The 237585-nt window shown below is 43.2% G+C and overlaps 3 protein-coding genes across 8 annotated transcripts in view; 2 read left to right on the top strand and 1 right to left on the bottom strand.

The window, feature by feature from the left end:
* Positions 1 to 571: 571 nt before the first annotated feature.
* Positions 572 to 35631, bottom strand: WBP4 (WW domain binding protein 4). Its single transcript, XM_045012566.1, has 10 exons — positions 35235 to 35631; positions 25755 to 25827; positions 23737 to 23799; positions 23504 to 23627; positions 22553 to 22723; positions 21528 to 21583; positions 18599 to 18665; positions 7737 to 7903; positions 6455 to 6666; positions 572 to 937 (listed from the first exon to the last, which is right to left on the bottom strand). Coding segments are annotated over exons 1-10 (1143 nt in total). The 5' UTR covers positions 35237 to 35631; the 3' UTR covers positions 572 to 729.
* On the top strand, positions 35336 to 182125 carry ELF1 (E74 like ETS transcription factor 1). Of its 5 annotated transcripts, none has more exons than XM_045012549.1 (9): positions 35336 to 35443; positions 128024 to 128332; positions 137850 to 138024; positions 160729 to 160836; positions 161501 to 161665; positions 163177 to 163260; positions 164386 to 164578; positions 166264 to 166731; positions 180420 to 182125. In XM_045012549.1, exons 2-9 carry the CDS (start codon positions 128261 to 128263, stop codon positions 181036 to 181038), a joined length of 1884 nt encoding a protein of 627 aa, XP_044868484.1. In that variant the 5' UTR covers positions 35336 to 35443; positions 128024 to 128260; the 3' UTR covers positions 181039 to 182125. The 5 variants fall into 5 exon arrangements, with proteins under 5 accessions (XP_044868484.1, XP_044868471.1, XP_044868461.1 ...); XM_045012536.1 differs by lacking the exon at positions 35336 to 35443 and adding an exon at positions 35713 to 35836; XM_045012526.1 differs by lacking the exon at positions 35336 to 35443 and adding an exon at positions 86978 to 87103.
* Positions 182126 to 187496: 5371 nt separating this feature from the next.
* Positions 187497 to 237585, top strand: part of SUGT1 (SGT1 homolog, MIS12 kinetochore complex assembly cochaperone) — a 54444-nt gene continuing 4355 nt past the window's right edge. Inside the window, exons 1-10 of one of the 2 annotated variants that reach the window (XM_045012588.1) lie at positions 187497 to 187679; positions 187762 to 187807; positions 193528 to 193618; positions 195532 to 195601; positions 199934 to 200004; positions 202957 to 203010; positions 205980 to 205996; positions 207138 to 207172; positions 210760 to 210856; positions 211969 to 212076. In XM_045012588.1, the coding sequence (XP_044868523.1) occupies positions 187648 to 187679; positions 187762 to 187807; positions 193528 to 193618; positions 195532 to 195601; positions 199934 to 200004; positions 202957 to 203010; positions 205980 to 205996; positions 207138 to 207172; positions 210760 to 210856; positions 211969 to 212076 (621 nt within the window). In that variant the 5' untranslated portion in view covers positions 187497 to 187647. Of the gene's footprint in view, positions 187680 to 187761; positions 187808 to 193527; positions 193619 to 195531; positions 195602 to 199933; positions 200005 to 202956; positions 203011 to 205976; positions 205997 to 207137; positions 207173 to 210759; positions 210857 to 211968; positions 212077 to 237585 lie in introns of both variants that reach the window. The other variant, XM_045012579.1, reaches the window with a different exon arrangement.

Genomic DNA, 237585 nt, shown 5'->3' with positions numbered 1-237585 from the left:
ATCATGAAAAACAGATTAATCAGAACAAAGTTTGAATCTCTGTATACTTGCAATATATTTATCATGTATGTACAGTATTGCTTTCCATGAATCTAAGTTAGAACACTTGGCTGAGATGTTCAAAAGTTTCAAAACTCGCTTTTGTAATAAATGGGATGTGTGTGGCACACTCCCCTACCTTGGCTTTGAAAATCTCAAACTATGCTTGGAGTGGGTCGCACTTGCATCACCTTCAATTTTGTAATTAAATTAAATCAAAGCATATTTGCTGGAAGGCCACTCTGCTTATATCATATTGAGTCTTAATTCTACTTTCTAGTACATGGGTACCAGTGGACTGTCGCTTATCCACTCCTTGTGTTCACACACATGCTCTGTACCATATTTTTCCAAGTTATGCATTGATGTATTACCATATACCTAGGAGAGTATTCAAAATCTTATATATTATATTGTATTTTAAGTAGCACACATTGAGCAAACTGAAATCAGGTAACAGGGTTAAAATAAAAAATAAATGCATAAATTGTGCAATTATCCATCCAGAAAACAAAATATAATCACATTAACATAAAAATAAAACATTTATTACAATCCACATTCAATACATTTTTGAATAACTATAAATTCTTAATTTCTAACCAACATTTTCTTTAAAAAAGCTTGTTTAAAATAGTAACTTTTGACCCTCTCTCGTTTAAACAGCATCTAAAATGCTTTGTTAATTTATTACTGATTAGTTGGTCTTTGTCGTAAATTTCTAGATTTTCCATTTTCAAATTTTCTCTTTTTGAAGATCGGCATTTCTTCTGTCAGGTCTCCAAGGGAAGTGACTGTTTTTTCTTTAAATATCATTTTTGCATCCTCTGGAACCTGGAGTACTGGCAGAGGCAGATAGTCACTCTCTGTACTGGGAAGCTCTAAATCCACTTTTTCACTAGGAGAGGAGGTAAAAAAAACAAACAAAAAACTGCTGGATGACAAGAACAAGAATGGCACCATAGACGGCAGACAGCTCTTTTATTTTCATAGCGGCCAAACAAAATTGTTAGGAAATTTTATAACCCTGGCACAAGTTTACTTACCCATCCTCATCATGACCATGATAATCTGGCATTAAAATAAATACTGTATTTGCCTTGGGTGGGCTGGCAAACAGCCAAATAGGGCCCCTATCCTGCAAACACTCAAGCATGTAAGCTTTTTGCTCATGTAAGTCCTATAATAGCCAATATTGCTACTCATGTGTAAAGTTAAGCAGGTGCTTAAGTGTTTGCAGGGTCAACATCTAAGGGAACAATCTTTTGGTATATGATTAGGGAGTTTTGCCAAAGCACACAGGATCAGGTCACATGAGCTTGACTTTGAACAGGGCCTAAGCAGCTAAACCCACCACTGAAGTCAACCAGAGCTGCAGGTAGCCAGCAGTCTTCACTATAAGACCTTAAACCTAACAACTAAGAAATATAAGGGTTGAGTTGCAATCATCAGCTGCCACTGTTTCTGTATTGTTCCACACAGTTCCAGCTTTTCCCACTAAATGGTAAGCCCTTGGAGGCAAAAAATCTGTAAATTGTTTGGTACAGCTTTCCTGCTGTGCAGCCTCAAAGATGCTACATCCATAATAAATCAGGCTATGGTTTAGTCCTGGGTATTTTTAGTAAAAGTCGTGGACAGGTCATGGGCAATAAACAAAAATTCATGGCCCCTGACCTGTCTATGACTTGTACTATATACCCCTGACTAAATCTTAGCTAGGGTGCGGGGTGAGGGGATGCTTCTCTGGTGGGTAGCGGTGGGCCGCTGCTCCGAGGGGAGGGGCGGTTGCTCTGGGGTGGAGGGCCCGGGGTTCAGCAGCACCAACTGCTGGGGGCCACTGAGCAGCAGCAGCTCTGGCTGCCCCTGGGGCCGCCCACCTGTCACTGCTCCTGTTGCTCCCAGGACCGCTGCTCAGGTGCTCCCCAGGGCCAGCTGCACAGGCCAGTGCTAAGGTGGTCCCTGGGCCAGCTGCCTGGGCCACCCAAGCAGCAGCCAGTGCTGCTGGCCATGGGGCTGTTGCGGCTGGCGGTGGAGCCACTTCAGCAGTGGCTGATGTGGCTGTCCCCAGGACCGCCTGAGCAGCTGGCCCCCAGGTCAGCCACACTGGCCACTGCAGAAGTCACGTCACATCACCTAACTGAATAAATGAATGTCATTATATTCAAAAAAAAATAAATTAAAAGATTCACTTTATTCCATGGGCTCTGTCATAACGGGGTTAAAAAGAACTTTTGAAGTAATTTTGCTCAGATCCATTAATTGGATTGAGAGTTAATGAAGAAAGGAGGGAAATACAGAATATTTTGTACCTGCTTTAGACTAACCTCCACCATCCTAAAAGCCTGTGCCCCTGAAGACTGATATATTCTAACACAGTGGTTTAGCCTCATATATTCACACCCTACACACTATTATAATAATCTTTGTACAAAATACATCTTGTGAGGCATAATTTGAAAACGAATAACTCACTGGTCAATAATATCATGGTGAAATGTATGTAGCAACATTATATATAAAGTTATGAAATATCCCTGTATGATGTTTTTCACATATGTTCAAAACCACACAGTCCTGCCTAGGCACAAGTATACCAAATACAGAAATGTGTGTTGACCTCAATTTACGTATAAGTAGTAAACAGGATCCTCGAGACAGTAGGGAGAAGAGATGGCAGGAGGCAAAACAAATTTGCATTTCACCAAACACGTGAGAAGAAAGAGCCTGGAGCCTCCTTTACCACCAGACTCCATCTTGCCTTCTTTGCATAACTTGAAGTTTGAATAACTTCGCTTTGAGTAATAACCATCATAAGAATCCACTTCAAAGTTTAACTGCATTATAAAAGAAAGGGGCAGAAAAAACCAAGCTATCTTTCTCTTAACTAAGAAGACAAAGGAACCAGCCCTTTGGCTTTGGGGGGAGATCCTGACCTGGGAATTTGGTCAGCCCGATTGCTGGGAAAATGTGGTAAAGATTTTGCCTTGAACCAAGTCTAGCTAAGAGAAAGCGTTTTGTCTATTTCTCTTGTAACCATTTTAAACTTTAATACCATATATTTGTACTCACTTAAAATCTCTCTCTCTCTGTAGTTAAATGAACTTGTTTTATTTTTAATCTAAACTAATCCTGTGCTCTGTTTAAACTGAATGTTTGGTAACTCCAGGTAAAGTAGCAAACTGTTGAATATTGACCATTTACAGGGACAATGGACCTTTATATCAGAACTGTCCAGAAAATGGCTGAAAAGTGCAGAACTCAGGTTTTTGGGAAAATTCGGAACAGAGTGTGCTGGGTGGTGGAAGCCAGAGTGTCAGCAGAGTGTTGCTGACGGGCTGCTGGGGTCAGAGTTGCTGGGCCAGGGCTGCAGATAAACAGACACTCAGGGTGTGACCTGCATGCTGTTAGGTTGTTTGTGAGTGGTCCTGATTGGAAGCTGCAATAGCAAGGCATTGTGCGGTACCCAAGGTTGCAGGGCAGGCGGTGACACAACCCCTCACTGGGCTGGACTGCACCCCAGCATGTGACAATATATATAGTCATCACTTATATTACAACTGACTTTGGGAACTTTAAAAAAAAAACAAAAAACCCTTTAAAGTCCCTGAAATGAAGTTCATCTGTTCCCTGAATAGCTTATAATTGGTCTCTACCACTAGAGCCTTGCAAATCCACAGGTATCTGTTTTATATCCACAGACCATTTTGCGTATTGCAGCATGGATGCGGATACAAAATTTGTATCCGCACAAAGCTCTGTAGCATGCAAACACCCAAACGGAGCGGGTGTCACCCAGCCTGCAGGCTCCAGCTTGGCTCTCTGAATCATGCAGCACCATGCTGGGCATTCTGGCAGTTGTAGTCCCCAGCTTGCTTGGAGGGAGGAGGTAAACTACAGCTCCCAGAAGGGAGTGAGCCAAGTGCCGTTTTGAAGGTGTGGTTGTTCTTTAAACGAGCAGGCGGCAATGGCTGCGTGCATTGGAAAAATTGGAAAGAGTCCAGTGGAGGGCAACAAAAATGATTAGGGGGCTGGAGCACATAACTTATGAGGAGAGGCTGAGGGAACTGGGATTGTTTAGTCTGCAGAAGAGGAGGAGGAGGGGGGATTTGATAGCTGCTTTCAACTACCTGAAAGGGGGTTCCAAAGAGGGTGGATCTAGACTGTTCTCAGTGGTAGCAGATGACAGAACAAGGAGTAATGGTCTCAAGTTGCAGTGGCAGAGGTTTTGGTTGAATATTAGGAAAATCTTTTTCACTAGGAGTGTGGTGAAGCACTGGAATGGGTTACCTAGGGAGGTGGTGGAATCTCCATCCTTAGAGGTTTTTAAGGTTAGGCTTGACAAAGCCCTGTCTGGGATGATTTAGTTGGGAATTGGTCCTGCTTTGAGCAGGGGGTTGGACTAGATGACCTCCTGAGGTCCCTTCCAACCCTGATATTCTATGATTCTATGAAAATAATTAGAGCCGCTGCACAGGGACGGCAGCACCGCATAGAAGGATCCAGAATTGTAGCCTCCCTTCCCGGAGTGAGGAAGGAGGTATGGCAGGGGAGGAGCAGGCAGGAGGACAAGAGGTCTCTGAGGAGAAGTGGGGCTGGGGGGGTGGGGTGTTGGGGGTTTGACACAGCTCTGCGTCACTGTTGCACAGTGACCTGTGGAGCTTTTTAGAGCCCTGAAAATCCAGAGAAATATGCAGATATCCAAAGACAATTTTTGCGGCTCATGGATCGGACACAGATACACCTTTTTGTATCCGCACAGATCTCTATCTATCACTTTGTTTCTACAGTGGGTAAGCTAATGGCTCTAATTCTGATCAAGGCTCTGTGCTACCATAATCTAAATATTAATTAATGTTTGTGGGTTAAACTGAAAACCTCTCATGATAAGCCTAGCACCTCACTCCATGAATGGAAGATGTGACTGAGTCCTTCCTGTACTCAAAAGTCAACCCTCACCTCTGGAGTATGAGAGTGCCTTTTGTCATTGTTTTCCCCACTTCCATTATACTAGAACCATAGGTAACCCAGCTGGCACCTGGCAACCCACAAATGAATAAACATTTTGATTAGAATTTGCTAAATTGCCACCAAGACAAAGACGACTTGCATCGCAGCAGTTCTTGAAGAAAGGACAACGAAGGGCATGTCTTCCCCATGCAACTGAGCAAAGTCCCTTTTGTCCACAGCCAACCATCTTACATGAAAGAAATTAGGGAAAAGTGACAGCCTTAACTATACTGAGCTGAACAAATGATGTTATACTATGATTCTTAACTATGGAACATTGAATTTGTTATTATTATTTGCATTACTGTAGTGCTTAGGAGTCCTACTCATGGACCAGATCCCACTAGGTGTTGTGTAAACACTGAACAATAAGACGGTCCAATGATGGTACAATTTTGCATTTACCTAAGGATCCAAACTTCCTTATTAAATAACCCTTCTGAGACATGAAAGTGTTATCCCCATTTTACAGAGAGGGAAAATTAAGCACAAAGAGGTTTAGTGACTTGCCACAAGTTAACCAGCGAGTTTCGGGTAGAATCAGAAACGGAACCCAAGAGTCTTGACTCCCAATTGCCTTGCTCTAAGTACCAAATTCCCCTATTTTTGAGGATGACACAAGCAATTTGTAGCAACTAGTAAATATTTTTACTGCTAACAGTGAAAGATATTTTATACTAATAATAAGTGACTATTTTTACTCTAGTAAAATGCATTATTTTAATTAATTTATAAAAAGATCATACGGGAAACTCATAAACAATAACAGCTATCTGAAAAGATCAAGTTCCATTTCTAGCTGCCTGTAGAGAAACAACATGGGAAGGCTCTACCATGTCCTCCAATACATGAGACCACATGGTCATGTTTAATCTAATGAATGCGTAAGCAAGCAGAATACCTGATTTTACTAGATATGTAGCAATACATGGGGAGGATTTAGCCTATAAATTTTACATAGAGAGAGAGTTCAACAAGCATTATCTGCTTCTCGGATCAAATATTACTGAATTTTTAGAAAAATATATACAGGGCCAAATTTTTAAAGGTGAAAAAATGGTATGCATGTCAGTTTGCATTCACATCCAGAATGGGGCCTACAAAACTACACTTAAAAATCTGGCCCATGGCATCTGAACGCTAAATCCATTGAAAACAACCATCCCCAGCAATTTATGAAGTTTACCCTGTGATTATAATGAACTTCAGCATTAAAAAAGAATGAAAACTACTTTTTAAATACTCATCATGGGTAAAAGCCTTAAATCTTTACCCAGACTAAACTCCCATGACTTGAGTATAAAATATTACCTGAGTGAGGAATGCAGGTTTAGGGCCTATATATAGGGCCTCTGGAACAGCAAGGTGATAGACATCTTATAAATACTTATGATAAATGGATACTTACTATGGGTCTTCCTTTTCTGTAACTGCCTCCCAGTTTCCATAAGGGTTTGTCTTTTTAGATACATTATGGGAGGTAACTTGTGGAACTGATGGGGCCTCATCCTGAGCAAAATCAGTTTCTTGTTTAACTTCCTGCCACTCTCCATAAGGGCTTATCTTTTTAACTCTGGGAGGCTTCTCTTCCTCTGTTTCTTCATCGCTGTCTCTTTTCATCTAAGGAAGAAAAAAAAAACCACACCTTCAGCAAAAATGCCTAAATGAAACAACAGAATATTGTTCTTTTTCACATCTATTATTTATACTTTTCAACCAAGGAAAACCAAAAGAAATAAAGAAACAATATTTTAGTAGAATTTTACTACTTTTCTCCACAAGCTTCTTACTCCACTCAGAAAGAGACAATCATTCAATAGACGCATAAGAGGAACAATCATTAGAACAAGCTATAGTTAAAAGGTCCCATCTCACAGAGCTGAAAATGAGTGGAGTACCACATACACATTTACAAAACAAAGCTCTATCATATATATTTAACTTTTAATTATTTTTTTAATTAAATGTTCTTTGCACACTTTCTTATGGATAACATTTGGCAGAACTTTGACTAGTTTTGTATACAGTGTGGAAGAAAATCAGAATAATACCTTAAAGCACTTGTATCTGGGTATTTTCACATTTTAAATGAAAACACTATCTTTGGAAGCCCAAGTTACTGTTTCTGGACTCAAAATAAAAGGCACTGGAAAAATTTTATCTACCCATACCTAAAGTTACAGCCTTTATTGTGAACTTTAATATGAAGACATAGTATCTAGTTTTGACACTACTTTTATCCTACCATTGGTCTTGATGGAAAATTAATAGGAAAGCCTGTAAGCGTCAAATTTTCAGACAACATCCATGATCTTGTGGTGTTCCACTGTAAGCAGATACCTTTGAAGAATATGGGCCAAAAATTATAGCCACATATTGAAGTCAATATCAATCTGAGCATCATCTAATGGGGATGTCAATGCCCTTCCTTGGAAACCATGAGCACCTCTAGCTACATCCAAGCCACCCATATTGAAGAATCTGTCTTCCATGGTGTAACAGTGCTGCTGATATGCCTATAGATTAACAGTTATTTATTTTGCTTTTCAAGCACTATAAAGTGCTAATTCTTGTCAACGTCAATAAGGTTTAACCTAACTACAATCAATATAGCCACCCAGAAAGATGAAATCACGTTATTCTGGAACATTAATATTGTACATAAAGTAAATCTGATGGAAAAAACTTACCTTTAAGTTTGTTTCTGGCTTTTGTACTTCACTTTTATTACCATCCTTCTCAGCATCTGATTCAGATCCCTTTGAATCTGCTGTTGTGTGTTCTTCAGGATGATTGCCATCTTTATTGCTCTCATACGAAGATGAAACAAAACCATCAGGCTTCTCCCATGTTGACACTGTTCAACATATTTGGACAGTCACATTATTCATGTTTTAATTCTGGCCTTATATCAGTTCCACTTTGACAACATTAGCCTTAAGGAGTACCATGTGCTCCATGTGAAAAATACAGTAAAGAATTTAGCATAAGCCCTTCCACTTTTCTTTTTTTCTCATGTTTTCTTTCTAAACTTGTCAAAATTACTTTTTCAATATTTTATTTTTAAACACAAGTTTCATGACAGTTCCACTCTTCTTATGACAAGACTTGCTGTATCCTGTCCTCTACTATGCATTTGATCTTTTCTTTAAAGTAGAAATACTTCAATTAAACCTGTCCAACCTACTATACATTATTTACTTTTCATACCATTATTTCTTTTTTCAGATTGGATAATTTAACTATAACAACCCTAAAATGGATTAGGATTCTTTGGCATGTAACTGTGAATATAATTAACACAGCTATAACCCACACTGTTCCACACTACAAAAATACCTTTGACCATGCATTTGCCATCTCTTGCACTGATTACTCTAACATATTCCGATATGGTGTCCCAGCCCTCCGCACAGATTTTAAAGCCAGCATCCCTATTTACAGACTGAAAGTCTATCAGTTTCCTCAGTGCTAGTTGACTCAGCAGAATACAGTAGAACTAAGGCTCTTTAATTAAAAAGCAGTGTTTACATATCCAAACCTGGTTTACTGGAAGTCTCTCAAACAGCTGAGGGACATGACCTTATCTTGAATTAAACAATGATGTTCCACTAAACTTGTTGAGTGAGATGGTGTGATGGATGTATCCATATATTGAAAATGCCAATGCCATTACTTAATTGCCTTAAATGCACTGCTTTTAATAAAATGTTCCACTATTAAGTTAAAAACCAAGTAATTTCCAGAATTCATTTGAAGAGTCAGCAATTAGCTGAAGAGTTTGCATAGACAGATTCTATTTGACTAGCCAAATCAGTTTTATAACACTGGAAAGCACACTGACTCTCAAAAAATTATTTTAAAGGAACACTCAAATTAATAAAAACTATCATACTTTTGACATTTTCATATTTTAGATATATTATTAATTAAAAACATTTAACAAATGCACTTCTAAGATTTATTATCTTCAAAGAGCAAAAGCTTTCTTATTTAGGTGTGTTGTAGTGACATCTGGTGGCCTTCAAAGCTCTTAACAACAAAACAGACTTTTGCTGAAAATTGTCTCTTCTTTAGAACACAGGGTTTACTAAGAGGACATGTACTCCAACAGAGTTAAATTGCACTGAAAATTAAAACCACAAATATTTGTCTGGTGGTCACAATGACTGGTAACTCAAAATCCAACAGGTATAAAATAATACCAAGAAAAATAGTTACAAAGAAGTTGTTCATGCAGGTTACACATCTATGTGGAACTGTCAAAAGCAACAAAACACAAATGATAAAATACAAACTGGAGTTTAAAAGAGAGCACTGACAAATGACCTGCAAACAAATCTACAAAAAACCCAAACCAAAACCCATTTTTTGCATATTTATGCTACATATGCTGAGAAGAGTTATTTTTCTGCTTCCCTAGAAATATCAAGACTGCCAAGTCTGATTTTCCCTGCTTTTTTCTGGAGAACATGTCAGTAGTCTCAGATGTTGTCTATTCTATGCTCTGAAGACTTAAGTGAAGAGCAGGTTCTTTAATCATTTAGAAAGAATTTATTTCTCCAAAATGTTGATTAGTTGTTACAGTTGAATAGGTGTTAACAAAAAACAAATGAAAAGCAAAGAGTTTTTACAAGAAATTGACCAAAATCACTTTCCTTTTCAGTAGCTTAACTTTCATTCTTTTGGCATTATTTCACTAGTTCTCCACCCTAGAATCTTTTCAAGCCTAGACAAATGCTGAATTTCTAATATGGATGAAAAACAACAACAAATAAAGAAATAAAGCCATTCTTTCAAGTCTTCTTCATACATCATAACGAATCAAAAGAGGGACACAGCTCAATTTTTTTGCAGGAGAAGAGGGTTTTTAAGTTAGATTGCTTAAACCTCTTTGTTTCCAGGTATTTAACTCAAAATTCTGAAACCCAAGGAAAAAAGTTCTCTGTTAAAGATTCAAACCAACATAGGCGCTGGAGCACTCACAGGGAAAAAATGGCGGCTTCTGAGCACCCACCTGCAGCCGCCCTATCAGCTTTTCCCCACCTCCACAGAGCACCTCTCCCTCCCCAAGTGCCTCCCACCCACCACAAACAGCTGTTTTGCTGCATGAAGGCAGGAGGCTCTGGAGGGAAGAGGGGAAGAGTGAGGACATGGCATGCTCGGGGGAGGGTGCAGAACTGGGTGGGAAGAGGTGAGGCGGGGATGGGGCGGAGTTGGGGTGAGGTCTGGGACAGAGCCGGGGGTTGAGCACCCCCCGGCACTTTGTAAAGTCAGCAACTAGCGCTGTCAATTAATCGCAGTTAACGTCTGTGATTAACTGAAAGCAAAATTCATGAGTTAATTCTTTTAATGCGTTAATCACATGCCTGTGAGCGGGGCAGAAGGCATCACCGGGTGCGGAGGGGGCGCTAAGCCTCAGCCGGCAGCTCCATGGACAGCAGAAGGGCTGAAGTAGCTCCAGCCTGCAGCTTCCCCGACGGCAAGGGGGCTGGAGTCCTGTGCCCCGACCCCGACAACAGCTGAAGTTCTGAGCCCCAAACTGGGCTGAAGCCCTGCGCCGTGCCCTGAGAGGGGCTGAAGCGCTGAGACCCACGGGGGTTGAAGTCCTGAGCCCTTGCCCCCAGAGGGGCTGAAGCCCTGAGCAGGGCTGTAGCCCAGAGCCCCCAGCCCTAACCCTATATTTGAAAGTATAGAAAACCCCCAACATTTAAATAAATGGTATTCTAATATTGTTTAACAGTGCAATTAAAACTGCTATTGGCGTATTGTGGCACTAAGGAATTTGAGAGTTTTCAGGAGATGGGGTAGTTTTTGATTAGCCCCTCGCCCTCTTGGTAGTATTCCTCTTTTGGGATAGGGGACTGGCCATCCCATTTCGGATTCCCGGGTGATAGGTGATAATTAAATTGATCTGAGAGAAAAATAATGCCCACCTGAGCTATCTTTGGTTCAAGGCTTGAGCCTTCCACAGATATTCAAGGTTCTTAAGGTCGGAAAAGACTTGCACTGGGTGTCGGGCTCCCTCAAGGTGATGGTGCCAGAATTCCAAGACTAATTTAATTGTGAGTAGTTCCTTATCTATTATCTTATCATTTCATTCTTCAGGGGGTGAGTTTTCAGGAGTAGTTGGTGCAGGGGTGCAACACGTGCTATGGAGCATGCCTCTGAGACAGTATGGCCTCGATGGTTACATTGGAGACATGGCTTCCACTATGAATGCCTGGGCCAAGTCTGGGTGTGCTAGAAGCAGAGCAGTGGTGAAAGTAGCCTTGAGCTGTTCAAAAGCATGGCGAGCTTCACGTGTCCAAACAAATTTGATGGCCTTGCAGAATAGGTTGGTTATTGGGGCTATTTACCTTGAGAAACCTGTAATGAACAATTGGCAAAATTTGCAAAGCCCAGAAGAACTGTAACTTCCAGAGGGAATAGGGCACTGCCCAGTTGCGGATGGCCTTTACCTTCTGGGAGTCCATCTTGACTCCTTCTGGGGAAGGACTGGTCAAAGGTACATTTTTCCAGTTTCACAAAAAGGCCAGGCTTCTGTAGTCTTTTCAGGATGGAATGAATGTGGTAACAAATCTGTTTAGGATTATCTGAAAACACTAGTATGTTATTGAGATGGATGATTACATACTGGTCCAGTATGTCTTGAAATATGTTGTTCATGAAGTGTTGAAAGGTTGCAGGAGCATTTGTCAGCCCAAATGGCATTACTAAATATCTGAAGTGCCCATAGCGGGGTTTGAAAGGCAGTCTTCCATTCATCTCCTACCTTAATGCGCACTAGGTTGTAAGCATCCCAGCAGTTTGGTGAAAAATCTGGCAGACCACACATGATCTAGTAACTCTGATATTAAGGGTAGGGGATACTGGTTTTGGACCATCACCTGGTTTAGGGCCCGATAGTCTACAGAAAGGCTTAGCATTCCGTTTTTTTTCTTAATGAAAAGGACCAAAGCCCTTGCTGGGGAGGTGAAGTGCTGGATGAAGCCCTTGTCCAGGTTTTCTTGGACGCACACACGAAGGGCTGCCAGTTCTGGTTTGGACATCGCATAAATATGTCCATAAGGGACCTTTGCCCTAGGCTGCAGGTCTATGGGGCACTTGTAGTCCTGGTGCGCAGGTAGCGTGTCTACATTTTTCTTTTTAAAAAATGTCTGCATAATCCCAATACTCTTCAGGGAGATGGGGACTCAAGCTTGGGAGTGACTCCTTCCGGTTAGCAGCCACCATCTTGCGTTCCCCCACAGGTGCTGTTGTTTCCAAACGGGGATGGGAGGCTTGGAGCCAGCTGCACACAGGCAGACCTTTCAGCAGTATTCCGAGGGAAAGTGGACCCTTTTTTCTCGCCAGGAGATGCAAGAGTCGTGCTGCTCCAGCCAGGTAATGCCAAGAATTAGGAGGCAGTGTAGAGAATGGATCATATTGAACTGTAGCACTTCCCAAAGGGCCAGGATTACAGCCTCTAGGGGTTCTGTTTCCTGCATTACCAGTCCTGAGGACAGGATGTAGAGGCAATAGATGGATACAAGGACTGATGTAGGCTTTAAACAGAGGGGGATTTGTCGTGATCAAGCAGCTTTAGCATCTATGATGTTATTGATAGCCCTGGAATCAATCAGGTTCCACTAAGGGGGAATCAGTTTGGCCTCATTCATGGTACGCAACTTTATTCACACTTGGAAGTGCTGGGAGGACCTGCTTGTCCTGGATCAAGTTTCTCTTGAGGGCTAGGGAGTAGTTCCAGAGCACAGAGCCCTGGTGGTGCCCAGGCTGCCTCTCCCCCACCATAGGGCCTGGGCTCACTCATTTCCCAATTCCTTGCGGGTTGAGGTCCACAATGGACAAGAGGCCATGACATGTCCGCGTGCTTTGCAATAAATGCACAGGTTACTGTGCGGTCATTGTTTCTTTTCTTCCAGGGTCAAACATCGGTGACCTAGATCAACCTACATCAGTTCACAGTTGGACCCTGGGGTTTCTGGCGTGGGGTGTGAGCAAAATAGTGGCAGGGTGCCCCATCTCTCTTCCTTTCATAGATTCATAGATTCTAGGACTGGAAGGGACCTCGCGAGGTCATCAAGTCCAGTCCCCTGCCCTCATGGCAGGACCAAATACTGTCTAGACCATCCCTGAAAGACATTTATCTAACCTACTCTTAAATATCTCCAGAGATGGAGAGTCCACAACCTCCCTAGGCAATTTATTCCAGTGTTTAACCACCCTGACAGTTAGGAACTTTTTCCTAATGTCCAACCTAAACCTCCCTTGCTGCAGTTTAAGCCCATTGCTTCTTGTTCTATCCATAGAGGTTAAGATGAACAAGTTATCACCCTTTCAGATACCTGAAAACTGCTATCATGTCCCCGCTCAGTCTTCTCTTTTCCAAACTAAACAAACCCAATTCTTTCAGCCTTCCTTCATAGGTCATGTTCTCTAAACCTTTAATCATTCTTGTTGCTCTCCTCTGGACCCTCTCCAATTTCTCCACATCTTTCTTGAAATACAGTGCCCAGAACTGGACACAATACTCCAGTTGAGGCCTAACCAGCGGAGAGTAGAGCGGAAGAATGACTTCTCGTGTCTTGCTCACAACACACCTGTTAATGCATCCCAGAATCATGTTTGCTTTTTTTCCCAACAGCATCACACTGTTGACTCATATTTAACTTGTGGTCCACTATAACCCCCTAGATCCCTTTCTGCCATACTCCTTCTTAGACAGTCTCTTCCCATTCTGTATGTGTGAAACTGACCGTTCCTTCCTAAGTGGAGCACTTTGCATTTGTCTTTATTAAACTTCATCCTGTTTACCTCAGACCATTTCTCCAATTTGTCCAGATCATTTCGCTCACACAGCCAGTTGTTGATGTGGAGAAAGAGGTCAGTAAAATCATCCAAGTGTGTTGGGGTCTCAAGGTGGGTTAGCTCATCCTTTACCACCTCACTAAGGCCACACCAAAAATGCAGAATTTGGGCTGCCTCATTCTACTCAATGTCAGCCATGAGGTGATGGAACTGGGCAGCATACGAGATAGCTGGCCCTTGCTCTTGCTGGAGCCTTTGTAGTGTGGCTTCTACTGGGCGAGTGTGATGAGGGTCATCAAACGTGCAGAAAATGCTCACAGGAAGGTGTTCCAGTCTGTTAGCACCTGGCTGTCCTGCTCCAGCATGGGGGAGGCCCAATCCAGGGCTTCTCCAGCTAGCAAACTGATCACTATGCCCACCCTGGCCTGGCCAGTGAAAAAAAGAGGAAATTGGCTCAGGCACCCCTTGACCCTCTGGTAGTTTCCATCAAAACATTTGGGTAGTGGTATTGCAGGACCCTGTTCAGAGGGCAGTGACCCAACCCAAGCCTGAGCACAGATCTCTCCTCCTGGGACTGTAGTAGCAGCTCGCGGAGTGTCTAATTTTCCACTAGGAGCTGTGCCACTTGGGAATGGAGCAGATGGTTCTTGGTTTGGAGTTGTACGACCCGCTCCTGCAGTTCTAGTACCCCATGGGGTCCAATGGGTGATGGTAGACTCGTCCCTTCCATATCCCTGTTAAGGGGCTCCTGCAAAGGGGGTCGGAAGCGGGTCTGGGAAAACTGTAAGGGACCAGGGCATAGGCAGTCTGCACTAGCAGTCACAGCGGGGCTGGTGTCCACACATCAGGGACAGTATTCAGTGAGCAGAGGTCGAAGGAATTGCTAAATCCGGGTTCAATAAGCAAGAACTGAGATCAGAGTCAGGCTGAGGTCAGAGACCAAGATCAGGGAAGTACCAGGCTAGAGTCAGGAGGCCAGAGTCAGAGTCAAGCTGAGGTCGGAGGCTGGAGATCGGGAGACGAGGTGAGATCAATTGCAACACGCCCAAATTTTGTGTTGTTGCCTAGACAATTTGCTAGGGCACCCCCCAGGGCTAACTAGGCTGCTCAGCCAATCAGAGAGTCGCATGGCACTGTCACTCTGGCTTCCTTGGGAGTATTTCCTACAGAGCCTATTCTCCACAATGCTCCCTAGCTGTGTCTCTCCATGGCCTCCCAATGGCACTGTGGGAATGTCAGCTGTTCCATGCTCTGCAGACCCAGGTTCTAGTCCCTGCATCCTTACAGTAAGGCACTCCATTATCCTGCATAAGGTGGGGCTCAGCTGCTCCCCAGTACTGTTTATATTATCACTTGCAGCCTGAACCTCATGAAGAGTCTGGTTTGGATGTATGTAGGCTGAAGGGGGAGCACATCCCCATGGCAAATCTTGCACACAGTTAATGCAGCATGATGCTGCATTATCTTTCCACTCTATCCTTCTCTCTGGACTTGGGGATTGCCTTTTAAGGTGGAGTTCTAAGAACAGCTTAATGGCTCAGGAGTCCCTGGCATTATGGCTTGATTGTAGCTATAATGCCTGAGAGCACAAAGGGACCCCACAGTTGAGACAAAAGCAGAGAATCTGCACATGGCCAGTCTTGTCCTACTATCAGTCCCAAAGATCAATAGTGTTTAGAGACAGAACAGTTGCCTGTTTTGAGGGTGTGTGCAGAAAGCTGCATTACGCAAAAAAAGCGATTAAGGAAAACTCTTAGAGGATCTCAGCAGTATCTCTCCCACTGGTATTTCTGTAGGAGGAAACAATCCAGGCTATTATTATTTGATCTTACTCTCATGTCAGATAATTATACATGTATGATCAATAATAAAATAACTGGTCAAATATCAAATTCAGTCCACTACTGAAGTAATGGGGAAATTGGTTCTCTTCCACTGGCTGGATTATTTTAAAATCTAAATCTTACTCTATAATTTCCCAAGTTGTATATATTCTATTTTAGGACATTTAAGCTTGCTAGAGAGAGTATGTAAAGTGTATCAGTGAAGACAGCCCACTCTCATTCCCCCCCTTACTTTTTTCTTAATCGCTAACTCTCCTCTGGCTCTTTCCCCTCACGTACAAACATGCTTCAGTCTCTTCTATCTTAAAAAAAAACCATCTTTGACCAGACTTGTCTCTCCAACTAATGCCCCATCTCCCTTCTTCTTTCATCTATAAGTTCATTGATAGGGTCCCTACCGAATTCATGGTCCCTTTTGGTCAATTTCATGATCATAGGATTTTAAAAATCATAAATTTCATGATTTTAGCTATTTAAATCTGAAATTTCACAGTGTTGTAATTGTAGGGGTCCTGACCCAAAGAGGAGTTGTGGAGAGGTCGCAAGGTTATTGTAGGGGGAGTTGCGGTACTGCTACCCTTACTTCTGTGCTGCTGCAGGCGGCGGCGCTACCTTCAAAATTAGCCAATGGAGAGTGGTAGCTGCTGACCAGGAGCCTAGCTATGAAGGCAGAGTTGCTTCCAGCAGCTCCGCAGAAGTAAGGATGGCATTGTATGGTATTATCACCCTTACTTCTGCGCTGCTGCTGGCAGGGCAATGCCTTCATAGCTGGGCATCCAGCCAACAGCTGCTGATATCCGGCCACTCACTGCTGAAGGCAGCGTAGAAGTAAGGGTGGCAATATCACGACCCCCTGCAACTCTCTTTTGGGTCAGGACTCCAATTGGAGAAATGCTGGTCTCCTCCCTGAAATCTGTATAGTATAGGGGAAAAGCACACAAAAGATCAGATTTCACTGGGGGAGACCAGATTTCAGTCTGTGATGCGTTTCTCATGGCTGTGAATTTGGGAGAGCCCTACTCATTGAACATGCTATCTGCAATCGCTGTCTCAAGCTCCTCTTCTCCAATTCCATCCTAGATCCTTGCCAGTCTGGCTTCTACCCCTTGACCTTTTGCTCTCGCCTCTTCCTAGCCAAATCTCAGAACCATACTCCATCCTCATCCTCCTTGACCTGTCAGACATCTTTAACAGTTTACCATGATCATCATCTTGAAACCTTGTTCTCCCTTGGCTTCCATGACTCTGTCCTCTCCTGGTTTTCTCCTACCTCTCTAATAATTCTTTTAGTGTGCTCTTTGGAGGATCCTCCTCATCAGCCCTCCAACTGTCTGTGGGGGTTCCACATGGCTCTGTCTTTGGTTCCCTTCTCTTCTCTATCTATACCTTATCTCTCAGTAATCTCATCCACACACACAAGTTCAGTACCATCTCTGTGTGGATGATTCACAGATCCTCCTCTCTACTCCAGACCTGTCCCTTTTGTCCAAACTAACATCTCAGTCAGTCTCTTTGACGTCTCCTCGTGGAGGTGTAGCCCAAGCTCAACATGGCTAAAACAGAGCTCTTAATCTTCACCTGCAAGCCCTTCCTCCGACTCCTTTCTCAATCACTGTGGACAACATCACCATCCCACCTGTCACTTGGGCCTAGGCATCATCTTCAACTGGGACCTCTCTCTAGATCCTCACATGAATGCTACATCTAAGTCTTTCAGATTCTTTCTACATAACATCTCTAAAATATGGCCTTTCCTATCCTTCTACACAGCTAACACTCTCGGCCTGGCTCTCATGATCTTGAGTCTCATCATTTACTCCATTGTTATATTTTCTGGCCTTGACAAACACAATCTTGTCTCACTGATATCTATTCAGAATGCTGCTGCAAAGATCATTTTCCTAGCCTGTTGCTTTGACCATGTCACCCCTCTCTTTGCATCCCTCTATTGTCTTCTCCTTCTCTATCAAATCAAAATTAGCTAATTTGTCTTCACTTCCGAGGCCGTTCATGACCTATCCCTGCCCTTTCTATCATTTTTCATTCAGTATCAAAAGATTGACTCCTTGCCCCGACTGGCCCAAGATGCCAGCCTCCACTGCCCACCTGTTACATTTTCAAAACAAGCACCCACATGCTTTCTCCCATGCTGCCACTCATGCTTGGGAGAATCTCCCCACAAACATCCACAAAACTAAATCCCCCTTCAAACTCTTTTGCCAGGAAGCCTGCAAAAAATTTGACAACAACTAGGTTGCTGGCATCCTGAAACAAGAGCCTATCATGTTGACCAATATTGTCTCAGTGTATCCTTATACTGTATCCGTCTGTTGTCTCTTGTCCTTAGATTGTAAGCTCTTTGGGGCAGGGACTGTTTTTTGTACAGCATCTTGCACAATGAGGTACTGGTCAATGACTGGGACTCCTAGGCACTACTATAATATAAACAACAACAACAATTGTAGCACTAAAATCACACAAAAAAACAAAACCAAAACAAGAGCCTGTCCCTCTTTGGTTTCCAAACAAAGATTTTTTACTAAAATTATGTATATGGATTACCCATACTTCACAGTTACAAACTGACTGTGTAGACACACATGAAATTATTATGTTCGCATGCCATCAAGGATGGTGAAGAAACCATTCATCTGTATGCAACAGTTTGCCTGTAGGCCAACAAAACGAGGAGTGGTTTAACAAAGCATACAACATCAGATGATTCTCAGCTGAGGGAAACACTGAATTAAGCAACAGGCATAATTTAGCCATTACTACATTTTCAAAAGATTCAAAAAAGTTTGAAATAGTTCTAAGGAAGTTTTACTAAAAACAAAAAACAAAACAAAACCATCTCTTTCGAGGCAGAGCTCAATTGTGAAAACAATGTTGCTTACCTCCTGTTTCTGTATTATAATAGTAGGTCTGACCATCTTCACTGATTCCTTCCACCCATACTCCTGTCTAATGAAAACACACAGAAAGTAAATTAGTGGAATAAATTTTAATGACTAACCAAATAATTGCTGACAAACTATAAAGATATTCAGCCCTCCAGTACTTTCCAGTGATGGTAATTCTGATGTTTTTAGGGCCTGCTCCAACTCATATTAAAGTTTTTGGAAAAATTCCCCATTGACTCTGCTGAGAGTTAGATAGGGACCTTATAACTTAAAGTAATACATGTGCAAACATGCACACAGACACTCTCTATATTTCACACATATATACAAATAGTTAGTTATTAAAAATAGGATGCCCAATAGCAATCACTGTAGTTAAGGTTGCCAAACAGTTGAAATTACAACTTAACCCATTATTATTTTCACATGCTTGTGGCAGGGCCGCCCAGAAGATTCCGGGGGCCAGGGGTCTTTGGCGGCGGGGGGTCCTTCCACTCCAGGACCTGTCGCTGAAGTGCCCCGAAGAACTGCGGCGGGGGCCCCCCGCCGCCGAATTACGGCCAAAGCGGGGGCCCTCCGCCACCGAAGTGTAGCCGGGTCTTCGGCGGTAATTTGGCGTCGGGGTGCTCCCGCCGCGGGTCTTCGGGGCACTTCGGCAGCGGGTCCCGGAACGGAAGGGCCCCCCGCCGCCGAATTACCGCCGAAGACCTGGCTGCACTTTGGTGGTGGGTCCCGCTTCGGCGGTAATTTGGCGGCAGGGGGTCCTTCTGCCACGGAGCGGAAGGACCCCCTGCCGGCGAAGACCGGGAGCAGAAGAATCTCCTGGGGCCCGGGCCCCGCGACAGTTTTCCGGGGCCCCCGGAGCACTGCCGAAGAAAATGGTGCCCCCCCAAATGCCAGTGCCCTAGGCGACCGCCTAGGTCACCTAAATGGTTGCACCAGCCCTGATTGTGAAATGTATGTACGAATATTATGTAAGGAGTTATACATACAGACTTCATACAAACAAAATACTTCTGTAACTAACACACACAAAATATGTTTTTGAAGATTGTAGCAAGGCATTATTCACCAGTGGAGGTGACAAACAGGTTGTCCGACAGCCAGGAGGTAAGATATGTATATCTCCCTGATGGGATGTAAATTAAGTATTGCACACTAACACAATGGATGTCCACTTACATACAAAGTTAAATGTTATCAAAGAGATGTGAAGTCAACAGGGAAGCAGCACACAGGAAAAACAACCACATGTACCACCATGAACTTTGGAAGTATATGTAGAAGGCAAAGAAGACACCCCCTCATCCTCCCCATCGGAAGTTAACGGACAGCACATTTGCATTCAAGAAAACAAGATCACAACCAGCCTTTGTGGAAAACACTGCAGACTGGGTGAGACAAAACTTTTTTAGATAGGAGGTTAACCTGAAGAAGGAAGACAAGCTCTGTGTAGCTTGAAAGCTTGTCTCTCTCTCTCTCTCTCTCTCATCACCAGAAGTTGGTCCAATAAAAGATATTACCTCACCCACCTTGTCTCTCTCTACATCTATCAGCATTTATATAGCTCTTACCACTGTAAGTAGCTACTTACTGTAGTAGCTAAACTTCAGTACACAGCACTGGTTTATTATTCCACCCTGTAAGTTTGTGTGAGGTCTAAGAAGAAAGTTAACTTTCTGAAGTTTAGCTACTATAGTTTTGAGAGAGATATAAATGCTGATGGACATACAGAGAGACAAGGTGGGTAAAGTAATATCTTTTATTGGACCAACTTCTGTTGGTGAAAGAGAGACAAGCTTTCGAGCTACACAAAGCTCTTCTTTCTCCTTCTTTCTTCAGGAAGTTAACTTTCTGCTGGCTGTAAAGCAAGGAGAATCTCTGAACCTAACTAGTAATCCAGCATACATACAACATGGGGAAGGCACCATTGCTTTTAGCATTTCCTACTTCGTTTGCTTATGTTTGCAATCTTAACACACATTATTTATTATTAGTTTTTCCATTTAATTTCCTCAGTGTAGTTTAAACAAGAAAATAACAATTCTGCAGCATTTTGCACAACTCCATAAACTGCAACACTACATCAGATATGCTGAAACCTTAACTCTAAAATCAGGGAGCTGAATTAAAAACACAGCTGTGCAACTATATAGCTGCAAGAAACACATATATGCAGCACCGTGGAGTTCCACAAATACTGCACTACATAGTTGCATAGGATTTACTGCAATTAATGTTTCAAAAAACCAATAGATGTTATTTAATCTGCATAAAAGAAACAAGCAAAATTTTAAATTGCTCCTGGGTGGAATTGCTCAGGCAAACTTAATTCTGGCATTTCTTAACTTTTGAATGCTTGACTTTGCAACATTAACATTCTTTTAACATAGTTTTTGGGTGCGTGTACACGTACACGTTCTCTCTCTCTCTCTCTCTAAAAATAATGTTTCCTAAAGGAGAACTAGCCACATGTAAAAAGTTTAAAACATTAGTCATTTCCAAGCAAAATAATCTTATGAATTATTTTAAAATGTGAATATATAAATTTTTTCCTGTGTTGACTGATTTGCAACAGGCAGAACAGGATTTGCTTGATTTTTTCCAGAAAGATTCAGCTTCTTTGGCTGAAACACAGCATCAAAAGTTTGACTTCAAAAGAATAATTTTTAATTTTTAAAAAGTTCTCCGCAACTGAAGACAGGAGTTGGTAATGAAAGCTGAGTTTTAACCTTAACTGTAGGTTTCACAGCTTTATGTATTCAAGCTACAATATATTTTTCTAAGATCCACAAAATGTAGGTTGTTTGAATTCAATATTGTGAATAATACATGCATGAGAGATAAGTCTCAATTAGGGAGCAAAAAGTTTTGTAAAGAAAGCCATAAGAACAAAGAAGTAGTACAAATAACATTTAATTACCATTTGTGAGTTTCGAGAGTTGTCTTGAAATCCTTCAGGTTTCTCCCACTGTGATTCTTTAAACAGAAACATATTTCATTTATCATTTATAAAACCATTTCAATTTTTACTATCAACCATTATGACAAATAGTTGACTAGAACATATTGCAGTTGTGTATGCTCATCCAAGCATGACTAATATATGTATTACACATTTAAAAAGAAATCACACTGGGTCAGATTGTGATCCCCTTACTCCACTGAAGTAACTGAGACTAAAGGTGGAGTAAGGATAGCAGAATCTGGCCTACTATAACTTGTAAATTTCTATTGCATTATAGTTGATATATAGTTATAGTACATTTAAAATATCTTCTTATAGGACAATCAGCCAGGAGAGACTGAGAAACATAAGACTTTCACAGTCTGGAAGTTAAGAAGGACTGAGAATTACACCAATGTCAGTGGCTAAGAGAAACCGTGTGTAATATACCCATCTAATCATAATATAGGACCCCTTCAGTGCTCCACAGCAAACACATTCATTAAGGCCCTATCAACACACTGTGTTCCTGACCCCAAATAAGGTGATCAGTTTAATCCTATGCAGGTAATATCACCCAGTAATCATAATCTAATCTCATTATCTCATTTACCCTGAGATACTATTGGTACTCAAATAATTACCCATTTTATACTTGAGTCCTGATAAAGTGGATTCTGATTGCCCTTTTTTGGGTGGGGGGTGGAGAGGGGATTGCCCTTCTGTATATTTAAATATAATCTTTGTAGGGTGTCAGAACTTCAAGGAATGTCCATGAGTTCTCCTGTTATTTACTGATTAATAAAAGATCAACAGGGCCCATCTTAAGCTCTGGGCACTCTCACATAATTATAAAAGTCACAAATTTATAATATATAATTGTCCACATACTAATAATCAACTTATCAACACAGACAGTGGAAGGCTAGCAAAGCGTATGGCGCCCTGCTTTGTTCAGAGGGAATAAACTAGATCAGTATTTGTTCCTTGCCATTATTTACCTCCGGTTACAGTATTGTAGTAATACATGTAACCCTCAGGGGAAAGTCCTTGCACCCATTCCTTTGTTTCATCTGATGGTGCTTCTGAGGTGACTTTTCTCTTTTTTTTCTTTTCCTTCTTTTCTTTCTTTTCCTCCGGTTTACTTTGTGTTGAACTGGGACCTATAGAATCTTAAAGAAAATAACACCCATATTTTTCAGAGTTATAATCAGAATTTACTTATTGGGCATTCCTCATACAGGCAACAGCAAATATCAACTTAGTCCAAAGTAGTTTCTTCTTTCATGATATACTATATATCAAAAGCTTTTCTAGTATAACACTATACTATTATGAATCAGCCCAAGAATCACCAGGAGAAACAAGCTGAAAAATTTAAATTCAAGGATTACCTCAGAGCTATTGAGCATGGAGTCAACAGAAACTAGAAACCAGGAGAGTTATGGAGGAGACAGTCACCATGGAGGGTTCAAACTAACAGGACTAATTTAAAAAATGGTGGTTTACCCTCATGGTAACAGAACAAAAGCACCTGCTCAACTTTAAAATGGGAGGAGATTAAAAGAAGAAAAAAGGACTCAGTTAAGGGATGGATGCAAGCTCAACTATTAGCTATGCACTTGTTTCCATTGGGAAAAATGGGACCCATAATTAATGACTGATGCAGCTCCACCAGTAACTGTAATAATAGAAACTGTATAGTAGATAGTGCTTAGGCACTTTTTCTACCACCTGAAGTGTCCTGAGGGTTAGAAGACATGACGGTAAAAACCCTGCTTACACAATTTAACAGCTTTCACTATTGCTAACACTGTGGCAAATTATCTGTCCCATTTTTGCCAATGTAAACACAATTCTGCAATTTCTGCAAAACTAATACAAAAGAAAGTCCTGTTCAATATTATCTCTATTGCTGCCTTTAAGCCTTTCCTGGCAGCTACAGGAACTACCTGACTTAACTCCAAGCCTTTTCAGATCCTCTTGATATGCTTTCAGTGCAGCTTCCTCCATTGCTGCAAATTCCTTTGACATTTTTTCTTCTTCTTTTGCCTTTTCCATACTTTTCTTTTTAATCTACAATTTAAAAAAGGGAGGGTGGGAGGAGAGAAGAAATAGACGAAAGTCATAAATAAAAGAGATAAAAAGTTAAATGTTTAGAGAAAAAAGGAAAAATTCAATTTACCTCACTAATTTTCTTTGCCACATTTTCCTTATGGTTCTTCCCCCTTTCATGAAATTCAATGCTCTTAAAGAGAAAAAAAGTAAATTAAAATACAATGACAAAATAATTTGCAGAAAATGATTTTCCTTTGGTAAACTACAAATATATACCTAGACAAGAAGAAAAACTTAGTTAAGCTGGAGTTAAGACTGAATGTACCTAACAATAACGTAGATAAAAATTGTTATGAAAAAATCCAACTGCTAGAAACTTAGGAAATACAAAGTAAAGTTTAAACATAAAAGGAACCCAGCAGTAGAAAGAATGGAAATGAAGTTATATTCTGAAAAATGGCATGGTGAAGTTTTATATTGACTGGGTCTCAGTGACATCAGATGGTTTGTATGGGATTTTAATTTAAAAAATATATATATTAAACAAATTAAAGAGCAGGGACCCCTGTGTGGTTTGGGAGTTTTGCATGGTCCATGGTTCTCTAGCTCCCTTCTATGCCCCCAGGATTCAGATCTCAATTTCCACTCCCCTTTACCTTCCAAGTCTATAGGACTTACCATAGACCTTAGTGGATCAGTAGGAACTTATGGGCCTCATGAAGACATATTAAGATCCACCGAGCTCTTGAGGACTTTAAAAACTCTTCAGTTAAGCAAATCTGAGACTGGGAGCAGAAATCAAGGTATGTAACTTAGGAGATCGGGCGGACTGCGAGTAGGATGTGGATAATTTAGGAAGACAATTGGAGAGCCTCTAAACCAAAAAGGCTGCCAGATAGAGTAGGGGAAACAGAAGCCTGAAGAGCTTAGGAGTCCTGCAGAAGCACTGAGGGAGGTGTGGTAGGAAAGCCGTGGGGAGTTTAAGAGCTCTTGGGTTGTAGGAATCACCTCCTAATCCAGGTGCTAGTGTACTTGCGGACAAACAAGACTCAAAAGGTACTTCTGGAGGCCTGGCGTACCAACGTGGTAAATGGTGCATGCTCAAAGTGATAATTTGGTCTTAAGTGCTTAGAGCACAAACTTTAGAAGGTCTGCAGGAGGGAGGCAACACTACTGTGCTCTTGTGGATTCTGTTGACATTCTAAGGTCCACAACGGGTCCTGTAGACTTTAGAAGATCTGCACAGAGGCAAAGCTTCAAGACAATGATGCGTATTTACCTGGGTGGTTTTTACTGCACCAGGAAAAACTAGTTAGTCCCAGTTCAAGACATTTTCTGTTTTAAAAACTGTTTCATTGATGCACACTACATCACACTTCATTTTAGTTACATATTCTAAGTATCAAATTCAATAAAGAAGTAGATTTGGATATTAATTTAGGGTTGTACAAATAAAAAGTAAAACTGCAGTAAGGGTAATACTAATATATGTAATAAAATACTGAACTTTGGAATGTCTGTATACATTTTGGTTCAGTATTTTCTCTAGGAAATTATACATGTTATGACTCATATTTCAGTTTTCAGTATTTTTATATATATATATTTGCCTCTGTGCAGATCTTCTAAAGTCTAAAGTCTATACTGGAAAACTATTATCATATTGGTAAATATTTTTCAGTCATTTTCATTAGTATATTCTATGAATAATTTTATTTTTCCCAGTTAAACTGGGTTTACACTGGTATTTACCAGTGCCCTGTCCAGGCTAGTTTTTCACAGGAAATGGCCAACCTTGCTTCAAGGTGGAGCAAAATTCAAATTATGGAGCCTGAGAAAATGGAACTTGATTCTTCAGACCTTTTACACATGAATAAGGAATGCAGGATCAAGCCCTAGGTCTCCAGTTTTGGATTGAGGTTCACAGAAGTACAGGAGATTCTTAATGCAGGATCCAGGTCTTAATTTGCAAGTCTTTTTTTCCCTAGTTTTATAGCTAACATGGCTTACAAAGGCATATTTAAAACAAACAAACACTAGGCAAACATTAGTTTACATGTCAGTAAACAATACTAAAAAAATATTTTAAAAGCATATAATTCAAATTCTAGTACTAGTAATATTACACTAACTAGACCAACATACAGGCTTGTTGTCTGCTATCCAGCACTTGCAGTAACCACAGAATTTCTTTGGCTGTGATTTCCAGTAATCAGCCCTAAATATAAACAAACAAATAAATTAGAAAAAAATTTAGGTAGATTTATGCATAATCAGAAACAAAATAACCAAAGTAAAAAGTTCTGAAACAGAGAGCATCAGAAACCAAGTCCAGCCTTGCCATGGTGCTTGGTTGTGCTGTAAAGGATTTCTTCTGCACAAGTTTTTGTGGACAGTTTAGAGTGGCTATTCTAGGCCAAAAACAATATTTATTAATGACTTTGACTGTTTCACAAAATAGATCAGAAGTTCTCAACTTAGGGATTGTGCCCAAGCTGTTACCTGTGGCTTTGCAAAAATTTCTACAGACCCAAAGACTTCACTTACAACAAAAATTATGTTTTTGGTGCTTCTGTAGTCAGATAACCTTCCAAATATTAACAGCTGCAGTAGTTAGACTTATTGAATATATAACACTGGGGAATACACAATTCATGATATCTGGAATAAAAATGTACATCTGGATATTTTTTAAACTATCAACATAACGTAAATACGTACTTCAGCTATATAGCACAATGAATTTAAATAAAAAATGTAGTGCTATACTATTTTGGGGAGAGGGAAAGATATATTTTTGGACAACTCAAAACTGTGCAAAGGATTCTGGAATAGATATGGAACAGATTCTAGGTTATGTCCCAAAATGTATTAGGCCAAAGACTGGAAAATTTGAAATAGGCAATTAGAGAGCAGGTCCACAGCACCTCTTGAACCTTCTCTCTTGGTTGAAAAGTTGTTCCTAAACCATCTCTAATTCTTTTAACAAATGGAAAGTGAATCCCCACGATAATCCCTGGTTAACTTTTGAGAGGCAGAGGAACAGTTTCACTTTTAAGGCTGTATTCTTCAAAGCAAATGAGTATTAATAGCACTGTTAAAGGACTACACATTCATAAAACTTCAAGTAGTATATCATGTGGGACTCTATCTGCTAAAAAAGAAAATACAGAAAAATCAAAAAAAGTGCTAAAGTCACCAAAAGTCAAGAAATGAAAGAGGATAGGTTCCTAAACTATTAACTTTGCTACATTACCCATATGTATATTCTATTCTTGTTTTCCTTAATAAATGCGTCATTTAGTAGGTTACTCCATTCTGCCATTACATCCCGTAGGAGTCAATGGGGCTCTGCACAGGCACTGGAGCCTGTGCTAGCAAATTTAAGGGTGGGACTGTGGCCTACAGCGGAAATCTTGGCTTCACTGAAGTCAAACAGAAAATTCCTATTGTCCTCAATGGAGCCAAGATTTCATCCCATGTTGTTAAATGTATAACAAACATAAAGGATGTGGATGTGCAATACTGCAGACTTTAATACTATTGTATTTCATGTGTGATTTTAACTGTGAAAACTATGGCTCCAACCCTCCGAAGACTTATACACATGCTCAATTTTATACACTGAGTAGTCCCACTATGAGACTATTAAAAGGGGTAGAGTCCCTGGTCACCAAGCTAATTTCACGTTGCTTAAAGGAAACTGAGACTGTCACCAGAGACAATCCCCCATGTAAGGAGAATCTCCACCATCTCAGTGGAACACTAGAACCCTTCCCCCCATTTGGAATACAGACGCTCCCCGACTTATGCAAGTGTTCCGTTCCAGAACGCCTTGCGTAAGTAGAATTTTGCATAAGTCAGGGATGTATACCCAACAATTACGCAAAAAAAAACCCCAAAACGACAACAAAAAAACCACTTACGGAACTTTTTCCATAAGTGCGGGTTTGCGTAAGTCAGGTTTGTGTAACCCAGGGAGCGTCTGTAACAGCAAGAAGGGGTGTGTCAAAGTCCTGCAAGGGACAGGCCAGGGATGGTGAAGTGAGGCTCCACTATGTCCAATATTCCACTGGCAAAAGGTTGCTTAAGTCTGGTCTACTGTGATTTTTTTTAATCGATATACTAAACCAGGGATTGACAACCTCTGGCACGCGGCTCGCCAGGGGCCGGGCCAGTTTGTTTATCTGCTGCGTCGGCAGGTTCGGCCAATCGCGGCTCCCACTGGTTGCAGTTCGCCGTCCCAGGCCAATGGGGGCTGTGAGAAGCGGCACGAGCCAAGGGATGTGCTGGCCGTGGCTTCCCGCAGCCCCTATTGGCCCCAGTGGGAGCTGCGATCGGCTGAACCTGCCAACGCGGCAGGTAAACAAACTAGCTTGGCCCGCCAGGGTGCTTATCCTGGCGAGCCGTGTGCCAGAGGTTGCCGACCCCTGTACTACACTGATACATGCACTAGTATGGATGCAGTTATATTGGTGAAGAGCACCTTTATACAGATATAACTGTATCCACAGTAGTGGGATCATGCCACTGTAACTATACTGGTATAGTTAAAGCAGTACAACTTTCTAGTGTATACTAGGCCTAAGGCACCAGAATCAGGGAACTATGAGCAGCTCCCTCAGAAACATGCCTCCGCACTGTACCTGTGCTATGCTTGCTACAAGCCCATAGTGCATAAAGTTAAGCACATGCTTAGCTGTTTGTGGGACTGGGGCATAAATTTGTTAAGCACTGTGCATATTTACCAAGTGTTAAGTTGTTTACATGAAGGCAAGTTTATTCTCTTTTTAAAACATGTTACATTAAAAAATTATCATATATCAAAGATAACTGGATATATGTTAAAATAATACTTGAAACAGAAATGGTCAATACAGTAAAGAAAGATGTAAATCAGGCATCTGTTCAGTGATAAGCTCTCACAGTTCTTTGATATAACAGATGGACTAGCATGACAAACATGTGCAGAGGTAGCTGTCTCACTGCCTAACAAAAGTACGCATTGCTAAACTGCTGATAACATACTGAGTTTTCCAGGTCCCAAATCCTTTTAACCAGGGGTTCTCACCAAAAAAAACAAAACACGTTGGTGGCCTCAGAGTGTGGCCACCAACTCTTGCTGGTGGCTGCTCTGACAATTTTTCCTAAAATACTTAATTAACTTCAGGAAAATCAAATAAATATGTACATATCCATGTCCAAAGCATTGTAATTTATTTATGTAGGGTTTTTTGCAGACTCAATAATAAAAATAACATACAGTTGTTTCTATTCCTTACTGGATCTAAACAGAATAAAAACACAAATAAGGTGCTTTGCACATTGTCATGTTCTTGTCTTTTTTCTTATTGTTTCTTTTGCCTTTTGGGGGGGGGGGGGAGGTTGCTTTTCTTTTTTTAAGACTTGCTAACTAGTAAGTCTGCTGTGGAAACTGATAATAACAAACATACAAATATAACTTTTCACAGCACACTTACTCAGTCCCAGCAAGCCCAGGGACAAATTAAGCCCTGGATGGGGAAGTGGTTATGGAGGCACTAGGGTGATGGGGTTGGGGAGGCAGCACGGGCCAGGGGTAATTAGGGATGGGGAGCTCAAGGCCAGAGCCCAAAGCCCTTTGCCCAGGGGATGGGGCCTGGAGATGGAGCCCACAGCCCCATGGGTGGAGCCTGCCACCCACCACTCCAGGGCTGAAGCCCAACCCCACCACACCAGGGAAGGTGGGGAACACACACCGGCTGAATGCTCCTCCAGCTTTTCTGTCTCCAGAGACAGCCAGGACCCAACCACTGCTGGCAGCCCCAGGGGAATGGCCGCTGCTTTGCCCCTTCCCCCGCATCACCACCCAGGAGGCTGTGGCCGCAAGAAAAGCCCCTTGTGACCACATGCGGCCACAATGCCCGCATTTGAGAAACATTGCTTTAAACAATACAACAGAGTGGGATATGTCTGCACCAAATTGTATACTCCATTTTGTCACGTAACTTCCATTTTGTATTATAACCTTCATTCTTTGCTATGTGCTGAACAGGTTTGATCTTGCACAAGGCAAGTCTATTATGATGAATTCCTGACAGCCACCCTGCACAGGAAAGGTGTTTGATGCCTTGTTGAAGAACTGACTGAGAAGCCAACACAGAGCTACCTAGGGTCATGAACTGTCTCCCAATCGTCCAGCCCCAAGGACAATATTTTTTGTACATGGCTTGTACATCTGCAGTTTCTCAGTCTGGGCACATGACACAAGAGACTGTATTTGGGGGGTGGATTTCTCAGAGGTGCAGTCAGCCCCTTGGAAGCAGGATGTGCAGGACAGAAAAGGCAGGAGGTGGGTCTCTGCCCAGCCTGAAACACTGAGAAACCTCAGACTCACAGAAGGGATAAGAGTGAGACCAAACCAGTGGAGGGTTTGTCTCAGAACTTTTGTTATTTTACAGAGGTCTGTAACGCTCTGTGTCTTTTAAGATTAAAGTGACTGTGGTTAAGAAATTCCTTTGCTAAGCCTGTGTTCCTTATTTTCCTGTCACGTTCCCTCCGAAGGGGTGGAACTAGAAGCCCGAGTGACCCCAGCCAAGATGGAACTCTGTGTAAGTGACCGGGTAGAGGCAAGGGAGGTAAGAGGCACTATTTTCAGGGTTTTTGGTGGTTGCATTGTAGATAAGATAGTTTGTGATCATGTAATTAAAAGCTGTATCATAATGCACACATAAAATGGCGAGTTAAAGCTGCACAAGCAATCTTTATTCCAGCATTTCCTAACTTTTCAGCACTTGACTTTGCAATCTGAATGTTCTTTTATCATTTTGCGGGGGATATAATTATTTATACAGTGTCAAATTACTGCTTTGCAATCCTGTTTAAAGACAAGTTTCTTGCCCCAAATGCCTGTATAGTCTAAGGCTCCAATTCTTCAAAGATGTTTATCTTTAAGCATGTGAGTAGTTCCACTGAACTGAATAGTTATTCTGGAATAGCTCCCCATGTGGATACTCTATTCCAGAAAAAAGTCATTTTAATTGCATAATAATCAGTGTGCTTCCAAAGTGATGGCCAATCTCCCTGGAGGGGCACATCTAGGACAGGCCATCCCATTCCTGCAGGAAAGAGCCCTGGTGGAGTGTGACATGTCTGTGCCCAGCAGTGGCATTGATGGAGGCTCTCATGGGGTACAGCAGAGTGTAGGACTGGAGACAGGGCAGGGGGCACAGGGCTCCAGGCCTAGAGTTTGGCACAGTGGATGTAGGGAGCCATGGGCTAGGGTGAGGGCAGCAAGTGAAGTAGAGGCTTGCAATCCAGCCAAGACTCAATGGGACCACCCAACTACAACGTTCGGGTTGTGTCAGATATAAAAACAACTTGATGGGCTCAGATTTGGACAGGATTGGATTGGGCTTTAAAATTAGGCTTGAACAGACCTCTAGAAGCCAGTAGGGAAAGAGTTCTCCTGGTACTGTGAACAGGGGTCCAGGTCAATGGCCACAACTGCCCACCCCAGGGAAGGCTTTCACAGCATCTTCACCCAATAACTGCTCCTCAAAATGGCAGAGGAAGCATAGTCTTGGGACCTGCAGGCAAGGACCTGGGGCAAAAATCAAGCTCTGAGTCAATGGGAACATTTACATTGACTTCCAGGGGTCAGGATTTCACCTATTGTGTACTAGTCTCACCTTGAAATCTTTCTCTCATTTCAATGCTAATAGATATAGGTATCCTGAATTTTCAGCTGAGGTGACAATACAGGTTTACCTGCTGAGGATGCTAAAACTAGGAAGCACCAATCGAGCGTGCCTAATTTCTTTAACAGAAATAATTCTAAATTCAGTGTTATTTAACTAAAGATTACCTAGCCTTTTTCCTGGGAAAAGACATGAACATTGTATCACTGTTATCAAAAACCTGCAGACAGTCCTGCAACTGGATGCCTCTTGATTTAAAAGAGAGGGGGCTGATGGTAGAGCCTTTTCCATAAACAACAGGTCAGGAACAAGCTCTCAAGTTTCCAATCCTGTTCAAAATGCCCCTGGATCTGTTGGTCTTCAGGCATGCTGCAAGATGCATCAATTTATGTGGGCTGTGGCAGAGGGTGGGATTTGATGAAGGTTATAAAGGGGAGTTTTGTGTTTTGCTGCAGGCTGATTGTCAGTGGATAAGATGCTATTTAATTTTATTTCTTAGCTGTAATTTGTTTCCATTCAACATTCCCCTCCTCCCCCTTTTTATTACTGTATAATTCCAAAGAAATAAAATAACACAGGCACCTATCATAGAATATCAGTTGGAAGGGACCTCGGGAGGTCATCTAGTCCAATCCCCTGCTCAAAGGGGAACTAATCCCCAGACTGATTTTTACCCCAGATCCCTAAATGGCCCCCTCAAGGACTGAACTCACAACCCTGGGTTTAGCAAGCCAATGCTCAAACCACTGAGCTATCCCTCCTCCCCCTAAAGGTCACTGAGTCCAGCCCCCTGCCTTTACTAGCAGGACCAAGTACTGATTTTGCCCCAGATCCCTAAGTGGCCCCCTCAAGGACTGAACTCACAGCCCTAGGTTTAGCAGGCCAATGCTCAAACCAGTGAGCTATCCCCCCCTTGGATCCTGCAAGACAATTTCCATAGGAGGATGTATGTGCCCATACAATGGGTCTGGGCTGGTGCAGGGTCTATCTGTGTGGATTAGGGCCTTGGATTGTCAATTATTTAAAAAGTCAGCTTTTCTATTATATAAAGCAATATAAACGTCTACAGCAGTACATAAGAGTAAAGTCACAACTGGATCAGTGGAGTCATATCCTTGCACACACATGGAGCTCCACTGAAGTCACTAAGTCTCTGTGGTGCCACAGGGATTCCACTGTGTAGACTGAGCTACAGGATCTGGCCTGCTTCTCAAAACAAACTAAAAACAAAAACAGTGCACACTGGTTGGGGAACTGTGCAATAACAATGCTAGCAATAATTACAGTTAGGGCTGGTCTACACTAAAGCTGTAAAGTTGACCTAAATTATGCTACTTCAGTTACACTAAGTTATGTAATGGAAGTCAACATAACTTAGGTCGACTTACAGCGGTGTCTACACTGTGCTGTGTCGACGGGAGGTGCTCTCCTGCATATTTACCTTAAGCTTCTCAGGGAGCTGGAGTAGAAATTCGATGGGAGAATCCTCTGACATCGACTTAGTAGGTCTTCACCAGAGCAGCTAAATCAACACCGCTGCATCGACTGCAGCAGTGCCAATTTAGTCGTAAGTATAGACATGCCCTTAATCACAGCTGTAGCTAGCACAGTTGATACTAATGTGGACAGGGCCCAGGTTACACCATCTAATACTTATTTACTGCAATATGCTATTGAATTAAGTTTAAGTATCTTTGGAGTCCATTACCGGTATATTAAATGCAAAGATATGTATTATTGTGGGCCTGTGTGATCAAAGGACTGAACTATGTAGATTGGCTGAACTGCATGTGAACCTAACCTTTTGAAGCTATGCCCTGAGGAAAAAAACAGTGTATGCTGATTACCTATTCATCAAGACTGGAGATGAAAGGCACAAACTGCATAAAGACATAGGCTGATTTACCCAGTCTGTGCATGTGAAGTATTGACTCCTACCTGAGCACTTGTGTAGCGGGGGTAAAGTGATTTTGGTAAGCTTATTAGCATGCACGTAGGTTCTTTTATTGTTTATGTTTTCTCTGTAATTCGATCACTTTAAGAATTAATTAGCTTGCTTAGAATGAGATGTGTGGTAATTTATAACTGGGCATAATAGCCTCTGGAGAGAGAGAGTAAGGCCAGAATCTGTGCTTGTTTAGCCATTCAGGTTTGCTGGGAATAACAGTGTTAGCAGGGAACCATGCAGCCGGCAAAAAACTCCAATTTCAAGTTTCAGAGTAGCAGCCATGTTAGTCTGTATCCATAAAAAGAACAGGAGTACTTGTGGCACCTTAGAGACTAACAAATTTATTTGAGCATAAGCTTTCATGGTCATCTTAATTAATTAGCCTCTTAGAGCTGGTATGGCATCTTCTCTGTATGTATATATATACTCTTCTTATATGTTTCATTCTATGCATCCGATGAAGTGGGCTGTAGCTCACGAAAGCTTATGCTCAGATAAATTTGTTAGTCTATAAGGTGCCACAAGTACTCCAATTTCAAGGGATGCAGGTTTCTGCCCGAGTGAGGGGATGATGGAGGAGCTGGGAGCCAAGTATGGCTTCACTTGCTGGACCATGGAGCAGGACTACAGGTACAGTTGCTCTGAACTGTGGCAACCTTACCATACAATAAAAGAGAAGAAAAAAACTCTAAACCAGGGGTCGGCAATCTCTGGCACGCGGCTCACCAGGGTAAACACTCTGGTGGGCTGGGCCAGTTTGTTTACCTGCCGCGTCGGCAGGTTTGGCCGATCGCGGCTCCCACTGGCCGCGGTTCGCCGTCCCAGGCCAATGGGGCTGGTGGCAAGCTGCGGCCAGCACATCCCTCACCCGTGCCGTTTCCCGCTACCCCTATTGGCCTGGGACAGCAAACCGCAGCCAGTGGGAGCCGCGGTCGGCCGAACCTGCCGACGCGGCAGGTAAACAAACTGGCCCGGCCCACCAGAGTGTTTACCCTGGTGAGCCGCGTGCCAGAGATTGCTGACCCCTGCTCTAAACCAAGTACTGGTCTGTTTCAGGTTGTATGAACAATTCATTTGTGAAATCCTAGGAGGTGGTGGAAACCATACAAAAGCACTGTTATTGCTGAGTGAAGTAAATAGCACTATATTTAAGTATATTTAGCAAATAATACAAATTGCAGAAACATAAAGGAAGGAGATTAAAGGGACACTAGAACAAATCTTATTCACCTGACTCACATTGACTACTTAACTCATCATTAAATCGATTAAGGCCAAAACTTAAATATTGTAAGAAAATATGTAACAGCTAAAGTTAAATATTGCTGTTTCCAATCATGTAAGAGAGTATTAAATCTATGTATCTAGATTGCTTTCTTCAACACTAACTGTATCTAGAGCCACAAGCACTCAAGGAGTCCTGTTTTAGGTAATGAAATGTAAACGCTCCTCTGCAGCGTTTACCACCCATCGATTGCAGCACAAGAAAGTCAAGTTCACAAGAAACAGAAAGTGAAGCTGTCCAGGTTTCTTTCCATAGACTAAAACAAGAGTCACAGACACAAAACAAACAGCACCAAGTGGGGGAGACGTGAATCAGGTTTGTCGAATCCTCGCTGTTAATTACCTAGGGTGTTGTTAGTGGCACAGATATGGGATTTATTTTGAAGCACTGATGGTTTTAAGCACACAGGCTCCTCTGCTGCCCGGGCTAGGGAGAGGGGTGCACTGTGGAAGGGTGGGGGGGATCCCTGTTGGGAGCTGGCTGCTCCCCAGCGGGGCACGTGCACTGCCGGGAAACCCCCAGCAGAGTGTATGCTGAGGCTGGCAGCCCCCTGCCCTGCACTGGGGGGAGCTGGCTGCAGGGTGTGCATGGGGAGAAGGATCCGTTCCACTCAGTGCACACGGCGGGGGAGAGGCTCCCTGCTCCCCCGCACGCGCGCTCACACACACACACACAGGAGCAGGGGGTTGGGATGGCCCCGCACGGACACTCACATCGCCGCCGCCGCTCCCAGCCCCGCGCGCCGGGCCCTTTCGAACGCCCCGAGCTGCCACGCTCGGCGGAGGCACAGTCTGGCCCGTCACAGGGTCTGGAGCTACGGGCGCCGAGAAGGCTCAAGCCGCGCTCCCCGCCCCACCCCCCGCGAGAGTCAGTCATCAGCGCTCCGCGGGGAGCCGCTGAGCAAGGGAGCCACGGCGACTCGGTGAGTGACTCGCACGCGCTACAGGTGGCGCCTAACGCCTCTTCCCCTCGTGCCAACACTCGCTGCGCCCCTGGGGGGAGGCGGGAGGCGCGGGGCAGCCTCGTCGAACTTCAGCCCCGGGGGGGGGGACGCTGCCCCCCAGGGGCTGCCCGGGCGGTGGGGCCGGGAGCTGCGCTCGCCCCGTGGCGCGGGGAGTCCCGCTGCGGGGCTGGGAACCCCCCCCGGGGCTCGGCCCGCGGCGCGGGGGTGGGGCGGGGCGAATGACACCAGGGACATGGAAGGGAGCGCCTGGCTCCGGCTAGTCCCGGCTGTACGTGAGGCGCCCGCAGCCCGGCCGGGGCGCGGCGCAGCGACCCACGCGGCTGCGCCAAGTTTCCGTGGAGTTTGAGCCTCGTGAGTTCGGTAACTGTCCCTCCCCCCGGTTCTTCCAATCGGCCCCCTCAGCTCCCCTTTTCCCCAGGCTGCCCCCGACCCCGCGGCTCCCCCGTGTTCCCGTCACCAGTCCCCGCTGTGTGTGCGCCCCCACGTCCCTCACCAGAAATCCCCCGTTCTTCCCCCTCTCAGCACATCCCCCCGCTTCCCCTCTCACCGGCTCCCTCGTTCCCCTGGCTCCCCCCACGGTAAACCTCCCTCCCTGTATTGCCCCTCACCAGTGGTCCTCCCCTGGGCTGCCCCTCACCAGATCCTGCCCTCAGGCTCTCCCTCTCCACCAGACCCCCCTACTCCACACTTTCCTTCATCAGACCCTGAACTCCCCCCAATCACCAGACCCAAACCCCTTGGCTTCCCCCCACTCCTGCTTACCAGAATTGCTCACCAGACCCTCTGTGCCCCCCCGGGGCTCTGCCCTCCCTTCCCCTGATCCTCTGTGCCCCCCCGGGGCTCTGCTCTGTTCTCACCTGACCTGACCCTCTGTGCCTTCCCGGGGTGCTTTCTCCCCTATACCAGATCCTCTCCCCCCATGTTGCCCCTCACCAGGACTCCTTTCCCTAACCCCCCATGGCAGCTGTCCTGGTTCAGGTTGGCTTTCTGGACTGGCATTGGTGTTAGGGGGACTGGGGCAGTTTCAGGTGGCTGCTTCGCCTGTGCAGTGTGTGCAGCTCTGTAGAGTTACATACACTCGCACCCGTGCACTCAGCACTATTTGGTCTTGTCCTGTAATGAATGGCTACAGGCTGGGCTCAGAGAAATAGAAGATGTGCTTGCCTCATGTGTTTGCCAGACAGTGTGTGTGTTTGTACTCACTTCAGCAGCAGCAGGCTGTTGCTGCCTCTTTCTAAATACATCTACATGTCAGCCCCAGATTGGCTGTTTCTGCATCTGGACCTGATGATGTTTATCACTTAATAACTATGACTCTTAGGCATTGAGTTGGCTGGGAATCATCTTAAACATGGCGCAGATAATCATCTTTATTTGTATATTGGAGAAGTAGATCAGAGTAAGTTTAAAGGTCTTAACACTCCCCTCCTTGTGGCCCCCATACTACTGGAGCCTGGTCCCCCCCACTCCCAGGTTATTGGTTTTCTTTCTTTTTACACAATCCAAGTGTTTGGGTAAGGGGGGGGTAATAACAACTGACAGCTTTTGCTATAGTCATCCAGGGGAGGAGGAGGAGGAAGTCCAATGAAAAGTCTGAAATGAGTCATTAAATACAGAGGCCCTTATTGTTTGTTAACCAAAAAAAAATGTGGGTTGTAAATGGAACAAAAATGTTATCTTAAATTCAAAACAAAAATAGAAAACAAAGATAGCAACAAACTTTTTTACTCTTAGGCTTCCTAAAGAACATACTAAAAAAAGAAAGTAATTTTGCTTTTTTCTGAAGGAGGCTGTGTGGTCAGAATGTCATAGCTAACTGCAGTAGTTATACATCTGTCAGCGTTTCCATTATAAGCCCCCATTTTTTGCGTAGTTTACAACTTAGTTATCAAATTTACACTGGGTTGAAACTTGGTCTATGTACTCTCCTTTGGAAATAGTTGTTAAAATAAACCATGAAATGAATCTGCTAAGATGACTCAATGAGAATTTGGTGGAAAAAGCATACTGGTTTTATTATACTTTCTTTGTATTCATCTAAACTTAAAACTTGTATTTAGAAAGGAATATTGCTGGCTATTAGACCAACATTTCTTTTAATATTTTCCTTAAAGTGAAACAGTCAAAAGACTAACCTCTAAAAATGTCTCCTTTATATGTAAAATAATTGGTCTTCATAACTTTTTTTTTATTATGCATTCAGCTTTAGAGATCCCAAGTTGGATTCCACCATAACCTCTCTGAAGAAGCTGTTACAGTATTGCTATGAATTAGTATTAAGAAACTTGGGTAAATCTTTGTATGTCCAGTGAAATGATGCAAAGTCCTACAGAGCTATAGATCTCCTGCAGAGTGTTAAGTGCTAGCAGCATGTTAAAATCCATAGTAGCACAAACTAGAAGCCAATGTGAAGATATTAAAACTGGGAGCAGTTTTAAGCTAAGTGATTTATGTGCAGAAGCCTGGTGGGATGGGTTTACTGTTCCTTTTAACTGCTGTTTTTTTGTTTCCAGACATGTAACAGACATAGTATTTTTGATGCTTAATTTGTGTGTATGTATGTATGTGTTTTGACTCAGTGTAACATGACTGCCATCCAGTGGACAATTTGAATACTATACAAAAATTTCTTTTTATTTACATTGAAACATTAATGCAGTCTAATAGCAATTTAATTTGGTTTTTCAGCAAATTTACAGAATTTTTAACATGCAGAGTAAGTCCATTCAGAACTTTTTTTTATTTAATTATAAGAGGTTGTAGTTTACACTATTTAGTTCACAGTATTTAATTTACTAGTGAGGAAAACATTAAAGTGGACCCTCTGAAATAAATGAAAGCAGTGGTTTTACATGTTCCTAATCTGTCTCGAAATGCCTTAACAATTGCTAAGAACTAATTTATGGAGGAACTGCAGAAAATTGCTTCCCAAAGTTGTGAGCTCTAGAAACCCACACCTTCCAAGCTCATAAGCCGTTCATAAATTATATTGGCATGGTAGACTCACCCTATGTTGTGTGCCTAAGAAACCTATTAATTCTGCAGTGAAGTGCATGCCTAAAACAATTGTGCCATAGAGTCAGCATGGACTAAGTACCACAAAAGCTGGCAGAGCTGCTTCATAAGTCTGTCTAATGGTCTTTGGCATATGTTTTTTTCCACATTTGTGCCAAGATTTTTTTTTTTAAATTATGCATCTAAAGTGAACTGCTTTTTCAAAAGTGCTGAGTACTCAAAAGATCCCATAGATGTCAGAGGAAGATGCTGGATGTTCAGCACTTCTGAAAAATCTGGCTGCTTATTTAGAATCCTAAATATGAACACAGGAGTCTAACTTTAGGCAGCCATTTAAAAAAACAAACAAACTTTGTTGAGGTCTTTTTATTTTGTATCAGGTAGGTAAATCAGACTGTAGTTGAACAGGGACTGTATTGGTATCTTATCAGCAGCCTTGGGGCTGCACCTAAATTGCATAACCTGGAACAGACTTCCAGATGGCTGTCTGCTCAGATCAAATTGAAGCATTGGGCACAAAGTCTTGTAGTCTCCTTGAGAATGCTTCCATTATTAAAGGTGAAAGTTTCATTTGGCTTGGGAGCTGCACTTGAGTCATAGATATTTATGAAATCATGTTTATACTTCCATATGTTCTTCATTTTTTTACTGTAACACAAATCTATTTCTATACCATAGGTAAGCAAAAAAAATTTAAGGAAGGGCACTCCATCCTTAATTCATTCTTTTGTGCCTGTTGTAGTATAAATTGTAAGTGATATATGTGCACTGAGCTGATGCCTCTGATATCTCGCACCGTTTCTCCAGTGAACGGCTTTACCTTTGGACTTCTTGGTTCACACTTTGAATACTAATTTTTAACGTGGATTTTTAAATAAGTGGTATTTCAGTAGACAGCGAAGTTACTAGTTCCGTTCCCATTTCCCCCCCCCCACCACCATTTAGATAGCACTGGAGAAGACATATTAGGTGATAAACAAGATAGATCTTTATAATGAAACAGACTATCTCTAAACTAGGAATTCTTTACCAGTATGGGAATGCCAGTATGCTGTACTGGCAAAGTTCCCCTAGCGTGAACATAGCTAAACTGGCAAAGATGCTTTGTTCTAGTACAATAAAATCACCAGCTATGAACAAACTGCATCTGTAAAAACACAGTTTTGCTGTTATAACTGTATCTGCATTGGGGGGTACCAGATAGGGATCCCACCTCCTAATACCCTTGACCAATATAGCCATGCTGGCAGAAGTTCACCTCTGATTCTGCAAACGTGCATATGAACACTTCCATTGAAAGCATGTAAGTAGTTTCACTGTTAAGTATTTGCAAGATTTGGGGCTTCACTCATATGAGCAGCCCTGTCAACACCCCTGTGTGTAGGGGCTATCCCAATGAGTAAAAGTTTATAGGATTCAGCCTATATGGCCTAATTCTATATCCAGTGAAATTGATGATACTGTGCTATCCATTGGGTAAGGATCTAGCACAGTGTTTCTCAAATTGAGGTCGCCGCTTGTGTAGGGAAAGCCCCTGGTGGGCCGGGCCGGTTTGTTTACCTGCCCCATCCGCAGGTCCGTCCGATTGCGGCTCCCACTGGCCGCGGTTTGCTACTCCAGGCCAATGGGAGCTGCTGGAAGCGGCGCGGGCCGAGGGACTTAACTGGCTGCTGCTTAGAGGAGCCCACATTGGCCTGCAGTGGCGAACTGCGGCCATTGGGAGCTGCGATCGGCCGGAGCTGCGATCGGCAGGAGCCGCATACGGGGCAGGTAAACAAACCGGCCTGGCCCGCCAGGGGCTTTCCCTACACAAGTGGCGACCCCAGTTTGAGAAACGCTGATCTAGCAAAATTAGGGTTGAGTCAGAAATTTTCAGTGTAAAGGGAGCTTTGAACCTCTGTCTTGTAAGAAAAATCTCATTTGACATGGCAAGAAGTGGAAACAAAATAATCTTTCAGTACTATTTGAATCTTTTGTGGTGACTTGGTGAAAATTGGGTTGATATTGACAGGATTATAAGAGTTCCACTATGATCCCTGTTTTGAAATTTTTCTGTGGATTGCAGTTTTGCCAACAGTTGTGATTTTTATCATGAGTCTCACAATATTTTGTGTGTTCTTGTGATGTCTCAGCTCAGAGACTTGAACACAGCAATGTTTGTTTGTTTTTTAAATGAGGACATTTCTAGCCCTTATCGTTGCAGACAAAAGCTTGAAAACATGAACCTAAGGGCTTAAAACCCAAGAAGGCAAAGAAGAACCCAAACTTAATTATTTTTTAATCTCATGGTTTTTTTAATGGTTTAACTCATGATTTTTGAACTCTTGGGGTTGGCAATATCAGTTTCATAGGTTTATTTGGGACACCCTTTGCAAGAAATTTAAAAAACTAGAGACTAATTCTCCTACTAAATACACCCATATCTTAGGAGAAAGTTGAGCCGGGAAACAGGGGATGAGTTCAAATTTCATGTCTGTTTAGGCTATGTCTACACTAACACTGTTGTTGGTAAAACTTTGGTTGATCAGGGTGAGGGAAAAACCACACTCCTGACTGACATAAGTTTCACCGACAAAAGCACCTGTGTGGATAGTGCTATGTCGGTAGGAAATGCTTTCCTGCCGACATAGCTACTGCTGCTCATTGTGGGTCATTTAATATGCCAATGGGAGAGATCTCTCCCGTCCGCATAGAGCGGCTACACTGGAGATCTTTCAGTGGCGCAGCTGCAGCGATACAGCTGTGCCATTGTAAGGTCTGTAGTGTAGACATAGTTTGAGTGTGGTTTATATTCCCATGCACCGCTTCACACTTATTAGTGACCAATGCCATGAATCCCAACCTGAGAAGGTTGTTAAGTCTGAGTTGCTAACTCATTTTACAAGTTAGTTAATAGAGCTTTGTGGGGGAATCATGTGATTCTCCCACTCTCAGGGCAGGTCCTGGGTGGGAGTCCTTTGGTACTAACTTTGATTGCCTCAGTAGCTCTAATTTAGGCTTAGACCGGGGTAGTCAATAGGCAGAGCAGAGGCCAAATCCAGACCACCACACTTTTGAATGAACCCCAAAATCTTTTTATTTACTTATCATTATTGTTGGGTTTTTTATTATTCTCTCTGGAGTCTGGACATTGACTATATCTTGACCAAGAAATTTGGACCTTGACCAAAAATAATTGATTACCCTTGTCTTTGACCATGCAGTTATGTTCCCTCTGGGGCACTGACAGTGGTAATCAGTGACCAAATAGTCTCCTTAAAACCATGTATCATTTATTTCAAATAAAAGCATTTGAGAAAACAGAACTTAAAACAATAAAACACAGTGTATGCATGTCTAGGTTACCAGGTGTTTAACCCAGGGCCGCCCAGAGGATTCAGGGGGCCTGGGGCAAAGCGGGGGAGCTGTGGCTCTTGTACTCACCCAGCGGCGGTCTGGGTCTTCGGCGGCAGGGGGCCTTTCAGTCGCTCTGCATCTTCAGCAGCACTGAAGGGCCCCCCGCCTCTGAAATGCTGCTGAAGACCCGGACCGTCGCTAGGCCAGGGCTCGCGGGGCCCCTGTGGGGCCCGGGGCCTGGGGCAAATTGCCCCACTTGCCCCCTTCTCTGGGCCCTGGTTTAACCTTATTCTACATGGAGACCAAAGTAGGACTAGCTCCCTATAGTCTCTTCCACAGAGCCTCTTTGTCTGTCTGTTGCCCTGTCAGAACTCACTGATGCTCCCTTGTCCAGCCCTGGACAACTCACTCGACTTTCTAGGAATCATAACACTTTTTAACTGATGTAGCCTTTTAATCTAGTAACCCCAGCTTTGGCGAAACAAAGTTTTCAACTTGGTGGAGATAACTTTAAGGAGCCTAACAGCTGCCCCCATTGTCTTCCAAGTGTGTGCTTAGGGCTGCTTGTGTTGCTTTCCTGTTTTTTCTCCCACAGCCCCCTATTAAGATAGATTCAATGCATTTATAGAGGAAAGTCTTATAATCCAAATATACAATAACTTCCCTGCATTGACCAAGTTGCATCCAATGTTCAAACAACTGTTAGACCTCATTGTCACAGTTCAGGGCAACTGCAGCTGTTTCCCGTCAGTGGTTCAGTAAGGATGCCCACTCTTAGGTTTCTGGCTCCCTAGTCATTGTCTCTCTTGCGTGAAGACCCTCATCTCTCTCCCTTCTGTCCAGGGTGTTTCCAGGTGGAACAGTTCCCTGCCTTAATTGTGTTATTTGCAGCAAAAGACAGTCTGCATCAGCAGAGCTGCTTTGCTTCTCTCTTCAGACACTACACAGTGTAATTGCTACAGTTATAAGTTACCACACAGTTCTTTCTAAGCAAGCATATTTTAATCTTAAGGTAAAAGTACTACAGAGTGAACTTTTAAAAGCAGTAAAATACATGCATGGCAATAGTTTTACCAGAGGTCAACCCCCCCCTCCAATCTCCCTCCACAAGGGCTCTGATTGATGTTAGTTGTTCCAGCTGTTAGTAGTTCAAATCCTTCTCTAAGGATTGTGAACTAGAGGTCCTGCCCATTTGTGGGATCAGAACAAAAGCCCTGAGCCTGTTTAGGGGACCAGGCTATTTATCTAAAATTCCTTTTCGTCTATTGGCCCCTGGAGAATCCAGATTGGTCTTTGAATTGTCCTCCCGTTACAGGTGATCAGCAGACAAAAGGTCTTCCTCCCTCTACCCCCTTCTCACCCCCAGCAAAGCTTCAAAGGCTGAGTCATAGGTGTGGGTTTGTAATCTCCTCCTCCCCAGTATTTTCTAAGAATTCTACTTCACACATATTGTTCCAAAAGATCAACTGTCTTCTATATTGTTCAGCATAGTCTTTTGAAGGTCATGTTATCTTCCAGAGATTGCATTAATCCTTCCTCCTCCTAGAGAAATTCCATAGAATCCCCCAATAGTACACATTCACATTTTCAATACAATGGACCTCAAAGGTATTAAATGTAATTCAGTAAGGTTTAACTTAATTCCATAAGGTTTGCTGAGAATCTTGTCATATCTGCCATACTGTGTTCATAACATTACATAGCAGCTCCAAGCCTCTCACACAGAGTTACTGCAGGCTTAGTCAGGAATAAAACCTACACCTCCCCGTGTCTTAACTTCTTAGCCATGCTTCCTTTCATACTGAGCATGCTTTGGTTAGGTCAGTGGTTCTTAACCAGGGGTACATAGAGGTCTTCTAGAGGGTACATCAACTCATCTAGATATTTGCCTGGTTTTACAACAGGCTACAGAAAAAGCAGTATTGAACTCAGTACAACTAAAATTTCACTCAGACAATTATTTGTTTTGTACTGCTCTACATACTATATCAGCGATTCTCAAACTGTGGGCAAGTTGTCACCAGGGCCAGTGTTAGGCTCGCTGGGGCCCAGGGCAGAAAGCCTAAGCCCTGCTGCATGGGGCTGAAACCAAAGCCCGAGTTTTAAGTGAGGTGGAACTTGGGGTATGCAAGACAAATCAGACTCCTGAAAGGGTTACAGTAGTCTGGAAAAGTTGAGAACCACTGGGTTAGATGAGTTCTGACAACTAAATAACAACTAAATAACACTCTTCTCCCAAAATCAGGGACATAACTGTCTCTTGTACAGATGCCTCCCGGGTTACGCAAACCCGACTTGCGCAAATCCACACTTACCCATTTTTGCGTAATGGTCGGGTATACGTTTCCAACTTACGCAAAATTAAAGTTACGCAAGGCGTTCTGGAACGGAATGCTTGCGTAAGTCAGGAAGCATCTGTATGTGACTATCCAGTAAGCAACTATGTAACCCACTGGGAAAGTATGTAGAGGCCTTGGCTACACTGGCGCTTTACAGCGCTGCAACTTTCTCGCTCAGGGGTGTGAAAAAACACCCCCCTGAGTGCAGCAAGTTACAGTGCTGTAAAGCGCCAATGTAAACAGTGCCCCAGCGCTGGGAGCCGTAAGCTCAGGGAGGTGGAGTACCTGCAGCCCTGGGAGAGCTCTCTCCCAGCGCTGGCGCCGCAACCACACTCGCGCTTCAAAGCACTGCTATGGGAGCGCTCCCATGGCAGCGCTTTGGAGTTTCAAGTGTAGCCAAGCCCAGAGTCTCATCTAGTGGGTGAACTAAATAGAGACTTGCAAATACTCCTATAGCTCAAGTAATACAGATCTGATCTGGGTGGCTGAAGGGCCATTGTTTAAATCCTGTTGTTGACCCATGTAAATGGATGTTATGGTTGTGTGTGACAGATCTTGTTTTTGACATTTTCTTTTTAAAACAAGTTACACAATGAGAGGACATCTTGTAACACATTTATAACAATTGTTTAACTCCTGTAATAATATATAGATTATAATATTTCAGTCATTTGTCATCTCACCCTCTCTCCTCCCTGATTCATTGAACCTACCAACTGATCTTTGCAAACCCTGTAAAAAAACAAAAGAAAATACACACACTGATTTCACTTAATGACTGTTAAAGTTGCATCAGGACACACACCACCAATTTAAAACCTGAAAAGCACAGAAATAAGATGTTAAGGGAAAAATCTCTTGCCTTCCAATTTACATTGCCTACAACTCTGTCAATAATGCACTATAACACCCCATACAATTTTCAGTTTCCCCGTATAGGGGGATCAGCTGTCTCCCATGCTCCCCTTCATGGCCAGGGCTGACTCTGCAGTTCACTGCTAACAATCTCTCCCTTCAAGGCTCTCTGTTACATTACCATCAAAAGCTCTACACCAGTGGTCCCCAACCTTTTTCGTCTGGCGGGTGCCAGACAATGAGCCACAGAGGACCGTGGCGGCGGTTGAGCATCTGCTGAAATACCACCGACAAGCAGTGTCATCCAGAGGCGTCGCTCCCGAAATGCCACTGAAAATTGGTGGCATTTTGGCAGCGACGCCTCTGGATGATGCAGCTTGTCAGCGGCATTTCAGCAGATGCTCATCCACCGGCCAGTACGCGGGTGCACTTAGACTCCCCGGTGGGCACCATGGCACCCGCGAGCACTGCTTTGGGGACCCCTGCTCTACGCATATGGCATCATGTGGAGTACAGACACTGCACACCCAGTTAGCACAGATATAAATAGCAGTGCAGACACTGAGACCCTTGGCTCTGGACCCTGGCTACAGACTTGGACTTGATCCCTCAAGCTTGACCACCTGTGGCTCTAACCACTGGACATGACTGCCCACACCCTGGTTCCTGATAGAGACAAGGCCTGAGGCTCTGTCTTCAGAAGTATCTCTTTCACACCTCTTTGTCAGACCGAGCAACTTATGCCCCCCTGCCACTTGCTGCTGCTGCTATAGTGAAACCACCGTATTCAATCCAGCTGTGGTGCCTTCCTGTTCAGGGTTGGCTAACGCTCGGCTGGGGTAGTCAATAGGTGGACCGTGGGCCAAATCCAGACCACCAGATGCTCTAGAATAGGCCCTGAAATCTTTTTATTTACTTATCATTATTGTTATTGCAGTGTGAAATTTTTTTTTTCTGGAATCTGGACCTTGACTGTACTTTGACCAAGAAATTTGGACCTTGACAAAAAATAATTGACTTGACTACCTCTGCCGTAGGCCCTCCAGCCTCTAAGGTCAAGCCACTATGTTACACTTCTCCAACAGATAGTGAAAAGCAAGGCAAGGGATGTGCTGGCCACGGTTTCCCGCCGTCCCCATTGGCCTGGGATGGCGAACTGCAGCCAGTGGGAGCCGCAATCGGCCGAACCTGCCGATGCGGCAGGTAAACAAACTGGCCCTGGCCCTGGTTGCTGACCCCTGATGTACCTCAACTTCATCAAGCTTGTACTCTAGTGCAAAACCTTCACAGTAACCACAGATGCTCTTGTATCAACAGAAAGGTATATCTCACTTGTCATACATTCCATACATATTCTGCCTGAATGTTGCTAAGGTTTTACACTAGAGTCAGTTCATTAAACCAAAAATTTCTAGCCCTTATGATTGCTAACTAATGTAATGCAGTTTTAGCCTGAGACGACGGCTCATAGAGGTGTAAAATGACCCCCATTCATCTTAATGGAGTATCAAATCTGAAGGCTAGTGGTGACATTTCAAGAGCTAGATTTCAAGAGCCAGATTTTCAGATAACCCAGACACACAATGCATGCCTAATTTGATCACCTAATAACTTAATTCTGACTTCCCATTAACATCAGGGCCACTTCTTTTACTTGATCCACAGAAAAGACGGTTACTCACCGTAGTAACTGTTGTTCTTCGAGATGTGTTGCTCCTATCCATTCCAATGTAGGTGTGCGCGCCGCGCGTGCACAGCTTCTCCGGAACATTTTTACCCTAGCAACTCCGGCGGGCCGGCTGGCGCCCCCTGGAGTGGCGCCGCCATGGCGCTGGTTATATACCCCAGCCGGCCCGTCCGCTCCTCAGTTCCTTCTTGCCGGCTACTCCGACAGTGGGGAAGGAGGGCGGGTCTGGAATGGATAGGAGCAACACATCTCGAAGAACAACAGTTACTACGGTGAGTAACCGTCTTTTCTTCTTCGACTGATTGCTCCTATGCATTCCAATGTAGGTGATTCCCAAGCCTTACCTAGGCGGTGGGGTCGGAGTGAGACGTGGCCGAGTGCAGGATCGCTGAGCCAAAGGCTGCATCGTCTCGAGACTGTTGCACCAACGCGTAGTGGGAAGCGAAGGTGTGTACCGAAGACCATGTGGCCGCCCTACAGATGTCCTGGATGGGGACATGGGCCAGGAAGGCGGCCGAAGAAGCGTGCGCTCTGGTGGAATGAGCGGTGAGGCGGCATGGGGGGACGCGAGCAAGCTCGTAGCACGTACGTATGCATGACGTCACCCAGGATGAAATGCGCTGCGAGGATACTGGCTCGCCTTTCATGCGATCAGCGATTGCCACAAACAGCTGGGTCGAACGCCGGAAGGGCTTCGTCCGGTCGATGTAGAAAGCAAGGGCCCTGCGGACGTCCAGGGTGTGCAGCTGCTGCTCACGAGGTGAGGCGTACGGCTTCGGGAAGAAGACCGGGAGGAAGATCTCTTGGTTGAGGTGGAAGGCCGACACCACCTTGGGGAGGAAGGCCGGGTGCGGTCGAAGCTGCACCTTATCCGCATGGAAGACGGTATACGGGGGCCCGGCCGTCAGGGCGCGGAGTTCTGAGACTCGTCTGGCGGATGTAATTGCCACGAGGAAGGCCGTCTTCCAGGTGAGATAAAGCAGAGAGCACGTAGCCAGGGGCTCGAAGGGCGGTCCCATCATCTGGGCCAGCACCAGGTTCAAATCCCAGGTCGGGGCAGGAGGACGTACCGGCGGGTACAGACGGTCTAGACCTTTAAGGAAGCGGACAACCATCGGGTGAGAGAAGACGGACCGACCTCCGATGGCGGGCCGAAAGGCCGACAAAGCCGCCAGGTGCACCTTCAAGGAAGAGATTGCCAGACCTTGACCTTTCAGGTACCAGAGGTAGTCGAGGATGGTTGAGATAGGGACCGAGAATGGGTTAAGACCTCGCTGGTCGCACCAGAGCGCGAAGCGTTTCCACTTCGCGAGGTAGGTAGAGCGCGTGGAAGGCTTTCTACTTTCGAGCAGGACTTGTTGCACCGCCGACGAACAACCCCTCTCTGCGTCGGTCAACCACTCAGGAACCAAGCTGTAAGATGCAGCGACTGCAGGTTCGGGTGACAAAGCCTGCCGAGGTCCTGAGTGATGAGGTCCGGCCACAACGGAAGGGGAATGGGATCCCGAACTGACAGCTCGAGCAGCAGGGTGTACCAGTGCTGCCTCGGCCAGGCCGGAGCGACGAGTATTACGCGGGCCCTGTCCCTCCGAAGCTTGAGTAATACGCGATGTACGAGTGGAAACGGGGGAAACGCGTAGAGGAGCGGACCTGCCCACATCAGGAGGGACGTGTCCGAGAGGGAGCCCGGAGCTCGACCCTGGTACGAGCAGAACTTGGTGCACTTCCTGTTGACCTTGGAGGCGAACAGGTCTATCTGGGGAAACCCCCACCTCTGGAAGATTGTATAAGCCACATCCGGGCGAAGGGACCACTCGTGGGAGGCGAACGACCTGCTGAGATGGTCTGCTAGTGTGTTCTGCACCCCCGGCAGAAAAAACGCTTCGAGGCGAATCGAGTGGGTCACGCAAAGGTCCCATAGGAGCATCGCTTCTCTGCAGAGCGGGGAGGATCGGGCTCCGCCCTGCTTGTTTACGTAAAACATTGCTGTAGTGTTGTCCGTGTACACCGCTACAGAGCGGTGCTGCAGGTGGGCTCGAAAGGCAAGACACGCCAAGCGGATCGCTCTCAACTCCCGGACGTTGATGTGGAGGGAGAGTTCCTGGGCCGACCAGAGACCCTGGGTGTGCAGGTTGCCTATGTGAGTACCCCAGCCGAGTGCCGAGGCGTCTGTGGTCAGGGTGACCGACGGGCGAGGAGGACGGAACGGAACCCCTGCGCAGATAACCTCCGGATTCAGCCACCAGGTGAGCGACTGGAGAGTGGGCTTCATCACCGTAACCACCATGTCCATGCCGTCGCGGTGGGGGCGGTACACCGATGACAGCCACATCTGGAACGGGCGAAGCCGCAGCCTTGCGTTCACGGTCACGAACGTGCACGCCGCCATGTGCCCCAGCAGGCGTAGGCAGGATCTCACCGTCGTTGAAGGGAAGGCCTGCAGGGCCTGTATGAGCGAGACTATCGTCTCGTGCCGAAGACGAGGGAGGCAGGCTCTGGCTAAATTGGAGTCGAGCACCGCTCCTATGAACTCCACTCTTTGTGCTGGAGTTAGGCTGGACTTCTCGGTGTTGATAAGCAGGCCTAGAGACCGGAACAGATGCAGAATCTCGGTCACCTGAGCCGCTACCAGCCCTTGGGAGCGGCCGCGAATCAGCCAGTCGTCGAGATACGGGTACACATGTATCCGACGACGGCGGAGGGCTGCGGCGACGACTGCCATAACCTTGGTGAACACCCTTGGTGTGGTGGAGAGGCCGAAGGGCAGAACCGCAAACTGGTAGTGAGCCTCGTTGACTACGAAGCGCAGGTAGCGTCTGTGGGGGGGGTAAATTGCCACATGAAAGTATGCATCCTTCATGTCGAGGGCGGCAAACCAGTCTCCCGGATCCAAGGAAGGGATGATGGTCCCCAGGGTCACCATGCGAAACTTGAGCTTGCACAGGTGTCTGTTGAGCTGCCGGAGGTCCAAGATGGGACGAAGACCTCCTTTTGCCTTGGGGATGAGAAAGTATCTGGAATAGAATCCCCTGCCCCGCCTGCTGCGGGGCACCTCCTCTATAGCACCCACGCTCAACAGAGTCTGGACCTCTTGCAAGAGGACTTGCTCGTGAGAGGGGTCCCTGAAGAGGGACGGGGAAGGTGGGTGGGAGGGAGGGGCGAAATAAACTGCAGGCGGTAGCCGTGCTGGACGGTGTTGAGGACCCAGCTGTCCGATGTTATAGAACACCACTCCTGGAGGAAGCGGGAAAGGCGACTTGAAAACAAAAGGGATGGATCCGGGGGGGAGAGTGGTGGGCCGTCCTCGGGCGTCCCATCAAAAGGCCGGCTTTGGGCCTTGAGAGGCCTTGGAGGAGCTCTGGGCCTGGTTACGCCGACCCCCTGATGGTCTGCGGCGGAAGGGGGCCGCTCGCCGATTATTAAACGGTCGAGACCTGGCCTGTGGGAAGGGTCGGTAGGGTTGTTGCCGGAACGATCGCCTCTGGGTGGCCGGCGTATGCATTCCCAAAGTACGAATAGCAACCCTCCCATCCTTCAGGGTCTGAATTTTCGCGTCTGTCTTTTCTGAAAAAAGACCCTGTGTCTCAAAGGGGAGGTCCTGGAGGGTGTATTGAACCTCCGGCGCCAAGGTGGAGGATTGCAGCCAGGCAATACGCCGCATTGTTATTCCGGACGCCATTGTTCTGGCTCCTGAATCAGCGGAGTCCAAGGCTGCCCGAATTAGGGTCCTGGAGGCCGTCTTGCCCTCTTCCAGGAGCGCCGAGAATTCCCGGCGAGAGTCTTGTGGCGTCAGCTCCGAAAATTTTCCCAGGCACCCTAAGATGTTGAAAGTGTACCGGGACAGGAGCGCCATCTGGTTTGCTATGCGGAGCTGAAGGCCACCCGCCGAATAAACTTTTCGGCCCAAGAGGTCCATGCGCCGCGACTCCTTTGATTTTGGTGCGGCGGCCGGCTGGCCATGCCTCTCCCGGTCATTCACCGACTGGACTACTAGAGAGTCCGGGGAGGGGTGAACATAGAAGTACTCGTACCCCTTGGGTGGGACAGAGTATTTTCTTTCTACCCCTCGCGCCGTGGGGGGGACTGAGGAGGGCGACTGCCAGATTGTCGTATTGTTCCGCTGGATAGTGCGGATAAAGGGTAATGCTACCCGCACTGGGGCGTCCGAACCCACAACGTCCGTTATAGGGTCATCGTCCTCCGTGACCTCCTCAACAGGCAGGTTCATGGACTTCGCCACACGGCGGAGAAGGTCCTGATGCGCCTTGAGGTCAATAGGCGGGGGTTCAGATGTTGATGCTCCTGCCACCGCCTCGTCAGGAGAGGAGGACGAGGAGCGGGCCGGCAGCACCGCCTCGGATGCCTGGTCCGCTCTTGGGCGGTCAGAAGCCACGGGCTCTGGCCCCGGTGCCGGGCCTGGTGGCGAGCCAGGCTGTCCCTGTGGAGACGGGGGGCGCTTGCTAACCGTCGCCTCCGGCGCTGAACGGCCCGTAGGCGTCTGCCTCAGCTGTAGGGGAGGCCCTTGCTCGTGGTGGGCCCAAGGGACCCAATACCCCCAGTGTTGAGGTCCAGGGTCCCGACCCTGAGACGCCGCCCTAAAGTCCACTGTGCTGCCCTCAGGGGAAGCGATGGAGGGTTCATGCGAGGGCCAGGGAGGAGCCGAGGCGGGTCCCGAATGCCCAACCGAAACCTGCGTCAGATGTGTAGCAGGCGTTGAAGGTCGGCGGCGGTCATCACGTGACCTAAGCGGAGAGCGGGACCTACGTGTGGAGCGGTGCCGGGAGCTGGATCGGCGGTGCCGGGAGCTCGACCTCGACGGCGATCGGCGTCGTCGGGAGCGGCTTCGGGAGACTCGGTGCCGAAAGCGGTCACTGGAGCCGGACCTCTTGCGGTGCCGGTAACTCGGTGACCGGGACCGTTGCCGGGAGTACGACCGGCGCCGCGAATGCGAGCGGTGCCGGGACTGCGACCGGTGCCAATATGGGGAGTGGCGCCGTGAAGCTGAACGACCTCTGGATCGGGACCGCCTCCGAGAGTGGGACCGGGATCGAGACCGAATCCTGGAGCATCCGTCTCGCTTGTCTGGGGAAGGAGGCCGCATCATCATCGGCTTGCCCACAGACTTGAATGCCCGCACCGGCGGAGCCGGGGGCCGGGGGCTTGGAGCCTCCGCGAGCTCGATCAGCTCCCTCGCCGTCGCAAACGCCTCAGGCGTGGACGGGATCTGCAGCTCCTCCTCGGCGGGTACCGGGGAGCTGGGTGGTGCCGGACTCGACGGGCCTTGCGGCGCCGGAGTCGACGGCGCCGTGCACTGCTTGTGCACTGCCTCAGCCTGTACCGTTTGTGTCGGAGGCGGCTGGGCTAGCAGTCTCTGCGGATGTTTGGAAGAGACCGCCTTCGGCACCTTGTGCTTCCGTCCGGGGGAGAGGGAACGGTGCCGGGACTTCGGTGCCGGGTGTCGAGGAGGCTCGGCCCCGGTGCGGTTCGGTGCTGCCGGTGCGCTGCCCGCCGAGGAGGGCTTCGGCGCCGATGGACTTGGCGCCGGAGGCTGGAGCGAAGCCTCCATTAGCAACTGCTTAAGGCGCGAGTCCCGCTCCTTTCTCGTCCGGGGCTTGAAGGCCACGCAGATCGGGCACTTGTCTGTTCTGTGCCCCTCCCCCAGGCAGCGAAGGCACGAGTCGTGCGGGTCACTCACCGGCATGTGCCGCTGGCAAGCCGCGCAGGGCTTGAATCCCGGTGCCCCGGGCATAAGCCCGCACCGGGTGCGGAAGAAGAGGGGCTAACCCCTCTAATTCCCTATTTACACTACTATACCTATCTAACTATACTATACAACTATTAAACTAACAAACTATATACAGTAAGAGATGGAGTAAACGCTAGGGCTGTGGAGGTAAGGGACACTCCACTGTTCCAACTGGCCGTCACGGGCGGTAAGAAGGAACTGAGGAGCGGACGGGCCGGCTGGGGTATATAACCAGCGCCATGGCGGCGCCACTCCAGGGGGCGCCAGCCGGCCCGCCGGAGTTGCTAGGGTAAAAATGTTCCGGAGAAGCCATGCACGCGCGGCGCGCACACCTACATTGGAATGCATAGGACCAATCACTCGAAGAAGAATAAATGTAGCCATGGACCATAATTGAAAATTGAATCTAGCCTGTTCCACAGAATGAGTTTGGTATTGCTGATTTATTTATATTGGAATGTGGCAACTTTTTCCCTCCAGTAAGTATGCTGGTTAAAGCCACATGTGCAGTTTAAACACAGCAAAGTTCTCGAAAGGTTCTGTTGTAGATTTTGTTTTATACAGTACGTGCACATAGAGACTCTCTTCCTCCCTCCCCTGCCCTCCCCCCACATGTTCTTGCATTAAGCAATCAGAATGCTTAAAGTACATGGCCATGCACCAGCATAAAAGTGAGCTTTAGAAAGCTGCTTCTTTCAGCAAACCCTACTTTTTTCTTTTAATGGCATTACTGGAGCTGCAGTTGCTGAATTTTTCCTTGACCTTGTTTAGTGACTTGTTTATGCGTAGTGTACTCAAGCTGGAATCTGAACACATTGTGTCCCAATAGAAGAAAGTTGTTCATATGGTATCTGCTGCAGCACCTTCTGTTTCAACATCTGTTGCTGCCCTGGGAGAAGCTGTTGCCTTGATATCTTCACTAGCTTGTGCCACTAAACATGCATGGGATATGTTAGGGGGCCCTTTGGGCTCATCAGAAGGATGATAGGAAAGCCTGATTTTTCTGTCTCAGGGTACAGAACTGCAGGCACAGAAAGTTGTAGAATTCTACATCCTGCTGTGGATCATGGAAGATCTGCAGAGAAGATATGGGTATTGAATGGGATCCCGAACTCTGTTCTTTCCTTTTTGAACGAGATGATGTTTGAGAGAGATGGGGGGAAATTCAGACAGAAATTGAGAGATTTCCAGGTGTTAGTCAAGAGAATGTAAAGGGTAAAACTGTTTTGAAAGGAATTGGAGGAGTCTGCGTCATATATTTAAGAAGGCTTTTTTAAGCTGTGGAAGAGGAAAGGGTGTTTGTTATTCCCTCATGCAGGAATTGCAATTATGTAAAATACACGATAGTGAATACTGCTGTCACATAGCAGGAAGTTCAGCAATACTTCCAGCTAGAAATCAGATGCAGAATAATACAGAACATCATACAAAAAGATCTGGATGACCTTACTGGAGTAATTGAAATGGGATGAAATTTAATAGTGCAAGGTCATGCAGTTAGGGACTAACATCAAGAATTTTTGCTATAAGCTCGGGATGTATCAGTTGGAAGTGACCGAGGAGGAGAGAGACCTTGGTCGATCATAGGATGGATGACTGAGCTGCCAAACTTACTCCTGGGAGAATTTTGCGTCACCGTGCATGCGCAGAATTTGTGCCCCCGCAGTTTTCTTTGCTTCCCCTCAGAAAAATGACTTTCTGATGGGGAAGCAAAGGGAAGCCACAAGTGGTCATGCGACTCTCCCCAGCAGTATGTTTTAGGTGACCAGGGCAGCCGGCAGAGAGGTAGATCACTGTGGGTCAGGGGACGGGACTGGGGAAGACCCAGTTGGTGGCTTCTACCCTGCGTCAGGCTCAGCTGCTAGTCCCAGCTGGGCTGGGGAGGATGGGAATTCCTCTTCCCCTGTAAGGCATTTGGGGCCAGGTCAGACCCACTCCCAGATTTCTCCCCCAGGTGCAGGAAGCTCTTCAAATCCACCCACCCCACCCCGCTTCCTGCACTCATCACTCCTCAGCTGTAGGGGGAGGGATCCCTGTACAGGAATACTGTGTGCAGTTCTTGTCTCACATGTTTAAGAAAGCCGAATTCAAACTGAAACAGGTGCAAAAATGGCTAGTAGGATGATCAGAGGAATGGAGAACCTACCTTAGGAGAGGAGACTCAAGGAGGTTGGCTTGTTTAGCCTAACCAAAAGAAGGCTGAGGGGAGGAACATCAGAGGGATAAATACAGGGAGGGAGGGAGAGGAGTTATTTAAGTTAAGCACTATGTATATAGATTGGCCATCAACAAGTTTAGGCTTCAAATTAGACAAAGGATGCTAACCATCAGAGGAGTTAACTTCTGGAATAGCCTCCCCAGGAGAGCAGTGAAGGCAAAAGACCTAACTGGTTTCAAGACTGAACTTGAAGGCATGGCGTGATGAGTTTGCCTACAATGGAATGTGGCCCATCTGCGACTGCTAGTAGCAAATATTTCTAATGGCCATAGAAAGGAAACTGAATGGAGAGGGCTCCAAGTTACTACAGAGAATTCTTTCCTAGGTGTCTGGCTGGTGTGTCTTGACGACATGTTCAGGGACTAACTGATCACCAGATTTGGGGTTGGGAAGGAATTTTCCCTCAGGTCAGATTGATAGAGACCCTGGAGGTTTTTCGCCTTCCTCTGCAGCATGGGGCACGGATCACTTGCATGTTTAAATTAGTGTAAATGGTGGATTCTCTGTAACTTGAAGTCTTTAGCTCATGACTTGAGGACTTAAGTAACTCAGCCAGAGGTCATGGAGTGGGAGGGTAAGGTTCTGTAGCCTGTACACTGCAGGCAGGGAGACTAGATGCTCTCGATGACCCCTTCTGGCCTTAAAATTTATGAGTCTAGTTAGCATTTATGTACCACCATTTATTAATCCAACATGAAATGAAAACAATGTGCTATATAAAGCAGAATAGATACTAGAAGGAGAGCACAGTCCAAAGCAGTTTCAAGGGGACTTTGATTTTTGTGGGCAGTGACTTGTTTAAGCATTAAAATGTGTAAATCATAGTTAATAAATACAGATGACTGTTTAAACATGTGCATCAAAATCATTTTTCTCAAAGCTCTTTTATTTAGTTTCCCCAAATCCAAGGACATTCCTTGCCTCCATGCAGCCATTTGGAGTGAATATAAATGACATCAGGAAACTCTCGGCTCCAACACCTTCTTGGCACCACTCTTGGAGCTCCTCCCTCTCCTCCTCTTTTTCCTTTACTGTCCATGAACACAATACAAATGAGGCAGCTGCCAGATTCCATAAAAAAGTACAATGCTCAAACGCTTTTAGCAATGATTATTCCAAACAAGTACATACCTCAGAAAAATTACTTCAGTCAAATTAATATAGTCCTTCTATCAGACACCTTGAATAATGTTTTCCCTGGTTTGTTTTTTTGTGCGTGTATATATGCTAGGACCATCTGCAAGCCACACACAACCACCAGGGCTAATGGCTAGTACTTGATTAGTATGGCTCCAAAGAAACAGAGGAAATCTCCTTTCCAGGGCCGCCCAGAGGATTCAGGGGGCATGGGGTCTTTGGCGGCCGAATTGCCGCTGAAGACCTGGCACTTCAGCGGCGGGTCCCGGAGCGGAAGGGCACCCCGCTGCCAAATTGCCGCCGAAGACCCAGAGTGGAAGAAGCTCTGGGGGCCCAGGTCCCGCGAGAGTTTTCCGGGGCCCCTGGAGCGAGTGAAGGACCCCACTTCAGGAGCCCTGAAAAACTCTCGTGGGGGCCCCTGCGGGGCCTGGGGCAAATTGCTGCGCCCCTCCCCCGGGCGGCCCTACTCCTTTCCCCAAGTTAAGTGTTGTTAGACTGGAGACATAAGTACAGTAAGAGGCAAGAACTTTACATTGTGAACATTGTGTTACATGAGTGGCCATACAGGAGATTTCATTGGATTGGTGGATTTGCACCTGAGTGCTCAGATATGGTGGAGCTTGAACAGGGAATGGATTCTTGGCTTGAGTAAGGAGTGTGGAATGTTACATTAACACATCTCCAACCTCAACTTTGCTTCAGCATTTACTTCTTTATACCAATCTATGTTGCTACTTGGGAATATAGGAAAGAAGATTTTCTTCCCCCATTCATGGACCTGGATGATATTTTTAATCCAGAGCCCAGGATTATAAATGCAGAGAGAGCTGTATGTGTACTGACATTCAGCAGCTTTATAGCAATATAAACAATTGAATGAAGAATCATCTCTGTGTTTTTGTTAATATTCAAGTAATTCACTACTCTTAATAATAATTTGTTGCTAGTAGCTTAACAACAGTCTTTATTAGATACATAGTTAACATATATATACAGACCATCTCTCCTCTAACCCAAAACAAAACAGCTTCCTCCCACTGTCAGCTCCCACACCCCGAAGATTGTATTCATTCTCTTAAAGCCACAGTAACACTACAATGTAGGTCTCAGAGCATCAATTTACTCATCTTGCAGATCCTCTTGACTTTCTTTCTATTAATAAAGCTTTTTTTACATTACTAGTAAATTTTCACTAATAGTGAATTGGCTTTTCAATGCTTCTAACCATAAATAGATCTCACATGGGATGGAGAAAGCCATAAATGCATTCTTCTGTCTTTGGTAGGGACTTGGCTTTCTTTAGACTTGCCAGGATATATCACTGCATGCTAAATAAACAATTTTTATTTTCTTATTACTAAGTTTCCTCACCTTTTGGATTTTCCAGTACTCTTTTCAGGGATTGCTTATGTCCTCTGAGGTATACATCATGTTCAGTAAATTATTGAAAATATATGACAAATCTGACCCACATTCTCATTTCACCTCTGGAAGTAGTTTCTCTGGCATTCTGAAACTGAGGGCTGATAGCTAAACAGTAGCAAAGTTTATATAGGCTGTTGCCTGCTTAAGAGGTCTCAGTGTATTTCTCCTGTGAAAGAACCCATAAAATAACCTATTCTGCAATAAACGTTCACTGTGTAATCTGAGGTATGGGCTTCAACTTGAAGTTTTTATATCCCTTTGAAATCAATGGAAATCTCTGTCTTCCATCAGGACTGCAAGACCAGACCCATAATTTGGAGTTTCTCTATTGTCATTCTTATATATTCACTTATTTATTAATTGAATTACTGTAGCACCTAAGAGCAGTAGTCGTGGGCCAGAACCCTGTTGTGCTAGGTGCTGTACAAACATCTTCTATATTAGTTGTTAAGGTACACATAGGGTTAGTGCAAGAATGGAAGTTACTTCTTGTTTTTTTTGGGGGGGTGGGGGGGAAAGCCAGCTACACAGGTATTAGACTGTATTATTAATGTTTGTTTTTCTCACACAACTGAATGTACAAAAAGTATTTTCTAGGTTTTATCTTGGTGAATCAATCATGCTTGGTTAGGTTGGTACTTCATTTTTTCCCCCTGAGTTATCTAACCCTCTAAAGATAATGCTTACACGCTCTCCATTAGGGTATCAGAATGGTATCCTGATGCTTGGCAAAATAAAGTTTAATTTGAAAATACAAAGTTCATTTAAGTTCTAGTTGTAGGAAAAGAATGTTTGGCAGTACAAAACACTATCACAAATCACTTTAAACTTCAGTTTTCTTTTCTCCATCACATAAATGCTCAGGCAAAAGAAAATATGTAATTTCAAGAGTGATTATAGGTACAGGAACAAATGTCTATTTGCAGGAAGTTAAAGGAGCATATCACTGAAAGCTTTGAATGTAATTTGGTATTGCTAAAATTGATCTTTATTCACATATATTTGAATTATTGTGCATATTTTTTCTTTTGGGTGTTGAATAAGGGGCACATAATTCAGTTTATCAAACAGTACAGTAGTCTGTTGATTATAGATTGCTAAAGATGGACAGTTATTCAGTAATGACCCAAAGAAGCTCAAAAGCATCTCTCTTTCACCAACAGAAGTTGGTCCAATAAAAGATATTACTTCACCCACCTTGTCCCAATTATTCAGTAATGTAGTATATGCATGTCTGGCTCAAAGAGAGAAAATATCTCTCTCTAGAAGACTATATTGTAATACTTGTAGTACGTCTATATGTAGGAGAGGAAACTCTATTTCAAGATCAAGTGGGAAGCATGGGGGGCAGGGGAGGTGGTGGAATTTAGCTACTTACTGTGTTAAAGAAATTGGAGGAGTGAAGTGAAAGTGAGGCTTCCACAGATACTCTACTTTGCTCTTTCCTTTTTTTGTCCCTTTCTTTCTCACTTGCCCTTTGTTTTCTAAAACATATTTTTCAGAGGTTTTTTTTGTTTGTTTTTTGTTTGTTTACACCAAAGATGTGTACAGACAGAAATCATACGCAATTATTTCATCATTCTGGGACAAATCTTATTAGTAGGACTATGGCTACACTTACGGTTTGCAGCGCTGGTAGTTTGCAGCGCTGGTCATCCAGCTGTGCAGGGCCAGCGCTGCAGTGTGGCCACACTGACAGCTACCAGCGCTGCAGTGTGGCCACATTGGCAGCATTTCCAGCGCTGTACTGAGAGGTGCATTGTGGGCAGCTATCCCACAGAGCACCTCATCCCGTTTTGGCGCCGTTTTGGCGCTGAGTATTGTGGGAAGGGGAAGGAAGTGTGTGGGTCATTCCGCTTCCTGTTCCAACGCCCCGTGGTGCATCGCTTCACTTCCCAGCAGTCACACTTTCGCTGTCCACGTTTCTTGCCATTTGTGAGTGCAGCACGCTGTGAAATGGAGCCTGAGCTGCTGAGGAATTTGCTGCTGAGTGTCGCCAGCACATCACGTTTGGCAGTTGAGCTATTCCTTCAGCTCCAAAGTGACAGTGAGGATTCCGATGATGATATGGATTTGCCTAAAGCGGGTGACATGAAATTGCTTGTGGCGGTAACAGAAATGCTCAGCACCGTGGAACGCCGCTTTTGGGCTCGTGAGACAAGCAGTGAGTGGTGGGATCACATTGTAATGGAAGTCTGGGATGACGAGCAGTGGCTGCAGAACTTTCGTATGAGAAAAGCCACTTTCATGGGACTGTGTGCTGAGCTCGCCCCCACCCTGCGGCGCAAGGACACAAGATTGAGAGCTGCCCTGACGGTGGAAAAGCGGGTGGCTATTGCAATGTGGAAGCTGGCAACTCCAGACAGCTACCGGTCGGTCGGGAACCAGTTTGGGGTGGGAAAGTCGACCGTTGGAATCGTGTTGATGCAAGTTTGCAGGGCCATTAATCGCATCCTGCTGAGGAGAACCGTGACTGTGGGGAACGTGCAGGACATTGTGGATGGCTTTTCAGAAATGGGTTTCCCTAACTGTGGAGGGGCAATAGATGGGACACATATTCCTATTCTGACACCACCCCACCTAGCCTACGAGTACATTAATCGCAAGGGGTATTTCTCTATGGTTCTCCAGGCGCTTGTGGATCACCGTGGGCGTTTCATTGATATTTACACAGGCTGGCCTGGAAAAGTGCATGATGCACACATCTTTCGGAACAGTGGCCTGTTCAGGAAGATGCTGGAAGGTACATTTTTCCCAGACCGAAAGATCACAGTAAGGGACGTTGAAATGCCCATTGTGATCCTTGGGGACCCCGCTTACCCATTAATGCCTTGGCTCATGAAACCATATACAGGGAAGCTGAACAGGAGCCAGGACCGTTTCAACTACAGGCTGAGCTGGTGCCGAATGACTGTGGAGTGTGCTTTTGGCCGTTTAAAAGCTCGCTGGAGATGTCTATATGGGAAGCTAGACTTGGGGGAAAGCAGCATCCCTGCGGTTATATCCGCGTGCTGTACCCTCCATAATATTTGTGAAGGGAAGGGTGAAGCATTCAGCCAGGCATGGACCAACGAGGTGCAAGTCCTGGAGGCTGAATTTGCACAGCCAGACAGCAGGGCTACTAGAGACGCCCATCACAGGGCAACAAGGATTAGGGATGCCTTGAGGGAGAAATTTGAGGCTGAAAGCCAACAGTAATGTTTTTTTGCCTTGACCAGGAGTGACGTGCACTGGTTACAGTGCTTTTAAGTGTCTGTGTTTTCCTTGATGTTTGTTACCTGTGTTTTCATTGGGGTTTGTTATCTTTCACTTTATGCAATAATAAAAACTGATTCATAATCAAAGAAATCATTTATTTAAAAAAAAGGAAGTACACGGGCAGGGGGGTTGGTTGTTGAACTGTACATTCATAGTTTTTCATATGTACTGCCAGGAGTGCTGTGCACCTCAGGATTGTACTGTTGCATGGTGATGGGGGTTGAGTGCAGAGGGTAAGGGTCGTAGTTCTCTGGGCTCATAGGTGACCGTACAGGTGTCGGGGGCAGCTGGTGATGGTGTAGGTAAGAACCTGGATGCTGGGGAACGGGACTTGGAGCTGACATTGGTGCATAGGGGAAAGAGGTTTGGGAGGGTGGGGGTTTGGCACGGTAGTGCTCTGCCTGCATTGCTACCAGTGACTGCATACAGTCTGTTTGGCGCGCAATGAGGTTTATAAGCTGCCTCGTGGTTTTCTTCAGCGTCAACGCCTTTCTCCTGCTTTCTGTTTGCCTCCAGTGATGCATCTTTTCTCTCCATTCCTGCGCATTTTTATTCTCTGTTGCACACTGGTTCATAACTGCCTTCACCAGTTCTTCTTTGCTCTTGTTCGGTTTCCTCCTCAGGTTTTGCAGCTTTCTTTCAGTCACTGATAAGACTGGCCCAGGACTACTCAAGGTCACTGTAAAAATGCAGCAAATGATACATTTTAAGAGAGCTTCCATTGTGTATAATCTGAAGTTATTTTAAAGTCTCACAAGCATTCCTCACACATTTCAGCAACTGCTAGAGAATTCACAGCCTCCCAGAAATGGTAATGGTAATTAACCCTGGGGTTTCCTTCCGCGGTGTGCTCGAGCAGGGTGCTGGTGCTTTGTTAAACGCAGCACCTCCATCTCCCTCAGGAATTAACCCTGGGGTTTCCTTCCGCGGTGTGCTCGAGCAGGGTGCTGGTGCTTTGTTAAACGCAGCACCTCCATCTCCCTCAGGAATTAACCCTGGGGTTTCCTTCCGCGGTGTGCTCGAGCAGGGTGCTTCTTGCTTCATGGCTAGGCTGCCTGTTTCGGGGCTTTGTTAACCCTGGGGTTCCTGGGGTTCCTGCCTGCCGCGCTATGCAGTTGGGGAAACCAGCACTGAAACACTCCCTCCATTTCCCACAGGAGTTAATACTGGAAGATATCTCCCTTCTGCGGGTTACCAAAGAAGCAAGGGAGGGTCTCCTACAACAATGCGGATTCCGCCCGGGTCCTTATGCAGCGTGCCTCTGTGCAAGCATGGTTCCCCCACCCTTCCTGGAACAGTGGCGCGGACGCGTTAGCCTGAATGGGACAGGGACCACAATGGCTCTCCCTTTAAACTTGGTCACGCGAATTGCCTATGCTCTTGCAGAAACTTTTGAAGAGATTACAGAGGCAGATTACTGCGACGTGATAGACCACATCAATGGGATATTCCATGTCTAGGCATGCAGGCATGCAGCCATACCATCCCCCCTACTCTCCCAAAACCTTTGCATTGCAATAAAAGCTGCTTACCTGGGACCTGCTCCTGTGATTCTTCTGCACCAAGTTCCAGGGGCTGCGACTGGCTAGCTTCCTCCTGGCTTGAGAAGAGCTCCTGACTGCATGCCTCCTCCGGGCTGGCTTCCCCCACCACAGTAGCCTCACTGTCTGCCTCCCCCTCCCCCTCCTCTACCGGCTCTGAACTGTCCATCGTGGTCCTTGGATTTACAGAGGGGTCACCCCCATAAATCGCATCCAGCTCCTTGTAAAACCGGCAGGTCGTGGGGGCACTGCCGGATCTGCGGTTTCCCTCGCGTGCTTTGCAATAGGCACTCCGCAGCTCCTTTACTTTTACCCTGCACTGCACCGCGTCACGCTCATGGCCCCTTTCCATCATGGCTCTCGATACCTGGGCAAAGGTATCATAATTCTTACGGCTAGAGCGCAGCTGTGCCTGCACAGATTCCTCCCCCCAAACACTGATGAGGTCCATCAGCTCGCCATTGCTCCATGCTGGGGCTCGTTTGCCACGTGGAGGCATGGTCACCTGTAAAGATTCACTGATTGCATTCCATACCTGGCTGAGCAAACAGGAAGGGGATTTTTAAAATTCCCGGGGCATTTAAAGGGCGGGTCACCTGAGGCCAGGGAAGTAGAGTCTGACCTGATGAGCAGAGTGGCTGAACAGGCATTCTGGGATACATCCTTATACCCTGGAGGCCAATCACAGCGCTGGTGTGTGGCCACACTTGATGACCAGCGCTGCAGCACCAGCGCTGGAATCCTTATTCCCCATGCCGAGAGGGGTGTTCGGCCAGCGCTGCAGCCAGGGAGTTGCAGCGCTGGAAGTGCCTTGCAGGTGTGGCCACTTACTAATTGCAGCGCTGGTGGAGGCTTTCCAGCGCTGCAAATCGCCAGTGTAGCCATACCCTGGGGATGTCTCGTTGCTTCTGCCAGGAAATGTTACTTTACTTCTTATTAGCTTGAGGAACATCAAAAATGAAAATGCATGGATTACTACCAAGCAAGAAGCTGAAAAAGCACTTTGCTTTTGCTCTGTGTAGAGCCTTAGCAATTTCGAACTGCTTAAGCTTCAGTATTCTGATCAGTATCTTGTTTGTTTTGCTGCATCTGATGGATGAAAAGTGTTCATTGTGGCGTAGTGCATGGAGCCAGGAAAGTACTAAAAAAAGGAGAAATAAAAATGGGGAAAAGAAACTAGAAGAGGGAAGAAGGAGATAGAAACGGAGGAAGGTTTGAGAAAGATAAATATTAACACAGACTAAGAAAAATGGCTCTTCAAGTTCACGTATCTGCTAAAATGAAAAAGTGGCTGTTAAAAATAGATACCAGAACGGACACAAAATCTAAAACAAAGTGAGAACAGAGTGGGAGGGGAGGAATACCTCTCCTGTAGAGGCAGCAAAATTCTAGATTTGCATGTTCTGCAGTCAGCTCGGGTGGTTTTCTCCCTGTGACTGGGGAAAGGGAATATTGCTTCATTCTCTGTAAAACACATAAGTTATTTGGGGGCTTAAATAAGCCTTTCTGCCTCAGTATGTCCCATTGCAGGCTCATACTTAATTTGCTGTCTAGTATCATTCCAAGATCTCTCTTGGCATGACTGCATTCCAAGTATCTCTTTAACAAAATATGTGTTTCAGATTATTTTTCTGTGTGTTAGCTTCCATTTTTCTAGGCTTTCAGACTTATACCATCCCTTTGTATATTTACCATATTCTTTGATGGGATCGAGACATTTTAGTGTCTTTGAAAAGCAGTTGATTTGCAGGAATAACAGTATCTAAGATAAAGTACAGATGCTGACTACACTCCAAAAAGTATCTTGTTAAGATTTTCACCCTCCAGCATGCACACTGTGGGGGTGTGTGTGTGTGTGTCATAGAATGTTCTGTATGCCTTTAATTGGCTGAATATACATAAAATATCTGCTTGTATATTTGTGACTTGGGTCTGTTTCCAAGAGCATGAAAATGCAAACACAAGTTGTAATTTTTTTTGTAAAATTTCCCTAATGTAGTGGCTATTTTGAATTTTAAAAAATGAATAAATTGACAGGATTGGAATAGGCTGAATTACAATTTTCTAGGCTATTTGAGGGAAAATTAATCTTGAGGATGGATTAATAAAATAGAAGTTACTATTTATTTTAATAAAAGTACAAACATCTGATTGGATGAGCATTTTTATTGGAAAACTTACATTTTTGGATAGGGTCATGTTTAAAAAAAACAAACAAACACCTTTTTCTAGCCTATACTAAAAATCCTTTAAGGACAAGCTATTCCACATTTACCTATTATGGTGTTTCTTGTACTTTTATTTGAAGCATCTGCTACTGACCACAGTTGGAAACAGAATACTAGACCATTGATCTGATCAAGTAAGGCTGTTCCTCTACAAAATCAGTAGGGCTTCACACAGGCACATGTCCGCCTGCATGAATTTGATTACAAGATCTTGACATACATGCTCAGCCTCAGAATAAGAGGGCAACAACACCCAAACATATCTTTGTCTCATCGGCGTTCTAAAGACTTATACTTGCCTTCCTTCTCTGCTATTTTCTGCCTCCTCTCTCTAGCATTTAACACTTATTTAAAAAAAAAAAACATTCCTTCTGCCTATCTCTCTGTCCCCTTCAGTTCTTCTCTCTGGCCATTTTCCTTTTTCTTACCTCTTAGGTGAAATCCTGCCCCTACTGAAGTCAATGGGAATTTTGCCCTAGACTTCCATGGAGACCAGGATTTCACCCTTACAGCTTGATCCTGCACTTCTTACTTATGTAATATCCACTGATGTCAAGAGGAGTTTTGCATGAATACTAAATTTTAGAATCAAGTTCACAATCTTTGTCCTCTCTCCATTAATGTCCCTCACCCCTCTTGTTTTCTTTAAATAAAAGTTCATAAAACAGTCTTGGCCAGTAGTCCATTTCAGCTGGCCTACAAGAAGAAGCCTTTTATGTACCAAAGTTGTTTGCATTTTGAATGTTTGCATTTTGAAGGACCTGGCTTTTCTGGTGGAGATATTTTTGGAGATGCTAATTAATATATGGGGAAAGAACAAGCAGAAGCTTGGCATAAGGTAGGATGAACGTTGTGGGCCAGTAGTGGGTTGCTATTACAGAATTTGGCTGTACTTCAGTAAGAGAAGATCCAGGTTCCCATTGTTGGTTGGGACTGTTTGGTTCCAATAGTGCTGTAGTTAAAATTTAACCATTATGAAATTAATTTCCATAATCTTTGCTCCATATTTAATTTATTGGAGATGTAATTAAGCATCTGGTTTGTATTTTTACTCTAAGTTAAAAACAGTCTAACTTCTTTATTTCTATAATAACTTGTGTCTTTCTCCATCAGTATGCTGTTGGCTTCATTCATCTGTGGTCCCATGTTGTACCTGGCTGCATACTGTGAATCTTATTGTTGGAAAATCTTGATTTCTGGAGTCAAAAGGTTAACTAACTTCCATTTGTGTTTGCATCTCAGTTGACTATTCTTTGCCTACTTATCTGCCTTTAAACAGATCTACTTTCTAATTACCACACTTACATTATTCTGATTATGCTCTTATTCAAAATTGTTTTTTGTTTCACTCTCCTTGCCTCCTGTTCTAGTAACAATTGGGTGTATTTGTACAAAATTATGTTTTTCACTCTATTTCATCAGGAAAAAGAGGGAGGGAGTTTTTATTTATTTACATTTCTAATAAAATATACAAGAAAGGCACCTATCAGTTAGTCTAGGAACTGTTGAATGTTTTATAAGTTATATCAGGCTAAGGTCTTGTCTACACTGCCACTTTACAGTGCTGCAACTTTCTTGCTCAAGGGTGTGAAAAAATACCCCCCTGAGCGCTGCAAGTTTCAGCGCTGTAAAGTGGCAGTGTAGACAGTGCACCAGCACTGGGAGCTACTCCCCTCATGGAGATGGTTTTTTTTTTTATAGCTCTGGGAGAGCTCTCTCCCAGCGCTGGTGCCGTGACTACACAGCCACATTTGTGCTTTAACATTGCTAGTGAAGACATTCCCCAAATCATGAGCGAATCCACTAGCAGAATTGACCGTCATCCACAAATATCAGCTCTGTAAAGCCAAAGTAAAGTAGAACCTCAGAATTACAAATACCAGAGATACGAACTGACCAGTCAACCAAACACCCCACTTGGAACCAGAAGTACACAATAAGGCAGAAGCAGAGACCAAAAACAAAAAAAAAGGCAAATATAGTAGAGTACTATGTTAAACATAAACTACTACTAAAAAAAAGGGAAAGCAGTATTTTTCTTCTGCATAGTAAAGTTTCAAAGCTGTATTAAGTCAGTGTTCAATTGTAAACTTTTGAAAGAACAGCCATAACATTTTGTTCAGAGTAATGAACAAGCTCATATCTCTGAATTGGTTTTGCAGCATCTTCTAAACATCAAAAAACCCTGGGTTGATTTGGATTTAGTGGATCCAAAGCTGAGGGCCTTTCACAGAGACTGCTCTACTACAGGGGTTCTCAGACTTCATTGCACCGCAACCCCTTTCTGACAACAAAAATTACTACATGGCCCCAGGAGTGGGGGACCAAAGCCTGAGCCTGCCCAAGCCCCACCCCGGGGTGTGAGGGAGAGCCAAAGCATTTCATCTCCAGATGGGGGGCCTGTAACCTGAGTCCCACCATCCAGGGCTGAAGCCAAAGCCTGAGCCTTGGGTGGTGGGGCTTTGGCTTCGGCCCCACACCCCAGCCAGTTTAATGCCAGCCCTTGTGGTCCTGACCTACAGTTTGAAAACTGCTGCTCTACTGTCAACCTCCTCTGTTAAATGAAAAGTTTCAGCACGAATGCCTTCACTGATTCTAAGTGTGGCAATATTGCTCTGGGAGAAAGGCAGTCTTGCTGAAGTGGGTTTCATAGTAGGGGTGAAGAGGTAGAGAAAGAGGAAGTCTGGCTAAAATTAAAAAGAAAACAATATGGGGCCAGGAAGGAGGTGGCCATCTTACATTCTCTAGTATCAGTACAAATTTCAAAGAATATAGTAAAGCTAGGGTATAGTAAGACCTATGTCAAAAGTAGCTGCTCGGTCTTTTCCTTTCATGTTGTTTCCTTTAGCCTTAACCTTTAGTTTATCTGTTTAGGTTGCAAGCTCTTCAACTGTGTACTCTTAGGGCTGCAAAACTCCCTTTGTGCTTTGTACTTTCTGTAAATAAAAACACTGCTTGCAAAAAGGGTTGCATTCTTATCCTTCAGATTATGTGTGTGTGTATCAAAATTGGCTGCAGTGGTTTATTTTTTTTTCAGTTTGTACATTCTCTGACTGTGGATTTTTTGTTGTTTTGTTATTCAGAATACGTGTTCATGTGAAGCAATCTAGATTGAATGGTGGCCACATTGCTTGCATTTTGGTACACAATCTCCACATCTGTGGGCATGACTCCTGTAGTCACTTCATGCTGTGAAGATGTGTGATACTGTACACTCACGCAACTTTGAAAAAGCACTTAGAAGGACATGTCCATCGATGGGGTAGAGGGGCTAAAATCAGTTTTCAAGGACGTTGAGAGAAGAGAATTTGCCCTATCCTGTGGGCATTGCTGGGAGGCAGGGTCTCATAGCTGAAACTAACGGGGATCTCTTAGGAAAGAAAGCAGTCTGCAGAGAACAATTAAGGATCAGAGATAAAAGGAAATAGAGAATGGTTGCTGGAAGTTTTTGGTTGTAGCTTGGAAAAGAGCAGACATACAGCTGGTGAGATAGGACAGATGACTGAAAACAAGAAGCTATGTTTGTTTTGCTAACTGCCTTTAAAAAGGGGGGAATTATTTATTTAAAATTCTCATTTTCCCCTTCTCCAGAAAGGGAGAGTGTTTACTGGCTACTGTATCAAGAAAAGGAATTGGTCCAGTGTTGCTAGTCTTGCATAAAGAGGCTTGACAGTAGAAGATTTCTTTGACCTTAGATGATGGTGGTGTACCTGTGCTGTGCATATGAAACTGGCTACATATCTGATGTGCTCAACACCAAAAGGGAAAGTTAAAAATAAAACTTCAGGAAATAAAACCTTTTAGTCAGGAGCAGAGTAAAAATTCTCTAGACAAAGTGGTGCCACTCTGGGGTGAGAGCACCCTCATCCCCCCGGGATAACTTGAGGGGTTGACATCTATGTTCTGGAGAGTTATTTCTCACTTAGCCAGAGGAACAGTTGCCACAGCACAGAGGCTTCTGAAGCTGAAGGACTCCTCAAGGATGGGTAAACTTGGAGGAGAAAGGGAACAGGACTAAATGTCTATTCTGTAATATTCCAACTTGTAGTACATACTAATATGATCAATTAATGAATGTATATAGAGTGGCTGGAATAAAGTGCTTAATACTGTTATAACATCTTGAAAAGAGGAGGAATTGGATGCCTCTATAAAATTAGTGAATTCAGTCATTGGGAAGTTGGAGAAAATCACACGTGCAAAATTATACCTACCTTAATATTCTTTCTCACTCTTAACATATGGTTCATGATATCGTTCACCCTACCCCCAGAGAAGTCTTCCATCGCAATACAAATTATACTCTTGGGCAGCTTTAGGCAAACATATCGAGGGTGGTTGCTACCTCCCCTATCTTGGGCTTTCATGCACCCAGATATCTTTTAGAGTATGCCTGTTTTGCTTCATTCTTGTGGGCAGATAACACAGCAGAGGTGAAGAATCTATTTCACAGACTATCACAGAACTGGAATCTTATATGTACTACTAATCTTCCTGTTTTCCATGACAGAAGAGATGCATTTGTAAATGTCTAACTTGAACTACAGCTGATGGGTCAAAATTTTGTCATTCCAGCCTACAGTACCCTTAACTTCAATCCCCAAACTCTCTACTTTCTCTCTCTTATATTCCCCCAATCTTTATTTTATTTCCCCCCCTCCCATCTCTGACCTCTTTTCCACCATTTCTATTATAAGGATACTAATACAGAAAGAAAACAAATGAAAATAGCCCGAATTAGTACCCCTAAATGGATTAATTAATTTAGCTTATACTTGTACAGGTGATCCCTATACTGAAAACATTCTAAACATTTCCTGCGCTGTTTAAGCAACTATTACATGTGACTAGCTATCTTTCTACAGATGCGGTTTTTTCCTGGTCTGTTCTCAAACAGAATGGCAATATGTGCATTATGAATGTTTTTATCTCTATTATAAACCAGTTTACTTTTCCACACAATTTTTCTCTCTCTTTCCTCTCTTTATATTGTCCTTATATCAATTGTCAGTAATCAAAGAAGTTGTAAGACCAATGATAAGTACACCTCTCTCTCTCCCTCTGTCTTTACATCGTGAATAGTACAGGAAGATTTTTGTGTCAATTCACTGCTCTCTCAGAAGCATCTAAACATATTTATTAAAACTGCCTGCAGCATTGTAAAAAAATTATGTTTTAACTAGATTTTCTTTCATTCTATGCATTATACTTATTTATGCATATATACAATAGATGCTAATCATCATTTTCTGGTCTGGTCTACACTACAGAGAAATGTAAAATAATAGCAACTGTAAAATTGACAAGAATGTCAATTTCACTGCTGGTTGGCTCCCTGGTGTGAAATTGAGCCCCAAGCCTGGCTCACAGCTGGTGCTATCAGCCCTCGGGGGAGGTATCCAGCTGTGAGCCCTGCACAGCTGTCAGTACCCCACAATGCCCCACTTCAGTCAGTTTAAGTGCTCATGATGAGGACTTGCACCGCTGACAGAAGGAGGGTAGTGTGAACACCAACAGCTGATTTAATTACTACAGTGGCTGTAGGTTGACCTAACTTCAGTCGACCTAATTTTGTAGTGTAGACAAGCCCTCTAAAACAAGTGTCAATTTAAATCACTGCTTTTATTGTGTATAAGTACCTATCTCCTGCAATATGGCCTACTTTCTCAGGTGTTGGATCTTCCACACCCTGGCCTGTTTGTCTAAATAAAAAAGGACTGAGCTGCAAAAGGCCTTTTTTGCAGCTTTGGATCCAGACTTTCTTAGTTAAGGGCGAGTCTTACTGTTCTCCCTTAGGGGAGAGTTTGATAGGGAACATTCTGATCTTTTCTCCCCGCTCCCTTTTAAAAGGCCTAATAGTAATACTAACATTGCCATGCAGTAACTTCAGTGCATATCTGTATGTTTGTCTCAGACTGTACCAAATATTTCTCCCATGAATAATAGCATTCCTTGCATATGAACTTTGACAAACATAAGCTTCATTCTTGATTTGATTTTTATACTGACAAATCTAGTTGTGAAGAATTCTTGGATTTTGATTGCAGGAAGTGTTTATTATTTGTTAATGTCTTTCAACATCCAAAAATGTACTGGACTCCTTGTGGTACAAGTGTATGAAACGTAAAATTGAAGCAACTTAATTGGGATGGATTGATGGACTACAGTACGTTCTGATTAAGCAACCATTCTGTTTTAAACAAAATGTATCCAAATGTTACTTAATGTAATCACCTGTGTATGTAACATGGTTTCATTTTGTACACTTCTTTAGTAATGCTTTTGCTTGACTTGTTTTCCTTCATTTTTCTAGTGATTATAAAATACCAATATTTTAAAAATTAATGAGACATTTCTAAATATTTCCAGGTTGCCATTGTGTGAGACAGGCAGTGTGTGAATGCTGAGAGCCATGAGTGACCTTTAACTACCATGTTAATACCTCTTAACTATAATTGACAAGGCATGGACACTGAAAATCGTTCCAACAAAGCATCTTGAGCAAATATGAACATCCTATTAAAGCAACAGAACATTTGTTTGATCTCATAGAAAATTAGCTCCCTGAAACTTGTCCTGCTAGAGACTGTCCTGATATCGGTCTTCTGTTTAAAGGGTCACCAACAAACTCACTTCTTTCTAGAAAATTTTACTACTATTCTCACAATGTAGGATTTTTCTCTTTCATTTTGTTTATGTGGTATACTTGACAGTACTCTGTGTATAGCCAGGTTCACTTCCACACTTATTTCTCCTCTATCATTTGTATGGGCCTTCTGCACAACAGGGAAAAGAACACTTAAAATATGGGCAGGGTATCTAGTACTTTTAACTAGTCTTTTAAACTGACTATTTCAAGTTTATTGGCTCCCTTTAAGAGGCAACAAAAACAACAAAATCCACTTACTATGTATTGGATCGCAGTTGCAAAGATAATGAAGTAGGACACTGAATATACAAGTGAGGCGCATTTTGAATAGTTTTCAGTGCAGGCTGCTCCTCTTATCCTTGCCACCTGAGAATTCAGCACAAAAATGTACCGTTACTGTACATTAATTTCCCAGAATGCCTAATAATTCTAACAAAAATATCAGGTCACTTTGTACCATTTATCAGCAAATATGTATTAGTGAGGTCTCCTGTGAATAAAGCATCAATATTATTACACCATGTAATGGTAGTGTAGTATTAACTAGAATAATGCATTTATTAGTTCAATTACAGTAGTACCTAAAATGAGAAGGAAAGCAAAGTACCTGTTTATCTTCTTATATTGTAAGCTTCTTCAGATGAGAAGGTAAGGGAAAGACATAAAATACAAGTAAAATGGTCAAGGTGGTGATTACCTATCTCTTGATATTGAATTCTTATTGCTTTACTTTTTAGATATCTGTCTATCTTCATTTGTTCCTCAACCTTGGCATTAGTTGACTAACCTCATGCAGGGGGTGATGATTGAAGTTGGCCTAGAGGAAAGATTTGAGTGCGCAAGGGGGTGTGGTCGTTTTGGATCAGGTTAGTGTTCCATGTGTGAGAAGCACCAGGAAGTATTACATTAAAACTAAAATATACCCAAATAGAAGTGTGTTTTGAGGTGCAATAGCCTTGTTCATGTTTCATATTTGTCTGAATATTGTTAATCACAATATTGGGTATACCACAATGGGTTTCTTCCTCCTCAATCTGAAAAAAGCAGGGTTGTGCTCTATTTCATTAAAAACACTTACAGGTCACATTTTAACTCTCCTCTTCATTTTCTTTTGTGAGTCTAAATCTTGCACACTGAGAGAGACAGCTGTAAATTTATCTCTTTTGTACTTGTTTTGTGGGGTTTAACAGTGTGACTCCTGTTAAAGTTACTGATAGGTGTAATTGGATTATATAAAGTCACTTGCAATGTACTTGTAAAAACAAATGCACAAATAAAACAGTGAGGGTGTATTTGTGTGTATAGGGAGGGTTATGGAGCAAAGTTAGGCCAATGCTGAGTGTCAGTTAACCTTGCTGAGCTGCACTCTGCTCCCTCTCTGGTCTCTGAGAGATGGGCCTTTCCTCCTTTGGCCTTTACCTTTCCTCCAATGGAATCCTGAGATTCTCCCAGTCTTAGGGTATGTCTACAGTACACAATTAGATTGAATTTATAGAAGTTGTTTTTTCAGAAATCGTTTTTATGCAATCCATTGTGTGTGTCCCCACAAAAAATGTTCTTAGTACATAAAGTTGGCAGATAGCATCCACAGTACCGAGGCTAGCATCGACTTCTGGAGCATTGCACTGTGGGTAGCTATCCCACAGTTCCTGCAGCCTCAGCCACCCATTGGAATTCTGGGTTGAGATCCCAATGCCTGATGGGGCAAAAACAGTGTAGCGGGTGATTCTGGGTACATGCCTTCCCACCCTCTGTGAAAGCAACAGCAGACAATCGTTTTGTGCCTTTTTTCCTGGGTTACCTGTGCAGACGCCATACCACAGCAAGCATGGAGCCCGCACAACTGACCGTCACCGTAAGTCTCCTGGGTGCTGGCAGACTTGGGACTGCATTGCTACACAGCAGCAGCTCATTGCCTTTTGGCAGCAGACGGTGCATTATGACTGGTAGCCATCATTGTCGTACGCCTGTGTGCTCTTTTAACCAACCTTGGTGAGGTCAGTCGGGGAGCCTGGGCAGACATGGGAGTGACTCAGCCAGGTCATTTCCATTTTCTGCCGAGCACCCAGGAGATGACAATGGCTAGCAGTCGAACTGCACCGTCTGCTGCTAGCCTAAAGATGTAAAAGATAGATGGAGTGTATCAAAACAAGAAATAGACCCAGTTTGTTTTGTATTCATTTGCTTCCTCCCTCCCTCCGTGAAATCAACGGCCTGCTAAACCCAGGGTTTTGAGTTCAATCCTTGAGGGGGCCATTCTGTGTGACAGTTGTTTGTGTTTCTCCTTGATGCAAAGCCACCCCCTCTGTGGACTTAAATTCCCTGTAAGCCATGTTGTCAGTCGCCCCTCCCTCCGTCAGAGCAGACAATCGTTTCGTGCCTTTTTTCAGCCCAGATGTCATAGCACTGGAATCATGGAGCCCGCTCAGATCACCGTGGCAATTATGAGCACTGTAAACACCATACGCATTATCCTGGAGAATATGCAGAACCAGAACCTGCCAAAGCAAAACCAGGCGAGGAGGCGATGGCAGCGCGGTGACGAGAGTGATGAGGACATAGACATGGACATAGACTTCTCACAAAGTACAGGCCCTGGCAATGTGCACATCATGGTGTTAATGGGGCAGGTTCATGCTGTCGAATGCCGATTCTGGGCCTGGGAAACAAGCACAGACTGGTGGGACCGCATAGTGTTGCAGGTCTGAGACGATTCCCAGTGGCTGCGAAACTTTTGTATGTGTAAGGGCACTTTCATGAAACTTTGTGACTTGCTTTCCCCTACCCTGAAGCGCCAGAATACCAAGATGAGAGCAACCCTCACAGTTGAGAAGTGAGTGGCGATAGCCCTGTGGAAGCTTGCAACGCCAGACAGCTACCGGTCAGTCAGGCATCAATTTGGAGTGGGCAAATCTACTGTGGGGGCTGCTGTGATCCAAGTAGCCAACTCAATCAAAGAGCTGCTGATACCAAGGGTAGTGACTCTGGGAAATGTGCAGGTCATAGTGGATGGCTTTGCTGCAGTGGGATCCCCTAACTGTGGTGGGGCGATAGATGGAACTCATATCCCTATCTTGGCACCGGAGCACCAAGCCAGCAAGTACATAAACTGAAAGGGGTACTTTTCAATGCTGCTGCAAGCACTAGTGGATCACAAGGGACGTTTCACCAACATCAATGTGGGATGACCGGGAAAGGTACATGACGCTCGAGTCTTCAGGAACTCTGGTCTGTTTGAAAAGCTGCAGGAAGGGACTTTCTTCCCAGACCAGAAAATAACCGTTGGGGATGTTGAAATGCCTATAGTTATCCTTGGGGACCCAGCCTACCCCTTAATGCCATGGCTCATGAAGCCATACACAGGCAGCCTGCACAGTAGTCAGGAGCTGTTCAACTATAGACTGAGCAAGTGCAGAATGTTGGTAGAATGTGCATTTGGATGTTTAAAAGCGCACTGGCGCAGTTTACTGACTTGGATAGACCTCAGCGAAACCAATATTCCCATTGTTATTACTGCTTGCTGTCTGCTGCACAATAGCTGTGAGAGTAAGGGGAAGACATTTATGGCGGGGTGGGAGGTTGAGGCAAATTGCCTGGCCGGTGATTATGCACAGCCAGGCACCAGGGCGGTTAGAAGAGGACAGGAGGGTGCAGTGCGCATCAGAGAAGCTTTGAAAACCAGTTTCATGACTGGCCAGGCTATGGTATGAAAGTTCTGTTTGTTTCTCCTTGATGAACCCCTGCCCCCTCTTGGTTCACTCTACTTCCCTGTAAGCTAACCACCCTCCACTCTCCCCTTCGATCACTGCTTGCAGAGGCAATAAAGTCATTGTTGCTTCACATTCATGCATTCTTTATTAATTCGTCACACAAATAGGGGGATAACTGCCAAGGTAGCCTGGGAGGGGTGGGGGAGGAGGGAAGGACAAGGCCACACTGCACTTTAAAACTTATTGAAGGCCAGCCTTCTGTTGCTTGGCAATCCTCGGGGGTGGAGAGGCAGGGTGGCCAGGTGCCCCCCAACGTTCTTGGGCATCTGGGTGAGGAGGCTATGGAACTTGGGGAGGAGGGCTGTTGGTTACACAGGGGCTGTAGCGGCAGTCTGTGCTCCTGCTGCCTTTTCTGCAGCTCAACCATACGCTGGAGCATATGAGTTTGATCTTCCAGCAACCTGACATCAATTCTTGCCTTCTGTCAGCAAGCTGATGCCACCTATCATCTTCAGCCCGCCACCTCTCCTCATGTTCATATTGTGCTTTCCTGCACTCTGACATTGTCTGCCTCCACGCATTCGGCTGTGGTCTGTCAGTGTGGGAGGACTGCAGGAGCTCAGAGAACATTTCATCCCGAGTGCGTTTTTTTCACCTTCTAATCTTCACTAGCCTCTGCAAAGGAGAAACATTTGCAGCTGATGGAGGAAAAGGGAGAGTGGTAGTTAAAAAGACACATTTTAGAGAACAATGGGTACACTCTTTCACATTAAACCTTGCTGTTCACATTACACAGCACATGTGCTTTCGTTATAAGGTCGCATTTTGCTTCTTGTATTGAGGGCCTGCTGGCTTGGTGTGAGAGATCACTCACGCTTCACCTCTCCCCACACTGCGTGGCTAACAGCGGGGAACATTTCTGTTAAGCCACAGCCAAACAGCCGAGCAGGAATGGGCACCTCTGAATGTCCCCTTAATAAAAGCACCCTATTTCAACCAGTTGACCATGAATGATATCACTCTCCTGAGGATAACACCGCGAGATAAAGAAAGGATGTTTGAATGCCAGCAAACACCGGGACCATACGCTGCCATGCTTTGTTATGCAATGATTCCCGACTATGTGCTACTGGCCTGGTGTGGTAAAGTGTCCTACCATGGCGGATGGAATCAGGCCGCCCTCCCCAGAAACCTTTTGCAAAGGCTTTGGGAGTACATCCAGGAGAGCTTTATGGAGATGTCCCTGGAGGATTTCCGCTCCATCCCCATACACGTTAACGGACTTTTCCAGTAGCTGTACTGGCCACGAATGCCAGGGCAAATTAATCATTAAACATGCTTGCTTTTAAACCATGTGTAATATTTACAAAGGTACACTCACCAGAGGTCCCTTCTCCGCCTTCAGGGTTCGGGATGATGCCTTGGATGGGTTACTGGCTCCAGGTCCAGGGTGAGAAACATATCTAGGCTGTTGGTTTCTCTGCTTCCTTGTTGTGAGCTATCTTCTCCATTGACGGAGTCAAAGCACAGGGTTGGGATAGTGGTGGCTGCACACCCTAGCATGGCATGCAGCACATCATAGAAGCGGCATGTTCGGGGCTCTGATCTGGAGCAGCCGTTTGCCTCTCTGTTTTTTTGCTAGGCTTGCCTGAGCTCCTTAATTTTCAAGCAGCACTGCTTTGCGTCCCTGTTATGGACTCTGTCCTTCATGCCCTTTGAGACTTTTTCTAATGTTTTGGCATTTTGTTTACTGGAACGGAGTTCAGCTAGCATGGATTTGTCTCCCCATACGGCAAGCAGATCCCGTACCTCTCGTTCGGTCCATGCTGGAGCTCTTTTGCGATCCTGGGACTCCATCATGGTCACCTCTGCTGATGAGATCTGCACTCACCTGCACCTTGCCACGCTGGCCAAACAGGAAATGAGATTCAAATGTTTGCGGGCTTTTTCCTGTCTACCTGGCCAGTGCATCCGAGTTGAGAGCGCTGTCCAGAGTGGTCACAATGGAGCACTCTGGGATAGCTCCCAGAGGCCAATACCGTCGAATTGCGTCCACACTACCCTAAATTCAACCCGGCAAGGCTGATTTCAGCGCTAATCCCCTCGTCAGAGGTGGAGTAAAGAAATCAATTTAAGTCGAAAAAAAGGGCTTTGTCGTGTGGATGGGTCCAGGCTTAAATCGAGGTAACGCTGCTAAATTCGACCTAAAATTGTAGTGTAGACCATGCCTTAGACTGGGCCCTGGGGCTTCAGTATCCTGTGTAGTGACTGTGCTTACTCAGCAGGTTGATGGGATTCCTTTCCTTTAGGAGTCTGACAGTAGTGCTGAATACAGTGACCAGCCCAGGAAAGGTAATAAATTCAGTACATGCATGTCTGTTGTACCTTAAGTCTTAGCATCCCCTTGATGGAACCCAGGGAGGTATAATCTCTTCAGAAACCCCAGCGGGGATCAGGTATGTCAGTCTGTTTATTTATGTCTTCCCCATCCTTGAGGGAGTGTCCTTTCTGAACTAGTCATGGTCTTTGCTCTCAGCTTCTCAAGCTTGGACCTTGCTGCCCAAAATAAGTTTGAGAATAGGGGTGAAAGTAATATTAAATTTTTAGCGGTACGGGGTTTGGGATCAGCTTACCCCAGCCAGCCTATCCGCGCTGCCTGGCCTGTCCCACCTGGGGCTCCGGTGGCAATTTAAAAGGGCCCAGTACTCTGGCCACTGCTGCAAGGCCTGGTCCTTTTTAAATCGCCAGCCCTGGGGCAGCTGCCCCTTTTGCCCCCCACTGTCGACCAGTATGTATATTGATTCCATGGTTTTTAGCATCTAGCAAAGTTATGAATCCCAGGCTCCTCTTTTGAAAGCCTCATGCCAGTTTTCTTTGAGCACAAGAACTGAGGTCAGGTGTAGAATGATAGCTTTGTGAGAAGTGTTTGCCCACAGATGATATAGTTTTGTCTTTTATCATTTTTCTATATGAGTTTATTCAAGAACTTAGGGATTGTTTGGTTTAACCCCTACAGTTGTTTTGGGGGCATTTGATGCACTGGATGAGATATAATACATGTTATGATAGACAATGTATAGGACTCATGGATCTTGAAAGGTGTCTTGGGGCATGAGGGGAGGGGTAATTGATCATCATAGCAGTAGCAATATATCTGCAAGTTTTGCATCTGTTGTTACGGTGGGGTCTGGTGCCACTTTCCCAGACCTGACAAAGAGCGCTGTGCAGCTTGAAAGCTTGTCTGTTTCACCAACAGAAGTTGATCTAGTAAAATACTAGATCAATACTACCTCACCCACCTTGTCTCTCTCATATATTGTGGGACCAACACTGGTACAACAACACTGCAAACAAAAGAAGTTTGGTGAGCTCTGTAGGGGGTTGGAGGTAGGTCATCAAAGCAAAAGGCCCTTGTTTTGTCCCCGAAGTGCTGATGGATGGGTAGCTATCTGGTGTCATTGTCCTATTTCCTACATGTTTTTCCACAATCTGCTACGGAACTAAACCAACATAGTCCTACAGTAAATGCCCCAACTACCAGGTCACAATACATTATTCATAAATTATTGCAGAGTAGCCCCACTTCCACCACACTGAGCACTTTGAAAATCCCAGTTGTTTGTTTAAAGCAACTTCATGGGATATGAATGCTAAGGGTTACTTTTCAGAGAATGGAGAGTTGTACAACTAAAACCACATCCACAACTTTGGGAAAAATATCCTTTAGTGCAGCGTTTCTCAGCCTATGGGTTGGGATCCAGAATTGGGTCTCCAGAACATTTCAAAGGGTTGCATGGCATCTCCTGTGGCTCCTGTCCCACAGGGCTGGCTGGGCATGCATCCCTGTTCCCGGCACTGCAACCTCTGGGGTCCCAGCGCCACTCAGGTTTGGCCCAGACGTCATGATTACGAGAGTTCGGATAGGCCAAATTTGAGTGAGTGACACTGCAACCCCATGAGCCAGGTCCCAAGTCCATTCACACAGATTTGGTCCAGTCAGGAGAGCGGGGCCAAACCTGAGCGGCGCTGCAACCCCAGAGGTTGCAATGCATGGAGCACAGAGCCAAGACCATTCAGCCCCACAGCATAGAAGCTGCAGGAGCTGCCACTGTGGAATGAGTGCCAGGTAGGACCCAACCCCCCAGGGGGGCAGAACCTGACAGAAACCATCTCAGGGCCTCCAACCCTAAACTATTTACTGGGTAGTGACAGACCATAAACATTTACAAATGGCTCCTGAGGCCAAAAAGGTTGAAAACCACTGCTTTAATGTGTCTTCCCTTCTTCCTCCTCCTCCTATAGGAATATAGTGTATGTTGTCTTAAAATATTCCCTGACATAAAGTGGCATTGACTTACTTGGAAACTGAATTGTACAAATACTGCTATATTTTAGTTCAGGAATTTGGTTTGAGATTTTCATGTGTGGGTTCCTAAAATTAAGCAGCCTTATTTTCAGAAATGCTGAGGAACCACATCATCCATTAAAGTAAATGGATTTGTCTGCACTGGTGAAACTTTACCGAAACAATTCACACTGCTTCAGCTGAACTGCTGTTAAAACTGGTGGGAAGCATGGAGTACACTTCGAAACATTTTTGCCACAGTTTTGATTAAAACTTTTTTTAGAAGGTTATTAAAATGGCAATGAAAACCGTTCCAGCCTCTGGAACCTGGTCTACACTATGGCTTCCCTCAGTTTTAACATAGTTCAGTGGGAATATTTTAGTAAAGCTACTCAGTGTTAACAAGACAATGGGAATTTCAGTACTTGGCACTCTTTGAAAATTAGGACACTTATTTAGGTATGTAACTTTAGGATTGCATATTCAAAATGTTTGGCCTTGATGTTCATATGTGTACATTAGAGCAAATCAGCTGTAATATGACTTTGAAAAATGAAGTGTAAATCCTTTAGCTCCAGTCAAGAGAGATTTTCCTAAAATGTTCTGTACTGTGCAAGGCTGTACAAAGTCATGATTGGCGCTGTATGGGAGGCTGATCTATGAAAGCCATCTACAAAGCAAATCTAAAACTTCTTCTGCACTAGGAAATGCACAAAACCAACTTGAATGTATAGACAGGATGAACTTTTCTCTCTAGTTTAGTCCTCAGTTGTCAATTCATGTCAGTTTAAACATCTGCCTCACCCCCATCACCACTACTCTCAGACATACAATTAATTTGTAAGGGCTAGGAGTTGCTTAACTGTAGACTTGTGAAATAACTTTTTTGCATCATTTTCTAAAAGGAAACACTCTTCTAAAGGGTACCAATTAAACATCACCCAGTTATCTTTCTCCTCTCCAGCCCAAGCTTTAAAAGGGAGATTGGCTTCCACATATATTTGTTTCTACTCCCATATTCTGTTCCCTAAATGCCTAATTAAAGTCCAGAAAAATACAATGACTGTGTGTGCTTTTTACGTATCAGAGAGGTAGCCGTGTTAGTCTGGATCTGTAAAAGCAGCAAAGAATCCTGTGGCACCTTATAGACTAACAGACGTTTTGCAGCATGAGCTTTTGTGGGTGAATACCCACTTTGTCGGATGCAAGAGTGTGCTTTTTACGTGTTTTGTTTCCGAAGTCCTGTATTTGGTGTGCACATTAGAACAGACACAGAAATGTTAAATAATACTCAGGAGCTGGGTAGGGAGCCTGCCCCCTGTCCCAGCCCTGCCAACCCTCCCCTCAGCACTCGTGGCGTGTCCTCTCCCTGGCCGCACCCCCTGAGTGCCCATGGCACTTCCCCCGACGTGTCCGTCCCCCCCCAAGCATCCACAGCGCCCCCCCCCAGACCCTCCCATCCTGTCCCCTCCCACAAAGATTTAGTCAGTGATATATAGTAAAAGTCATGGATAGGTCACAGGCCATCTGTTTTTGTTTATTGCCCGTGATGTATCCGTGACTTTTACTAAAAATACCTGTGACTAAAACATAGCCTTAGTCATGAGCCATTGTGCTGTAGAAACCATCTTCATTTCCTTTCACTGTCTCAAGCTATGTCTACATGGTTCCACTGTTCAGACAATGGATGTATGAACTGAAGTGCACACTAGCATGCTTTAACTCCCTCGTGAACACTGCTGGTGCAAACTGAAAGGTACTTCGTTTGTATCAGTGTACAGCTGTTTGAAAGACTACTTTAACACAAACTCACTGCCATTTAGATTGCACCAGCAGCATCCACAGAGAAGAGTTATGGTACAGCCCACTAGTGCATGCTGCAGCTCGTACCCCCCATAGTTGAAATGTGGGGCTGTGTAGACGAGCCCTATTGTAAGAGCCTGTGGGACTAGAATCTGGGCTGCAGGGGGGTTCTGGGTTGCTGCTACTTCTGTATCGCCAGTGGAGGCATAGGTTGGGTTTCTGCTGGTGGACCCTGTGAATCTAGACATTGCAGGAAGTACTGCCTAGCAGCACCTGACTAGTGCCCCCCCTCCCCGAGCCCACTGATTGGCTCATGCTGGTATATAAACCAGGAAGTCTTCATAGGGAGCTGTCTGAGCAATGATGCAGAGTGTCTGCTTGCTTCAGCTCCAGACTTTGCTTTGCTGTGGACCCTAGACTCTGGCTTCTGACCCCAGTTCATCCGGGACTTTTCTACTTGCCTTGTGTTTATAACCTGGTGCCTGACTGACTCCCTGGCATCCTGACTCGGCTTGAACTCCACCCCGCTACTTGTCTCCTCATGTCAACGTGGTACCTGACCAGTGCACATAGACCACCCACAGCCCGGCCCTGACACCCCTGTTCCTTTTTGTCTTAGGCCATGTCTACATTAGTGAGCTTATAGTGACACAGCTGTACTGATGTAGCTGTGCTGCTGTAAAATCGCTCATGTAACTGCTGTAGGCCAATGGGAGAGAGTTCGCCTGTCAACATAATAAAACCACCTCCAGGAGCAGCAGTAGCTATGTCAGCAGGAGAAGCTCTCCTGCCAGCATAGCAGTGTGCACACTATCACATATGCTGTCAAAACTTATTTCACTCAGGGCTTTTTCCCCACACCCCTAGGTGATATAAGTTTTGCCGACATAAGTGGTAGTATAGATATAGCCTAAGTCTTAGGTCGGAGATCGGTGTCTTTGTGAGCCCAATTGTAATCATCACCTCCGCCCATTTTCTCGTCCTGCAAAGCTATATTGAGTTCACATATCAAGGACAGGCTTTCAGCAAGCTAAATAAGTGTCAGTTGCCCAGTCCTTGGGATTTCCATTGTCTTTGTAGGGTCTTCCACTTATGTCTTCTGCTTATAACAACATGATAAGATAGAGTTATGAAGATAGTTCATAAAAATAGGAGAGACAGTTCCTACTTCCATCACAACTAGTCTAGCTCTGGATGTATAGGGCTTTCTCTCCCAGACTCAGACCTCTTGTCCGACACCCTTCCTTAAGACATGGAACTCTGCATTCCAGTCACCCTAGATCCTAAAACCATTGCCTTAGATCTCCTGAGCTGTTTTCCCCCATCACTTAAAGATGCTCCTTCAGAGTCTCACCTAACCTGTAGGCCCTCTGGGTTTAGTTTAACCCTTCGGCGACAATGTGGCTGGAAAGCAAGGAATACTGGCTTAACAAGTGATAGCTAACCACAACCACTTTACTCTTAAAAACTTTGGGAGTTACAGAGCCTTGTAAAATAACAAAAAGTCCTGAGACACACCCTTCCCTAGTCTGATCTCACCCCTTCTGTGAGTCCAAGGTCTGTCAGCATTTCAGGCTTGGCAATGGTTGCTTAGAGCAGCATCCTCTCTGACTCTGTCTTTCTTTGCCCTGTGTGTCCCCTGACTCCTGCAATGCTTCAGGCTCCTCCACTGAATCATTCTCTCCCCCACCTTGTGTAGAAAGTCCATCATTCCAGGGGGATGGATCAGTTCCTGACAATCAGTCAATGGCAGTAGATATGGGGTAGTCAATTATTTTTTGTCAAGTCCAAATTTCTTGGTCAAGGTATGGTCAAAGTCCAGACTACAGATAAAATAATAATTGGCCCACGATTTGCCTACTCTAGATTCATGGTTTCTCAGAGATTGTACTTCAGTGAAGTCTCATGTATCTGACTTTGGCAGGGTACTGTCTGCAATTCAGTACAATACACTAAGCTGCCTTGTGCAATTTTAGACAAATGTTCAGCACATAGTAATAATTATACCTTGCTCTTATATAGAGCTTTTCTCCAGTATATCTCAACATCCTTTACAAAGCTGGTCATTATCCCCATTTTACAGATGGAGAAACTGAGGCACAGAGCAATGAAATGATTTACCCAAGGTCACCTATCAGGCCAGTGGCAGAGCTGGAACTGGACCCCAGGTCTGCTGAGTGTCAGTCCAGTGCTCTAGCAATAGGGTACACTGCTTTTCTAATACAAAATGGAGTTCATAATATGATACAGAGATATATCAGTCTGTCACATCCTCATTTGAACAACTGCAAAACCTAATTATTATTGAATTGAGCCCAAAATTATCATTAGTAATTTGGAAGAAAACTGATGCAGCAGTAATGGTGAATATGCATCTGCTTAACCTCACATTAAATATGAATGCATTTTATATATGCTTTTTTAAAAAACATGGCCACCACAACTAAATTAGAGGCACTGAGAAAATTCTGCATAGTTTATAATCATGCTTGACTGCAGTCATTTCTAACCATAACTGAATTACCATAAGAGAGAGAGTTTGTCCAATATAATATATATGTATGTATGTTACAGTTACTGTAATAAATGTTAAATTCCCTGTTGGGATTGCATATGGTTTAAAATTGATTCTGCATTTTCTGGTTATCTGGGCACATGGAAGATAGTATTAGAATTATGTGGATGAAGTGATAGAGAATACAATATGCCTCCCCCAGAAGCTAGATAATATGCTCTGACTAAAATAACATCATACTGTTACCCCTACTGAGGCCTTTTTCAGCTAAGAACTGAAAATGAATATATAGTTTGGTCTGGAACTAGAGGGAAATGACACTGGTAACCTTTACTTGGTGAGTGGTAAACCAACTACTGTTGATCAGCTTGTTGTTTCACATCCTTTCCTAATGTAGGCTGAAAAATACCTTAATAAAATATAGCTGATAAAATCATCTGGATAATTGCACTAGTCCTTGTAAATTGAGAGCCAACTTCTGCCCTGTCTTGCATCTGCTGTGATCCCACTGAAATCATAGAGAATGCAAGTAAAAACAAAACTTTAATCTTAATTACTAAATATAACTAGTAATCAAGTGGAGATAGTAACTTCCATAAAAATAATCCATTTTGCTTAGTGGCTATTTATTCAACTATTGTTTAATTGCTGGTAGGTGTTGTTTAATTACTGCTAGCTATAATAGTATTTGGACTGTTTCCATTCAGCTACCGAATGAAGTTTAAGCTTCTCATCCTTGTAGCATTGTGCAGAGCATTAAAGACATCTGTCTGCTTTTCTGCTCTTGTCGTCTGTCGTGCCCTACCATGGCCCTATTGCTCCACCAGTAATAGCACTCTGGTCTTTGTGCCTTTCCTGTGCCGTTCTCTATGCCTGCAATGATCTCCATATCCAATGCACTGGACTCATCCCTCTTGAATTGATTCTTTATCCTCGAAGGTACAAATTCTAGTCCTTTCACTTTCTAGTCCACTATCAAGCCTACACTAACATCTTCCCAATTAAAAAAAAACCAACCCCCCCACACACATTTTTGTTTGTTCTGATTGAAATTTTGTTAGTTCTGTGTGTCTCTGTGTGTTTATATAATCATAGCCCCTGTCACAAAGTGCTCTACAATGTCATTATCTGTGTCTTGTACAGCTTTAAGAATACTCGTACTGTTCAACAAAGAGTAGATAGTAATATTTAGTTGTCAAGGCTGATTCCCCACTCTGGCACTTTGAGTGCAGAAGGTGGAGGCCTGCAAGGATTTTAAAAATTAATACTTGCCACTCCAGGCTCGTATTAACCCCCTCTCTCCCCCAAAGGTTACAGCTTTTCTCTGACCTTGGCTTGGTAAACACTGCCACCACCCGAGTGAAAAACTGCCTCTTGCAAATCCTGGAAAAATTCACTTCTCAGCTTTTCCACCCCTCCCTCAGGGAAGCTGAGAAGAAAACAAACAAAAGAGAAACCCAGCTGTTGCCACCAGCAAATTGAAAAACATATGCGCAGACCTTTTAAGACACAAAAACCAATCAGGTTCTTAAAAAAGGTAAATTTTTATTAAAAACAAAAAGAAAGAAAAAATGCATCTGGAACTTAGGCTTTTGCTAAAACGTTAAAAAAAAAATCCAAAAAATTAAGCACCCAAAATAGCTTTCTTGGGGGTTCAGCTTAAAGGTTACAAGCAAACAAAAGCATCTGGGGTTAGCACAAAGGAATCCACAAGCCTTACAGAAAACAAAAGAAATAAACTTAATCGCGTCTATCTAAACATTCCTCATGCCAATGAATTCTTCTAGGTATGGATGATGAATTTTCATACCTGGTCCAAACTTTACACTGCATTTCAGCAGTCCCTTCCCCCACCCTGTCTCTTCATCCCAGAGAGAACAACAGAGAGAGAAAAGGAAAGGTTTTTTTCCCCATTTCAAAAAGTTCTAACCTTCCCATTGGCTCTTTTGGTCAGGTGTTTACCTGGGGGATTTTTTTAACCCTTTATAGGTAAAGCAAGCAGCCACCAAGAGGGATTTTATAGCTAACTGGCTGGTTGGGTGTCCATAAAAGGGAGGCGCCCCCCCTTTCATTTATTACATTAGTTTAATCACATAGATAGCACATTGAAAATTGAGAATTTTGAAAGCCATATTTTTCCTTTGGTATACATATATGTTCAGAGAAAAATAGTATAGAACTATCACGGTTCAAGCAACTGCACCTGAATTCCCCCCCCCCCCCACCATGGGCACCCAGTCTTAGGCTTCTGGCTCCTCAGGCATCACTTTTCTTGGGCAGAGAGACACGGCTCCTTCCTGACTGGGATATTTCCAGGCTGCACAGTTCCCTGCCTACACTGAGTTCCCCAGCAAGTCAGACTGCCTAAACACGCCTGCCTCGAGCTCCCCTCAGAGAATATAAACAGTGTAATTACTAGAAGTTACCACATAGCCCTTTATAAGCAAGCATATTTATTCTTAATGTGAAAGCATTACAGAGAGAACATATTAAAAACAATAAAAGAATATACATGCCTGCTTATAAACTTATCAGAAATCAACCCAATTCCAACAAGGACTCTGGTAGGATTCAGTCCTTCAAACTCCATCAAGGTGTTTTTCTGTCTTTCCAAGTTCTTAACAGCTCTTAGTTCAGAACAAGAACACCCATTAATCCATGAGTCATTCTTTTCTACAGTTTAGGTCTAAAGGTCCCCTCCTCAGGTTGAAACTTCAAAAGGCTGAGTTCTTGCATAACCAGAGGAGGTATATTTGCATACACATCCACCTGGGAAACCCATCTCACTTTGTCCCATAAATTCATTCTTGTCTGGCACAATAACACTTCCTAGGGCTACATGCCATTCCACAATAATACATAAACTTTACATTTTTAATAAAATGGACTCCGAAGCTACTTACACTTAATTCATTAGGATTTTTCAAGGATATTGCAGGAAATTGCCGTAGCTGTCACCAGAACGTAGTAAGATGTAATTGTATATTTTATGTATCCGCAACTATTGTCTTCTAAAGAACAGCCTGTTAGGTAATGCAATTACTGTGAAGACAGAAACATTTTTGAATTTTATATTAATATTTCTTTAGTGTTTTACATTTTTATAAGGTTACATTAAAATGTTTTACATTTATAAAGGCTAATTAATTGATTGTCTCTTTGCACATGCAAAGATTAGGTTTCATTCAGTTAACAAGTAGCACAGAAAGACATATCTAATATCCACTATGTAAATTGTTCCAACCCTTCTTTGTCCATTGTTTTGCAAACATAACAAGCTTTAATGCACCTGTTTGATTTTTTTTTTTTTTTTTTTTTACAACTTCAATCAACAGCACCAGTAACTTTTCTGTTCTCTGCTGTTAGGTAAAAAGCATGAAACATTATATGTTCATTTCCTTAGCATTTGACAAATTAAGTACTTTCTTACAAAGTGAATGCCTTTCAGTCACTTTCTAAAATGTGGTTTTAAATAGCCAGTAGTGCATGTTGCACTAACTCTGCATTTCAGTTTGTTACAAAGATTATTTGGCCTTTGCTCTTGCTAGCTAAGGTGGGGCTGGGTGATTCAGGTTGTTCTCTTTTCCCTTCTTACCTGCAGATTTGCATGTTTGACCTAGCAGAGTAATTGGGCCCACAGCAACATGGGCGTGCCTCCCTGAGAAACACTTAGTTTCATGTATGACTCATAAGCTGAAGCACAGACACCACTTCCCCAATCTACAGTAGCCATTTTAACTGCATAAAACTGCTGGATTTCTTTTTACTTTCTGGCTCTTGGGACTATGCAAACACCTTAAAACAAATTAAGGTAACTTTTCTGTCTTGCTGTGGTACAGTATCTAAATAGGAATGATAATTCTAATAGCAGAGTAGGTGTACCTGTTGAAAAAACATGGCTGTATGTTCTTTACCTCTGTTAATGTATGAACTCAGTCACATGCTTGATTGCACTTAACTACCAGAGGAAAACAAAGAATGCCAGTTCTTGTAGGTTTTTGGCCTTGAGGGCAGAGCATCTTTTAAAATCTAAAAATCTTTTGTACACCAGAAATTCCTCAGATGTATCATGAGAGTGAGACTGAAAAAAAGAAAACTTCCTGTTATAGTTTAGTAAATACCGTCAGTTCTGTTGCACTTTACGTAAACATGATTATTTAGTATTTAAGTGCTGTGTAAACTAGTGTTTTTTGGGGTTTTTTTTGCTGTGTGTTTTTCAAAATATTAAGTGGACTATATTGTTTCTATGTTCCTGAAAACAATACACCTGAAATAAGCCTTAAAAATTGACAATGTTTTAAGTGTTATCGCATTTCATTTCATGTATGCTTATTCTTAAAATGTGTTAATATTTAATACTTTAGATGCGCTGCTGGTTTTATTGCTTTAAACACGGCTCAGTTGATTGTAGGATATATTAGTCTTTTCTAAAGCTGGGTACACGTTTCTGTTGATCTGTTTGTCGTGTAGTAGAGAATTTCTGAAAGATATTTGGGCAAAGTATTAGTTAATAGCACTACAGACTCTGGTTGCATTTGCTTTGTTATACTTGCTAAGGTTTGATTCTGAGCCGCTGTAAACATGTTGGATTTGTAATTCAAAGAATTGATGACCTGAAAGTCTGTTTCTACTGAAATATCCCATAAAAACCCACTGTCACACTGTATAATTTAAAATGGAACAAGAGTTTCATTTTTTTCATAGAATAAAAAATGGATATATAGTTATCCTTCTCCATACTTCTGGTCCTCAGAGCTTAAGATTTTGTGTGTGACAATGAGAAAGGCATAGTGTAAAAGGGACTAGGTTTAGTGCCATTTGTACAAGAAAGGTTGTGAGGAAATATGCAGTGTTCAAAGGCTGTTTTAAATGTTCAGTAGGGAAAAATATACTTGCTACTAAAATAAGTGTAACTCACGACTGCGTGCACGCGCACTCTCTCACACACACACACTCACACTTCGAAATTGTGTTAAGTATGTTCCTGGTCCTGTAGTTCCTATTTGACCACAATTAATTTTGATTTCAGTTGGAATCTTGTCTGAATGAGAACAGGGGCCTTCAACTCTTGTATTTTAATTTTTCAATTAAAAACAAAACTCACTTAAAAATAAAGTTGAATTTCTTCTAAATTGAAAATCTAACACACTAGAGAAATGAAACTATTTGTAATATTGTACATAGGGGATACTTTTCAGTGTCATTTACTGTTCACTATAGAATAATACCTACCTCACAGAGTAGAGTGTTGTAGAGTCTTGCTTAATATAGTAATCATCTACAGTGGAGGGAGAGGAGAAATTATTAGGCTAATAGTGCACGCTTTGGGTGCGACAGCCTTTTGCTTTGAGTCATCTGCAGTGTTTGCCAATAGCTACCTTGTGCATCCTGGCATGTCTTCTTTTTCTTCTTGTCTCTTAATTTTAGGTTTCATTTTTAAACACATTTTAAATCCCAGGTGTTTCAAGAGGGTATGCAATGTATACTTCCCCTGAGAAAAATTATCTTTAGTAGAAGGATAAGATAAGTACTAGGGAACAGATTGAAAAAAACATTTTGAATGTGTTGTGGAAGATTTGTTTGTTTAAAAAAATATTTATGATTTGTTGGACTATTTGAATTCCTTTTCTCTCCTCCTACTTCCCCATGAGCATTGATGTCCTTTTAGCTGTAGTTTTGGTCTATGGTAGCCACCTTAAACTCACTGTCTAGTGTTGAACTTGAACTAACAGAGGGGACCCTGACTTCTCTCCATTCCCTCCCCTCCTTTACTTATCTTGCAAAGTAGCTGGAGGTCTTTAAAGAGTTAATCTTATAAGGTTGAATTAGCAGTCCCAAAACAGCTCCCAAATTGCTGGATGCTTCTGTAGTGCTGTTGTAGGGTAAGCAGCTGTTGCTAGTTTTTTTTTTTTTTTTCATGTATCTCTTTATGGAGAAATCTCTGTTCATCCTATAGGCAAAACTGTTGTGTCCAGGCTCTTGGATACCATGGTGAGGGTGTGGTACAGAAACCTGAAAAGAACAGAACCAAATGCTATAACTAGACTGAGTTGAGAAACTGGTTCAGGGCTCCCAATTGCTCTTTTTAAAGATTAACTTCAAAGACCTCCCACTGAGAAGCAGAAATAGCTGGACTGGAAGAGGAAAAGTGGTGGTTAAAAGCTCTGACTGATTTTTCCAGCTGAAGTGTGGGTGTGGTATGAGATGTCTCTCAAAAAAAGTAAAGGTGATTTTTCTGTACATCCATTAGACCTGATAAGTGCAATGCTTTCACTGGAATTTTTTTTATTGACAAGGTCCAAGTTCTGATTGCTGGGAGTTTGATGCATGTTGGTGACAACATCCTATAGGCCAACCACCCAGTCAGAAACACAAGGCTTTGGACAATGTGTAATTGCCTCTGATGTCTGTGGAAACTGTTAGTTCAGTGGTGCATTACTCTTCTCAGGCTTCTTGGGATGAAAAATTACGTGGCTTCATTCCTGTCTGGAATAGCTGAATTTGTATGTGTGGAGATAAAGTAGAGCCGAATCAGGTGAACTGATCCAAATGCCTTTGAAAGTGTTTGTATGAAAAATGTGGGATTTCTCTTTATACCAGAGGGAGGACTTTGATCTCCAAAGTAGCTTTCACTTTTTGATCATTAAGTAAAGGTTTCTAGGCTTTCATTTGGCAACTTTCACTGATAATTTTAATACTGTACTTTCTTGTGAATTTTGTTGGATATGAGAAGAGCAGAGACTTCCTTTCTGAGAGGTGATTAAATACAGGGGAGGGGGAATAGATGTACAGTCTTGTTTGTGACCCACTCTGTAAGCAGCATGACTTTCCTAAAAGTTTAAACTTACACTTTACTCATTACACTTATGCTTTTGATACCATTGATATCTTTTAGAGCTAAATTGCTTTGTTAAATCTGACTATGTCTAGGGAGGAATATTTAAATATTTGCTCTTAAGAGACTATTTGCGCTGAAATTTGAAGTATTTTACTTATCAGTAGTCCACAGCTGTAGTGTGAAATCCTCTAGATACTCTCGCTCTCCTGACATAAAGGGACTAATCTGTTCAAATAATGTATTCTTTAGTATCATTCTGTCTGAGGGCCTGTCCTAAGGCAAAGCTACCAACTGTGCTCAATCTTTGTGCTGATGGGATCCCGTTAGATAAGGACTAAAGTTTCTGCATTCTTACCCTGATGTTTGTTAGGATTTAACTACCCAATAACCAACTTTAGTGATGATAGGAATTGTATAGCTAACCCTCAGTACATTTAATTAAAGGTAATAATTGGAGATATACCAATCTCCTAGAACTGGAAGGGACCTTGAAAGGTCATCGAATCCAGCCCCCTGCCTTCACTAGCAGGACCAATTTTTGCCCCAGATCCCTAAGTGGCCCCCTCAAGGATTGAACTCACAACCCTGGGTTTAGCAGGCCAATGCTCAAACCACTGAGCTATCCCTCCCCCTGAGAATTTGTCCTTAAAGAGATCAACTCATGTCATATAGGACTTCATACTAGATTAGAAGTCTCATCTGAAAACTGCATTCATTTTGCTAGCCTCAAAATGAGCCTTCAAAGTCCTCAAGTTTTTATGTAAAATTCTCCCTTACCTTGGAAGAATATAGCTGTTATCTTCACTTACTACGAATAGAAATGCCAAACCTATAAATTGACAATTTGGAAGGAATGCTTTCAGATGGCTTGAATAGTATTTTCTCTGTGTTTCTGTATTTTGAGACATAAGTCTAAATTACTTTTAAAAACCTTGTTTAACCAGGAGTCAGCTGGGCATCTGATCTTAATTAGCAGGGGTAATTTTTTTGCATCCTTAATCCCTTTACCTGTTTGCACCTGTTCAGCAGGTGAACTAATCACTGTCATGACTTAATTTGAGGACTCTTTTCCTATTTGTCTAATTTACCTAATGATAAGTAGTGAGATGACTACCAAGTTGCGTGGACCTCAGTGAAGCCTTTAGGATGGGGAGAAAGGAGTGAGAGTTTGAGTGATTCAAACTGCTCTTGACTGTTTCAAGGAAATCGGTAAGGATGTTACATGTATTTTGTGGTTTATACATATTATTTCATCACTAAAAGTTTTCTCTCTAGATCTCCCCAATGTTCTTAATTGTCTGCTTGACAGATAAATCTCTTTGTTATATAAATATTTAAGGAAAAATACTTTTCACTCTTTTTAAAAAGTAGTTAACGTTGTGATTTGAAAACACTTTGTCTATGTCTGTCTCACTGTTGTTCCCCTGTCTAGTTATCTTTTTGTTTATGTGGGTCTTTCACACTGCAACAAGGGAAAGAAATGTTTAAAAACATAGTAAAATGGAAAACATAATTACTGCTTGTGCTAACCAGGAATGGTTTATATCAGAAAATGCTGATAGTGTCATTTTAAATTTTCTATTAAGTTTTCCCTACTTGTGGACATTATATGTGGAAGAATTGATGCTCTCGAGTTAACATCTATAATCTTTCAAGGATGTGCTAGCATGATTGATTGTAATCTGGGTGCATCAGGCCATCTCTCCAACACAAAGTGGCTCCTCTTGAAAAAAATAAGCTTGAAAATCGTGCCTTTGAAGTCACTAGGAGTCTCACATATGCATTTGAGGGGAAAATACGGCCTAAAGCTTTCAGTGGAGCCTGTTCTCTTGTCCAATCTCATGCTACCTGTGTATTTGCTGGTCATGAAAAGATTTTCTACATTGCTCCTGTGAACTCTTTACCTATAACTATAATTGTTCAAACTTAAAGTATAGGCTGTTTAACTCTTGAGAGACACAGGGTGGATGAGGTATATCTTTTATTCGACCAACTTCTGTTGGTGAAAGAGACAAGCTTTTGAGCTACACTCAGCTCTTTTCTGTGTAGCTCAGCAGAAGTTTGGTCCAATAAAAGGCAGTACCTCATCCACCTTGTCTCTCTCATATCCTGGGATCAACATGGCTACAACACCGGAAACAACTATGTTGTATTGTCCATTTGGACATGTAGTGCGGCCAGTAATGTTCAATGTTCATCTGATTAGCTGGAAAGAGAAAAATAGTTAATTTTGCCAAAATTTGCAAGCTGTCCTATGAAAAGAGTGGTCAGTTAATACAAATTGTGAGAATTCACACTATGGACTCTTAGAGGCCTTGAAGCAGCACACAAATTACCGGTAATTCTGAGAACCTATGCAGGATCTTGTATGATGCACATTTTGGGGTGCAGCACTTTCCAACTCATGTTATTGACTGAATGAATGCTATTCTTTTTTCTTTAAATGTACATTTTTTTCAAAAAGAGAAAATAAGGAACTATAGAACCATATATCACAGGGGTAGTCGGGTTAGTCTGTATCCACAAAAACAACAAGGAGTCTGGTAGGGTGACCAGATGTCCTGATTTTATAGGGACAGTCTTGATATTTGGGGCTTTGTCTTATATAGGTCCCTATTACTCCCCACCCCCGTCCCGATTTTTGACACTTGCTATTTGGTCACCCTAGAGTCCGGTGGCACCTTATAGACTAACATCAAATTAATCTGTTAGTCTTTAAGGTGCCACCGGACTCCTCGTTTTTTTTATAGAACCATAGAAGCTTCTTTATCATGTGTGTGGTGTTGGTTTTTTTTCCTGCCTGTTTGGATATACAAACGAAAATGAAACTCTTTTGTATCGAGAGGCTACTCCATGACGCTATTTGTTTGAATATAAGAGAATGTTTATGAAGTTCTCACTAATACTAACCTATATCTATCCAAAAAGTGTATTTAGTCTGGTCACCAGCCAAAGCCAACATCGATATAAGTATGTTTTTAAAAATCCAGACACCAAGAAGTAAAATTTGAGTTTGTCTAACAGCCATAATTTAGGAAGCAGCTAATTAATAACACATTTAAAATGTAAAACAGTTCATAGAACATTCTAGCAGGCAAGAAAAATCCTTATTGTTATAATTTCCCCTAAATATTTACTTCTAGAAGATGTGTGTATGCTACTGTAACTGTCTTCCTCTAAAATCAAGTGTTAATATATTGGATTAAATACAAGCCAAGTGGATTTTTAATATTATGCTCTGATTAGATTGTATTTAATATAATTATAGCAATAATGGGTTGGAATTAATTTCTCTTACACTTTCCAATGTTGAGGCTGTCAGTCAAATGACGAAATAAGAGTCCAAACTTGTAAGTGCTCAGATAAAATAGGGGAATCTGAGGTTTGAAGGAGAGATTTAGTAATACACCTCTACCCTGATATAACGCTGTCCTCATGAGCCAAAAAATCTTACTACTTTATAGGTGAAACCGCGTTATATCGAACTTGCTTTGATACGCCGGAGTGCACAGCCCCCCCTCCCAGCGCTGTTTTTACCACGTTATATCCGAATTCATGTTATATCGGGTCGCATTATATCGAGCTAGAGGTGTATAAGGTTGTGTGATGACAGAGAGTATTTGTTTAACAATGTATTGCTCATATTAATTCTGACGCCTGCTTGTATCTCAGATTCCTATAGTGTGGACAAGACTATGCCATCATTATGTTAATATGGTCATGTTAAAAACTACGTGACTCCATGGGGGGAGAAACCACTAAGGTAATAACTAGATTGTTATTATTTGTATTATCATAGCGCCTTATTGTATTATTGACGCCCCCATCATGACTAGTGCCCCATTATATGAGGCACTGTACAAACACAGAATGAAATGTCAGTCTCTGTCTGATTAGGGAATAGCCATTTCACTCTTTGAGAACAGTCCATGGAATCATCACTATGGATAGGATACCAGGCTGGTGAAACTACTGCACTGGTTCCATATATATTGTACTAGATTTCAATAAAATATGAATGGAAATCTTCATGAGTCAGGAAATGTGAAGACTCTGTATTTGTTGCTGCAAACAAGTACCTGTAGAAAATTTGGGACTCGGAAACAGAGAACTGAATTAAATCCTATGTGCATTCTACTGAGACATTTGCCAGCTTGCTTTCAGTGTGTTCTTCTAAGGCAGTGTTTCCCAAACTTGGGATGCCGCTTGTTTAGGGAAAGCCCCTGGCGGGCTGGGCCGGTTTGTTTACCTGCCGCTTCCACAGGTCCAGCCGATCGCGGCTCTCACTGGTGGTGGTTTGCTGCTGCAGGCCAATGGAGGCTGCTGGAAGGGGTGGCTAGTACGTCCCTCAGCCCGCGCCATTTCCAGCAGCTCCTATTGGCCTGCAGCAATGAACTGGGGCCAGTGGAAGCAGCGATTGGCCAGACCTGTGGATGCGGCAGGTAAACAAATCAGCCCGGCCCACCAGGGGCTTTCCCTAAACAAGCGGCATCCCAAGTTTGGGAAACACTGTTCTAAGGTCTAACATAGCCTAGAATATATACAGAACTCAGTTTGTAATATCTATCCAAAATACATTTGGTATTTGTATTTATGGACTGGAAGGGTAATAACACTAGATCCAGGTTCTATCCAGACTATTCAACACATCTTTTTATCTGAATCCTGCTGTTAAATTCTCATGCTGTCCCAGCCACAGGTCTCCCTATGGTCAGGTCTAAAAGCAGGCCTTGTCTACACTACAAAAGTTTCGCTCACGTAGCTAGAGCGGCAGACCTTCCCAGTATAGATGCAATTTACACTGGCATAAAAGTGCTTTTTCTTGGGGTAGCTTACACCAGTTCCCCAAGAAACACAAACGATACTGTCAAAAGCACTTTTAGGCCAGCAGAAATGCATCTACACTAGGGCTTATACTTGCATAGATATATCGCTAAGGTGTGTGTTTTGTTGTGGGGGTTTTAACTGACATAATTATGATGGAATAGGTTTAGACTAGGCCTGGAATAGGTCTAAACTAGGAATAGTTTAGACTAGGCCTGTTTGCACCAGTTTAACTGAAGCTATGATATAAACTGATTTAATTAAACTGTTACAGCTTTGTTCATGGCCACTCTGTTTAGATCAGGGGTTCTTAACCTTTTTTTGAATCACACCCCCATTTTTTTCTAAATTGGAACCTCCTACACCCTTTTACAAAATGGGACTTTTCAACATAATCTAGATGGAACTGGGGCCATTAATACTCTGATTCCAATAAGGACTGGTTTAAATAAACATGATAATAGAAAACTTGGGAAGGTAATGGCTTTTTTGGTGGGGGAAGCAGGTGCAAAGAAAGTCCTAAAAGTGCAGAAACAACAACAAAAATAAATTTCTTTTTTGAGGAATATGGGAAGGAGACATAAGGACTAGATATGGGTTGCTATCACTTTTTAAAATGTTAACTTTTTGCTACAATAAAAGCATACTAGTTATTCCCATCTGCTTAAGGCAGGGTATTCAAATGAATTGATGACCTTTGCTCTCAATCTGAAGAGAGAAATGAGTGAAGCAGACGTTAGGGGAGCTTAAGCCTCTTAAAATTTCTTCTAACTGAAAAGAAAGGTAGAGAAACTGTAAAGAATGTTTTATTGTTACTAAGATGAAAAATGTCAGAACTAAAAAGAATTTTAAAAGTTGATTGCTGGTGATTGCCTGCACAAATTGTGTGATAAAAATATTAACTCATTGCACTGTACTGCCTCTTAGTGCAAACAGAATAGTTAGTTATTGTGATCTACTTGTTAAGAAAACATTCTTTGAAAAAAACCTCCTTGGTTATCTAGAAAATGTCTTGTTCAGTATGTTTGTTAAAGGAACACTGTTGGGTTAAAAATCATAATTGTTATCTATTAAAACAGATTAAAATAAACCAAGTCCATTAATGCAGTTTATTTCTTCCCCTACATGGAGCTTGAACAATGGACACAAACTAAGTCAGTTTATCTTTTGTTTCTGGTTTTACATGGAATTTCATACACTAGTACAGTGCTGCAATGTGTAGGTTTCCCTGTTGAGGCACTAAGGTTTCGTTCAAGTATGTTAGTAGGCTTGGATACATCAAATAAGTTGATTTGTTTTGTGGAAAAAAGCTGCTGCGTGGAGACCATTCAATCCTGCTAGTATTCACTTTCAAGGCTCTTCATCCCTACCTATCATCCCTCATTTGCTATTGAGCTATTGATGCTCGCCTCTGATTGGCCAGTCATGTCAGCCTCCATTGCCCGCTTATTACATTTTCGTTCTTTCTCCTGTGCGGCCCCTTACGCTTGGGAAAAGCTTCCCGTAAACATCCACAAAACTATGTCGTTATCTACCTTCAAAGACTCTCTTGCTTTGATGCCTACAAAAAATTTGATAAGGCTAGGGTGCTAGTGTGCTGAGACCACTGCCTATCGTGCTGACCAATATTGTCTCATTGTTTCCTTGTACTCCCTTTTCTATCTGTATCCATCTGTTGTCTCTTGCCTTATACTTACATTTGTAAACTCCTTGGGGCAGGGACAATTGTTTTGTTTTATGCTTATACAGCACGTAGCAAAATGGGGCTGTAGCAGGGTGGACCCTGCTCCGGGGTTTTGAGGGGTTTAAAATGTGGCCTGACAGAGCTGAGCTGATTGGGGAAGTGGCTACAGCTGGGGGCCACGCCCCAAACTAAGTAGCAGGGCCTTATAAAAGGCAGGGAAGCTAGGAGCCCAGACAGTCTCTCTTCTGCCTTCGGAGAGAGATGGGCCTAGCTGCTGGGAAAGAGAGACCAGGTACCTGAGTGCAGCAGGGCTGGGGAAGGCTGAGGAGCCGGGGAGCTCCAGCCTAGAAAGCCCCAGGCTGCGGCCTAGGAGTGGGCCGATAGGTACTGTGGGTTGCAGAGGGCGGCCCAGGGGTAGGACAAAGCAGCAGGTCCAAACCCTCCTTGCCAGGGATGAGTTGGCTGAGACTGCAGTCTGCCCAGAGTGGGGGGCTAGACAATGACTGGCAGTAGCCATACACTGAGGCAAGGTAGGGATAGAGGGTGAGGGTTCCCTAAGGAGGGGAGACCCAGAGAGACAGGGGTTATTGCCAGGGGGCAGCACCCCAGAGAAAGGGGCACCGGGTCCAGGGAGGGACACGGGGGCCAGACGAACAGGTGGATCACTGGCCTGCAGAGGGCGCTCCGGCGCTGGACGGAGCTAATTCCATGAGTCACCAGCAGGAGGCGCCGCAGGGGTGAGTACTGCCCTGTTACAGGGGCCCTGATAACAAATAACAACAACAATAGTTTTAACCAGATCACTTGCGTGATACAAACTGGCTACCAAAAATATAACGGTGCATCAATGTAGTGACACAGTAATTAGTTTCAGGGATAAATCTTCAGAGTTAGTGTTTTTTACGTTTTAAATCCGTACAGTCTCAGTTGAATATCATGACATTTCATTTTTAATTTTTGGTAAAATGTTCATCTTTAGAAACATGCCAAATTCTTGATTGTATCAAAAAATCTCATTTATTCACGACTTTCTTTCTGTGTCAGGTTAAATATTTAGCTTCTTCTAGGCACACATTAATTTGATTGCCTAATTTTGTAATATATTAGTGTACTAGAGACTATTATGCTTGTAAACATTCCTTTTTGCATCATGTGGCAGGCAGGAAATCTTAGTAATACATTGTGAAAATACGTAGTTATGATCTGAGAGCTTTTGCTGTAATAAAATGTTCACTCTGTAAGTGGAACAGAGATGAACTTCCAGGGTTAAAAAGAATATCTGAGTCCCATGTAAACCACTTCTGGCTCAATGTCAACATCTCTGCCATCTCAGTTTTCCTAGGAAAACGTTGAATGCTGCCAGTGTATGTTGCAAGAGATATGACCGATGTGACTTACAAAGTAAGAGGCAAAACTATAAAATGTTGTTGCCTATATAATATTGTTGTAGGAATCTGAGATGGAAAACTATTTTTCAGTCATCTTCTACCTCTCTCTGCCAATTAAGCAAAATTTACTAAGCTTCAAATCATGCTGCAAGGCTTTTTTTGTTCCCAAGGACTTATGACTAAACGTTGTTTTGTATTTTTTTCATTTGTTTGAATGTTATGAATTAGCTGAGTGTGAAGGGTGGGACCCTGAACCATGTTTCTTTGTTACTGTACAGTGCCTACCTACTTTTCTCATAGGTGCTGAGATGCTGTAGAGATGAGCCTGTGCTTAAGTTCCTCCACTGGGTCCCAGTCAACGTCCGATGTCATTTGAAGGCCTTGCTTCTAATTTTCAAAGCCCTGGCTACATCAAAGGCTGAATTTTTATCTATGAAACACCATGACAGCTGTGCTTCTCTGGGTCAATGCAAATTGCAAAGCCCAGGACTAAGCATGTGAGAACTGGGGACAAAGCATTATCTGTTATGGAGATCTGGCTATGGAACAATCTTTAGAGGTGATCAGACAAATCCAGAGTGTGGCCGTCTTTAGGAAATATTGCAAAAACTTTTTCTTGAAGAAAGCCTTTCCACCAAGGACTTTAAGGCCAAAAGAGATCATTGTGATAATTTAGTCTGACCTCCTACACATCGTAGGCCACAGAACCTCACCCATGCTCTCCTGTAATAGACCCATAACCTCTGGCTGAGTTACTGAAGTCCTCAAATCATGATTTAAAGACTTCAAGTTACAGAGAATCTGCCATTTATTCTTGTTTAAACCAGCAAGTGACCCGGGCCCAGTGCTGCAGAGGAAGTGACACTCACAAGTTGAACACCCTTTTTATTCGTAAATGCCTTTCAATCAGCAATCCCTCTTCCCTCCCAACAAACTCCCTTTCTGGGGTGAAAACTCTTCTTGGGGTAGAAGTGCTAGAGACTTCATGAAGTACACCAGACACTTTGCTGATGCTATTAATTTTACATGGATGGAGCTCAGATGCTACGTTGAGAGCAGCAGTGTTAAACTCTAAGATAGATGCCATTTATTATTTCCAATAGCTTTGTTCTGTCTAATTTAAAGCAATTGAATAATGTAGCTTCTAGTGCTTTCCTGGAGACTATTAGTGAACCTTCCAGATATCCAGCCTAATTTTGTTTTCCTCACTTTTGTAATGATTTACACCAAGACAACTGGCCACTGACTGAAGTAGGATAATGGAGAAGATTCTGTATGGCATTTCTTATTCACCCCTATTTGCACTTCTTAGGACCACCTTAAACAGTTTCTCTCCATTCCTCCTCTTTCCTTAAAAACAACGTGGTCAACTTTTTTAGGTTGCTGACTAACTAAGAAAATGAAACTTTCTGATAGCCTAGATTTTTGGGGGGAGTCTGGAAGCAAGTGGATGACTTTACCTCACAGGGATCCTCAGATATAACATACTGGAGGAATCAAAGGGGCTGTTTGAATATATAGTCATTAAAACCTGAGGACCCTGGTTACAGCTGTAACAGAGTTGTGCCTCTTTTTAATAAGCAACAAAGAGTCCTATGGCACCTTACAGTCTAACAGATGTATTGGAGCATAAGCCTTCGCAGGTGAATACCCACTTCGTTATACGCGTGCTTCGTCAGACGAAGTGGGTATTCACCCACAAAGGTTTATGCTCCAATACGTCTGTTAGTCTATAAGGTACCACAGGACTCTTTGTTGCTTTTTACAGTTCCAGACTAACACGGCTACCCCTCTGATACTTGACCTCTTTTTAATTAAATTTTGCTTTGTCTGTTCCTTGATCCTTTGCTTGCCAACTCTAAAGTAGTTCTTACTGTGCCTTTTTGTGCTGCACTAAATACATCTCCATTATTTTGTGGTGGAATCCTAGAAACTACAGTTTAAAAAGCCTGTTTGGTCATCTAATCTAATCCCATGCTAGCAGAAAATTGTTACGTTCAGCATATATTTTTAATGTTTTATTGTCTAGACTACTTCTGAAAGTTCTGAGCAATGTGGCTTCCACCATTGGCTGCTATATATTTATGGTTAACCTCTGTTTCTCTCTGTTTATCTGTGATACAGAGTATTTGACATACTAGGATACTCTGCTGTCTAGTAGCTGCTTTATAGAAGGCCACACACTAAAACCTATGTAATGTTTGTGTACATTGTGTGTAGTACTGGGGTACAATAGAGGAGTTGATATGATCACAGTTTTAATATTATGGTTTGTGATTCTCATGAAACCATGTTCCAGTAAACTTGGGGTAGTTATGTCTTAACAAATTGACCGGCTTTCTGTGTGGGAATAAGTTTTTGCCCTCCTTTTTTGCAAAAATATTTGTCACAGGTTTTAGGAGAATTTCATCTCACTATGTATGCTACTACTTATATCTTTGCCTGTCACACTTAAGAACCAATGGATTATTTTATAACAAGTAAAAAAGAAAGATGTATCTGTGAAGGCAGGAAACACTTGTCATTCAGACTCCATATCTTCGTTTCTGCTTCCTGTCAGTTAAACCACTAGCAGAGGAACAGATGTACTAAGAGATGACTCTACTCTAGTTTCCGTCACGGACAGAATTGTGTAACAAGCAGCCTCCTGAAGCAAATTTTATTAAAATCTATTTGCTTTCCATTTATTAGCCTATCCTTATATTTTTAGACATCTAAGATTAAAGATCAGAATTTGGCCAGTAATTGGAGAAAGAGGAAAATATTTGAACTATTGCAGAATAACTGTAAAACAGTAACTACAGGAGTTGTCAGTAAAGTAATAACAGAACTAAGGCATTATATTTATTTGTTCTACTGTATTAACACAGTAGTTCTTTTAAACCTAGACAGAAAATTGTGATGAGCTAGCAAATAAGCTGTTCCTAGAGGATCCTAAAATGTATATTTCCATTTGAGGGTAACTTGAAATTTCATGATACTGTGAATTCTTGTCTATGTTAAAGAATTGCAGTGTTGCCAGATCTTGTGATTTTCATCTCCAGGTCCAGTGATATTTGATGAGATGTTTTCTTAAAGCCCCAGCTCTTATGTTCAGTTGCTTCTATGAGAATCTCAGCTTTAATATTTTTTTAAAAAGCTCTCATGGTAGTGGAGAAAAGTTGGAAAATCATAACATAAATACATCTTAAAAGGCTCAAAAACCAGCAGGCAAATAAAAAGCACTACAACTTACTATTTATAAAAATACATGATTTTTAAGCAAATCTCGTGATTTTGGGGGCCTGATTTATGATTTTTGAGTACTGCAGTTGGCTGGAATTGTTAATTTACATATTTTTATTGCATGGTTTATCAAAGTTATAGTTTGGACATTGAGTATGATCTCCACTTCTGTATATATTAACTATGCATTAATAAAACAAGTTATTTTGTTTTTAATTGGAGTAGTCTCCTTATGCAAATTTACTTAAATTATTTGTATGGTAGGTTTTCATGCTGGAAGGGGTACTTCCAATTTTTTTTTAAGTGATGTTCATTTGGAGCTATTTTATTCAAGACTCTGTTTTATCCTGTCTGAATATGTGAATTGTGGTTTAAGATGCTGTTAAATAGTCTGAAATTTCTTGAGGACATCCTCTCATGCTGTAGAAAAGATAATAATTAGCAGGTTCAAATTAGGGAGACTGGATTCTACATCCTCATAGTCATTTGAAACTATTTGGATGAACCTGGATTAGCAGACCTGAAGGAGAGTTCTGTGTAAGATTGAAAGGTTGTCTCTCTCACCAACAAAAGTCGTCCTGTGAAAGAGATTACTTCACCTACCATCTCTAATATCCTAGTATCAACACTGCTACAATACTGCATACATGGATTAATCTGTCAGTTGATTGATACTTTTTGCCCCCAGTATAGACAGTGTGAATCCCCTAAAGATCTTTTAGCAGTTCAAAATTGGCTAATCGACTATGTTAGATGCTCCTTTTGCTTGGGTCATCAACAGATTATCTGTACAATCCATAAACTCTTATCAGAAAAGATGATATTGCCTTTGCCTTTACTGCCACCCACTTCACCCCAGAAAATTAATTTCAAAATTGTATTTGGCTGTGATCTTATTAAACCACAGTCTGTTGGAAACTGAGGCTTTGAATATTCAGATCAAATCTTAAATCCAAAAGAGATGAAAAAGTGGTGTGTGTGTGTGAGAGAGAGAATTAGATTATAATTAAAAATATCCTCCAAGTTTTTTTACAGTTTGGACTGGGAAAGATGTTAAGGTTGCAATTCAACTTCCATTTTAAACTCCAGTTTTCACTTGCCATCCCATTGTGACTGGGTGTGAGCTGACTCTCTTGCTGAGAGAGGCATGGGTGTGATAGATACAGTGGGACTGTTGACGTAGACACAGTACTCATTTCATCTCTGCTTTCTGTGGTAGTTTAAAGGCTCACCCAGCTATGGAGGAGAGGGACTAGTAGTAGCCCTCTGGTGTTTCTCCCTGTCTCCCAATCTCTTGAGAACTCGGTGTTCATGACCACAACCCAGACAGGCAGATCTTGCCTTTCTCGATACAATAGCTTCTATGTCTAAGGTTGTATATGAATTTTTTTGAGCACATAATCCCAGCTCAACTAAGTATGATCAGCTCCACTGAAGGTTGTGGAAAAATAATACCTGTATGGGTCGAATTGGCATGGGAAAACCCTAGTAAGAAAATTCCTTCCTGAAGCAGGAAGTAGATAAAGTGATTCTCACGTGTTCCAAAAACATCCTTATCAGGACCTTGTACTGTATCTGTCACTCTAAGGGCTTCTCTTTTTGGAGGTGTTGGTGAGTTTATACTTGATGGCTGCATTTTTAAGGTCTAACTCTTGGCTCATGATTGTATTATTGTTATTTGTATTCCCATACCACCTAGGCATGGGGAAAAAGTGATGCTTTTGTGACTATGGGACAGTGGGGATTTCATCTAAATGAGTTGTACTTGCAGAGATTGCTAATGCCCGAGAGCCAGGTGTGACAGGTTTGGTCACAGAGACCCCATGGGACTGTCCCCTGACGTGGTGGAATTACCACTGAGACAGTTTTTCCTGCCAGCTTGGGACTCCAGAACCCTGCCTGGTTGAGCCAGACATGCTAGCCTGCTGCAACACAGACCCAGGTCTGGTACACGCCCCCAAAGCTGCAGACTTTAACCAAAAACTGCTCAGCGGGTCCCCTATCTCTAGCACCCAGACTCCCAGTTCCCAATGGGATCCAAACTCCAAATAAATCCATTTTACTCTGTATAAAGCTTACAGGGTAATACATGGTAAACTCATAAATTGTCCACCCTCTATAACACTGATAGATATGCACAGCTGTTTTCTCCCCCAGGTATTAATCACTTACTCTGGGTTTACTAATAAACAAAAGTGATTTTATTAAGTATAAAAAGTAGGATTTAAGTGGTTTCAAGTAATAACAGACAGAACAAAGTAAGTCACCAAGCAAAATTAAGCAAAAACACGCAAGTCTACACCTAACACATTAAGAAATTGATACAGGTAATATCTCACCCTTGGAGATGTTCCAATAAGCTTCTTTCACAGACTAGACTCCTTCCTAGTCTGGGCCCAATCCTTTCCCCTGGTACAGTCCTTGTTAGTTCCAGCTCTGGTGGTAACTAGGGAATTTCTTAGGACTGGCAACCCCCTTTGTTCTCTTCCACCCCTTTTATAGCTTTGGCACAAGGCGGAAATCTTTTCTCTCTGGATGTCCACCCCTCCTTCTAACTGGAAAAGCACCAGGTTTAAGTTGGATTCCACCATTCTTCCTGGGCTGGCTTACCTGAACACAGGAAGGCTTGCAAGTAAACAGAGCCATTTACAGCCAATTGTCCTAGTCAATGGGAGCCATCAAGATTCTAAACCATCATCAATGGCCCACACTTTGCATAATTACAATAGGACCTCAGAGTTGTACTTTATATTTCTAGCTTCAGATACAAGAATGATACATACAAATAGGATGAACACACTCAGTAGATTGAGATTTGTAATGATACCTTACAAGAGAGCTTTTGCATAAAGCATATTCCAGTAACATCTTATTTACCCTCATAAGCATATTTCAATAAAACATTATGGAGTGCAGTGTCACACCAGGAGTAAGCCCATTAGTGAGGGAGGCAAAATGGGGTCCCTAACATAATAATTATATTTAAATCATTATAATTGTTTATTTACTCTAGGTCTCACTGTGTGCTTGGTGCTTTCTCAAGTATCTAGCATTCTTATTTGCTGGAAATTGCAGATGCTTGTCCTCTCCATATGTCAAGTGATTCATCCCTTACCCTCACAAGTTAGAGTGACCTGCAAAATTAGCCTTGTAAAGAATAATAAACCTCAATTTTAGCCATATGTTCAGAGTGGCACTACTTATCTCCATAAATCTCCGAGCTAGGAGCTTTGTCAGTGGAATCTCACTCAATACTGTATCTTTCATTCCACTTGTGTCTCTGTGGCCCATAGTTCGGACTACAGGGTGTGAACAGCAGTATGCACCACAGAGGTGCACTGTAGTTCCCCCATGTGGACAATGGGGAGCAAACTAAAGGGTTCCTAGTTCAAATTAATGTAGCCCTGTTTGAAGAGGACTAAGTTAACATGAACTAGGAACCTTTTACTTTGTGACCACAGCACCCACATGGGGGAGTTAAAGCTCAGCACTTTGGTACACACTATTATTCACACCCTGTAGTCCAAACTGTGAGGCTGTGTAGACAAGCCCTCTGATAGAATAGTGCTTCATCAAGACTTGGCCTTCATCCTCAAATTGTCTTCCACTGTTCAAAAGGTTGCACTTTCATTCCACTTCCCTGGCACTCTTCACCTGGAGGGATAGTTATGGCACACACACAGCAAATGTGCAAGGAGTTCTGTGAATTTACCTCAAAAAGACAAAAGCTTTCAGGAAGTCCATGGATTATACCAAAACTCTTCATTGCTAGGAGGCTAAAATTCTGTGTCATGGAAGCTTATAAATCCAATGATTTCAACCTTTCTAAATCCGTTTCAAGCAAGCTTTGTCTCTGTCTCACTGGGAAAGAAGACTTGTTTCCTATGAGTAGACTTATAAACTAGCTACTTGGGCTGAAGTTCATACATTTTGCCAGACATCACAAAATGAGACATACGGACACTGCTTTCACTATATTTTACTGCTTATTCATATATCTCTTGAGTCTAAATTTTTTGCTTAGTTATAACTTTATTGGTCCCTGACACATTTCACTATGGTGTTTTTTTTTTTTTTTAGAGCATTTAGAAAAATTGGCTATTTTAAACAAGAAGATAGTCTTAACCTTAATTGTGGTTGAACTAATGTTCCCCTACAGTACAGCTCTAGAAGCTCTCTCAAGTCTTATCTAGACTATGATTTGAAGATATGTTAGATTGCATTACCTAGTTTAAACTATTAACTTCTTAAACTGTAGTCAAGGCATGTTAAGCATGTGCTAAACTGGTTGGATTGAACTGGGTGTAATTTGATCTAACATCACACCTTAGTTTCTAGACAAGGAATAAAATTCTCAAAAGCACTGAAGTCCCATTTACAGAAATTCACAGACTTGGAGTGTATGAGTATTAGTACACTGCAGCAGCACTGCTACGGCATTGCAACAGTGTCACTGTACCGTTGTAGTGTAGATCGTTGACTTAGCTGCATCTACAGTGGGAGTGGGGTCAACCTGAGTGTATTGTACAAGGTATGAAATTTTTCACAGCCCTGAGTGATGTAGATGGTTGAGCTACAAGGGGGAGGGATAGCTCAGTGGTTTGATCATTGACCTGCTAAACCCAGGGTTGTGAGTTTAATCCTTGAGGGGGACATTTAGGGATCTGGGGTAAAAATCTGTCTGGAAACTGGTCTTGCTTTTAGCAGGGGGGTGGACTAGATGACCTCCTGAGGTCCCTTCCAACCCTGAGATTCTATGATTCTAACTTTTAGATGTAGATCAGGCCTAAGTCTCATTGACTTTCAAAGAGACTTCAGCCTGTTTTACACTTAAAAAGTTTTAATAGAATAACTATGTTGATTTTAAATTGCACCTCTGACCAACATAGCTATGCTGGTTAAAGCCATAGTGTAGATTCAGGTATACTGACATAAGGTGCCTTATACCCGGATAGCTTATTTTGTTTCACCAAAATGAAATAATCTATACCTGCATAACTGTATTGAGACTAGGGGGTGTTGCCTCTTTAGTGACATAACTTTTAAGACAGACATTAGCTGCCTAAGTCACTTTAGAAAATTTTACTTAAAGTTTAAATCTGCACAGCAGAGGGAAAAACACCTGTAGTGGGAACAGTGAACCCGACTATTCAAAGGAGAAGCATATGGTTTCTTTTAACCAAAAACATATCTCTTTCACTTAGGGATGCCTGAGAATGTTTTACTCCAATTAAAGTGTCCTATGATCTTGTCTAGGCCAGGGTTAGCAAACACATTAATAGCCCAGTATAGACAAAGTAGTGTACCTTTAACGTGTTTAATCTTGTCAGGTTCAACAAATAATAGCTAACAATTTCCAAATCCTAGTCTAGACAAGACCTAAATTCAAATTCAGTTATCTTAATTAAAAAGCAGGTTGATTTGAAAGAAAAAAGCAAGAAAAGGGAAGAAGAAGATGGAAAAATAGTGTCTGATAGGGTTGTCAAAAGACTTTTTTAAAATCGCAATTAATCACAAGATTTAAAAAATCTGCAATTAATCACAGTTTTAATTGCACTGGTAAACAATAATAGAATACCAATTTTAATTTATTATAAATATTTGTGGATTTTTTCTACATTTTCAAATATATTGATTTAAACGGTAACACAGGATAAAAAGTGAACAGTGCTCACTTTATATCATTTATTACAAATATTTGCACTGTAAAAAAGATAAAGAAATAATATTTTTCAATTCACCTCATACAAGTAGTGTAGTGCAATCTCTTTATCATGGAAGTGCAACTTAAAAATGTCGATTTTTTTTTAACATAACTCAAAAACATAACAGTGTAAAACTTTAGGGCCTACAGGTTGAAGCACGAAGGGACATACAAATGTTTAGGATATGTGACATGTAAATACCTTGCAATGCCAGTTACAACAGTGCCATGCAAACACCTGTTCTTGCTTTCAGGTGACGTAAATAAGAAGCCGACAGCAATATCACCCATAAATGTAAACTAACTTGTTTTTCTTAGCAATTGGCTGAACAAGAAGTAGGACTGAGTGGACTTGAATGAGGTGAATTGAAAAATACTATTTCTTTATCTTTTTTACAGTGCAAATATTTGTAATAAAAATAATATAAAGTGAGCACTGTTCACTTTGTATTCTGTGTTGTAATTGAAATCAATATATTTGAAAATGTAGAAAAACATCCAAAAATATTTATAATAAATTTAAATTGGTATTCTATTATTGTTTAACAGTGCAATTAAAACTGCAATGAATTACAACTATATTTTTAATCGAGTTACTTTGCTTTGCATTAATCACATGCGATTAATTGCCAGCCCTAGTGTCTGAACACAGGAATGATGAAGAGCAAGGTTCTTTACAGACAATTTTAATGAGACTCTTCTGTATCTGGTCCTGGATACTGTGGTGACAGGAACATTATAATTGCCTAAAATAGACAGGATTAGTAGGATAGCTTATCTACAATTTTTTTTTTCCTGCCATCCCTCAGTTTGGTAAAGTTTGGCTGTCTTGCTAGAAAGCAATCTCTGTACTACCTGCAAGTTGTAGCAAGACCCATTTATTTATTTAAAGTCTCTCTGGATGCGTGGTGCTTATCTTTATTAACCAGGGCCACACCTGTCTTTTTTTATTGTTTTCTAAATTCAGTTTCCAGCTTCAAGTTCAGGTTCCAATTAACATTTGAGAAACATTCCCTCAATTCAGAACAAACTTGTTTGTTGAGCGAATCTGCTTTCTTCCCCCAATGCCGAAGGACAGATTGTTAACCTAATCCACATCTACCTGAGCATGTCTGATCTATTTTCTTACTCCTTACCCTCTCCCTGGATGAGGCGGAACACAAGTACAAGTTATCCATGCAGAAGGTACCGTATATTCTTGTTCATTAGCCCGTTTGTTTATAAGCCGACCCCCCAAGATGGTTAAGTAAAAATAGCAAAAACTGTATGACCTTTTCATAAGCCGACCCTATATTTCAGGGATTGGCAAACTTTGGCTCCCAGCCATCGGGGTAAGCCACTGGCGGGTCGGGATGTTTTCTTTGGTTCGCCGTTCACAGCCAATGGGAGCTGCAGTCTTACTGCAGCTCCCATTGGCTGGGAACGGTGAACTGCAGCCACAGGAAGCTGAGGGGCTCCATGCCTGCAGACGCTCCAAGTAAACAAAACGACAATGTATTAGATATTCAATTCAGTGATTCCATAGAGTTTAAAATCATCACATTTTGGTGTAGACCCATTTATAAGCCGTCCCCTGCTCTTTGATGCGTCAATTTTTTACGAAAAATATTTGGCTTATGAACGATTATATACGGTACATAAAAGTTCAGAACAATTACACAAAATTATAACTGAAATGTACAGATATAGCCACCTATCAAGTCCAACTTTCTTACTACTATACATCATTTTCATAAAAAATAACTTTTTCAAATAATATAGTAACTGTAGCTAATCCAAGAAAGATGATAAGCTTTGTGGTCTAATAACCAGGTCTTGGAACCAGTAATAAAACTCAATTTATAAACTTACAAAGTTATGAATGTAGGTCTTGATTTAGGAAAGCAACCTGAAATAGGAAAGCACTTGATGCACTTGGGGCCTGAGTGACAGCAAGGAACAAGATTATTTTCCCCCCTCCGGCAGACCCCCCCCCCCAAAATGAACACACAGCCATCTCAAATTTCTTTTTATTAAAAAAGCAGGTGGGGTGGGAACAATGATTAAAGGGTGTGTATAGGGGGCAGACAGGGAGAGGAGTGGCAAAGTTGTTGCAAGGATCACAGACCTGGGAAAAAAATAAAAAATTGAGCTGGGTAGCTGAAGGGAAAACTTCAAGCACTCTTACCAAATCTGCTCCCTCATTATTATAGGCACCCCACTTTTTTCAGATCACTTTAAGCACTGCATGGGGGAGGAGGGGGAACGGACAGACAGTAGACACCACCTTAGAGCAAAAAGATTACTGATTCAGCATGTTGTCTTCTGTTTTACTTTTTTTCTACTCTTTACATTTTCTTTGTCCTCTGAAATACTAATTTTTTTGAAATTACAAGTATTTCCCTTTTAGGTAATAAAAGAAGGAGTTTATGTATTTTGTTAAAAATATGCATCATTAAACATCTTTACTGTACACTAAATTAAAGTTAATGAATGTCTTCAGAAGTCTTTGCTAAATATTTTCCCAGAAGGATGGCATTCATGAAGTCAGACTAAAATCTCCCACTCCCTTATCTACCAATGTTTCATATCAACCTTCATTGTTCCTGGTACCGTTCAGTACTGTGTGCCTCTCCCTATGTTACCTTTCATTCTTGTTTCTACAGGCTTTTGTAGATCAAGTATTTCTTCTCATGAAAGGTAATGAGCTTCTCCCATTATTATTTTGAAGCAGTATAAATGTTTTGTGTATAATCCTGGTGAATTTCATATGGTATGTTTTCCAAAGAGATGATTGGCTGAGCCTTTCATCTCTCTTCCTTTGCCCCTGTCCTAATTAAAAACCCTAGCAGGAATGGTATGGTGCTGGATCTTTAAAACCCTAAAACTATTTGGATTCCACAATACTATCTACATTGTCCACTCATCTACATAGGTCACCTTCCAAAAATATTCAAAAGAATCTGACCCCAAATATTTAATTCTAATGGAGACTCATGATATCTGAAAATAGTTAGGCAAAACAGAGGCACAGAAGCATGTTAAGAACCTTGTTTACAGAGCAGCAAATAGAGATCCTACTACATCTGTTTCAAAACAGGGAAGGCAAATCCTTTCCTGCTTATTTTGAGGAGCTTCCACTGTTTGAATTCCTGTGGTAAAATAAGAGGACCAATGTACACCAAGAATATTGAGTACTTCAGTCACAACCTCTATGAAAAAAATTAAGTGAGACTTGTTAGAGCAAATAAGGTTAAATGAATAAAGCTTCAGATACATCTGTGAAAAGACAGGAGTTTTAGCTGAGTAATAGTTTAGAAGATGAAACGTATTATTCCCACCAAATTACTGGACAGTCCTGTTAATATGTTCAAGTTAAAAATCAGCTGTATCTCATTGTTAACAACAGTGTTAATTTAAAGTGAAACACATGTTTAGGTGTTTTGCTGGATCAGGGCCAGAGTGCTCAGCTCATGGCAGGATCAAATCCCTGTTGAGCCAAAGCCACTTAATAAGGACACTGTGATAAGTGTTGAAGCTGTCCCTTTTCATGGTTACATTTGTGATATTTCTTAAAGCAAAAACAGCAAATACTTTCTAAAAGAAAAGTGATTTAGTTGGTCTGTGATTCTTGTCTGAAGGGTTGAATTAGTGAACTCAGCTTAAAGAAACAAATGAATAGAACTTTCCCCCTATGCATTTCATTTGTACTGTTTGAGTTGGCCCAGTTGAATGATAAATGGCAGGGGAACTAAGTGGGTGATGTAAAAGATATTACTTTGCCTTGTCTGTCTAATATCCTAGGACCAACACAGCTACATGTAAATGGCAGGGTCATGTTTATCGTATATTGTCCATTTCACTGAAGTTAATCCATTCGCTGCTGCTAAAAGCACACTGTACAGATCTGATTCATAAGAAGTATTTATACATTATATACATATCTTTCTCATTCTTTCATTTCCGAGGCACATTATAGACATATAAAATGGGACCTTTAATATAGGAATGCACAGCACGCCTTGCCTTGCCCAAAAAGCCCAGCATCACGGTTGAAGTGTCACATATGTGGTATGTATAACGCCTAGGCCACATTATGGCATCTGAGTGAGAAATTACCTGGTTTTATATTTTTTGTTTATTGGTTTGTTTTTAACATGTCGCTTCATATTTAATGGAAATAAATATGTAAGACAGTCTCTGGATGAAACAGAATTAATGGAGTCCTCTCCAGAAAGGAAAGGTGGGTTAAGAATTATCACAGGCAGGCAAGCAAGAGACAAGCCTAACGCAGTCCCATGTGTTTAAGGCCGAGGAACAGCCTTGAAACAGTTGTGGGCCAGAAATTCCATCTGTAATAACTGTGCCAGTCATGTGTTTAAAAAGATTTGGCTAGCTCTTTCTCTAACTTGGCATCTGTGGAGTCAGAGGGAAGAAGTGGGGGTTGATTAGTTAAACTGTAGAACTGATTATCTTAAATTCAAAATGCTGTATTTTAAGTTTCCGTGAAGGATATTTTCTGAGATGCTAAATATTAAAAATAGCAGGGTAAAGGTGTTTGTATAAAATAATTCTTATTTTGCAGTACAATAAGCCTTGTTGTTTCTTGCAGTCTGAATAAATTCACTGTTATGGGCATTTCAGCATCTTTGTATATGACATACATTGCACTACATAGGAGGTTCATAAGATTAAATTACAGGATTAGAAATTTATTTGAAGTTATATTAACTTCAAATTAATAGAGATAGCTCAGTGGTTTGAGCATTGGCCCGCTAAACCCAGGGTTGTGAGTTCAATCCTTGAGGGGGACATTTGGGGAACTGGGGTAAAAATCTGGGGATTGGTCCTGCCTTGAGCAGGGGGTTGGACTAGATGATCTCCTGGGGTCCCTTCCAACCCTAATATTCTATGATTCTATGAATTGTCCATATCACTTTTTGGAGGTATTTGGGCACACTCTTTTAGCTGACAGGCAAGAGAAAAAATATCACCTGAGGCCAGTTTTTAAAAAATGACAAATTTGAGCATAAAACAGTTTGCTTTAGTGCTAAAAAGGGTTAAATATGAGGGCAGCAGGTACAGGCAGCTGTAGGTATGTGATATGTATGACTGTTTTGCAAGGTGCTATAAATATTGGCTCCATGTAATCTGATACCAGGGTAGGACTGGCAAACTAATGAAGGAAAGTAGATAGCAATGTAAAAGAACTGGAATTTCAGGTCTAGCTAAGTAATAGCAGTCTGCTCCAGAGTAAGGTTGAGACTATTCATATTGCTCACAGATGACAGCAAATGAGAGGCAAACAAGAGGAATATTCCATAGGCTGCACTATTGTCATATCAATCCCTAGGGTCTCAGCAAAGGTAAGATCATTTACATTTCTGAGACCTGCAGAGGTCTCTTGAGGAACGGTGGATGAAAGTATGTCCATTCTACGGTGGATGAAAGTGTGTCAAAGGCCTACAAAATATCAAGATGTGAGTAGCATGGTTGGGAGTCGGGAATGAGGTTGGTGAAGAGGACAGGGTTTTGTTAATGTGGAAACTATACAACTTTTGCTCAACATAGTTTGTACCTATTTTTTTTTAACTGGTGTAAGTGAAAACAAAAGCTTGAATGCATGATACTGTATTTACAGTGAATCTGCGTACATAATATTAATGTGAATGTACATTGCAGAATAAAATGCTTAACTCCTAAGAATAAATTATTTTGTTCAACAGCATGCTCTTGGTAATCAGTTAGAATGCATCAGCAAAACAATAAAAGGAAAAAAGAAATTGAGATAACAGGAAGAAAAGGCCATTAAGATGCAAAATACTCAAATAAGTTGATTTTTTTTTTTACAGGCCTGTCTTTCTTCATACATAGAATGGATGATTATTGAGCTTGGAGGTATGGAACCTAGGCTTAGTTCCAGTTTTAAATAACTATTCCCCCTTCTGTTAAGCTGTGGCTGTTCTAGAATTACCTAGGCCTGAGCAGCAAAGATTGCTCTGAATGAGAAACTTTTGATTTGACCACTGGAGGTAGATTTCTATAGCTGCCTACAGGTGGTAAAATCTTGTTTTACGAGTTTGTGTGCCTGGTAACTTTATGGAGCAGTTGGCAGTTTTACCAGAATTTGGTGATGGCTGTCTACCAGTAACTTGTGAAGGTTTTTACCTGACCAGAATAACTAACACTGTCCTATCCCAGCTCCTGATTCTGATCTACGATTTACTCCCTTTTAAGTTTAAAATATAACACTCTATTCAGAAAGGATCACAGTTTTATGTATCTTGTTATTTTAGGAAACAAGATTTCCCCTTAACTCTATTTATCAGACGATACTTTTTACCAATGAGTTACTTATCTCAGGCTCCAGTTCTTCAAACGCCACTGGCATACCCTTTGCCATTGAAGGCAGTGTGATTTGACATGGCTCCAAGCATCTGCCTGCATGTTGCTTCTTGCAGTATGATGGCCTGATTTCTTAACAGCATATCAGTATTTAATCTTCCTAGTTAAAACATGTGCCATTAGATACCAAAACTATTTGCAAGTGCCTTTATTGTATTAAATAAATGAGAATGTATTTACTCTTTTTGTATTCCAAAAAATTAAAGCATTTGGTTTACATTAATTCTTAAACTAGTTCTGGGATTTTAACAACTCACATTCAATAAATCAGTTCTTGTCACTAGATTTTGTTTAACCAGATTTAAAAAAGTCAATTAACTCTTAATATTAAGAACTCTTGCAATGTACTTTCTTTGTGTTATGCTGACAGTATGCTCAACATTTTACTCACTATGGTACGATACACAAAGATAGTCCTAGTCTCAAAAGTTTACAATATATAAAATAAGGTACACTGGATATTCTAGAGGAGGGAATAATTTTCTTTTCTTTATATAATTATTACTAAAGACTTGCCTACTCTGTCTTTTACTGAGGCGAAAGATTTGAATGCAAAATCTTGTGGCCTGCTGAACTGGAATAGGTATTTTATCCCATGTAATTGGAAAAATTGCCATTCCAGATCAGATTCCATCTGTCCTGCCTTGGCAGTAGGCAATACCAACTGTTTCTGAGGAAAATGCAGGAGTCCCCAAGTGGGCAATTATTGGAGGGGGCGGGGGGGAATCCTGCCTGTCTGAGAAGCTTGTTTGAAATTCATTCTCTGAGAGTTTGGCTTGTGCCGTAAAGCATAATGGTTTATATCCATTCCAAACTTGTTTTCTTTTTTAAATCATATCTACGGTCACCCAATGAAATGAATAGGCAGCAGGTTTAAAGCAAATAAAAGGAAGTACTTCTTCACATAACACATAGTCAATCTGTGGAACTCGTTGCCAGGGGCTGTTGTGAAGGCCAAAACTATAACTTGGTTCAAAAACAATTAGATAAGTTAATGAAGGATAGGTCCCTCCACAGCTATTAGCTAAGTTGGTCAAGGATGCATCCCCATTGTTGTTCCTAAGTCTTTGGCTGCCAGATGCTGGGATTGGACAACAGGGGATGGATAACTTGATGATCGCCCTGTTCTGTTCATTTACTGGCATTGGCCACTGTCGGAAGACAAGATACTGGGCTAGATGGACCATTGGTCTGACCCAGTATGGCTATTCTTAAGCTCCAGTTACCCATGTAGATGTCACTAATACTTTCTTAAGCTCTTGGTCTCTAATGTATCTGTGCCAATGAGTTCCACCAGTTCCTTATAGGCCAAGTTATTATTTTTTTGGTCAGTTTTAAATTTGTTGACTTTCAATTAAATTCAATGGCTGTCTGTTCTTGTATTATAAGAAAGGGTAAATAGGAGTGCCTTATTTTCCTTCTCCGTACCAGTTATATATAATAAAATGGAGGCAAGCTCCTGTGAAGCATAGTCTAAGAATAATGAAGATTCAGTGGTTATGAGGATGAGAGGAGAGACCAGGATAAACTCAGAGATATTCTGAGAGGGACTGAGAGTACCCATCAGTGACAACTGAAACAGAGAATCGTATGGGGAGGTCAGGAAAACTAGTGGAGACAGCATAGTTGTGGGGGTAAATTTTCAAAAGTGCCTAAGGCCTGATATACAGAATTGGTACCATTATAATTATGTTGATTAGTGTGATTTTTTTTGTTTTTCTTTTTGTTAATGAAATAATTTTACTGGTATCACTTATTCCCTGCCCCATATGGAATAAGCACTTTTATATTGGCATAAATGCGTACACATTTGTGTGTGTATGGTTTAACTATATTGGTTTAATTAAAGTGGTGCAAATTTCTTGGTTAGAAAGGACTTAGGAGCTCAAGTCCCATTTTCAGAAGTGTCTTGGACACGTATGTCCCTAAGTCACTTCTGAGCTTTTGAAAATGTGCCCCTTCTATTTCATACTTCTAACTCTCAAATTTCAGACTAGGTCATCTGGCCCATAATTGCCATCTGAACAACTCTATCAAAAAGAACAGGAGTACTTGTGGCACCTTAGAGACTAACAAATTTATTTGAGCATAAGCTTTCGTGGGCTACAGCCCACTTCATCAGATGCAGGTGAAAAAACTTTTGTAGTGATAATCAAGATGGCCCATTCCAGACAGTTGACAAGAAGGTGTGAGGATACTTAACATGTGTGTGTATATATATCTTCTTACTATATGTTTCATTCTATGCATCTAATGAAGTGGGCTGTAGCCCACGAAAGCTTATGCTCAAATAAATGTGTTGGTTTCTATGGTGCCACAAGTACTCCTGTTCTTTTTGCAGATACAGACTAACATAGCTGCTACTCTGAAACTCTGTCAAAGTACAGATAGAGTAAAGTACAGATCTGCAAAGTCAGATAATCATTTAACTTGTAAATCAACACTTATGTGTTGCATTGAGGTTACCTCAACCCCTTTACCCACCACCTCTCAGCCTTTTCAACAGATTGCAGCAAAAGGGAGTGAAGGAATTAAAGTCAGAAAAAGGTTATAACATAAACGAGGTTTAATTCCTTATTGTTAATACTCTGGAAGGGAATCCTGCCTAATATTAAATATTCAGATTAACAAAGACTGCCATTAATGGAAAGATATTCGTGGAAGGTTTGATTACCTGCTGCCAGCAGGAACTTTTTATGACCTGTGTCCATGCTGCCTGGAATCCTTTAGAGTATGTAGTTGTTAGCTGAATGCTATGCCAAGGGATTCAGTCCATTTTTTTTATCGAGTTTTAAATAAAATGTTACTTTTTTGATAAAACAGAATAACCTGACCGATTTCTGTCCTTCTCTCTGCACTAAAGTGAGCCTATAGACCCTGGCAACGCAGCCTGGTTTCAAACCAGGTTGTGGAACAGATACTATTGATGTCAGTGGTGTTCAAGCTTCTTTAGTTATGGACAAAGAAAAGGCCACTCAGGTTACAGCTGTCTGCTGCTATTGTAACTATTTATCCTGAAGTAACTCAGAAATCTTGTGAGGGTGAGCCTAGTGTCTCAAGTTGGTTCCCCTTTTCCTCACTGGTAGACACTGAGAATAGCTGAGGGCAATTGCTTGTTCTTGCATGTGAGTTTCTGCAGTCTTTCATATTATTAGCACCTGCTCCATGTGTACAGTGCCTAAAGACACTTGAAGTGATCATAAGGCATTTTGGGTTGCTTTGTCTCTCAGCTCTGTGTTTCCTTTTCATCACACTCTGATATTACATTCTCACTACTTTTTCTGACTGAGATATAGTTCTGAATACAGTGAACTGGGTCTGGCTCAATCCTGGTAAGACAGAAGTGATGCCTATTGGCAGAAGGAAACATTGAAAAGGCCTGGAGAGTGGTGTCATTACCATCTGTGCATTTGCCTGACTTCAGCCAGGATGGTTGTGGCCTCTTGTTTCCCAAATTCCTAGGTGACAATGCCCTATAGTGTCTTTCCCCCCTCCTCACTCCAAGGAGGGGGTAAAGGCTGGGCAAGTGGCTATTGACTTTCGACAGTTATCCACAACTTTATCACCTCCAGACTAGATAAAAATAATTTGCTCTACTTAAGACTACCTTTGAAAACCACTTGGAAACTTTAGGTAATACATAATGCAGCTTTCCCTGTTCTAAGTGGGTTGAGCACATCTTTAGCACATAACACCTGAGGTTATGCTGCCAGTCAGTGGGGTGGGATTTCATGTGGGAGGAAGTTGGAGGGCCTAGTAGGACTCTAGCAAAGGTGTGGAGTCCCAGGTTGCTCAGGTCTTCCTGCAAAGTCACCAGTGAAAATATATTTCTAGGGTGTAAGTTGGCTAAGCAAATCTTCTGAAAGGCTCATCAAGGAGTTCGAGTTATTGAGATACAGTAGAAGAAGTAGAAGAGGATTTCCAGGGAGACTAAGAGAGTGTTTATTCATGTATAGTTCCATTTTAGATAAGAATTAGTAAGTGGTTATTCATTTTTCATTAGTTTATTGTATATAAAGTTCTGTTTTTACTTGCTACCCTGGTAAATTAGCCTGTAGTTTTGAATGTTAGAAATAAGTTTATTGGTATCCTGTTTTTCTTCCTTTTCTTGGGACTAATTGCATGCGGTTGGGCTTATAAAGTGGGAACTGCTGTGTGTGTTAATACAATTTTCATGCTTTGTTAAGGTTGTAACTGATTCATATACATCCTTGAGCTTTAGAAACCTCCTGTTTTCCACACAGTATCGCAAAAGAAGCAACAGTGAAACATTTTTCCATGAATCGTAATGACAGGTCACGAAGAACTCAATGTTTATAACAGCAAAGAGGCGTAAGACCATTGAAATAAACACAAAAGCCATGTCTACACTACAAACTTATGTGGACCTAAGCTACACTTACATACAACTGCCGCAGTTAATTCATTGCTCGTGCGTGTGTATACTTGGCTCCTTGTATCGGCAGTGTGCATACTCACCAGGAGTGCTTAGAATCATAGAATCTCAGGGTTGGAAGGGACCTCAGGAGGTCATCTAGTCCAACCCCCTGCTCAAAGCAGGACCAATTCCCAACTAAATCATCCATCAGCTTGTATTGATGCAGAGCACAGTGCACTGTGAGTAGTATCCCACTGTGCAACTCATCACTATCCATCACAGTGTCTCTTGGAAAGATTTTGCAATGCCTGATGGGGCTGATGCGAGTCGCACAGGGGTGACTGGGCACATGGGGTCAACTTCCCATGATGCAGTGTTTTCCATCTCATAATTTCATCTGCATCCCATAATGTTCATGTCTTCTTTTCAAAATCCTACAAACCCATGTGGCCCTCCTCACCGTTCACCATCTCTGACAGAAGCATGGAGCCTGCACAGCTCTGCATTAATTGTTTGCTTTCAGAACTGCTCAGCACCAGCCAGCATATGTTGTGAACTAATAAAGATGAATTATGTTCCAAAAAATAGAATTTTATTCTGTGACATGAACCAGGCAATTCATAAAAAACATGGAAAACTTAATCAAACTTAATAAATTAAGCGAACAGAACTTATGAAGGAGAAAGAACAGTCATATTCATTTCAGGTTACACATACATCAACCGTGACTTTCATAGGTCAGTGTATTGTGAAGCTGTGTTTGTCTTTAATGTACCCTGGGGTAGAGTGGTAAGGGCAGTGCACTGACCCCTCATGCCACATGAAATGTTTGGGGGTGGGGGGCGACTATAGGGAGGTCCTGATATTGAGTTTTCAATGGGTTCTAGGGGGAGGTGAGCATGGGATTGTTGAACCTACAGGTCCACCAGAGTCTGCATCAAGGGGTTTGCTGCCTGAGAAGTGCAAACATCTCCTGCAGTACGTCCCTCTCCTTTTCCTGCACATTTCTCCTCTCCACTCTATCTTACTCCAATGTCTACAATGGTGACCCTCTAGGCCCTGTGCTCATTCTCTGATGCAGCACTGGCTTGCAGAATCTCCTGGAACATGTTATCCTGAGTCCTCTTCTTTCTCCTCCGTATTTGGCTCAGGCATTCCACATGTGTAGAGGGGGAAAACTCTGTAGGCTGCAACGGCAGCAGCTGCAGATATAACACACAGAGGTACCATTGTCAGTGTATTCACGATGGAAATCGAAACTTAAGATGCTGAGTGAATTTACTCCCTTTGCTCCACACAAGTTATAAGTACTACATTCTTACTTTTTGCTTGGGATTGATTGAGTATGGCACCAGTCACCGCACCAGCTATGGTGAGTGGAGCCCTCTCAGGGTTGAGGAAATGAGGAAGAAGTAGCTCAGTTTCATGTTTCTAGTTGTAGAAGGCAACGGAACTGAATACCGGCACAGTTTTCTACAGGCGGTGGTGATTTTAGCTGATATTTCACTCCTGAAGGTAACAGAGGCATTGAGAGCACAACTTGTACTGGCATCCCAATGCTGCCCCAGGTCTGTATGCTGCTAGCCTCTGTACTGCAGTGGAGCCTGCTGAAGTTATAGCTGAATGGCATGGGAAAGTGTCCTACTGTGACAGAAGAAATAAGGCAGCCCTCCCCAGAAACTTTCAGCAGAGGATTGCAGACTACCTCCTTGAAAGTTTTATCAAGATCTCTGTGGAGGATTCACAGGACATCCCGGTACACATACATAAAATGATTCCCATGGCTTCCACTGCCTAACCCTGGAGGAGACTAAAAAAGCAGATGGCAAATCTCTCTCTCTTGGTTGTTCTACAGTGGTTCTCAAACTTTTGTACTGGTGACCCCTTTCACATAGCAAGCCTCTGAGTGTGACCCCCCCCTTATAAATTAAAATCACTTTTTTATATATTTAACACCATTATAAAGCTGGAGGCAAAGTGGGGTTTGGGTTGGAGGCTGATAGCTCCTGACCCCCATGTAATAACCTCGCGACCCCCTGAGGGGTCCTGACCCCCAGTTTGAAAACCTCTGTTCTACTACCTCTACTAGCACAAATCAAGATGAGTAAATCAACATATGTATCCTGCTACTTTGGGGTGCCATCCCTGTAATTTCAAAATAAACTGCATACTTACTGGAGGTTCCTTCCCCTGCATTGGGCTCTCCTGTGCTCAACTTGCAGTACTGGCTGGACTGAGGTGGAGTCAAAAACAGATCTTGGCTTATTGCACAGCTGGATCCCATGGTTGCCTGTTTCCCATACTCCTCCTCACTGGTTACGGCAGGGGCCTGTGACTTGATCTCCTTGGTAGGATCCATGATGCTATTGGGGGTGGAGATAGGGTCTCCACTGAGGATGACATGCAGCTCTTTGTAAAAGTGGTAGGTCTGTGACTGTGGATCAATTGTTGGCCTCCTTGGCGTTCTTGTGCTTGCTGCAGCTCCTTTGCTTTCATGTGGCACTGCTGCTGGTCCCTGTCATAGTTCTTCTCCTGCATCGCCCGAGCAACCTGCTTGTAGAGATGTCCATGTTTCTACGTCTGGTTCAGAGCTGAGCCTGTGCAGCATCTTCTCCCCACAGGCCCAGGAGATCCAATAACTCCTGTGTACTCTAGGCAGGAGCGCATCTGGAGAGCGTAGTTGGCATGGTCAGCTGAGCAGTTGCACTCAACAATGGACTGGAGAGCTGCTAGGTGTGCTCACCAAGCTGGGCGATCAGGAAAAGCAATTTAAAAAATTTGTCGGGCTTTAAAGGGGAGGAGGGCTTCTAGTATATGTGACTTGGGCAACAAAGTTCACAGTGGTGAACAGAGAGCTCAGTGTAGGGTGTTGTGGCACAGCTTCTGGAGGCCAGTTATGGTCAATGTAGGTAACGCAGTGTCTACACTCTCACTGTGTCGACCGAACTACATTGACCATGACTCTAGGCCACTCGGGGAGGTGGTGTTATTAAGTTGGCGCAGCGAGGCACTTATATCGGCAGGAGTCAAATTTAAGTGAGACACAAGCACAGTTAAGTCGATGTAAGCTGCCTTGCGTTGACCTAACTTTGTAGCGAGGACCAGGCTAAGGTTTCATGGACTTCAGTGGATTTCGGATTAGGCTCATAGTGTTTTGGTTATGTGACTGTTTCTTCTAAGACAGGGGTTCCCAAGCTTGGTTCGCGGCATGTTCAGGGTAAGCCCCTGGTGGGCCGCAAGATGCTTTGTTTACCTGAGCATCTGCAGGTCTGGCCGCTCGCACCTCCCAGTGGCCGCTTCCCACAGCTCCCATTGGCCAGGAACAGCGAACCGCGGCCACTGGGAGGTGCGAGCGGCCAGACCTGCGGATGCTCAGGTAAACAAAGCATCTCGTGGCCCACCAGGGGCTTACCCTGAACAAGCTCCGAACCAAGTTTGGGAACCCCTGCTGTAATATGAACAAAAACAAATCAGTTTGTTTGATATCTCTCAACTTAAACTCTCAACTTCCTAAAAGAAGTTGTGTAGTGGAAACACTGGTATAACATTTTAAATGGTGTCATATTACAAAACGTAATTTTGCCCCAGCTACTTTATTTCATTAGTTCAAGTGTATTTAATAGTTTGCTGCTACAGCATATGCTTTTGGGTACTGGGTCTATGCTGTTTGCCTGTGTAATATGAAATCTACCATAAAAAATGTGTTTACAGCTAATGAAAAATTTGGGGAGTAAAACAATTTGTTTTTAAAACTATTTTTTTCTTGTTTTTAAAAATATGCAGCATATTTATGTTCAGTCTCTTTAGAAACATATATTTCTTTGTTTGTCCTTGAGAGTGTTGATGACGTTGAGGCTCTGGAAGACAGATGCCCATAGTAGGGAGAGAGAGTCCTTTTCTAGGTACAAGCACCTGATCCTTCTAAGTAAGAAAAAGAATAAATATGATTCTTTAATGTGTGTGTAATGTTGATGTATCCATGTTTTACATTTTTTTTAGAGCACTCTGCTTTATGCCTTACCACAATCTTTGTGAGGCCTAAATACAGGTAACCATTTGTGATTTAATAAAAATTTTAAAAACGAAAAGATACATTTATCAGAGTTTATTTTTATTCATCAAGTAAAAACTAAAGTAAAAGTTGAAACTTATAAGAACCTAGTTATCCATCAATGGTCACAGGTAATTGCTCTTCATGTTATGGGGAATTATGCTCTAGCATCAATGGAAGAATAAATCTCCTATGCTAGCTTTCTAAAAAATGTGTCTAGTTCAGTGGTTCTCAAACTTATTTGATCAGGCCGCCTTTATTTGTGTCTGTCTGTAGTCGTTTATGTGCTCTCCCCCCTCCCCCAAATACATATACCGCTATGCACCTCTGAAGGCAGAGCGGAGAGAAGTGACTGCTGACGGGGCGCCCAGCTCTGAAGGCAGCGCCATGCCAGTAGCAGCACAGAAGTAAGGGGGGCAATGTGAGAAGTTATATTTGTCATCACTTTTCGCAGTAGTCTTAGTGCCCCATTGCCCCACTTACTTCTGCGCTGCTGCTGCCACCCTGGGGCGGACAGCCAGAACCCTGCCATCCCGGAGCTGACAGCCAGAGTCCTGCTGTCTCCGAGTGAGGGATTGGGGGATGGGGAAAGGAATGCCCAAGCCCAGGTGGCGGGGCTCCAGCCGTCTTTTTCCCCGCCTCCCATGCGTGCACAGCGCTTCCGCACAAGCCCCAGCCATCTGGGACTGATGGTCAGAGCTCTTAAAAAAAACAAACAAACAAAAAAACTACACACACACACATACAGAGCTCGCGCCTCCCTTGTCACATTCCCGATTCTCCCTTGTGAGGCCCGCCCCATAGTTTGAGAACTGCTGGTCTAGTGGATAAGCAGGGAACCTGGAATCAGGTTATACTCCTGTCTCTGCCTCCAGTTCTCTTTGTGACCTTGAGTGACTTACTTAACAACTCTGCCCTTCCATTTCCTCATTTGTAAAAATGGAGACAGTAGTATTTGCCGTACAGTACTGTGCAGCTTTAAATGTTTGCAGAATGCTTTATCATTGGATGAAAGGAAGTTTCAGAAGTGCAAAGTATTGTTAAAGTACTGAAGTATCTTTAGCACTCCACAGGGCAGGATGTGTCTGAGTTTGTTAATTTACCCTAATTTAGAACTGCTGCTGCTAATATATCTACTTTTTTTCATTGCTAGAAAAATTCAAGTCTGTAGGCCTTGCACACTAACTCATAGTGTCCGGACTGTGATGCTTGGAAATTGGTATTGCTGTTCCTTGGTTAGAGAAAGTGCAAACAAAATATTTCATCTTAATGAAAAAGTATTAATGTATCTATTGGGGAAGGTTTAAACTACTGTATATACTCGTTCATTAGCCCGTTCATTTATAAGCCAACCCTCCATAATGGTTAGGTAAAAATAGCAAAAACTGTATGACCTTTTCATAAGCCGACCCTATATTTCAGGAGTCGGCAAACTTTGGCTCCCGGCCCGTCAGGGTAAGCCGCTGGGAATGGTAAACCACGGACACTGGGAGCTGAGGGGCTCCGTGCCTGCAGACGCTCCAAGTAAACAAAACGTCCCGACCCGCCAGCGGCTTACCCTGACGGGCCGGGAGCCAAAGTTTGCCGACCCTTGCTATATTTTAAAAGCTGGCATCACAAGAAACACTCAAAAGTTTTGCTAGAATTATTTTAATGTAATCTAACAAAAAAACTGTTGTTATAATAACTGAACAAATATGTATTCACCTTCAAAATTGCAGTCAATATTTAAAATCAGTAAATGGATATTTAAAACAAGTAACTTTGAAGGATTTTAAGACTTTTTAAAGTCTCGTATTGTTCTAAGTCTGAATGAGTCTCTGATTCGCCAAACGGTTCATTAAACTCTGCTTCAGTCAGAGCTGAACCTGCATTGTCATCGTAGATGTCGACAGTGTCGTCTTCAGAGTCAGATTCCTTCTCATCATCAGCCTCTGTTGTGTCATCATCAAATATGGCATCATCTTCTGACCCGTCGAGTGCATTGCTGATACAGCATTTCCTAAATGATTTTTCTACCATTTCCGAGGGAATGGACACCCACACGTCCTTGATCCACTGGGCGACCAGATTGATTTAGGGCTTCATAAGCCTTTTGTCAACTTCGCCATGCTCGAGCACATCCATTCAAATCACATTTTGCGTATCCTGTCTTTAAAGGGTTTGTTCAGGCAGACATAAGCGGTTGTAGAACTGAAGTTAAGACTCCAGGTACTACAGCCGAAGTAGTCTTGTGTGCCCTGAACATGCCCCAAACGAGCATAGCAGGTTTCTTGAAAAGTGCTTCTGGTCTCTTATTCCAGGCTTTTTCCAGCCATTCAGTAGTCCCACTTTCATCCATCCATCCCTTTTCGTGTGCACGTACGATGACACCAGCAGGAAATTTCATGTTTCTAGGCAAGGTTTTTCTTTTAAAAATAAGAACAGGAGGGAGCTTTGATCCATTTGCCAAACATGATAAAACCACCGTAAAATGGATTTTTTCATGGCCAGTGGTTTTAATTAAAACTGTTTTTTCACCAACATTGGTTATTGTTCTGTTGTTCAGGAGATCGAATATCATTGGTGTTTCGTCCATATTTCCTATTTGTGACAGTTCAAATGCATATTCCTTTCGATATTTTATAATAAACCTTTGGAAAGATTTGATTTTTTTCTTCTAGATCTCTAGGCAGCTTTTGCGCTATCTTTGTTCACTGACGAAGACAGAGAGACCATGACGGTTCATGAAGCGAGTACACCAACCCACTGATGTGACAAACATTGACGGCTTTACTGACTTGTGTTTGTCGTCTTTCGACATTTGCAGAGCACGCAGAGGAATTCCAGTTCTAGTGACAATGTACCCATTTTGTCGACATTCAGCAACCCAATTATTGAGATCTTTCTCTAGCTCAGGAAATGAAGTGCACCTCGGACATTTTTTCTTGCTTCTTGGCATGTCTTTTAGTGTTGTTTTATTTTTTCGCCATTCTCTTACTTGCTTCTCATTGATACAAAATTCATGAGCAGTGGCACAATTATTGTTTGCTTCTGCATATTCAACAACATTAAGTTTGAACGCTGCATAAGAAGATCTTTTTCTTTTGATTTCACTGTTCATTTTAAATACTAGTATGAAAATAGATTATTATTGTAGTTATAGATTTTGTAGGACTTTATATAGGAATGTCACCTGCTTTATCACTGTCAAATTATTATTGGTCTTTGTTTATTTCAAAGCAGACTGGCATATCTGTAGGGATAACAGGCTATTTCAGTTTTATTAGAGATTCCATCGATTCTGCACGTTATATTTTCATATTGGCTTGAGATTTACGAGGTCCATTTCAAGCCAATCTAATCCACTAAACAAAGCCTTTGCAACTTTAAAAGGCTGCAGTATTGATATCAATAAATGGGTCGGCAAACTTTGGCTCCCAGCCTGTCAGGGTAAGCCGCTGGCAGGACATTTTGTTTACCTGGAGCATCTGCAGGCATGGAGCCCCTCAGCTCCCTGTAGCCACGGTTCATTGGCTGGGAACGGGGAACCGCAACCACAGGGAGCTCAGGGGCTCCATGCCTGCAGACACTCCAGGTAAACAAAACAACAATGTATTAAATATTCAATTCAATGATTCCATCGAGTTTAAAATCATCAAATTTTTGTGTAGACCCATTTATAAGCCGACCCCTGCTCTTTGATGTGTCAATTTTTTACCAAAAATATTCAGCTTATGAATGAATATATACGGTACTTTACTTTTGCTGCTGTATCCTTCATTTTCAATATCAGCAAACAGACTGCTAGGTGGCCGATGTGAAATGAGATTAGTGAGCATATGACTGACACTATTGGCACTTGCATTTTCTCAAAAGAGAGGCCAAGACATAAATGGTAAGGGAGGTTAGAAGCATCCCTCAAGATTAAAGATTAGAAACATTGAGAGGTAACCTAGAGTCGTTGCACTGCTGCAACCTGTATGTGTATTCTGAGGATACATGGAGAACCTCACAAATACTATAGTGCTTTACAAAATAAATTTGTTTAATTTTTCAATCTTAAAATAATATTTTAAAAAATATATTCATGCATGTGGCTTCCATTAAGAAAACTCGGATGAGTATATGCCCTTTATTTAGAGCTGTGATTATTCTCATGGGGAATTTAAGTTAGAAGTTGGGGAGGTTCTCATGTTTGTACAGTCTTGGGTTTCCTGATTTTGGAAGAGGAAGATTGAGTGCTTTATACTACCCTCTTTGTTAACATGTAATTGTAATTCATTAATTAGGGAATACTATAACAGACACTGTGTCCCCTGAGTAAGGAAGACCTAGCTGTTGGATTTCCTGAAGTTATAGCACATGACATCGCCTCCCTAATTAGGTTTCTTGATGCTAGGGAAATAGAGAGGCAGTTTCATTCTCCCTGTCTTATTCCACTGTAAAACAAACCAAAGAATCTGTATCCCCTCCCTTTAACAAGGTCAGTTTTGTATGTAAACATAGTTGTTAATAATCAGAAATGGCTAAATCCTGTTCCCTTTAAAGTCATTTAGAAATTTTGCCTTTGACTTTAATGACCACAGGATCTGGCTGGCTCAAAATGCATATTTCACAGTGTATTGCTATATGTCTAATATATAACTTGTGTCTTAGGACAATGCTTCTCAACCTTTCCAGACTTCTGTACCCCTTTCAGGAGTCTGATTTGTCGTATGTACCCCAAGTTTCACCTCACTTAAAAACTCTCTGGCTGCCCAGCCACCAGCAGTAGTGCAGAAGTAAGAATGGCAATACCATACTGTGCCACCCTTACTTCTGCACTGCTGCTGGTGGCAGCCACTGCCTTCAGAGCTGGGCGTCTGGAAAGTGGTAGCTGCTAGCTATGGCGTTCATGTTGTTTGCGATACGAGGGGACTGTTTTTTTTAATCCTGCCCCTGTCCCACCTTGCAATACCCACTCCACCAGCTCCCACGTTGTTTGTTGAATTTTTATCCTCCTTCCTCTGTTATTGCAGCAGTACATGGGGAATCCCTGTCCTGCTTCAGGGTTCTAGAGCCTGTTGTAAAACTAGGCAAATAAGATGAGTTGGCATACCCCTTGGAAGATTTCTGCGTCCCTCCCAGCGGTAAATGTACCCTGATAGAAAACTGTCTTAGGAGATCTGAATTTAATGCAGTGGATGGAACCATGAGCTGATATTTTCAAAAATAGGTGCTTAAAGTTAGGGTCCTAAATCCATATTTAGGCACTAAATAAGGACTTAGGCATCTAGCTTTAGGCACCTATTTCTTGAAAATCTTGGCCTATATTTTAAAAAAGTTTCTCAGCTTTTTCTTATCGATTTACTTAATATATGAGTCATATAAATAAGATCACATTTTATGTCCTGTTTGAAAAAATGTGATACAGCTTACCACTTTGAGCCCATTTCAGCTGCCTTTACCTTTTATTGCTGCTGAATAAATTAGAATGTGGGAGTTGTAAGCACATATCCCTCCAATGAAGCTGTTTACATTCCTAAGTTGCATTTCTGTTTTTTGCTATTGTAGCGTGCAGTTCTTTGCATGTTCTAATTTGCCATGACGTGGTCAGTGCTGTTTCCTTCCTGTTGCTTGCAAGCCTGTGCTAGAGATAAGGATACATTTACAGTACATTTTAAAAAGAGAGGCTGCTTAGTGTGAGAACTCCAGGGCTTTCTGGATTTTAGAAGGATTAGTTTAAAAAGCGTATGTATTTGTTTTATCTAGTCTGTGCTCTAAGAGTTAACCAAGATAAAGTGAATCATCCATTTAACTGGCAAAATAACTTTTCAAAATTGGGCCAGCAAATGAGGAGGAGAAAACAATAGTACCTGTTGTATTCAATAACTTATTAGATCGCTCTGGGATTTTATATTGTACCTTGAATCTTCTCTTAGTTACTTAATTAACAAGTATGGGAGCTGCATGCTGTGTATCAAGTGAAAAATAAAATGTCAGTAACTATTGTATTTAAATTATCTTTTTTTGTTTTTACTTGTCAGTATGCTACTTTTATTTTAATCTGATACACTTTGAAACTCATGTCCCACTTGGTGAAACAAACTGGTTTACGAAGCACACTAAATTAAACATGTTCTTATCTGTAAAAATAAGATCTCTAAAGATACGGAAGTGTCTGACTTTATGTGATGTAGATGTGGATCCTCATTATCACTCTGAACAAAATTTTATGGCTGTGCTGTACAGTTAAGGCAACTACTTATTCATTGTAATATTTTTGTTTTTCAGGGGTGAAAGGTTATCTAACTGAGGACAACATTTCAGGAAAGGTTTCCCCGGGTTTGTTTATATTTGAGCAGGGAAGAACCCAGGAAGATTGGCTGTCCAGGAATTATTGGCCCAGACACCTGATTCATTTCATAATCGTGTTTTTCTGCCTGACTGGATCTTGGAAACAGTCTCCATTTCTTTACATTTGAGAGCATTTTTTTCTTCTGTGGCACTGAGACCTGGGAATGCTTTATTATGGCAGCAGTTGTACAACAGAATGAGCTCGTGTTTGAATTTGCCAGCAACGTCATGGAGGATGAGCAACAGGTATGAGATAAAAAAAGAAGCTATATTAGTTTGTCAGTGATGTGCGTATTCTAAAAATATCAGAAAACATGTCGCCCTCTTTTTTTTTTTTAAACTAAGCATTGAGATCATTATTACCACAGAAAATGTTAGCACAGTTTCGAAAGTTCACTGTTGCTTCATGCAGTGTGTGTGAACAAAGCAGAAAATAGTTCAAGTGCTTGGTAGTCAAAACCTTGTGACTTCTGTGGTATTGAAGAGACCATTTCTTCATTGTTAACAGATCTGTGCCAGTAGATCCCATTGGTAGATGCAGAATTCCAAAGCCCTAGTATTTAGCAGTCTTTTTAACCCTTCCAATACACTTGGATAAGATTATAAATATGGGGAGGCTGCTGCTCCACAGATGGACAGAAAAACTACCAGGAGGTTATCTTGGATACTGTATGTACTTTATGGGTTATTTTCTGAACTACATCGTTAAAGGGTTTTGGTCAGCTACTCAAAAATGCAACTAGCAATTTAAACTCCAACAATTTATTTAGGCTAGTGTCTGTCACATTACAAAGAAAAATTCTCCATCCCCTTCAAACCACTCTTTCAATTAGTTATCTAAGCCAGGCCCTGTGTTTAAATGATGTAAAATCTGCCTTGACACTATAGTGAAGGATTCCTTAAATGCAAATTATAATAATCATACTTATGGAGGAAAGAGGGCAACTGCTCTTAAGAGATTTCAAATGCCTGTTACAGGTAAGATTTGTATTTGTTAGTAAGAAATTTAGCAAGGCAGTATTACAGGGAGGCAGTTTTCAAAATGCTGCTAAACACTGTTACTGTCTTTCTAGGCCATAATATCTTTTAAAAGTTCTATGTGGAAAGCACCTATCCCCTCTCCTTCTACAATACTTCTGGTTTTGTAATCATGCTTATGGCTTTTTTTAACATGACCTACCTAAAGGGCTTTGATTGGCTAACATCTGCTGTCACGTACTGTCACATGCTTCCAATGAAACTGAGTTTGAACTGCTTACTCACTTTTGGGTGGAAGTTTTGGCAATGTAACTTCCTTCCCTGTATTTTTCCAGAGTTCATGACAGCCCAGGGATTCAAATATTGCAATTCCATAAACTTAGTGGAAAGCAAGCCTTATTTATTAGCATTATTTATTGTTGTTCTCACTTTCCCAGCCAATGGCAGAGGAGAATGCTGAGGAAGGAAAGGATGCTTCATTACAACTTCATAGAGAAGAAATGAATCTGGCATGTTTTTGCTCTGTTTAAATATGTTTTGATGTAGACAAATGGAAATAGGCATAACATATAAAGAACATGATCAAATATTTCAAGAGGGCAATATAAACCTCCCTTAAGAGTTCTTCAGCCTTAGAACAAATGCCTCCCTGGCATTCATTTTGGAAGCCCAATAAATCCTACGCTAGAAAAAGCCTAGGAAAACAGTCTTGTAGCATGCCCTAAAAGTGACCCAATTAAGACTGTGACAGACTAATGGGAAAAAGTGAACTCTATAATGCCAACGACCACTCATTGAGAATACCTTGCTGCAAGTTCCTTCCAAACCTGAGGGATCTTAGCTCAATTGCAAGAGATGAGGATAAATCTAGAGATGGCTGATTTATGAGAATGAATCTTATAAAAAGGGACACGCTTCTATAGAGAAAGATCTGAGTGGTTAAAGTGGAAATTGAATATGGATGTGTCATATTATATTCTTACCAAAAAATATGCTGTATTAGAATGTATAAATCAGAGGGATCATGTGGTAAGATCAGGGAGGTAGTTAATTATATACAGAATTGCTAAGGGTTTTGATTTCTATGATGGATAAAATTGATATTTCTGTTTATTTGTCCAGGGCTGGCAATTAGAAAGTTGTAGCCCTGAAAATATTTTTATTGGTCTAATAAAGATTTTTTTTTCTAGCTGAGCTTTGAGTATTGGTGTCACCCAATTTAAGTTTTAAATTACTCTACATGAACAGGAAATATGATTTCTTCCCTTACCAGCTTTGTCCATTTCTGTTTAGGAAATGCTCTTTTTTGCTTTCTCAATGGTCCTTTTTGGAGTGTGCAAGTGTGACCATGCACAAATAGCATAAAAACTTCGTCACAGCCTTGAAAATAGGGTGGGTTAGCTTGTGCTTACTCTACTAATAGGATTACAGACTCTTTTGCTATACAGAACAGATCCTGCTTAAATAGGGATGATTCTGTTTTTGCATGGAGTACCATCACTCTGAAATTAGGCTGTACTTCTAGAACAGGGGTGGGCCCGAGAGAAACATCTGTGTATGGAAATTGTATGGCGGGCTATGAATGCTCACAAAATTGGGGGCTGGGGTGCGGGAGGGGATGAGGGCTCCAGCTGGGGGTGCGGGCTCTGGGCTTGGTATGATAGGTTGGGGGTGCAGGAGGATGTTCTGGGCTGGGACCGAGGAGTTTGAGGGCAGGAGGGGAATCAGGGCTAGGGCAGGGGTTTGGGGTGCAGGAGGGAGTCAGGGGTGCTGGCTCTGGGCAGCACTTACCTCAAGCAGCTCACAGAAGCAGCAGCATGTCCCTCATCCAGCTGCTACGTTGAGGTGCAGCCAGGCAGCTCTGCACGCTGCCCTGTCTGCAGACGCTGCCACTGCAGCTCCCATTGGCTGTGGTTCCTGGCCAATGGGAGCTGCGGGGGCAGCGCTTGGGGCGGTGTGCGGAGCCCCCTGGCTGCCCCTATGTGTAGGAGCCGAGGGGGGACATACCGCTGCTTCCAGGAGCTGCGCAGAATGGGGCAAGCCCCTGAACCCCGCTCCCTGGCTGGAGCACCAGAACAGGGCAAGCCTTGGACCCTGCTTCCCGGTGGGAGCTCGAGGGCTGTATTAAAACATCTGGAGGGGCGGATGCGGCCCCCGGGCAGTAATTTGCCCACCCCCATCGTAGAGGCTCCAATTCCGGCAGATATGCTCCCTACCACAGTTCCTGCCTGTGGCACATAATAGTCTGTTCTCCCAGGGGCTGATACTTTGGTTTAATTTTGGTTGTTGAGTGGTGTTGATGCCTGTGCCATACAGGAAGACATACTAGATGACATGTTGGTCTCTTCTGGTCTTACTCTATCACTCTCCTCTCTCTCTCTTCTCTTCCCCCTCCTCCCCCCCATTCCTTCACTGCCTTGCAGTTGTGATTAGGAAGTTCCAGGCTTGAAACAGTTGCATTTTGGCAGCCACTTTACCTTCCCAAAGGTACATTAGGTCTGGTAGTGCTTGTGGATCAGACCTGGTGCTATCTCTTACAGGTTCTTTACGCTCTGACTGCCACTTTTGGCTCTTCACACTGCTCCAAGAGGGAGGGAGGACCTCAGAAAGTGCAGTCTCATTGCCTGGCAGGTGGCCTGTCAATTATTTTGAGATGCCATGGCACAGATTCACAGAACAGTGCAGTCAAGTTAGTGGGGACTGATTTTCTCCAGCTTTTGGCCCAATTCCAGTCCTCCTTCAGTAGTCTCCTTTACTTTGCAGATAGCCCCTCTCAACTTGGGTGTCACAGGGCCTCTGGATCGGGCAGTAAGTTTTACTCTCCATCTCCATGCAGAGTATCTTTCAGACAGATTCTCAGTCCCCTTCCCACTTTCCTGGGACTGATAATCTGGCTGTGGGTCAATTTGGAAGGATGGATTGTCTTTGGCAGGGTTGATGGAACTGAAGTCAGTTTCTGTCTGAGGAGGACTCCTATATTCAGAAAGTTCCTAGGACGACATGGTTCAGGTCTCCCTTCATGGGCTTCCAGTTCCATGGGGAACACACCACATTTATCTGCTCCCCAGAAGCTGCTGTGAGACTTGTTAATCTCATGTGCCTAGGTGTGGTGGACACCTTGTCAAAAGCTGACAATTCTGATTTCACAGGCAGTCTCCATCAAAGAAGGAGAGGATCTCTGACTATTAATTCTATCAGACTTCTGCCATTCATAATTTGTACAAAGTTGCTCCTGTGACTTAAAATAACACAACTACTAGTAGTTTCAATCTTCTATTCTATTGGGATCCAAGTACTTTTCCTCCAGTTATATTATTGAGAAGGATATGGAAAATCTGAGATGAAATTACCTCTTTCTCTTGTCACTTACATATCAGTATATTTCATTAGAACTTTGTGGGGTGGGGGGTGGGAGAGGGTGAATGAAATTTTATTGATGAAATTTGCAAGTGCAGTCAATGTAAAAATAATTTTGTCAATAAAAAAAACCTCTCTTTTTACAAAGTTTCATTTTTCACTAAAGCCTACAAGTGTATATATATTTTCTGTGAGTAATTACAGAATATTTGCTGCAGGCTTCCTATTCTTAATATTGCAGGAAAGAAAACCTTTACTTTGCATCTTATGAGTATGCAAACCCAAAAAGTGATAGTTGTTTTTTTTAAATGTGTTGCTGATTTTTACTCCTACTCTTCTAAGACTATAATTTATTTAAATCAAGTTTACTTACCATATGACAGCATGGCTATTACTAATAATTTTCTATATTCTATATTCTCCAGCTTTTTCATTACGTTCACCTTTTCCTTCCTGAACAGTGTGTGTCACTAAACTCCTCAAATAATTATTTAAACAAAGGGCAAAACTAAGAATTATCCTAATACTGTCTTTTGGCACTGTATAAATTACTGTGTTGGGATATGCAGTGTAGTTGTAACCATATCGATCCCAGGATATTTGAGAGAGGTGGGTGAGGTAATATCTTTTATTGGACCAACTTCTATAGGTGAGAGAGATGTTGGGGATATTTAGTTACAACTACCATGGTAGGTGTATTTGGGACAGTAGACCCCAGGCATGGTCAGAACATAATTGTAGGTTGTGCTAAATCATGTTCCTGAGCAATCCTACAGACTGCTAAAATTCAAGGCTGCAGTACAGTAACACTGTCAAAATATGGTTCAGTCCTGTTGATAGTGCAAGACTGAAGATATTGTAAAAATGAACAGATAACTGACCTATTGTAGCCAGGTTCCACAGCACAATAACTTCTACTGTGCAGTGTAGATGGGACCTTAGAAAGCTCTGGACAAGAATTTCATTTACACAAAAATTGTTTCTAAATTGTAAATACTCTTCCTTGTTTTTAGTAAAAAGCGTTTCTTTGGATTTATTCTTCTGAAGCAAAGTAATTATTTAAAACCTACTGCCTTGAAGAATAACAACAATATAGTTTACTTGCTTTCTTTAGTTTAGGGGTTCTCAAACTGGGGTTAGTGACTCCTCAGGGGGTTGTGAGGTTATTACATGGGGGGGTCGCGAGCTGTCAGCTTCCGCCCCTAACCCCGCTTCTCCCCCAGCATTCATAGTAGTGTTAAATAGTGTTAAATATTTTTAAAGTACTGGTAATTTAATTTATAATGGGAGTTAAACTCACAGGCTTACTGTGTGAAAGGGGTCACCAATACAAAAGTTTGAGAGCCAGTGCTTTAGTTTCTGCTTCTGAGGAGGCTGAGGAAGTGGCACAAATTTAGGCCATTGGAGAGAGAGCATGTTGAGCCAGAACCATTTTTATAGAGAAAGATGCTAATGAGAGAGGCTGGCCTTATGGGCAAATAAAGTAAGCAACATTTTCATCTACCAAGCTAGTGCAACAGCAGAACCATAAGGGAAGGTACACTTCATTATCAAACAATCTGTTTCTAACAGGATTGCAAGAGGAGGCTGTTTAAGGCTTCATTTCCTCCTCACCCTCTTGCCCTCCCCATTCCAGCATCTTGAGCTTCCGCCTTGTTTGGGTTGGGAGTCCCACCATTCATAAGGCCTACTCAGCAATGTTAAAAACATATAAGCTCTACTCTGGGAAGAAAGTTTGGAAACTATTCTGGCTAACATAGTTTTCCTTGAATGTAGATGGGACTTTATAATTTAGGGGCTCATGCATTACTTTTCAAAACTGTAATCCAAGACTTCCATTCAAATCTAGAGAAAATACTTTTCCTCTGTAAACATGGCATCACCTTCAAACCCTGATAATTTAGGAAGAGTTTGCATTTAACCATTGAAATGTTCAGAATTAGCAAATGATATGAGAGGATGTGTTATATTGCACAATATATATATTATAGGTGGGGCTGGTAGCACTGTTTATTATTAAGGTTGCACGACACTTCTCACTACAAAGTCCTGTTTTCAGTTGCTTATAGCTAGGCTTGGAAGGGTTAGATTTTTGTTGGTAAATGTTGATTTCACTTTACACACACAAATCGATGAAAAAATATTTCCATTGATAATAATAGAAATTTACGGATAGGCAAAGTAAGAAAAATGCTGCTTGAGAACCTGCGTGGCTTAAGGATATTTACTTTGTATATTTTGACATGTGATATTGACAATTTGTGCTTTTAGAGGCTATACAAGTTTAACTTTTTTTAATGTCAACATCTGCTGTTATTAAATAATTATCTGACCCCTTATTTTTTGATCCCCATCATAATTTCCTGCAACTTTGAACATTTAAATAGCTAAATAAAATAGCTAAATATAGGGAAAAATGCTTAAAAATAAACATTGATATTATCCATCAAAATTATTTAAAATAAATAAATAAATAAATGTGAATTCTGCCAAGCTAACTTATAACTTTCCGAGACTTTAAGTTTTTGGGCTTAAGTTTTCCATGCTAGGTGTCTGCCTCAGGCTCATTTTTTAATTTCAGCCAAATGAATCAGCCATTTCCGAGAATGAGGTGAGGGAAAAATAAGTTGTTTTGCTCATGTTAAAAAGTTTTCGTGGCCTTTGCTTTAAAAAGCTCTGATACCTCATGCCTTGGATAACAGACTTGAAATGTGGGAGGGGGATGCCTTTGTGTCAGGCAACCTTAATTCCGGCATTTTAAATTTTTTGAGTGCTTGACTTTTCAACCTTAATACTCTTTTTTAACATTTTTCCCATGTTTTCACAATACGTTTATGCCTTGGTATTGGTTATATTGGGGAATCTCAAACTTTTTCATATCTACACCAGCAACACCATCACAGGACCAAACCAGATCAGCCACAACATCACCGGTTCATTCACCTGCACTTCCACCAATGTAATATATGCCATCATATGCCAGCAATGCCCCTCTGCTATGTACATCGGCCAAACTGGACAGTCTCTAAGGAAAAGGATAAATGGACACACATCAGACATTAGGAATGGCAATATACAAAAACCTGTAGGAGAACACTTCAATCTCCCTGGCCACACAATAGCAGATCTTAAGGTGGCCATCCTACAGCAAAAAAACTTTAGGACCAGACTTCAAAGAGAAACTGCTGAGCAAATTTGACACCATCAGCTCAGGACTAAACAAAGACTGTGAATGGCGTGCCAATTACAGAACCAGTTTCTCCTCCCTTGGTTTTCACACTTCAACTGCTAGAACAGGGCCTCATCCTCCCTGATTGATCTAACCTCGTTATCTCTAGCTTGCTTCTTGCTTGCTTATATATACCTGCCCCAGGAAATTTCCACCACTTGCATCCGAAGAAGTGGGTATTCACCCACGAAAGCTCATGCTGCAAAACGTCTGTTAGTCTATAAGGTGCCACAGGATTCTTTGCTGCATTTACTGTCAAGTTCATGGTCACATAACACCCTGGGGCAAATAAAGCAATTTCAAACATACAGAAAGAATTTGACTTTACCTCTTTTTACTACGTTATTTTGTCCCTTTGCCTTTTTTGCTTTTCATTTCAACTCCCCTCATATCTGTTGTGGAAACAAATAGACCCCAAACCATGTGACGAGCCAGATCTCTGAAGACCAACAGTGGTCTGTGGGCCAAAGTTTGGGAAACTGCAGGGCAGATTACTGGTTAGTTTCTATCTAGTCTTGTGCCATTAAGAAAATTAGCTGGCTTGGTTCTTAAATGGGATAATAGTTTTGTGAGCCGTTTTGATTTAATATTAATAACACAGACTGATTCTATTGACTCACATGAGAGCACTCCTTTGGGGTTCATTAATAAGTCTTAGTGAAGCTCATTATTCTACTGAACTGCTTAGCAGCAGTCATCTTTTCTGATGCTGTGACTTTGTGCCCTTTCTCTCTTGGAGTCACTCTTGTTCAGACAGGCCTCTCCTCAGCTCTAACCTGTTCACATCCTAATTTTTGCAGAACTGCCTGAGGGACCTTAGCTAGGTCTGCTTTTTGACCATTTTATTGCTCTTGTAGATGTTATTTTATTTTGACTCCTGTATTTTGAGGAACTTACTTGCTGAACTTCCATAATTGGCTTTTGTGTCTACTGAATTCTTAACTCTTAACGGTAGAAACCCACTGAAATATATTAGGGATTTTGTTTAATTTGAGCCTTATTACCCATTAACAATTGTTGTTAGAACATATTTTTAAAAACTACCGAATGACTTAAAATACTAATTCCTGCCTATCAAAACTTTTCATGGAACTTAGTGCTACCAATAATTCCCTTCCTGGATTTTTGCTGAGAGATACTTGACCTTATAGCCATCATTTATATTGAATCATTGGCTTGGAATATATTTTGTTTTTCTTGAACTTGAACTGCATACTGTGATCAGATTATGACCACAATCATAAGATTTTTTTTCTTGAATGGTTAAAAAAATGGCTTGAACTAGGGCACAAATCTATACTGTACTCTTATGAAGTATATGTTAGCCCTAAGTCCATACACACTATTTTGTTTACAGAAGGACCCACTCTCATAACCTTTCTTTTAATTTGTCAAATTAATAGTGTTCTATGTTTTTGTAGTATGGAGATTGCTGAAAGAAATCTTGAAATAATTGTAACAAACTGTGCTACCATCAGCTAGTGAATTTCTTCCTGCAGATGACCTTTTAGAAAATTAGCTTTAGAAAACTTTTCTCTGTTGTAACATTCACTTTCAGAAAACCTCTTCCTGTTGGGGGACTGCCTTTTGAAAGAATGTTCGTCTTCTAATTATTGTTGCTTGGCTTGACATGTTTCTGATTCTCCAGCTGCTTCATTTCTTTGACATCTGACACAAGATAGAAATTTAGAGGGTGGGGTGATGACAAAGAGTGGATACTGCGGTGCAGAGGAGGGACAGATTAGCTTCAAATTAATAGAACCATAGGAATTAATTGGAAAACATCTCCCTCCCTTCTACTCCTCCAGCCAGTGCAGTTATCCCCTACAATATGTTTTTTAATCCTCTGCCCAGTCCATTTTTTGAAGTACAGTTTTACTCTGAAAAGTGACTCTGTAAAAATGTTGTCATGGGGATATACATTAATTGTTTCTCAATTATTTCTGTAATAAATATGCTTGCTCAGTACAAAGTAATCCTTTTAAAAATTCTAATGATTATTTTGCTGTTATATGACCACCTTCTGCAGCTGTGCCAATTTGCATGTTGAGGGATTGCTGGTTGATTAGATTGTCAGGAACAAATATCAATGTTCTAGTAACACTTTATAGATGTGATTAAGATTGAAATATTCCAGATAGACAAACATTAAATTCTGAAATAATCTAAATAGTTTTCTTTTAATACTCCTTTTTATAGCTTGGTGATCCATCCATTTTCCCTGCTGTCATTGTGGAACATATTCCTAGTGCAGACCTCCTACACAATTATTCTGGCTTAGCTTGCGTTGATGAATCCAGTGACATGATTACTGAGAGTTCCCTGGATGTTGCAGAAGAGCAAATAATAGAAGATGATGACATCACCCTTACAGGTTTGTTAGAGAAATATTTCTGTATGGTATGAGAGGCTTACGGTGACAAACGTTTTCATGACAAAGAGCAAAATCAACCAAAGTTCTGCCCATACCAAGTAAGGAAGAAATGTATAGGACTATACTATGTTCTTTGTTATGAAGTAAACAATTTTCTATCTAAATAGTATTTCAGCAAAAAATGGGTTTTCAACTTAAGGAAAACATGTCTGCTTTCTGTAGAGAATTTTGGACTTTTTAACCAGAACCAAAAACTTTCATTGTTTGAATTTCTGCTGAAATGTTTTTTGATCAGTTCTATTTGCCACATTACTGACAAGAAAGCACTTTTGAGTTGCAATTTAGCAATATATTCAGTGTCTTTTACTTTCTGATATTAAAGATTGATTAAAGTTTATTTGTCCTGCGTTAAATGAACAATAGTACAAATACAAGTCCCAGAAATGTGGTTTCAAACCCCAGTGAAAGTATTCTAAAAATCACACTGTTTTTATTTTATTTGAAACATATGAATTGCAAAAAGTTGTTTACATCTAATTTTAAAATTGCAGTGAGCCACGTTAGCCAGTCAGGAAATTCAAAAATTTAAGGTTCTAGCAACAAGGGTACACATTGTTGTGTCTCTTATGGTTTGCATTTTACAGATGAATGCTACACATTTTACCAGGAAAAACAACAACAGAGAGCATGGGATGTACCCAATGTGGCAAAGTTATGGTGCTGTTGGAAAAATAAGCAGCAACGCTTTCCCCCGTGCCCCTCCCCCCCCCCAACCACTTAATGCTGTAACTCTGGTTCCCCAAAATGCATCAAGAAAACCTGAGATGGAGCAAGTAGAAAATATTTTCTTAAACTAGAATACTTTATCATTGAGCGCCATTAAGGCTGTACAGTAAAGAGAAGACAACACAGATACCACCCTTAAGGTATGTCTATGCTGCAAAAAAAGCTGCGTTTGTAACTCACATTAGCTAACCCTGGTTAAAGCGGCAATGAAGACATGGTAACTCAACTTTTAATTAAGTTTAGTAGCTGTGGTTCTAGCTCAGGCTGCCCTTTAGGCTTGAATTTGAGCTGTTGAGCTGAGTTGCTGTGTCTTGACTGCCATTTTAACCCAAGTTAAGAACACATCTTCTTTGAGTGCTTGCTCATATCAATTCCAAGTAGGTGTGTGCGGGCCGCGTGCACAGTCACCAGAAGGTTTTTCCACTAGCGGTACCATCAGGTCAGCTCAGGTGCCCCCTGGAGTTGCCCTGCATATTGGGCCCTACCGACCCTCTGCATCTCCAGTTCCTTCTTACTGCCAGTGACGGTCGTTGAAGCGTTCTCTTCTCTCTTGTTTTCGAACAATCCCCTAGTGTACTCATTGTTCCTACCTGAAAATAGTTTCAACAGTTAGTTAATAGTTTTTAGTAGAGCATAGTGTAGTGTTTGAACCTCATCTCCTTTGAGCCCCCCCAGGGTTCTCTTCTCTGTTTCCTTCTCTTGGCTGGGGTCAGGGCATGCCTCAGTTCCAGAGGTTTAAGCTGTGTGGGGTCTGCCAAAAGCCAGTGCCAAAGGGCGACCCACATAGGTCCTGCTTAAAGTGCCTGGGGGAATCCCACCAGACTGATAAGGACAAGATCTGCAGAGGATTCCACCCCCGCACTAAGAAGGAAAAGGACCACAGGCCCTGCGGCCACAGTCGGAGTTGAGCCTCATGGACCTGGCACTGGTACTTCAGCAGCAGTGTGTAGCGCACTGGCTTCAATCAGAGACGTTGCAGCACCGAGGATGGACTCTGGGCTGGGCACCATCACTCCCCAGCACTGAAGACTTCCTGACGTGGGAAGCCCGGCACCGCTCACAGTCACCACCGCCTCACAAAAAGCATAGGAAGATGGACAGAGGGAGCTCACCTGCTCAAATAACTGAGCATGAGCCTGCTAGCGGAGCGCAACTGTGCCGGGCCAATCCATCTCATCTGTGCCTGAGGCAATATGATTGACTCCAGGCCTGCAGAGGGTTCCGTAGAGTCCCGTGCCAGTGGATGAGAGTCAAATGGAGGACTTCGATCTCCCCGCCACTCCAGAGACCTTTGAGGCAGCCAGAGGCCTCATAGCCCTAATGGGCCCGCACTCTCCCGACCAACACAAGAGGAAGCATCCAGCACCGCAAAGACCTCCAGTACCATCAGGGATAAGCCAGCGATGATGTGGCACCGCTTGCCCTCACCCCGGCACTGTCAGGCACAGCGCCACCACGGTATGTGCACTTGGACTCCTCAGCATCAGACTCAGAAGCAGAGTCCTGTGTATCTAGAAGGAACCAGCACCGTGTGGAGTGGCATCTTCAGAGGTTGGAAATGGGACAACCCTTCCCACCCGTGCCGTGGCCAGCGCAGTGGCCCTTTTGGACACCGTCAGCATACCACCAATCCCAGGGGTCCTTTTCACGGCGATCTCTCTGTCGCCTGAGATGGATGAGCACCATCCAGGGCCAGAGAGTTCTATAGCGGTGCCGACATCGGCACTGCTACCAGCACTGCTACCGGCTTTGCAGTCGGCACTGAGATGGGCGCCAATACTGATGACCAGGCACGCATTGAGTTCGGACGGGAAGGTCCCTTACCAGCCCGAGCCTCATCATCATCTTCACTTGATGAAACAGTAGCAGGAACATCCTCAGCACCTGCCCCAGCTGATAGTAGAGCTCACCAGGAGCTTCTCAGAAGGGTGGCCCAGAATCTGGGGCTCCAGATGGATCCAGGGGATTGGTATGCCATCCTTGACTTGAAGGATGCATACTTCCACATTTCCATAGTCCCATCCCACAGGAAGTTTCTAAGATTCGTTGTCGGCCATACTCACTATCAGTTTATGGTTCTCCCGTTCGGCCTGTCACCAACCCCTCGTGTGTTCACCAAATGCATGACAGTCATAGCAGCCTTCTTGAGAAAAAGGCAGGTGCAGATATTCCCATACCTTGATGACTGGTTAGTCAAGAGCCATTCCAAGGTGTAAGTGGAACAACATGTCAACTTGATAAGGTCCACATTTGATAGGCTGGATCTCCTGTTGAACGTGCAAAAAATCGATTCTATCTCCTACTCAAAGAATAGAGTTCTTAGGGCCAGTGTTAGATTCAGGACAAGCCAGAGCTTTCTTACCACAGTCTCATTTTCAAACTGTGCACAACATTATACAAGGCTTCAGGGAATACCCCACCACTTCTGCAAGGAATTGTTTGAAGCTCCGCGGACACATGGCGTCTTGTACATACGTAGTACGACACAGGAGGCTGATATTCAAACCTCTCCAGGCCTGGCTAACATCAGTGTATCGACCAGGCAAAGCGGGTGCTCGAGTCTCTTTAGCGGTAGCTCGATCCGCGAGTGGTGTGCGCAGGGGTCCTCTTCTCCAAACTGCATCCCTCGCTGTGTCTGGTTACCAACGTGTCGGTGATGGGGTGGAGAGTGTACCTGGGAGAGCTCGGAACTCAGGGCCTCTGGTCCCAAGTGGAGCTGTCGCTTCACATCAACGTCAGGGAGCTGAGAGCAATTCATCTGGCATGCCATACCTTCCAAGCTCATTTGGAAGGGAGATGCATATCAGTCCTGATGGACAATACAACAGCAATGTTTTATATAAACAGATGGTGGAACACGTACCTCTCCCCTATGTCAGGAAGCCCTAAAGCTCTGGGACTTCTGCCTAGCCCACTCAATACTCCCGGATCTCAAAACGAGCTGGCAGACCATCTCAGCAGATCCTTCCACAAGCACAAGTGGCCCATTCGACTGGAGGTGGTGAACAACATTTTCCAACTGTGGGGAGTTCCCCAGGTCGACTTGTTCACCACAAAGAGCAACAGGAAGTGCCTGCAGTTCTGCTCCTGCCTGAATCACAGTCTGGGCTCTCGTGCAGACACGTTCCTCCTTCCCTGGAAAGATCACCTGTTCTACGCGTTCCCACCTATCCCACTTGTCCACAAGGTTCTTCTCAAGATCTGGAGGGAAGGAGCCTCAGCGATACTGATAGTGCCAGTGTGGCCCCGCCAGCACTGGTACACCATGCTTCTGGAGCTGTCAATGGACACCTCAACCACCCTTTAATTCCAGACCTGATCACCCAGTACCACGGCCGGCTCCAGCATCCTAATCTCGAGTCTCTCCACCTCACAGCTTGAAAGCTGCATAGTTAAACCCAGTAGAGCTCACATACTCCAATCCTGTTAGGAAGGTTCTCCTTGGCAGTAGGAAACCATCCACCAGGGTGACCTACTTGGCCAAGTGAAAGAGATTCTTGATCTGGTGTTCGCAGAGTCATACTTCTCCAATATAGTCATCAATTCCCTTTATCTTGGACTATCTGCTACATATAAAGCAGCAGGGCTTGTCGATTTCATCGATAAAAGTTCACCTGGCCACCATTTTGGCATTCCACCCAGAAGTGGCAGGCCGCTCAGACCCGATGGTGTGTCATTTTCTTAAAGGAATGGACAGGTTATACCCACAAGCTTGGGACCTTAATCTGTTGCTTTCGAGGTTGATGAGGCCTCCATTTGAGCTCTTAGCAACATGCTCTTGTAGCATAAATTTGATAAAAATATATTAGTATTTGCCAAATGTATTTGTATTAATTCGGTAACAAGGAATTTTGCATTACTTTATATTTAACATTATTTTAAAACTCTGCTATATGGAAATAAGAAAAGCCCATGTTTCAAATATTAGTGGTTAGAATAAGAAGCAGAGAGTGCACTTCTGTTGCTTGGCAACCATATCTTCAAGAAAGTTAGGAATAACTCCAGCTGTTGCATTCCTGAACGGTTAAAATAATTAATTTACTGGATTTAAAGTTTTTACCTTGTTTTCTTTTTGTTTCTTGTTTTGTTCTGTTTTCAATTGCTTTATTTTTTGGAAGTTTCTGTAAAAACTATAGCTTTTAATTTTTAAAACAAAAAGAGAGAGCCGAAGTGAGGAGAGGCGGAGAGGGGGAAGGGGGGGGGTGAAGAGCAACCTAGGAAGGTAGCGAGACCTGAGCCAAGAAAGATTAACTCCATCGAGGTTAGTTATCGCAATAGGCAAAGATTCTGCTACAGTTTTAGATTCAGTAAATTCTGGGGCTGTTGGCAGAGCTGGATACAGAGGAGTTTTAGGAGCTTCATATTGGGGGTAGCAAAATTTTCTGAGAGGGACTTCGGGGGGGGGGGTAGTGATGGGCTTTACCTTTTCTGTCTTCTCCTCATCATCTTTAGGAGAGCCTGGGGCTGCCTGTTTAGCTGCAAACATTGTGCCCCCGTGGAGGACAGAGCACAGATCAAGGGCCTTGCATATCATGCTAAACAGGACAGTGGAAACATCCTCAGAGTATTTGCCAGGGTTAATGGCACAGTATAGCCTTTTAGAGTTTTGTCCGAGCCAAGGGAACAGATCCATTCTATTTTTGGATTAGTCGAATTTTGGCTAGTAAAAAGGTGAAACTGCAAATGTTGGAACTGTTCAGTTTCATTATCTGTGCGGTCTGCAGCGTGCCATGGGCATGGCCCAACTCCCTTGCATCCTGTTCGTGATGCCATGTGGATTGCCACGTACACGCAGGGGCGAAAGAAAATGCAGGCCTGTTATTTACCAGGCTGCACGTGGCAATAGACTATATTGGTAAGGGATGCAAGGAGAGTATGGGCAACGATGCAAACTGCAGACACACACACACAACTAAAATTAATCAGTTTAAAGTTTTATTGGGGATAATTACAAGGGGTAAGGGAGCAGCGTATGATTAGCTAATAGAGTTAATGAAACTTAAAACACACAATGACTAAATATCTACTAACAATGTTTATAAACAAAGATGCAGCATTTAGTAATAACTGATACTTACAAACACAAACGAATGCATAACGACCGGTAAACGTAGAAGCTCTGTTTGATACACGTGAGCTGAGAGAGAGGCTTCGAGGTGATCAGGCTCGGTTACGGGTGTACATAGGATTCATTTTTCTTTCTCCTCTCCCTGCTTGCACATGGCAGGCAGGCCTAAAGTACCAACTATGACATCATAGAAGTGTCATAGGGGACGGGGCCCAAAACCTGTTTGTGTCCGTTTCTGATTGGCACAAGCAAAGTTTACACCAAGTAGGGGAGCAGGTGCCTTAAAGTCTGGCTTCGCCCCCAAAAGGTGAGGAAATGCATATTGTCTTAGAATGCATTCAACACTGAATGACAAAAGAAGAGGCCAGGGCAATACCGGTATGGGCAAGTTTTACAGGATGCAGACAGGAACTCATCTCAACAGATGGGGCCTCCATTTGAGCTCTTAGTAACATGCTCATTACTCTGTCTTTCATGGAAGGTGTCTTTCCTGGTCGCAATAACTTCAGTTAGAAGGGTGTCCAAGCTCAAGCCCTCACATCTGACCCTCCTTATACCATCTTTTACAAAGACAAAGTGCAGCTTTGGCTGCATCCGGCCTTTCTCCCTAAAGTCATCTCTCAAATTCATGCCAGGCAAGACATTTTTCTTCCAGTCTTTTTCTCTGAGCCTCACACTAACTGCCAGGAGCAGAGGCTCCACTTCCTGGACATTCGGCAAGCATTGACCTTTTATATCGAGCAAATGAAGCCATTTAATAAATTGAACCAGCTGTTTGTCACGGTAGCAGACAGGATGAAGGATCTTCTGGTCTCCTCTCAAAGGATATCATCGTGGATCACGTCTTGTATCTGAGCATGTCATGATTTAGCAAAGATCCCTGCCTCTGCGCTGATGGCACATTCTATAAGATCACAGGCCTCCACAGGCAGCATTCCTGGCCCAGGTCCCATTCCAGGAGATCTGTAGAGTGGCGACATGGTCCTCGGTCCACACTTTTACTTCTCATTATGCCATTACCCAGCATGCCAGGATGATGCAGCATTCGGCAGAGTGGTGCTTCAATTAGCGAGTCCATGAACTCCAACCCCACCTCCTAGGTAAGGCTTAGGAGTCACCTACTTTGAGTGCTTGCTCATGTTGATTCCAAGAAGAAAAAACAGTTACCTACCTCTCGTAACTGTTGTTCTTTGAGATGTGTTGCTTATGTCCATTTGAAGACCTACCTGCCTTCCCCTCTGTCAGAGTAATCCAGCAAGAAGGAACTGGAGAGGCGGGAGGGCCCTATATGTGGTGCCATGAAGGTGCGACTCCAGGGGTGCCTGAGCCGACCCAACAGGTACCACTAAGCGACTGTGCACGCGGTGCGCACAAATCTATTTAGAATGGAAATGAGCAACACATCTCAAAGAACAATAGTTACAAGAGGTAGGTAACTTTTTTTTTTTTTTTGGCTGGAGTTTATAGTCTATATTGGACAAGTGGTACATTGCAGGGAAATAGAGCCCTGAAAATCTGTGGATATCCACTTTGTATCTATGGATATCTGCATCCACAGATGCGGATATCCGTGGACCATGTTTGCGGATCGCATATAGGAGATGCATACAAATTTTGTATCTGCATAGGGCTCTAGTTGGAAGGTTTCACTCAGAATAGCATTGACATTTTTCTTTGTGCTTTTTATTTTTGTAAAGTTTTTGTTCTTACTGCTGGGTTCTTGGCTTTCTTCGGAAGTTTTTAGATAAAAGGAGTAGTCTGTGGCACGATGTGAACGATTAGACTTTTGGCATATATGTCCTTCTGAATGCCTTTATCCACCTTAGAATGCACTAATAGCCTTGAAATGCATAAGCCAGTGTGGCTTACTGATATAAGTATATGCTTAGAAATCTACAAAAGTCAGTTTGGATCATTAACAATGGCTCACTTTGATAACACAGAGTTTCTATATAGAATTATGCCAGAAAAGAATAGCTCAGAGAGTGACAGAAAAAACAAATGTCGGTCTTTTAAGAGAAAAGGTTGTTTGCTACAGGACAGGTAGCTCAAATCTTACAGGAAGACATTGAGTATACCGGTCATGCAAAGCGATCCTTCAGCGTGTGTCTGTGATGCACAGAAGGGGTGGATGTCTTGCTGGAATTTAGATTAAGGTCTGTGTAGTGCCTATTTCTTTTTCTTCTTTCAGTGGTGAGGTCCCAGATATGTATCATCAGGACTTGGTGAATGCCAATAACATCACTTTAAAAACCTAATCTACCAATCAGAACATGGTTTTGAACTTGTTTCCATAGTCATGGTCTAATATTGCTAAATCATCTACACTGAAGACCTGTGCTAAAATATTTTAGGTTACAAGTGAAATGAGTTTGTTCTTCCTTCTGCCATCAAACTGTTTGTAGTGGATGTATGTGCAGATTTAAAAAAAAAACACAGAACTCAGTAAAACTTGACATGAGTTGTAGTTACTCAGAGTAAATTGGCACGAACTGTTCTCAGCGGTTTTATTTGATGAATTTGGCCCCTTTTTTTCCTTAGTGAATTATCCTCAAATAGATTGTGACTTCTACAAATGTGTTAGTTTAAGACTACAGTATTCATGTATGTGAACATATTTTAAGTTTGGACTGCTTGCAGACTACTTGCTCTAACTATTGCTTTAAGTCCTTGCTATTTGTATGGGTAATTCACGCTGTGTAATTGGTCATCTAGTGATTTCCTTCCTAAATGGTTGACTCCTAAACTCACAAAGAGCATTTAAAATAGCTGTGAATGTTTGTGTGAATCCATATTTAATTAATATTTGTGTGTGAATATGTATCTGCACTAGTGTTTGTGAACATTTATGTAAAAATTTATTGCTCATTCAAATATTAATGAGAAGAAGTGATAAATACTACAGTGAGGCTATGATAGTGCCTCCCCAGACTGAACGAAAACATGCAGTCCATTTAACTAATGGAATGGGAGAAGTTCTAGCATAGCTGTTAATACCATTCATTGTATTTCAAACACGCTTGTCTGCCTTAAAGGCAAAGCACTGAGTGAATTAGTAGTATGATGCTGAGCAGATTATCGAATTTAAGTAGAGGTTAGCTAACTTGTTATTTCTCTATTCACAAGACACTAGCTACTGTGCAAATTGTTTATTTGGCTCAGTGGAAATTACTACAGTACTTGAGTTTTGTTTGTAATGCAGAGAAAAAAATCTCATTTTGGATTTGTTGGATGTAGTTTTACTCCTGGAATAAATGACTGTGTTTGCAATTTGATAACAGTCTGACCAGATCGTGTGTTCTGTGCAACACCAGTCCTCAGGACACAATGATCAAACAGGGATCTTTGGGGTATGACATGTAGGGACAAGAAGGGGGAAAAAATCCTGTTCCTTCTTGACCCTGAATTAGGGAGTTTATTTCCCAGCAATATGACTGTGTGTCTGACTGCGTGAGAATGTTATGTAAGATTCAGCAGCGTTACCAGCTCCAAACTCTGATCACTCTTGCCAGCTGTAGTGCTTTCTTGGCCCATTAGTGCTTCCGGGGGTGGGGACCCAAGGAGCGGGGCTTTTCTGGCTAAGTAGTGAGGATTGCGGGGGTTGGAAGCACTCTTGGGACCCCTGCAGCAGTCCCAGCAGGAAAGGCGGTGGAGCAGGGGCGAGGCTGGGCTCACCATGGGAGTTGATTTCATACTTTTCCCTTCCTCGCAGGAGGACAGAGCTGCAAACTATTCCTCGTGCCCCAGCTGCTGGGACTAGCGAGCTCAGTGGCGCTGGGCAGGAGCTTCTCCCCTCCTACCTCCTTCCCTCTTGGGGCACTGTAGGGAAGTTACCCCCTGCCTCCACCCGCCATTACAGGCTATACTAGCTCTGTGCTTAGCTGCAACCAGGTGCCGGAGTGGTGCTGGGACAGGGTTTGCCCAAGGAAGTGGCCACAGCCTCCCACACTGGATTGGTTAGTTACAGCAGATACTGGGCTTCAAGGAACACTGACCTGGGCTGGGGAATTCCTGCTCCGTCCTGCCCTGGGGTCAGTGTGTGTGTCCCTGCTCCCTCCTGACCCTGCATTATCCTCCATTGCTGTTTCCCCCCAACTAGCAACAACCTACCTGTTGCTGACAAGTGTCAGCAATGGGAGCAGCTGGATTGGTGCCCAGCACAGCATTTAATTCAGTGGTTCTCAAACTTTTGCCTTGGTGACTCCTTTCACACAGCAAACCTCTGAGTGCGATGCTCTTATAAATTATTTTTTTAAAAATATATTTAATACTATTCTAAATGCTGGAGACACTGTAGACAGCTGCAGTCCACAGGGCCCTGGGCTGGAACCCGGAGTAGAGGGCGGGCCCAGGTTCCCCCCAAGCTTCCAAACTCCTGATCCGACTCAGGAGGAATTGACCTGGACTGTGGGTTCTACCAAGGGGGAAGGTCTCTGGGCTGTTCCTTGGCCCAAGGTCTCTGGGCTGTTCCTTGGTGAATCTCTGAGGTGAACAAATCCGCCAATAAGCGCAGGACCCACCAAGATAGAGGAGGAACTTTGTCACATGGGTGATTAAAATTTTGCTTTTATACCTATGCAGTATATTAGTATTCTCCTTTAACTTACAACTCCGCTAAAGTGAGGGGAGCTAGCTTTTTAGAATCAGAGGGGTAGCCGTGTTAGTCTGGTTCTGTAGAAGCAGCAAAGAATCCTGTGGCACCTTATAGACTAACAGACGTTTTGCAGCATGAGCTTTCGTGGGTGAATACCCACTTCTTCGGATGCAAGAAGAAGTGGGTATTCACCCACGAAAGCTCATGCTGCAAAACGTCTGTTAGTCTATAAGGTGCCACAGGATTCTTTGCAGCTTTTTAGAAGTATAACGGTTCCTATAACACTATGGGTAAGCTTTGCTGTCTACAGAGTGGTCTAGTTTAAAGCCTCTAGAGTAAACAGTTGTTTTATTCTTCAGTTTCATAAATTTTAAACTGTACCACTACATAGAAAAAACAGCTGTGACCTTTTTACCTTTTGGAGGTACTAACAGAGAATTCAAGTTACTCTAGGTTCAAGATTAAAATGGTCAATTAGTAGGAGACATCAATATGCTTACCTGCAATGACCGTTGCTTCTATGCACAAGAATAAACTATTATCCAGGAATAAATAAATCTTTCCCCTTCAGAATGTATTGATAAGAATATAGGTATCATAGGTATAAATTGTTATGGCTCCACTGAACTCAAAGGAGGTTTGACCATTTACACCAGCTGGGGATCTGGAGACCACATTCTTCCCACACAAGTCCCTTTACCACTGCGTTGCAGCACACTCCCTGTGCTTAAGGACAGCCTCCATGTGAACCCTGTCAGGTAAGCTGGCAAAAGCTGCTTTTTGGAACTTGTGTTCCTGGTAGTTATAATATTTAGCATAACTCTATCTCTGTGGACGGGTTTTTTCAATATACTGGTAGCTAAAAATTGAAAACTCAATTAAAATATATTTTAAAAACTGAAGGACAAGTGATTACATCAGTATTTTAGAGTGATCAGTATTGCAATAGTATGGTCTCTTAGATTGTAAACGTTTTGAGCAAGGATCATCTTTTTTTGTTATGTGATTGTACAGTGCCTAGGACAATGGAACTGGGGCCATTTGGTGCTACTGAAATACAAATAATACTATAAATGTTGCTACTTTCTAGGATAAATCTGTTGCTTTTATGGAAGAAAAGAGTTTGGGACTCTTGTATTTGTGTATTGTGTTGTCTATTTTTCCCCTTCTTTTAGTGATATTTACTGATTACCTCATCCAAGTAAAAGTGGAGGAAAAGTGTGAACGAGGTTAATTACAGAACTGAAAAAATAACAGCTGTCTGGGGCCCTGGGGAGGGAAATACTAATGCAAATATTTTATCACTTCGACAAATCCTGGAAGCGGGAAGAAGAATGTAAGAAAATTCCCCAGCACAGGTCTGAGTTTGGAAGTAGAGGATTAATTAAGCCTTTGCTATAGCCCCCATCCAATAGACAGTAGTCCCTAAAAGAAACTTTAAATTATCCAAATTATTCAAGTTGAATGATAATGAAAACACTATTGATAATATACTTGACCGTCAAAACAAATTATATCCCTGGGCAGGTACTGTCTTGCAAAGCTGCTTTCATTAATGATCTGTAAGCAACTGAGTTATTTTTCCAATCCCTTGGTTTGCAGTTTAAGAGGGCAAAGTTGCAATAAAGTTTGCATAATGGGTTTAGTCCAGGGGTGGCCAAACTTTTTGGCCCAAGGGCCACATCTGGATGGGGAAATTGCAGGGCTGGGGTTGGGGTCTGGGAGGGAGTGTGGGATGTGCGAGGAGGTGCAGTGTGCAGGAAGAGGCTCAGGGCAAGGGGTTGGGGCAAAGGAAGGGTGTATGAGGGAGCTTAGGGAAGGGGGCTGGGGTGCAGGAGGGTGTGGGGTGCGGCAGGGGGCTCAGGGTAGGGAGTTGGGGTGCAGGAGGGGGCTCAGGGCCGGGGGTTAGGTGCAGGAGGGGTGCGAAATGAAGCAGGGGGCTCAGGGCAGGGAGTTGGGTGTGGGGTGCAGGAGGGGTTCAGGCTCCGGCCCAGCGCCGCTTACCTGGAGCAGCTCCGGCGTGGCAGTGGCATGCACCCTGCCTGCCCTGGCCCCGGCCCCAGCCCCAGCCCCACTGCTCCCAGAAGCGGCTGGCACCATGTCCCTGTGGCCACTGCCCTTGCCGCGCCTTCTGGTACTTCCCTCGAAGCTCCGTGTTCCCGGTCAATGGGAGCTGTGCGGGGTGGTGCCTAGAGGCGAGGGCAGCGCACGGAGCCCTCTGCCCCCACTCCTCCAGGGCCCGCAGGGATGTGGTGCCGGCCACTTCTGGGAGTGGCGTGGGGCCAGCGGCGCCACGGGGGTGACAATCCTGTGGACCGGATCCAAAGCTCTGAGGGGCTGGATCCGGCCTGCAGGCTGTAGTTTGCCCACCCCTGGTTTAGTCAGACCCTCAAATTAACTGTTTCTTCCTACTTTTTTTCCCTGCCAGTTAGATTTATATTCCTTTTAAATATTCATTTCCTCACTACTTATTTCTATTTTTCTTCAAGCGATGCAGTCAAACTTTTTGTTTTTTGCATTAGATTGAATACTAGTGCTCTGCTCAGGCTTACTGTGAACATTGTGGTTGAAGGCCCACGGTTTCAAATTCTCTTTCATTGACTTCAGTGAATTGTGTGAGGTGGGCCCGCCAGATCAGGGCCTGAACTACTTGTCGCCCAAAACTGTTTCAGATGGCAAAGCTCTTATTTATTTCAGTGATTTCAAGACCCGGGGAGAGGTTAGATAATTATCTATGCGCACAGTCAGGTGTGTGTGTGTGTAAACATTCAGCCCTTTTATTTTTTTTAGTTGGTGACTGAAGCCTGTGATGGCCATGCTTATGAGAACTAGTTCCTGCCAAGTCACCAGTCAGTAGTAGTAGATACACCAGTAATCAAAATTTGTTTTAAATCTCTTTTGGCATTGCATATTTAATTCTATGGTGCACTGGTTCACACCCTGCTCCTGAGGCGTACAAATCAAGGTGTTGGTTATAATTTCAAAAGCTCCGAATGGCCTAGGATTTAACTATGTCTCAAGACTACCTATGCTCTCTTTTCGAAGCTGTGATTGGATGGAACGTCTTGCTGTCTGCCCTTAAGGCTGAACTTAGTGGGGATGGATAGTTGGGTAATTTTATGACCCTAAGCACACCTATAGTCACACCCCATGCACTATTGTAATAATTTTTGTACAAAATATGCCTTCTGATGTATATTTGAAAACTAATAACTCACTGATTTAATAATCTTGCATGACATATGTATGTGATATGCATTAACGAGTAATGGATATAAGCTGGAATTATGATTAAAGTGTATTTAAACCAGGAGGGAGTTGGGAGTTGTCTGCTTTAGACAAAGAAACATGTATTTGATTCTCTAACCAGCCCAGCCTTCAGGCAAAGGCAATAAAGGTCCATTTTTACATATTAGATAAACAAAGCTAGTAGGCTAACAAGTGGGGGAAGAAAGAGTGTAGAGCTTCTTTAACCACCAAACTCTATGTTGCCTTTCTCACAGCTAAGGATGTGAGGGAGATTCCCAAACCCGAGCCATTCTTTTTAGGTGACCAATCTGAGGAACTGTCCCAGATTCAGGTGTCATTAGACAAAGATTTGGAACAAAGTGATAAATTAAACAGTAATACTGACGCTGGAATGAGGGGACTGGTTCTCAGCCCTTGACCTACAAGACGCATATTTCCATATCTCAATACACCCAGCACACAGATGATTCCTATGGTTCACATTGGAACATGACCACTTTCAATAAAGAGCACTCCCATTCAGTCTCTCCACCGTACTGCGAGTGTTTTCCAAGACTCCCAGTGGTGGCAGCCCACCTGCACAAACAAGGGATCATATTTTTCCCATACCTGGATGACTATGTCATCAAGGGCTAATTGTGCGAAGAAATGTAAACGGCCGCACACAGTCGACCATTGCTCTTTTCCAAAGGCTTGGACTGCAAATAAACTTTCAAAAGTCCACTGTGATGCCTACACGGCAAATAGAGTTCATTGGGGCTTACCTGGACACAACCCTTGCCAGAGCCTTCCTCCCGCAGGCCAGGTTCCTCACCATCAAACACCTCATACGCACGGTATCCATCTGCCCAAGGATCAAAGCCAGGACGTGCCTGCAACTTCTGGGCCACATGGCAGCTACCACATTTGTGGTGAAACACACCAGACTACACATCAGGTGCTTAGAGGGCTGGCTATTTTGGTATACAAACCCGCCAAATACAGCCTCCACATGATGGTAACTCCACCTACAAACATGCTGAACTCACTGTACTGCTGGACAGAAAGGGAGAATATATACACAGGAGTTCCCTTTTGCCAAAATTCCCTCGCTCTCATGCTCACCACAGACGCCTCCCTGATAGGCTGGGGTGCACACCTGCAACCCACACAACACAAGGCAGGTGATCTGCACCGGAGGCCCATCTGCATATAAACCTCCTAGTACTCAGAGCAATCAGGTACGCCTGCCTTCACTTCCTCCCACTCATTCAGAACAAATCTATTCGAGTACTCATGGACAACATTACATGCAAATTCTACGGCCAGAGGTTGCCGACCCCTGTTCTACATCAACAGACAAGGGGGAGCAAGATCACACTCCCTGTGCAAAGAAGCCATCAAACTTTGGAACTGATGCATAGGACATTGTGTAGACATCACGGCCTCATACCTGCCCAGGTGTCAGAACATCACCACTGACACCCTCAGCAGGCACTTTTCACACAAACACGAATGGGAATTAACTCCTATGATCGCATCCTACCTATTCTCCCTTTAGGGTTCTCCTTCGATAGATCTATTTGCCACAGCAAGGAACCGCAAATGCCAATTATTTTGCTACAGAGCGGAACTCGGAACCAGCTCCCTGGGAGATGCATTCCTAATCCCATGGAACAGGACTCTTTTATATATTCATTCCCTCCAATTCCTCCTTTAATACATAGAGTTCTCTGCAAGATCAGGGACGACAAGGCCAAGGTCATACTTATCGCCCCAGCATGAGCCAGACAGACCTGGTATCCTTACCTGCTTTGCACATTGATCTGCTCTCCGAGAACTCTCCTGATGAGATCAGACTTCCTCTCCCAGAGCAACGATTGCATCCTCCATCCACAACTGGAGAAACTTCATCTGATGGCCTGGCTCCTCCTTGGTTCCAATTGCACGAACTAGCCTGTTCAGAGCAAGTCAGGCACGTGTTATAACACAGTAGACACAACTCCACCCACTATACTTACTTTCGAAAATGGAAACGATTCTCAATGTGGTGCTTACAGAAAATCCTCATACCCCTTCCCGATATCCTAGACAACATTTTAGAACTAAAAAACAAAGGTCAGAATTCATCTGATGGCAATCAATGCCTTCCACGAGAAACTGGACGACTCCTCTGTCTTCACCGACCCTACTACAAAATGCTTCCTTACCAGACTCCAAAACCTCTACCCTGAAGTCCACCCCCCCACACACCCACCTGGAATTTGAACCTCGTCCTCAGAGGCCTCATGAGACCTCCCTTTGAACAGACAGCTACCTCCTCCTTACTCCACATGTCCAGGAAGGTTACATTCCTCGTGCCCATCACATCAGCTAGACGGGACGGGGAAATAAGTGCACTCATGGCCAACCCTCCATACACTAATTTCTTTAAGGACAAGACCACAATGCGACCCCACCCTAAATTTATGCCAAAGATGGTGTCCTCTTTTCATCTTAACCAGCTGATACACCACCTCACTTTTTACCCCAAACTCCACAAAAACTCACAGGAAGTGGCACTTCATACCCTTGACATTAGAAGGGCGATTGCCTTCTACTTGGACAGAACAAAATCATTTAGTAAATCACCTAGACTCTTCATATCTACTGCAGAATGCTCCAAAGGAGTTGCTATTTCGAAACAGTGGCTCTCCTTGTGGATCTCTGACTATATTAGGTCCTGCTACCAGATCCATGACATTGAACCTCTTGACAGCATCAGAACTCATTCCACTCAAGCTATGTCAACATGGGTAGCGTTCCTACACAACATATGCATATGCAAAGCCGCTACATGGTCGTCGGACCATACGTTTGCCAAACACTATGCCATCATACAAGACACCAGAGCGGACGCTATAGTAGGTCATACAGTACTGTCTGCCACTGCCAAACCTGCAACTCCAAAGTCCCACCCAACCATAGCGGATACTGCTCTACATTTACCTGAAGTGGAGCACCCACAGGGACACCACTCGAAGAAGAAGAGGTTACTCACCCTGTGCAGTAACTGAGGTTCTTCGAGATGTGTGTCCCTGTGGGTACTCCATTACCCACCCTCCTCCCCTCTACTTTGGAGTTTGACTTAAAGGATTCTATGGTGGAGAAGGAACTGAGGGGGTCGGAACGCGCATGCACCAAACAGACTCCAACGCCGCCACGAGACACCAACTGCGCACGCGCATCCCGACTGGACACTGCTACCAAAGATCTCTGATCAACAGCGCTGGGATGCACCAACACCTGAAGTGGAGCACTCACAGGGACACATATCTCGAAGAACCTCAGTTACTGCACAGGGTGAGTAACCTTCTCGTATACCCCCAAGAGCTCTGAAGGAATTCATATGTGAAATGGCAGAACTACTAACTGTAATTTGTAACCTATCATTTAAATCAGCTTCTGTACCAAAATGACTGGAGGATTGCTAATGTGATGCCAATTTTCATAAAGGGCTTCAGAGGTGATCCCATCAATTACAGGCTGGTAAGCCTGACTTCAGTGCCAGGCAAACTGGTTGGAATTATAGTAAAGAATAGAATTGTCAGACATATAGATGAACATAATTTGTTGGGGGAAGAGTCAACATTTTTTTTTTTTTAAAGGAAATCATGCCTCACCAATCTACTAGAATTCTTTGAGCGGGTCAACAAGCATGTGGACAAGGGGGGATCCAGTGGATACAGTATACTTAGATTTTCAGAAAGCCTTTGACAAGGTCCCTCACCAAAGCTCTTAAGCAAAGTAAGCTGTCATGGGATAAGCGGGAAGGTCCTCTCATAGACTGGTAAAAAGATATGGTTAAAAGATAGGAAACAAAGGGTAGGAATAAATGGCCAGTTTTCAGAATGGAGAGAGGTAAATAGTCCCTCAGGGGTCTGTACTGGGACCAGTACTATTCAACTTATTCATAAATGATCTGGAAAAAAGGGTAAACAGTGAGGTGGCAAAATTTGCAGATGATACAAAACTATTCAAGATAGTTAAGTCCAAAGCAGACTGCAAAGAGCTACTAAACTGAGTGACTGGGCAACAAAATGTCAGATGGAATTCAGTGTTGATAAACACAAAGTAATGGACCTTAAAAAACATAATCCCAACTATACATATAAAATGATGGGGTCTAAATTAGCTGTTACCACTCAGGAAAGAGATCTTGGAGTCATTGTGGATAGTTCTCTGAAAACATCCACTCAATGTACAGCGGCAGTCAAAAAAGCGAACAGAATGTTGGGAGTCATTAGGGAAGGAATAGATAATAAGACAGAAAATATCATATTGCCTCTATATAAATCCACGGTACACCCACACCTTGAATAGTGCATGTAAATGTGGTTGCCCCAACTCAAAAAAGACATATTGAAATTGGAAAAGGTTCAGATAAGGCAGGGGTGGGCAAACTTTGTGGGCTGAGGGCCACATCTGGGTGGGGAAATTGTATGCAGGGCAGGGGGTTGGGGTGCGGGAGGGAGTGCGGGGTGTGGGAGAGGGCTCAGGGAAAGGGATGGGGCAGAGGAGGGGTGTGGGGTGTATGAGGGGGCTCAGTGAAGGGGATGGGGCAGAGGAGGGGTGAGGAGTGTAGGACGGGGCTTATTATAGTATGAGGAGAGATTAATAAGATTGGGACTTTTCATCTTGGAAAAGAGATAATGGGGGGTGGGATATGATAGAGACCTATAAAATCATGACTTGTGTGGAGAAAGTAAATAAGGAAGTGTTATTTGCCCCTCATAACACAAGAACTAGGGGTCACAATATGAAATTAATAGGCAGCAGGTTTAAAACAAACACAAGGAAGTCTTTCTTCACACAACACACAGTCAACTTGTGGAACTCTTTGCCAGAGGATGTTGTGCAGGCCAAGACTATAACAGAGTTCAAAAAAGAACTAGATACATTCACGGAGGACAGGTCCATCAATGGCTGTTAGCCAGGATGGGCAGGGATGGTGTCCCTAACTTCTGTTTGCTAGAAGCTGGAAATAGGCAACATGGGATGGATCACATGATGATTACCTGTTCTGTTCATTCCTTCTGGAGCACCTGGCATTGACCACTGTCGGAAGACAGTCTACTGAGCTAGATGGACCTTTGGTCTGACCCCAATATGACCGTTCTTTTGTCCATCTTTGGCATCCCTCACTAAACAGACACAAGAGAACAGAGCTCGTGCAATCGGAGAAGGATGGTTCCTTCAACAAAGGGGGGCAGTTTGAAGTCTCTGGAAACTGCATATAGGCAAGAAACCATCTTGAACAAAACCTGCAACTTTCTGGATTTAGTTTTAGACTTTTAGATGCATGTCTTCACTTTTATTTGCTTGTAACCCTTTCTGTCTTTATTCCTTTATTTGGCATCACTTAGCCGGTTTCCTATTGTTAGTAAACTTGTTTACTTTACTATGAACAAACTCGGTGCTGTGTTTAAATTGAAGGGTGTATTTACCTCAGTTAAGTTAATAAGTTGTTTTTTGCCTTTAGAGGAACAAATAAACCCTGTTGTTTTTCTGAACAACCCTGTTGTTTTCCCTGCATCCCAGGGAAAGGGATGGACATAGCAGAGACACAGTTTTGGGGAAGTCAGGGACTGGGAGTGTGTAGGGGGTCACTTTGCTGGTTGTAACTAAGGGTATGTCTACACTACGGGATTATTCCGATTTTACAGAAACCGGTTTTTTAAAACAGATTGTATAAAGTCGAGTGCACGCGGCCACACTAAGCACATTAATTTGGCGGTGTGCGTCCATGTACTGAGGCTAGTGTCGATTTCCAGAGCGTTGCACTGTGGGTAGCTATTGGAATTCTGGGTTGAGATCACAATGCATGATGGAGCAAAAACAGTGTCGCGGGTGATTCTGGGTAAATGTCGTCACTCAATCCTTCCTCCGTGAAAGCAACAGCAGACAATCATTTCGCGCCCTTTTTCTCTGGATTGCCCTGGCAGACGCCATAGCATGGTAACTATGGAGCACGTTTAGCCTTTTTTCACTGTCACCGTATGTGTACTGGGTGCTGCTGACAGACGTGGTACTGCAGTGCTACACAGCAGCATTCATTTGCCTTTGCAAGGTAGCAGAGATGGTTACCAGCCCTATTGCACCGTCTGCTGCTTTGGAAATTGGCGATGACGGTTACCAGTCATATTGTACCATCTGCTGCTGTCATGGGTGCTCCTGGCTGGCCTCGCTGAGGTCGGCCGGGGGCGCATGGACAAAAATGGAAATGACTTCCCAGGTCATTCCCTTCTTTATGTTTTGTCTAAAATAGAGTCAGTCCTGCCTAGAATATGGGGCAAGTCTACTAGAGAACCAGAGAGCACAGTCACTCCGGGTCAGAGCCCCAGATATCCCACAGAAATGATGAGCTGCATGCCATTCTAGGGGGTGCCCCTGCAACAACCCCACCCGTTGCTTCCCTCCTCCCACACCCCTCCTGGGCTACCGTGGCAGTTATCCCCCCATTTGTGTGATGAAGTAATAAAGAATGCAGGAATAAGAAACACTGAGTTTTTAGTGAGATAAAATGAGAGGGAGGCAGCCTCCAGCTGCTATGATATTCCAGGCAGGACATCTCCATTACTCATTAAAGGGTGCGGGGGGAGAGGAGCTCAGCCTCCAGCTGCTATGATGAGGACGGTTACCAGCCCTATTGCACCATCTGCCAGGACTGAATCTCCAGGACACAAAGCTTAAAGAAGGGAATGATCGGGAGTCATTCCCATTTTTGCCCAGGCGCCCCCGGCCGACCTCACCGAGGCCAGCCAGGAGCACTCATAGGATGATGACGAGGATGGCTATCAGTCATATTGTACCGTACCATCTGCCACCGGGGAGGGGAGGGGAGAGGATGCTGCTGTTTAGCACTGCAGCACCCCATCTACCAGCAGCATTCAGTAGACATACGGTGACATTGAAAAGAGGCAAGAAACGATTTTTTTTCCTTTTTCTTTGAGGGAGGGTGTGTGTGTGTGTGGGGTAAATTGACGACATATTCCCTGATCCACTGGCGACAATGTTTTTGACCCTTCAGGCATTGGGAGCTCAGCCAAGAATGCAAATGCTTTTCGGAGACTACAGGAACTGTGGGATAGCTCGAGTCCTCAGTCCCCCCTCCCTCCATGACCGTCCATTTGATTCTTTGGCTTTCCGTTACGCTTGTCACACAGCACTGTGTTGAGTCCCTGCTGTGGCCTCTGTCTATCATAGCCTGGAGATTTTTTCAAATGCTTTGGCATTTCGTCTTCTGGAACGGAGCTCTGATAGAATAGATTTGTCTCCCCATACAGCGATCAGATCCAGTATCTCCCGCACGGTCCATGCTGGAGCTCTTTTTGGATTTGGGACTGCATGGCCACCCGTGCTGATCAGCGCTCCACGCTGGGCAAACAGGAAATGAAATTCAAAAGTTCGCGGGGCTTTTCCTGTCTACCTGGCCAGTGCATCCAAGTTCAGATGGCTTTCCAGAGCGGTCACAATGATGCACTGTGGGAAACCGCCCGGAGGCCAATACCGTCGAATTGCGGCCACACTAACCCTAATCCGACATGGCAATACTGATTTCAGCGCTACTCCCCTCGTTGGGGAGGAGTACAGAAATCTGTTTTAAGAGCCCTTTATATCGATATAAAGGGCTTCGTTGTGTGGACGGGTGCAGGGTTAAATCGGTTTAACGCTGCTAAATTCAGTATAAACGCGTAGTGTAGACCAGGCCTAAGGCTGGTAGAAGTCTATGTGGGGCTGTAGACAGACTGCTGGGGTCAGCGCTGTTGAACCGGGGCTGTCTAGCACACAGACACTTCACAGTGTGACCTGCATGGTTGTGAGCATCCTAGGCTGAGAGCTACAGCAGCAAAGCATTAAGACACTCAGGATTGGAGGACAAGTGGCGGCACAGCCTCTCACTGGTCTGGATTGCACCCTGAACCACATGGCATCTTGGCAGTGTTTTTTTTATTCTGGAATTTGCTCCCTTTGGTCCACCAGAGAAAGAAGTTGGCAGTTTTTTAAGTTTATGGTGCAGAATACACTATGTGCTATAGTTCAGTGGTTTTCAAATTGCAGGTCGCGACCCAGTACTGAGTCGTGGAATGGAAGGCACGGGTCGCGACGGCTCTGGTCAGCACTGCCGACCAGGCCATTAAAAGTCCCATTGGTGGTGCTTCCCGGCTAAGGAAGGCTAGTCCCTACCTGTTCTGACACTGCGCTGCGCCCCGGAAGCAGCCAGCAGCAGGTCCGGCTCCTAGACCGGGGGGCACGTGTCTTCATGTGCTTCCCCCACCCCAAGCACTGGCTCCACACTCCCATTGGCCAGTTCCTGGCCAATGGGAGCTGGGGGTGTGTGTGCTGTGGGTGAGGTCCGTGGTGCCAGGACAGGTAGGAAGCCTGCCTTAGCACCCCTGCTGTGCTGCTGATTGGGAGTCGCCTTAGCACCCCACCCCCACCACCCCAATCCCCAGTCCTGAGCCCCCCCAAACCCGGAGCCCCTTCCTGCACACCAAACCCCTCATTCTTGGGCCCACCCCAGGGTTCTGGCCCCCTCCAGCACCCCCACAGCCCAGAGCCCCCTCCCACACCCCAAACCCTTCATCCCCAGCTCCGTTGGGTCACGGGCATCAACAATTTTCTTCAACTGGGTCGCCAGAAAAAAAGTTTGAAAACCACTGCTCTAGTTCTTTTCAGAGCTTATAGCCAGGGGAGTACTTATTGCACATACTTCATCAGTGGGTGAAGACAGTAGAGACAAAGCTGGGGTAGAATATACCATAGTTTATACAAAAAAAAAAAAACTTAAAAAAAAAAAGTGTAGTTCTTTAACTATATGAAGATACTTTTAATGTGTATTTTCTCCCCAAAGGTGATACGCACTATTTACAAGGGACATTAGCTAAATGTGGATATGACGTACTGGTTTTAAAAAAACCCAAATACCAGTAAAGCTTCAGACCAGGCTTCACCTTGTTACAAATGATTTGTTTTGTCTTGCTTTCAGTTGAAGCATCTTGTCATAATGGAGATGAAACCATGGAAACTATTGAAGCTGCTGAGGCACTTCTCAATATGGACTCCCCTGGTCCTATGTTGGATGAAAAAAGAATAAGTGAGTTGAACAGTAGTAAATCAAATGTATATGTGACATATTTAGAAGAAAAATTTGAAAAAAACTCAATATATTGTGGATTTTCCTATATGTATAAAAATAATATAAAAGGGTGTGGGTAGATGAAACTTGCTGGCTTTGTTGGTAGCTTTAACATGCAACATGCCAGCTTAGGGAATCACATAAGGATAGGCTAATCAGTGTCGGAGTTGGACATTGGAGGTTATGAAAGAAAGGGAAATAAAATAGGATGTGTGTGTGTGAGGATTTAAATGTAATATTGTGCTGAAAGCTACAGTTTATCTCGTTATTGGGTATTGTATTTCACACTGGCAAAGTAACTGAATGAATGCAGGTTACCTTAGATATGAATGAAAATGTCATGTTCTGTTGTGATCACAACGTTAGTTTCTGTTGCAAGTATTAAATTATTCTGCCTTGTGTTATGATGTGTGCTCATGTACAAACCTCATGAACAGGCTTGTTCATTTGTGGGCTGACCTCTTCTGCTGTGATGACCTTAATTATAATAATACATTTTATGTACATTATTATGGCTGTACTTTGACCTATTGAAATTTTTCCTTATAATTGGAAGTGTTTTTTAAAAGTGCATTTAATTCTGTAAAAAGCATTGACGATGTCATCTTTTTTTTTCCCTAAGCAAATATGTTTGGTACATCTGACGATGAAATTATTGTTGCTCCTGTTACCCATGTATCTGTCACACTTGATGGGATCCCTGAGGTTGTAGAGGTTCACCAAGTTCAAGACTCGTATGCTGAATCATCAGACACTCCAGAACTTGAGCAGCCTAAGAAGAAGAAAGGTAAGACGTTCACAGGATATGTGACTTTGGAATAGAAAATGCTTAGAGTTGTGTTTTCTTCTTCTTGTGTATATACAGCAGCTGATTAACATTAATAGGAGCTACATATAGTCATCAAGACAACATAAAACTAAGCTTACTCAGCTAGCTGTTCAGGAAAAGCACTTTTTACTTGTGACAAAGTGAAAATTTTCTGTAGTATTTTTTTTGTGTGTGTGAAGCCTAGGCATGCCTCGTTTCCCTTTGTATATTGCATTGCTACTCAGTGGATGCAAAAGGGTTGACACTGCTTCTGGAACAGCACCGGAGGTGTGTGTATGTGTGTGGCCTTGCTGTCTGGGGGGAATGAATACAGTCATGAAAGAGCTGGCTCAGACTGACTCAAATCCAGCAAGACAGAGATGATGTCCCAACAACTGAACAAACACTTGCCAGCAGGCAGGACTTGAGAACTGAGCTGGAGAACAAAGTGTCAGGTGACTGGAAGAAGGGTGGACTCAGGAGGTTGGACCAGGGAAGACAAAGGAAAGAGACAGAAAGAGCCAGAGATCAAGTACATCAAAGATTAGCTGTCTGATTGTGGCACTGGTTTGACCAGGATGGACTATGGCTTAACTTCTGCCTCTCTGTGCTAACCTAACAACATTCAGATTCATTGTGCCATAGTAATAAATGGTTACCTTGTTTTGAAAAAGCAGCAAAGAATCCTGTGGCACCTTATAGACTAACAGTCTGTTAGTCTATAAGGTGCCACAGGATTCTTAGCCTGGATCTGTAAAAGCAGCAAACACGGCTACCCCTCTGATACTTGTTTTGAAAAGGTCGCCTGTGTCACTGTAAGTACTCACTGAGAGCATTGCGTCCTGAAGGGGTAGAGTAAAACCTTCCATAGGACTCTTGGTTGGCCGGATTCACTACAGGGCTCCACGGAAAGAGACTGGAATTGTGGGTGCCAAAGGCCCAGTCTGGGAGTCGTGAAGGCCACGGGCCTGCCCCTGTGAAACTGTGTGACGTCTTACCTTTCTTCTTCTTAGGCTTCCCACCAGTGGTAGCCGCAATCAGCCAAACCTGCCGACATGGCAGATAAACAAACTGGCCCGGCCCGCTAGGGTGCTTACCTAAGAAGCCTAAGAAGTTTGTTTATCTGAAGCCTTAGGCTACCACTGGTTCGCTGTCCCAGGCCAATGTGGGTGGTGGGAAGCCACGGCCAGCACATCCCTCGCCCGCACTGCTTCCCGCCACCCCCATTGGCCTAGAACGGCAAACTGCGACCAGTGGGAGCCGCCATCATCCGAACCTGCCGACGTGGCAGGTAAACAAACTGGCCCAGCCCCTGGCGAGCCGTGTGCCAGAGGCTGATGACCCTTGTTTTACAGGAATGGGCCATTAAGAAGAAATGTAAGTGCTGAGATGGGGAGGAATATAAAAAAATGGAGCTATTTAAAGAGTTAATGTTCTTTTCCAGATCACATTTTTATGTTGAAATTTATGTAATAGTGGTTTCATTTCAGGGAAAAAGTCCAAATCTTCTCGTCCTGAATCCCCTACGACAACTCCAAACATATCAGTGAAAAAGAAAAACAAAGATGGAAAGGGTAAGTGTGATGGTTTGAGTAGAATGTTTGTCTTCAGTGTTTTAAATTGAAAACTGAATCTGCGTCACATAAGAATGAAGCCTACCAGCTTTCTCAGTATGCAAAAATAAATTGTGTTTCCCCACATGTTCAGAAGGCATGGTTGCCATCTTCTTTTAAAGCAGGGAGAGGGGGGAGGAGTGCAGGAAATCCCTTTGGAAGATACTCAGTTCCTGGGAGGAAGAATCCATTCTTCAGCTTATTAATGGGATCTTGGGAGATCTTCAACCCCCAACAAGCGCTGCTCTGTTTCAGGTCAAGTCTAGAGGGATGTTTTGCATTGTAGTAGTGTTTCCTGGGATGCTGTTGCTTCAACAGCTGATATTTGGAAACATTTTCCATTTGTCTGTTTCTAAATCTGCATAAGATGATCAACGCTTACACATGGGTGGCAGGAAAAGCAGTTCCCTTGTTTAAGAAAAAAGTGAAGCCACCAGAAGAGAGGTGTCAGAGAAAGTTCCCTGGTACTCCCTCCTGTGCTATCCCAACTCTCCCTCCCCCCCATTAATAAAATCAAAACCAACACCTAACAGAATATAATTTGATAGCATGAATCATTTTATTTTATAGTAAACTATGCAGCAGAATCGTCCTGTTATTGCCAATGGATCCTAATATGCTTCAGTTGCTTTTTTGTTTGGCATGGTATAAAGCTATTATTTACTGCACATATTATATGTAATTGTTAAAACATTAAAGTAAGGATATCTTGAACCTGTGAAGAATCATCTTGCGTGCCCCAGTTCAGCAAAGTACTTAAGCACCTGCTTAATTCCCAATCAGTATAGTGGTACTTTAGTGTATATTTAACTGAACTGTTTAGCTGAACAGGGCTGGACTTCAGCTCTTTGCTGATTCAGTGCCAAAGATGGCAAAATAATAATGTTCTGTTAAGAAATAATTCAGTTGGAATAGAAGGATAGTCACATATAGGAATTCTCAACCTGAAATTACAGTCTGTTCAGAAAGTAACAGGCACTCAGTTCCTGGAGCTTTGTTGTATTTGTGACTTAAATAAAAGTTAAATCAATATAACTGCATTTGGGGAGTTTATATCTCCTGAAAGGCTTTATTTTTTTATTTTAGGAAATACAATTTATCTTTGGGAGTTTCTTTTAGCACTGCTCCAGGACAAAGCTACGTGTCCCAAATATATCAAATGGACTCAAAGAGAAAAGGGCATTTTTAAACTGGTAGATTCCAAGGCTGTGTCCAGATTGTGGGGAAAGCACAAAAACAAACCTGATATGAATTATGAAACAATGGGCAGAGCTCTCAGGTATGTGAGTTTTTAATAGTTGATTATTTTTGTCACAGCATTTTCATGTATTGAAAGCTTGTTGTAATCTGTTTAACAACTGTGAAGGGCTTTTTCCTAAGATGAGCTCTAGTTTTTGAAATATGAAGCTGTTGGGTTTTTTTTGAGGGGCGGGGGGAAGAAATGGGGGGAACGCTACAGAAATCTTAAAAGTTAAACGCTTAATTTGAAGTTTATACAGAGCAAATTATACAGTAGAAGATTAAAAAAAGATTAGGATATACACTGCTGTCCAATGACAAATCTGTGAAACTTGTTTTATTGGCAGAAATTTGTTTTGTGGGTTTTACAAAGTGCTTACGTGAAAGTATATGTAATTCTGTAGAAATCCTGCAAACTCAGAGCTTTCTTTTGTATTAGGTCCGGATTTTTTTACACTTCTTTAATATGGATAATATTGGATTGATTATTTTAAATGAATGCAACTTTACTGAAGAAGCAAAATATCTGATTTATATATAGTCAGCTGTACAACTTGCGTGGAGTGTGGTTTTAATGCTTTGCACATTTAAAGAAATAGAGGTAGATCATCCCTAACCTAAAAAAATTAGTGACTCCCATTACAAATGAAGCACCTTCACTTCTGTTGTAAAAGCTATTGGAAAACTAGTAGTGTGTTCTAAATTCAATACAGTCATTTTCGTGGTCAGTTAACCAAAGTATTACTGTTAACTGATATATCTCCCACAGTACTTAGTAATGTAGGAAGATTTGAGTAGCCAATACTTCTTCAAGACCAAGCACACACAGTTTCAGGAGACTGAAAAGTCTGAGTGACAAGCCTTTACAACAAACTCCCGTAAATTAAACTTAAAGGTGGCCATCAAATTATTAATTGTATTAACCTTAATATGTGCCAAATGACCCAGTTTCAAATCCAAGATATGAGGGTGTTCCACCCCGGCAGAATTCAGGTCTGTGCATACTTCCCCAATTTGCATGTATATATGACTAGAAAAGCATCTAATCATATATGAGTGAGTACCTGTGCAAACTCGAAACTTGCTCATACAGAAAAGTTTGTGCAAATTAGGTGAGCAATTGCACAACCATAGATGGATGCAAGCCTAATTTCTAAACATATTCCCTATTGTTTGGGCATTCTAACGACTACTGTAATAATAATAATTTTGCTTAAAGCACTCTCCTCTCTTCCCCCCCAACCCTCTGACTTTTTGTACCTTTATTGTAACTCAATTTGTAAACACAATGGACAGTAATGTTTCCCTATCCTCTCCCCTTTGCTCTACAAGAACCCTGTAGTGATAGGTAATATAGCTCTTTATATATTCTTTATATTATGCGCTTTATTTAGTAAAGAAAGAATTTGAATATTTTACCAAGATGGGAGACTTGAGTCAAGATATTGCCATTTTACCAGGATTATCAAGGTGTCATTTAACACTAGGCATTGCGATAAAACAAATAGTAATATTGGTATCATGAAGTGCAAGTTGCTGTGAGTGATATACAGTATGTCTCCATCCTTGAGCATAAAGAAGGGTAACAGGAAATGTCAGCAGTCAGTGATTGTTATTTAGATTTATAAACAAAAACCCCTCCACTTCATTGCTGATGATGATTTGTCTTTTTTCATAGCGAATTATGATATATAACTTGTTGATGTATGTGCCTGCTTTGAACAGATACTATTACCAAAGAGGTATACTGGCTAAAGTAGAAGGTCAGCGCTTGGTGTATCAGTTTAAAGAAATGCCAAAAGATCTTATCTACATAGATGATGAGGATCCGAGTCCCAGTACCGAGTCTTCAGATTCCTCTTTATTGTCAACAACTGTGACTAATAGAAACCAATCAGGCAGATCTAGAGCATCTAACACAGGAACAAGAGGAGGATCCACCACAGTTCTAAAAACAACAGGGAACTCTAAGTCTACTAAACTTAAGGAGCCTGTGGAAGTTGTACAACAGCAGATACCTGGTTTTGCATCTGATGTTTTGAGGACAATGCAATCTGCCCAGCCAATACATCCAACTCAGCTTTTTCGGACAGTTCATGTAATGCAGCCAGTGCAATCCATCACAGAAGGACATGCAACTGTAACTAGTAACATGCAGGATGAAACATTACATTCCTCTGTTCAAAACATAAGGTAAGAAAATGTAAAGGAAGGTGATTTATGAACATTTTCACTATCCAATGTGGCTGTTTTCTATTTTGCCACATTGCTCTCCTCTTAATTCAGTTATTGTGATGTGAACACAGTGTGAATGATCAATACATTGGTCTGGTTTTTCTGTTACATTGTAAAATGGGTACTCTGCTAAGACACTATATTTAGGAAAGGGAAGAAAATTGCAAATCTTAATTCTGCAGCATTACAATGCAAAGAATCTTTAGGACTTTGAGAAGAAAGCAGCAAAAAGTTAACATTCTTGACAACACTGATTTCTGTTTATTTGGTTCCTGTGCCACTGGTATCTTTATGAATTCTGCTTTTACTCTGTGAATGACAGTATTTTCAACATTGACCCAGATAATGTGTGTTTTACATTAATGCTTTTTAAAAAGAATTTTCTTGGGATTTAATTTCATTCTTGATATACCCATCCCCTTATAAATTGTAGTGTGTCATCACTTTCCTCTTTTTTTTGTATTCTACCTATTAACATAGATAATAACAGGGCAAAGCACTAAAGTGGCAACCCACTGTCATTGTTGGAACAGCAGCCAGTATGCCTCCATTCCTCTTCTGTTTATAAAAGATAGCTATCAGTATGGCCTCCTGAGACTTTTGTACCTGTATACTAATGTTGGGAGACACAGTCACATTTCAGTGCAGCCCTTAACTCGTAAGTTAGACACTGATCAAGTACCTTTATGTTACTGTTTTGCACCTTCAAGTCACTGGTGGTGTATTGACTAGAGATGCCTCAAGAACAATCACTTAGAGCTATACCCCACTGAAATTATCTTGTAATTCTGGAGCTGCAAGGGAGGAACCGTCTTATTTACTTTAAAAGAACAACACTGAGTTGGGTGTGTATTTTTTTTTTCTGGTTTAAAATTAGATATGAAACATCCCCAGCACTTTAGTCCACATTTTACCATTAAATGACACTAGTGCTATTTCCCCCTCTTTTTTTCTTCTCTCCCCCTTAAAAACATTATTCAGAAGCATCTTATCAAATTCTGATTTGCATGAATAGACCCACATGATTCTCTGCGACTGAAGCATGGAACTCTGACAAATTTAAATCAGTAACATTAATCTAATCAGAATTCCATTTCCGTTTCAAGAAGATTTTATTCTTTCATCTCTCTGTGCTAAGAGAAGGATTTTTTTTAAAGGCAAACAACAATGAAATCACCACTGATCTAAAAGGAGGAATAAGAAGTTTTAAGGGGATACATAGGATAGTCAGAAAACTGGGGATTTTTCGGATACGTATATATGAAGTGGCAGGCCACGACTATAGTCTCAAACCAGAAAAATAATTATATGTTACTTATTGTTTGTTTGGGATAAAAGTAGTTTTAGGTATTACACCTGCCCCATAATCTCTCTGCTAATTGTTGTTCTAAAAGAAATGTAATTATAAAATGTTTTCTCTCACATGTTGCTATGAAAAACTCACATAAATCAGGGGAAATTCACTAGCGAATGGACTATGTAGCGGAAACAGCAATCAGTGAAACTATGTCCAAAGGGTTGTCAAATGAACAAAGTAAACAAATCCAAAAAACATTTTTCTCTAATATGTCAGTTATATTAATAAGTTATCTTTAAAATTAGTGAATAAAAATAGAATTATCATTTTCAAGTTGATGCTGTCCATTTTAACACTCTTTTTCATTCTTAATTTCTGTGAAGCTCCTATGTTAGGACCATTTCAAAATGCACTTAAGGGAGAGAAAAGGTACATCTGATCCAGAAGTGTAGATAAATGTAATGATGAAGAATTTGGCAGGATATAAAAAAGAAAGTAGAGGAAAGTAGATTTAAAAAAAAGTAGATGGCTGCTTGTTTTCCACAAGACAAAGCAACTTCTGAGGAAAGCTTACTTATGTCAAATAAGATAAAGTTTTGAATTACAGCGTAGTGAATTAAACACTAACATTTAGCATAAAATTGAGAGACAATTTAAAGTTAGTCTCTCTTAGTGCTCTGTGTTTTTAATATTCCTTCATACACCAAAGAGCTTTAAAGCCTAACTGCAAAGCCCTTAAGTGCTGTATAACAATATGACTTCAGAGATAACTAAGGATTTAATTATTCATTCCTCTCAAAAAGTGACTCAGATAATACAGAAGAAGCACATGAAGAAATAAATGATCGAGGTCATGCAATGACACCTAAGTCAGGAGAACAATGCTATGAAACATTAATAGGGAAACAGTACAGCGATTTGTAGAGTAAGAAAGATAGATACCCATACTGAGCCACTTCAGGGTTACCTAGCAAAAACTTCCTGAACAATCTGCAAGATTTAATCAGGAAGGCAGGGAAGCAAAGACAATAATGCAGCCAAAAGTTGCAAAACTGCATGTTGCTATTTCAACATCCTGTTGTGTTTAAAATATTTCACAACTGGACTGTGGGCAGTAGTTTTAAAGGAGAAAAGGAGGAAGTAGCAGTAACGCTAGCATGAAGCTCAAATGAAATAACAGAGCTCTTAAACACTGTCTTAGACTCCTATATTACAGTGATGGGCAGCTGTTTTTATTTTTATTTTTTAAGCATAATGTAGAAACATTTCTGTGGAATCTGTGTTTACGCTTTGCTAGATATAATGACAAATCCAAGACACTCAGATAGATTAAAGAGAAAAATGATCTGGTCTAGTCAATATAATACATAATTAATTGTATAAGGTTTAGTAATTGATAACCAAAAAAAAGCAAGTATTATAGTTGCAGAGGTGCTTGGTAGATCAACATTAGAAATACATTTTAAAAACTGCCATCTGACAATGGTAGACTAGGTAAGCTATAAATTGAGGGGCTGATGAGTAAGGCTACGTTTTAGTCACAGGTATTTTTAGTAAAAGTCAGGGCCGCCCAGAGGATTCAGGGGGCCTGGGGCAGGGCCGGGTCTTCGGCGGCAATTCAGCGGCAGGTCCCTCTCGGAGGGAAGGACCCGCCGCCGAATTTCCGCCAACGAATGAAGTGGCGGCGGTAGAGCAGCCTAAGTGCCTCCAATTGCAGCTTCCCCTCCCCCCCCCCCGCCACTTGCGGCGCTTGTCCTCACCGGGTGGCGCTCTGAGGCTTTGGCAGAACTTCTGCCGCGGGTCCGTCACTCGCTCCAAGTCTTCGGCTGCACTGAAGGACCCACTGCCGAAAACCCGGAGTGGCTCGCGGAGCCCCTATGGGGCCTGGGGCAAATTGCCCCACTTGCCCCCCCTCCCCCCCCCGCCCGGGGCGGCCCTGGTAAAAGTCATGGACAGGTCACAGGCAATCAACAAAAATTCATGACCCATGACCTGTCCGTGACTTGTACTATATACCCCTAACTAAATCTTGGGGGGTGGGAGCTGGGGGCCATGGGTGCTGTGGGGGAGGTGGCCCGGGGGTGCTGGGGGGGAGGTTGGCCCAGGGGTGCTGCAGGACCCCCACTAGTGGTGAGGAGGGGTCTGGGACCCCAGCTGGTGCTTGGGCGGAGGTGGGGGGAAGGAGCGTTGGCGGGGCTGGCTCAGGCTCCCTACCTGGCTCCATGCCTCCCCAGAAGCGGTGACATCCCCCTCCCTCAGGTCCAAGGTGGAGGCATGGCCAAGGAACTCTGCGCGCTGCCTCCACCCCCAGTGCTGGCCCGCAGCTGCCATTGGCCAGGAACCGTGGCCAATAGGAGCTGCAGGGGCGGTGCCTGTGGGCGGAGGCAGCATGCAGAGCTGTCTGGCCATACCTCTGCCTAGGAGCAGAGGGAGGGAGATGTCACCGCTTCTGGAGAGCCCCTGAGGTAAGCGCTGCCCGGAGCCCTCACCCCGTCTCCTGCCCCAACCCCCTATCCCAGCCCCCTGCCCTCTCCCACACCCAAACTCCTGCTGTAGGGGGTGGGGGGGAGTGCAGTGTCCCGAGACTGCCCCAGCAGCGGCCAGTGCGATTGGCCCAGGTGCTCCCCGAACTGCTCAGGCAGCTCCTGGGCCAAGTGCACCAGCCTCTGCAGAAGTCACGGAGAATCCAGAAAGTCTCAGAATCCATGACTTCAGTGACCTCCGTGACAAACCCGCAGCCTTACTGATGAGCCATACAAATTCATTGGATGTTCCAGGCTGGTTACAATTGGTCTAGGATATATCTCAGGTCCAAATTCAAATAACTAAGTGTCCTTGTAAAGTTTTACCAGGGCAGTCTTGGGAGTTTTGATGAGGTTGAAAACGACACTTAATTTTTTTCGGAAATGTACAATTTAGGGTCTCTCTCTAGTAAGGTTCAAAATAGTTTTTTTCAGATACATTTATAGCTATATCAGTTTATACCCACACTCACCATTGCCTTGTAGGAACCTCCATAAAGGATCAGATCAGTGTTCCAGATAGTCTAGTGTCATGCCACATACAGCAGGCAGTAAGAGGAAGGTACAAGGAACCCCATAATGGACACAACCTACCCTGTGGAAGTTTTTCTGAGCTTACCATTTAGTGGTTGGCCTATACCTTGAAGCATGAGGGTTTCTATTCTTTTTAATTTCTTTATCCTGTCTAATACAACTTTGGATTGTGTTATCCATATAAATGTCTCATGCTCTTTAGTATCCTGCTAAGCACCTAGCTTTAGTAATATCTTGTGGCAAGAGTTCCATGTGCTTATCTACCTGTTGTGTAGAAAAGTTTTTCCTTTTTTAAGGTTTAAATTAGTTGCCTCTTTAACGTTTTCCAGCTGCCTTCTGAGGGGTAGTCTGTAGCATGCAGGGTTTCTGCTAATGGGTTTATTTTAAGAAAACAAAACTGCTTACGTTTGACACTGTAGTTATATTAGCTACAATCGTGTTTGAAAATTATTGTCAAACCAGATTTGTGCCTGACAGTCCTTTTTTAAACATGGCTGTAGCTAGTCAGTTTTTTCCCCAGGTGAGGACAGAACTTTCCAGGGACAAGATTGCAGTTCTTCTGTCATGACCTAACATAGGGCCTAATTCTTCCAAAGGTGTAAGGCAATATAGTTGTTTGTACCTGTAGAAAATGGGTATAAAATGTGTAAATGAGTTAAAAATTCAGATTTGGTAGCATTCTACACCTGCGCATAGGTCCTGGTACTCAGGGTGCTGCTGCACTTCCTAGTCTGAAGTGGTTTCCGTTATATACAGGGTTTACAGTTTGGTTCAATGGCTCTCAGCACCCCCACTATAAAAATTGTTCCAGCACCCCTGCACCCACGTTGCATAGGTGTAAATGACTGCACCAGCTGCAAGGCAGACTATCTCAACTTCACGTTCTCCATCATTTATAGCTTCTTTTTGTTACATTAGTGTTCAGTAATAAACTAGCAACAGCATAGAATGATGCCCTAGAGCAGGGGCACCCTGGTGGGCCGGGCCAGTTTGTTTACCTGCTGCGTTGGCAGGTTCGGCTGATCGCAGCTCCCACTGGCCACGGTTCGCCATCCCAGGCCAATGGGGGCGGCAGGAAGCCGCGGCCAACACATCCCTCACCCGCGCCGCTTCCTGCATTGGCCTGGGACGGCGAACCACGGCCAGTGGGAGCCGTGATCGGCTGAACCTGCTGACGCGGCAGGTAAACAAGCTGGCCTGGCCCGCCAGGGTACTTACAACCGCGTGCTTGAGGTTGCTGACCCCTGCTCTAGGCCTTGCAAGCCCCATTGTCACTGTACAGGTTAGCAATAGGCACACCCCAAACCTCAAGGCCTATGGGGGTTTCCCTGGAGAGTCCAGTGTCTGCTCCACTGGACAATTGCATTGCTCACAGATTCGCTGCTTCCAAAAAAGCAGCACACCCCAGCTTACCAGTTCCATGTCACATCACCACTCTTCTTGACACACAGCACTGAGAGAGATATTTATAGAGAAAACAACTAAATGTTTATTTAACAAAGTATAAAGATTTAAGTGATAGCAAGTAGAAGTATTGGAAAGAAATGGTTACATATAAAAGTCATAACACCCATTCCGAAACTTCTAGAAGAGAAATGATCACCCAGAGTTATTCCAGTGTTTTACAGGCTTGGCTGTGATCTTCCATTCATGAGGAAAATCGTGCTATCAGCTTGCCTCCTCAGCGAAAGATCCAGGGTGTCTGTACCCCCAGATATATCAAAACAATCCATTGTCCTTATTCATAAGCAGGATTCCCCCTGACAATTGTTTTTTTCCTGTATACTGCTTTCTTGTAGATTTCGCAATCTCTTAATCAGCATCTGACTCAGCATGCAGATAGGCCTGCATTGTGGGGCACACAGTGATGAGACAGGGAGATATGTCTTGCCACCCCCTTCCTGAAAGGAACCTGTGTCCTGCCTTAGTAATATAATTTTCAGTTTAGATACATAACCCCTTAAATATTATCCCTACATAAGTTTCACCATGATGACCAGTGGGCTACTGGCTCTCAGACCACACATGCTACCCTTTTGTGAATTATTATGCACATATCCAACCCAGGGGATCCCTGTAAAATCTTATGCACCCCATATCCCTCTGCCAGTTGGCATCGAGAATTCACTGAGTCACAATCACCATGGCTAGGTCCTCATTCTAGAAACAAGGGCACAGTTTCCTGCTAGCCAAAGATGAAAGATGTTGTTTTTAGCCACTATTTCAAGGTGTTCAGGAGCAGTGATTAATTCAACAGGACCCCAAGACAGTGCACTGCCTGGACCTGAAGAGGACAGGAACCTTTCAAATATCTACACTAGCCAAATTTTGTAGGCCTTTTTAATTATAAAATGACATGGTGATAAAAATGCCTGTGCCCTGTCTATAGTACAGCTTAACCACTGGTAGCATGAGTGCAGTTATAGTGATGCTGAAAAACAGGTGCAGATTTGCCTGTTGTAGACTTACCTACAGAGGAGGAGAATTCATCAAAATACTTCCCTCATCTTGCTTATTGTACCATGTGTAGTCACTTATACTTGTGCAAAGTGTGTAAAATGCTACCAATCTGATTTGGTAGCATTTTGAACCTGCTTCATACTCACTTTGCTCAGGTGTAAATGACTATCCAAAGTGAGGGCAATGAAGAACCTGGCACTGTCTTACCCAGATTTAGCATGAGCCAGCTGCTTTCCATACAGGTTCCTGTTTCTTTCAAATGCTAAGCCAGCTGGAAAACAACCCTATCTATGATGAATATGAAAGAGCTGCAGACCTGGGTGTAATCAGCACACTGAGGTCGTCGTAGACCATAGCATTTCACATCAGCGCCTTTCGTTCTCACATGAATGTTGAATAAGAGTGGTGACAGGTGAGTGTCCTCAGGGAAGAGAAGCAGCTATCCATCAGGGCCCTCTGGGACATCTGAGAAGAAATGAACAATGCCAGTTTAATATGATTTAGACCATAGGTGCTTTGCTTCTGTTGGTGGCCTAAGGTATAGGCGCCAACTTCTCCTGGTGCCAGGGGGTGTTCATGCCCCCCCTGCCACCACTGACAGCACCCCCATTCCAACCCCTTCCCCAAATCCCCACCCCAGCCCTGCCTCTTCCCTGCCTCCCCACTCCCTCCCACAGCTTGTTACGCAAGTGCTGGGAGGAGAAGTGGGGATGGTGCGCTTGGGGGAAGGCAGAGGCAGAGGTGAGCTGGAGTGGGGTGCTTGGCTGCCAGTGGGTTTTGGCGCCTATGGCCTAAGGAAATCCTCCATCAGTTTAATCAGTGATGTCTCTGACCTATCCCAAATGGAAACCTAGCTAGGAGTCTAAAATACTGGTGATCAAATAGCCACTGATATAATGCTCCTCAAAAAAGAGAGATTAAAGGTAGGTGACAGATTATTAGTTGCAAAGAGTGGCTATGTCAGGTGGTTTTTGTTTGTTTTTTGAGTACGCTGGACTATGTCCCATGTTTAAAGGTGACAGAGAAAATCCCTTATTGAGGAATTGGTCAACAATGGGCTGATGTGATCTCTGCAGGCTTTCACCAAAAAGGTCATACATTCTTTTTGCTGGTGATACCAAATATTTTTCTTGATGGCATTTGGCCCAATCATAAATGCATTAGGAAGGGTGCTATGATCATAGCTTTCAACTCTCACTTGATTTTCCTGCAGGTGGGAAAAGACCGTCTCAGACTGTTTTGCTGTTTGCTTTAATTTCTCCTGCAAGAAGGATCAGAGCTGTTTGCAGTGGGAGGTACCTGAGTCTTTGGTTGTGCAGAAGCAGTTTGAATTTATGTAGTTACCTTTCTTTCCAGGACAGTTCTGCTGGTCATGTTAGCAGGTACTATAGCAGGGATCGGCAACTTTTGGCATGTGGCCCTGGCGGGCCGGGCCGGTTTGTTAACCTGCCGCGTCCGCACATTCAGCCGATCGCGGCTCCCACTGGCTGCGGTTCGCTGCTCCAGGCCAATGGGGGCTGCGGGAAGCGGCGCGGGCCGAGGGATGTAGTGGCCGCTGCTTCCCGCAGCCCCCATTGACAAGCCTTATGGCTCTACCATTTACTTAATACATGACCTTAGGCAAGGTGCTAGACAAGAAAGGGGAAGGTTCTGACCTTCCTTTGGAGGAGGGGATGTTAAGGTCCAGTATAAAGGTATCCAGTGACCCTTTCCCCCACCATCACCTGTGTACCTAAGCAGATCAGCAGCTCCAGTGTGTCTGGGTGTGTGTGCAGGCGTCTGGTGATCACTAGGGATGTGTGAGGTCTTAGGCCAGTCTATTAGAGGCACTGGTGTGGGATGCACTGCATGCCAACAAGATTTTCACATTAGATATGACTTGTACAAGTGGATTTACTCCAGTGAATCTATCTTAACTCTGGCATCTGAAGTTGGCTCTAAATTGCATGTCATGTGCATCCCCCCTCCCTAGCTCTCCTGGATTTACATTGTATCAATCAATTGGATGAGTGGAGGAAATCTGGGGAAATTTCATCTTTTCCTTCTTAAACTATCTGTTCCTACATCTGTATGTTGAGTAACTTTTATGCTAGGGAATGATTTCTCCTCAGTTCCTCTCACTCTCTGTTTTTCTTTATCTTGCATTATTTAATTTGCTAACTATATTGTTAAACACTGCTTACCTTGGCTTGTAGCTTCAAGATCTTTATAGGATTTTCATCCCCTTCTTTGCGTTTTAGAAGTTTCACAAATGAATCAATATGAATAAACTTGTTTCTGTCACCTGTCAGCTAGTGTTTGCAACAGCACTCTTCATCTCCAGATCAGTGACTGTGATGTTGCACAACACTAGATTATAACCCCACCCAATGAACCAATGAATGGATTTTTATCATTTCCCTGCCAGCAGGCTGAAACGAGGTATGGAACATGTCTCATCTTTTCCTCAGTAATAATCAGAATCTGTATTTTTTCAGCAGTATTTCCTCTTAGCCAGTATTGCTCAATAGTCTTGTTTTTTAAAAGTAGTAGCTTCTGAAAGACTCTTGATAGTGTTCCACTCACAGACTTGTGCAGTAGCACAAGAAGTATAGTAGCAATGGTAAAATTATTAACAGAGCAAAACATAACAGAAAACAGAGCTGTCTAGAAAAATTCTAGCTGCCTGGGTTTTGGCTGAGTAGTTTGGAAGGTAGGGTTTGTTGAATGAGTAAAATGTCGGTATCTTTTCAGTACTATTTGCAGTAAGGGTGGGCAAATAAATTTTTAGTCTGGGCTGGTAGACTTGTGTCTAAATCAGCCTTGTTAAAGAAAATCTACTTGCCCATCTTTACTGTAAACATCAACAAATGCAGTTCCATACAACACACACTGTGCATGAGCACACACACTTACCTCACTCACTACTTGGTTGGCTTCCTTTCTCCCAGCATCCCACATTCCATCTTTCTCTTCAGGTTCTCACAGTGTCCTCATTACTGTAATATCTGAGCACTCCAGAAGGGCATTAAGCAATGAGACTTTTGCAGTGTGGTTCTTTCTCCCTTTTGTGCCTTAGTCATACACACCCCCAATTCACTGTCATTCATTCCTCTCCCCACTCTGTTACTGCTCATTATCCTGACTTGATCACCCTTCCAGGAATGTGCTGGCCGCCACTTCCCGCAGCCCCCATTGGCCTGAAACGGCAAACCGCGGCCAGTGGGAGCTGCAATCGGCTGAACCTGCAGATGCAGGTAAACAAACTGTCCCGGCCCGCCAGCGTATTTCCCTGATGGGCCACGTACCAAAGGTTGCTGATCCCTGTGCTAAGTCATGGTATCTCCCAAGCAGGGCTGGCTGTTCAGTTTTTGCCGCCCCAAGCAGCGCGCCGAATTGCCGCCGGACAGCGGGGGGCAGTCCGTGTGCCCTTAGGGCGGCAGGCGCGTTTCCGCCGTGGCGGCAATTCGGCGGCAGCTTCTATGTTTAGCTGAAGCTGCCGTGGACAGCTAAACATAGAAGCTGCCGCCGAATTGCTGCCACCGCGGAAATGCGTCTGCCGCCCTAAGGGCACACGGACTGCCTCTGCCGCCTGCGGCGGCAATTTGGCGCGCTGCTTGGGGTGGCGAAAACACAGGGACTGCCGCCCCTTGCAGATTGCCGCCCCAAGCAGCATCTTGGAATGCTGGTGCCAGGATGCCAGCCCTGCTCCCAAGGACCACCCACTTGTGGTGTCAAAATGAGGTGTTACTCGCAGTGCAGATATGTGACCCTCCTTGTTTCTTGAGGAATGTAATTTAACAACATTAGCATTTAAATTAGCATTGCTGCGTGTTGAAGTTAACATCTCATTGAGATGAACAGAGTAGTTCATTCCTCTCAAAGATACTGTTCCAGGCTCTCTGTGGTCTTATTTTTGCTTGGGTAACATTGTCATTTTTGAATTTTTCTTTGCAACCATAACAACTAGACGTACTTTTTTATTTTAAATGAAAGCTGAAATTCTGGAGAATATAGTTGTAGCTTCAGAGAAGAGCTGGTATGGTGTATAAGACCATCAGAACGGGAATATTGGGTCAGACCAAAGATCCATCTAGCCCAATATCCTGTCTTCTGACAGTGACCAATGCCAGGTGCCCCAAAGGGAATGAACAGAGCAGGTAATCATCAAGTGATCCATCCCGTCTCATATTCCCACCTCCTGGCAAACAGAGGCTAGGGACACCATCACTGCACATCCTGGCTAATAGCCGTTGATGGACCTATTCTCCATTATCTTAATCTAGTTCTTTTTTGAACCCTGTTACAGTCTAGGCCTTCACAACATCCTCTGGCAAGGAGTTCCACAGTTTGACTGTGCGTTGTGTGAAGAAATACTTCCTTTTGTTTGTTTTAAACCTGCTGCCTATTAATTTCATTTGTGACCCCTAGTTCTTGTGTTATGAGAAGGAGTAAATAACACTTCCTTATTTATTTTCCCCACATCAGTCATGATTTTATAGACCTCAATCATATCTTGCCTTAGTCATCTCTTTTCCAACCTGAAAAGTCCAAGTCTTACTAATCTCTCCTCATATGGAAGCCGTTCCATACTCCTGATCATTTTTGTTGCTCTTTTCTAAAGCTTTTCCAATTCCAATATATCTTTTTTGAGATGGGGCGACAACATGTGCACGCAGTATTCAAGATGTGGGCATACCATGGATTGATATAGAGGCAATATGATATTTTCTGTTGTCTTATCTATTCCTTTCTTAATGATTCCCAACATTTTGTTTGCTTTTTTGACTGCCACTGCACATTGAGTGGATGTTTTCAGAGAACTATCCACAATGACTCCAAGATCTCTTTCCTGAGTAGTAACAACTAATTTAGACCCCATCATTTTATATATATAGTTGGGATTATATTTTTCAATATGCATTACTTTGCATTTATGGCCACAGATTGGATGTTTTGGAGCTCAGATGTTAACTTCAGCAGCAGCTCTTCAAAGCTGCAGTAGCCACCTTAACCTTCCATCCCAGTGGGGTCTCCTACCCCTGAGGGAATTCTGTGCTAAAAAAATAAAAATTCTGCACACAATATTTGAAAATTCTGAAAGTTCCGCATTTTTGGGTCAAAGTATCACAATATAATCATGCCAGTTCAATTATTTTGATGATTTATTTCAAAATATCTGTCAGCAAGTACATCTGTTAACAGTACAGCCCCCAAAAGAACAAAGATTCTGGTAATTTATTTTTTGACAAAGAGATTCCTTAGTAGGCATATTAATACAGAACTTTGTGTAATTCATTTTAATTACAATACAGAACTGTATTTCCTGCACGTCAGAAGCAATGCAAAGACTTGGGGGAGTCAGGGGTAATGGACGAGCTGAGGGAGAGGGAAGGAGCCTAGGAGTGAACCTGGAGGGTGTTGGGTGTGGGTGGGAGAAGGTTTTTTTGGGGGCAGGGATTGTTAGGTAGTTGGGACGCCTCCCTCATGCAGACCCTGACTAACCCCAAGCCTCTCCCATTCAGTCAGGCACGTCTGCCCCTGTCCCTACACTCCCCATCCCTGTGGGTCTCTGCAGATCCCCTCCCCAGGCTCAATGCTGTCACCCACTAGCTCCTGAGCCCATGCCCATCTGCCCCCACCCCCACTAGCCATTCTGAACCCCAGTCTGTGACACACACACACACACACACACACCCAACAGCCCTGTGTGCCCCACTCTGTCCTAACCTGGCTCTGCAGGCAGGGTTCTATGAACTTCTACTCCTTGGGGAATTCTGCAGGACTGGGCATAGAATTTTGTAGTTTCCCATATAAAATACATTTTGCCTAAGAAGTGCTGCCATTCTGCCTTTTGCCCACCAGAAGCAAAAGCAAAAACTGCAGCACTTCTTAGGCAAAATGTTTTTTATGCAGGAAAATACAAAATTATGTGAGACAGAGGAATTCTGCGTGAGTAGTCTCCTTGGGTGGTAATAGCTGCCTCAGTGCCTTCCCCTCCATCAGATTTTAAGTCTTTTCCTGATGGCATGTGCCAGCACCTTTCCTCCGAGCTGTTCCAATTGCAGTGCCACATCCCTCATCTCCATGGAGGTGCTGGGGGCTCTTGAAGGTTGGTCACATTAGAGTTTTTACCTTGAGTTAGCTGGCAATGAACTGTAGGTATTTTCACTTTGTGAAAGCTATTGAGGGTGCATCCCCAAATGTTTCTTCCAAGATACGTCATTTTGTGGTTTTCTGCACAAACTGTAAAGGTTTAAAAAAGAAGTGTGTAGGCAAGTCCATAGGGAAGGAGCCACTGGCACTGCTTCCCTCCCTCAAAGGAGAGAAGGGTATGTGGAGGGGTGGAAGTGCTTGAGTGGACACTGGCTGCAGTGGCCTGAGGCTGGAGACAAAGCAGGCCTTGCCCAGGGAATCTTCTGGGCTCAGCCACCTAAGCCTGACAGAGTGATTGAGTTGAGAGGGTTCAACAAGGGCCATTGTAGATACTCGCTCACTTTCTTTGCTGCTGAATGGAGAAAAAGTGAGTAGAACTCCCTTTACTGGCAAAGAATACAGTAGTGGTAGCTGCTCCCACATTGCTGGCCCCAACAGCTGTAGCATCAGTTAAGTTCACATTTTTGATGGATTTAAGTTTATTTTACTTACTGTAGGAAAACAAGTATGTGGAGAGAAGGTAGGTGCTGATGGATTTCAACCAGAATCAAGTCCAGTTTTCTGTGGCTGGAAGGACAGTAGTCCCCCCTTGCCTTTCTCCTCCAAATTAGTAATTTAAGTAGCCTGTGTTGCAAAACGCTCATTCAGCAATAGATCATGGAACATTCTAACATTTTCCTGTTTTCTAATCTTAATAGGACTTTACAGACCCCAGCCCAAGTTCCAGTGGTTGTTTCACCTGGAAACCAGCAGTTGCATACTGTAACACTCCAGACAGTGCCTCTTACAACAGTGATAGCCAGCACAGATCCAGCATCAGCAACAACATCCCAAAAATTTATTCTCCAAGCCATTCCTACTTCGCAGCCAATGACAGTACTTAAAGAAAATGTCATGCTGCAGTCTCAGAAGCCAGTCTCCTCTTCTTCATCTATTGTCTTTAGCCCAGCCCAAGTTCAACAGGTTCTCACCAGCAATGTGCAGACCATTTGCAATGGAACAGTCAATATGGCTTCATCTTCATCCTTCAGTGCTACTACTCCTGTGGTAACTTTTTCACCTAACAGTTCACAGATGGTTGCTCATCCACCTGGCACAGTGATCACTTCAGTTATCAAAGCACCAGAAACTAAACAAACTGTTATACAAGAAATGATGAAAGAGGAGGTAGAAGAGGACACAAAAGATGATACTGAGCAGTCAGAGCAGAGGTTCCAGCAGCAGCCTTTTGTGATGGTGGTATCCAATTCAAATGGATTCCCATCTAACATGCAAGTGAAACAGGAAAGTGAACAGTTGGAATCCAATTTATATTAATAAAGAAAAAAAATCCCTGTGGATGATTATTTTCATAAATGTGATGGGACCTTTACAGTTGTGTGTGTATGTGTATATATATATATATGAAGCAGATGTTACAAAGCTACTTAATTTCTACAGTTAATTGTTAGAAGTCATGCATTAGAATGAGTTTTGATTTTCTGTTAATTGCTAAATGTTATAAAAACATAAAATTATATAGTACTCATTTTTCAAAACACAAGCATGAAGGAACATGCATTTTATACTATGAAGACTTTTTCTTGATTTTTTTTGCCAAATGTTCCAAATTTCTTACATATTATGCATTTTCAGTCTTGCTAATTTACATTGCAATACAGTATAATATTTTCTGTTTAATCTGTAAATGTGTCATTTAACTTTTGAAACAACCGATACTTTCTACAGAACAGCATTTTCATTCCATGTGTGTGAATCTTATCAAGTTTACCAAATACCTATTGCGTACCAACGAACTATGTCAAATTTTACTTTGAATAATGGACAGTGGCAACCAAGCTTCCTCCTGTTGCATTTTTGCAGCACAGTCATTTGGGTGTGCAAAATAAAAATACACTCCCATTATGAGAATACATAAAGCATTTACATATACCAATAATGGATAGTGCCAGATCTATATTTTTATATACACACGTCAAATATACTTAATTACAGAAACTAGTGGCATTGCTACAGGTGCAATTATTTCATACTATTTTGTGGCTATGAAGTTAAACAATCTTGCTTTCTATTTCAGATTATTTTGTAGGGGGGGAAGTGAAATGTATACAATTTATGCAAGTGTTCTGAGATTAATACTTTTATGAGTTCCTTTTTCAATTGTAAATAATGTACATTTAATTTCACAAGAAAGTTTTTCAGCTAATTTGTTTCCATAGAGCAATTTTTGATAGATACAAATAAGATCATTATGTTTAGAGGTCTAATGTTATATGTATTCATATTACAGAGTGAATTTGTATTTAAAGACAGATTTTTAAATGACAGAACCCTACTGAACCTGGGTTCTTTGTCTTTTGTATTTTAATTGGTTTATTATGAAAATAAATCAAGTTTAAATTTTTTTCTGTATTTACTCTAGAGTTTTCTTACCAACACATGAGTACAGTGTTTCTGGCAATCTGAACTGTATTGAGAAATAGAGCAATATGATTAATTAGTGATGGTCTGTGATTTGGAACACAGTAGATGAGCACTTCAGGAATCAGTTCAAGAGAACTCGGGGTGAGAAATTGATTCTCAAGCTGTTTGTCTGAGAATGTGACAGCACTATGTAGTACCAGGGCCGCCCAGAGGATTCAGGGGAAAGCAATTTCGGGGGCCCCTTCCATAAAAAAGTTGCAATATTATAGAATACTATATTCTCATGGGGGCCCCTATGGGACCTGGGGGCAAATTGCCCCACTTGCCCCCACCCCCCGGGTGGCCCTGTGCAGTATTGCTATAGGTTAAGGTGAATACATTATCAGGGTTGGAAGGGCCCTCAGGAGGTCATCTAGTCCAACCCCCTGCTCAAAGCAGGACCAGTCCCCAGACAGATTTTTTACTCCACATCCCTGAATGGCCCTCTTAAGGATTGAACTCACAACCCTGGGTTTAAGCAGGCCAATGCTCAAACCACTGAGCTATGCTCAGAAATATGTGCTAAGTAGGTCCATTGATGTGGCATTGGGTCCAGATGGTTTAAACTTTTGTCCCCTTATCCTCACCTGTGAAAGCCGCTACCAGTCCACAAATGCATAATTCTGGGACATCACTGATACTACAAATTGCATAGGACTTCTGGGATCAATGATACAACATGTTTCATTCTGGATTGTCTTAATAGAACCCAGAAATACTGGATGATTTCACAAAGTATATGGGGAGGAGAGAGGGCGCTTAAAAAGTTAAAAACACATTATCCTAATATCTCTTCTTGGGAACTTTAAACAAACATTTTCTAGGCTTAATTCAGTTTTAATTTTAGTTGGCAGTTCTTTAAAGTTCAGTTGGTTTCCATAGCAAACCCCTCTACTAAGGAGGTATAGACCTTGGCCATTTTAATTTATATCAGAGTGAAAGTTTGACAGAATTTGTATACTATTTGAATTTTAATTATCTTATGTGTTACAAATCCAAAGTATTTTGAGAAGTTTTATATATTTTTGCAAAAAAGTTCATAACAGGGAGTTCTGCAAGTTCTTTTTGGGAGGAAAACACTTAAAATTAACAAAATTCAACTAATCATATTATGCATAATATGAAAAATATGTAAAAAGCTCATGGAGTCAGAACTGAATATTCAGGATTGTTAATAGTTTGGTTCAAAAAATTAAAATCCATCCTCCCATTGGATTTAGTACTCAATAGAATAATTCTAATATTAAAGTGCTCCCATCAATCTATGTGGTTGAAGAGCAGTTGCACCTAAAATAAATTGTAGGAAAACATCGCTATTATAACTGAAACCTCTATGAATTACAGTATTAGCATAAACTTCATTTTTTTTATAATGAAGTAGCAGTAGAAATTTGGTAGGCACTGTAACCGCACACACAATATTCCCCATCCTGAAATCCTTATATTCTAACTAGACAGTAAAGGTGGACTAGGCATTTCACTGAAAAAGGGGCTTTGATCACTGATTAGGCCTGTAAGCTACAATATAAATATTTAGTAATACAAACAAAACTGAAGTGATATTTAAAAAGCACTCCCTTCTGTGACTGAGTCACCTTATTATCTCCGGCCTCCAGCAAGAGGAAGGTTTATTTGTGCTTGACTGGATGTTGGCTTCCTGATACTCCCAGTCTGTTAGCTACCCAAACAATCTCCTCAGGGCTCTGCCAGTTCTAACTTTCATGGATTCCAAGGCCAGAAGGGACTGTTGTGATCATCTAGCCTGATCTCTTGTAAAACACAGGCCATAGAACTTCCCCAAAATAATTCCCCAAGCAGATCTTTTAGAAATGCATCCAATCTTGATTATAAAAAATGTGAAGGATAATCCACCAAAATCCTGGGTAAATTGTTCTCATGGTCAAAAATTTTGTTTATTTCCAGTTGAAATTAATCTAGCTACAACTTCTGGCCATTGCATTGTGTTATACCAGGGGTCGGCAACCTCTGGCATGCAGCTCACCAGGGTAAGCACCCTGGTGGGCCGAGCCAGTTTGTTTACCTGCCATGTCGGCAGGTTCAGCTGATCATGGCTCCCACTGGCCGCAGTTCGCCGTCCCAGGCCAATGGGGGCTGCGGGAAGCAGCATGGGCCGAGGGATGTGCTGGCCGCAGCTTCCCGCCTCCCCCATTGGCCTGGGATGGCGAACCGCAGCCAGTGGGAGTCGCGATCGGCCAAACCTGCCAACGCGGCAAGTAACAAACTGGCCCAGCCTGCCAGGGTGCCAGAGGTTGCCGACCCCTGTGTTATACCTTTATCTCCTAAAGAGCTGATTATTAAATATTTGTTGTCCATGTAGATACTTCTAATCAAATCACCTCTTAATCTTCTCTTTATTAAGGTACATAGACTGAGCTTCTTCACTATAAGGCATGTTTTCTAATCCTTTAATCATTCTTGTGACTCTTCTCTGAACCCTCTCCAATTTATCAATATCCTTTTTGAATTGTGGCCAGGAGAACTGGACACAGCATTCCAACGGTGATCACATCAGTGCTAAATATAGAGGTAAAATAACCTAGCTTCTTTTTCAGCATCATTGCTTCCCAGGATAGAGTCCCCATTCTCTAAGTATGGCTTACTTTCTTTGTTCCTAGATGTATACATTTAACTATATTAAAATGCATATTGTTTACTTCCATCCAGTTTACCAACTGAGCCAGGTTGCTCTGAATCAGTGACCTGTCCTCTTCATTATTTACCTCTTTCCCCAATTTTTGTGTCATCTGCAAACTGTGTGATATTTTTGTTTTGCCTTCACCTTGCAGGTTAACAGTAGGTATACCACAGCCCCTACGCTCCTCTGAAAGCATCCCCCTGTGGTATCCAGCACCAATCACTAGACACACTCAGAAATTACGCACACCTTGACTGGTACATCTCAGGATCAGGTCCTTTATAGCATCTTAGCACTGATATATATTTATAGTACAATCAATCAAGTTTATTATTAAAGACAAAAATTTTAGAGATATTGAGTTAAGGAAAATAATGGAAACAAACGGTTACATATAAAACAAAGAGTATAACACACTTCCTAGAGTGCAAACTTTAACAGGCTAAAATTCATCTAAAGTAGTATCTCACGTAAGGCAATCTCCAAGCTTCACTAACCAACATGCCTGAGATCCACTTTTCATGAATGCAAAAAGTTCTGTCCTTTTTGCTCCCTCAGTGATGGATAACAAAATATCCTTCTGCTTCTCCTTGTATTTCCCAAAACTCATTGTTTTGTCCCCAGATTCAGGATGACCCCCATAGTTCCTGTCCTGGTGTTCTTGCTCCAAGTTATCTTCACATATTCGCAATGACTCCATATGCAAAATGGGCTCCCATTATGTTTGCTTACGGTGCTTAATTGACACATGAACCTATGCAGACAGGTACATACGTTTGGCAAAACTTGTTTGTCAACCCTGCCTGGGACGCAGACTCTAAAATATATTTTCAGTACATATACACAACTCCTTAAATATCATCCATATATACATCACACAACGATTGAGAATCAGTGTGATATAGAATCATAGAATATCAGGGTTGGAAGGGACCAACCCCCTGCGCTGGCTTTCATTTAAGATCTCACATAACATTATAAATACTTTGAAAGCTGTATGCTATGTCAGGTGCTGTTATAGAACAATGAACCCTTTCCAAGCTGGTACCCATGGGTCTTTGAGTCACCTCCTACCACTTCCCATATGTCCTAGTGCCCCCAATCTGCTTGTTCCCCTGTTCTGCTCACTCTTCTGCTTCAGTACACTGAACCCTTCTTGCCTCTGGAGTGGTGATAGATAGGAAAATCACACAGCAGGCCTTGAACTGTGACTGATTATGGCCAACTGTTGAACTCTCTCTCCTCCCCTTACCCGGCTACCATCTTGCTGCAGCCCTCCTTAGTTGTGTCCATGGCACTGGTACTCAGAATGAGTGATGACAAATTCAAGCTGCAATGAGGTGATAAAGAAAACCAAACAACCACTGATGCTGCCACATTATTCTTCTTGGAGAGTTAACACCTTTCTAATTGCTGGTAACTGGACCCTTAAGGCCTCCCATCTTCCCCACCAAAGCCCTGGCCTGTTGCTCCTTTCCCCCCTCCCCTTGCAATGGATTGTCACAAGGAGCCTGCCTGCCTGAAGGTAGGAGGCAGTCCTAGCTGAGTAGAGGCTGGCAAGGGTTAATGACATCATGCCTCCCCCTGCCCTGCAGTAACTGACTTTTGGTTCTGGTGTCATTTAGGGTTCCCAGCTCCCCTTTTTGGCCAGATTTTCCAGTTGAAAACTGAGCACCTGGCAACCCTAAATGGCACCAGGACATAGAAGCCAAAAACCAGATGGGTGCCAACCCTATTCTTCCCACATGCCAGGGGAACCAGAGCCCTAAACTCTGGTAACAGCCAGGAAAGGAGCCCCCTGAATGGCAATCTGGGCCTCTCTGCTGTTGTTGCCTGGGGAAGACTCAAACTGCTCGTGGGGGATGACTTTGCGTATGTGTTATGGGCCCAGTGGGCGGGCCCGCCTGCTGCTGAAGAGGAGGCGCTGGCTATTTAGCAACCACTTCTGCAGCTGCTCGTTGCTAAATTAACAGGCAAGAGCAACAGGAGCGCACCCTTCAGCCCACCGGGCGAAAGAGCAGCTGGCTCCGCTTCAGTGGAGGAACCCCGCCCGGGGGGCAGCCTCTCTAGAGCAAGTCAGGAGGAGCAGACCCCAGCTGCAGGGAGCTGAGCCCAGACCACAACCACCCCCCCCCTTGCCAGCGGGAACCTGACCCAGACCGCGGGGCGGGGGGGGGGAGAGTTTGGGACGCGGGGGTGCTAGCAGGGAATATGGCCATTACTGCTGCCAGGCGACCCCGGGCGCGCTCACACTGGCCCAGCCCGTGCACACACGCGCCCCTTTCACTTTCACCAGGGTTAACTCTGCTGCCTGTCCGGGCCAGGCCCGCCTCCCACGCCAGCCTCGTGGCCGGGCACAGACACTGCAGCGGACGGACGCGTTCCAGGAGCCGGAGGCGCTGCGTGCTGGGGTCCCGCTGCCGGGCCGGAGCCAGTGGGGACCGCGAGCGCCCCCAGCCCCGCGGAGGCTCGTTCCGTTGCCATGCCAGCCACTGCCGGGAGGGGCAGGAGCGGGCTGGGCGCCTCCTCGCTCCCAGTCCTCCGGCGCTAGGGGGCGCGAGGGAGGATCCTCACCGCAGGGGCGTTCCCCTCGCTCGCTGGCGAGCAACCAACGAGCGGCGGCGACGGGTGCCGACCGCGTCAGCTTCCCTTCGTCACGTGGGGCTGGCGGTGCCTGGAAGCGGGGGGGAGTGACGTCACTCCACCCCCAACGGTCCCCTCAGCCTCTGCGCGCGCCGCGGGACTGCCGGCGGGTTTGTTGCTCAGCTCCCACAGTGCCCTGGTGGCGGAGCGGAGCGGGCAGCGTCATGGCGGCGGCCCTAGACCCGGCCCGTCCGCGGTGAGTCTCCCCCTCCCCCTGCTTCGCGGAGCCGCCGCCGCGGCCCCCCTCTAACCGCGCGCCGCTGTGTTGTTCTCTGCAGGTTCCCGGACAGCGACGTCGAGCAGGACCCCGGGGCGGCGGCGCAGGTGAGAGGCCCGGGGCGGCGATGGGCGGGAGAGCGAGTGACAGGGGCCCGCGGGGCGGGGCAGCGGCCTGGGCATCGCCCGCGGGGCGTTAGCAGGGCCCAGCCCGTGTCCTCAGCGGGAGGAGCCTCAGCTGGGGCCGGGCACGTGTGTCTGCAGGTGTGGGCGCGCCTGGTGCAGCTCGGGCTTGTCTGCACTACCGGGTGGGGTTGATCTAAGCCAGTGGTTCTCACACTTCTGTACCAGTGACCCCTTTCACACAGCCAGCCTCTGAGTGCGACCTCCCCCCCCCCTTATAAATTAAAAACACTTTTTAATATATTTAACACCATTATACATGCTGACGGCCAAGTGGGGTTTGGGTTGAGGCTGACAGCTTGCAACTCCCTGAGGGGTCCTGACCCCCAGTTTGAGAACCCCTGATCTAAGCTATGCAACAGCAGCTACGTGAATAGTGTAGCTGAAGTCAACGTACGTAGGTCTACTTACCATGGTAAGTCGACAGCTGATGCGCTCTCGTCGACTCCGCTTGCACTTCTCGTTCTGGTGGAGTACCGGAGTTGACGGGAGAGCGCTCAACGATAAATTGACCCCCGCTGGATCGATTGCTGCCCACCAATCTAGCAGGTAGTGTAGACAAGCCCTGAGTAGTTAAGGTTACGTGGAGTTTCTCTAAAAGCACGTTAACATTAGCATATGGTTAGCTTTTGTTGCAGCTCCTGTGAGAGCACCTCTGAGAACTTTAGGAGCTAACAAACTGAGCCTCATAGTCTCTGCAAGTGTAACGCTGACAGACCCTGGTCATCAGCAGGCAGGATTGAACCTGGGATTTCTGGAGCTTAGTGCATGAGCTAAAAGCCAACTGGCTATTAGCTAAGGCTGTAGAGCAGACTCATTCTCTCTCTCTCTCTCTCTCTCTAAGTGTTCTCATTGTCACTAGATGGGACACAACATCACACCCAGAAGGTGTGTGGGTTACATAAGGTAGAAAAGTGTCATAGAGCTGGGGAAATGGAGGCACAAAGTACTGAAGTGACTGTCCAGCAGCCTGGCTGAGTTGGTGTTAGGGCTGGAATAAGAATCCAGATTTTTTGACCTCATTTTCTCTGTACTACTAGACCATAATGTCTCTCCAAAGGACTGTTTGTTATTATGGAGTCTGCCTCAAGTAGCTATTTTCAGCATTAGCATTTTTATAAAGTGCTAACTATGTGTGCTAGGTGCATTACAGGCAATGATAAAAACAGGATCCCAACTCTGAGTAAGCAGCAAAGAATCCTGTGGCACCTTATAGACTAACAGACATTCTGGAGCATGAGCTTTCGTGGGTGAATACCCACTTCGTCGGATGCATTCACCCACGAAAGCTCATGCTCCAAAACGTCTATTAGTCTATAAGGTGCCACAGGATTATTTGCTGCTTTTACAGATCCAGACTAACACGGCTACCTCTCTGAAACTCTGAGTAAATTACAGTTTAAATAACATACAGATGAAGCATGTTTTGTAAGGAAAGATGCAGAGTGACTAGCAGTGAAGTTTTATGCATGACTTTAATAGTTTTTGTTTCCTCTTAGTCTACACCATAACTGTTTCTTTCAAAAGAGATACTTGGGTTAGGTCATCTTGGAAGAAATGATTTTTGAAGAGAGGGTAGAACCATATCAGACAGCAAAGGAATAGATTTCAGGTATAGTACTCTTGGGGGAATTCTGTGCCATTGCACAATGCAGAATTTTGCAGAAATTAATGTTTTTTTATGCAGAATTTCCTTTCCCCCACAGAAATGGGCTGCAGTGCTGCTTGCCACCACTAGAGCCACTGGACCCAGCAGAGCCTAGTTCGTGATAGAAGACACTGCCCTGGGGGGAGGCGGGAGGATCTAGAAAGTTCCTGGCAGCTGCAGTTCCCAGCGCGCCCTCAGGGAAGGAGAGGTTGGCACACAGGAAACTCCACACAAACCCAGGACCCAGCATCAGACTGGTTTCCCCCCCCCTGGATCCCTGGGTTTCTAAGTGGTAGGGGGATGAGTGTTGGGGCTGGCGGGGGGGCCGTGGCTGGGTTCGGGAAGGGGAGACAGGTGTCTGGGCTAGGGAGCCCCTGTGGGCTCTGGGGTAGAGGGGTTGTGCGTGCTTGGCCCCCGGCTGGGCTCCTTCAGGGAGGGGGCAGAGAAAAAGGAACTGGGCTGTCATAGGGGTTTCTTTAACTCTCTAGTCCTGGGGAATTTTTTGTGTCTGTATTGTTACAGACATACTTGCTGAAGGTATTTTGAAATAAATTACCAAACTACTTGAAACTGGCATGATTATGTAGTGTTATTTTGACAAATAAAATTTGCAGAATTTTAAAATATTGTGTGCAGAATTCTTATTTTTTTGGTGCAGAATTCCCCCAGGAGTAGTATAGGGAGCAAAAGAGAGGATAACAAACAAGTACTTATTGTACAATTTCCTGTCAGTATCCTAATTTGAGGGTGAGGATGAAGGTTTTCAAGTGGATGTTGAGGTAAGGAAAAACAACTGAAGGATTTGGGGAGGGGCTAAATGTAATTGGAATTGTAGGCCAAGATAAATGATGCTCTTGTTCCTATCAATGAAATGATTCCAAGTTTAGAGATATGGGGCCCATGCAAAGATCTTAATAGTAAGAATGAAGTGGAAAAGATTAATTTTGGAGATGGTGTCCACTTTAGTTTAAAAGATGATATCACAAAATAACCACAGACATATCTGCAGCCTTTTCTGTGTGAGCCCAAGCTTAAGTGTTTGTTACAGGTGAGTGCAATTATTAAGAATCATTTTGTTTAAAAGAAATTGTCAGTAGAATCTGATCTGGTATTACACAGATGCTTTAGGTCAGGTTTCATTAATGTAGGACTAGAAGAGGCTATCTTACCTAAGCAGGTCCTTGTTAAAAGCCACTGCAATTCTTTTCAAGCTACACTGTTGTATCAAGACTGCATATTTGAAGTCATGCTCTTAAATAATCTGCAGTGGACTACTTAAATTAAAGCAAGAGCATACTTCAATGCCAAGATTTTAGAAAATGAGCTACTCAGGAACCTAATTTTAGGAATCTGGTTCTTAAAACCTTGGCCTAAAGTTATATGGACGAGATACATGGGTTTCTTTATTCTGAAGTTGTTGTTATAGTTCAGGGGTCGGCAACCTCTGGCACACGGCTCGCCAGGGTAAGTTTGTTTACCTGCCGCATCGGAAGGTTCGGCCGATCGCAGCTCCCACTGGCCACAGTTCGCTGTCCAGTATCAGAGGGGTAGCCATGTTAGTCTGGTTCTGTAGAAGCAGCAAAGAATCCTGTGGCACCTTATAGACTAACAGACGTTTTGCAGCATGAGCTTTCGTGGGTGAATACCCACTTCGGTATTCACCCACGAAAGCTCATGCTGCAAAACGTCTGTTAGTCTATAAGGTGCCACAGGATTCTTTGCTAGTTCGCTGTCCCAGGCCAATTGGGGCGGTGGGAAGTGGCGCGGGCGAGGGATGCGGCAGAGGTTGCCGACCCCTGCTCTAAAGCATTTGAAAACAAATAGCTATCTTTGTTCCGACCCTCTTGGAGAAAAGGCTTAATTAGTTCATTTCTTTATATTTATGCGGCTGGTTTGTCATTTGTGAGGAATATATTGAAGAGAGAGCCATGTCAATTAAATAAATTTTGCATTTAGTTTTGAAAATCTTGTGGTCGCGAGCTCTGTAGTGCACGTCTGTTTTCTTTCTGTGAAAGACCTTCAGTGCTCACAAGCTTTCTACTTCTGATCTATACTTTCACTGTTATGGTGGAATGTTGCTGCTATGGGAAGTCATGTAGGTGGAGGGAGAGGCAATTTTTCAAGAGGCCAGAGCCATTCCCATGGAGGGCTTTGAGAGTCAGGACAGACGCACTGAATTGTAATTTCTGTTGGCTCTCCATTGAGTACAGGGAATGAAGCACCAGGGTGATCTGTTTTGTACTAGCTGGAGTTTTTTCAGTGTATGCCTTCATTCTATCCTATCTAGGAAGGGCAGGAGGATGCCCCTTATTGTTATAAATGCTTCCATGACATCTACTTTGAATATACTGAATTAGGAGTGCATTCATGTAAGCAGGTCAAATTCTGCTTTTTTGTGTAACATAGAATCATAGAATATCACAGTTGGAAGGGACTTGAGGAGGTCATCTAGTCCAACCCCCTGCTCAAAAGCAGGACCAATCCCCAACTAAATCATCCCAGCCAGGGCTTTGTCAAGCCTGACCTTAAAAACCTCTAACAAAGGAGATTCCACCACTTCCCTATGTAACCCATTCCAGTGCTTCACCACCCTCCTAGTGAAAAAGGTTTTCCTAATATCCAGCCTAAACCTCCCCCACTGCAATTTGAGACCATTACTCCTTGTTCTGTCATCTGCTACCACTGAGAACAGTCTAGATCCATCATCTTTGGAACCCCCTTTCAGGTAGTTGAAAGCAGCTATCAAATCCCCCCTCATTCTTCTCTTCTGCAGACTAAACAATCCCAGTTTCCTCAGCCTGTCCTCATAATTCATGTGCTTATCTTTTTGTTGCCCTCTGCTGGACTCTTTCCAATTTTTTCCACATCCTTCTTGTAGTCTGGGACCCTTATGTTTGGTTTAAAGCTGCTGCCTATTAATGTTCAATAGTGCCTCTGGTCATTTATGAGTTAGCTTTTTAAACCCCTCTTGTCCCTGGGTTAGCCCTGCCCTATTGTCAAGCGATCTCAAAAAGGGTAACGGATCAAAGGAAAACAGGCAAGAACCTCATTAGTAAGATCTCAGCCCACCCGAAACAGACCACGCTGTAATTTTAAAGCAAGCAAGCACACAAACTAACTCACCCCAAGGATCTCGTGATCGCTCCTCCTTCACCTGGAGAATTCCCTTGCAAAACTCCCGTTTACTGCTCCCATTCGCTATCTCCCTGCTCCTGTTTGCTATTCATGCTTTGCACCAGTGGGAAGGAAATACTTGCACCCGTGTAATTGCTACTAAAGATACCATATTGACAGGATTCCTACTCTTCAAAGAGTGTTTTAGTGGGCACTGAGATACAGGCAGTTGGTCTTACTATGATACTGGCCTTTTTGTGCCACAAGTCTGAAGAACTTTGAGGGCTTTGAAAGCTTCTGCCTATTTATGTGCTAAGTAGCTGAGATGTGAGAGTAGGAATCCTCCAAAGTAATTCAGGAAGTAGAATTACTGAGAGTAATTATTCAGAAAGCAGTACAAGACGTACCTTCTTTAGCCAAATGTCTACCTGGTAAGGTGTAAATCAGAGGCACCTATTTCCAAGTGCATATGTAGTATGGGGAGCAATTATTGCTGCTCATTTTGGGGAGTTATAAATTGGTCTTTGCTGCACACACATCATGGAAATGGGTATACTATAACTTATTCAAAACTTGTTTGCTCTTTCTTTTTCACAAAAGTCATTTGAATAAACATATAACGGTCAGTCAAACATATTTTGGACTTTGTTAGCGGTTAGTTCTAAGATAAAGGCTTTGGGGAATCAAAACAGGAATAGCCAGGCATTCCTGTGAGCTCAGGATATTTAGTTCCAGTGAAATTTCACTTAAAGCAAAATTGTGCTAATTGGTGGTGGTTGATTTTTTTCAAGCAACGGATTTCACTGTGGGCTACACACTCGGTTCTGTTGTTAGAGGGATTTACAGAAACTGTCATGTTAAATTTTTGTATTTGGATTTGCAGAAGCTGACAGTGGCCATGGAACAGAAGCCAGATGATGCAGAATATTACTGTCAAAGAGCTTATGCTCATATTCTTCTACAGAATTACTGCGGTAACATCTCTCAAACTATACTGTATATCCCTTTAAGACCACATTATGACATTCCTTACAGAACAATGTCTTAAATCAAGCAAAGTATAGTGATAGTCTTAGAAATGTTACTTTTAATAAAAGCAGCCCACAGTTGCCACTAATATAACTCTTCTGATATCTGATCACGTCTGGTCTCTCATGGAAGCTTTGCAGTCCTAACTTTCCATTTAATGTGTTGAGTACACTAATGAAAGAATAACCCATTGTTTCAATTTATTGCTTAGTTACTTTGGTTACTAGATTTAGGCTTCAGACAGGCCTTAAACTTTCTCCTTATTTTATTAAAAGTGATGTAACACTTTAAATATGTTCTGTTTCGAGAAAAGGTTCACTTTCTAAATGGTTCCTTCTGTGTCTGATCCAGTTCTTAACAGGGCTGCACAGAGGATTCAGGGGGCCTGGGGCAGAGCAATTTCGGGGGCCCCTTCCATTTAAAAAAAAGTTGAAATACTATAGAATACTATATTCTCGTGAGGACCCCTCTGGGGCCTGGGGCAAATTGCCCCACTTGCGCCCCCCCCCCCTCGGGCAGCCCTGGTTCTTAAAAATAAAAATACACCTTAAATTTCTAATAGAATTGGCCTTGGAATGCCCAGTTTAAACCCAAATGCCTGACTGACTGAAGGTCACAGTCCATCGCACTTAAGGGGCAGAGCAGTAGAATGAAGGATAGACTAGCTGTATGCTACTGGGAAATTCTGCATCAAAAAATTAAAAATTCAGAGACAAAAAATTAAAATTCTGCACAAATTTTAAAATTATGCAAATTTTATTTGTCAGAATAACACTATATAATCACACCAGTTTCAATTATTTTGGTAAATACCTGTCAATAAGTATGTCTGTAACAATACAGACACACACAATTTCCCCCAGGAGTAGAGAGTTAAAGAAACCCTTATGACAACCCAGTAGTTTCTTCTCTACCCCCACTTTCTCTCTCCCCCAAACCCAGACACTCACATCCCATCCCCCCCAGAGCCCAGCCATGGGCCCCTCTCCCCGACCCAGACACTCACCTCTGCCCCCCAGAGGCCAGCTGTGTGGCCCCCCTCTAGCCTGGACACTCACAGACCCTATGCCCCCCACAGCCCAGGGATCCAGAGGGAGAAACAACTGGTGCCATTGCCTCCTTCCTTCAGGGCATGCTGGGTTCTGCAACTGCCCGGAACACTCCAGTTTCCTTTCCTTCCTCCTGGCCTTGTCTAGTTGTGAGCCGGGCTCTGCTGGGTCCAGTGGCCCCTAGTGGCAGCCAATATCTCTGCAGTCCATTTCTGTAGGGAGGGGGGGAAAAGGAAATTCTGTGTGCCCAACATTAATTTCTCAAAATTCTGCATTGCACAGTGGCACAGAATTCCCCCATGAGTAGCTATAGCAGATTTGAGTGGTGAAAATATTGTAAGATAATTGCTGTACTTCAATAGCATGACTTTCTGCATAAATTAAGAAAACTAATACTTCACACACTTCCTTTAAGATGTAAAAATGGAGCTCAGGAATCTAACTGTAGCATTAACCTCAAACTACTTGTTCACTTAGGCAGTGCCTAAGTATGTGAATTACTTTGTCTGTGTTAAAATTATAAAATTCAGAACGTTAGCTTTGTCTCCTGATTCAAGTCAAATGCAACATTAGGGCAAATTAAGTTACTGTATTTCTATTGTTTCTAGAAAAGAGTAATATACTCTACATTAAAAAACATGTGACTGCTTATTTGTAGGCTCTCTACCATACTTCTGAAGGTGTGAGGTTATGGCTAAATGTTGAGTTGGAACTGAATTGTCAATTTGATTTTAGATCTTTGGTTTAAGATACGTAACTGGAATAATGCAATTCTTAAGAGACTAATGTGCAAAACTGACTTTCTACAGATGCGGTTACAGATGCAAAGAAGTCCCTAGAACTCAATCCCAATAATGCCACAGCTTTTCTCAGAAAAGGGTATGTAACCATTTAAGAAGCCACAGGCAGCAAGTTTCCATTTTCCATTTCTGAAATATATTGTACTCATTCTAGCACTACTACAGTTTTCATCAGATTGAGGTCTCAAATGCCCTTTTATAGAAGGCGGACTAAATAAATTAATGTGGTGAGGGTCAGGCTGAAGGAGGAGTGGGTGGTGGGAGCATTGATAGCTTTAATCATTTGGATCTTTATAAGAGGGCTGTTGGACAGTGGCATTTTAAACTTGGTACCACTTTTAATCTAAGATTTTGGTGATTCACTGTGAAGTATCTGTAAATCAAGTCAAAGTTGCAGAAATTATCAGAAGCCTGCATCCCAAGAAAGGGGAAAAAAATCATAGGCAGGAGTTGTAGACCAAGCTGGATGAGCAAGCATCTCAGAGAGGTGATTAAGAAAAAGCAGAACGCCTACAAGGAGTGGAAGATGGGAGGGATTAGCAAGGAAAGCTACATTATTGAGGTCAGAACATGTAGGGATAAAGTGAGAAAGGCCAAAAGCCATGTAGAGTTGGACCTTGCAAAGGGAATTAAAATCAATAGTAAAAGGTTCTATAGCCTTATAAGTAAGAAGAAAATAAAGAAGAAGTGGGACTGCTAAACACTGAGGATGGAATGCAGGTTAAGGATAATCTAGACAAATATCTAAAGAAATACTTTGGCTCAGTCTTTAATGAGGAGCTTTGGGATAATGGTGGGATGACGAATGAGGATATGGAGGTAGATATTACCACATCCGAGGTAGAAGCCAAACTCGAACATCTTAATGGGACAAAATTGGAGGGCCCAGATAATCTTCATCCAAGAATATTAAAGGAACTGGCACATGAAATTGCAAGCCCATTAGCAAGAATTTTTAATGAATCGGTAAACTCAGGGGTTGTACCGTACGACTGGAGAATTGCTAACATAGTTCCTATTTTTAAGAAAGGGAAAAAATGTGATCCGAGTAACTATAGGCCTGTTAGTTTGACATCTGTAGTATGTAAGGTCTTGGAAAAATGTTTGAAGGAGAAAGTAGTTAAGGACATTGAGGTCAATGGTAATTGGGACAAAATACAACATGGTTTTACAAAAGGTAGATCGTGCCAAACCAACCTGATCTCCTTCTTTGAGAAGGTAACAGATTTTTTTAGACAAAGGAAACGCAGTGGATCTAATTTACCTCGATTTCAGTAAGGCATTTGACACGGTTCCACATGGGGAATTATTAGTTAAATTGGGAAAACATGGGGATCAATATGAAAATTGAAAGGTGGATAAGGAACTGGTTAAAGGGGAGACTACAACGGGTCATACTGAAAGGTGAACTGTCAGGCTGGAAGGAGGTTACTAGTGGAGTTCCTCAGGGATCAGTTTTGGGACCAATCTTATTTAATCTTTTTATTACTGACCTTGGCACAAAAAGTGGGAATGTGCTAATAAAGTTTGCGGATGACACAAAGCTGGGAGGTATTGCTAACACAGAGAAGGACCGGGATATCATACAGGAAGATCTGGATGACCTTGTAAACTGGAGTAATAGTAATAGGATGAAATTTAATAGTGAAAAGTGCAAGGTCATGCATTTAGGGATTCATAAAAAGAATTTTAGTTATAAATTGGGGACACAGCAGTTGGAAGTAACAGAGAAGGAGAAGGACCTCGGAGTATTGGTTGATCACAGGATGACTATGAGCCGCCAATGTGATATGGCCGTTAAAAAAGCTAATGCGGTTTTAGGATGCATCAGACGAGGTATTTCCAGCAAAGATAAGGAGATGTTAGTACCGTTACACAAAGCACTGGTGAGACCTCATCTGGAATACTGTGTGCAGTTCTGGTCTCCCATGTTTAAGAAGGATGAATTCAAACTGGAACAGGTACAGAGAAGGGCTATGAGGATGATCCGAGGAATGGAAAACCTGTCTTATGAAAGGAGACTCAAAGAGCTTGGCTTGTTTAGCCTAACCAAAAGAAGGTTATGGGGGGATATGATTGCTCTTTATAAATATATCAGAGAGATAAATATTAGGGAGGGAGAGGAATTATTTAAGCTTAGTACCAATGTGGACACAAGAACAAATGGATCTAAACTGGACACTAGGAAGTTTAGACTTGAAATTAGACGAAGGTTTCTAACCATTAGAGGAGTGAAGTTCTGGAACAGCCTTCCAAGGGCAGTAGTGGGGGCAAAAGACATATCTGGCTTCAAGACTAAGCTTGATAAGTTTATGGAGGGGATGGTATGATGGGATAGCCTAATTTTGGCAATTAATTTGGCAATTGATCTTTGATTATCAGCAGGTAAGTATGCCCAGTGGTCTGTGAAGGGATGTTAGATGGGGTGGGATCTGAGTTACTACAGAGAATTCTTTCCTGGGTGCTGGCTGGTGAGTCTTGCCCACATGCTCAGGGTTTAACTCAGGGGTCTCAAACTCAAATGACCCCGAGGGCCGCATGAGGACTAGTGCATTGGCCCGAGGGCCGCATCACTGACACGCCCCCTTGCTGCCCCTGGCCCCACCCCCAATCCACCCCTTCCATGAGGCCCCGCCCCTGCCCTGTCTCTTCTCCACCTCCTCCCCTAAGCGCGCGCAGTTTTAATAAATATATACACTCAGTAATGCACCTCACTCAAAGGACAAAACACGCACTTAGATTTACTGCCTAAGGCTCTGGGAGGGAGTTTGGGTGGGGGAGGGGGTCTGGATGCAGGCTCTGTGCTCGATGCAGGCTCCAGGCTGCGGCAGGGGGTGGGGTGCAGGCTTTGGGACGGAGTTTGGGGATAGGAGGGAGTGCAGGGGTGAGGGCTGTGGGGCTGAGGGCGAGGGGTACATGATGCAGGAGGGGGCTCAGGGCTAGGGAAGAGGGTTGGGCTGTGGGGTGAGGGCTGTGGATGAGGGGTTCATGATGCGAGGGGGCTCAGGGCTAGGGAAGAGGGTTGGGCTGTGGGGTGAGGACTGTGGATGAGGGGTTCATGATGCGAGGGGGCTCAGGGCTAGGGAAGAGGTTTGGAGTGTGGGGTGAGGGCTGTGGATGAGGGGTTCATGATGTGGGGGCACTCAGGGCTGGGGCAGAGGATTAGGGTGCGGGGGGATGAGGGGTTCATGATGTGGGGGCGCTCAGGGCTGGGGCAGAGGATTAGGGTGCGGGGGGATGAGGGGTTCATGATGTGGGGGCGCTCAGGGCTGGGGCAGAGGATTAGGGTGTGGGGGGATGAGGGCTCTGGCTGGGGCTGAGGATTAGGGTGCAGGGGGATGAGGGGTTCATGATGTGGGGGTGCTCAGGGCTGGGGCTGAGGATTAGGGTGCGGGGGGAATGAGGGCTCTGGCTGGGGCTGAGGGTTTGGGGTTGGAGAGGCTCAGGGTAAGGGAAGCCTGCCTTGCCAGTACTGGCGGAGGGCAGGCACTAGGACCCTGCACCCTAATCCTCAGCCCCAGCCAGAGCCCTCATCCCCCCACACCCTAATCCTCTGCCCCAGCCCTGAGCGCCCCCACATCATGAACCCCTCATCCCCCCGCACCCTAATCCTCTGCCCCAGCCCTGAGCGCTTCCCTTCCCCCCCCCCCAGCCCGGCCCCGGCGGGTCCCGCTTCCCTTCCCCCGGCCCCGGCGGGTCCCGCTTCCCCCCCCCCCCTTACCCGAGCGCGTCTCCGGCGGTCCCGCTCAGAGCCGCGTGGTGAGGGGGCGGGGCTGGGAGCTCCACGCCGAGCGCAGCGCTCAGCCCAGAGCTCCCAGCCCCGCCCCCTCCCCACGCGGCTCGGATCGGGGCGGGGCTCAGGCGCTCGGACGGAGACTCGGCGCTCTATGCGCCGAGGCTCCAGGAGAGGGGCGGAGGCGGGAGCCTCCGCTTTTCTCTTGGGGGCCCCTGCGGAGCTCCCCTGGGGAGCTCCGCGGGCCGCAGGGAAGAGCTCCGCGGGCCGCATGCGGCCCGCGGGCCGCATGTTTGAGACCCCTGGAATAAATGAAGATTCGGCACACCACTTCTGAAAGGTTGCCGACCCCTGGACTAGATGATCATAATGATCCCTTCTGACCTTAAAGTCTATGAGTCTATAATAGAGCCCTTGTATTAATAGACAATGTGCCAAATTCCCCCATGTTTCTACCTTTGCAATGTTATTCTGTTCTTAGCATCCCACTTAATTGCAACTTACAAATTACAGTTATGGCAAATTTGTAGCTTTTGTTTATTAACGGCAAATTTAATAGATCATGTACTATTCCACCCAGATACAGTGTAAAGTAAAATATACTATGCTCAGCAGAAGTGTGAATTTGATTGGAAACATAACTACTGTGCCCTTGGTTTTTTTCTGTGTGTATGTCAGGATAAGTGAATACCATATCAAAAACTATGCTTCTGCTCTAGAGTCTTTCAAAGAAGGACAGAAATTGGACAGTAAGTATTGAAACTATGCTTCTCTTTGCACACTAATCAGTAAATATTTAAAAGCTTCTATAAGGTTCAGGATAAATTGAAGAATATGATTTTCAGAAGTGATTAGTGATTTAGGTGCCACAACTTTTGGATACCCAGCTAGATCATGTGAAATGGGCCTAACTTTTGAGAAGCACAGAGCATTCCCTCATGTGAAAATCAAGCCCTTTTAAGGCATCTAGAGTTGGCCACAAAATATCAATAGTCACTTCTGAAAATGTAAGCCCATGTGTTTCAGTTCCCTATGGGTTAAATGGGGATATTTCCCTGCTTCAGACATACGTTGCAGATAAATTCAGGTGTTTGATCTGGTACTATAGTGATGAGCATCATGGAAAAGCCTACAAATAGACTGAATTCCTCTTATACAATGTGAAGTTGTAAACCAGGGATTGGTAACCATTGGCACGGGGCCCACCGGGCAAGTTTGTTTACCTGCCGCATCTGCGGGTTCAGCCGATCGCAGCCAGCACACCCCTCGGCCAGCGCTGCTTCCCACAGCCCCCATTGGCCTGGAGCGGTGAACCGCAGCCAATAGGGGCTGCGATCGGCCGAACCTGCAGATGCAGCAGGTAAACAAACTGGCCCGACGGGCCGCGGGCCAAAGGTTGCCAATCCCCGCTGTAAACTAAGTAAAACACAACTTTCTCTGCACAGTTTTTTGGAGTTTACACAACTCCAGATATATGTCTGAGCTCATAAACTATGCTTGTGGCTCTCTTACCTTCGATTAAACACTCTTCTGTAGTTTTCAGTATAATGTTTCCCATTTTTCATCTCTTAACTTACTTTTGGTTGGGTTAAGGGCCTAGTTTTCTGTCCTATGGAGTTACTAATACATTAATCTCTCTGGATTCCTGAACTGTTAAATTGGTGAAGTATGGAGTTTTTGAAAAACTGGCCTTTTTTCCAATTATGGGAAAAGGAAGAGTTTGGTCATTACAGTCTTGATAAGCTGCAAGGCAGTTCAGAACAAAATGATTTCTCCACGGTGGTTGTGAATCCTCCCTAGGCCACCACCCAAAAAATAAATATTTTTCTGGGGTATAGGGAGGGAACACTGAGAAACTGAAACCCTCAAGTTACATGAAATAATAAAGCACACATAGGAATGTAAGAATTGCCATACTTGATCAGATCCAAGGCCCATTTAGTTAGTATTCTATCTCAGACAGTGGCCAGTACCTAATACCAAGGGGAAAATGTCAGAATCCTGCAGTTAACAGTTGTGGGATAATTCGCCTGCACACCTCCATTCTCATCATGATTTCTAGAGATTGCCTTAAACCCTGAAAGAGAGCTTTAGTATTTCTGGTAAAATTTTTGTTAATTGTGGTGACTCTGGATATTCTTGTTCATATAAATGTCCAATCCTCCCACTTACCCCCCCCCCCTTTTTGTGTGTGTGTGTGAGGATACTTAACATGGGGAAATAGATTCAATTTGTGTAATGACCCAGCCACTCCCAGTCTCTATTCAAGACCAAGTTAATGGTATCTAGTTTGCAAATTAATTCCAGTTCATCAGTTTCTCATTGGAGTCTGTTTTTGAAGCTTTTCTGTTGCAAAATTACCACCTTTAAGTCTGTTACTGAGTGACCAGAGAGATTGAAGTGTTCTCCTACTGGTTTTTTTAACGTTATGATTCCTGATATTAGATTTGTGTCCATTTATTCTTTTGCATAGAGACTGGGAGTGGCTGGGTCATTACACAAATTGAATCTATTTCCCCATGTTAAGTATCCTCAGACCTTCTTGTCAGCTGTCTGAAATGGGCCTTCTTGATTATCACTACAAAAGTTTTTTTTTCTCCTGCAGATAATAGCTCATCTTAATTAATTAGCCTCTTAGAATTGGTATGGCAACTTTCACCTTTTCATGTTCTCTGTATGTGTATATATATCTTCTTACTACATGTTCCATTCTATGCATCTGATGAAGTGGGCTGTAGCCCACGAAAGCTTATGCTCAAATAAATTTGTTAGTCTCTAAGGTGCCACAAGTACTCCTGTTCTGTTTTGCGGATACAGACTAACACGGCTGCTACTCGGACTCCTAGTAGAGAGACATCTTATACCAGCAAAACCCAGTTCTCTGAATAAGATGAGCTATGTCTATGCTAGGGCTTTTGCTGGTATAACTGTCAGTTAGGGTTGTGATTTTGTTTTTTTTACACTCCTGCGTGACCTAGCTGTGCTGGCAAAATTGGAAGTGAAGACCAGGCCCAGTAATCCACAACTGCACCCCAAACCCTATTTGCTAATTACTTGTGACTTCACCCAGTAACTTGAGGCTTCTAGAAAATTCTTTCTCTATCTTATTGTTACTTAATAGACAGCTAGAATCTTGATTTCTCTTCCCTCTTAACTTTCTAATACAACTAGAAACCCCTAGAAAAACACATTAAGTTGGGTCATCTGTAAACTTTTTTTTTCACAATTTTGGATTACCCTCAAATAGACTGACTTTTCTGTACTTGTTCAAGTGCAATGCATGTGGATGAGTATTTGAGGGGATCATTCTAAGAACAGAGGAGAGATGTTTACCATCTTTGGGAACAGTTAAATGGAAGTGGTGAAGAAGCCTGAAAGCTGAATACTAGATTTGGGTCAGTTCAAACTTAATTTGACTTGCTAACTGAACTGCTAATCAGTTCTATGTATATTAACATCCATCTCAACAAAGCTGGGGAGTTAGTTATGTAATTAAACACTAATATCAAACATAATATAATTGGTTGGAAGGAGTCCTGACACGTAATATTGTATCTAGTCTTCTATATTTAAGAATCAAAACAAACCAGTTCCATTGATGCAAGTCTGCCCTTTATGCATCATCATGACAAGTAATAGTACCCATTTTTTGGAGCAGTAGATTTGAGATACTGAATTGTTATATATTCAATCTCTTCTAGATGTGGGTACTTCTTTTACTATTTGGATTAAAAGATGCGAAGAAACACTAAACAGTAAGGATGGCTTCATTTATTTTGTACTTGTTTTGATATTTGCTGTGCTTTTAAACCTTTTTTTCAAAATCTGAAATCTTTATAGCACTTGCCTTTGTTTACAATAAACTACTAGATGCTCCAATTGTTTCTGAGAGGATCAGTGCCCCAAGACTTTTTTGCTTAAATTTTATGAATGTTTCTTTAGATTTTTGAAGGAAAAAATCTGTGCCAGAATTAGTCATGCAAATTGGAAAAGTACCTATTTCAAGTTCAGACTTTGAGAACAAAAATCCTGGTATTTCAGAAACTTTCATAGTTGTAATGCAAATCTTATGTTGGTAAATGCTGCCAATTAACATAATCTTAAATAAATCCAATTTCTATTAGGAGCCACACAGTTTTGACTCCATATGCTGCCCTTGTGTAGAAGTACAGGGAGACCAACTTAATGTAAGATCTCTGTAGTGATGTTGGAGAATGTCTTGCACTCTGTACCCCAAAATAAAAGTTTGCAAGATTGATAGGTGTGGGGCTGGAAAAAAAAAAGGAGAGTTAGAGATTTGGGCCTCCAGTTCTCTGCTTCTTTTGACAAAGGAAACAGACTTCATTCTCATCCATCTAGCTGTGACACCATGATAAAGTAGCAATAGCCATGCTCCTACTAGTTGCTGGCACCAGCTGTGATCTGGAGTAGTAATGCAGTGTTCAGTGAGAGAGCACTATCTGAAGCAGTGGTCAACTTTGTACTAATTCTTCGTGTGGGTTGGCCAGTCTGACAGAGAGCATGCACCTTAGTGCAGCTTTTCTCACACTTTGGCACAACCTACTTTTCCTAAGTTGCCCAGGAGCTTCATAGATGTGTCGGCTGTGGATACGAAGGAGTAGCTCATAAGGCTACTTTCTCTTCTACTGTGACTTTATCTGCAGACTTACTCCCTTCAGAGTGTGTACTGGGAAAGAAAGATCAGTGGGGGCAGTGTGAGTTGATATTAATTTAACAACAAACGGCAGAGGAACATAACTTTTGTTGTCAGTCTGGTACTTATGCTTTATATCTAGGGTCCTACTAAATTCACAGTACATTTTGGTCATTTTCATGTTCACAGGATTTTAAAAATCGTAAATTTCATGATTTCCGCTATTTAAATCTGAAATTTCACAGTGTTGTAATAGTAGGCGTCCTGGCCCGAAAAGGAGTTGTGGGGTGGTCGCAAGGTTATTGTAGGTGGGAATGTGGTACTGCTACTCTTACTTCTGCACTGTTGCTGGGGGTGGCGCTGCCTTCAGAGCTGGGCAGTTGCAGAGCGGCAGCTGCTGGCTGGGAGCCCAGCTCTGAAGGTAGAGCCGCTGCCAGCAGCAGAGCAGAAGGATGGCATGGTATGGTATTGCCATCCTTACTTCTGCATTGCTGCTGGCCAGGCGTTCAAAGCTGGGCACCTGACCAATAGCCGCTGTTCTCTGGCTGCCCAGCTCTGAAGTCAGCACAGAAGTAAGGGTGGCAGTACGGCAACTTCCCAAAAATAACCCTGTGATGACCCCCCCCTTGCAACTCGTTTTGGGTCAGGACCCCCGATTTGAGAAATGCTGGTCTCTTCCTTGAAATCTGTGTAGTATAGGGCAGGAGTCAGCAACCTCTGGCACACAGCTTGCCAGGGTAAGCATCCTGGTGGGCCGGGCCAGTTTGTTTACCTGCCGCATCGGCAGGTTCGGACAACCGTGGCTCCCACTGGCCGCGGATTGCTGTCCTAGGCCAATGGGGGCAGCGGGAAGCAGCGCGGGCGAGGGCTGTGCTGGTAAACAAACTGACGCGGCAGGTAAACAAACTGGCCTGGGTACTTACCCTGGCGAGCCGCGTGCCAGAGGTTGCCAACCCCTGGTATAGGGTAAAAGCACACAAAAGACCAGATTTCATGGGGGGACCAGATTTCATGGTTCGTGATGTTTTTCATAGGCGTGAATTTGGTAGGGTCCTATTTATATCATATAAAGATGGCCTCAAGATTTTTTTCAGTGGCTTTTCTCTTTTGCTGAAGAAATAACAAGAATATCAAGTGTTGGCTGTCTTGATTTTGCTGGAGGAACACTTTGAAGGACTATGGTTGGAGTTTTTCCATTTCCAAAGGGGAGAGGATGTCATGTTATTTGCCACACTGAGCTTTTTTTCCAAGTGTTGAGCTTGTTCTTGTCCCTGTTTTACTCAATCTGCCTAAACACCTTCCTCTCCCTCAACTGTTCATGTTTTAGTCATCTTATGATGTCATTTTACTGATTCTCCAGAGGATTTTCTAGCAAACATAGAATTCAAAACATGGTATTATTAATGTTAGTAAAGCAGAGTTTTTTTAAAACAATCTTTGAAGCACTCTCGTGCGTTATAAAGAAGCAAAAAAGCAAAAAGCAGTGGGTTTTTTTTTGCTTTGCTATTCACTTCTTGAAAGGGGGACCAACCTTAAATATCTCTAAATTAGAATTTCTGGCAATTTTTTTTTAAGTTTTCTGTGGAAAAAATGTTCATAGTATGGTATTGCACAGTTAAGGTTGCCCAAATAACCTTAACTCTTCTTTAGTTAAATGTCATCACTCTCTTCTGTGAAACTAGAGTCCTTATCAGAATTATCTTACAAACTTGAGCATGACTGTCCAGTGTATGGATAGCAAGATACAAACTACTGTAGAAGATCTTAAACCAAAGCTTTAGGTGCTGATTTGCCAAAGCCTTCATATCATAACAGAAGTCTGTTACATCTTCACTTGTTAGGAACTATTGATCAGAAGGTGCAATCATTCTGTTAATCAGAACATACTTTTGTGTTGCAGTTGTCCTTTCGCATGACTTTTGAAATTAAATCCCTAGATACAAATAGTGTTATGAGACAAATACAGAATCTCTCTGAATAGTTGAAGAAAGTTGAAAGAAGCAAATCTGCCTTGTACATTAAACATGTTGCTCGTCTGAAAAATGCAACTTGTTTTTGTCCCTACAGCAGGATCACAGACTGAAATGGTAAGGCTTTTTCTTAACATACTTGCTGCTTACTCTTAATTATGGCACTAAACAAGAGCATGCTTTGAGACTTTACTTAGTTGCTTCATATTAACAGGCTATAAAACTAACTTAAATCTTCCTGCTACATAGCATTTTTTGTGTGGGGTTAACTTTAGCCTAAAGTCCTGCTCCTTGTTGCTGTCAGGCTTATGGAGACTCTTAGGAAGGATTAAACAAGCACACAGTTCTAGCAGTTATATCAACGTGCATAAGTTTTATAATAAAGCAAGTCTAATTTTTTCCTTTGCACAATTGATGATTAATCTTGCAAGATTAAGCAATTCCACTTAAGCATTATAATTTCTTTTAATTGTAATTTATTAAGTGCCTTAAAAGTGCATGAACTGTTACCTAAGCAGATTTTTATTCTGCTGACACTCTAGTTCATTTTTTAGTTGCCTCTTTCTACTATGTGCCATGGTAAAACCTTTGAACTTGTGTCTCTAGAAATAGTATCAAAGTCTGAGATGACGTTGGAAACTTGCACTGCTCTTTGAGACTGTTGGTCTCAAACTACCCCCAATTTACGCATATTGAAAATAGGTTCTATGTGGAAAGTCTGACAGGAGTAGTGTTATACACAAGGACAATGGCCATGTGGTTAAAAGCGAAAGATTGCGAAGCCAAGAACTCTGGGTTACATTCCCAGCTCTACTGTAGATTTCCTTTGTGATTTTAGGTTATCCATTTAACCATTGTGTCTTTTGTTAGCTGCAAAATGGATATAATACTTACTGCCTGAGAAGGTGGCTGAATTGAGAATTTGAATTACTATTTATAAAGCACTGGGATTTCAGAACATTCCAGTCACTTGTGACTTCAGAGCATTCCAGTTCTTTATTTTTCTCCCATCAAAAGATTTCAAACTCTTTTTTGTGCTGGTCCTACATAAATGGTTATGGGACTAATCAGGAGATTTATTTTCAAAATGTTTGTTTAACTTAGTTAATGCAAGAGGAGAAAAAGGCAATTTAGTTAATGATGTACAATGTATGTATATATTAGATTATGAATGTTTCTTTGAAAAGTACATCATGATACAGTGAACTATACTAATTTAACTTTTTCATGTATTTCAAATGTCATGTGCCACAATCAGACTACAGGACAGCAAACTCATCCATCAAAAATCAAGTAAGTCTTTTTTAGCTTTGTTACACTTTACATAATTTAAGAATCATTTTAAATAGCATATGTATTTGTAGCAAGCCGTTATTCCAAATTGTAAATTTTGTCTGTTCTATAATGCACACATTAAAACTAAATTCTGTACACTGGATCAGATATGTTTGCTGATTGTGTTTGGATTTGTGTAAATACCAAATAATCTCTGAAGCGGTAAAGAGCCACAATGTATCATAAACTTCAAATTTAACCTGGTGGTATAAAAGATATATTATTAGTTTATTTAGATATGCTTAGTGTGCCTGTCCTCTGAGTATAAGCTTCAGAATCTTCAGAAGCCCGGATGCAATGACTTTAGTTAGTATGTCAATACTAAACTCCCCAACCCATCCTCTCAGAAAGTGTATTGGTAGATCGGCTTTTCAGTAGGTCCTAAAAAGTCCACGTACACAGGCTGTTGTCAGGCCAAGAACTCCACTGAAGATGCTCTGCTCACAGAACATATCTAGTGATTTGGGGCAAACTGGGGCAAAACATACCGCTTCTCAGTTGTACCTACCTTAGGTATTGCTTAGGCATCAGAGCAGAGAGATTCCTATATATCAGGCTTGCACAATTCATAAAGTGGCGAGGGCCATATTACTCCTCAGCTGTTTTCTTTGGGCCAACCCCACCCCCAGTGCCGCCCGCCCCGCGGAAAAAAACCCTCCTTCCCCAGGGCCGCCCCACTGAAACAGTGGTATTGAACCTTGGTAATATGTTATAGCGAGCCCCTAAGGTAGTATAATTAAGGTAAAAGAAAAATGTCTTTTTGCTAGGAGTAGAATAAGATCTTCCCCCCCACTTTGTAATCAATTGCACTGTTGAATGAATGAGCTGTGACTGAGGAAGGCGTGGAAGGCAGGCACCTCCAGACAGCTGCAACCCTTGGAGAGGGGATGGGAGCCAGACCAGATCAGTAGAACAGGTCAGCCACCGACTCGTAGCTCGTCTCCTCAGGTCCCCACCCCCACTTGCCTCTTCAGGCCTCCTCCCCCACTGCTGGCTCACCCACCACCCCGCCACTGCCTGCTCACTCGCCCCCTCAGCCCCCCTCCCCTGTGGTTCACCTGCCCCCCTTCCAATGCCTCGCCTCCTTAGACCCCCACGCCCCTAGCTCACCTGCCCCTCTGCTCGCCTTCTCAGCCCCTCCCCCCTCCCAGGCTCGCATACTCAGTCACTGCCACTGCCTGCCCTCTCAGCTCCTCAGCCTCCCACCCCCCCTGGCTAGTGATGAGCTGCCAAAATCTTAACATCCGGTTCCCTCCTCACCCCACAAAGGGGTTGTGGCCTGCCCCCACCCCCCCGGGACCTCTGTCTCATACACCACCCCCTTCCCTGTCCCCTGACTGCCCCCTGCCACCCCATCCACCCTCCCCCTCCTTCCTGATGGCCCCCCCCAGGACCCTTGCCCCCATTCAACCCCCTCTTCCCCGCCCTCTGACTGACCCCCTGTTCCCCGCCCTCTGACTGCCCCAACCCCTATCCACACCTCCACCCTGACCACCCCCCTGAACTCCCCTGCCCCCTATCCAACTTCCCCCCCCCCATGCTCCCTGCCCCCTAACTGCGGTGCCTGGAGGTGGCTGGCAGTATTACAGCCGCGCCGCTCGGCTGGAGCCGGGCCACGCCGCCGACGCGCAGCACCTGGAGCACCAGGTTAGGCCGAGCTCACAGCCCCCCTGCTTCCTGCGAGTCAGCTGTTCGCACGGGAAGCCTGGGAGGGCTGAGAAGCAAGCGGCATCTTCGTGCTCAGGCCCAGGGAGGCGGTGGTGAGCTGGGGCGGGGAGCAGTTCCCGTGCGCCCCCTCCCTCTTCCCACCCCACCCCCCCAGGTTACCTGCTGCGGCGCGGGCGGCCCCCCCGCCCCAGCTCACGTTGGCTCTGTCTCCGCCTCACTGGGCCTGAGCACGAAGCTGCTGCACCGCTTCGCTTCCCTCACGAATAGCGGATTTGCGTGGGGGTAGAGGGAGAAGCGGGACGGAGCGTTCAGGGGACGAGGCGGAGCGGCGGTGAGCTGGGGCCAGCCGTCGGCTCACCTGCCCCCCCCGCCCACTCGCCACCTCAGTCCCCCTCCCTCAGCCCCCCCACCCCACCCCCGCGGGCCGCATGTTGTGCAGGCCTGCTATATATGATTGTATTCGTACAGTATAAATTGATGAAAAAGTGAATTCTGTAGTAATAGTTGACAGATACCTGTTCCCTAATATTAAGTATAGGGTGAAACTGGTAAGCTTAGCTACCACTGTGGTAATTGATGATGACTGACTGCTATATGTTGTTTGTAATAAAATGGCTTTGGGTCATTCTCTTTGCATTTTAAGGTTTAAGCCAGACCTCCTGACCACAGGCTATGGGTATCATAGGCTGGGGGGAGGCTGTGCCTCCCCAAACAACTTGACGTGGCCCTGCTCCCAGGCCACCTCCTGCAGTTTCCGGCACTCTTCCGTGGCCCAGGCTGGCTCTGTCTGGGGCTGGGGAGAGCCAGCCTGTTGCCAACTTGGGGCACCACTGCCCAGGACTGGGGCACTGGGACCGTGCTGCCTGGCACTCGGGGGTTGGGGGCTGTGATGGGGGTGCTCTGGGTTCCTGCAGGGGAGGGGGGCAGAAAGGGAGAGGGCAGGGCAGAAGGGGAGGGGCTGGGGGCTAGCCTCCCCTAGTGGCCTGTTCACCACCTGGCCATGCTCATGACTAATTGTCTCAAAAATGACTTCAGTTCTGAAGAGGCTAAATAGAAAGTCTAACGGTGAAAAAACACAGAGCACTAGAAGTCTAAGAACTGCAGGCTAAGCCCCCAAATTTTACCTTAATTTGCCCTCTTCTGGAGTAAGTTCAGTGCAGCCAGTTGCATTCAGTCCTCTGTCCCTTTTTTACCTTCCACCACTCAAGCCACCCAGCCTGCTCTCTTGCTACATAAGACTGTTCTTCCTCTAAATGCTTCAGTGGATTCAGAAGGTGGCAGCAGGTCTTGTAAGAAGCAGTTTGCTTCAAACAATTTACTTGAAATTCAGGCTCAATTAACCCTTCAAAGGAAGAAGTGTTATCTAACATCTAGAACAGGGAATGCACTCTAGATCTTCTGGGTTCTGTTGCTAATTCTAGATCAGTTAGGATCAGAAGACTTGCCTATATGTGTGTTGGTATATCATATGCATACGGTGCTTTTAGATCCTTGAATGAAAAACACAATACAAGAGCAAAATAGTATTGTGATACTTGGTAATAAGTAGATTTTTGGAGATTTAATTGTGTGAATTAGTTATTTTGATTTTTGCTTCTTGGTAGAGCAGTTGTACATTTTTTCTGTTCCACTAGCAGTTCTTGTTTGCTCAAGTGCATTGATCTAACTGTTGGGGAAGAAGGGGAAATCTACTCATAACTTCATTCTGCTTGCTTAACCTCAGCCTTTTGTGTTATGTAAATTCAAAACAGTTAACACAAAATCCTATAATGTTATTGTGCTCTACAATACTTGAGTTTTCTCTCACTGTGGTTCACTTACATGTTTTTGAACCATGTGCAAGAAAACTTAGTTTTGATGTCCTTCTCTTTTTAAAGGTATGACTGGTACCAAACAGAATCTCAAGTAATCGTAACTCTCATGATCAAGAATGCACAGAAGGATGACATCAGTGTACAATTTTCTGAGAAAGAGGTGATTACATTATTAGTTCACTGAAAAATAACTTCTTAGTTGATATGCATCTCTGTCTTTCAGGACATCTATTTGCGGATACAGACATTCTGTATTGCATCATTCAGTCCATTCAATTCCCATGAAAAAGGCAGAATAAATACAGCTTTCTACAAGAATGTTAAGGGAGAACGTGGTGTAAAGCAGGGTTTCTCAAACAGGGGTCGCCTCTTGTGAAGGGAAAGCCCCTGGCGGGCCGAGCTGGTGTGTTTACCTGCCCCGTCCGCAGGTCCAGCCGATCGCGGCTCCCGCTGGCCACCTGGAGCAGCGATCTGCGGCCAGTGGGAGCCTCAATCGGCCAGACCTGTGGACGGGGTAGGTAAACAAACCAGCCCGGCCCGCCAGGGGCTTTCCCTACACAAGGGGTGACCCCTGTTTGAGAAACTTTGGTGTAAAGAGCATATAGGTGTTTCACTTCCCATGCTTTTGGTATCCTCAGATCTATTCTGACAATCATGACATGAGGTAACCAGTTTAAATGAAGCATTGCAATCTAGTGTCATTATATTTGTGTTTAGTATATTACTGGCACCATATTAATCTTGGTTTCTCTTATTCTGACAGCAGACGGGTTTGTGTTGCTTAACTGTTAATTCTTTGTGAACAAAACCATACATGTTCAGTTAGTATCTACTTTAAATAGTCAAGATTACATGCACACATCTTGCTTCATAAGTAAAGGTTTGAAGTATGTGGGAAGAGGAAAGCTGCATAATCTTTCTGTGTTCCATTGTTAGTGTTTTGCTATCTTCTTATTGTCATGCAACACTTTCCTAAAGAATGCGGATCAAACTGATAAGATAACAGGCTTTTTGAGTAGCTAGTTGGTGGCTAGGAACAACAATCTATTTATTTTTAGTGCACTTTAAAATCACTATTGAATAATGCAGTAAGAAGTAGTGCAGTTTGAAATTCCTGTCTTGTGCTTGACATTTCATTAAAACATTCCAAGTGAAGGGTCATTAATTTAATCACTAAAAGTTGGCAGTGGAGGATTAAAATTAATGCTACGATGGAAAATTGCAGCTAGTGTACTCTGTGGTCATCACAAAGATATGTTTATCTGTTGACAGCTGAATGCATTGGTGAGACTTCCATCAGGAGAAGACTACAACTTAAAGCTTGTTCTTCTGCATTCCATAGTACCAGAGCAAAGTACATTTAAAGTGCTTTCAACAAAGGTGAGCTTTTAAAGTGTAAATTATTTCTTTGAATATTTCTGGTGTTGAAAACATTTCTGCTCTTTTGTCTTGTGTTCCTATGACAGTCATAATGACTAGCTTTTTTCATACAGAATTGTTTTTTTGAAGGTGCCCTTCAGCCAACAGAAGACTTTCTAAACAGACATGTAAATATCAGAAGCTAGAAGCTAGCAAAATCTAAGATAGCTTTTACTGAAGTGCAAATGACTTCATTTATAAAGTGTGGATGTTTTTACCTGCCACTAGAAAAAGACTGCTATGGTGCACATCTCTTTATATATTCATAATCTCCAAATTATAAACTACTTATAAAACCTTTCCTAAACTTTTAGGAGTTAAAGGTTGCTTGTCATTCAAGGCAACTTTGAATTGCCTACAGCAAACAAGTTGTCAGACTTGACTTAAAACCTAAGTGTTGCAGTAATTTAGGCATTCTTAATATAGCCTTTCTTCAGATGACTGCCTGCAAAAAATTGCCATGCAGTTAACTCTTGGATGCTTTTCACGAATCCATGCTATACTTGAAACAGTGTTTAAGCATTTGACGGCAGCATGATTTTTCAGCATCTTTGATAAATCTCAGTATAAGAGACAAGGAGGTATGCTATGCAGTATTGGGTATAACTGAGGCCCTTGATTTCCTGGGCATTTATCAGTGTTTATCATCAATTTTTGTAATAAACACTGATAAATTCCCAGGAAATGAAGGGCCTTCTCAGCTCCGTAGACAAGCTGGAGTTGGGGAGGGGAGGGGAGGCTCTGTCTGGCAGGGGAAGCGGATGGGTGTCCCTGACACCAGCACTCTGGATGGGATGGAAGAATGTGCCTGGTACTCATTGAGGAGGGTGGGGGGAGGTACTGTGGATGGGGAAGGAGGAAGGGGTGTCCAGTATTCTCAATGGGCAGAGGAGATAGGGTGCCTAGTACTCTTGGGGGAGACAGCAGGTGCCTCACACTCATGGCAGGCAGGGGAAAGCAAGTGGGGCGCTGTGCCCTGGGGCCATGCTGAAGGGCAGGGGAAGCAATTGTGGGGCCAGTACTCACTGGGTGCAGCCTTGTGCTCTCCTCTTTGCAGTCCTGTTGCTATCAGGACCAGGCTCCCTACCTGTCTTGCTCCCCCCACTGGCCAGCAGCAATACCCACCAACCAGCAGTTACCCTCTTTGTTCCCCCTCTGTTCAGGTACACTGAACCATCCGACGGGGACTCTTGAGTGTGTATGTGGGGCAGGTCTGTGGAGATCCGGGACATGAAAAATTTGGGTTTAAACTGATATAAACCCAAATACTTGCTTTTGAAAGATGTTTTCAAGAATTTTTTTAAGGTTTTCAGTGATCAAAAATCAGGTGGTCAATTTGACTGTCAGTAACTTAGCTCCTTTTCATTAATATAAGTAGAGATTTACTCATAGGGCTAAGCCTGAACCTTTACCTTAATACAAGCAGAGATTTATCTATGGATATGTCTATGCTGCAGTTGGACACCAGCACCTGGCCTGTACCAGCTGGCTTGGGCTAAAGGGCTGTTTATTTGTGGTGTAACTGTTCAGGCTCAGGTTGGAGTCCAGGCACTTGTACCCTTCCACCTCACAGGATCCTGAGCCCCGGCTGCAGCCTGAGCTTCAGCATCTATTCTGTAATTAAACAGCCCGAGCCCTGCAAGCCCAAGTCAGCTGGCATGGGCCAGCCATGGGTTTTTAATTGCCATGTAGACATGCCCTGTAGATCCAAAGCCTGAAGGGCCTTAGGTAGGAAAGAGGGGTGTATTGGCCTTTTACTTATACTTACACTGGTTCCACAGTGTTCGGCGCAATCCTGTGGGTGGCCAAGCTGTTGTGAAAGGGTGCATGGAGGAACTAAGCAGTACTCTGCAGTAGAGCTGTTTTGGCATGGGAGATGAGAGAAGGGGAGCACCAGGATAAACTTACAGCTTGAGAGCTGTGATAACACCTGTGTTGAGGGTTGGGGGGCAGATAGGCCCAAGGTGAGGCGTGAGAAGGAGACCCCTTTGTCCTTTCTGACCTTACTGTTAGTATCATACTCATTGTATCATGTCTGAAGTTATATGGTAAGCTCTTTGAGGCAGGAACTGTGTCACTGTATCTGTTCTGCAAAGCACCTCATATGCTCTTGAGCACTATAAAATAACAAAATAACTTCTTAAAAGGTAAAGTGGGCATCTACAGCCCCATATGGAGGCATTTCATCTGAGTCAGCTGGTGTGGAGCTGAGCAATCCATAATCTCTTTTTGGTTGACTTTAAAGTCATTCTAGGTTTTGGTTTAGGTATCTTGCATTTCCTTTTCTTCTCCACTTGAATACGCTGAGACTGTGCAACCTTGATTCTTAGCTGAGCAGAATAAGAATTTCTGCCATAAAGCGATCTTTTGGTAGGTAGTTGCTCAAGTCTTTCATTGTGGAAATAGTAGTTGAGTGTGCCCTCTTGACATGTGAAGAAACACTAAGTTAGGATGAAGTTTGTGATAACTGAAATCAGTGCTATAAGTTTTGACCAGCCAGTGGAGCCTAACTGGAATGAATTATGAGTAGTCTTAACACAGTAAGGTAACAGTCTCAAATGTAGTTGCTTTAATAATAATAATAAAAAAACTATTACAAAATCTTTCAAAAACTAAGGCTGAGTGTTTTACTTTGTCTCCTAAAATATTAGCTGTTTTTAGGGAGAGGGGTGTGTTTTGAGTTTTTCGTTAAAACACCTGAAATTCTGGTATCTCAGTTTAAGTTTCAGCACTGCTTTAACACTGACTCCTGCTGATAACCACTCACAGTAACAATATGAAGCACAGACTACTGCTTCCACTGTTACTTTAAATGCTGACTTGGCAAGTCCACCACAACTTAGACTGAAGTGTTCATACCTACTACAGACCAGAGCCTACAACATCTTGTCTTTCTTGAGAAGTCCAGAAATCACAACCACCTCCAGTATGGGCTGGAGAGCCCAATCTACCTTATATCCTTTATGGCATCGATTTCCCTGATTAGATACGAGTCTAGAGATCCATCTTCACCCTGTGCTGTTAACACAGGTTGGCCTGCAGATCCTAAAGTAATAACTCCTGAGAGGAAACTATGGCATATGCAAGGCCCTATATATTTAATGGCAAGCCTGAATTTTGTAGTTTCTGCAGTGCTCTATGCAGCAAACTGGAGATTATGTGGCATTTTCATATATGCTAAGAGATGAGGCTTTGTATATATTTTCATTGAATTCAATAAATCAGTGTAGCATATTCTGTTAAAATGAATATAATATGAAATCTTTCTATGCCCCTAAATTTTTAACTTTGAGGCTGATTCAGAATCTTCTAGGAATATGCATAACTGTATCAAAAGTTGTATGGGGGGGGTGAATGGAGAAGCTAGAAGTTGTGGCAGTTAAAGGACATTTGGGGCATTTTGAGATTAGGAATGGTGTCAGATGAGAGTTTGAAATTTTGGGATAAGTAAATGAACAGGATGTTAATATGATCAACAGTGAAATAGTCAACATTGGTATTTCATTTATATCTATCTATATCTCTGCCATCTCTCTCTCTCTTTATATATATATATATATATATAAAGAGAGAGAGAGAAATGAAATTCATATATTTAAGAGGGCAGAATTAATTTTTATTTGTCACTGGTGAAGGTTTTCAGATAATCCGTGGGTATAGGTGCAGAGTGAAGACTGGTGTGCTGAAACTACACTGAATTTTTCCGAGTTTATACCGTTAAATTTTAAAAGGTAATGCATTCTGAGTCTTAAATGGCTCTGTCACTAGATTTTTTTTAATGTTGACTATTAGAGCAACCTTTCAAAAACATTGGCCTGGTATAACCTGAATATTTTTAAATGCCATTAAAAAAAATCTAATCTAAAGTTTTCTTCCCTGCTTTATATTTAAAAATCTTACAGCAGTCCTGAGAACATAACCAGAACTGCCACCTCTCTCACCACTTTTGTTTGTATTTTTACTTGCTGCAATTTAAGTTTTTCAGCTCAGCTACAGCAGTTTACTGAGAAACAGTGTTTTGGAAGGCCTAAAGTGTGTGCAGCATAAATAAAACTAATTACACAAAATGCTGACAAATGCAAAGTAAACAAATTTACTGACATGTTTACTAATCTGATAGCTGTTCTAAGTGTTACTTGAAACAATGGCAGATACAACATTTAGATGGAATTGGGAACTCTTTTCAAGTTGATAGGCTCTTTTTAACTCCATCTAAATAAAGCTTTTTTCGTTCTTGGAATTGCATCTCTCACAGTGCAAAATGTATTCTTGCTTATCCTCAAATTGGAAAGACTAAGTGAACTTTACATTTAATTATAAAACCTCTGTTCGTGAGTTACAAGCTATGCAGCTTGAACTGAGAACTGATATTCAGGATGGAGTTAAGGAAGATGGGGAGGGGTGCGTGTTGCAAGCTTGTATTATGAACAAAACTAAATTTGTGATTTCAGTGAAAGCTATAAGCTTTGATAGCACAATATATGGAATTTATAATGGTTGAGAGGCACACATTTTGGGCCTTTTAAAGTGAAGCTGTAGTCAGATAACCTTTGATGTTTACAGTGATTGCAAGGTCCACTTTCATGGTTCTGGTTTTAGCTTGTTAGTCAAGTTCAAGTTTAAAACCACCCCCAAAACTTAAATCCTATAGAGCTAAAGAAAATCTGAGGCTAAGATTTTGTAATATACTGATTAATACTTGATAGTTTACTCCTGGCTTTTCCTAGTTTTTTCTAAAATGATGTCTTACCTCCTGGTGGATTTTATTTTCAGATAGAAATGCACTTTTAAAAATTCTTTTAATAACTGTATTCAAGAACTTTCCTAGGTGGATTTCCTGATTTAGATGAGTTTGTTTGAAGATAGTGTTTTAACCATTATGGGGAATTAAGAGGCATCAGGTTGGCTTTTTTAATATTCAAAACCAGAGACGACGACTTCTAATAGGGTGATATTGCACACTTAACGTAAGTGTTAGACACACACTAATATAGATACTTTATTTTGTGGAAAGGGCAAAATGTGGTTTGGATGAAGCTACTTTCTTGTGTGGTGCCAACATCTGACTGCCACTTAAGATTGTTTCAATATTACACGATAAGAGAGGAAATATAACTTCTGTAATTTATTTTTGCTGTTTTAAAAAGGTGAAAACAAATGTAGTCTGTGTATCTCATGACAACTGTGGTAAAACATGGGTCACATGCGAACTATGCAGGTACCACTGGAGCAAGTAAAACATGAGCTGTGTAACTTTCTTCAGTAGTATTTAAATTACTGATCTTGGTGTCCAAGAATCTAGAACACATCATCTGTTTGTTTTTTATCCAAGAGGATCATCTCTCTCTTGAGAAACTTTCTAATTCATGCTGCTTGAAAACTGTCTTAAAAGAACAAAGCAGAGCTACCTTATGTAGATTTTAACTTTTAACACCCTAAAGCTGGGATTTCTGGTATGTCTCTTTTGGTAATGGAGCCACCAATATAATGTGTCTAATTTATACAAATATCTCAGACAATTTGCAAAAATAGAGAACATGTACTGGGAGTGTATTACTTGTATCTAGCTCATTTTTGAGTAGGGGGAAAAATCTGAAGTTGGGTATGAAGTTTGTAGTTCTGTGAATACTGTCTAGACTTAACAAAAGTGTGATGAAAACATTAAAAAAAGTCTTAAACAGTTTCAACACTCATGTGGGTCCCAACCGATAGCCTTTGGGCGGGCTTCAAAGGACATATCTGTTAAAAACTCTGAATATAGGAATACTTTTTCCAGCTACCATTTTCCTTGATGGCTACAGCAGTTTAGACTCTTTAAACTCAATCAAACTCTCCCACGATCTATGTCCTGCAGAAAATCCAGGCCACCAAACTTTGGGAGACTAAGTGCCAGATTTAATAAAAAAGCAGCACACCCACAATTGGAGCAAAACTCTTGCTGGGTGCCACACACTTTTGAAAACTCCCACTGTTCTCATAATCTGGCTATAAGTAGGGTATTTTTCTCAACCAAATAATAACTTCAAGTCATTGCCAGTACTGCTTCCTTATTAGTGAGCTATAGGTTTTCTGAAGGTAGCAGTGCTGGCCTTCTGTCCTTTGCCCATCTCTGGGGAAAGAAAACTCATCTACATCCTACTGTCCTTTACTAATCTAATTTTCTGACTCTTTGACATTCTCTCTTGGTGTAGAGCTGACCTCTTGAAAGCTGAGGTAACCATATCCAAATAGCTTTCAGGGTATCTAACTCTTACTTGTGCCCACAGTGTTTGGTATCCATCTCTTCTTGTGGCATCTACCTCCTAGAACTTAAACTGTTACCTATTTCTTATTCCAAGGTCAGAATTTCTCTCCTGTTGCCCTTCGAACTCCCCTTCTAATATCTGACTTGATCCAGATTGTTTTAAAATATTACTTGTAACTTTATAGAAATACAGGAAAACCTAAATCTCTAGGTGACTATTAGAGAGAGCTGTATTTAGTACACCTCTACCCCGATATAACGCAGTCCTCGGGAGACAAAAAATCTCACCGCATTATAGGTGAGACGGAATTATATCAAACTTACTTTGCCCCTCTGTTCCTTGTTTCATGACCGCCCCCTCCAGAGACCCCCTACCCAACCCCCCTGTCCTCTGACTGTTCCGACCTCTATCCACCCCTCCCTACCCCCTGACAGGCACTCACCAGCAGCGGCAGGAAGCGAGCAGCCCGGCCCCAGCCTGCTCCCAGCCATGGCGCTCGGCTTCCTGCTGTCGGTGAGTGTGGAGAGGTTGGGGAAGGGATGCCCCCCCCCCCACTCACCTGTGGTGGGAAGAGGAGTAATGCGGCCTCAGCCTGCTCCGCTTTCCTTGCCGCGGCCCCAGCCATGTTGCTGGAAGGCGGCTGGGGAAAGGTCCTGCACCCACCTGCAGTGGGAAGCGGAGCGCCACGGCTGGGAGCTGGTGGAGTGGAGCTGGCTGGAGCTGGGCTGTTCCGCTTCCCGCCGCCAGTGAGTGCAGGGAGGTTAGGAAAAGGACGCCTTCTGCACTCGCCAGCGGCGGGAAGCGGAGTGACATGGCCTCAGCCCACTCCACTCTGCCACCTCCCAGTCGCAGGGGTTCAGTTCCCACCGCAGGTGAGTGCAGGGAGGTTGGGGAAAGGATGCCCCTCGTACTCACCTGTGGCAGGAAGCGGAGCGCTGCTGCTGGGACCTGTCAGACTGGAGCGGGCTGGGGCCGGGCTGCTCTGCTTCCGCCGCTGCTGGTAAGTGCAGGGGTGATCCCTTCCCCCTCCCCAGAGCGAGCTGCTCCCGGCCCCCCGCTAATCCCCCGGGCCACTCTGGGACTGCGGGGCCCCCAAAAGTGCCCTCCCACAGCTCCTGCCCCCCAGACCATGGGGGGGAGCCCCTGACCACCCCCCGAGACCCTCTGCTACTTATCAAACCCCTCAACCCCAACCTGGCCCGACACCCTTAACACGCTGCTCAGAGTAGTGTGTCAGAGCTTTACCGTGTTGTATGCGAACCCACGTTCTATCAGGTCACGTTACATCGGGTTAGAGGTGTATTACATTTGTTTCAGACATTTATCCAAGTCCTACGTGAAAGAAAATTCTCTAAACCATTTGCTGCAAATTTGTCTTCTCTTAAAGCGTTTCCTTGTAACTAGAGTTCTTGTCTTATGTAGCCTGATGTGGGCAAGTGTACTCAGTCTACTAGATCTGCTAAGGCTACCTAGGATCTGAAAGTGACGCTGTCTTCTGGCTTGTTCACAGCCGGCAATAAAAGTTCTGCAATCAAAATTAAACAATTTTGGTACTGGATCCAGAAAAGAATGTATCTCTTCTAGCGTTGTGTTGACTCTGCTGTGCTAACAATGATGAAATATTAAAACAATTTTTTGAAACAGCTTATCTGACTGAATATACAGAGAGCAGATCTGCTGAGTAAGGTACCATATCTACATAATCATTCTTGGAAACCACAATTTTGTCTCTAGCTTTTGCCATTACAACACCCTCCAATCCCTGTATATCAATAGGTTTTCCTTTTGCAAACAGCATTTGTGTGAACTATGTAATCTGAAGCCATCCACTTGCCGCCTCCTCCATTTAGCATACCTGTAATGAGAAACTACTGTTTCCCGAATAGCCCTCAGCTTGTTTATTTGAACATGTTGTTGTGGTACACCATAGCTAGAATATGACACAGTAGAACCTCAAAGTTACGAACACCTTGGGAATGGGTGTTGTTCATAACTCTGAACAAAACATTATGGTTGTTCTTTCAAAAGTTTACAACTGAACGTTGACTTATACAGCTTTCCCTTTATTTTTTAGTAGTTTATGTTTAACACAGTACTGTACTGCTTGCTGGTGGGTTTGTTTTGTTTTGGGTTTGTTTTGTTTGATTTTTGTCTCTGCTGCTGCCTGATTGTGTGTTTCTGGTTCCGAATAAGGTGAGCAGTTGACTCGTCAATTTGTAACTCTGCGGTCCGTAACTCTGAGGTTCTACTGCATGTGTGTATATATACTTAATGGCATCAGTACATAGACATCTGACCAGCTCATATTTCTAATACAAATTTTTTGAATCTGATATCTGAGAAATGCATAGGTAGGTGCTGTATATGTTACAGATTACCACTGTAACTCTTAATTGTAGTAACATAGGTCATGCATCTGTGGTGGCTAAAGCCACAAACTTAGTTACTCACTCCTTACTTTTGTGGGAGGAATTGTGAAGGAGGGTTTACTGCATTAATAGCATCAGTTGTTTTAAAGACTTATTTCCAGCAGGGGGAGCCAAAATGCAGTGCTTATGTCAAGATCACTTGTATTACTGGGACAGTTCCACTTCATATGGTTATCTCGAATTTCATGTGCAAAATGCAATCTTATTCACCATTCTTTCTCCAGGAAAGAGTAAAGAAATACTTAATATTCTTTGTGCTGAGTATGTCAATTGGATGTTAGTCAAGATTCTTGATTCTTCTTTGTCGAACAAATATGGTGGGAAAAGACTAAGATTTTACCATGTTGCATATAAGAAACCATTAAAAGAAATTTTATTTAAATTATGGAATGTATGAAAGGAAAAAGGTTAAAAAAATTCTGTTTTTGTGCAACTGTCATTAGGCCCCATCCTGCATCATTATCAGGGCTTGCATCCTGAATTTTCTGCCACTTGAGCTACAGAAATAACTATATTAGCTGGTGGCAGAAGAATATTTTTAATTCGAATTGGATAATCAATTTTTGGGGGGGAAAAAAAATAAAATCAGATTTTTTTTATTTGAATTATTTCTGTTAATGTTTTATATTCTGATTTAATTTTAATATGCTTAGGCCTAAACTTATCTCTTAAAACATTTATATAAAAAATAAATACTGTTTTGTCTGTTTAATTAAATTATAGTCACCTTTCAAATGAAGTATGACACAAACCATGGACAAAAAGTTAATTATCTAGTAAAAAGGAATATATCTTTCACCATTTTCTAACATACTAAAAATGTACAATTAATAAAAATTTGAAAATATTAAGCTGTATCATTGCTTAAATAAATGTATATAGTTATAATGTATCCTCGGTAGCAAAAAGAGGTACCAAATCTAGCGTAACGACTCTAGTTAGTTGTAAATCAACATGTTTTAATGGTTCTCAACCAATGAATGTACCTTTCTTTAGAAAATAACTGATGCACAAATGGAAAAGCTGATTAAAATCAGTGAATTAAATTGAGACTTTCCACTTGATGATTTAAATTGTTTTAAATTCCCTTGATTGAGGTGGATCAACCCACCCTGCTGCAGCCCCCTTGAACCAGCCACTGGAGGATGATGTACAACACATTGAAACAGTGGGTTATCTATGCATGACTATCCCAGTTTTATACATGCAATAGAAAAGGACAAGGACACAGAGGCAGTGTAGCTAAGTGTATGGGATTTGGGTATGCCATATCAGAGCTGGGTTGTATTTGGAGCTTAACCTCTGTGGGATATAAGACTTTGCTTAATAGCTGTGAAGGGTACAGAATGAACATGTCAGCAGAGGTGTTTCTAGAATTCATTTTTCTCCTGGTTCTTACTGCTTTCATTTTCAAGGATTCTCTTCTGCCTCCAGAAAAGGAGTACGCTTGCCCCAAGTGGTGCTCACTGATGGGGAGGATGGGTCACTGAGGCCATGTGCAAGTCCCCATGTTTTGGACAAGAGACTAGCTTTGTGCATGCTTACTCTCTTCCTTCCATCCTGCTGTTATGTCGGTTTTGGCAGCAGCCAGGCTGAATTTATTCTCCTGGTGGTTCCCAGTGCAGTGTGTACTGCAGCTGCTAGGCCCTAGCCTTAGAACATTTGGGAGTTTTGGCATGCTGTCAACATCAATCAGCAATTGATTCAAAACGTAGCAGGGAAGTGATGACTGTCAGCAGTTTACAACTCTAACAAATCTGAATGGAATTCTATGGAACCAGCAAAAGGCACTTGGTTGATGACAGGGCTTTTCCCTAGCCAAAACTCAAACAGTTGATACTTACTATATGAATAGAATACATTGATGTGGAATAATACTTTAATTTAGGTTATTACACTATTTGCTTAGTAGACACCTTGTCCAGGGTGACTTACTTTGTACATACTGTATTACAGTTAAATGCAAGTACAAAAAATGTTTTCAAGTAAGATCAAAAGGTTGTGTTTGTCATGGTTGAGGTTTTATTATTCTTAAAACGTAAAAAATAAAACTTGATTTTTTTTATCGTTAAATCAGTTACCACCGCTGTCTTGATACAATATGGTGACAGGCTACAAATGCAGAACAGAGCACGTTTAAAATGTACAGTATGTATACTAATGTACTACTGTAGGAATAATAAACATACATTGCATTGTTACAACTATAGATTGTTAGCATGTACTGTCGTTGTTTTACTTTATCAAAAAAGCAGGCTACCTTTGGTCAGATGACACTCTCCATCACAGCAACAGCTTCACAGAAGCAACATAGCAAAAGGGCACCAATATGTTGCTACTAACGAGTGTCTACTGTAGTAGCATGTAGGGCATTGTGCTCTGGATGGCCTGCAAAAGATGAGAAGGAGCACAGGACAACCCGGGTATACAGACGTGGTCAGGTGATCCTGTTTACTCAGAAAAACAGCTTTTAGCCTGATTACAGGGGGATAACTATGGGCTACCTTAAACTGCCAGTAATGGCAAGGGAGCTGAGAATCGAGATTGTGGAGGCCCAGGTGAAAGGTTTGTGAAAGTGTCAAATGTATGTATTAATTCCTAAATGAGTCCCAAATGAGAGGAACGTGAAACCTAATTGCACAGTTGGTTTCTGCTTCCTTCTAATGAAATAAAGATTTAGATTAGTGCTGTCGATTAATCACAGTTAACTCACACGATTGACTTAGAAAAATTAATCACGATTAATCGCAGTTTTAATTGCACTGTTGAACAGTAGAATACCAGTTGAAATTTATTAAATATTTGTGGATGGTTTTTCTACATTTTGAACTATTTTGATTTCAGTTACAACACAATATGTGTACAGTGCTCATTTTATATTAATTTTTGTTACAAATATTTGCTCTGTAAAAATGATTAACAAAAGAAATAGTATTTTTCAATTCACCTCAGACAAGTACTGTAGTGCAATCTCTTTATTGTGAAACTCAGACAAGTACTGTATTGCAATCTCTTTATTGTGAAAGTGCAACTTACAGATGTAGATTTTGTTTGTTTTGTTTTAGAGTTCAGTTATATAACAATGTAAAAGTTTAGAGCCTACAGGTCCTCTCAATCCTGCTTCTTGTTCAGCAATGCTAAGACAAACAAGTTTCCTTACATTTGCGGGAGATACTGCTGCCTGTTTGTTATTTTCAGTGTCACCTGAAAGTGAGAACAGGCATTCGCATGGCGCTTTTGTAGCTGGAGTTGCAAGGTATTCATGTGCCAGATATGCTAAACATTCATATGCCCCTTCATCCTTCGGCCACCATTCCAGAGGACATGCTTTCCATAATGATGATGCTCATTTAAAAAAAATAATGCATTAATTAAAGTAGCGACTGAACTTCTTGGGAGATAATTGTATGTCTCCTGCTCTGTTTTAGCTGCATTCTGACATAAATTTTATGTTGTAACAGTCTCGGTTGATGACCCAGCACATATTGTTTGATTTACGAACATTGTCACTGCAGATTTGACAAAATCTGAGACGGACGAGGTGTGGAGCATGCTTTCAGAAGTCTTAAAAGAGCAACACTCAGATGCGGAAACTACAGAACCCAAACTACCGAAAAAGAAAATCAACCTTCTGCTGATGGAATCTGACTCAGATGACGAAAATGAAAATGCATCGGTCCGCTCTGCTTTGGATCATTGAGCAGAACCTGCCATCAGCATGGATGCATTTCCTCTGGAATGGTGGTTGAAGCATGAAGGGACATATGAATCTTTAGCACATCTGGCACATAAATATCTTGAGACGCTGATTACAAAAGGCCATGCGAAAGCCTTTTCTCACTTTCAGGTGACATGGTAAACAAGAAAGGGGCAGCGTTATCTCCTGCAAACTTGTTTGTGTGAGTGATTGCCTGAAGTAGGACTGAGTGGAATTGTAGGCTCTGAAGTTTTACATTTTTATTTTTGAATGCAGTTATTTTTTGTATATGATTCAACATTTGTAAGTTCAGCTTTTGCACTACAGTACTTATATTAGGTGAATTGAAAATACTGTTTCTTTTGGTTTTTACAGTGCAAATATTTGTAATAAATAAATATGAAGTGAGCAATGTACACTTTTGTATTCTGTTGTAATTGAAATCAATATATTTGAAAATGTAGAAAACATCAAAAAATATTTAAATAAATGGTATTCTATTAATTAACAGTGTGATTAATTGCAGTTAATTTTTTAATTGTTTGACAGTCCTAATTTAGATTATAAACTTTCTGGTAATGTGTGACTTTTTTTATGGTACTGGAAGATGCAGCTTTTGGCTGTCGTCTTTTTCAGTGAGGTGTACTGAGTTGATTGGTCAGAACTTGTTAGGAAGGAGCTCATTCCTGTGGGAGCTCAGGCTAATCAGAAGCCTGCTCCAGCTGTAATGAGCTTTCCAGTTTAGGGGTTTAGCATCACTCAGAAATATATGTTAGTCGGGAATGTGGCATAGCCTAGAAGCTCACTCTGGTTGGAAGTTTGGTGTAGCATGGAAGTTAGCTTCAGCCTGGGAGTTCAGCTTAGCTCAGAAATGTGTTCTAGCTATAGTGCTTACTCCCGTCCAGAGGGCCTATCCCTCTTTGAGAAACTTAATGTAGGTTAGTTCAGCCTAGACTAGGACCTAGAGCTTCTAGATTTCAGTTAGGAGTTCCAGGTGAAGCCTTTTTGCCTTAAAAAAGGACCTTTAAAGGGGGTTTTACTTCTAAGGATGTTGTTAACTGAATTTTTAGCCGAACTTTAAACTCAACTTGATGGTATCTGTCTGTAACATAACTTTTGGATGGCCATCTAATCTATTTCCAAGTGTAGGGAATGTTACAGATATCAATAGGAAAAACCCTATTGATTTTTGTGAAAAATGCATAAATCGAATGGAAAAAATAGTACTCTTGGCATCCCTGGCATCTGGTTAGAAGACCATTAGCTTCAATCAGGTTTCTTATTGTCTGTAGAATAAAGGTGGTATCCACTAATAAGTGCCAGCATAACACTCCATCTTGGCTCTGCCCATTGTCCCAATAGAGTTTAAAATATTGACACCCTGATTGAAACTTCTCTCAGACGTAGAGGGGAGGGGCAAATCAGGCGGAAGGGCCTTGGGGGTGGGAGAACACAGAGCCCCTGGAATGGAGGTGAGGGGGTTTGTAGAGAATCCCTGAAAGAGAGGGAGGTGGGAGGGTGGCACACAGAGTTTGGGGGAAGTCCCTGCTGTTTGGGGTGACCTTGGCCTACAGAACTGTGCATATTTCTAGTATAGGTTAAACATTTCTTGAAATTCCACTTTCTCTGTTTTTAAACTCCTGATTTATTCTCTTTCCCTCCCTTCACTGCACTTGAATCTGACCCATAAATCTCATGCTGTGACTATGGACAGTAATCTGTCATTAGCTGCTGCATTTATTAACCAAGGAATAACCATGGTAGGGGACCTAAATGATAGCTATTCATATTGCTAATGGGCTACAAATTGGTTTAGTTGTACTGTAATCAGGACTTAAAGTTAACCTGTCAAGAAGCTTCTCCTGTGCTCTTAACTTATGAATAGGTGTTGAAACAAACATAAATTGATCTTTAATATATTGCAGTCCTACTGTAACAAAACTTGAGATACAAATACTTGTATCTCAAGTATCTAACTTTTAAGCAAAATAGGAAACTAGTTAATTAAACATTATCTAAATATTAATATTTATTCTAATGATAAAGTAAGATTCATAACATCCTCTGTTGCAAACACAAAATTAGAACTTAACTGCAGAAGTTGATATGAGAGTGCACAAACATAAATTTTATCAGCTATAAATGTGGCATCAGAAAATAACTGGCAAGTAAGTTTATTTCCAGTAGGGTCCTACATGGATCTGTTTTTGACTCGTTGCTCTTTAACATTTTTATCAGTGACCTGTAAGAAAACATAAAATCGTCCTGGATAACATTTGTATGTGACACACACATTGGGGGAGTGGTAAATTAACGAAGGACGGGTCATGGGTTCAGTGTGATCTGATTCATTTGGCAAACTGGATGCAAGCAAACTATGTATTTTAATATGGCTAAATGTAAAGGTATACATCTAGGAACAGAATGTAAGCTATACACAGAGGATGGAGGACTCTGTTTTTGGAAGCTGTAACTCTGAAAAAGATTTGGGGGTAGTTGTGGCTAATGAGGTGAACATGAGCTCCCAATGTGATGCTGATGCAATCATGGGATGCATAAACGGGAATCTAGAGGAGGAGTAAAGAGGTTATTTTACCTCTGAATTTGACACTGGTGTGACCGCTTCTGGAATACTGTGTGCAGTTCTGATGCCCCTGGTTCAAGAATGATATTGATAAATTGGAGAAGGATCAGAGAAGAGTCATGAGAATGATTGAAGAATTAGTAAATATGCCTTTATAGTGCTGGGCTGAAGGAAGTCAGTCTATTTAGCTTAACAAAGATGGTTTAAGGGTGACTTGCTTACAGTCCTCAAGTATCTACATTGGGAACAAATGTCTAATAATGGGCTCCTTAGTCTAGCAGAGAAAAATATAACATGATCCAGTGGCTGGAAGTTGAAGCTAGACAAATTCAGACTAGAAATATGGTGTACATTTTTGACAGTGAGGATAATTACATATTGGAACAATTTACTAAGGGTTGTGGTGGAGTCTCCATCACTGACCATATTTATACAGTAAGTCCTCGCTTAACGTTGTAGTTATTTTCTTGAAAAATGCTACTTTAAGCGAAATGATGTTAAGTGAATCCAGTTTACCCATAAGAATTAATGTGTGTGTGTGTGTGGGGGGGAAATTAGGTTCCAGGGAAAGCCTGACAAAAGACTATATTTTTATATATAATATACACAGTGTAAGTTTTAAACAAACAATTTAATACTGTACACAGCAATGATGATTGCGAAACTTGGTTGAGGTGGTGAAGTCACAGGGTGGGATATTTCCCAGGGAATGCCTTACTGCTAAATGATGAACTAGCACTTGGCTGAGCCCTCAAGGGTTAACACATTGTTAATGTAGCCTCACACTCTACAAGGCATAATGAATGGAGGGAGGGGAGACAGCATGGCAGAGAGAGACCGAGACACACATCTTGTGTGTGTGAGAGAGATGCTCATTGCCCCTTTAAGTATGCTGACCCCACTCTAAGTATATTGCCTTTTAAAGTAGATCAGCCAGTTGAGACAGCAGCTGCTGCCAGCAAGCTCCATCCATCTTGAGCCCTGTCATGTGTCTCCCTGTCTCCTCCCCCACCACACACACACACTCTGTGGAGATGGGGTAAAGGAGCAGGGGGCAGGGAGGGGGACACCCTGACACTATCCCTCCCCCCCCACCCCCGGACAGCAAGCAGGAGGCTCCTGGGAGCAGCTCCAAGGCAGAGGGCAAGAGCAGCACACAGCAGTGAGAGGAGGGACAGCTGAACTGCCTGGCAATTGATAGCCTGCTGGGTGGAAATTTAGGGGAGCTGATAGGGGAGCTGCCGATCCACCCTGATTCCAAGACCCCACCAGCTAGCTCCAAAGGGCTGCTCTTTCTGCAAGCAATGGACAAAGCAGGTGGCTGCCAAACAACATTATAAGAGAACATTGTGCAGCTTTAAACGAGCATGTTCTCTAATTGATCAGCAACGTAACAACATTAACCGGGATGACTTTAAGTGAGGAGTTACTGTATCAAGATTGGGTGCTTATCTAAAAGATAGGATTTAGGAATTATTTGGGGGAAGGTCTGGCTGTGTTATGCAGGAGGTTAGACTATATGATCACAGTGATCCCTTTTGGCCTTGTAATCTATGAAAATAAATTGTGAAATGTCTTCACCTTTGTGCAAATAGTGAGAATCCAGAATGACATTGTGTTTGTCAGAAACCAAGACTCTTGTCTGTAATATGTCCGTCAGCGGCATTAATTTTAAAAATGCTCGTTTTAAACACATTTAAATCCTATTTATATAAATAGTGATGTGGTGCTCACAACAGTGTTTATCAGATCAAGCTCTCAAGAAATTTTCCCAAGTTCATAGGTTTCTATTTTTAGAAAGTGGGGTTGTATGGTGATAATGTAGTGTGCATGCGTCCCTCCTTTCTGTTCCTGCCTGCTGCTTTAGCTAATGAGTTACTCCAACTGAAGGAGACTAAGTCGAGGTCTAACCCTGTTATCACTACTCTCGCTCAGATGTTTGAAGCTGCTGTTATTGAAATGATTTAAAGATTAAGAAGGCTGCATCTTATATGTTAGGAATTGTTTTGTAAATCACCTTTCAGGGATAATTGTCATATAATAAGACTCTGGTTCAGGGCCATTTGCAGCAGAGGTACATGTAATAAGAACTAGCAAAAACATTGCAAACAAATACCGGTATCAGTGGAGCATCAAAAACAGTAAAGCTTGATTTGCATTTTCCTGAAGCATGGGGAGAGTACAGTGATCGGCAGGAAAGACCTTCAGAAGGAATCCATGATGTCGATGCTGGAAAGGGAAAGCGCTTCGGTTTAAAAAATAATTAGGAGAAAGTGTATGTACCTAATTTAAAAGGTATTCTACTCTTGAGTGTAAACATAACAATTGTTAGAAGTAAAGCTTTATCTCAAATTAATGGCCTAGTGTACAAGTATCTAATTGGGTTATTCTATGCAATGGAACTAAATAGGCAAAAGTACAATACTTAGATTGTACCAATAGTAGTGGTGATTAGCCATACATTAGGCACTTATTCTGTTACGGGCTGAATCAGATCTCAAGAATAAGAACAAAAGTTAAACTCTAAAGGCCAACAACAAAAAATTGATAATATGGATCTAAATCTGCCGGACTGTCGAGGCAAACAAATAGGCCGCAGGCTAACGTGAGTTAATGGAATGGTGTTATACAATATCAGTTGTATAGTGGCATAGTCATGCATAACACTAGAAAATTAGACTGACCCACTTATGTCATTCAGAGGTGTGAAAAATCCACACCCCTGAGCGACATAGTTAAGCTAACCTAAATCTGCATATAGATAGTGGTAGGAATTCTTCTGTCAACCTAGCTACCACCTCTCGGGGAGGTGGATTTACTACATTGATGGGAAGGCTTTTTCTTCTGTGCCCCTACAACATTTTATGTGTAGACTTAGCCTCAGTAAATTAAAGCACAAACCAACATTGACAGACTGTGGCAGGGAATCTGAAATATAAAGAAAGATGAAGACATGAAGGGTTCAGTTAAATAGGTTTCTTATCTCACCCACCCTCCAGTTCCCATTCTTATCAGAGGTGTCTGCAACCATCAAGGTGAAATGCTTAGTGCACAGACAAAGGTTTAGCAATAAGGATGGAGAGCCATTATTTGTAGTGTGAGAGGAAGGGCCACTGTCTTTTCACAGGCTGTGCAAAGGGGTGTAATGGAAAAGGGAAGGATGTAAAATGATGTAATCAAGTTCTGCACAGCTGAAGAAGCAGGGAGTTGAATGACAGGTTTAGTCTGTTCTAATATCACTAGAGGGAAAATTTTTTGCTCACTTTACCCAATCCAATATTATGAAAGCTTAGAAGGTAAGGAGCACTACAAATTTATTAATTGACATATGAGCCATTCTTTTGAGGTGGTGTGACTTGCTGCACCTGGCAGCATAGAAGCCTTTTTATCTCTCCATGGCTTACATGGAGCTCTACATACCTTGCAATTATCTTAAAACTAATCACAAAACTATAGATTAGTGAGTTTTAATGTCTGAAAACTGACAAGTGTGATGATTCTGTTTTTAGTGACACTTCTCTTATCTGCTTTCCAAATCTTACTTAGAACTATTGTAGACTTTTACTGAAGGCTAGTCATATTGGCATAGATCATGGACATTCCCGGACATCCCCCGGTTCCTCCATTTCCCCCATAACTTTTTTTAATTTGACACTTCCCCCATGAATTTCACCATTGTTTTTTCACACTCAGGTTAGACTCAAGTACAGACTTCTCTTCGTGAATGACAGGTTAAGCAGCTGGAAGGGTGACTGACTATTCTTAGTCCTGTAACTGAGACACTCTTAGCTATTAAAGAGAATCTGTTGATATGTTGTAAAACACTTAGTGATTTAGTTCTGATTTGTAACCTCCTCAGACTCTTTGGTAATCCTAATTTAGAGGCATGGAAGATGTAAAATACACGTAGATGTTGGGGAGGAAAAGACTTTCTAAGAGCAGAAGGTAAAGATTGCCATAAAACTTGGTTGGAAAGGTTTATAGAATATACCAGTGGTCAATATTTTGTGGAAGGAGGAAGTAGGGGACCTTCATTCAGACCCCTCAGGTATTTGGACATGGGTCTGGGAAACATCCTCAGTGTGTAGTTTCTAAATTTGGAGCAGAACAAATGAACAGTGCATTCAAGTTCAAAAGGATTTGAATCATGTAAGTAATTGGGCCAGCAGAGAGCAAATGTAGTTTTATGTTAAAGGGGGAAAACAGTTTGGGACTACAGAATCCAGCTAAATGTTTCATTTAGCACAGGATCCAGCATGTTGATCAGGGGAAAAAAAAAATTGTTACTTTGCATGCATATATTGCTTAATACCTAGCTGTTACATATACCATCCAGTCAGTGCATATTGTAAAATAATTTTTTAAAAAGCATATCTAATACTAGTTTTATGTTGGAGGGATACAATACAAAATGTGGTGCTACTGTTTAAGATTTATGTGGAATATTAGTTTGTACTACTCTTGGGCACCACACACAACACCAGGCTTCTAGAATCAAAGTTTAGTTCTCCTCCTCCCTTTTCAGAAAACAGAATTCAGTTGTGACAGATGTACCAGAATTCATTACTAGGGCCTGCAATGCTTAAAAAGAGGTGATGATTCACCTAAGTGCTTCAGAGACTTCTAGTTCTTTTGTGGCGTGCTCCTTTCTCTTTTCCGTCTCTTCAAAACTGAAGAGTGGTTTCTGTGTAAGGTGGTGCAGAAGCAGGAACTGCAAGGCCACCGGCATTGTTCAGTTGGTTCTGATCAGGAGTGACACCAGCTAAGTTAAAAAATACCCTTGTTTGATTACTAAGACTAATGTTACTTACTAAATAACATTTCTAAATTGTTTCATTCTTCTTTGAGTGCTTGCTCATCGATTCCAATTAGTTGTGCGCACGCTGCATGCACGATCATCGGATAATTTTTACCCTAGCAACACCTGGTGGGTTGGCTGTGGAGCCCCCTGGAGTGGCGCCTTAATGGCGTTGAATATATACCCCTGTCGACCCAGCGCCCCCTAAATTCCCTCTTACCACCCATGACGGTTGTTGGAACTGTGGAGCGCGGCATAGCTCTCCTCCACTCTCCCTAGCTTTTGCTTCCTGGTTTTAGATAGTTGTTCTAGTTGTTATAGTTAGTATAGTGTAAATAGTGTTATAGTTATAAAGTTAGGCTTGTAGTTAAGTTGAGCAGGTTGGAAGGAGTTCTCCCCCTTCCTCCATGCCTGCCGCCAGGGCTCATGCCCAAGGCGCCGGGTTTTAAGCCGTGTTCAACCTACTCAAAGCCTATGCCAACGGGAGACCCCCCCCAACGACTCTTGCCTGAAGTGTCTCAGGGAGTTCCACCAGGCCAAGAAGTGTAAGATCTGTAAGGCATTCAGACCTAGAACCAAAAAGGAGCGGGACTTTAGGTTCAAGCAGCTCCTTATGGAGACGGCCCTTAGCCCGGATCCCCTATCGGCACGCCAAGTTCCGGCACCAAGCGCGTCAGTGCACAGTGCCCTGGCGGCGGCTTTAGGTTCAGCACCGCGAGGAGACCCGGATAGAGGCCCGTGGCACTGGACCTCTGCAGCACCGCATCCAGTGCAAGTGACTCGGCGCCATTCCCTGTCTCCAGGACAGAAGAGATTGCGCAAGCCGGAGGTGACTGTTCTGCAGCAACAGGCACCGGCACTCCTTTGCTAACCTCTGAGTCGCGTCCAGCACCAGAGCAACCAAGGGTACAAGCGCCAATATTGGCACCATTGATTCCGGCACTGAGGGAGGAGCCATTGAGTCCGGTGCACACTGGCTTCCCGATCCGGACCGTGGTTGAGTCCCGGCTTCCGTTGCCACGGGAGACATTCACAACACCTAGAGACCTCATTGCCTTCACAGAGCCGGCACTGGCACAGGCTTCGGCACCGCCTCCAACTTCTGTTATATAGTCTAGGGGAAAGCCTACCCTAACACGTCCGCCATCTCCTAGCGTGGAGACGTGGCACCAGTCCCGCTCCAGGCGCTGTTTGCAGTCCCAACGCTGTTCCCTCTCACGGCGCCAGTCGTACTCACAGCGCTGGTCCACATCTCGGCACAACTCTGGGCCGCAGTACCGTTCGGACTCCCAATGTTGCTCCCGGCACCGATCACAGCGCCAGTCACCTTCCCGGAGTCGATTCAGGCACCGCTCCTGCAGACATTCGTCGTCGCGAACCGGGTCTGGATCCCAATACCGGGTCAGTCATTGATGTCGATCCCGGTACTGCACCCGACGCCTCACTGGCACCGCTCTCCAGCGACCGGTACCAGTCTTCACCGCACCTCGGAGAGTCGACACACATGCGCTCTGCGCCGTCTTGGCCCTCGCGCTCCGCCTCACAGTCATCACAGCCTGAGGGTGCCTCGTGCTCAGCCTACCCTGCTTCAAGCTAGGGCAAAGGTAATGTGGGTAAATGGCATGACGAAGGCCAAGACCTTAATCAAGATCCTGCATAATGGTCCTTTGCACCGTAGGCATACCACCAAGCTCAAGGAGTTCCGTCAGGGGCCTCCCGCTCAGCCCATTCAGAACCCCGGGTACCAGAAGCCACCATAAGTCGTCCCCCTCTGGGGGGGGTAGGGAAGCAGCTGCACCTACCCCAACGCAGGCAGGCCCTGGTGTAGTGGATCCTGGGCAACAGAACTCCTTGCTACACGATCCGCCACAGGATCCCCTGGACCCTGTGGCATCTTCGTCATCTTCTCCAGACGAGGCAGTGGCGGGGACAACAGCCTTGAGTCCTCCCGCAATAGACCTTCGTGCCCACCAAGACCTTTTACGTAGGGTGATATGTAATATGGACCTCCAAGCAGAGGAGGTAGTGGAATTGGAGGACCCGGTGGTAGACATCCTTTTGGCGGAGGCCTCGTCCCGAGTAGCGTTGCCCATCATCCGCACCATCCAGACCAGCGCCAAGACAGTATGGCAGACCCCTGCCTCTATCCCACTGATGGCTAGAGGAGTGGAGAGGAAATACTTTGTCCCCTCCAAGGAGTATGAGTACCTTTATACTCACCCTCAGCCATGTTCACTAGTGGTATCCTTGGTGAACGCAGGGGAACAGCATGGTCAACAGGCCCCAGCACCCAAATCAAAAGACGCCAGGCGTCTAGATCTGTTTGGGCGCAAAATTTATTCAGCGGGAGGTCTTCAGCTCAGGTTCGCAAACCGACAAGGGCTCCTGAGCCAATATTGCTATAACTTGTGGAACTCCATGGGGAAAATTCAGGACTTAATTCCACGGGAGTCCAGGGACGAGTTTGGAGGCCTTAGTGGAGGAGGGCAAAAAGGTGGCCTCCTTAGATGCAGCAGACTCTGCGGCTAGGACCCTGGCATCGGGCATAACCATGTGACACATCTCCTGGTTGCAGGTATCTGGCCTGCCACCAAAGCTGCAACAGACTCTGCAGGACTTGCCATTTGATGGGCAAGGCCTGTTCTCAGACAAGACAGACTCTAGATTACAGAGCCTGAAAGATTCTAGGGCTATCGTGCACTCCCTGGGTGTGCACACCCAGTGACCCAGCGCAAGCCTTTTAAGCTGCAGCCTCAAAGGTTTTACCCTCCCCCTTGTCCAAGGCAGGACTTCTATAGAAGACGTGGACGAGGTGATAGAAGGAAATCCACCGGCCACCAACCTGGTGAAAACCAAGGCCCTCCCTAAGCAAAACTTTTGAAGGTGCGCCCAAGGATGGTGTATCAGTCACCATCCAGGATCCTTCCCCTCCATTTCGAGATTGTCTCTCCCATTTCCACCATGCATGGTCCCGTATAACTTCAGACCGGTGGGTTCTTCTCACGGTGGAAAAGGGATAGTCTCTCCAGTTTTCTTTCTCCCCATCCTCCTTCCCTGTTCCTCTTATAGAGGATGTCCTAACGCTCCTGTCCATGGGAGCAATCGAGAGGGTTCCAAGGGAGCTAAGATGCTTTCCTACATCCATGGAAAGACCAGCTGTTCTACGCCTTCCCTCCATTCCCGCTGGTCCACAGGGTCCTACTCAAGCTGCACAGGGACAAGGCACGAATGATTCTGGTCACCCCAGCATGGCCAGGTAGCACTGGTACACCACACTCCTGGAATTGTTGGTAGAGCCTCATCACACTCTCACTGTGGCCGAACCTCATCTCGCAGGACCACAGATGACTGTCACCCCGACCTGCAATCACTCCACCTTACAGCGTGGATGCTGCATGGCTAACTCAGTCGATGCAGCAGGTTCTCTTAGGCAACAGGAAACCCTCCATTCAAGCCACATACCTGGCTAAATGGAGGCGTTTCTCCTGTTGGGGCAAGCAGCGTGACACGCCCCCGTTGCAGGCGTCGATACCTCTCATCCTAGACTATCTCCTATCCCTAAAGCAGCAGGGCCTGGCGATAATATCTGTCAGGGTGCACCTGGCAGCCATCTTGGCTTTCCATCCAGGAGAACGTGCTTCCTCTGTCTTTTCCAACCCGATGGTCGTTAGATTTCTGAAGGATTTAGATCGCCTCTACCCACAAGTGCGACAACCAGTTCCAGTGTGGGACCTTAACCTGGTCCTTTCCAGGCTCACGGGGCCCTCATTCGAGCCAATGGCCACCTGCTCACTCCTTTACCTATCTTGGAAGACAGCCTTCCTTGTAGCCATCATTTCAGCGAGACGCATATCTGAAATCAGAGCTCTCATGTCGGAGCCGCCGTATACAGTTTTTCATAAAGACAAGGTGCAGCTTCGCCCCCGCCATGCCTTTCTCCCCAAGGTGGTATCAGCTTTTCATGTGAATCAGGACATTTTCCTCCCCATCTTTCATCCAAAGCCGCACGCTACACGGCAGGATCAACGTATGCACTCTCTGGACGTTTGTAGGGCCCTCGCATTCTATGTTAAGTGTACAAAGCCGTTTAGGAAAATGATCCAGTTCTTCATTGCAGTGGCCAACCGGGATGAAAGACCTACTGGTCTCCTCACAACACATCTCCTCTGGGATCACGGCCTATATCCATGCTTGCTACGACTTGGCTGGTGTCCCGACTACACGCCTTACCGCCCACTCCATAAGGGCTCAAGCCTCATTGGCCACTTTCCTGGCCCAGGTTCCGATTCACGAGATCTTAGAGCTGCGGTTTGGTCATCAGTACATACCTTTGCCGCTCACTACGCGTTAGTTCAGCAGTCTAGAGACGATGCCGGATTTGGTTCAGCGGTTCTGCAGTCAGCAATGTCTCACTCTGACCCCACCACCTAGGTAAGGCTTGGGAGTCACCTAACTGGAATTGATATGAGCAAGCACTCGAAGAAGGAAAGATGGTTACTCACCTTTGTAACTGTGTTGTTCTTCTAGATGTGTTGCTCATATCCATTCCAAACCCGCCCTTCTTCCCCTCTGTCGGAGTAGCCGGCAAGAAGGAACTGAGGGGGCGCTGGGTCGGCAGGGGTATATATCCAGCGCCTTTAAGGCAACACTCCAGGGGGCTCCACAGCCGACCCACCGGGTGTTGCTAGGGTAAAAATTCTCTGATGATCGTGCACGCAGCACGTGCACACCTAATTGGAATCGATATGAGCAAAACATCTTGAACAGTAGTTACAAAGGTGAGTAACTGTTTTAAGTTTTCTGAGTATTGACTTGGTTGGAGGAGGTGATGTAATAAGCTGTTGAGGCAATGTGTTTCTGCACGTACGAACAGCAGTTGAGATCAGAGTATACCGTGGAGGAGGAAGCATTGTTTTGCTTTGGGCTGATCTTCTTAGACCTGAGAGTATGTTAAAACACATTTGTTGAAATCCGTCCTTGCCTCTTTTGGGGGCGTTCTCATCACTTACCACTAAAGTTCCATGTTTTGTTTCACTTTTCCAGGTTGTTGGTAAACAAAGTAAATCTCTATGTAAACTCATGTAGGAAAGGGGAATGATGTACAACCCTCCCAAAGAAAATGCAGGGATAAATGAATGTGTCATGCATTTTAAAACCCAACATACAGCTTTGAATACGCTGGACTTCAAAGCAGAAACCTAGGCATTGAACAAATGACTGTGAGTTTACTTCCTGTTTTAAAAACCATCTTAAATTATTGCTTATTGCAGCTGATTTGATGAATGGGTGAAATAGAAGTTCAAATATCTGATCAGCATGATGGTGTTTAAGCAGCTTGTTGCTAGGAGCTCTGGGACTAGCATTTTACAAAGGACTCTTTGTTCTTAGGTCTGCAGGGATCCCCAGGTTATAGTGGCTTTAGGTAAAAGTATGTATTCTGATCAGACAAAACAGGGAATTTTTAATAATTAATAAGACACAATTTAATGTACTATAGCATCGCACTAACTGTATACTTGTAAGTGAACAGTATAATTCTGTTTTGAGGTAAAGTTTGTCTTAAATATAAATACAGTTTTCCTAAATGCTACAGAAGTCAGTATCTGTTTTCATTATCCCATTGGCTATTGAGTTACAAAGTTGCAAAGCAAAAATACAAGTTTAACAACTATGAGAAGGCATCTGAATATGACTGTTTCAAAGTTAAAGGGCTTAGA

This window comes from Mauremys mutica, chromosome 1 (assembly GCF_020497125.1).
Source record: "Mauremys mutica isolate MM-2020 ecotype Southern chromosome 1, ASM2049712v1, whole genome shotgun sequence".
NCBI classification, from domain to species: Eukaryota; Metazoa; Chordata; order Testudines; family Geoemydidae; genus Mauremys; species Mauremys mutica.
The sequence above is the reverse complement of the archived record's forward strand: the minus strand, read 5'-3'. Positions and strand labels throughout refer to the sequence as shown.

Coding starts and splice junctions, on each gene's coding strand:
- ELF1 (XM_045012549.1), top strand. CDS start 128,261: ATGGCAGCAGTTGTACAACAGAATGAGCTCGTGTTTGAATTTGCCAGC. Junction 138,025..160,728: donor TGATGACATCACCCTTACAG/GTTTGTTAGAGA, acceptor TCTTGCTTTCAG/TTGAAGCATCTTGTCATAAT. Junction 163,261..164,385: donor GAAAAACAAAGATGGAAAGG/GTAAGTGTGATG, acceptor TTTTTATTTTAG/GAAATACAATTTATCTTTGG.
- WBP4 (XM_045012566.1), bottom strand. Junction 21,584..22,552: donor CTACAATACTGTAACCGGAG/GTAAATAATGGC, acceptor TTCTGTTTAAAG/AATCACAGTGGGAGAAACCT. Junction 938..6,454: donor ACAGAAAAGGAAGACCCATA/GTAAGTATCCAT, acceptor CTCCTCTCCTAG/TGAAAAAGTGGATTTAGAGC.